At 32.0% G+C, this 252723-nt stretch overlaps 4 protein-coding genes and 2 long non-coding RNA genes across 11 annotated transcripts; 4 read left to right on the top strand and 2 right to left on the bottom strand.

Annotated features, from left to right (window-relative positions):
• Nucleotides 1-13184: 13184 nt before the first annotated feature.
• LOC127719920 (uncharacterized) lies at nucleotides 13185-24824 on the bottom strand. 2 transcript variants are annotated; one of them, XM_052226291.1, is made up of 3 exons: nucleotides 24632-24824; nucleotides 21412-21446; nucleotides 13185-14997 (listed from the first exon to the last, which is right to left on the bottom strand). In XM_052226291.1, the coding sequence occupies exons 1-3, from the start codon at nucleotides 24732-24734 to the stop codon at nucleotides 13588-13590; spliced, it is 1548 nt and encodes a 515-aa protein (XP_052082251.1). In that variant the 5' UTR covers nucleotides 24735-24824; the 3' UTR covers nucleotides 13185-13587. The 2 variants fall into 2 exon arrangements, with proteins under 2 accessions (XP_052082251.1, XP_052082252.1); XM_052226292.1 differs by lacking the exons at nucleotides 21412-21446; nucleotides 24632-24824 and adding an exon at nucleotides 19627-19732.
• Nucleotides 24825-28153: 3329 nt separating this feature from the next.
• On the bottom strand, nucleotides 28154-37853 carry LOC127719919 (uncharacterized). Of its 2 annotated transcripts, none has more exons than XM_052226290.1 (3): nucleotides 37737-37853; nucleotides 34087-34121; nucleotides 28154-30016 (listed from the first exon to the last, which is right to left on the bottom strand). In XM_052226290.1, the coding sequence occupies exons 2-3, from the start codon at nucleotides 34117-34119 to the stop codon at nucleotides 28601-28603; spliced, it is 1449 nt and encodes a 482-aa protein (XP_052082250.1). In that variant the 5' UTR covers nucleotides 34120-34121; nucleotides 37737-37853; the 3' UTR covers nucleotides 28154-28600. The 2 variants fall into 2 exon arrangements, with proteins under 2 accessions (XP_052082250.1, XP_052082249.1); XM_052226289.1 differs by lacking the exon at nucleotides 37737-37853 and adding an exon at nucleotides 35791-35932.
• LOC127719938 (uncharacterized) lies at nucleotides 34130-36650 on the top strand. The gene is made up of 2 exons (XR_007990564.1): nucleotides 34130-34636; nucleotides 35926-36650. It is a non-coding gene; the product is annotated as an uncharacterized LOC127719938 (long non-coding RNA).
• An 11488-nt stretch (nucleotides 37854-49341) lies between the features above and the next one.
• LOC127719921 (cytochrome P450 4B1-like) lies at nucleotides 49342-68669 on the top strand. Of its 2 annotated transcripts, none has more exons than XM_052226293.1 (12): nucleotides 49342-49406; nucleotides 54261-54450; nucleotides 55507-55654; nucleotides 56485-56666; nucleotides 57349-57473; nucleotides 61627-61689; nucleotides 62293-62416; nucleotides 63799-63937; nucleotides 65110-65239; nucleotides 66161-66439; nucleotides 66723-66788; nucleotides 68469-68669. In XM_052226293.1, the coding sequence occupies exons 2-12, from the start codon at nucleotides 54280-54282 to the stop codon at nucleotides 68578-68580; spliced, it is 1539 nt and encodes a 512-aa protein (XP_052082253.1). In that variant the 5' UTR covers nucleotides 49342-49406; nucleotides 54261-54279; the 3' UTR covers nucleotides 68581-68669. The 2 variants fall into 2 exon arrangements, with proteins under 2 accessions (XP_052082253.1, XP_052082255.1); XM_052226295.1 differs by lacking the exon at nucleotides 49342-49406 and adding an exon at nucleotides 51420-51488.
• Nucleotides 68670-81933: 13264 nt separating this feature from the next.
• On the top strand, nucleotides 81934-236726 carry LOC127719904 (uncharacterized). Of its 3 annotated transcripts, XM_052226257.1 has the most exons (60): nucleotides 81934-82003; nucleotides 89441-89586; nucleotides 94057-94279; nucleotides 95212-95430; nucleotides 97741-97954; nucleotides 99656-99840; nucleotides 100031-100156; nucleotides 101151-101281; nucleotides 101654-101846; nucleotides 102791-102888; nucleotides 106210-106391; nucleotides 110932-111110; nucleotides 115263-115481; nucleotides 117430-117618; nucleotides 118071-118172; nucleotides 118787-118985; nucleotides 121127-121275; nucleotides 121828-121864; nucleotides 122827-122930; nucleotides 124080-124324; nucleotides 127568-127871; nucleotides 132083-132176; nucleotides 133353-133526; nucleotides 136070-136149; nucleotides 136940-137060; nucleotides 140116-140304; nucleotides 142440-142573; nucleotides 147268-147330; nucleotides 151606-151623; nucleotides 161798-161920; nucleotides 164235-164951; nucleotides 165616-165748; nucleotides 169711-169752; nucleotides 181977-182159; nucleotides 182873-183038; nucleotides 189475-189649; nucleotides 190789-190935; nucleotides 191367-191456; nucleotides 191858-191964; nucleotides 193450-193534; nucleotides 194315-194461; nucleotides 196012-196176; nucleotides 196887-196985; nucleotides 197474-197568; nucleotides 197954-198101; nucleotides 215226-215343; nucleotides 216507-216708; nucleotides 220363-220429; nucleotides 221669-221830; nucleotides 222457-222549; nucleotides 222930-223103; nucleotides 224231-224302; nucleotides 224963-225073; nucleotides 225799-225960; nucleotides 227537-227752; nucleotides 228376-228468; nucleotides 229050-229235; nucleotides 229542-229648; nucleotides 230659-230807; nucleotides 233056-236726. In XM_052226257.1, the coding sequence occupies exons 2-60, from the start codon at nucleotides 89525-89527 to the stop codon at nucleotides 233223-233225; spliced, it is 8937 nt and encodes a 2978-aa protein (XP_052082217.1). In that variant the 5' UTR covers nucleotides 81934-82003; nucleotides 89441-89524; the 3' UTR covers nucleotides 233226-236726. The 3 variants fall into 3 exon arrangements, with proteins under 3 accessions (XP_052082217.1, XP_052082218.1, XP_052082219.1); XM_052226258.1 differs by lacking the exon at nucleotides 151606-151623; XM_052226259.1 differs by lacking the exon at nucleotides 169711-169752.
• On the top strand, nucleotides 172389-177429 carry LOC127719941 (uncharacterized). Its single transcript, XR_007990566.1, has 2 exons — nucleotides 172389-173178; nucleotides 176230-177429. It is a non-coding gene; the product is annotated as an uncharacterized LOC127719941 (long non-coding RNA).
• Nucleotides 236727-252723: the final 15997 nt, after the last annotated feature.

Genomic DNA, 252723 nt, shown 5'->3' with positions numbered 1-252723 from the left:
GTTCTTTCGAAACTTGGGCATGTTGGGAGATACCCATTATAATTCAACTAGATAAAACAAATATTTTTGTACTGGTATAGACTTGAGAATTACCCATCTGACCTGTTGAGCAGAGTCTTTAATGAGTATAAATCTAGCACAAGTCAGTCAAATAACTCATGGTACACGAACATATTTTTTTATAGTGAAAAAAAACTGGACATCAACCTATCTATCTGTAAAAAACTTAGTAATAATAAATTTAAATTTTATTTGAAGAAATGTCTCCAAAAGAATTTTCTTAAGACATGGATACATATAAGACATTATAGTTATTTGAAAGATACCAAAAATTCAGCAAATATTTCTTATTCGAATTAACTTTCAATTAGGAAAGTAAATTATAAATATGAAGAATTGTATCAGTAGTAGAACTTTAACTGAATTAAGGCAAGTAAACACAGTTTGAGAATTGAAACTGGGAGACATGGACGAAAACTAATGATACAATCTCAGGAAGAAACTGGGAGACATGAACAAAAACTAATTACAATCTCAGGAAGAAACTAGGAGAAATAAAAGAAAACTAAATACAATCTCAGGAAGAAACTGGGAGACATGAACGTTAACTAAATACTATTCAGACAGAAACTGGGAGACATAAACGAAACTAAATACAATTCAAGACGAAACTGGGAGACATGAACGAAAACTAAATACAATTCAGGAAGAAACTGGGAGACATGAACGGAAACTAAATACAATTCACGAAAAAACTGGGAGACATGAACGAAACTAAATACAATTCAGGACGAAACTTGGAGACATGAACGAAAACTAAATACAATTCAGGAAGAAATTGGGAGACTTGAACGGAAACTAAATACAATTCACGAAGAAACTAGGAGACATGAACGAAAACTTAATACAATCTCAGGAAGAAACTAGGAGACATGTACGAAAACTAAATATAATCTCAGAAAGAAACTGGGAGACATGAACAAAATCTTAATACAATCTCAGAATGAAACTAAAGAAACATGCCAATTTGGACAGCCAAATCAATAAATCCATCAACGTGTCCTTTATTTGACAGTGTTTACACCAAACCTTTACCATGTTCCTTAGAAAATGTTTTTAAACACATACCTTTGAATTATTTGCTTCATATCAACAAGACCTGTTATTCATAAACTTGAAATGACATGTAAAAAGCTTATTTCTCGACCTTGCTTTTATAGGGAAAAAAGGGAGAAAGTACGAAGGGCTATATTTGTACGAAGGGACGATATTTGTTGAAATAACGGAATTCATTGATGTAAAATTGAAAAGTAATTAAAAGCAATTGTAGTTAATGTATGAAGCTACATTTAAATACTTGAAAAAATCAAAGTTTCATATATCTGGTAATTTGAACCAAGCCAAAGTGTGATAAACAATATGTAGGACAAACATGACAGGTATTGTTTAGACGAACACAGGAACATCTATACTACTTCCAAAAACCTAAGAATTTGAAATGTATCAATTACCAACATTTATGACACAAAATCACAATATTAAATTTATAAATTTCAAACCGCTAGAAGCGATCAAGAAACAACAAGGCAAATCACATAAACAATTTGAAGATTACCGTAAAATTTGCTAACTGTCTTGGATCAATGACTGCAGCCAGGATCTCCCCTCGGTCTAAATGACAATATAATGGAACAAGGGGTCATATTTAAAACTTTCTCTTTTGATATCATGAATATTGTAGACAAAAGACAACGTAATTGTAGGTCTTATGACAAACGTATGAATCAAAATTAACGAATGAAACATCGTATAAACCATACACTTGACGATCTCGTATGTATATATTCATAAAAAAAATGGTAGGCATCAAAAAGTATATAAAATTAATCTAAAACTAATTAGGAAATTACATGATATTTTCAAGAAGTGTGACACAATTCTCATTTTTCCCCCTATTCAAAAATTTACGCAAATTACAGTTTTTTGTAGCCATAGACTGTTCCCGCGTATCGATAAACTTTGCATTTTCTGAATATTAAATATATTATAAAAGGTAATGATTTTATCAACTTATCTAGCATAATCAAAAACTCTATCATTCAAACCTTTATACCGCCCTATCTTGATCACAAATCAGGCTGATATCCAGTTGAAATTAAACAAAGGAAATGAAACTCTTGATTAGAGAAGCTAAAAATAGCCAAGTTAATATATTTCAATTGTTTACATCTTTTTATATGGCCTTAAAGTTTAATGTATGTGCATCATTTCACTGGTGTTAAACTGATCACCGTAACTGCAGTTACGGTGATCCCAACATGGCGGAGCCCAAAGCAGGTAAAATCGTCTTTTTGTAATTTCTCCGTGTACACGCATTGTTTTAAAGAATTACTCAGCCGCTAGGTTGACATGTACGGTACTGTTGTATGTGTGTGTTCTTAATATCATATGTGACCTTGTTACCGAAATAATAGCCATTGAAAATTTACGGAAGATCATCGTTACTCCAAGAATTTTGTTTGTTATGATAGTGGTAACTTGACTATTAGATAGTCGTAACTTGTAAATGATCATAGTAACTTGTCAGTGATGATCGTAACTTTCTCTATATGCTGATGGGCGACTATATATAAATCGTGTTTGAATGTTTGATAGTGTGGCTAGAACTAGTGAATAATTTACTAATTTACCTTTTGCTTTGTAGATATAGTCTTTATATTTTACAAGTCATAATTTAAGGTAAATGTTCATCATGAACAAGGAGAGGCAAACATTTTCCATGTTCACATATTATTAATGGAAACTATAATGTTTAAATTACGTTCGTTTTCAAGTAAAGATATGCTTTAGGTCACGGTATCTTATTTTCCTTTGAATCTCGTTCCCTTTTTAAACACTTTTTTCGTAATCTGAATGTTGTACTAGTTCCTTTGGTGTGGGTAGCTAAGGTGTGCGTCAATACTGCGTCTGTACTAGACATTAAAGGACACATATAAGTTTTCTTATCCCAGGAATAGATTACCTTAGCCGTATTTGGCACAACTTTTTGGAATTTTGGGTCCTCCATGCTCTTCAACTTTGTACTTGTTTGGCTTTATAACTATTTTGATCTGAGCGTCACTGATGAGTCTTATGTAGACGAAACGCGCGTCTGGCGTATTATATTATGATCCAGGTACCTTTGATAACTATAGAGCGCATATAACCTACGAAAAAATGAAGTTACTAAGAGTGCTAAATAAAGATATTGTGGCGGAATCTTTTTTTTTTTATATTCAAAATTATGTGTAGGGTGGCTTGTTTCTATCCAATTTATTTTCATAGTTTTTATTTGCTTAGGCATGGACCATTTAACTTTCTGGGAGGGGGGGGGGGGGGCTTTGTTGCTAAAATTATAACATACAAAAAAAAATTTAAGAAGCATTTTTAAGCAAACACTGATATACATTATAACTCAAATATATAAATCATGACTGATGAATGAATTGGGATAAAAATAAAAATCAGGTGAGCGATTCAGGCTCTTGAGCCTCTTGTTATTTCTTTACCTGTAATTCAGTGGACAAAAGTTAGTTCCCACTCCAAAAATATCCTATCATTTCAACTAAAATCAATATTTTTCAAAATATATTACCAAGTAACTACATGACTGATTTATATCAAATAAATACCATAATCAACATTTTGGTTTGAATAAAACCGCCGTTGTTTATTTCAAGGGCTTACGGGTTTATTATACCCCGATGTCTGAATAAGACACTGCAACTTGGTTTGAGTAAAACCGATATGCTTTATTTCTCAGGGTAATTCTTCGTTACTTTATTTTATCCTGTTTTATCTAAAGTCCCCCTCTAAATATAGAGTCTAATTCCACAGCGTGCTCTAGTAATAATTGAGTTAGAGAGTTTTTGTATTTCGGGGTTTTGAATTTAATATTTAATAAGATTACGATAAAGTTAAATAGTTTAGGGTGTATACGGTAGAATTCCGTTTGTTAAGAAGCCGTAAATATTCATATCACATGTTTGGTAAGAACTTTTACATTATTTTACAATGCAATATTTTGATAGACTTATTTGAGTGCTCTGTTTAATGTGTACTTTGTTGACTTTGGTACTTCATATTGTTATTGCAATTTACATGTGTTGTAAAAAAAATACTTATCTCGATCTCTTCAGCAATGGAGACTCAGGGCCCAGTGGTTCGAATCTTTATACGAGGTTAGCAGACGGTTCACAATTAAAAGTCGGAAATATCATGTAGATTTGTGTTTCGAAAATTATTTTTTTCCGAGCCATAAAATCGATTTCGCTTGATTTAATATAATTGTCCGATTGAAGATATTCAATTTACAGTTAACTTATAGAGATATTGAAGTCAAGGTCCGTGATCAGTATCAGAGTATACGTATTGTTCGAGTAGATTATATATTTTTACACACGATAAAAAGGAGCTCATCAGTACAATGTAGAAAATACGTGTAGCTTTAGATACTGAGTTAACATTACGGACTTAAACAAATAAAATACACAGATATTAAAAAAAAGAATATCTGATACATAGAAAATATACTAAGGTCGAACCGTCTCCTGTTACAATATAATGGAATTTCAAACTATAATTTAGTATAGTTTTAACATTAGGATGCATTATATTCCTAATATCGATGACATGTGGTTGTCCCGAATAGTATACCAATATTTGTATAAATGATTATGAAAAATTGCAAACTTACCTTATGTTGAAAAAATATTTCGATCACGAATGTTGTTTACGCGTTTGTTGTTATCTTTACACAACATTTTTAATTATATATTCCGTTAGCAAAGGTTTCTGACTAAATCAGTTACTATGATCATAGACATATTTTATACAGTTACGATTATCTTTCAAGTTATTGGTCCACAAGTTACGACTATCTTCTTTTGGAGTTACGATGATCTTCCGTAAATTTTCAATGGCTATTATTTCGGTAACAAGGTCACATATGATATTAAGAACACACACACACAACAATACCGTACATATCAACCTAGCGGCTGAGTAATTCTTTAAAACAATGCGCGTACACGGAGAAATTACAAAAAGACGATTTTACCTGTTTTGGGCTCCGCCATGTTGGGATCACCGTAACTGCAGTTACGGTGAACAGTTTAACACCCGTGATTAAGGACTTTTTGTATCGTATATACGTATTTATAATCAAATAGTATTATGGAGCTTCGAGATATTAAAAATAAATACAAAGGAGAAAGTCCGGTAAGGGTTAGTTTTGGCCTAACATTTGAAGTACATCTAATGAAAGATTTTTGACATTTTTTAAACGCTTAAGTGTCTATTTCAGTGGATTCAATTAATCTATGTAAAAGATTTTCATTGATTTGGTCATTAAAGACGCTCAAATTCAAGCTTTAATATGAAAAATCTATCAAATATGCCATAAAACGTCACTTTTCAGATGGGTTTTGTTTAAAATGTAAGTGGCTGCATTCGTGTTCAGTCTCAACCTTTATATATGTTATGTTTTATCATCAAATACAACATGTATTTAAATTTAAAGACTGAACACAAATGCGGCCACTTCCATTTTAGTAAAAAATCATCTTACAATTAGCGCAAATGCTAAAATTGTGAAGATTTCAGTAATTTTGCATGAATTTATGATGCAAGTACCTGATGCATGTGCATTGTATGGTCAAAACAGCCTATATTTATGGAACATAAGTATTCTACTTTCCAATAAATAGCTAAAAGTTTACATTTCAACAAATTTGTAAAAATGCTATATTTTTGGGCCAAAAAGGGGTCTTACCGGGCCTACTCCTTTTCACAAAAACAGTACATTATGGTAGGTACAAATACATTTGGATATAAGATCTTTAATATGTATGATCATATATTGCAACGACAAAAAAATCCACAGAAAGATAAAATATTTATCTTTTGAAAGCAATAATTTGAATCTCTTCCCCGGCAATAGTTTTTTTTGGGAGGAAAATAATAAAAAATGACAATAATCTTATCGAAAATTTGAAGTCGTTACACCTTTTAACGTTTAGGCGTGTTTGGGTTGACTGTTTTATATTTAAACATCATCTCGCTTTAGATCCCATTATCTGTATTAATTTAGGCTACATTTTAATATAGCAATATCAAAAATTTAGAGTACTAAAAAATTAAATATATGGGTAAAGTGAAATACCTTTTTAATAAGTCGTTATAACAGAATAGATGTGTTTGAATAAAACGATTCCGTTATCAATAAATTTAACCTAACTAAATATGATTGCTATACACATATGTACATTCATGGCACTACAATATATCGATACCCATATTTTGGCATTGCACGAGGTCGTGTTTTTCTCGGACTGTCAATGACGTCTCTACACTAAACTAATAGGAATTCGAATGTAAACTGATGAATTTTTCAGTCTTAGATACATTATTTTCTTATAGTTGTTATTGGCTTTGAAATAGTTTTTTCAGTAACCCGTAGTACTCTCAGATCTGTACTTTTGTCTCTTATGTTTTTTAGTTGTTTTTTGTACCTCGTTGATCTGATTAGTTAAGCCCTTTTCAACATATGTGTATAGTTTGTTCTTATGTTGTGTTGTTACACCACTCTTGCAGGGTAGGGGAAGGGTTGGCTCGCCTGCAAATATGTTTAACCCCTCCACTTCTGTATGTGCCTGTCCAAAATCATGAGGGACTGTTCAGTGGATGTCGTTTGTTGTTGTATATTTTATTGTTTTTGTTAATTGTTTTATACATAACGCAGGCCGTAATTTTCTTGTATGAATAGTATTACTTTTATCATTTTAGAGCCTTTCATAGCTTGCTGTGCGGTATGGGTTTTAATCATTGTTGAAAGCCGTGCATTGATCTATAGTTGATAACCATGTAAGTCCGATAGTCGCGTTGGCAATTATACCACATCTTTTTATTTCATAGTAACCGAAAATAAACTTTATTATCCAGTTTTATGCTTCCATGGAGTTGAACATCTGTTCAATCAAAAACTAACTAAAGATCCATGCTGATAACTGATACAATACTTGAATTTACAAACCCATTTCTAGAATATGCTTACAACGTCTGGCATAATTGAGGGATGGCGATATCTCGGGGACTGTTAAGTATTCAAATTCAGGCTGATCGAGTCGTCCTGTGTATGTTAATATAAATAATCTTATGGGAAACTATTAAAGGTATACGCGAATACAAAAGGATTACTTTGTGTAATAGTGTTTTATGAATTCATTTCTGGTCAATGACTAGATTACGTAATTATATATCGCATGCTTATAGAATACACTACAACAGACACCACTGTATCAGGTTCGGTTGATTGAGCGCTCACATTTTATATGTACCTGTCCTAACCCAGAAGCCTGTAATTCAGTGGTTTCCGTCGGTTGCTGTGTGTTGTTTTTGATCTTCGTTTATTGTTTTATCATAAAGTATGGCAACAATAGTTTACCGATGTTCAAATGACATAAATCGATAAGAACGGGACAAATAGAAGTAACCAACAGAAACTGATGGAACTCCAAATGTAGTCAGACAAGATAAGCGTTTCCTGCTATGTATACATCAAGCGTCAAGGAATTTACACTCAGTAAAAATGTCACAATCGGAAATCGGAAACACTCTGTTAAAGTCCAGAATAGAAAACTTGATTGGCTATAAAGACCCAAGACCGCGAAAACATGTCGCTATTGAGATAAGAAACCGACACATCGTTAAAGTTAACCTTTGTGATATGGACCGTAAAACGTAGGTAGTGTCGGTTTCAGTCGTTCATCCTCATACACCTGTTGACTCAGTTTTTGTGTAAGGAGCACACCCCAACCTGTTAATAAAGTCTGCAAGGTGTCCATAAATCAGTGACCTATTGTTGCTACAATTCACGACATTTGGACTCTGTTAGATAGTTGCCTCATTGGCAATCAAACCAAATCTCCTTATTTTATATCGGTCTCCAAGTTCTTGCACGGAAATAGTTCTTTAGAACTTGAACCAGTGAAGATTGATTTGTTATTAATTCACGATAGATATATTAAAAAAGAGTCTGGTCACTTCAGTTTTACATGGGGAGTACTGTCAGGCACAAAAAAACAACGCTCTTTTTGTTTATACATATTATATATTTTAATGAATTGATATGCACACTTACTCTTGTGAATCATGTGACAATAATAGTCTACTTAATTTTAAAATTTTGCTTACATACATTTTGATACAGTTATATCATGGCTTATGTCCTTTATGTATATTGACAGAAATGCAATGCAACATGTACACACTTACACACTTATACACATTGTTGATCTTTGTCAATATTATATATATGTTATACATTTACTATATGTTTTCCTCAGTATACACTTAAGATGAGGAAAATCCGCCGTTTTACTTCAGTAGTCTGAATAAAACATCTTAATCTATGTATTTCCTTAGTTAAAATCCTGTTTGGTTTTATTACAACCAATCGGTCTAGAGTGACTATAATAAGGATAGAATAATAAAACATTTGTTGATTCCTTTGCAATCATACCACATCATGTTATTTTTCATATATTTGAGGCTGTCCATAACTATGAGGAATCTTAAAATTCTATTAAACAAATTGTCGAACATGGGCAGTCTTTCACAAAATGGAGGGATATGATACCCCATAATCAAAATGAGTCCTTACATTTTTTTTACAATCAAAATAGTCCTTTAATACCCTTTTCTGCAGTTGAGGATAATTTAAAAATGTCATGATAAATACAAAATTTTCACAATGTCTTTGAGATCTATTATATTTTGTACTTGTTGCACTTTTCCCATTAACTGCTAATCAGAGCTTCCTGAGATTTGGTATCAATCTCAATGTGATTATGTTTTACCATGTGATTTATTTTCAAATAAGTTACTCATCAAAGTCCTGTTTAACGAAAATTTACTTCTATCTTACACAAAATCTAAATGATGACCATAAAGAAAATGCTTGTTTCATTTGTTTTCAGGAAATGCGTATCAGAGCTTCCTGAAATTTGATTTTTATCTTCATGTGATCATGCTTTACCGTGGGATATTTTTCAATTCATCTAAGTCCTGTTTATCGAATTTTTACTGTACTTTTCAATGTTTGTATTATATTTTGGATTAAGAAAGAATTCCTTCATGTCATGCTCTACGCTTATTTTAATATGGGTAGACATTATATTTGTCAATATTTTACACCGAGCGTTAGCAAGCTGAAAATATGGTCAAATATAATGCCTACTCATATTAAAATGAGCATAGAGCATGAAATGAAGGAATTATTTCAATTCAAATATGACAAATACTGTTTTTATAGAAGCGTACGAAAATACCTAAGAAATTTTCTACAACTGCGTACTTTATTTGGTCTTTTCACTTTTTTGATTCGGGCGTCACTGATGAGTCTTTTGTAGGCGTTTTATACATGTATATGAAAAAAAATAGCAACGATTCATCTAGCTATTGATAAAAGAGGGACGAAAGATACTAGAGGGACAGTCAAACTCATAGATCGAAAACAAACTGACAACGTCATGGCCAAAAATAAAAAGACAAACAGACAAATAATTTGTGCGTCCATCTGAATCAACATAAATAAAATAAGGAAATGCGACTTGACTGTCAAAGGGACAGCAATCTACGTTAGATATAATATCCAGTAGCGGACATTTAAATTAATATACAACAGAAAACACAAAAATATAGTGTAAGACAACGACAACTGGATGATAGTTAAACTCTTGGTGGTTTATTATCAATATTACAATAATTTTTCGAAATGGACGACACACTTATCTCCGAAAAATACAAATGAACCAAAATCATAAAAACCACACAAGATTAACAAAGGCTAGAGTTTTCTGACTTGGAACAGGCGGTGTAAAACATGTTAAACATGCTTGTGATATCTCCACCCTCCCTCTAAACCTCTAGCCAATGTGGAAAAAACAAACACACATCAAATCGCACAGTAAAAATCAGTTCAAAAGAAGTCCGAGTCCGATGTTAGAATAGGTAACAGAACAAAATAAGCGAAATGACAATAACATAGATTAACAAAGGACTACTTGCAGCTACTAACAAGCCAGCTCCAGACTTCAATTAAACTGACTGAAAGATTGTGTCTCCATTATATGAAAATCTACCACAATCCCTTCCGTTAGGGCTTAAGTATCATGACATAAGGAATTATTTTATATTATATAAATGATATATAATGATAGAGGCGTTACAAGGGTTTTCAGTAATTGAAGGATAATCAATGTGAAATACTTTTGTTATCTATCTCATTTAATTGGAATAAACGGTTATGAAAGTACCACATAATTATAAAATCAAATGTAGATTGATTTTTATGTTGTGCTGTTGCACTGTTGTCCAAGATTAAGGGAGTGTTCAGCTCGCTCTTATAAACATTTTTTAAGTCCCACCACACTATTTGTGTGCATGTCAAAAAAGTCAGAAGCCTTAATAATTTAATTTAATGGTTATAGTTGGTTACTGTCTGTCATATTTGTTTTTCGTTTATTGGTTTGTCATAAATCAGACAGTTTTTCATTATGTTTGAATTGTATCACATTTTGACACATATGGGCCTTTTATAGCTTACTAATGTAAGAAATATGGGTTTTACTCATTGTTGAAGGCTCGGTAAGGCAATCTATTTTTGCTTACAGCCACGTCATTTAAGACACTGGAGATAGTTCAACTTGTCTCATTTGCATTCATTTCACGTTTCCTTATTTTTGTAACATACACATTAATAATCAGACAGTGGCTGGGTTATGCCATCCATGGTATCTGAATCTACCATCAATAGCTACGTAATACCGTTCAAATTACTCGAATCAATGTGTATCAACAATCCTTTCTTCCCGTTAATTCTCAGGCACTGGAACAATTTGTACAAAGCTATACGAAATTTACGTTCTATTCAAACCTTTAAAAAGTCTTGTTAGCAGAAGTGTTGACAGAATCATAATATACATTTAAACTACTTTTCAAGTTAGAATGAGTTTTTTCAAGATCATAAATTTTGTTTGTTATGAGAGATTTTTATTATTTCAACTTATATGAATTGTATGAATTTCAATATTATATATACGTCACAAAAATACGTCACTGTTTGTGGTGTCCTGTTCTGTCGTTAATGGGAGATGTCCGTTGTTATTCTGTGGTTTACATGTTGTAATTAACTATTATATTATTTATTTAAGTATTTCTCTGTGCTGAGTGTTCTTGCGTTTGTTTGTACTGTATTCCTATCACGTAGTGTTGTCATTTTAGCGATATATTTTTTAACATTGTCATATAAGCGGGATGTTTTGCTAGCCATAAAACCAGGTTCAACCCACTATTTTTTCTTAAAATGTCCTGTACCAAATCATGAATATGGCAGTTGTTATCAAATATTCGGTTTCTATGTATGTTGGCGTTTGTCTTTGTTGCAGTTCAGTGTTTCTGTTGTTCCGTTGTTTTCCTCTTATAGTTGATGTGTTTCACTCGGTTTTAGTTTGTAAGCCGGATTTGTTTTCTCTTAATTTATTTATGACTTTTGAACAACAGTATACTACTGCTGCCTTTATTTATTATATATTCTGAAAAAAAAATACCAAAAACTCTTAATTTGCATAACATTTGACAATTGTTTATGTTTCCTACTTTCAATGTCGAAGAATCAATACACATGATTAAAATTGTAGTATTTGAATCAAAACAGTAATTCTGGTTCTAAATTTTTTCAGTTTTCGTATACAATCGTGTTTGTTGTGTTAAAATATAATGATATTTGACAAATTTTCTGGTTTTCTATTTTCGGTCATTTAATGATATTAAACGTTTTTTTTTTTTCTTTTTAAATTTAACAAATTTGGTTCTCCTTGTTGAAGTAGAAAGGAAAATAACAAAAATACCGAACTCCGAGGAAAATTCAAAATGGAAAGTCCCTTATCAAAGGGCAAAATCAAAAGCTCAAACAAATCAAACGAATAGAAAACTATTGTCATATTCCTGACTTGGAACAGGCATTTTCTAATGTAGAAAATGCTGGATTAAACCTGGTTTTAAAGCTAGCTAAACCTCTCACTTGTATGACAGTCGCATAAAATCCTATTATAATGACAGCTATGTGTAAACAAAACAAACGGACATTATATGTAAAAATGTCAAAAATAGGGATACAGCAGTCAACATTGTGTTATAATCTTAATCACTATACAAACAAACAATCATGTCAACAAAGGAAAATAAAAAGGCATATAGACAAAGAACATTAGCAAAAATGAACGACAAGAATACAATTTTGTTTACCATAGCACAATAACACAATGACGGGATGTATAGGTACCGAGCCACACCAAAGGGATATTACCAATAATAGAATAAACAGTAAAGATAATCAATTAACAAAGACATATAAAAGAACACTATATACCCTAATTAAGATGACAAACAACGTCAGTACCTTGAATCTATATTTCAAGACCATCATGTATTAATTATTAGAGAAGTTGATACGAAATATTTATAAACAAGGTCTTGGTATATTCCGATGAACTTTTAAAGAAAAAGGACTAGACGTTCTTTGACATAACCCTTGTTCATCAACAATTTGCTCAGACACTGGTGACGTTTTATAAAGTCTGAGTAGAGTATACATGTCGCGCCTTTCATTCAATCAAATAACATGTAGAACCAAAAAAATAAGTTCAGTGTTGACCATGTCCTCGTCCTACATCGATCGTTATTTATAGTTAAGAAGTAAATATTGCGTGCAAATTCTGGACAATAACTGTTATATGAATATACCATATTTTTTACTTTACTCTACTTTATACTATACCGAAACAGAATAGGTCAAATTTTTAAGCAAGTTCATGATCATGGCGTAACAGTTTGCAGGAATTCACGTAATTTGTTTAATTAGTATTTCGACATTCCAGGTAAGTTAAGTTGAAAGTATTTTAAAACATAATCATTTGTTGTATACCTTTTTGATTTGTGTCGTTGGATGTTGTCTCATCGTGGTATATCCCACTTCTCGTTATATTGGTATGACTTCTCGATATGTTCGTATGTAATTTAGCATTTGTAAAACTTACATTTACAGAAGAAAAAACACATTGGCATGAGTAAAACATTACACTTGCGGAAATCATAGACTACCTCTCGTTTTATATACTGAAACCAAGTATAAACATATTTTCTGATTGAGAGTACATCATGAACATTATTCCTGAAGCAATTGATTTGCGCATGAAAATATAAATTACCAATTTCACACTGTAGTATTTGTCTAATCGGTACTAATTATGATATTCTTATTAAAAGATCAAAACATAACTAATTTTGTTTAATTGCTATACAGCTATTCAAACCGATTGGAATATTATATTGCATTTAAAACTTGTTTCATGAGTACAATTAAAAAAGTGCATAAAATTAGTAACAAGATGTTGAAAAGAACTTTTATAATTTCTTGATCTTAATTTATTCATTTGTTAACAAGTTTGAATATAATTGATTCTCAGTACATAAATAAAAACGTTAAAGCTAACTGGAATTTATTAAAAGCTCCCTTAACGAATTTATAAATACAAATGTCGTCTGCTTAGAAGTGTAGCTATTGCAATAGCCTACCACGATTTTTAATGATTCGTTCAACGTGAGGAACCCTGTCCAAAACACTGGCATGGAATCTACAGTGACATTTGTGCATAGAGTGAAATCATCTAACTGAATTTCATGTTTGCACGTTTCCGGAATAATATCATCAAGACTGCCCATGTTTGAAATAGACAAGACAAATGGTGACTTCCCCATTCTCGGTTGATTGTTTATTTCTGATGGAACGTCTCGCAGTAACACTTTCATTGGTTCCCCGGTAGCTAGACTTTGGTCAAGTCGTGTCTGGCATTGTTGAGCTATGGACCAAAAGTTTCCCTTGGATTTTAGGTCTAAGAGATTCATCTCAACTAGAAATGGTAGGTGAATTGCCCCGACGCTTCCAAACGACTGTTTAATTCTGTCATCTATAATGTATCTTGTTAAGTCAACCATTATTTCTACGGGGACAACAAATCTGCTGGAACTCGATGGAAGTGCTGTTTGAATAAGCTGTGTAAACGAAATAGTCATGGCTGTAACTATTGCAGACGTTATTTTAACGTTATGGTGTTTACATTGTCGGAAAAATGATCTCGACTCCGTCTCCTTTAGTTGTAGGGTGCACATTTCTGTTGAAATATTTTTTTTCTGCAGTTCTGCGATTTCGTAATGAAATGCTGCATTGTATGTGTCTATTGCACATGTTGGCCATTTTGTGCTATGGTTTGGCTGAGATACTTTCTTTACAACATCCAATGGTATAACATGTTCGATCGATGGACATAGATTGCGCTTGTATATCGGAGCTGTTGACAGTACTCTCTGTGAGTTAAGAATGTTTCTGGTCAAGCTCTGAACGATTATATGAATTTGATTAAAATCTGATATTGCATGATGAAAAATGAAGAAGAAATGGAATGGATATTGCAATGAATTTTCACCATGCCTAGTTGGATGTTTTAACCATGTAAATTTCCAAAGAGGACCTCGACTAAAATCGAATTTATGTAGTCGTTCTTCAATCAGTATTGTTTCGTCAGTGTTTGTGTACTGTTCATGGATGGAAACGGGCATGTGTTTCCTTTCAACAAATTTGTAGGAATGGCGGCCAGTTTGGACAATTGTTAATCGCAAAGCTGCATATTCATCTACAAGTGTAAACAATGCTTCCTGAACGTGATGACGCGTTACAGGATGTTTTGTCGACATTTTAAAGTATACAGGAATGACATCAATTTCTCGGCAGGTATACTTGTGGTAGATTGTTTCTAATAATCCCAATGTCCTTGACATTTTGGGGTTTGTTTGTGAGTACGGACGTAGGTTCTTCTCTGACATAGTCTGACGTATCACTACCTGAAATCAAACAAAATCATTAAAACATATAACTATACATTTAAACTAAAACTATTTGTATCGGTTACAATACTTGATATCAATCATTAAACAATATTTTTTTTAATATACTAGTTATCGCTTTTAAAATTATCTTATGGAGAAAATTAGCTTTAAATATTTCCTTTAACGCTAATGGTATCAATTATTTATAATAATATTCATAAAATGTACATACACGTATACACGCATTACGGAAGCGTCCAGCTTCTAAGAACCTATTTAGAAAATTTAAACAGGGTGGATTGTAAACAGGGTGCTACATGTGGAGCAGGATCTGCGTACCCTTCCGGAGCACCTGAGATCACCCCCAGTTTTTGGTGGGGTTCGTGTTGCTTAGTCTTTAGTTTTCTATGTTGTGTTATCTGTACTATTATTTGTCTGTTTGTCTTTTTATTTCTGGCCATGGCGTTGTCAGTTTGTTTTCGATCTATGATTTTGACTGTCCCTCTGGTATCTTTTGTCCCTCTTTTGTACCTTCAGTGGTTCTTTTGATAACGTGTTATATTTTGGAATGGATATGGGGTTTACTCGCCACGGCATTCTATTACTGATCCAAAACACGATCCAAAACAAAAAATAAAATGCCCTCCAAGTAATACTTATTTAACATAGATAACCATCTAGACGGCATCTCCTCAGATATGGTTTGAGAGAAACTCGTTCAGCATTGTGCATGAGTGACGATTTATGTCTTACAAAAAGGGTATTTTGATTTGAATTCGAAGATCACCAATTGTGAAGAACATATAATCATCCCATTAAAACGCATCTTTATAGTTTTTCTTCAGAAAAAAAGGGCTAACAACATGGCAGAAATATTACTGAGATGTTCCCCCTAAATCAATGAGGTATTTTTTTGCAATAGAAATTTAAAGCACAAATTATAGGTTTTTATTGACTGAAACTTCACATAATTTTTTTTACCAGAAATCACCCTGCCAATTTAATATTTAGATATATATTCTTTCTTTTTTTCTTTTTTTCTTTTTTTTTGGGGGGGGGAAGGGGGAAGGAGGAGGCAGGGGAATTTCCAACTTCGTAATTTTGTTGCCGATTTGAAATCCAAGATGGTCGTCGCAACGGAATTCATACAACACTGAAGAAAAGAAAAATGTTTACATCGTTCTGGTAAGCGTTGGGTTACACAAAATTTCATTATTAGGTTCTACATTTGACACTTCGGAACAATTCAAACGGCAAATGCTTTATTGCTTTAAAAAATGTTACTGCACAAGTATCAGAGTATCATGACCTGGAATAGTTCGTATCTAAAAGAATGTCAAGTGAACTTATCGTATTAGAAAAATAACACAAACGAAGTATAAGTAATCAAGGTAACGTTGGTGCACCAGTAGTCTACATCTTTTCTTCGATCAGCTGTTCAAATTGATGACTAATATGCGGGGGAGAAATTAACCTTGAGACGTCATGTAATGGGAACTATGCCTAGATGTGCAGACAGTATTTAGAAATTTCAAAATTGTCATGGCAACAAGGGGAACGTTAACATTAACCCTATTGGAAAACACATTAAAACTGCATTTTCTAAACGAATATTGGATCAAACCCAATGAAACCTTGTGGATATGTAACATGGCATGAGTCAATGTGGCAGTTGTTGTTGGAGTTATCCAAATAGCCACCAGGAAACATGCAAAAAAATTTAAATGCTCCAAACGTTACGAAACTTTAAAGAAATGTTAACTGGTATGTGCAGATGTGGCTTTTGATTTTGGAATTTCCAAAATGGCCGCTGTTACCATGGAAACAGTAAAAATGTGAAAAATTGAGAAGTGCTTTCAACTTCATGAAAATTTACAGACAGATGTGTTGTGATGTATATATGTGCATTCACTGTTTAAAGATTCAAAGTGAATAGTGGCTATTGGCAGCAAGGGTGCCATCCGCTATAAGTCGCAACTGCAAATCTTCTATTGGGGTGACGGTTTGATGATGATGATGATGGATAGCTGCTAAACGTACAGCGACAAATCAATATGCATGTTCATGGTGAGAACATTTCAGTGTAATTATGAATATTAACCCTGCTTTGAACTAGACCGACACGCTGAGTCGGAATTTTAACGTGCTAGTTCTAAGGTAACAATCCACAGGAAGACATATCACCTTACCTAATTCATTGTTCTTCCTCCGAGTCGACCATTCTTTGCTCTTACTCCTTGATGTCACGTGCTAAGCGGAGAACCAGCAAATGCCAATCTTAAACTATTTGGTGTGACCTGACCGGGGTTCGAGCCAACGACTTCTAGCACTCGAGGCGAACACGCTACCAAGAGACCACCGAGGCAGTTGTGACTGTTTGTTATTCAACGTTTCTTTTTTATTTTTATTTTTCCAAACAATTTTGTCCGCTCTCGATCTCAGAATCGACCCAAATTGGTGGGACTATACAATAATGTTAACCACCATGTGCAGGTGTGCAATAGGGGGTTGGCATTTACAAAAATGCTGCCATGGCCATGACGAACTGAACCTTATCATTTTGCTACAAACATGTTAGATATAACTGATGAGAGCGAATGTCCTTGATTTGAATCCATGTGTTCAATGAAATTTCATATTAGCACATTATTTTTTATTGACATATCTTGAATGGAACATTTTTTGAGTTAGAAAAAGGATAAACCTATATTGTTTGGCTTTTTATCGATTAAAATTCAGATCTGTCATAATTCGCCTGTTCGTATTTATTCTCATATCTCATATCTCAATCTATTTTTTGATTAGATTGGCCGACAAAAAGATAAAACATCTCTCAAGTTACATCACCAAAACAAACTATTCGTCTGTAAATTTAAAATAGATAAAATATACCACCTACATATTCATTTAGTTAATTTGTCTTTTAAGAATCTAAAGAACTGTGGGTTATTGCATTGTTCGTAAACCAAAATTGAAAATATCGTCACTCCATAGGTCAGACTAACATAGTTAAAACGGTGATTTGTCTTTCATTGCATTGTCTAAAAGTATCCTCCAATTCGATCCTACTCTTTTCGATTGCATCAGCTATTCAACGCGTGCTTAGGTTTAATATTTTCTAATATTTTGGCTTTGATATATTAATTGTCTAAATCTACATATGGCAGTGGCAGAATAAGGGTGTGACTAAGAGGGCGTACCCCCTTTTGAATAAAAAAAAAATCATTTTTAAGGCATGGAATCATCGGTAGCAAGTGAATTCGTACCTTGACCATTTCATACCTCTGCCATTTCGTACCCAAAATTACCATTTTGTACCCAACATTTACCATTTCGTACCCACGGTAGAAACCATTTCGAATTCGTACCCTATGGGCCAAATGCATCTACCATTTCGTACCTCATGGACTAGATACATGTTTACTATTTCGTATTATATATTTGTAAAAGTCATCATTTTTTTAAGATATAAAACATTTTGAGATGATTTTTTTTTATTTTTAAATAACATAAATAAAATGCATCCAGCCGTAGAAATGTTATAAAGACCGATGATTGGTTTGATTAAGCAGCACTTGGAAACTTTAACAGTTTTAATTACACTTTGTTTGTTTGCAGAATTTATGCTTAATTAATTTTTAATTAATTTTTCAACTCTAAAAATATGAGGTTAATTAACCAACAAAGGTATAATTATCTGCAACTGTTTTTATAGTTATTTACAGTTGGTTTAGTCAGGAAATGCAGTGAAAAGGTACACAAACTGATATTCACCCAAGAAGGAAGCCATGAATAAAAATGTTTGCATAAGAATTTACACCTTTTGTGACCAATCAAAGAACTTGCTATGGTTTTTTTCAATTTGAGAAATTACAAGTTCATTTATTTTGTATCCTTATATCTAACCTTCTAAATTTTAAAAACGTTTGGTAAATATCTTTTTTTCATGTGTATTGCATATTTTCTAAAAGTATTATTTTTAAAAAAATCCATGCATATGATATATACATTTAGGTTCAACTAATATTTGAAATAAATATCTTAAATACAAAGTTTTACAGATTTCAAAAAATTTCGTTTATTGACTTTATTCCTATTTGTATAATATCTCATAGGTGCTTTCATTTTAAATTTTAGACATTTCTCGTGACCTCTACCGCCTCACAGTAAAAGGTCAATGAGACTGTTTTAACCAAGAAATAAAACACATATAAATCCTCCACGATGTACGAAATGGCAAACATACAAACCTTCCATGAGGTACGAAATGGTATACATATAAATCTTCCATGAGATACGAAATGCTATACATATAAATATTCCATAAGGTACGAAATGGCGCACATCAATGAGACAGTTTTTACCAAGAAATGAAACACTAATAAATCTTCCATGAGGTACAAAATGGTATACATACAAATCTTCCATGAGGTACGAAATGGTATACATATAAATATTCCATGAGGTACGAAATGGTAAACATGTAAATATTCTATGAGGTACGAAATGGTCAAGGTACGAAATGGTCAGGGCACGAAATGGTTTTTGCCAGGGTACGAAATGGGGGGTACGAAATGGTTAGGGTACGAAATGAATATAATTCAAATCATCCATATATCTATCGTGTTCGAGAATTATACCCACCTTTCAAAATACCCTGGATCCGCTCCTTTATGATACACTTAAAATTGGTACCGATAAGGTTATTGTTGTTTCATTGAACAAAATGTCTCCTTCCATACTGTGAATTAAGTAAGGTGACGATCTAAATACGTTAAGCAGCGCTGTGATTTTAACTCGTATTTAAGTCTTATACACTAAAGTTAAGAAACTCTGCTCTTATTCTGCCCATCTCAATCTTAACATGTTTAACTTCAGGCCAATATAAAAAAAAATACTGTTCTAATGTTTTAGATGATATCGGATATGTTCCTTATGTCGTAACTACAATATCATCCCTTTTCACGAATGTGACTTACCGAATTAGACTATTTACCGAATTTTAATAACATAAGCAACACGACGGGTGCCACATGTGGAGCAGGATCTGCTCACCCTTCCGGAGCACCTGAGATCACCCTCAGTTTTTGGTGGGGTTCGTGTTGCTTAGTCTTTGGTTTTCTATGTTGTGTCATCTGTACTATTATTTGTCTGTTTGTCTTTTTATTTTATTTTTTTTGGCCATGGCGTTGTCAGTTGTTTGTTTTCGATCTATGAGTTTGACTGTCCCTCTGGTATCTTTCGTCCCTCTTTTAGAGTTTCTCGGCCTGTTCTATATGTTATGGCTAAAAAAAACTAAAAAATACAAATCAATGCTTATTCAATATATTTTTTTTAAGTTTTAACACATAATGATTCCTTATACATACACGTTGTTATTTAAATTTTCGTGCACTATTTCATAAATGAACTTATGATGCAGTTTTGTCATAATTTACGAAGAAAGGTTAGAATTAAAGTTTAATTCTAACCTTTCTTCGTAAATTATGACAAAACTGCATCATAAGTTCATTTATGAAATAGTGCACGAAAATTTAAATAACAACGTGTATGTATAAGGAATCATTGTGTGTTAAAACTTAAAAAAAAAATATTGAATAAGCATTGATTTGTATTAAAACTCCCAAAAATAATAAATATGCATTATGTGTTGAAACCTAAAAAAAAATTAAATTAACCTTGTTGTATTTTACGAAATGAGTTTCAGGTCACAGTCAACCTGTTCATTTTTTTATCACTTTAACTTTTAGGATGTACTTAGGTGAAATTAAGAAAATCTAGAATTTGAAATTGATACTATAAGTCGGCAGAGCATTAGTTAAGGAACACAATAAGCTAAAACATTGATAGGTTATGGAGTTCCTTTTTGAGATAATTGATTTTTAAAAACGGCAGGAAAAGGCTGACTCGGACTTTTACGTTATATTTGAATTGGTATTATTTGGGTCTCAAATCGAAAGAATAGAAAACTAGAATCTGCTTAAAGTTTGGTAAATGACCTTTTATGAGCTAGTGAAGACTTATATGAAAATGAAAATGGGTGCTATGGGGCAAAATATTTTACCCTATACTGAAGGCAAAAAAACAAGGAGTCCGAACATCTGACACAAATTCCTAAACCTCACCTAAGTACATCCTTAAAAATCAATCACATAACTTACAAAGTCTAATATTGATTATAAGTTTTGTATTAGGCAGTTAAAATAGTAAAAAGTAAAAGAGGAAAATTCAAAAAGGAAAGTCCCTAATCAAATGGCAAAATCAAAAGCTCAAATACATCAAACGAATGGATAACAACTGTCATATTCCTGACTTGGTACAGGCATTTTCTTATGTAGAAAATGGTGGATTGAACCTGGTTTTATAGCTAGCTAAACCTCTCACTTGTATGACAGTCGCATCAAATTCCAAAAATGATACAAGACTAACCTGTTTGTTTACACCAGTCTTTTTGACCACCATGTCTGCAATAATCAAAGTAAGCGATTTAATATCTAAATTTGCAGTTGATGAATTACTCAAATATAAACATGTTTTTGTTGTTCTATTAAAAACATATATGATATATTACGATAGTGTTTACCGATAAAAGAGAGGCGAAAGTTAACAATAAACTTACAACGCCATGGCTAAACGAAAAAAGACAAACAGACAAACAACAGTACACTAATAACAAAATAGACAACTAAAGACTGAGCAATACGAACCTCACCAAAAAATTGGGGGTGATGTCAAGTGCTCCGGAAGGGTAAGCAGATCCTGCTCCACATGTGGCACCCGTCTTTTTGCTCATGTTGGTACAAACCCGGTGATAAGTCTTATTCGATAGGTCACATTCGGGGAAAAGGGGACGGGATTGTAGTTACGACAATTTGAATATATCCGTTGTCATCTATGAAACGGATATATTCCATAACGGTCAACCAAGTCGTAATGGCATCTGTAATTTTCCGAAGTGATGATTTCAACTTCATCACTTGGAACTCTTTGTTTAATAGCTTCATTGTTCATCATATCCGTCGTATGCAGGTGCTGCTGGAATGTTGCTGCATGCAGAAATGGAAAAAATCAGAATTGGGAAGCTGAAATCATCACTTTTGCCGTAAAGTTTTGTTTCAACCGACCCTCATTGTCAATTTCTAGATGTAAGTCAAGATATGAGGCAGACTTAACTGTATCTCTTGTATCCTTTATCTCAAGATCGATGGGATAGATGTCTTCAACATAGTCACCAAATTTTGAATTATTTAGTGAGAAAACATCATCCATATCGTAGAAAGTGAAGTTAAAGGATACTGCGAACCTTTTTTCTCTTCCTAAAAAGTTCCTGTATGAAGTCAGCCTCATATGAATAACGGAACAAGTCGGAAAGAAGAGGAGCACAATTGGTTCCAATGGAAAGGCGAATTGTTTGTTGAAAAACACGTCCTCCAAACGTAACAAATATGTTGTCAATCAAGAAATCAAGCATCTTGATAATGTCAGTTTCAGAGAATTTTTTTTGTTCGAATCAGAGTGATTTTTTTACAAAGTACGATTTATCCCTCCCTAGAACAAGATACATGTATCTCCGTTGGCCATTCTTTTTTATAAAACAAAGCAGGACCAACTTTTTCAATTTGCCTTTTAGTTTGGAATGGGGAATACTTGTGTTTAGTGTAGAAAAAGTCAAATGTGTTAATACTATTGCAAGATGAAAGAGTTTTAGATTGTATGAACTCTAAAAGATCTTTGGATTTTTTTAGTATCCACATCTGATTATTCACGCCTCAAGTCACCAGTTCAGCAGGATAAATCTCTTTAGTGTACATACTGAAGTCGTCATTATTTGGAGCCAAAATATCATCCAAATATCTAAGAGTGTTATTAAATTTTTGTATCAGATGTTGTTTCGATGGGTCTTTGTTGATTTGAGTCATAAATTGTAACTCATAACAATACAGAAACAGGTCCGCAATAAGTGGTGCACAGTTAGTCCCCATTGGAATTCTGATTACTTGACGATATACGGAATCTCCATACCGAACAAAAATGTTATCTAGTAAAAATTCAAGTACAGTTATCGTATCAATGCAGGTCCAATTGACATAGTTCTTTTGTTTGTTGTTACTAAAAAAATGACCTAAAAGTGTTTGAACATATATGTTCGCATTCTGACTTTTTAAATGCCCATTTAATTAGGTGTGTGAATTTTTTCTTAATGAGATTATGAGGCAAAGTAGTATATAGAGTAGGAAAATCAAAACTTTGAATAGATTTGAAATCACCAATATAAGCATGCAATTCATCAAGTATTTCCAACGAATTTTTGACACTCCAAAAGTAATTAATTTCACTATTTTCAAAGGCTTTATTTGAACAATGTATTACCAGGTTTTTGATTGTTCCAAGTGTACTAGTAAGTAGAATAGACAGTTTAGTAGTGTAACAATGGCTTGAAAACGAAATAAATCTATATTTGTAAGGGGTTTTGTGCAGCTTCGGAAGCCAGTACATAGTTGGAACTTTCATTGTATTTGGTTCTGCTTGTAAAGTATAGCTAAAAGTTTATGTTAGTTACAGATGTCATTTTCCAAAAATGGAATCAGTTTGAATGTAGGTGAATTCGTGATTTCCTATTGAAGAATCTCAATGTAAAATTTATGTTAAACAATAATGATATTATTAGCAGCCTTATCAGCCGGGCCAAAAACAAATTCCTTGGCGAGTTCTTTTAGCTTATGTTTGATACGATAATCCTCGACTGAATCCGTTAGTATTTGATGTTGTGTTTCCAATTCATGGATTTAGGCTCACGATATTTCGGCCCTTTAAATAAAACATTTCGCAGAGAAGTATTATTGACAATGTTTAGGTCACCAGTAATAACGTGGCCAGTCGGATTATATAGGAACTATGAATGGGGAACTAGCACAGGTGCAATCAGGGTGCTTTAGAGTCAAAGTCGTCATTATTGAGATCCTACAACACAAGTTTGTAATTGAAAATTTTAGTTGCTACACAAAGTTTTTCGTTACAAAGTGTTTCATGAAAAAAGTAAGGTATTGTCCAGGCAGTCCCTTAAAACACGGGTTAAAAACAATGTTGTTTCTCGAGCGTAAGGTATGAATGATTTTAAATAAAATATGGTAAAACATTAAAAAAAATATCAAGATGTCATATATTTAAAGATGAAGTCATCACTAAATTACTAAACTATTCCACAATTTTTCATGTGAAATTTTGTCGAAATATATTTTATCTTGCTATTCTAATTGAATATAACGTAGGAAATGGATTAACATCGTTTAGATAATTAAATGTAGATCTACTACGTCCAGACGAAGAACAAGAAAAGGCTTTACCACTGTACAATGAACACAAAAATGTATGTGTACGTTTTAGATAATGCATATTTTAAGGTGTTTCTTGCCGTATAACACACCGAGGGGTGACAGAATTGATCAAATGAAAGACCGACCGTAGAGAGGTCTCATTTGTTGACAATTCTGAAACCCCGAGGTGTGTTATACGACATAATATACCTATATGGAGTTATTTTCTTTCAAAACGATAGGTTTTTCTTTTGAAGAATCAATCCGGACAATGAAATTTGCTTCAAGGCATTTGGATTTTACAAGCAAGAAAACAATAACAAAAATATACGTACTGTTTCCATGTGTCTTGAACAAGTGGGTGTGTTTTCTTCGAAAATGAAATATTAAAGGGAAGAAAACACACCTCACAGTACTTTTAAGTGAATAAATATCCATAATAGCTGATAATTTAACAATACAGTTTACAGGAGTATCAGTTCCGGAGTTAATGGAGTGTTCTTACCGGTGTATATGGTAATATTATTTAACAACCTGTTTTACCCTGTTTATATAGTATGCATGACTAAATCACCTGAGCAGCACAAGCAACCTTATGTGCCTTTTCAATTCATAAAGATATTTTAAATGGACATTAAAATTTACTTGAAGATTTAATAAAGATAGCATGTTGACTTTTACCTTACATTATTCAAATTTACTCAAGTTGAAATAAAGATTTAAATCTTACATCATATACAAGATGAAGAATATGGTTTGCAGATTAACTTGAAATATATTCATGTATCTATCAAACTATTAATCTCAATAGTTTCTTCACCCCGCCGCATTTTTGCGCCTATCCCGGGTCAGAAACTTCTATCCTTTGTTGGTCTTGTATGATTTTTTTTATTTAGATTCATTTGTATGTTTCTTAATTAAGTGTGGTATTCATTTCGCTGTACTTGTATATATTATTGTTTATGGTCCTGTAGAAGCCCGCCTCAGGGCGCAAGATTTTCTCTCTGCGTTAAAGACCCATAGGTGGCTTTGGGCCGTTTTCTGCTCTTTGGTCGGGTTTTTGTCTCTTTGACATATTTCCTGTTTCCATTCTCTATTCTTGTGAAATCTTATCACGAATTGTTTAAATAAAAAAAATGATATTACTTTACCACGGAATTTCAAAATTCGAAATCAGAAAATTCTATATAAAATTTTGATAACAAACATACCAAACTCCGGGGAAAATTTCTAACGGAAAGTTCCTAATAAAATGGCAAAATTAAAAGCTCAAACACATCAAACGAATGGATAATAACTGTCATATTCCTGACTTGGTACAGACATTTTCTTATGTAGAAAATGATGGATTAAACTTTGTTTTATAGCTAGCTAAACCTCTCACTTGTATGACAGTCCCATAAAATTCCATTTTAAAAGGAAACTCTTCTGCTGATTTTCCTCTTTATTTTCTTTTTCAATTTCATAATGAAAATATTTATTGTAAAAAATAATTTGCGGAAAGAATGCATCGAAAATTTAAATTCGCTGAAACAGCAGTTTAAATTGACCACATACTTGTCGTTGATAACATGTCAAGGGATATCCTCATTTTATTTGAGTCTTATGTTGTAAAAAAGATACATTTTCAAAGTTTTATATCTTATCAGTTGAACTTGAAATAAAGGATACCACAGATTCAGTAATATCTACTCCATATATTGACTTAATCTAGAAATTGCTGATGCAGGTCGGCTGAGAACTACACTGGCATTTAGAAGAGACGATTTCAATTTTACTATTTTGAACTTTCCATTTCTGTGCATTCAGGTGGCTCCATCATATAGAAAAAAAGTAAAATAAAAAAAACGAACTCTGAGAAAATTTCTAAACGGAAAGTCCTTAAGCAAATGGCAAAATCAAAAGCTCAAACAGATCAAACAAATGGATTACAACTGTCATATTCCTGACTTGGTACAGGCATTTTTTATATAAAAAATGGTGGATTAAACCTGGTTTTATAGCTAGCTAAACCTCTCACTTGTATGACAGTCGCATAAAATTCCATTTTATTGACAACGATGTGTGAACAAAACAAACAGACATAATAGGTAAAAATGTCAAAAATAGGGGTACAACAGTCAACATTGTGTTATAATCTTAATCACTATAAAAACAAACAAATATGTTAACAAAGAAAAACAAAAAGGCATATAGACAAAGCACATTAGCAAAAACGAAAGAGAAGAATAAAAAAATTAACCATAGCACAATAACACAAAGACGGGATGTATAAGTACCAAGCCACGTCAAATAGATATTACCAAATATAGACTAAACAGTAAAAGTAATAATTTAAAAAGACAAATAAAAAAATACTATAACACGTTATTAAGATGATAAACAACGTCAGTACCTTGAATCTATTTTTCAAGACCATCATGTATTATTTATGAAGTTGATACGGAATATTTATCAACAAGGTCTTGGTATCTTCCGATGAACTTTTTTTAGAAAAAGGACTAGACGTTCTTTGACATACCCCTGGTTCATCAACTGTCTGCTCAGGCACTGGTGACGTTTTACAAAGTCTGAGTAGCAGCTGCAAGTGTTGACTGCTGTACCCCTATTTTGACATTTTACCTTTTATGTCTGTTTGTTTTATTCGCGCATCGTTGTCAATATAATGGATTGTGATGCGACTGCCATACAAGTGAGAGGTTTAGCGCTATAAAAGCAGGTTCAATCCACCATTTTCTACATAAGAAAATGCCTGTACCAAGTCAGGAATATTCCTTTTTTGTGAAAATGAAAATTTTGTTGAATAGATAGGGATTTTGAATTGGTGGTCTGACACGGATGCATGGACTCGATATTATATATCAACATTTTGTGTGTATTGTTGTTTAGACGTCATATAATTAACCATCGAGATGACCTCCGAAGACTGCCGACGGTCATATAAACCGACATAAAAATAAATATAAATAGATGGCGACCACGTGGAATTGGTCTGTTGGATTTCAATATTGTAGGTTAAAAAGGTATGTTTATCGTTTTACCTGTATAAGAATGAGTTTTTGTCGAGTCAGTCAACCAAATGATTCATCCCTGTTTCGCTTTTAATGTTGACATTCTTTTCCTTTTCATAGTTAAAGACATGCGAAACCCATCACAAGCCAAGGGGTTAAATTGAACTCGCAAGTGAATAATTCATCTGCAATATTTCTAAGATTATTGAGTAGAGTATACATGCTGCGCCTTTCATCCCATCAAGTAACATGTAGAACAAAAAAAAATAATGTTGACCATGTCCTCGTCCTACATTGATTGTTAATTGCCGTTTAGATGTAGATATTGCGTGCAAATTCGGGACAATAACTGTACATGTGATATGAATATACCATATTTTGTACTATACCCTATTTTGTACTATACCGAAACAGAGTAAGTCAATTATTTAAAGTGCAAGATCATGGCGTAACAGTTTGCAGGAATTCACGTTGTAACTGCAAGTAATTTGCTTTTTTGGTATTTCAACATTCCAGGAAAGTTATTTTGAAACTGCTACGGCGAATTACTGAAACACAGAGTACTTTAAAACAAAATCATTCATTATATATCTTTTTAGTTTTTGTGTCAGTGTCTGCTGTTTCAATGTAATTTATGACTTTACAGTTATAAACGAAAAACTCCTTGGTGTAAATGAAATATTTCATGTGGAAATCATCTATAGCTCTCGTTTAATATACTGAAACCAAGTATAACACATGTTTTCTAATTAAGCGTACATCATGAATGTTATTCCTGAAGCACTTGATTTGCGCATGAAAATACAAATTATCAATCTAACACTGTAGTATTTGTCTCATCGGTACTAACTTTAATTTTGTTTTTAATACTTTGAAACATAACTAATTTTGTATTGTTTTACAGCTATTCAAACTTATTGGCATTTTATATTGCATTTAAACCTTGTGCCATGTGTACATTTAAAAGAGTGCGGAAAAGTAACAAGATCTTGACTTAACAATTTCTTGATCTGCTCGCGGCCGGATTGCAAGGCGTCCGGTGGCAATGTGAACTGTATGAATGCTCCTCATGTTCACAAAGATGGGCATCACTGTTGAAGGCCGTGCGGTGACCTATATTTGTTAATTTCTGTGTCATTTGGTCTCATGTGAAGAGTTGTCTCTTTAGGAATCATACCACATCTTCTTATCTTTCTATATAATATTCTACTTCTTCTGATTTCCTAATAAGATAATTTATTCATTTGTTAAAAAATTTTGAACATAAATGATTCTCAGTATACAAAAACACCGTTAAAGCTTACTGCAATTTATTAAAAGCTGCCTTAATGAACTTGTGAATAAATCTGTCGTCTGCTTAGAAGTGTAACTATTACAATAGCCTGCCACCATTTTTAATGAGCCATTAAACGTAAGAAACCCTGTACAAAACACTGGCATGTCATCCACTGTGACATTTGTCCATGGAATGAAGTCCTCTAGCTGAATTTCATGTTTGCACGTTTCCGGAATAATATCATCAAGACTGCCCATGTTTGAAATAGACAACACAAATGGCGACTTTCCAATTTCCGGTTCATTGTGTATTTCTGATGGAACGTCTCGCAGTAACACTTTCATTGGTTCCCCGGTAGCTAGACTCTGGTCAAGTCGTGTCTGGCATTGTTGAGCTATGGACCAAAAGTTTCCCTTGGATTTTAGGTCTAAAAGATTCATCTCAACTAGAAATGGTAGGTGTATTGCCCCGACGCTTCCAAACGACTGTTTAATTCTGTCATCTACAATGTATCTTGTTAAGTCAACCATTATTTCTACGGGGACAACAAATCTGCTGGAACTTGGTGGGAGTGCTGTTTGAATAAGCTGTGTAAACGAAACAGTCATGGCTGCAACTATTGCAGACGTTATTTTAACGTTATGGTGTTTACATTGTCGAAAAAATGATCTCGAGTCCGTCTCGTTTAGTTGTACGGGGCATATTGCTGTTGAGAGATTTCTTTTCTGTAGTTCGGCGATTTCGGAATTAAATGCTGCATTGTATGTGTCTATTGCACATGTTGGCCATTTTGTACTATCGTTTGTCTGAGATACTTTCCTTACAAAATCTAATGGTATAACATGTTCAATCGATGGACATAGATGGCGCTTGTATATTGGAGCTGTAGGCAGTACTCTCTGTGAGTGAAGAATGTTTCTGGTCAAGCTCTGAACGATTGTATGAATTTGATGGAAATCTGATATTGCATGATGAAAAATGAAGAAGAAATGGAATGGATATTGCAATGCATTTTCACCATGCTTAGTTGGATTCTTCAACCATGTAAATTTCCAAAGAGGACCCCGACTAAAATCGAATTTATGTAATCGTTCTTGATTCAGTATTGTTTCGTTAGTGTTTGTGTATTTTTCATGGATGGAAACGGGCATGCGTTTCCTTTCAACAAATTTGTATGAATGACGGCCAGTTTGGACAATTGTTAACCGCAAAGCTGCAAATTCGTCCACAAGTGTAAACAATGCCTCCTTAACGTGATGACGCGTTACAGGATGTTTTGTCGACATTTTAAAGTATACTGGACAGACATCAATTTCTCGGCAGGTATACGTGTGGTACATTGTTTCTAATAATCCCAGTGTCCTTGACCTTTGAGAGTTTGTTTGTGTGTACGGAAGTAGGTTCTCCTCTGACATAGTCTGACATGCCACTACCTGAAATCAAACGAAACATTAATACATGTAACTACACTCTTAGACGTAAACGATGTTTATAGGTTACAGGACTTGATATCAATCATTGTAAATTTTTTTTGTAAAATATTTAAGTTATCGTGTTTAGAATTATTTATATTGAGGAAGTTGGCTTAAATTATTTCCTTAACGAGAACGGTATCAAATGATTTATTTCAAAATATGTATATACACAATACGAAAACGTTCAGCTTCTGAGAAACTACTCAGCCAAATTGAACAGGACGGAATGTTCTTTCAGTTTTTTGTTTGTTTTTTTTTTAACGTGTAATATTTCGAAAGGAAATTCAACATGACTGCCTGGACCAACTATGGATTCCGATTGACATGTGTTTTTTCTCGACATGGCATTTTATTACCGATCCAAAATCCAAAATGACCGCCACACTGTCTCTCCTTAGAAATTGTTTTAGAGATTAAAGTTAAATGGGCTTACAACATGGCATATATATTACTAAGTTGGTGAACATAATTTTAGAGTGGGTTTTTTTGGCATTAGAAATTTAGATCACAAGCGCAAATTATGGGTTTTGATGGACTGAAACTTCGAATATGTTCTTACAAAAAACCACTGAGCCAATTGAATAGCTAGATACACATTCTTTATTTTTATTTTTTTTTTGTTTCTTTTGGGGGGGAGGGGTGGGGAGGGGAGAGCTTTTCCAACTTCATACTTTTGTTGCCGATTTGAATTCCAAAATTGTCGGTCACAGCGAAATTCATACAACACAGAAGTTCACAAAATTGTATGGATATTTCTGGTAAACGTGGAGTACTGTACACAAAATTTCATTATCAAGAATTCTAAATTTGACACTTCAGAACACAGGAGGTAAACTTTAAGGGAACGACCATTTAACTGCAAAGAGGGGGGGGGGGGGTTATGGTTTTTTCTTAAAAATGTATTCTGATCCCCAATTTGATGAAAAAAATATTGAGGTCAAGCAGATGACAAAATAAAATATTATGAATCCAGATTTTCCCCATACCTTATAGTGTTAAATTTTGAATAAAATAATTTGATTGATAGCGTCGAAAAACTAAAAAAAAATGTTCGAGATTTGCGCAAAAAAAAAATCTGTCTCAGACAAAAAACCATAACCCCCCCCCCCTACTTGAAGTTAAATGGTTGCTTCCTAAATGTTTTCTTTTTAATGCTTTACAATTGGTTATACTGCATAAGTATCGAGTATATTATGACCTGAAAATTTTTCGTTTCTAAAAGAATGTCGAGTGAACTTATCGCAACAGATAAAGAATACAAACAAAGTGTGAAGAATTAATTAAGGTAACGAGGATGCACCAGTAATCTACATTTTTTCTTCGATCAGCTGCAGAAGTCGACGTTTCAAATCACCAAATACCAATTTTTCCTAATTATTTGTATTTATTTTCAGACTGTGTGATTAAATATATATGTAACATTGTCATGGTTGATTGTTGTTTACCTATCGTCCAGTGGCAAATAGTTCAAGCATATTCACGACGAGAAAGATGTCTTGAATATCTATAATAGTTAGGCTAAGCACTCGGTATAAAATAAGTAGTAAAGCTTGGCAAGCAACGCATAATATATCTGTTTTTTCTGCCTCGTATACAAAATATGTATATTATATTTTTCGAGATATTGGACATGTATTGTCTTTATAGATGATCAATTGATTCGTGACTAAAATTGAATTACTACCTTGTCAAACTTATTGTTCGCAAAAATTGAAGTAAATCCAAATTAAAACATATATTGGTGAAAAGCAGTAATTGAGAGCAATATCTTTGAAATACTCCCTATGCTGCCTTATATATAAACACACTAGCTTAGATGGTTTTGGCTTTAAAACAAGACAAGGCTTAAAAGAGACCAGGTTTAAACGACGAGGTCATAAACAGAATTATATTTCGAATATCCATTAAAAAATGCTTGGCGTTGCAACAATGGCGTCGGATAATTATCAATTTATCAATAATCGAATTCAGATTTCAAGACAATAGAATACAGAATGGAATCGGGGAATGTGTCAAAGAGACAGCAACCCTACAAAGAGCAAAAAAAAAACAAAGTCCACCAATGGGTCATCAACGCAGCGAGAAAATCCTGCACCCAGAGACGGTCTTCAGCTGGTCCCTAAACAATAATGTATCCTAGTTCAGCGAAATGGACGCCACACTTAACTCCGAAACATGCAAATGAACCAAAATTTAAAAAAAACACACAAGACTACAAAGGCTATAGATTCCTGACTCGGGACAGGCGCAAAAATGGGGCATGTTTTGTGTGTGATATCTCAACCCCCCACCCCCCCCCCCCCCTTTTTCCCCTTTTGAATAAACAAATACAGTTACATGGTAATACGAACAGTAAAAATCTAATTTGAATTAATTATAAAAGTATGATTATATAAAGTAATTGCTCAATCATTTTTTACTCCCGTAGTTGACATGGCGGTTACAACGTTACATTTGCTACAATAACGCATTTTATCATAATGAACGTCTGGTCGGAAAAGAGAAATTATATCCGATACACAGGCCGAGGAATCTTGGTTTTTCTTAACTTAAAGTTAAATTCGGATCTATCACAACTCGCGTGCTCGTATATATTCTCATATCAGGATAACGAAATAGGAGATCTATATTTTATTTAGATCGGTAGATTGGTAGACAAATAGACACATTCTATATGTTCATGTCCGAAGCCAGGAGCCTGTAATTGAGTGGGTGTCGTTTTCTGCTGTTTCTCATATTTATTTTTCGTTTATTTTGTTTTGCACAGTTTGATCTTATGTTGTATCGTTACTCCACTGTCCCAGGTTAGGGGGAGGGTTGGCGCCTTCAATCTAGTTTAACCCAGCCACATTCTGTATGTGCCTGTCCAAAGTCAGGAGCCTGTATTTCCGTGGTTGTCGTTTGTTGCTGTATATCATATTTGTTTTTCGTTATTTGTTTTGTACATAAATCAGGCCGTTAGTTTTCTTGTTTGAATTGTTTTACATTTGTCATTTCGGGGCCTTTTATAGCTGACTATGCAATATGGGTTTTGCTCATTGTTGAAGGCCGTACGGTGACCTATAGCTGTAAACTTCTTTGTCATTTGGTCTCTGGTGGAGAGTTGTCTCATTGGCAATCATACCACGTCTTCTTATTTTTAAATCAACTCTCAAGTTACATCACCAAAACAATGAATTCGTCTTTTAATTCAAAGTGAATGTTAAAATAGGTAAAATATACCACATATATATTCATTTAGTTAATTTGCCTTTTCAGAATCTAAAGAACTGTGGGTTATTGCATTGTTCGTACCCCAAAATTGAAAATAACGTCACTCCATAGGTCAGACTAACATTGTTAAAACGGTGATTTGTCTTTCATTGCATTGTCTAAAAATTATCTTCTAATTCGATCCTACTATTTTCGAATGCATCAGCTCTTCGACCGGTGGATAAGGTTTTGGATTTTCACATGTTTTGGCTTTGAGCATCACTGAAAAGACGTTAATTGTCGAAATGCACATATTGCAGTGGCTGATTCAGGGTGAGTGTGAGTAGAGGGCGAACCTTACTCCCCCCCCCCCTCCCCCCACACACACACACACTTTAAAATCGGGAAAGATTTACTTTTTTGGCATATTAACATCGTCCATATATCTCTCATTTTCGCGAAATACGCCCCCTTTCAAAAATCCTGAATTCGCCACTGTATTGTACATTTTAGTGTATTTATAAGGAAACATTTTGTGTTAACCCTATAAAAAAATGAATAAGCATTATTTTGTATTAAAACCCTTTAAAAATGAATAATTATTATTTTGTATCAAAACCCTTTAAAATAACGAATAAGCGTTATGTGTTAAAACCTCCAAAAAATTAATGAAATTGACCTTGTTGTATTTACGTAATCACGTTCAGATTCAACTTGTTCAATATTAATAAATTGAATCTTTTTAACTTTAAAAGGCAACCAAATAACTAACAGTCCCATATTGATAATAAGTTGTGTATTTTAAAAGTAGTTGTTTAAATAAATACAAGACTAACCTGTTTGTTTACAACAGTCTTTTGATCCTCCATGTCTGCAATACACAAAGTAAGCGATTAAATATCGGAATTTGCAGTTGATGAATTACTCAAAAGTAAAAATCTTTTTGTAGTTCTATCAATAACATGTGTTATTTATTACGATAGTGTCTACCGATATAGTGTATTACACAAAGTTTCTCGTCACAGTTTGCTCAAGAATAAGCAAGGTATTGTCCAGGTAGTCTTTTAAACCACTGGTTAAAAACAATGTTGTTTCACGAGCCTAAGGCTTGAATGGTTTTAAATAAAATATGATAAAACGTTAAAAAAAAATGTTAGGCGATCATCTTTAAAGATTAAGTCATCACTTAATTACTAAACTATTCCGCAATTTTAGCAATTTGACCTTAATTTTGGCGAACTCTTATGAAAATACATTTTATCTTGCTATTCTAATTGAATATCTCGTAGGAAATGGATTAACATCGTTTAGATAATTAAATGTAGATCTACTACGTTCAGACGGAAGAACCTGAAGGCTTTAACATGGTACAATGAACACAAAAATGTAAATTTACTTCAATAGATCAAGTAAGATTATAATTTAATGCTCTTAACTTTACAGATTTAAAAAATGAAAGAATACGTTCATCATATGTAAAGGACTGTTATTTAGTCTCACTAAGGAATTTAGATATTCTCTGTGAAAGTGTGGTACATTTCATTTCCTATATAATAAATATTTTTCCGTTCATGAAATGAACTCGGTTATTTTCGTATGCCTTTTATTAGATCAATTACACCTTTCATGCGTAGAAGGGTGATCTAAATTAATGATCAACAATTATCATATTTTATCAAAACTACTGCTCTTTGATTATCGGAAAAAAATTGAAATTTATTTGTGCGACCTACTGAAGAAAAGCGAGGTTCGCCGAACCATTCAACTGCTCTTAGCTATAACAAAAGAATTAAAGAACAAGTTAAATTCTAAAAGGGGGAAGTCCATAACACTTGACAAAATCAAACGCTCGACTATATCAACCAGTGGAACGATTGAAAAACAACTGGCATGTTCTTGACTTGGTATACAGGTATTTTCCTAAGAAAATGGTGTTTTTTTTAGCTAGCTAAACCTCCCACTTGTATGACAGTTATTGATTCCGCTATATTGACAAAATTGGGCGAGCAACCCAAAAAGACAATAGGATAACGTGACCAGAATCAGGATCCAGCTGTCAAAACTGTGGAAACATACTTCACAGACATACAACACAACTGACTTAAAATTTAAAAATATTTTTTTCAACGGTGTCAGTACAGTTTTAGACTGCAAGTAATTATTACCACTCAAATGCTTAGGTCTCAATTTGTCGTCGTTGTTACTGCTATTAAATCAACTTTGACACGGACCGCGATAAGGACACCAAAACACGATATTCGTATACGAATACTTGTATTTGTAAAGTTAACTGCAGAATAGAACAAATTGAATGTTTTAAAAAAAACGCTTGTTAGTTCGTATGATCTGTTTACGAAATATTTTCAGAACATTTATTTTCTGTTGCAAAACTTATAATTCGAATGAAAATAAATGTTGGGTTTAAAACAAAATGTTAAACGTTGTACTATATTACTGAATAGTTTAATCACATTTGAAAAAAAAAAACAATTAATAAGAACCTTAAAAGCAAGACAAAAAATTACAAAGAATATACGTACTGTTTTCACGTGTTCTGAACAAATGAATGTGTTTTCTACGAAAATGAAATATTAAAGGGAAGAAAACACCACGCACAGTTCCACTAAGTGAATACACATCCATAATAATTAATAATTTAACAATACTTTTTACAGGAGTATCAGTTCCGGAGTTAGTGAAGTGCTATTACCGGTGTATATCGTACATATCATTTCACAAAACAGTATACATGGCTAAAAAAAACTGTACAGAAGCAAGCTTATGTGCTTTTTTTAATTTGCAAAGATATTGAAATAGACATTTAAATTTACTTGAAGATATAATAAAGATACATGTTGAATTTTACCTAATGTTAGACAAGTTTGTTCAGTTGGAAATTTAGATTTAAATCTTACATCATATACAAGATGAAAAAGATTGTCTGCAGATTAACTTGAAATGTATTTAAAAATATATCTATAGAATTACATTAACCTGAATAGTTTCTAGTGAAATCTAACCACGAATTGAAAAAAATAACAAATGCTATTACTTTACTCTAGGACTGGCAAAACCAGAAAATACCGTATATAAAGTTGTGATGTGGCGGTTGATCTCCCTCTTACAATTTTATTTTCAATTTGATATATATAAATATATATTGTAATAATTTTTGTTGGCGGAAAGATTGCATCGAAAATTAAAATTCGCTGACACAGCAATTCATATTAAACCACATACATGTCGTTAATAACATGTCAAGGGATATCCTGATTTAATTTGGGTTTTATGTTGTAAAAAAGATGCATTTTTAACGTTTTATAAGTATACAAGCCAGTAGTTAATAAAATATTTTGAGTTTACTGTCTGAAAACTATTTTCAAATCGGTAATCATCATCTTGTCATGTTTTACTTGTTACTGTGGTACCACGGTCAGCTCTCAGTGTCAATCCTCTGGACTTATGGAACCATTGTTCAGAGGAAAAGAATTATTTAAATTGTTAATAGAATGTCCGGGGAAAATGCATACCACTGCAGATAAACAAACACAAAACGAACAGACGACATTAACTCATGAGCTCATTAGATATCACAATTACAGAGAAAACTTGAGGCCAACCTTGGTAACAAACAGCTATCATCTCGGATATTGGACATGACTATCACTGCCTTTTCATGCCAGCTGCAATAACAAAAGATGAAACGGAAAAACTATCTTTTCCGCTTTAAGGGCCTCGATGTTATCAATTAAGACAAAATTATTTATCATAAAGTTGCCGAATCTAAAATACCTCCTTGCCTCAAAGATCAGTATGCTCCAATCGCCTCTTATACTTATGTTACACCTATTGGGGTCAAACGTTTTTAAAACCACAAATACATGTTCCAGAATATCAATATTGAAAAAAGTCTTAATGACCTACTTGTACTTTTTCAAGCTTGCATGCATATGTAATCCAGCTGGCTACTTTATAACTGGTGACCTTAACTTTGCCAACAACACTTTTTAAGAAAATGTGTAAGTCAATTGGCCAAAATACCGTGATCCTAAATAGATAAACCTTAAAAAAAACACAGCTTTAAAATGCTAATGAATACAGATGATAATACCAGATAAAAGGAAGACGTAGATACTATTACCGAAAGGGGCAAGACTGTAAGGTCGTTGATATAAATCAGAATCGAAAACTTAATGGATATATGAGCACTCGTGCTACATCTATCTAAAACGCTCCATATGTTTGGAAGCACTTATCCGACCTTTATGACAAATATATTGTTGTCCCCGCAGACAAAGCCCATAACTAATCGTATTTGTTTCTTTAAATTACATTATATACCCAGTTTATTTTGATGATAATGGATCTAGACATTTTAAATTCAGTCAAAGGTCTATTTTGTGTTCCTTTTGCAATTTCAAACAAGGATGAAGAAATATTACGATCAAAATTAATCGTAAGTTATACTGAAATGTTCATCACTTACCAGATTTACAATGAAACTACTTACTCAAAGGACGGAATTAATGAGGATTGGACATTTAAATAGTCCAAAGACCTGTTAGAAAACATGCTATCAAACCCCTCTACACGTGCAACAGTATAAAACATTTTTACTACACTTAACACAAGTATTTGTCATTCTAAACTTAAAGATAGATTGAAAGAATTTGTCCAACTTTGTTTCATGAGGAAGAATGGTTAATGCCGATTAAATATCTTGTTTGAGGAAGAACAAATCAAAGTTTGTAAAGAACTTCTCTGATTCTTACAAAACAGCTCTCTGAAACTGAAATCATCAAGATCATCTGATTTTACTATTTATTGACAAAATAGTTGTTACGTTTGGAGGACGTGTTTTTTAACATAAAATAGCATCTTATCAATTGAACTTGAAATAAAGGATATCACTGATTCAGTAACACCCCCTTCATATCGTGATTTACATATAAAAAATTGACGATGAAAGTCAACTGAGAAATTATTTTGCAAACAAGAAATTGACGATGAAGGCCGACTGAGAAATTATTTTGACAACAAAAGAGAAGATTTCAGTTTTCCCGTTTTGAACTTTCCATTTCTGTGTAGCCACATTCAAGCAGCGCCTGCATAATGAGTATGTATCCCCCAGTTGATACGATATTTCGAGGCTTTTTTCCTATCATGATTTCTTTTATAGAGGGTTGCTGCTTTAATTTTCAGTGTAATATGTAATGCTTTTTGAATTTACAATGTCTATGTCGTTTCCATCGTTCCATCGTCAACAGTCTTGTCTTGGAAAACTGCGCTTTAGTTTCATACTTTCTCAGTCGATAAAATTTTTGGGTTAAAAAATGCACATTAACGACGGTTTATGAATTTAATAATGTAAAAGTACTAGTACTTAGTTAAGAGTCATTTACAAACCCGCTATTGCGTGATGCCAAATTAATGAATAAGTTGCATCCGCATATTTTGTCAGGAGTAGCACAACGGGTAGAGCAAGAACAATCCGAACTGCTTACCCTTTCGGAGCATCTTAGTTCATCCCTGGATTTTGATGGGATTCATGTTGCTTAATCTTCAGGTTTTTACTCTTGTTATTTAAAAATTGTTAGGCTTATTGAACTGAGCAGATTTAATCCACACTATATGCTTTGAAAGTATCTTATCCGTGTCTCAATAGTTGCACACGACCTACCAACTTGAGAATAAGTATTATGCATGGTAATTTGAACCTAATAAGAAAACACAGTAGCATCTATCTGTACAGATCAACCTCAGTGTCTAATGACAGTTACCTGTACAGATCAACCTCAGTGTTATAGTGGTATCTATCTGTACAAATCAAGCGCAATGGCCCAGTGGCATTTACCTGTATAGATCAACCTCAGTAGACTTGTGGCATTTACCTGTACATATCAATCTCAGTGGTCTAGTGGCATCTATCTGTGCAGATCAATCTCAGTGGTCTAGTGGCGTCTATCTGTACAGATCAACCTCAGTGTTCTATTTGAGTTTACCTGTACAGATAGAGCTTAGTGGTCTGGTGGCATCTATCTGCAGAATACATGTACGATAAATGTCTGCAAGGTACATGTACTTGTATCAATTAGGTTAGGCTGGAATACACCTTAGAAAATGCCTTCCATCGCAATAAGAACGAAAGTTCGGTAAAAATAAGTTAATCATCCTTCTTTTATGCGATTATAATTTCTGTAGTTCCTTGTTAAGTTTTCGGTAACCATCACCACACATATAGTTCAATATCTCGATATATAGAGTTCATATAATTCGGAAAGTTCAACATCTGGATATATATATATATATATATATGGATCATAATATTTTCCGTCACCATCATAGCATATTCTTCATCAACTTCCGGAAAGTGCACAATTCTTTGTACAAGTGTCGGTCCATTCTATTTGCACAGTTCATATTATTTCTCTAAATTAGTTACACGGTTCATCATCTACTAGTGAATCCGGTCATCAACGTTGTAAGGTTTACAATCTATTCCCATTACGAAGTAGTTGACGTATCTAGATCTGGGTACATTTTTCTCGAGAGACTATTAGCATCGGTCTTTGGTTTAGTTTCATCCTTGATCAATGGCGCAAAGGGAGACATCTCATGGAAGCAGTAGCATCCGTCCCAACCAGCTGAGTTGACACCATTTTGTACCTATCGTCCGTGGCATTTAAACCAGAACTCACACTCCTCTTTTTGGCTAACCAAGATCTATTTCTAATATAATAACAGTACAAAAATATGGCTACTTCAAAGAAGATCGCACCTAAACCCACTGATAAACCTACTCCAATTTGGAAAAACTAAAACGTTTTCAATTTCTTTTCTTTTTTTTTTAATTTGTCAATTAGAGTATCGATAGTTTGTTTAATCGCCTTTAGTTCACTGGGTTATTCAAGCCTAGCAAAATTTAGTAAAACAATTTCTATGTATGAATCAATACGTTCTCTTAAATATCAAATTATCTGGTTAGAACAAAAAAAATGTCCTATACAACTTCTACAATTTTGAAAATCCTACAAAATAAAAACTAGATATGTGTATTTATACAAGACTTAAGATATACAAACATATATATATTTACAATAAGAAAAAATAATTCAAACATTTTATCTAACCCTACACCTACACAATAAATATTAAAATTTTTACTAAAAGTTATGTGTCACTAATTTTCGTTACCCATAGTAGTATGTTTACTTCTTTATTGTTTTTTTTTTACCTAATCTTATTATAACACTATTAATAGACATATCTATTTTCATCAATCTTGGAAAAAAAACTTCAGTTCCAGAGATAAAATATTAACTACATCTTGCGCAATTTGTTCATAACTCTATATTTCAAGAAAGATAAGAAGTTAGCAATATCCTTTAACTCTACGTTCCGCTATATAGATGATGTTCTCTCACTAGATAATACAAAATTTGGTGACTATGTTGAACGAATCTATCCCATCGAACTAGAGATAAAGGATACTACAGATACAGTTAAGTCTGCCTCATATCTTGACTTACATCTAGAAATTGACAATGAGGGTCGGTTGAAAACAAAACTTTACGACAAAAGAGATGATTTCAGCTTCCCAATTGTGAACTTTCCATTTCTATGTAGCAACATTCCAGCAGCGCCTGCATACGGAGTATATATCTCCCAATTGATACGATATTCCCGGGCTTGTGTTTCCTATCATGATTTCCTTGATAGAGGGTTGCTGCTCACAAGGAAGCTATTAAACCAAGAGTTCCAAATGGTGAAGTTGAAATCATCCCTTCGTAAATTTTACGGACGCCATCACGAGTTGGTTGACCGTTATGGAATAACCGTTTCACAGATGATATCGGATATGTTCCTTATGTCGTAACTACAATACCCTTCCCTTTTCACGAATGTAACTTACCGAATTAGACTATTTACCGGATTTGTAATAACATAAGCAACACGACGGGTGCCACATGTGGAGCAGAATCTGCTTACCCTTCCGGAGCACCTGAGATCACCCCCAGTTTTTTGTGGGGTTCGTGTTGCTTAGTTTTTAGTTTTCTATGTTGTGTCATCTGTACTATTATTTGTCTGTTTGTCTTTTTATTTTTGGCCATGGCGTTGTCAGTTTGTTTTCGATCTATGAGTTTGACTGTCCCTCTGGTATCTTTCGTCCCTCTTTCACTATCGGCAACAACGTTTACGGTGAGAAAAAACAATCTTTCCCGTTTATCTTTTAAATCATTTCTATTAATAGTAAATCGTATTTCTCATCAGAAAAAAATATTTCCCCTTAAATCTTTTAAATTATTTCTATCAATGGTATATTGTCTTCCTTATCAAAATATTCCTTTTTTTTATTCGCCTTAAAATTTAAGCAACCTATTTCCTTTCTAGTTATACATTTCAATATGTATATGTTGAAATTTTATTTATTCTAGTTCGTTTAGAACTTATCTAACATCTAAAAAAAAAATTCAAAGTTTTTGTTATGCTCATTTATAAACAATACACATTGTTAAGAACTTATCTAACATATAAAAAAAGAATTCACAAGTTTTTGTTTTGCTCATTTATAAACAATACACATTGTTAAGACCGACTTTTCTTAACTCCGAAATTAATTATTTTTCTTCTTCTTATTTTAATTTCTGTTGATAATCCTCATAAGTGTTTATGACAAGTATTTCAATTTTACTTTAATGCTAGTGTTCCTTTTATATCAATTATCCACTTTACTTAGATTTTTTTTAATTATACTTGAAGTTCAAATATGTCTCTCATTTGTTACAAATATCAATCTAAATGTACCACAAAAATACTGTAAATCCTTTAGGGCAAAACATATCAATTTTAATCATTTATGTGCTATTTTCTGAAGACAATTCTCTCTTATTCTTTTAAAATTATGTGATAAAGGTGTAATTTAACACCATACAAAAACCTGCACCATTTTCATTATTTAACATCATTTATGTTAATCATCAGAAGAAGGGGTTGGATTTTAAAAATATAGACTATTAGTTTTCTCTAAACAAACCTGCTTAAACACTACCCAACTGCGTAAACCATAATCAACAATGGCTATAACATCGCAAACATGTAACCACAATGTACCCTTAACTTCAATTACAAAAGGTTCTATTCAACCTTCATATATACCGGTGCTTAACTAACTTTACATACGATTATGTTTTAGAATTATTGAATGTATCTTTAGAAAACAACTCAAATCAATTAGGTTAGGCTGGAATACACATTAGAAAATATTGTTCTAGTGGTATATATCTGTACAGGTCAACCTCAGTGTTCCAGTGGCATTTACCTGTACAGATAGAGCTGAGTGGTCTGGTGGTATTTATCTGAAAAGAACAAGCTTAATTATTGGTCTCTTGGCATCTAACTGTACAGATCAACCTCAGTAGTCTTGTGGCATTTACCTGTACAGATCAACTTCAGTGTCCGAGTGACATCAATCTGTAGAGATCAACCTCAGTGGTCCAGTGGCATCTATCTGTACAGATCAAGCTGAGTGGTCCCGTGGTATCAATCTGTACAGATCAACCTCAGAGGCACAGGGGTCATGTTTCTGTATAGGTCGAAGTCAGTGGTCTACTGGCATATATCTGTACAGGTCGACTTTAGTTGTCTACTGGCGTCTATCAGTAAAGATCAACCTCAGTGGTGTTTTGGCATATATCTGTACAGATCAACCTCAGTGGTCCAGTGGCATCTATATGTACAGGTCGACCTCAGTAGCCAAGTGGCTTTTACCTGTGCAGATCGACCTCAGTGATCTAGTTGTATCTTATCTGTACCGATCAACCTCAATGGTCTAGAAAGACCAACCTCAGTGGCTCAGTGGTATATATCTACATGTCAACCTCAGTGGCCCAGTGGTATATATCTACACGCCAACCTCAGTAATCTAGTGGTATCTATCTATACCGATTGACCTCAATGGTCTAGACAGATCAACCTCAGTGATCCAGTTATATATATCTACACGTCAACCTCAGTGATCCAATGATATATATCTACACGTCAACCTCAGTGATCCAGTGGTATATATCTACACGTCAACCTCAGTTGTCTAGACAGATCAACCTAAATGGTCTAGACAGATCAACCTCAGTGGCCCAGTGGTATATATCTACACGTCAACCTCTGTGATCTAGTGTTATCTATCTGTACCGATCAACATCAATGGTCTAGACAGATCAACCTCAGTGATCCAGTGGTATATATCTACACGTTAACCTTAGTGATCCAGTGGTATATATCTACACGTCAACCTCAGTGATCCAGTGGTATATATCTACACGTCAACCTCAGTGGTCTAGTGGTATCTATCTGTACCGATCAACCTTAATGGTCTAGACAAATCAACCTCCGTGGTCTAGTGGTATCTACATTGTATCTGTACCGATCAAACTAAGTGGTCAAGACAGATCAACCTCAGTGGTCTAGACAGATCAACCTCAGTGGTCTAGTGGTATCTATCTACACGTCAACCTCAGTGGTCTAGTGGCAACTATCTTTACAGATCAGCAATAGTGGAACAGGTGGCATCTTCCTGCACAAATCAACTTCAGTGGCCCAGTGATAGCTACCTGTCCAGATCATTGACCATAACATCTACAGTACAGATTCAGGAATAAAACAAATGTAAATATGCACTGCATTTTGCGATCTATATTACTTGTGTCAGTTAGTAATCGAAGGTCGGTTTCTGAGATGCACTTGAAATGCATTTGAGTGTCGCTAAATTGAGAAAACAAATTTAAATAGCGCGTAAATTCATGACAAATTTGAAGTCCTCTATGTACCTCTATTATACTCCGATCCTATGTGTCTTATTTATACACATGTTTTTCTTTTAAAAAAAATCTGTGTTAATGGCAAATCTTTGACATTCGTTTTCAATTTTTTCACAATGTGTCTGAACAAAACCTTTTTTTTTTAGTTTTGTTTTTAAACTGTATTCAATCTCTAGATGTGTTTTGTGTTGTATTGCTGTGTCATCCCGTATCTCCTTTCAATCAGGACGTTAAGCAAACAACGACCGATCAACCAATACGATCTTTTGTATAACTTGATCATGCTATATCCATGATATCCAGCATCGTCATTAATTTGGTATTCTTTCATACGTTATTACATTTCCGATGCACCGGTCCATCAGTATAAGAGTTTTTCTTTTCCTTATCTTTTTTGTCAACAAACACACTGTTTTTCATAGTACGGCTTTGAACACAAATTTTGTAATGATCAACCCTTACGAAAGGTATATAAAATTATGACTGATCACCAAGGGTACATTCGTTATTTACATCAGTGTATTAAACTGTTTCTTTGAGTCGAAGATGATGAAATAAGTAGTTTGGGGGAAAGAGGGGGGGTGTCTAATTTTTATTATTCGTGGGTTGCTACATGAAAAATATGCGACTTTGTAATAATGTCCGTATATAGTACTTATATAGATAGATAGATATTTTTTTTTTCCAATAGAGGACCCAGTATGGGCATAATCAGTACAGTGATTTTATTTTTATATTAAACAATTGCAATATAGACAATACACAAGAATTACAACTCAAACATGAAATATAAATATATATGTATAGCACAATATACGACATCAACAACTTACTAAGCATAGATTCTGTATTGTGTCTTTGTAATTGAGCATTCACAATCAGGATATGAACCTCGCTTTAAAAAGTAATAATTTAATTTTGGATGTAACGCGTCTGCTGATTGGCTGACGTTGTTTTGTTTATCAGCTCATAGACATAATTTAGTCATGTGACCGTGACTTCATCAACGTTTTTTCATTGTTTACTCCGGTTTAAAATGGAATTTAGAATTAAATTATAAGAAATAACTGTAATATTTTATCTGTCTATTCGAAATAACATAAAAAATGTGATGCACACTTTAAAATAACCCGCTACGCGGGTTATTCAGTGTGCATCACATTTTTGATGTTATTTCTTCATAGACAGAAAAAATATTACAGTTATTTCTTAAATAAAAAACATAAAATAAAAGATACACCTGATTCAGGTTAAGACATTTAGCATTGGTCTGAAAAATCATCATATTCACAAACTCCGTATAAAAACATTTCAAAATCACTGTGTTAAGAGGAACATCAGCAGGTTGAAACAGGCCAAGATCAACCCAGACATATTCGCGACTACGTTCGAACATGTTTACGACATTGAAGGATTAAGCGCAAAAAAAAATACAAGATCCGTGATAAGTTGGGAAAATTTGATACCTCGATAAAAAAGAATAAAATTAAATAAAGTGCTAGTCGTAATTCTAAAACTAACCTATTTAAAAATATTTTCACATGCAAATCTTTGAAAAACCTTTTTGTTAACTGGTTAGTTTTTTTTAAAATATGTTCAGTGAAGCAAAAAATTTTTAACAAAAAGAGAAAACCACGCATAAAATTAGCCTAATAACACCACAAGTTATTTTTATATATTTCTATGATCTTCTATACAGTGCGCTGTAAATATTCAGTTTAAATTTTGATGGATTTTCATCTTGAGTCTTTATATACGCTTAATGAACAAAAATATGCATGTATCACACCTAACCCGAATAATTCAGTCGTCTACGATGGCTACATAACCTCTCAAGTAGGAGAGGTCGATTAAGGGAATGGACTGAATTTGGGTCAAACTAAACAATTTTTAGCATGTTGATTGATTTGATGTCCCAGTAATTAGGTCTACAGTGTACCTGATGAAAGTTACTATAGAAACACGTGACATCACACTGAAACCAGTTATACTTTTACTTATAAGATGCACGGGGTTTCTAACGTCCTCTTTAATGAGGATCTGGATGGGGTTTACAGAATAGAAAATAATGACCAAAAAGTGCAGAATAAAGGGCAAAACATATAATATTCATTTGAAAAAAAAGAATGGAGAAGAATAGGTAATTGAAATTAAGAATAGAGAATAATGGGGTGTTAAAATATAAAGAATATATAGAGAATAATGGGCAAAATAAATCAAGAATATTGTCTTAAAAAAATAAAGAATAATTAAATGAGGGACCCCCATCCAGATCCTCTTTAATCAACATCAGCAATTCAAAAAAGAAGGATTTTCAACCCAATCCCAAATTGAATGCAAAGTTTTCCAGAGCTAATTTATGTTTGCTCAAAGTATAAAATAGACTTTAAGGTAGTCATACAAAATGTTCAAGCTAAAAACTTCAGGAGGAACTATTAAAGTTATATTTTAAGAGTGGGTTTGATGACAATGCACTTAGTTTTTAATAATATAACTTTGATATCTTAGCCAAATGCACTTCGTCTCAATTTTTTATACATAAACAGAACTATTAAAACAGTTTTATATCTCTTGCGTAATCAAGTGGAGTTGTTGACCGAAAGTAATTGTAAAATTATTTGAGTTGTTTAAGTATGAAGCAATATCTAGATAATGAAGGTCTGTTGATTACCTTTTGGTTGGTCGGTTTAATGTTTTCTTTTCTTTTCTTTACTCTCCTTTAGCACAGGATCCTGTCTAGACCAAGACGTATTAAAAAGGACAACTGCTTCAAATAATTACTTGAAGAAAATTAATGTCGATAGCCACGATGACTGAAGTTCCAGAACTTATACATACGCTTAGAATTGGGAAACTCCAACGTGGTCATTCAGCTACAGGATCACATGATAGTTACATTTATGATATAGTAAACAATCACCATGTAAGAATATATGCCATCTCAATTCAAAATATTGGTTGATTGATTGGGGTTTAACGCCACTTTCAGCACTATTGTGCTATTTCGTGGCGGTCAGTTTTTATTGGTGGAGGAAGCCGGAGTGCCCGGGGAGAACCACCGTCATTTCAAAAATAAGAACAAAATAGCTTTGGCTTTGGTGTACTGCATGATGTCAAACAAATTTAAAAGTAAGGCGGAAGAGGGGGTTGGAATCCCCCTTTTTTCTATTTTTTCGTTTCATGGTGTTCCGGGGATTGGAAATCCCCCTTTTCAAAATGGCTGGATCTGCGCCCATGAATTCAAACTCATTAGTCGAAGAAAAACTGACAAGGCAATAGCAAAAAAAAAAACGAAAAGCGACCAACATTCACAGTCTACAAAACACAACAATAGAAAACTTAAGCATAAGCAACAGCGATCTGAATGCAAATAAGGAGATATGGTATGAATGTCAATAGACAACAAGACAACAGAGACAAAAGGAATAGGATTTAAACAAATAAAGGTCACTGTATGAGGCCTACAACAAAGAGCAGAACCTTTACCGTATAGTCGGCTATAAAATTGACCCTGCATGATAAAGTGTAAAACCCTTGAAAAACTGGCAAGAAAATCAAACTGCTTTTAAAATGCTTAAACAATATAGAAAACAAAAATAAAACAATTATAATTTTATTAAATTTAATAATAAGGTAGACAGCAACAAAACACAACCACTGAATTAAAGACTCCCTACTTGGGACAGGCAAGTCAGTCTCACCGCAGAAGTGCATGAAAGTTCTTCAGTTGTGCTTTGGAAATAACTGGTTAACTCAGAGTTGGACCGTGACATAACTTGGAATTCGAACATAATTATATCAGCGAATAGTGTTTTTCCTGTTTGGTTATAGCTATTTAGACGTTGTGTAAATTTCTTCATAATCAACATTCGCACCTTTCATATTTCAACTTTAATTTATGTTTACAAATCAAATGATGACCATATACTTTCAATACTAAGGACATCCTTATTAGCCTTTCATTCAAGTTATGCTAATAATCAATTGTTCCTTAGGGCTTTGTTTTCGTTGACGTTGTGTGACTTTTTGAGTGTAGGTGAGATATCGATTAAAAGTGGTTATTAGTCAAACAAGGCGCCACAGGTGAGGCCACAAGTTTTGCCATTCCATTTTATCACGAAAATAGTATGTTTAATGGTGACAAATTAAAAAGCAAGGGGGAAATCCTTTCTCTGTTTTTTAAAAGAATATAGAGAGATGGAAATCAAACATTTTTGTGTGTTACTTTTTTGTTTTTATTACATTTTTTAAATCTGCTTGTTTGAATAAAGACTGAATTTGTTTCAAACAATTAGTCAATAATTTAACCTATTATAATAGTTGTATCGTTTTTCACTCTACTTTGGAATTGCATATTGTTTTCACGTTTCGTGTCTCAAGTGTAGAAAAATACTAAATATCATACGGTTAAGGAGGTATTTACGTAATTGTTGATCTTTCGATTTGTGTATGATATTTTGTATGCATTTAGAAATAATGACATGTGTAGCATTTTTACTTTTATAGATACAATCAATTACAAATTTGAAAAAAGATACACAAATTTATTATAGAATATAAAATAAGAAGATGAGTTATGATTGCCTATATATGAGACAACTATCCAACACGAAGCGGATTTAAGTAACTATAGATCACCGTACCCCGTCAACAATACTTTATAGTTGGCTATAAAAGACCTCGACACGACAAAATGGATATCAATTCAAACGAGAAAAAAACCAAGACCTGATTAATGACAAAACAATGAACGAAAAACAAATAATAGACACTTAATGCTACGATTTTTTCTCTCATGCACTTAAACTCCCATTCATCCAAGAGCTGTTAGTAACTGCGAGAAGCTCTTGGCCGGTACTTGGCGACTTTTGCTTTTATTGTAGCTTTTTTTGTGTGCTCAATACCAATCTTTTGAGTTAATCCATTTAAAATTGATATTAACAGTTTGATCTTATGTTGTGCTGTTACACCATTGTCCCTGGTTAGGGGAGGATCACAAACATATTTAACACCGCCATATTCTTTATTTGCCTGTCCCAGGTCAGGAGCCTGTAATTCAGTAGGTTGGTCCTCTCCGTAAAATATTCAGTATGCCTTCGTAATATATACAAATATTAAGCTTGTCAATAACAGTCGGGTACCAGTCTAGTAATTCAGAGCTTGTCAATAACGGTCGGGTACCAGTCTAGTAATTCAGAGGTTGTCGTTGGTTGCTGTCTATGATGTTTTATTTTCGTTAGACGCTTAATTCTACTTCCTGTTTTGTTATAAAACAGGAAGTAGAATTTCTTTTTTGAACTGTTTCATATTTTGTCATGTCGGGCCTTGTGACTGACTGTACGGTATGGTTTTTTTCTAATTGTTTGAAGTCGTGGTACAGTTGATAGTAGTTGTCTCATTTACAATCATAGATAACCACATTTCCTGCAAAATTGTAGTTTTCTCTTTTTTCATACATAACTTAAGATGATTTAGACACCAATTTGATATGTATGTCTGGAAGAATAAATACTTAGAAATAGTATATCAGTATTCAGATGCATTTCAACGAATACTAAATTCATACAAAATTTCTGAAAAAATCCAAAATATCGTTCAATTACGTAAAATTTGCCATACGATATGCCTCAATGGAATGTGAAGTACATTAGAACTTGTTTACTATCGAATGATTTATATTGCGCATTAGAAAAATAATTTACATCTTGAGACTACATTTTAAGTATCGGAAAAGACGTAAAAATTCAATAAAAAAAAAATGTGTCCTCCAAATTTTATTTTATATAAAAGTACAAAATGCATATCATCAAAATTTAGATACTTCAAATGTCATTATTCTAACAAAAGTGAAAGTATTTTATGTACGCATAACGGTAATGTATCGATATCAAGCAGGTGCGGATCCCAGATTTTGAAAAGGGGGCGGGGGGAGGGACTGGCAAGCAAACGGTTAGAGTGATACTTATAAAAACTCTATGCATTTATCATATATGAAACTCCATTACGGGGTCCCCCTAGATCGACCTGTGTATAAAGGACATCCTGTGCCATAAATTGTATATTTGAATAGGTAAAAAAAATACAAATGCTTTAAAACTTCTAGGTGGATAAAGACATCAAGTTTGATAGATTTTGCCAATTTTCAGAATTTGTTAAATTTGCTATTATGAAAGTTAATATTTTCAATCTAATTTACGAACTACTTTAAAAGGACACTCAAAACCGATGTTTGTTTTCGAAAGTCAACTTAAAGCTATTTATTACATTTCGAAAATATCGTGAAATTAAATCTTTAAATATTTGCCGTTTTGCATAGAGAGGCAAAATTACCGAGTATAAAAATAAGGAGATGTGGTAATATATGATATAAGACAACTATACTCCAGAGACCAAAGGACGAGGATGTAAACAGTAAAAGGTCACAGTAAGGCCTTGAACAATGAGTAAAGCCCGTACCGTATAGTACGTTATTATAAAAGGCACAAGTATAAGAAAATATGAACAATGTTAAAGAGAAAACCATTTGCCTGAACTATGCTGTCAACAATAAACAAAAACAAACATGGAACACAGCAAACCAACAACACATTACAGGTCTCTTACTTGGGATAGGTGCATAAAGAATGCGACGGGATTAAACATGTCATAAAAAACAAACTGTAAAAATTAGTTGGAAAGGTATGCCTATTTTTTTTTATAAGAAAGCAATGAGAAGATTTGGAGTGAATAAGCATGAAAAAAAACAGTATCAAGAAATCTGAAAATAAAATAAAACATTATATGAAAGAAACGTTGTGTTATTGCTGTTCTTCGTCTTGACTAGAAAGTCTTCATCAATGAATTAAGGACCTCAAACGTATTTTAGCGGGGTAGCAGAGTGGCTACAGTGATAACTAGACTGTCAAATCTGAGGTTATGAGTTCAAATCGTGAATAAGTCATTTGCACTCCAATATTAGTTGACAAAGATTAACAGTTGTTTCTGCTGACTATATGTCAGTAGTTATATCCGGATACTCCGGCTTCCCCAACCAATAAAAACTGACCGTTGTGAAATATTCAAGGTCACTCAATGTGGCATTAAACACCAAGAAATGAATACAAAAAAGACATAACGCTATATCAAGACTACGCCGGGAAGCCCGTGAGACGACTTGATAATACTGTACTCCCTGATATTGATCTTATTATTGGACAGTTAACAGTCAAGCACTTTGGCCATTACACACACGAAATTAGATAGCCCTTCTCAAAAATATATGTGGTTTTACACCTGATAGAAAATGGACTAGAGACGTGAAGATATACGATATATATACATGTGAATAGTGGCGTATATAATATTAATATAATGTTATGTGAACTTTAAACTTAGATAAATATATAAGGTTTGTATACATTATTTGACGGATACAGGTATAACAGGTGAGAATGTAAACGTGATAAAATGTATAAAATGCATGGATACAATATTTTAGAATATCCTCAACACTATTTGTTTTCTGTCTTATAACATGTTTAGTTTAAAAGGAGAGGCTTATATTTAAAAAATGTCAACATCATTGAATGTGCGTCTACTGACTTTTTTTTATAAATTGGGACAAATGACGTATACATGTATAATTGAGGGTATGTGTGGAGGTTTACAGAATAGAGAATAATAGGGCGGATAAGGAATAGAGAGAATGGACAAATAAATAGAGGATAATGGGTGTATGAATATAAAGTATAGAGAATGATGGGGTGATAAAATATAAAGAATAGAGAATAATGGGGTGTATGAATATAAAGAATAGAGAATAATGGGGTGTATGAATATAAAGAATAGAGAATAATGGGGTACATAAATATAAAGAATAGATAAGAAGGGGTGCATAAAAAAAAGAATAGCGAATAATCGACAAAAAAAGATTAAAGTAAAGAATAAAATGGCTTCAAATCTAAGGAATACAGAGGTGAAGACCCTCCCCCATCCTGATCGTCATAATAGTCGTCATACTGATTTCCGTTTTAAATAGGTCAATGACATTTGTAGGAAGTGCATATAAAAATATCGTTACTGATATAAACCACATTACATACTCATCAGGAAGAGTTTATCGGTCAGATTATAAAATGAATACATTTCCGTGACAACCTCTACACTTTAAACAGCAAATTTAGTATAGAGCATAACAGCTCCGCAAAGTAAATGTATGCAGGTGCAAAGAAAGGGAAGGAACCTGAAATAGAGGAATAAAATGACAATTCAGAAGAACAAAAAAAAAAATGAAAAAAATAAATCGCCCTTCTAACATCATTAAGCAGTGATGGTCACTCACGTTATATATATGTTGTGTACAAGTTGTAATGTTGTACAAATTATAATTTGAACAGGGTTTTTGTTCAAGTTATAAGTATTTTGACATACACCTTCTTTCACCAGGTGATACAAGTTTATCTTCAATAATTGCCCAGTTCGATGTGTTTTACCCACACATTTATATACTTCAACCTAACATTAAACACTGTCCTCTATGTCATAAAACTACAAATAAGGACACCTGATTGTTTTATATTATATTTTTATTTTTTGACTAATACCAAATTCTATGTCCACAAAATATATTTTAGTGTTTTTATATAAACTTTGTGTCAGTACTATGTGCAAGACTGTAGCATGTAGTTGTGGAAATAAAACAGTGATATGCTTAACTAAAGACACTGTGCTTATTTTATCTAATTATGTAAAGAGATTCACAAAATACTGATAACATGTACAAAAATACTGTACAAATTATGATTTGTACAACATTACAATTTGTACACAAAATATATATATATATATATATATTGATCTAATTGAGTCAAAAAGGATGACCATTGCAAATCACAAAGTTAAGTGGTTTTAGTTAGTTGTTGTAATATACAGTTTAGTTCCGTATTTGGTCTTAAAGTCAAGTATGGAAAGGAGATTTAGAATTGGAAAGCTTGGGTTCAATATAATTATAATCATAGAAAACATACAAAACCTTTTACATGAAAACTGATGAACTCCACACTGTAGTTTAGTGGTTGTCGTTGGTTCATGTCTGTCATATTTGTTTTTCATAAATTGTTTTTGTTATAGATTTGGCCGTTTGTTTTCTTGTTTGCATTAATTTTGCTTCACGTTTCATGTCTGGGCCTTTTATAGCCGACTATACGGTGTGGATTTTTCTCATTGTTGAAGGCCGTAAGTTTGCATATAATTGCTTGCAACCACTTCATTTGAACTCTGATGGATAGTTGTCTCATTGGCAATCATACCACACCTCTTTATTTTTATAGATATAAGAAGATGTGGTTTGAGTGCCAATGAGATAACTCTCCATCCAAGTCACAATTTGTAAAAGTAAACCATTATAGGTCAAAGTACGGCCTTCAACACGGAGCCTTGGCTCACACCGAAGAGCAAGCTATAAAGGGCCCAACAAATAACTAGTGTAAAACCATTCAAACAGGAAAACCAACTGTCTAATCTATATAAAATGGAACGGATTAACAGCTTGATACTAAAACGTATGGTTTTAATTTTCAGGTTGTACTTTTTTAAATTTTTCATAAACATATTACGGTCATATTTTGTTCATGTGATTAAATGTTTTCTATATATTTTCATTTCTTTTTTTATTCAATTTTTGTTTTTGTATTATTTCCTTTCTTATATTAATGCCATTTCTTACACATTCTTATCAGCATCTTTGTAGAATTATAGATGTCTTTTGGATTTGTTTTTGTCGTGTGGTTGCTGTCTCGAATTGATAGATGTGGTATGATTGCTAATGATTCTATTCAGCAGACACCAAATCAGCAGACACCAAATGACGTGGATCATAAGCAACTATACATTGTAGATCAAAAGGCCCCGACAAGACAAATGTAAAACAATTCAAACAAGAAACCAAACGGACAAATTTATGATTAACAAATAAATGAAAAATAAATATAACAGACAGCAAACGACGACAGCCACTGAATCACACACTTCTTACACGGAACAGGCACATACGGAATTTGGAGGGGTTAAACATGTTTGCGAGCGCCAAAATTTCACCTTACAAGAAAGAAACATCAGCTTCCTATTTAAAAGTACTTGCAGTTACAGAAAGCAACCTCAGAGCCATTAAACACTTACAAAATTCATGTTCTCCAGTAATTTTTTCACCTCTTTTTCAGGACGGAAGACTAGAGAGTCATGGCATTGGTTCCAGTCGAAATTTTTAGTTCTCCATTTCTAGCACTGTTTGGTGTTATTGTAGTTTCCTACCTGGTCATATCACTGATTCGGTTCAAAAAGAAACGTCAGTTTTATGATAATCTTCCAGGTCCAGAGGATTTTAGCTGGCTGCATGGTAATTTGCATACGGTAATTGCTTTGCTTACTTTTAATTGTTATATCTAAAATTATGGTTATTCCTGATTTTAAATGAAGATAACAGTTACCTAAAAAGTTAAACAAGACATAAATGAAGAGCCCCATCATGATGACCCTCTTCGATAGTCTAAAAGAACAAAACAATACTGTGATGAGACATGTAAGTGATAACTGAAAATTGAGGAAATAAACCCAATTGGGTTCTATATAATTATATATAATAACATTAACGGTACCATTTTTACTGCACCAGATGAGCATTTCGACAATTGATGTCTCTTCAGTGATGCTCGAGGCCTATCTATTTAAAAGTCCAATAATATAAACGATTAAAGTTAAATCCAACCCCGGACAAGGAATAAGAGCTATCATGCATGAGGGAGATGCTTTCCTTAGTTTTAAAGTTATTTCCAAATTTTAATACAGGAAATTTAAATCAAACAATATAAATAAAAAATATGTTCATGACCGTACTAAAGTACTGGGAACTGGGTTGGTGATACTCTCCGGGACTTATCAGCAGAGGTATCGACCTAGTGGTATTAATAACATCAAGTCCAATACTTAACATAAACGTTGACGAGCTAATGAAACCAAAAACGATTACAGGTAAATGCAACCCTGGACAAGGAACCAGAGTTACATGAGGGAGATGCATTCCTAACTTCAAATGATTTCAAAATTGTAAAACGCAAATTTATATAAAACAATATCCGTACATTTATGCCATTACCAAAGTACTGAGTTGGCGATACCATCGGGGACTTATAGTCCTCCAGCAGAGGTATCGACCCAGTGGTAGAAATAACATAAATGGTACGAAGTTTACATCACCATTTCATATATTTAGACAGAAAAATATATTAAAACATTAACGAACTATATTTTTCCATATATATTAACCAGAACATTCAACAGACAGACAGAAAATTCAATTTAAGAAATGTGCTCCCAAACAATGTCACTATTGTCGCCTACGGAACACACAAATCTTTTTTATTGGTGTTATTTTGCTGATGTTAATTAATGTCTCTCCTCTTTTTCTAGTACCCTAAAGGCTCCGAGGAACGTTTACGTCGCCATTATGAGAACATATGTAAATGGCCGAAGTTGCATAGAATATGGCATGGAGGGTTTTTGCCACATGTTCTGCTTTACCATCCAGATACAATTAAAGTTATTCTTAAAACGTCAGGTTTGTATTCCAAATAAACAGTAATATAATGCTAGGGATAAAACGTCAGGTTTGTATTCCAAATAAACAGTAATATAATGATAGGGATAAAACGTCAGGTTTGTATTCCAAATAAACAGTAATATAATGATAGGGATAAAACATCAGGTTTGTATTCCAAATAAACAGTAATAACTAATATAATGATAGGGATAAAACGTCAGGTTTGTATTCCAAATAAACCGTAATATAATGCTAGGGATAAAACGTCAGGTTTGTATTCCAAATAAACAGTAATATAATGCTAGGGATAAAACCTCAGGTTTGTATTCCAAATAAACAGTAATATAATGCTAGGGATAAAACCTCAGGTTTGTATTCCAAATAAACAGTAATATAATGCTAGGGATAAAACGTCAGGTTTGTATTCCATATAAACAGTAATATAATGATAGGGATTTACATTTTGCTGTACATTTAAGTTCTAGTGGTAGTTGAGAATGTTTCCACAAGTAAGCCATTTCTAATAAAAGGGCAAACAATTATTCTTTGATGGGATTAGGGTGATGGCTTGGGGAGATATTTCTTTGTTTGTTTGTCTTAGATTGGAGAAGAGGGTAATCGGCGATTTTTATTTTGGTTTTGGTTTAAATTTTGTTATCGTTTTTGTGTGTATATGGTGTTTTTTTTTCTATTTTATTTTATTTCAAGTTTGTTTGTTGTTATTTCTGTGCTTTTTTTTTCCGTTTCTTTTTTCTGAAAGGATTTATGTTAAAAACAACTTAAATCATAATGTGAATGTACAATATGATATATCTTATGTCCATATTTTGTGGGTTTTTTTTTCATAGAGCCCAAACCACGTGGCATTGGTGGAGTATACGAGTACGCTATTCCATGGTTAGGTGAAGGACTACTTATAAGTGATGGTGACAGATGGGCGAGATCTCGACGTTTACTTACTCCTGCATTTCATTTTGAAATTCTTAAACCTTATGTTAAAGTATACAACGATTGTGCTGACATTCTTGTGGTAAGTATTTAAAACAAACGCAAACAACGGCCAAAAATACACGAATAAGATAGAAAACTATATATCATACAGATTTCGGCAGTCGTACAGACAGTCCTTGGACCAAGTCTGCTTTTCAAGTTAACTTAACTTTGGTCCTATGACCGGTTGAAACAGTTCTAAAACCTGTCGCAAATTAACTGTAACCAGATAACCAGTCTAAATGACTGGTTATGAAGTTAACTTGCTTTATAGGTTAGGACTGCACCCATATATACTTATAGTATCTCAATCTAAAAAAAATACTATAAAAAGAGATTGGAATTTAACGTTGTAGATTGTATGTGTTCATTGATGTTGAAGTATCAAAACACTGTTACAACATAACTCATTCAAGTTTGCCGTCTATCTCCCTATTTTTACAATAAGATGCATCCACCCGGAATCATTTTATGCGTAGCAACACCAATTGTGGATATATTTTCATGAGGCAGTAAATAGATGTGTAGAAGCACAATATGATCTTCTTCATTTGTTTACTCTTTAAAAAATTCAACATTATCTCAACGAAAAAATACATATAACATCCTGTTCCATCCTTTTTCTTTTAACTTCTCTTTCAATTTCTTATCATTTTAAAAATATTCTTTTTATAAAAGAAAAAATATTTTCTTAATTAATTATACACTTTGCTTTGTTTCAGAATAAAATATCTAAATGTGCTGAATCTGGTGTGAGTTTTGAAGCTTTTGAAAATGTCAGTTTATGTACATTGGATATAATTCTGAGATGTGCTTTCTCTTACGAAAATGATTGCCAAACTAGAGGGTAAGACAGAGATAATATCAGTGATTGACACAATACTTTATATTCCAAGTGTATTGACTAAACTAGAGGGTAAGACAGAGATAATACATGTATCAGTGATTGACACAATACTTTATATTCCAAGTGTATTGACTAAACAAGAGGGTAAGACAGAGATAATATCAGTGATTGACACAATACTTAATATTCCAAGTGTATATACTAATAAAACAATAATGCTAAGTAGTGATTGACACAATGCTTTATATTCCAAGTGTATTGACTAAACTAGAGAGTAAGACAGAGATAACATCAGTGATTGACACAATACTTTATATTCCAAGTGTATTGACTAAACTAGAGGGTAAGACAGAGATAATATGAGTGATTGACACAATACTTTATATTCCAAGTGTATTGACTAAACAAGAGGGTAAGACAGAGATAATATCAGTGATGGACACAATACTTTATATTCCAAGTGTATTGACTAAACTAGAGGGTAAGACAGAGATAATATGAGTGATTGACACAATACTTTATATTCCAAGTGTATTGACTAAACAAGAGGGTAAGACAGCGATAATACGAGTGATTGACACAATACTTTATATTCCACGTGTATAGACTAAACAATAATGCTAATCAGTGATTGACACACTACTTTATATTCCAAGTGTATTGACTAAACTAGAGGGTAAGACAGAGATAACATCAGTGATTGACACAATACTTTATATTCCAAGTGTATTGACTAAACTAGAGGGTAAGACAGAGATAATATCAGTGATTGACACAATACTTTGTATTCCAAGTGTATTGACTTAACTAGACGGTAAGACAGAGATAACATCAGTGATTGACACAATACTTTATATTCCAAGTGTATTGACTAAACAATACGGCTAATCAGTGATTGACACAATACTTTATATTCCAAGTGTATCGACTAAACAATACGGCTTATCAGTGATTGACACAATACTCTATATTCCAAGTGTATTGACTAAACAATACGGCTATCATATTCTTTAAAAAAAGTACTGACATTGCCAAGAAGGGAAGCTTGAGGAGACAAATATCTTTTACTGTGGATTCATTTATAATATGTAGCAATTACATAGATATTTGATTTTGTGGTTATGCCAAAGCCTTACACAAGCATATAGAACATTTGTATATGTTAGCGGCAATAAGTGGAATTAGGCATTAAGCTAACGCCTAGGCATTAAGTTATTGCCTGAAATTTCCAGGCATTAAGCTTATTTCCTGAAATCTGATGATGATAATTCAACCTATTGCCAAACATCATTTCATGCAATAAATTAATTTTGGAATTTTTGTTTATCTTCCAAATACATGTTAATTCGGTGAAATATTCTTGATGAATGATATTAAAAGAATTATATTCAAAAATTAAATATAAAATGATTTAAAAGAGCTTCATCTTTAAGGCTTTTTTCGTATTCAAAACAGAACTTTATACTCGTATTTCTTTGTGGTATTGTCGACCCGGCTTCAGCTGGTCAAAATAGATAACTAAAGTTATGAAATTTTGCCAGTCACTTCATCTTTCAATCTGTTTTATTGAATATGTAAATTTTCTAAAATACTCATCTTATCTTTTCATTTCTTAATCTAAATTATTAGCATTTAAGAAACAAAAACATTCTCGAATCTTTGCGGAACATAAATTTGAAACAGGGAAAACAAAGAGCGTATAGTCCCAAGGCAAAAGTACAGTGATCATTTGGCAAAGATTAAACTTTTATAATCAGAAAATAAGGCAACTATAGACTATAACAATTTAAAATGGTATGACAATATTTTACCTTTGGAGATTTGAAAAACTGGTAACTAAAGTAAAAGAGAATGATGAGGGAAATTTAAAAGTTTATGTTTTTCTAGAGGAACTGTATGGTATTTTGGGAAAACATGTAAGCGATAAATTTGTCCTGGTAAAATATGTCCGGGCGGACACATATTACTAGTATAAAAAGTCCATGGTTACAGAATTTACTAGTATTTTTAGTCCGATGTTAGTAATTTATGTCCCCAGACTAATTTTCCTAGGAATTCAAGTCCATGTCATTAATATTCCTAGGTAAAAACGTCCATGTCCTTTATTTAAATAGGAAAAATATTAATGAATCAAATCATTTACTTATACAATGGAAATTTTAATGTTATGTTTTAATATTGTTTAAGAGTTGTGTATTTATATTTTTAATAAAATTTATGTCCCCAGACTAATTTTCCTAGGAAATCATGTCCATGTCATTAATATTCCTAGGTAAAAACGTTCATGTCTTTTATTTTAAAAGGTACATTGTAGATTTTAATGAAACAAATTATTAACATGTTAACAATGGAAATTCAATTTTTATGTTTTAATATTGTTAGAGAGTTGTGTATTAATATTTTAATAAAATTTATGTCCCCAGACTAATTTTCCTCGACAATCATGTCCATATCATTATTATTCCTAGGTAAAAATGTCCATGTCCTTTATTTTAAAAAATAAACTTACATGTTATGTTTTATTATTGTTTTAGAAGAAAGTTGTGAATTAATTTTTTAATAAAATTTATGTCCCCAGACTAATTTTCCTAGGAAATCATATCCATGTCATTAACATGCCTAGGTTATAACGTCCATGTCCTTTATTTTAATAGCTATACAGTACAATAATTTACTAGAAAAACAAATCTTAGGACAATTTTTCCTAGGAAAATAAGTGCCAGACATATTTTACTACCTATGGACTTATTTTCCTAGGAAAATTTGTCCTGGGACTTATATTCCTAGTAAAATTATGGTCATGGACTTGATTAACTAGGAAAAAAAGTCCGGCAGACAAATTTTACTACCGGACCAAATTTACTGTTACAAACACACCAAAAATATGTCAAAGCGACATTATTTTATTATTATAGACAATTAATAATGGCTTTGCAAACAATTTCCAGGATTCCATTGTACTTTTTCTTTCATTTTGTGAAAATTGCAACGTGATAAAATGTGCATAGAGAAGGGAGTTTATGTTTTCACAATATTTGGCGCGACACATAGACAGCAAAGGGACAAATGTCGTGGATTTACAACTAAGGTTATATCTGAATTAATGCTAATGTGGCCAGAACTAGACTGAGTTATTGTTCACGGGAAGCCAACGCATCTCCAATCACAAGGTAATAATGAGTGGTCAAACCGAAATATTAATGACATGCCTACTGCATGGATAAGGAACAACGAATGAGTAGTTGCAAATTGGAATCAAATACGTCCATATATAAAAGAATTCTGCCCTACATGCATAAAGGTATTGGACGATCACCAGGTACAAATGATAGAAAAAAATAAAACTGAGAAATAGTCTGTGCCATAACAATACCATAAACTCCGCACCAATTGGTAACAAATAAATTTCAGTACAATTTTCTATCAAATTGAATGAAAAAATAAGGAGATGTAGTATGATTGCCAATGCAACAATAAGTTTACATATATTTGAAGAGGTCAATATTTTACTTATGATTTTATTCCATGTAATTGACATTTAAAACTTCAGTTCTTATCATTTTATTATTTACAAAATGTATTTTAACTTTGAATAAATTTCTTTTTATTTACTCTTATTTTCATTTTAGGCATAAACATTAATGCCTGGACATAATTTTCAGGATTTAAGTTTAAATCCTAGGATGTAAGAGTAATGCCTAACATGATTCAGGCAATAGACTAACTGCCTAGGCGTTAGCTTATAGCCTAGGATTTAAGCTTAATGCCTAATTTCACTTATTGCCGCTAACATATATACTTCGTTGATCATTTATATTCGTGGTTATCTATACCTACGAAATCCACTTTAATTGGCACCCCACTAATGATAATGAATCCACAGTAATTATAAATGTAAACAATTAAATTTTACGTGTGTGATTATAAAAAAGTGAATATGATGATTTTTACGGTAAGATGAAAGAATTTGCCTTTCCAGTATTTTTTCTTGTGTAATTTCGTAAGAAAATGTGTTGGAGATGTGAGATACTGTCAGTGAAATGAATTCTACGAGTAAACTTATAGCTCTTTTAAAGATACGTGTGATCTTAAAAATGAAAGAGAAAACAAATTGTATTTTAATTATATCTTCATGTAATGTTTCTATTTCCAGGGAGTCACATCCGTATGTCAAGGCCGTGAATGAGTTGGCTCAGCTATGGTTAGAGAGGGCTAGGTAAAAGATACTTTTTAAGTACAACATCTTCATGAGTGTATGAATGCCCTTTACCGTCAGGCGTCATACGGTCATATTCGGCTACCGTTAACGTCAAATTGATCAAAATTTTACCGTGATTCGTCAACATATCCTTATCGTGATTCGTCAGAGGTCTCAAATAATTATCGTTACCGTTATTTTTGGAAAAAAATTGACGTGATTCGTCAAAATCTGTCGATTTTTTTATCGTCTTGAAGAAAGTCTTCATTTTATCGTCATGCACCAAAAATTACCATTAACGTCATTTGGCAAGATTTTTTACCGTTATTCGTCACGAAGGTACCCCATTACCATCCTCCTTCATGACAACCATGTGTACCTTAAAACGTAAAGTTTGGTGAAAAACATGTATTTATTTGATATACGATATGTTAAGTAGTAATGGGATAAATGGTAGATTAAATTTAGTCGAGGACCTAAAATGTAAATTAGGACTTTTATTCATCACATAAAGAGATTTATAGAAGATTGTATTCTTTTTTCTTGTGATGTTTATACTTAAAGTAACATAAATTATTTTTATATTTCGATAATGTATAACTTGAAGTTATGTTTTATCAGATCTCCATGGTTACATTTTGATTTCGTATATTATCTTACATCAAATGGTCAAACATTTAAGAAGCATTGTGACTATGTGCATAAAGTAACAGAAGATATTATAGACAGTCGTAAAAACGTTTTAGTGAGTATAAAATAAGTGTTAATTATTGAGATCAAGATGACACTATCAGTATGCATGTATGTACTGGTAGATTCCTCCTGTATCCGGAGCACCCATCGAGAGTTGCGAGGGAACAGTGGAATCCGTGAACACACCCTTTCGGGATTGATGGAGATTTGTCACTAACGCATTTACAACAATATTTACAAGGACAATCCCCACCCCAACACAAAGGGAGTGCTAGGACACCGGGAAGTCTGTTATTATGGTGGAGGAAGCCGAAGTACTCTGAGAGAACCACCGGGACACTCGGCGGGAACAGACAAACAGAAGAGATATCAATAGACTGATCTCCAGGTCAAAGTAGGGGGCAACTTTGACCAACCGAGGCCCCAAAGTACCCATTCTAGTTTAAACTCCGGTCTGGGTACCAGAGATGTGTGTGAGAAGGTGAAAATCACCCTTCTGATGTACTGATATTTTTAGCATCCCGAGTCAATATCGAACTAGGGACCTTCAGCACTGTAGCCATCGGTCTTAACCACTACACCACGAACTCGCACTGAAAGCAGTAACACACAATCAACAGGAATAGCATAAAATCCTGCAATGATTAGCAGACCTACATAAGATACACATAAAGCAGTATATGCTATATGAGACAACGAAAATTTCGATATATTCTTCGATAATTGCCACTTTTGTAGCAATATCGTGTATACTACATGTGTGTATGGACGCCACGCTTTACTCCGAAGTATACAAATGAACCAAATAAAACACACACACACACACACACAATAATAATAAAGGCTAGAGGTAAAAATAAATCAAATAAAAATATCGATCCCGAAGGTGCAATAATGCGGGGGGGGGGGGGGGGGTTAAACATGTTTGTGAGATCTCAACCCTCCCCTAATATCTTAAGCCGATGTGGAATAAACAAAAAACACAGCAACACGCACAGTAAAACTCCGTTCAATAGAAGTTTGAGTCCGATATTAGAATATGTAACAGAAAAAAACTAAACAACTAGCAGTTACTGACATGCCAGCTCCAGATCTAAATTAAACTGATTGAAAGATTATGTCTTCATCATATACAAATCAACTACAATCCATACCGTTAGGGGTTGAGGGACGGTTAATATAATACCATCATAAATTATTCAAAAAGAACATCCCGTTTCATGCCAACAACTCGTTTCAGAATACATCAAATACCATATGAGTTAATCAATATAAATACCAAAAAATGCCATGTCCAACTCACCGGGGTCTGTGAAAACAGAAATGAAAATAAGTTACATTGTCATGGCCGAGTTCTTCTTTTTTTATATTGTGATCTAGATTTTAAATTTTCTAACTTTACCTCAGAAGTTAGTTACTCATTTTTCTTTCTAGAAACAAGAACAAAATTTAAATCTTGACAGAAAAAGATATCTGGATTTCTTAGATATTTTGCTATCAGCCAAAGATGAAGAAGGCGTTGGACTGACACCCCTTGAGATCAGAAACGAGGCAGATACATTCTTATTTGAAGGTTTATATTCTGATTTAATTATAATATATACAAATAAGGAGAAGTGATATGATTTTGCAATAAAACAACTATCCACAAGAGACCAATTAACGTAAACAATAATAGGCTTCTATATGGCCTTCCACGATGAGCAGAATATACCAGACTTGTTTAAACGATTCTATTTTTTTTTAAATATATATTTCAGAAGGAAAGCAAAAATACCTTATACTAGTTATTTTGTATTTATAAAAATAAGTAAAAAAACAACATTCATTCGATTTTTTAAAGATTATCATGGCGTTCAGGTGTATTTCCGTATGTTGTTCCGATGCCCTCCCCCCCCTCCCCAACCCATACACACACAAGCATGGAACCCCCCTTTTTTTTTGACGATCAATGCATTTGAATGGGGACATATAGTTGGAAGCCCCCCTTTATCCTGGGTTAGGACCCTCCTCCCTTTTATAAATAACTGGATCCGCCCCTGTTAACATTATTGAAAAACTGCACAATTATGTTGTCATGCATTGTATCACTGTAATCATGTCAGCACCAAAGTACATGGTTGGGACGATGCAAGCTAACGAAGCAGCAGTACTCACCTAGTGATAGTATAAGACCAAGGATAGCAAATTTGACACTCATTTAGTCTTTAGCAGTTTTGTTAACTATGTGCTTCCTGTAGCAGAGAGCACATTATTTCCTTATTCATGTAGATTTTTTTTTTAATTGTATATTTTTTTACAACATTTGGTCTAAGATAGACAAAGAAGAGGTTTGTGCTCACGTAAAACTGGTTTAACCCACCCAATGTATAAAGCCTGTACCAATTCAGGCTTTCTGAACCATGTGTTTTCGCTGTTGTGTGTCTTTTGTTTCGTATGTCTATTTATTCAAAAGGATTCGGGTGTAGGTTGTTAAGATGGTCTGTTGTACTGTCCGAAATCTTTGGGTTTTCCTTTTATTCCTCTGATGACTATACGATGTATGACACGACAAAACATCTAACAACATAAATTAGGCATTGTTTTCGCTTTGCAAAAAAAAAAAGAATTAGTAATTAAGTATCAAAGTTATAAAGTATGTATGTTTCAGGACTAAACACAACTTCTAGTGGAATATATTTGGCGTTGTATTCTCTTGTTGAACACCAAGAGTATCAAACTTAGTGTATATGTTTCACGTTGTAGGACACGACACAACTTCTAGTGGGATATCTTGGGCGTTGTATTCCCTTGCTGAACACCAAGAGTATCAAAAGTTAGCACAGAACGAAATAGATAGTATAATGAAAGACAAAGATACAAATAGTTTTGAGTGGCAAGTAGTTTTATTCACATGTAAAAAAAACACCTGCACTTGAATTTTAATTCTTAGAATTTGCTTGCACCAATTTTCTAATTTTTGAAAAACGAAAGAGATAAAAGTATGCAGTTTCTCTAGGTCTTATTATTAAATACAATATTATTTTTAAGTAAAAATTAGTATTCTTTATTGCTGAATATACAAAAATGTTCTTTCTAAAAATAAGTACCTTATCATATTCTGCCATCCGCTTCTTCAATAACTGTTTCAAGATAAGATGAAAAAGAAAGGATTTTGATAGGGTTTACACTTTTTGTATTCCTAAAATCCATAAAGCTGCAAATTTATTTATTCTATATTATACATTGCTTTGCTGGATTTGTCGATTTGTGGCTTGGTCTCAGCAGCACAAATGATATATTTCGGTAAGTTCCTTCTTTTAGTCAACTTAGTTTCTTGATGAATAGTCAAGTTGTCGGAAAATATCCTCCTCTGAAAGATTATGATGATGATGGATGGCTGCTTAACGTCTAGTGGCAAATTAATATGCATATCCAGGACAAGAACATGCTAATGTAATATGAATATTAACCCTGCTTTGTACTAGACCGACACGCTGAGTCGGTTTTTTAATGTGCTAGTTCACAAGCTAACAGTCTGTAGGAAGACTGTTACGGAACACATTATTTTGACTCCGAGCCGACTAGTCTTTGCTCTGACTCCTTAATGCAACGTACTTAGCGGAGAAGTAGCAACTATCATTTTTTTTCCTGGTCGGGGTTCGAACCCACGACCTCCCACACTCGAGTCACCACGAGACCACCGAGGCGGTTGAAAGATTATGTAACACCGGTATTCATAGAGGTTCTATTTAGTGTATTTCAATGAAAGATCAATATACAAATACTTGAATTTCTCATTGTATTTTTGCTTTAGGGATGATTTATCCAAGATGGATTATTTAGGACGTTGCATAAAAGAAGCTTTAAGACTGCATTCTCCAGTTCCATTTATCATGAGAAAAATAACAAAAGACGTTGAGATAGATGGCACCACGTTTCCTGCTGGTTCCCGGTTCACTCTTCATCTTTACAACCTTCACCACAATCCACACGTATGGGAAGATCCTATGGAATTCAACCCAGACAGATTTCTACCTGAAAATCTAAAAAACAAACACTCTTTTGCCTTTACTCCATTTTCTGCTGGACCAAGGTATGTTATCCATTACTTACTTTTCTGGCTTTTAATGAAAGTTATTAATATTTATTGGTTTATATGTTTTAGGAATCATATATTGACTATATTCACAGTTTTGGTTATAAGCAGAAAATTATGTCGGTTAGAAGATACATTTTAAAACTTTTCTTTTTTCATATTTCACACTATGTATAATGAAGTTGTTTCAAATAAAGAAAAACATTGATAGATGAAAGAGTTTCATCCATGATAAAAATAATTGGCATTTTAATTTTTGCTGCTTTAAATTTATTTTTAGAAATTGTATAGGACAGCACTTTGCAGTTAATGAGGAAAAGGTGGTGATCGCTAACATTTTACGGAAGTAAGTGTTAAACATTCTTTATCAAAGAAACGTTAGAATACATGTACAAGTCGATGTACAGTAAATGGGCTATACCGCAGATACACCAAAAACGAAGTTGTTGCCCTCTTGAATATTTATAATATTAATCTTGCAGGTGAAATGGATATTGTGTGTATCAAGTTTTACAAATTATCATTTTTTAAGAAAAATATATTCTTTGGCAATTTTAGATTAGATAATTTAATGACAAATTTATGAGCGTTTTTCGCCAATTTTTAGTGCTTTCTATGTAAATGTTCACTTGTTTAGAAAGAATTCGTTCAAAGATATTGAAGAAAATAAAAGAGATAATTTAAATGCTTTAGTGAAATGATTTTCAGTTCAAATTTAACATTCCGCAGCTGTATGAAATTATCAATTTACTGTAACTTGACCTCGAGGTGTATCAGTATTTTAATATTTGCATAATACATTTGTAAAAGGCAGTTAGGTCGTAAAAGTATCTGTAAACAGTCCTATAACATATGATGACCTTGGGGTTGATATTCCCTGTCTTCTTCTCTTTTTTTTTTGCTATTTTTTGTTTTGTTTTTACTATCGATTAACCACCTTTAAGCTGGCATTCAAAAAAGAAGTAAAATGAAAATTATTAGCAATGACAACGTTAAAATGGAAAGTAAATATTAAGTCATAAACAAAAAACTTTCAATTTGTAAGAATGACACTTAAATATGTGTTTACTATTGTTGTGATTTGCGTCTGAAATCGAAGAATTCAGTCGTCACAAGTGTTAATTGTTACTGATAAGAGATACTTAATTAATCTAACTTTTGAATTTTTATCCGATTATTTAAAAAAAAACTTATAAAACAAAAAATGAAAGAAATGAAATCCTAATAGCAGTACTGAAGATAAAAAATATGCAGGTAATATTATTCAGAAAACTTGTGAAAAAGCTGTTCGGCTCGCAATAATGTGTCTGGGTAGAGTGATCTATTATCTTCCTTCGAACTGTTACCTTGTAAAGAAGCACTTTCATAATCAGGTCGGTCTAGTACAAAGCAGGGTTCATATTCATACCACATCGCTTTGTGATCTTCCTGATATGAATGTAGTATTTGCCACTGAACGTTAAATACCAATACCTCATCATTATCTACACCTCTGTCGTTTAACATGCCATAGCGAAACAATGGTAACTGTTGTAGTTTTAACTTCATAAAAAAACAGTCAAGGCCTAATTTGCAAGCACAAAGGAAAGTAAAAGAATTGTTAGATAGATAGATTTATTTGATCAAGTATCATCATAAAACATTACAAAAGTAGTATAAAAACAATAGCAGATATATATGTAAACATCATAAAATTTAAAAACAATTGCTGATACCTAATCGGGATTGCCCATGTAATCTATACGACTTATTTACAATGGGGTTCATTTATGTTACATTCTTAAAAACATTAAATATAGTTATAAGAAATCATGATTTTGGCTGGTTTTATACTAATTATGCTAAAGAATTGTTGAAGCTGATTAAACATTTTATTTTGAACAGGAACCATCCTTATAATATTGACTTGTGTTTTTTGCTGACATTTCAGACCACGGTAATTCAAAGAAATAAATATTTTTTCAATAAATTATTAACACATTTTCAAAATTTAGATAGCTAACAATGATACACTTGTATTTTACAGATTTCATCTGTCACTGGATCCCAATCATAAAGTCATGAAGAAAATTTCTGCAGTCATGAGATCTGAAAATGGAATTCGACTGTTAGCAACACCTAGAAATGTAGCTGAATAAAACTGAAATTAACTAGTATGATCTTATCATGCAATATTTGCTCTACAGGAAATGAGTTTTGTTTTGATAAAATACAGTGTCTGTTTGTTCGCCATGTAATTCTTTTAAAATATTCTTATTGTGGGGACAGAACTCGGTTAAGTTGTTTCTTGCATCAACTCATGGCTTATTTATCTTAATTGAATCATTATTGTTTGCTCAACATCCGGTAGCCAATATTTCATGCATATTCAGGACAAAAACAAGACAACATTAAATAAACTAAAGGCTCTCAAGAGCCTGTGTCGCTCACCTGTATCAACTGTGGTTTTGGAAATCATGTAAAATAAGGTTAAAATCATAATAAATAGTATTAGATTCCCTAATAAAGATTGAGGCCAAGTTTGGTTTAATTTGGCCCAGTAGTTAAATTAAAAGCAGGTCATCCCATTGTAGTCTTACAATAGTTACTGAAGACCACTTATCATTATTTAAATTAGTTTTCAAGTTGTGACCATTTGAAATAGTTTTTGTACAATTTTCCCATAGACTTCTATAGTACAGTAAACCCCTATGTTCTATTTTTAGCCATGGTGGCCATGTTGGTTGGATGGCAGGGTCATCGGATACATTTTTCAATCAAGATACCCTATTGAAAATTGTGGCTAAGTTTAATTCTATTTGGCCCAGTAGATTAAGTGTTTAAAATTTACTATAAAGGGCAATAACTCCTTAAGGGATCAATTGACAATTTTGGTCATATTGTCTTATTTGTAGATCGTAATTTGCTGAACATTATTGCTGTTTACAGCTTATCTCTATCTATAATAATATTTAAGATAATAACCAAAAACTGCAAAATTTCCTTAAATTTACCAATTCAGGAGCAGCAACCCAACAACAGATTGTCTGATTTGTCTGAAAATTTTAGAGCAGATAGATCTTAACCTGGTGAACATTTTTATCCTGTCAGATTTGCTCTAATTAGTTTCAGAGATGCCAAACACTGCATTTTACCCCTATGTTCTATTTTAGCCATGGCGGCCATGTTGGTTGCCAGGCGGGGTCATCCAACACATTTTTTAAACTAGATACCCTAGTAATGATTGTGGCTAAGTTTGGTTAAATTTGGCCCGGTAGTTTCAGATGAGAAGATTTTTGTAAAAGTTAGCGGACGACGGACGACGGACGACGGACGCCAAGTGATGAGCTAAAAAGGTACGTAGGATCTACAGAGAAGGTTGACCGGATGAAGCGGTGGAATAATTATAACAACTACCACTAGAAGATTAAGGTATGCCCAGTCTTTTGTTTTTATGTTATGTTTTGTTTACTGTTTTATGTCTTTTGTCGTTTTTCGTTTAGTCGTCCGTTAACTTTTACAAAAATCTTCCTGCTCCTCTGAAACTACTGGGCCAAATTTAACCAAACTTGGCAACAATCATCATTTGGGTATCTAGTTTTAAAAATGTGTCCGATGACCCTGCCTACTAATCAACATGGCCGACATGGCTAAAAACAGAACATAGGGGTTAAATGTAGATTTTGGCTTATATATCTGAAATCATAGCATTAAGAGCAATTCTGACATGGGTAAAATTGTTCGTCAGGTCAAGATCTATCTGCCCTGAAATTTTCGGACATATCAGACAACCCGTTGTTGGGTTGCTGCCCCTGAATTGGTAATTTTAAGAAAATTTTGCAGTTTTTGGTTTTTATTTAACGGTTTATTTCTTTCTTCCTCTGTGATATTTTTCCTGGGGATAATTTGTCACAGTATTTTTTTTCCAGACGTGGTATTTCACAGGTAGGTTTTATCCAGATGAGTGAAATTCTATCTGTCTTATGCGGATAGTATTTACCAGTATATGTCCTACTGTCTACTATGTAAGGTACTCGCAATCAATATATACATGGCCATAATTATAAATGTTTCACCAAGGTAGAACATATTTGCATAATTTATCAATCAAAGGGAGGTAAATATGAGCCATTTATATCTTACAGATATTATATTCCAGAATCTATTTCATAGTGAAATTTTTCCTTTATTCTTAATTTTTTTTTTTTAATTTATATAAAAAGATTACTTAAAACATGATTTATAAAAAAAACTATATTTCTACCTTTACTTTTTTATTTGTACTGAGATCTGAAAACAACTCACTTTTACCTGTATTTCATATATTAAATTGATCATGATATTATTTCACAATTAAGATCTGTGAAATTACTTCTGGTTTTGTTTCATATGTTTCATGATATTTGTCTTTTAAAAGAATGATATTTACTTTAATATTTCAGGATATTATTTTCAATTATAATCCTTGAAATTATTTCCCATTATAATACATTTATTTGATTTTTTATTTATTAATTTAGCTTATATTCAAATACACTATTATTAGTACATAGTATTTGCAAAGATTAAGTTTTTTTTATTAACTATTCAAAATTTAACTTCCCAGATAGAATTTCACGGCAATTGATAATATATCACAGTGAAATATTTTCCTCCGGATAAAAAAAACCAACAACTTTTGTAACAATTTTCCCCCAGATGATATTTCATCCGGATAGAATTTTGCTTTACACTTACATGTATCTTCGATATTATTATAGATAGATATAAACTGTAAACAGCAATAATGTACAGCAAAGTAAGATCTACAAATAAGTCAACATGACCAAAATGGTAAATTGACCCCTTAAGGAGTTGTTGACCTTTATAGTAAATTTTTAACATTTTTTTGTAATTTTTTGCAATCTTTTACAAAAATCTTCTCATCTGAAACTACTGAGACAAATTAAACCAAACTTGGCCACAATCATCATTAGGGTATTCAGTTCAACAAATGTATCCGATGACCCTGCCTACCAACCAACATGGCCGACATGGGGTAAAATGCAAGTTTTGTCTATTATTTTTTGAACCGTTATAAATAGAGAAAATCTGAAAGGAGGAAAAAGTTCAGAATAATGAGCTCTTCCAATTGTTCATATACGTCAAAACTGTTGGACCAATTCTTATAGGAGTTATTGCCCATAAATGACATATTTTACCATTTTTTTTTTCATTTCTGCCTATTATCATGAAAACTATGATATTCAGAGAGAAACATTTTTTCCGTTATGTCTTATATGATTTCAATTATAATAGATAAATGAACACAAAAACGATCAGCAAGGTAAGATCTATTAAAAAGTCAAATTTTGCCGATATAGTTAGTAGACTGTCACTCTTAATAGGAGTGATTGCCCTTAAATGAGGATTTCTTTTTACCCTCTTTTGTGTTTTGAGCAAAAACTAAAGAAGATAGAGAGAACCTAAACAGACTAAATGATCAGTAATACAAGATCAACAAAATAGAGATTTTTTTCATGAAGTCTATTCTCGTCTACAATGTTGGAGAGTGTCCTTTGTTTGATATGCACATAGACCAAGGTGAGCGACACAGGCTCTTTAGAGTTTTGATATCCCTTTGGTATCTACATAGACCAAGGTGAGCGACACAGGCTCTTTAGAGTTTCGATATCCCTATGGTATCTACATAGACCAAGGTGAGCGACACAGGCTCTTGAGAGTTTCGATATTCCTTTGGTATCTACATAGACCAAGGTGAGCGACACAGGCTCTTTAGAGTTTCGATACTCCTTTGGTATCTACATGGACCAAGGTGAGCGACACAGGCTCTTTAGAGTTTCGATATCCCTTTGGTATCTACATAGACCAAGGTGAGCGACACAGGATCTTTAGAGTTTCGATATCCCTTTGGTATCTACATAGACCAAGGTGAGCGACACAGGCTCTTTAGAGTTTCGATATCCCTTTGGTATCTACATAGACCAAGGTGAGCGACACAGGCTCTTTAGAGTTTTGATATCCCTTTGGTATCTACATAGACCAAGGTGAGCGACACAGGCTCTTTAGAGTTTCGATATCCCTTTGGTATCTACATAGACCAAGGTGAGCGACACAGGCTCTTTAGAGTTTCGATATCCCTTTGGTATCTACATAGACCAATGTGAGCGACACAGACTCTTTAGAGTTTCGATATCCCTTTGGTATCTACATAGACCAATGTGAGCGACACAGGCTCTTTAGAGTTCGATATCCCTTTGGTATCTTCCGCCACTGTTTTAGATCCGAGAGAATTTTATATTGGCCAGGCCACTTACGAACCCCTGAACGAGTTGTTGCAATGATTATTTAACGTGTAGAGAGCGTGGGACTCGCCCTACATGTGTTGATAAGGTGTTTATATGGAGTATAGATTAACGTGTGATTTTAAGGTCAGAAATCATTTCATATAAGTTGGTAAAAAATATTAGAAAAAACCTCATTCATACCGTATTCAATACATGTGATTATATTAACCAATTTTGCAGTTTTTGGTTCATTGTGGTGTCATATAAGGTATAACAGGACAGCTATATTAACTACAGTAATACAAGGTCAACGATTATATCTTCTTTAAAGGTAGATGTTTAATGAATGTTCAGTTCAGCTGTTTTTTGATTTTTGAATTCACGGTTTTCTCAATTAAATTGCTGTTATATATTATCAGTACTTTAGGTTTACTGTTATCTGTTTGAGCAAATTTTAAAATAGTCAACCTGTTTAGCTTACTTGTTTTCACTTTGCATCCCTCATATGTTCGTCTGTCATCCGTAAACTTTTCTTTAAAAATTTCTTCTGATAATGGATTGAAACCAAAGTACGTCTGCTATAGGATGTCTGTTTATTATTGTTGTTCAGGTTGACATCTGACAAGGGCAATCATGGTCAGTGCAACAAGTTCCATCTACCCTGAGAATGTGGGGAACATCTGCCCATCTGCTATCATGAAAAATATAGGAGCTAGGTATGAAGTGTTAACTGCAAAAATTATCAACACATGGTTTATTTTTCCTGAAAATTTCATAAAATCTGTTGTCCTGTTTTGGAGTTATTGCTTTCAGATATACATTTTTATACAACCGCAAAATTTTTACGTTCACATTGTCAACTTTGTCGTTGTCGTCGTCCGAAGACATTTGGTATCCAGACCATAACTTGAGTATACATGTATGGATCTCTTTGAAATTGTACTACAAGGTTTCATTCCTCAAAAGGAAGGTTGGGATTGATTATGGGGGTTATCATGGCTCAAACTGTTTAAGAATTAGGGACCAAAAAGGGGAAAAATATGTTTCTGGACAATAACTTGAGTATACAAGTCTATGGATTTCTATTAAATTGTACCACAAGGTTCCATACCACAAAATAAAGGTTGGGAATGATTTTGTGGGTTGTGGCCCTAACCATTTGGGAAAAAGGAAAAACAACAATACTTTTTTAATACTTGTATAAATTGCTTATTTCTTGAGCAGTTTCAATGGGGTTTAATTCAAAGTCTTGAATTCTTGGGGTTCTTAAATATATTAAATCTAACTGTGTATTTAGATTTTAGATTTTGGACCCCGTTTTTAAATTGGTCTACATTGAGATCCAAAGGGTCCTAGATTAAACTTAGTTTGATTTAACCAGAAATTGAATTGAAGGTTTTTTTATATGCTGAATCTAAACATGTATTTAGATTTTGGATTTTTGGTCCCATTAAATTTTAAATGAAAAAAGTTTAATTTTGGACCCGTTGGATCTCAAATTGGTTCATATTGAGGTCCAACGGGTCAAAAATTAAACTTTTTTCATTTAAGGGTGTTCGCTACTCTGTTTCAAAATAACAAGCTTTTTAAAAGACTGTTACAAATTGATAGTATATAAATAAAGGAACTTGAAAAGCAGAAAAAAATGAAGGGTCCGTGTGCTTGTTTTTGAGATATAAGCCATTGAAAATTTGGCGGGAAATGATTCTCTCTAGATTTTTTTTATACTTTTAACATTGTCCGCTTTTCTCTTTTAAAAACTATCAAAAAATAATAAGGATTTTATAAGATTTTCAATTATGGCTTTTAAAACTATATGAAATAAAATTATGAAAAGAAAAGTAGGGGTTAGTGGACAAAAGTAATTAATGTCAAAACATGGATTAAACTAGAGGATTCCGAAAATTTGGCAAAAATTAAAAAACAAGAGGAGCAAACATCCTTAAAATTTAATTCTTGTGGTTCCTTGATATGTTGAATTTAACCATCCGTATCTAGCTGCAATGCGTAGCATTTCATTTTCATTGTCTCTGTTTCTTTTACAGTAATCATCCGAAAATGTGACTAAGAACGGACTATACGCTCAAGGGAGTATACAAAGTTAGGTATCTAGAATTGAAATTTTCACTTAAACTTACTAACACAGAGCCCAAAATTTAAAAAAAAAACTGTTTGGGGTCATCAAATTTTAAATGAAATTTGGAAAAGGTCTCACTGGCCCCGGTGAACCCACCAAGCGTGGGGCAAATAATTTCGTTAAAAAAAAGTTATATTTCAAGGAAACCAACCTTTTTTTCAAAAAGATACTAGTTTTAGTAACAGTGACCTTGAACCGATAGGTACCTTCTCCTATCCTTTATCTTCCATCTCTATAACTATCATTCCATTCATGTTGGGCAAACTCAGATTAATTACATTCTGGATCTTATCTTTTTCAAAAACCGAAAAGTTTCCATTTTGTGATGGTGATGGCTTTGAACTTTGACTTATTGACTTCCAAGGAAAGGAAACTAAAACTACATTACGGAAATTGTTTGTTTCTAATAAATTGGGATAGAAGGGTAGACAGGGGGAGGACAAAAGGATGGGCTGGCAATGTGATGACTATATGCCCCATGCACTTATTGCATGGGGGAGCTTAAAAACAGACAGTGTTTGAACAACAGTAAATTGATATCCTCAAATTTGTACATAATCATGCATGATCAGCCTAAAATTATGACTAAAAGAGAAACTTAACAAACTAAATATGCAATTCCAATTCAGATAATGGAAAAAAAAAAAAGAAAATTTCTCAATATCTAAACGAAACTTATAGCATCTGTGAACCCTAAACACAGAGACCGACTTAACTTCGCCATACGTATCATGAATAGTATCCAACTACTACGTGTACTTACTCAAATTTCTTTTCAGTCAGTCAAGATTATCAGGTTTATCTTGTGTTATATTGTAGACAATTATAAAATATACATATTAATCAAAAGAATATTACCTTGTAGCCATTTTTTTCTATTTCCTCTCTTTACAATAAAAGAAGATGCGATATAAACAAATAGAACACTTTTCTGCTTATCCATTTACGACATACAATCTTTGATATGGAAATATTGTTGCATGTGTCACAAAAACTATACCGATTAAATGATTAATTAATAAGATGTCAAGGTCAGGTAAATCCTGTCGCCTCAAAATGACCAATTGTAAAGGTCAAATGAGGTGAACCCTGTAAAACATGCATGTATTTTTTCAACCAAATATAACCTATTATTCCTTAAATTAAAAAAAGTAGTAGACCTCACACCTTGATAATACAATTTGTTTATTTAGTCTTTAAATCAAGGTCAAGGACAACTGTTACAGAACTACTTCAGATCATTATGCATCTATGTACCGATTACTCATCCGTTCCGTATTCTGAAAACAAAAGACACAGTGATTGAACAATAGCTATATAATTATCCTAGATGTTATGAAATTTGTACATAATCATGCATGATCAGCCTGAAAATGATTAAAAGAGCAACATAACAGCTAAATATGCAATTCCAATTCAGATTATGGAAAGAAAAGAACATTTCTCGATATTCAAAGAAAAAACTTTGGAGTCATGCTGGTGTTATTCCGAAATAGACATGATACATATATTTAGCTGCTGCTAAAATTGATGAAAAGCTACAACTCTATCTAGTCACTGAGAAGTGCTACAATTTTTATATATAAGCAGCACATAAACAGTAACAAGAAAGGCTGTTAACATGTGAAATTTAAGACAGCAGTAACTTATCATTAGTGGTTGCACTGTCAAATGACCAAAAAAAAAAAAAAAAAAAAAAAACAAGCATGTTAACTGAAAATTTGCAAAGGTCAAGGTACATTTTGTGGTTTATTTGGACCTGAGAATTTGCCAAAAAAAAGAGACTGTCAGCGTGACAGCAAACCGGATTTTCCTGCAAAGGTCGAACCCTGAACAGTTGAGCAAGTATGACCACAACATTTAAGCTTGAAACAGCTCTGAACTTCGATTGTGATTGAATATTTGACACAGAATAGGTTTGTGACACAAAATTAATGTGGTCAAAGAACTGAACAAAATTTGAAATTGGACATTTACCTATTATGGTCCAATATCCAATATCTAAGTACATTGTTAGAATAAGTATATCAAAGAACCCCAAGAATTCAATTTTTGATGAAATACTTATTAATTACACCATTTCTGTTTAAAGGGAAATAACTCTACATAAACAAGAAACCAAATGACATAGAAATTACTTATTAATTACACCATTTCTGTTTAAAGGGAAATAACTCTACATAAACAAGAAACCAAATGACATAGAAATTACTTATTAATTATACCATTTCTGTTCAAAGGCAAATAACTCAATATAATTTAATAAGAATCACTTTGCTACTAAAAGGTCTACAAATCAACAACGAAAACAGCTAAAATCGTGAAAATTGAACTTGACATTCATTTCGCCCGCCCACCCGCCGTACATCCCCAAATCAAAAACCGATTTTTCCTTCGAAAATCCGGTTAATAAAACTGGCCACTAAGTTGGCGGATCGTCCTGAATTTGCATGAAATATTTGCTACTGTACGTAAAGCAAACAACAATCAATAAATGATTAATCTATAAGTTGTTAGCCAGTATTTTACTCATAACAGGTAATGGAAACATCTGGTTTCAGCCATTTTCATATATATGGACAAAAAATCCTTATCAAAATACTTCTTTTATTTCAAGCATATATTTTCAAGTTTTGAAATTTGAAAAAACAAAAAAGTATCATGGAAATGATATTACTAGAGTAAGATATATCTTGTATTGTGTTAGGAGTAAATACATTTCTATTGTATAGTCTCCAACTTGTATATGTTTTGGATTTTTCAGCAGTATTAGCACGTCTCAGAACAGACTAAAATTTCCAAACTGCTTCTCCATACAAGTCCGAAATCTGCCGTTATATTTCATTTTTAAGTGTTTTACTTTGTCTTCTGTGCACTTAACTTGAGCAACCATTATATGCTTTCTGCAAAGATAACAAAATCTTGTTATAACCATGTGAAAATTAATGGATAGAAAAAATTTAAAAAATTACATAGGTAAAATCGCTTGAACTTTAATAAATCTGGTCGGTAAACATAAAATTATAACCAAAATTATAATTAAATCATTAAAAAAGCTCAATTGAAATCATGATATTGAAATAAACGGAGAGGCTGCCTATTTCCTAATCGTTTGGATTAATTTTTCAAGTTGTGTCCAGTCATTGCAATTACACCTTCTTGATAGACATGAACGGTGGGTTTAATGTATGCATATAAATCTTATTTAAGCCAACCACATTGTGTTCCTATACAGTCAAGCAGGGATCTTGACCATGTAGTGTTAGTTGTCTTTGTTTGCTCATCTTTATTTTTAGGAGGAGCTGGACCATACCCCATCTGGCAGGTTGTCCCCAACATGCTCAACATAAACATGAAACTTAATACTAGTAAATAGGCTGCTATTTCGTTGTCTTGTTTGAATTGTTTCACATTCTTCATGACAGGGCCTTTTATAGCCTACTATACAGTGTGGGTTTTTTCTCATTGTTGGAGGCTGTACAGTGGCTGACACCCACTTCATTTGAAAGCTGGTGGACATTTGTCTCATTGGCAATCATACTACATCTCCTTGATTTTATAATAATTAGACAAAGACCACAATATCTGAATGTATATGAATAAATACAAGCAGGGCATAAATGACACAATTATCACAAACGTATCAATATTGAAAGATGTGAAAATTATGTAAAAAATAGGAATCGGAGTAGTTGAATTAATATACAATCCAGTATAAAAAACAAAGAAATTATGAGTCTCTCCAAGTATCTGCAAAATGGAAAACAGAAGTAATTACTGTAAATTCAGAAATTATATATATTATTGATAAGGTTAAATTTTGCTGATTATCATTGTCTTTTTACAGTTTTTATCTTTTACTATAGCCCTCTTCCAAAAATAAAACCTGAACACAATGAGCAAAAGGTTGCCAATTCAGGACAATGAGAGGAGTACACTGATTGTTTAGGCCACTTTATCTTATTTGCAGATCTTGTCTCTTTGATCATATTCGCTTTTCAGTAACTATAACTTATAGTGTTCAAGATTATAGCAAAAAACAAAGCAAAGAAGGGATAAAAAATGTCTTTCAAGGGCAATTACTCCTATAAGGAATCGACTTACGATTTTCGCCATAATGACTTACTTCTTAACTTAGTAACTGATCCTTTCTGTCATTTAGAGTTTCTCTCACCTTACTATAATTTTCAATAAAAATGCCAAAAATCATAAAAATCGTCATTCAGGGGCAATAACTCTTACATGGAAAAGTTAAAAATTCTAGCCTTTTTATTAATTTGTAGATCTTATTGTGTTGAATAATTTTGCTATTTTATGTTTCCGTTTCTGTCTGTAAACAAAACATGTTGGTCTTTTATCAAAGTCAAGTTTGCTCTAATTGCTTAACTTTAAGATAAACCCACAAGTATGTTTTAGCAAATCCAGCCATGTGTAAAGGATCAAAACCCCGCATACAAATTTCAAACTATTGATTCCCTAACTGTTAGGTCAAGTTTGGTATATAAAATTGTGTCTAGTAGTTTCAGAGACTGATTTTTCAGTTTTGAAAATTTTTGATAACTGACGGACAGACGATGGGAAGGATGCCAACGACGGAAAAATAACAAAACATTAAAAATGCACATTACTTAAAAGACTAAAATATGGGCCAAATGAAATACCATAAGTTTGTAATTTGTCATCATAATAGAGAAAGTGTGTTCGAATTACAATGTATTAGATAAAGGCCGAATTATATGCAAATCTATTATTTTTTTAAATAAATGCATCTACTCCTTGAGACTCAAAATCTGACACCCCAAGCGACACATAATCTTTTTAATGAAAAGTTAGTGTGAAAACCAATAAATTGTAACTAAGAAGCTGGCATTTGGTTAAATTCCATGATTGGAATTCATTTCTATATAAATTATACGGGAAAAAATTGTAAAAGTAGTTTTTTATCCTGAAACTTGCATATGAAGCCTCAACATCTGCAACACGGAAAACTAGGGAGATGTGTTGGAGAAAACAGAGCACTGAAAACGTCTACTCCTGGAAAGAATGGAAATAGATTATGGTTCGGTTCCTTCCGTGCAATACATTATTTGGTACTAACAATTCTCAAAAAAGAAATTTGATACTTGAAGTAACCTTGCTCGTTTTTCACCGCTTCAAAACCGCCATCCCTTGTTAAACATAGCCGACACCCCGCATGTGGCGTTCTACACGGTGCAAACGATTCGAACAGTGTACTGCAAAAAAAATCTATAATGAGGATACAAAGGAACAATAAAAAACAAGTCGAATTTGACTTTTAAAAATGAAAGCACCGTGGCAAAACAAAAAACGATGAAAGACAAACAATAGTCTACAAAATTGAATATTGATTAACAATAACCCCAACAAAAAAATGGGTGAACTCAGATGATACAGAACGGAAATTTGGCGGTTCCTGCTCCCTTAGGCACACCTATCCATATACTATGACTATAGAATATCCTTCAACAACATGGCCAAAGATTTTACAATTTATCCGCAAATTTGTATATCTGATTCAGAGTTCACAAAAAGTGAACTAAACTCGAAACTACCTCAGACCAAGTTGATCATATTGTTTGTACCTTTCTTATCATACGAATCCCGGCTTGAGTATTCTTCAAGTACCCATACATCCTTAAATTTCATTTTTTATTCTGGGTGAAGAAGGCTTATGACACTTCAAATCTATAAAGTGTAATATTCAATTCTTACGAGCATTATGAATTGAAAAAAAGTCTAACATCAGTTTATCGTTAAACAGGTCACACATTAAAAATATCATATTTCAATATTAATGTTATACTCCCAGATTGGCTCTTCATATACTATACTATGACTCTAGATTATCCTTCAACAACATGGCCAAAGATTTTACAATTTATCCGCAAATTTGTATATCTGATTCAGAGTTCACAAAAAGTGGTGGCGGCTGAGTCCGAAGGTTTTGACCACCATAATTTTGCAATTTCAATATTTTGCAGTAGAATGATTATAATGAGGACCAGCAGATTTTCTTCAAGGACCACAAAGGAAAAAAATATTTCGAGAACTCTGCTGATTGCCGACATGCACCGTTCGAATGGCCACTGGTTGAAAACCAACAACCTTCCGGAGCACCTACCTAATATTAAACCTATAGAACAAAATTTGATCAAATGATGGATATTTGATTGAAAAAATGCAACAACATACAGAAACAAGAATTTTTTTTTGAAAGTCAGTGTTGAAATTATTCACCCCTTATTCACCTTTTCAATGGAAAACTAAATTCTTTTTCTCTTCTCTTAAACAATATGATTTAGTTCCAATATAGATCTATTTGTTTCAAGACATTCAGAATAAAAAAAATATATACTGAATAGACACATCTCTCCCCTCTCCCCCTAAAAAAAGAAAAAGAAAAAATAAGAATGGTCGGTGGCTAAGACTCCTTAATGAAATTCCACTATACGATTATTCATTAACTTTCCATTAAGACTCTGTTGTCAGTGGAAGCACAAAACCAGAGACATATATACTATATATATATTGGCAGTATAAACAAGCATCTTCGAAATGCACCATGGGTAATCACACAAAATATCGCGCCGCATAACACATTATAAGTCTATGCAAAAGTCCACGAGATTTCCAGAGGCGGATTTAGGGGGGGCAGAGCAGTTCCCGTCCCCTCTTTTGTGGTAAAATTTGGTTGATTATATCGTGGTTTATATAGGGAATCACTGAAGAATGACTGGAGCGGGTCCCTTCTTAGGCAGTCAGTGGGCCCCCTAGCTTCTGAGACCTTCTGACAATTTCTGGATGTGCCACTGATTTCACTTGAATTTTTCTTACTATACAAATCCATGGTATAAAAAAACATAGCCGGAAAAGGTGGTGTAGAGTGGCCTTCGTGGAATCAAGGTTAGGCGTATTTTTTTTGCGATTTGATTTTTTGTGGGGTCAAAAGAAAGTCGTAATCTAAATGACGCTCAAAGGGGTAAAATTAGTAAGTTTCTTTTGATCTAAAAATCGCTTAAATTTTCGAATACACAGCTATACCGGAAATATTACCGTTTTTGTTCCGGAGCTTATTGTAGTTTATCTTACCAACAACCCAAACGAATAAAAACAACAATCGAATAATATGTTAAATAGGTAATCTTTAATTTACAAAAAATGCCAAAATTACTTGGTTTGTGTGATATTTAACATCTATACAAGCTTTTTAAACCACTGTCATCTATTGCACATGTAAACACGAAATGCATTTTCCTTCCTATTCACATTTGTACATGTGCAAACTTATGTAATTTCCGAGCTACAAATCAAATCAAATAATTTTATTGGTGTAAATTCCAATACAGGAATGATACCAGCTGACATTTACAAAATACAAATACAAAAATAGACAAAAATAAATAAATACAGAGACATATTTTCTCAATGTTACAATGATAAGAGACATGCACATATTTTAAAATTTTTATATCTACATTGACATATTTTCTCAATGTCACAATGATAAGAGACACATACATGTATTTTAAAATTTTTATATCTACATTGCGTGGAGGTGTTATTCATACTATATTATTAATGCAAGCTATTACAATAAGCTTTAATACTACAACAGTTCTTAACAACATTATATGTTTGCTTAAAATGAATGTTCAAATCATACATTGTACATATCGCTTATTTCAGCTACACATACAGTACAAATGTCAGTATCATTACTTTTCAAAATGAAACTAAATTTATCTTGTTCAGACATATTAACAAAAGATGGAACTAATATTATCACTTGAATTACAAAAGAGTATATTTCTATTAAATTCTAACTCTGTACATTTAATGAGGAAATGGAATTCATCTTCAATTCCATCCTTGCAAAGTGGACAAATTGTCTGTTGAACTGAGCAGCACGATCAGAGCTGAGACTATTATACTATGTGTTATACTAATCTCAGATCAGACATTATTAACTCAATAAGCCTATAGAACTTATCCTCCTAACGAAATACATGATATAGAATATTTGTTCCAACAGGAATAGATATTATGACATTGTTTATAACTAAGTTTCCAGTGAACTTCTACAAATATACGTTGACACTTTAAAATTGACATTTTTCAAATGAAATTTAAGTTTTTGTGTTAAAATTAAAAATGTGAACATGATGAAAGTGATGTCTAAAACTTTACAGAAAAAACCCAATGTAAAAATGCAAAAGAAAAAGAAAAAAAACAAACTATAGGGACAGATCAATTAATCAGCCAGCATAAAAAAAAATACTATATGTTTAACATTTCAAGATATAATTAACTTTTTTTGGGTTTTTTTTTTTTTTTTGCATTTGCATTTGCATTTGTGAACATTTATTGCATACAGTTATATCCACTACACTTATTTATGTTTGTAAAATGCATTGAAATTAACAGTTATTTTACATGGGTTATAAAGCTGAAACTTAATTTTTCCTTAATCTGGACTTAGCATTAGACGATAGAATTGGTTAAAATTCAATAAGAAAATTACATGTCATAAATATACTTCCAAAATTTCAAATAAAAGTAGGGGGTCCCAGCACAGGCACTTGTCTCTGATTTTTTTCGACCTATATACTTAAAAATAACACCTCTGAGACAAGTGCCTGTGTGTCACAGGCTTATTTTCTTTATTTAAAAAAACACAAATTGTCCTATCAGATTCAATATAGTTATCTGCCCTTGATTTTAAATGATTTTTTTTTTTTGTAAATACACTTAAGGACACTTAATTTTTTGATAGTTTAATCTTTAAAAATTCAACCTTTAAATGTTATTTTTTTTCTGTTATATACAGTCCGCCAAAAGTTTAGCACTACCTATTTTTATTGCATCAAATTGTTTTCATTTAAAAAAATCAGTTAATTCTCGAAAAAGAGAAAATATTGATGTAGCAATTTTGCTAACATTTACCATAAACAAACCGTAGACTTAAGTTTGTTCACGTATGCAGGTTCTATGCATTTGAAATTTGAATTCATAAAAATACTGAAAATTACACAAATCAGAAACGGATTTTAAGTTTCACTGTGATTTTATTTTTTTACAACAATTAATCACCCAATATCATTAAAAGTCTCTACAAATAATCTTTGGTATGTTCTGCAAATTCAATGTCAATATTTGAGTCAATAGGATGTGTAACACCCTCTCTTCCGGTACAGTTCCATATCACGGAGTCTCATACTCTGTACAAGCCTTCTGAACTTTAGTTGAGCAAATTTATTCCATTCAGCAACAATTGCGCTTCTTAAATCGCTAAGATTTTGCAACGGTGGATCTCTGCGATTGAGATTTCTGCCAATGGCATCCCAGACATGTTCGATAGGCTTCATGTCTGGAGACATGGAAGGCCAAAAGATAGTGTCAATGGCTTCTTGCTCTTTGTACTCTTTGTACTCGGTTACAATCCTTGTACTGTGTGGTCTAGCATTGTCGTACATGCACAAGGGTCTTGAAGTAAGTGGAGGATTATCAAAATGAGGGACTACAATGTTTCTAAGCACCAAATCCCTGTATGTCTGTCCGTTCATGTTACCCTGCAGAATATGCATACCCACCTTACAACAGCATGAGAAGAAACCCCATACTGTAACACCACCAGCAACGTATGCAGTCGTTGGGCAAATGTTGTTTTTGGTCATTAGCAGTTTTATTTCCACGGCAAACTCCTATTCTGCCGTCTATTGATCGTAAGAGAAACTGACTCTCATTTGACCAATGAACATTTTGCCAGCTTCTCATGTTCCAGCATCGATGGTCATTAGCCCTTTGAAACCTGATTATACGGTGCCTGGCTGTTAGGGCAGGTCTCTTGACAACATGACATGCTCTTAGGTAGCCTCTAGGAAGTCGACGGACCAATGTTCGAACACTAACATGACCACCTTGACACCAGTGATGTCTAAGTTGTGGGGCAGGAGTAAATGGGTTGGCTTTAGCCCAACCAATAAGGAGTCTGACAATGACGGTGTGTTTAACATTGAAATGGTTACCTATGCAACTAGTGCTCCTTCCGGCATTTGACATGTCAATTGCTTGTCAAGGTTCAGTCACATATAACTTACCCCTTGCCATATTTTACAGTGACTTGGTGAAGGTCAAATTTCACCTGTACGCGGGGCAGTAGGAAGATGATTTAAAGGCATCCAAACAGTGTATTCGAAAAAGTGCAGTTGACCTTTAATAAAAAATTGCTTGGCGTGTTGATCGGAATTTAATTTTTTGGTCGTAATGAATTTTCTTGGTGTATGTTATAGGCAATTCATAACACCAAACATAAATATTTTTTTCTCTATAGTTAAAATAATATTGCCAGTTATATTTAGGTGATGCTTAACTTTTGGCAGACTGTATATATTGCAAGGAGTGATTTATAATATAAAAATAGGGAGATGCTCATGAGGTATAATTGCCAATTAGACAACTATTTACAAGAGTCCAAATGATGTGCATGTAAGCCAAAAAGTATAACAAAATTACTGAACTCCAAGGTAAATTAAAAAATGGTCCATTGAAACTGACAAAATCATACCTGAGACTTTATCAAACAACGGAACGGAATGGAAAACAACTGTCATAAAAGTGGTTTAAACTTCCAAAATAAATTTCTATATTTAGCAATAAAAGTTAGTAAAAAAATGATTTCAGTCATGAAATATTACAATATTACTTATTTTTTGAAAACTTAGAAATCTCTGCAAATTCATACATATGAAAGCAGCTGGAAAATGTACGCTACATAAAAAGGATCTAACTGAACATCCCCATCAATAAAAGTTATGAAAAGGAAAAGAAAAGTTACCCCAGTTGTCATTGCTCTTACTCCTAAATACCAACAGCTTAGTGCAAGTTAGTGGAGCCAAGTGTGCATTTAATAAATACCATGTTTAAAGTCTTTGGTTTGATTTGGCTAGAGATCAAACTCACAATCTCCTACACATTAGGTTTTCTTTCGGCACCCAAGCATCTGACATCAATAAAAACTGGTCCCCACGATGTAACCAAGAGTGCTGAAATTAGGGTTGATCACCATCAATCAACCAATTCTCCACATGAGAGGAGCATGCTAACTCAATACCATTGAGGTAGTTACAGAGGCATAAAACCAATGCCAAATACTGTAAATTCAGAAATTATTGCGAGGTTTTTATTAATGCGAATAATGCGACTGAATGAGTATCGCAATAAGAATTCGCATTCTTATATCTGATACATACAACTGTTTGCACTTTTTCCTGAAATCGCAATAATTAAACTCGCGTTTCATATATGATAAATTCATAGACATTTTACAAGTTTCACTCAAAACATTGGCTTGTCAGGCCCCCCTTTCAAAATCCTGGATCTGCACCTTGAACATGCTTGCAAAATGCTTTATATCTACAAATTCGTATCTTAAGTCATAGATATTGCAACTTTTTATTAATTAAAAAAAAATATTTAAACTCTATTCACAACCAATGTAGCTAGGTGACATGAATGTGGGTTATACTACTTTAACTGGTGCTGTCATATGTAAAATTGCAGGCTTAAACAACTCATTGAGTCAGTTGTTAATGTCAGCTTTTGTGTCCCATGTAAACATGGTAAAGATGACAGAATTGCAGATAAAAGGTTTTCATTTTTGTGTAACACTGATGATATTGATACAATACAAAATACATTTAAACTTTGTCATCAGAGTTATTTCCCTTCCTTCACGATCAATTACACTTGTTAGGAAATAAAGGTGAAAGTTTTTATTGACACTTCTGTTCGTGAATCATGACAACATTTGCAGGCAGCTGCAATATTCATGATATTTTTTTACTAGATATGTAACCAATATTAATGGCTATTATAAACTCTGTTGAATTTACTGCTTTTTACATTGCTCTTAATTTGCAGTTAAATTTTTTTAAATGCTTCAAAGAGATATACGTGTTTTCGGGCAAATTAATGTTGATTATTCAGAATTTATTCCTTTCAATTTGGTAATCTCTGGCTTGCTCACTACTTTATATGAATAAAAGAAGATGCGATGTGTATTCATCTATAAATAGTTATTAAAGAATTAAACAGAGACTTAAGACCAAAGATGTGCTATAAAAACAAATTCTTTAAATCATTGAAAACCTTCAGATTTGACAATAGACTTTTTTGCCTAAGTCTACTTTTGTGAAATAAGTCTATATCTGAGGCCAGTACTTCATATACTCAATATCTTTACTTTACATAATAATACTAATTTATCTATTTTCATAATTATCAAGTCTTTTTGACATAATTGAAATTAAATCCTATAAGTATGATAAGTAAGAAATCCCTTTGTTCTACTACAAATGTAACTTACACTTCCCAAATCCTTAATTCTAGATGTCGTTTTACCCTCATGGAATTATATAATACATAAGTTTAAGCCTATCTAATATTGTAAAGATCTATATGTACAGGTCATACATCAGGTTGTCTGCATATTGATGATGTAAAATATCAGCTGTGAGTCACAGTATGAATATTTTTGTTGAGTAAGCGAAGCGAACAAGTTCAAAAAAGGCTTCATATTTTGTAAGGCAGCTGATATTTTACATCAGGTTGTCTGCATATTGATGATGTAAAATATCAGCTGTGAGTCACAGTATGAATATTTTTGTTGAGTAAGCGAAGCGAACAAGTTCAAAAAAGGCTTCATATTTTGTAAGGCAGCTGATATTTTACCATATAGATATGCAGACAACCAGATTATAGATTTATTGGTTTGTATTTGCGTACTTTGCATGAGAGAAACAAATGTTTTCTTGGTTTTACCAGCAAACCGGAAGATGAATTGATATGTTAGGGTCAAACTTATCAACGTCGGTTCATACATTATGACGTCGCTGATAAGTTCGGGTCAAATTTATTAAGGCCAGGTCAACGTATTTGACGTCATAAAGCCTTGATATGCAGTTTTATTAAGAGCTGAGCAGAGTGATATAGACAGTGGGACGACCGATAATAATAATTTATCAAGTAAATTATTTCTTAAGCTAGTGTTAAATATCTTTACAAAATACAGAAATATAAGAATTATATTAACATTCTGACATCTATAATATACTGGATATATACAATAGTTTAAAGAAAACAAACTGAAATTAGAAATATGGGCCATCTCTGTTTTAAACAATGTGTTGATGCTTTTTTATATGCCCGTTTACGGGACGTATTATGGTATACTGTTGTCCGTCTGTCCGTCGTCAACATGTCGGACATTAACTAAAAAATGCTTTAACCAATTTGCATAAAACTTTGGTGAATTGTTTATATCTATTGACGTGAGCTCCCTTTCATTTTTTTATAAAATTTAGATTTTACGTTTCCGAGTTATGGGGTTTTATTCATTAAAAAAATGGGGATTTTCCAGTTTTCGGACAATAAGTCAAGAATCCTTTCAGCAACTTGCAAGAAATTGTGTTGAATTGTTTATATCTATTGACATGAGCTATCTTTCAATTTTTATAAATTTCAGATTTTATGTTTCCGAGTTACAGGGTTTTATTCATAAAAAAAAGGGGGGATTTTCTAGTTTTCGGACAAAAACTCAAAAATGCTTTAAGCAATTCTTATGAAACTTTGGTGAATTGTTTGTATGTATTGATGTAAGCTCCCTTTAGAATTTTATAAATTTTACATTTTACATTTCTGAGTTATGTGGTTTTATTCATTAAAAAAAGGGGTGATTTTCCAGTTTTTCGGACAATAACTCAAAAACGCTGTCACCAATTCTCATGAAACTTTGGTGAAATATTTATATCTATTGATGTAAGCTCCCTTTTTATTTTCATAAATTTCTAATATGACATTGAGAATTAATTGAACTTTATTTGTTTATAGTCTGACAACAGATTTACTAAGTATTGCACAACAGCAAGAAATCTTTAATTGAATATAAATTCAATTCATATAACCAATTTCAAGTTCTTTGACTACATTTATTCAGAAACCTGTATGTGTCAAATATTTAATTACAATCCAAATTCTGACCTGAATCAAGCTTGAATATTGTGTCCATTTTTGCCCCAACTGTTCAGGGTTGGACCTCTGTGGGTGTATCTAGCTGCGCTCAGTTTAGCAGTTTTTATTTATATTTCTTTTACTTCCATCCCATATTAAGTTAAAGTTTTGGTTTAAGGTAATTTATCATGAAGTTGTGAACACATCATCTTGAAACATATTTATTTAAAATGTATGTCAAATTAATGTTTTATCTAAAATTTGCAGTTTAATGAACATATATAAATGTGATAGAGGAATGAGTTCCATCTGTATCTGTATTTTTACATTGAAGATACCAATTCTGGCTTTTATTCAACGGGAGATCTAGAGAAAGCATCTATTGACAGTGTTGGAGATCAATGTTTTGAAACTCTTGACTGACTTAGCGCATACATTGTCTTCTTTCAGCTAGTTCTAATGAATTACAGTCTTTATGAAGAATGAGTTCTTAAATTGACACATATTCTTGTTTTAGCTAGTTAACTGCTTTTAAAGTCTTGCATTGATTTTTTTGTATACTTTCAGGATGTGAAAGAAGATCTGTAAAGCATTGAAATGAACTGATTATACAGCAAATTATTTTGAAATAAAGAATAAGAAATAGAGAAAATGTCAAAGAAGTTTGCATCAAAGAAAAAAAGAGGGAAAGCTTTTGGTAAATTTGGAAATGTGTAAGTAGATTTCCATGCCATAAGTTTTGTGGCTGTGTCATTTGCTTTTACCCTACATCCATTTTATTGAATAATGTTTTTTAATATAACTTAGGATTTATATTTAGATATTATATTTCCATGGGTTTGTCCATTACCAAGGGAATTTTATTCTAAATATGTGTTGTATAAAATATATACTTGTAACACTCCCTTTTAACAGTTAATTATAATGTAACAAATAATAAAAGCTTCTTATAATTTATAGGGCCAGATGGCAGATTATATATACTCATTTTAGGTATTTCACAAAGAACAATTATAGACCTCAGCTTGGCTAATTAGTCAATATTCAATATACCAGTCCTTTTTTTGGAAATGACTGCCCTTTCCATATACATGTACTGTCACATGACTCTGGGTGCCTTGCATTAATTGTAATTTTTTTTTTTTTTCATCCCTACATATAATAGTCAGAAGATGTGGTAAGATTGCAAATGAGACAACTCTCCTAAAGAGACCAAATGACACAAAAATTAACAACTATAGATCACTACGTCCTTCAACAATGAGCTAAATCCATGCCGCATGTGGCATCAATAATAACATTAATGTTTCAATGTCAAATGTTCCATCGCGACTGCTTAAATACTACAAAGTGATGATAGCAATATACTAAATAAAGTATTATCTAATTGAATAAGTTGGTAAGAGCCTATTTCAGTAATTATTAAGTTTTACAAGTGCAAAGAGTTACCTACAATACATGATCCTGCCCTACATGTCTGATTGATTGATTATTGGTTGCTTAATGTCCAGTCGTGTCCCTATATGTCTGTTTTGGATTCATTTCCGATTTATTTAATTGTGTAAAAAATGTGTTGATAATTGAATATTTTCTTCTAGTTACATGTAAAATGTTTCCAGGAGTAACAATGTTTTTGTTTGCATGAGATTGGTAGAAAGCTAGTTACACTGGATAATTTGAAGGGGTCATGTTTAATGTTGTCTGTATAATAATCATTTCTTGTTCAATATAATGTTTTCATGAATAAAAGAAAAGTAATCTTACATTCATAATTTACATTTTTTATGCACAGATCCAACACTGATTCTATTGAAAATGGTCTGAGTTTTGAAAAAGCTTGGAATACTTTCAAAAATGTTCAACTCGAGCATATTGCAGCTAATTCAGCTGAAACAAGTATACCAGGAAAAGATGAACAGAATAAATTGTCAGTAACATTAAAAAAATCTCTAAAAGCTGTGGAGAAAAATTTTAGTTCTTGCTTGAAATAAGCTACTAATTACTTAATTGCATTTGGTTGTTGATACATTTTACTTTATTTTATACTTTAATCCATTATTTATTACACAAATGGAATTTATTTTCTCTAATTTTTGTGCTATTTTCACAATTCTTGAATGGTGTGAGAAAATATTTCTCCTCACTAGTGAAATATCTGTTCTTGGCAAATTATTTGTCGAAATTTAATTATAACGCCAAATTTTCTTGGTTTCTTCTGAATTTTCCGATTGTTACATCATGAAAAAAGGCGATCATGTCTGATGACGTCCCATATAAGGAAACAATTTTCTGCAAATCTTTGAAAAGGAAGGATAAAATCATTAGAGAAACAGATTTCACCACCATAACTCATGTATTTCTCCACTCTCAACAGTTAAATTTTAATTATTTAAAAACTCTGCAAGCCTCACGCTTTAAAGATTGAAATTTAACTGTCTCAGGTGGAGAAATATCGTAACACACTTGTTGGTGGAATCTATATTTCTTGTCTCATTTTTCTTTAGACAAATCAGTTTTGTTACAATTAGATTGGTTGTGAGGTTGCACTTAACTATTCTCCACTTTTAGCGACCTTGGATATATTATGGTGGACAGTTTGATTGGTAGAGGAAGCTATAGTGCCAATGGAGAAACACTAACCTTTGGCAAACAAACCTGTCAATTAAGATCAGAGTCAAATACACCTCTTTATGAGTATGGTTTGAACTTTCAACCTTAGAGTCAACAGGTGATCACCGTAAATGAACAACTCCTACGTTATTTGGTATCTGACAGAAATTTGTCTCATTGATATACTTAGGCCACTGAGGCTCGCCCTCATGACTGTCAATGTTAGTTAGTGCTCTATCAAAATAATTATTTTTCCTGCATTAGACATGGTAGAGAAAAAAAAAGTTATTTGTGTATACATTATAAAATTATATGATAAAACCTTTAGAAAAAAGTACTTGTGAAATATTCAATCTTGAACACTGTCCACTGAATAATATTTATAGAATAACTAATCGAAGAATTCAAATAGAGAAAAATATTCAACGAGTGACCGAACAACACATTAATTCACGAATGCGCGTAGTGCATGAGTTAATTATCAGTGTTGTTCGGTCACGAGTTGAATATTTTTCGATATTTGAATTCTTTGATTAGTTATTCTTTTTATTACATTGGCAAATGGCTTTTTAGTGAAATTAAAGTAGAAAATGTAAGGAACTATATCGTTTTCTACGCATTCACAATTTGTTTTGATCCGACGTTATCGACGTCTTGACAACGCCTATTGTTGTATGACGTCAGAGGAGTGAAATAACCACGTTTATTTCACATGTGAAATTATCGGTTTTTATTTCACTGGGAAATCAATGTAATTCATTGCAACCAATGTAATAATGATTTAAAATTGGTTTTAGTAGCTAAATACTTACTGGATGAACATGCCCATAGCTTCAAAGGTGGATGGTTTATATTTTTTGAAATTTTACGATACTGTTTAAAAATTCTGGTGGCAGTATGTGGCAGCATTGTCTTGACATCTATATAAATATATATATTAACTTTTCTTTAAATAAATATATATATATATAGATGTAGTAAACATAAAAGATTTATTTTTTAATCATTACAGAAATTAATTGTTGTGTTCAATTGACTTTTATTGATTGATTTAAAGTGTCTGAAACACTAATTGCCTCAAGTTTGTAGATGAAATGAAAATTGGAAAAAAACATCGGTTTTAACAAAACCTTACACTCAAATTATTAAGTTCAACATTGCCTAATATAGTTTAAATCTTAATTTTAGACAAAATTACAAAATTTATAAATTGGATATGTACTTTCCTGACGTGTAGTTTCTTCCATCAAATAAAACAATTCTTTTAATGTTAAACCAAAAAACTGCACAGACATATCACATCAATGAAATTATTCCCCTTAGACTCGAATAGACGAATCAGATATACTAATCGGTTTGTTATATCTCCCAAATGCAGCATTATGGATAATAAATTGACTATACAACATTTTTTTTTTTTTAATTTGAGAAAAAAAATTTCAAATTTTTCAGAAAAAGGGCTAATATTTAGTTAAAAGGCAACTTCTATTGATGAGCAATTTTCTGATCAACCTTTTGTTTGTGAGATTAATTCCATGGAAAATGGAGTTATTTCAGATGGATCAAAGTTACACTTTCTTCACTTTCTGGAAAACTATCAATCAAAATTTTGCTCTTTTGATCTAATAAAATTGAGAATGGAAATGGGGAATGTGTCAAAGAGACAACAAAACCAAAGAGTAAAAAAAACAGCCAAAGGCCATCAATGGGTCTTCAACACAACAAGAAAATACCACACCTGTAGGCGAACTTCAGATGGCCTCTAAACAAAAATGTGTACTAGTTCAGTGAAAATGGACGTCATACTAAACTCCAAAACATATAAATGACCTTAAATTAAAAAACATACAAGACTAACAAAAGCCAGAGGCTCCTGACTTGGGACAGGCGCAAATATAAACCAGTGCTCCTGATTGAATACTTTTTTATGAAATTCAAATTGATATTTTTAGCATTGCAAACTTGTTATTTCTGACATTACACTCCAAATGAGTAATTAAAATTCATTTGGACAAGTGTATGTAAAAACATATCATAGTGAGTGCCAAAGCAGTGGTCACTTAATAAATGATAATGTCCACTGCAATTGACTAAATTGTTATGAATGAAAACTGAACATACAGATTTTTCATTTGTGGAGCACATAGATAGATTAACTGTATCGATCTGATATGCTCAGAGCTAAAAGGTTGAAAAGCTAAAAAAATAGATAAAAGTAATTTAAGTTAATTAGTAATTACACATAACTAGTTAGGCAGAAGAAAAGGTTCTTTACCAGTTTACTGTAAATTCAGAAATTATTGTGAGGTTTTTATTAATGTGAATATTGCAACTAGGTGAGTATCTCAATAATAAGAACTTGCATTCTGATATCTTATACATATATCTGTATGTAGATTTCCCTGACATCACAACATTTAATCTCGCATTTTTGTCAAGTCTTAAAAAGTTGCAATAATAAATGCATGCAATTTCTGAATTTACAGTAATATGCATGTTGAAATGATGTCTTAATTAGTATAGAGATAAAGCTAAAACATGTTTGTAAGTACTTTTTTAATATGACATTTCAGTGACCTGTCCAACACTAATTCCGTTGAAAATGTTCTGAGTTTTGGGAAAGCTTTGAAATCTGTGAAGACCATTGAAAATGATTATACTGCAGCTAATACAAGTAGTCAAGGAAGTCTTGTAAAGAAGATATCATCTGTAACGTTAGAAAAGACACTTAAAACTTTGGAGAAATCAGTTTTCCCATGGAAGAGCTTATCTACTAACTACATAGCATTTGTTGAGGTAAAATACTGTTACCAGGAATATTTATTTGCTAATTATAAATATTTATAGATGAAGTTTTTTAAATGGCCTTAAAACAATGGTTATATACAGGGATTCATTTATTTACATGGATACAAATTTTCCTTGTGATGAAAATTATATTAATATATTTCATTACATGGTTTTGCCAAAGGCTGCATACAAGCCTATAAAAAATTTGTACTTCATTGAATGTTTAAAATCATTGTTTACCTATTACCCGAAATAAAAAAACCTAGCAAAATATGTTCTGATGTAAGTATGCAACATTATAGCCACTAGTCTGATGCCCCAGATTAGTAGAATTTTATTCGGGCTTGTAAGTATTGGCAAACATTTGTTTATAAATATAAGAAAATTTTCAGAATATTGGTCTTCAGACTAGTAGTAGGAAAATATTTTGGTGCAGACTGGATGTATGCACTTTTTGGTAAACTCAAATATAAACAACAGTCCTACCAAAAAAGATATTTGACATAAATCTTAGAACATGTACATGTATAATGCAAAAATAAGATGATGTGATATGATTGCCAATAAGATAACTTTCCACTGGAGACCTTATGAAGTAGAAGTAAGCAACTATAGTTCATGTTACAGCCTTCAATAATGAGCAAAACAAATACTGTATAACAGAGACATCTATTCTACACTATAAATGTCTCTGCCTATACCAAGTTATAAAAGGACATCCTAAGTTGGCAAAGCATCTTCATGAGTAAGGTAATGGTCATATATTTATGGAAAGATCTCGGGTTCTATAAGCAGCTTTTTGAAGTTTATTTCAAATACAAGAAATTTTATGGCTTTTAAAAAGAAAGATAAAAGATAGACTTTTGAAAATCAGAAATATTTGAGACAGATATCCCATAATGCCCTATGATTTCAAAATCTCATGATATACATTTCAGGATTTATATAATAAATTGAAAGATGTAAAGGAAAATGAACCAGTCCGTTTAAACTGGACTGGTTTAGAACACTTGACTGATGCTGTTTTTGGTTGCCTCCTTGAAAAGACTGAGTTACCAGGATATAAGTTTGTTATTGGAATAGTTCTGACTGGATGTAATCAGCTAACAGATGTTGGAATAAAATGGATGTCACAATGTTTTCCTAAACTAAAGGAGGTAAATTTGTATCAATTTGATTTTAATTAAATTTTGCAATATGAGGCTTTTTACAGACTTAATTCAACTTTTCATAAAATTTTACAAGGAGTATTTGCTACTTGATGATGTAAAGTTTACAACACTAATCATTAGATTTTATTGCAAAGTATTGAATCAATGAGATTTCAATTTTGACTTGTGACAGATGCTTACGAATCATAGTCATTTTGTACCATAACCATTTTGTACCACCCATTTTGTACCATAACCATTTTGTACCATATTGAAGATTATAATGTATACCATTTTGTACCATATCATCTTAAATATTGTTTGATAGATAAATGATATAGATTCAGATTCAATATTTTATTAGAGTCTCACCACATGTCACATGATAACATAAACATTAACATACATATATAAAACTGACAATAAAAAAACATATATATAAGCTTAAGAAATAGACATATACTAGTACCACGTACTCTAAAAAGAATTTTGAGAGACTATTAGAATTATTATGTACAGTATGCTTTACATAATTTTAAAATCTATACAAGTATATATAATATTTTATACATTTCATTATATAAATACAAACATTTCCTCACTAAACCATTTACATAAAACACTAGATATATATAAAAGATAAAACATTTATTAAAATGAACTGAGTCAGCATAAGAGAAATTGCCTATTAAAACAAAATTGTCATAAAATAGATTTCATAACTAATATTCCCATTTAAAACTGAATATTTTTCATGTACCAAGTATAACCAAGTTATGATTTGGTAAAGTTCAATTTTCATAATGTGTGAAATGATACAGCATTTTTTCCATGGCAATGGTACAAAATGGTTATGGTACAAAATGACTGGATACCATGCTAACAACCCACAGTTTACGTTTTTATACGCCTGTTTACGGGACATATTATGGTATACCTCTGTCCGTCCGTCTGTCGTCATCATGTCGGACATTAACTCAAAACCGCTTTAACCAATTTGCATAAAACTTGAATTGTTTATATTTATTGACGTGAGCTCCCTTTCGTTTTTTATAAATTTTAGATTTTACGTTTCCGAGTTATGGGGTTTTATTCATTAAAAAAAGGGGGATTTTCCAGTTTTCAGACAATAACTCAAGAATGCTTTCACCAACTTGCAAGAAATTGTGGTGAATTGTTTATATCTGTTGACATGAGCTCCCTTTTCATTTTTATATATTTTAGATTTTACGTTTCCGAGTTACAGGGTTTTATTCATAAAAAAAGGGGGATTTTCCAGTTTTCGGACAAAAAATCAAAAATGCTTTCAGCAGTTCTTTTGAAACTTTGGTGAATTGTTTATATCTATTGATGTAAGCTCCGTTTGGAATTTTATAAATTTTTCATTTATCATTTCTGAGTTATGGGGTTTTATTCATTAAAAAAGGGGGGATTTTCCAGTTTTCGGTCAATAACTCAAAAATGCTGTCAGCAATTCTCATGAAACTTTGGTGAATTGTTTATCTATTGATTTAAGCTCCCTTTACATTTTCATAAATTTCTAATATGACATTGAGAATTAATTGAACTTTATTTATTTACAGTCTGACAACAGATTTACTAAGTATTGCGCAACAGCACAGTGTATTGCACAACAGCAAGAAATCTTTAATTGAATATAAATTCAATTCATATATTCAATTTCAAGTTCTTTGACTACATTTATTCAGAAACCTATAATATGTCAAATATTTAATTACAATCCAAATTCAGACCTGTATCAAGCTTGAATATTGTGTCCATTTTTGCCCCAACTGTTCAGGGTTGGACCTCTGCGGGGGTATCCAGCTGCACTCAGCGAAGCAGTTTATTGACGTTTTGTTGCCATTGCATTGACATTACACTCTTCATTTCCTTTTATTCATACTAAAATGTTTCTATTCAATTGTTTAAGAGGTAAAAATAGCACATCCCTTTATTATACTGTTAATTTTTCATTTAATGATGTTGCGCAAATTGTCTGAACATAATGAGTTACCAAATTCCACCTTGTTTTCTATAATACCTCAGGGGCCTATGTGACTGAGTGGTCTAAATAGTCTGTCTTCTGTTTCACTGGCATATCAACACTGAAGTCGTGAGTTCAAACCCAAATTTAATTGACTAGGATTATCAGTTTTCCTGCAGAGGGTGAATGGCTCTCTCTGTACACTCCAAATTTCCTCCATCAATAAAAACTGACTGCCAACATATAGCCAATAGTGCTGAAAGTGGTGTTAAACACCAACAATCAATCATAATACCTTCTTTTTATCATTATAAATATTTTTTCCACAGGTTTCATTAGCAGGATGTATAAAAGTGACAGAGACGGGTGTATTCAATCTGTTAGAAAACTGTTGGGACCTGAAATCAGTAGATCTAACTGCCACAGGAGTAATGATTCTACCTTGTCAAATTGTTGGTAAAGAGGTTGATACAGCTGGATGTCCACTCGTCTCTCCTAGTGAAGGGTTCATACAACAGTATGGGGGTTTAGATAAAATGAAAGGTAGTCACCATGATGTGTTTATTTCTGGTTACTTTATGCTTCTGTTTTGTTGACTTTTACTTAATGAAAATCTCCTAGTATGTGTTCTACTGTTAATATACTGTAAATTAAGAAATTTTTGCAATGTTTTTATTATGGGGAAATTGCTACGGAATAGGCGTGACAAACTCACATTTTAAATTTTGACAGCACTATTTGTATGCAGCATTTACTGAAATGGCAATAATTAATCTTGCATTCTTATATGAAAATAAAAAGATATGGTATGATTGCCAATGAGACAACTTTCCACCAGAGACTTTAACTAATGGGGGTTTTTAACGACCTTGACTGCATGGCTATAAAGCCCTCGCATGGTCGGTAAAAGAGACACTGTACAGCCTTCAACAATAAGCAAAACCCATACCGCATAGTAAGCTATAAAAGCTATAAACCACTGAATTACAGGCTTCTGACTTGGGACATACAGAATGATGTGGTGTTAAACATGTTTGCTGGCGCCGAACCCTCCCCCTAACCTTGGACAATGGTTTAACAGTAAATCATAAGAACAAACTATAAAAATCAGTTGAAAAGGGCTTAACTCATCAGATCGATACATTCCTTGTCCTATCTTAAAAAAATGCAATAATTTCTGAATTTAAAGTAGTATGTATGTATGTCATCAGTTCACGGTCATCAGTTCACAGTCATACATGTTTTTCTTTTTTCCATTACACAATTTTTAGCAATACCAATACAGATATCATTTTTGTCAAAACTTTAATAATTTTTAAGGAGTTATTATATATTCAAGTATGATTCCACTTGTAGCAATTTAATGTTAAGTGGATTTTAAAGGGGCATTTATGTTCACCGATTTGACTTACATTCTAATATTTGATTTATAACATACTAAAATGCAATTTATACAAATTACAAAAATTCTTCTAGGTCTGATTTTATGTTATAGATTAAAATAATATGTAAATCGTCCTTTTAACTTTCATGTTTGATTTTTTTGTGGGACGAATCAGTCAACTAAATGGTTTTTCCTGGTGACTCCCTTGTTCCACTTATACAATATTGACATTGTTTCCTTTTTAATAACCGAACACACTTTGCACATGCATAACCCATCTCCAGCTAAGGTTTAATTTTGAGGTTGCATGAATACGGATTCACAGGTGGTTAAATTATTGACTTGGAAGCAAATAACAGATAAGGGATGTTTTCAGCTTGTTTTAACAAAATTGAACCAAAGTGACTGCTAATAGCAAAATATTATTAAGATATTCATATTTTATAAATGTTTGAAAAAAAATTACACTTTTTCTATAGGCATATATGCATACTTCTGTAAAACAACGAAATCAAACATCCACGAGAATACAATTTTGCTTAATCCCTGAAAATAAGTACCAGCAAAAATAAATGAATCCACAGTATCTCAAGTAGATACATGAGAAAAGAACTTCTTCGAGGATGCTTTGGGAAAATTTACAGAGTTCTCTCATACTGTCTCTTTCTCTTTTCTAAGTTTTATTGCTGTAGTAAAAATCCAGTATAAAATATGGAGTTTTTTTTATAAATATTTGTTTAATGTCATGGCAGCTTGAATTAGCTATATCTCATAGAAAGTCCTTTACAATCAATAAATATATGAAGTTTTAAGAAGTGGTTTTAAAATTTAGTCATACGTGTTACATATTTGTTTTGTAGAACCATCTTTCAAGAAACCAGACGATAAGAATGTAATAAAAGTTTGTGTGATTCGTCCTGAGAACTCTACAACTAGTATAATGCCAATGTTTTCCAGTGAGACAAGTAATTTATCTGTGTCATTTAAAGATGGATTTAAATTTGAAAAAACAGACATTACAGCTAATATCATTGAATTTGAAGAGGTAATTACTGATAAGAGATAGACATGAATACTTATTTTATAAGCCTCAAAATTATAGCTTGTTGTGAACTTTTAAATGGTATTTGCCAGACATGAATGTGTTTTGAAATAACTAATTTTTTACTATAAAGAGAACACATTTTTACTTCTATTATTTGTAATTTATAAAAATGCTTTTATTTAATCTACAGGGTATGATCGATAGATTTGTGTCTAAGAGATCAGTTGTCATGGTAACTTATGAACCTGATGAGAAAAAATCTGTGGATGACATTGTTTCTTGGTTGTTTTCTGTATATTGTCAAGTCTTGTCAAAGGTAAGTTTTGGGAAGGTTATTATTGCTATAGAATCAATTGCCTGTTTTACCCAACATATGTTTGGCCTTGCGGTCATAAAACTTTCGAGCACAATAATTATACTCAGACTTAGAAATAAACCAATAAAAAACTGGATTTGCCATTTCAAGCACAAATTTTGCATTCTGAGTAGTAGTAGTACTGAGTAAAGTTAATTGACTGAGGGCCCTGGTCTTCTCATGTATGTATTAACCTATGTGGTGATGAGTTTCAATGCAAGTGTACAGAAGCATAGGGTACTACATTCAGACCTTGGTGGCCAAGTGGGATAAGTACTGTAAATTATTGCGAGGTTTTTATTAATGCAAATAATGCGACTAGGATTAGTATCGCAATAATAAGAACTCGCATTCTGATATCTTATACATATATCAGTATGCAGATTTTCCTGACATCGCAATAATTAATCTTGCATTTTTGTCCATTCTTCAAAAATCGCAATAATAAATGCACACAATAATTTCTGAATTTACAGTAGTTCATCTACTGTGATCACTAACATGTCAACTCTTGAGGTAGTGAGTTTGAACCTGGCTTGTGGCAATGTTTAGTTTAAACAGTATTTTATTCAAATAAATTGAATTGGATTGAGCAACAGGCAAAGCCTATGTAAGCAATGTGTGTTTGACTCATGTCTCTTAATAGCTCAAGTATACTTTCTTGAGTTATTATGAAATGTTTACATACAGTTTTCTTCAATAATGCTATTTATTAAATCTAGTGCAAACTCTTTTGTAATAGGCAATATTATGAGCTCTTTGTACAACTCTGTCAGCTGGTTATTTGTTAAATTCACCTGTAGATGTAAGTAGATTTTATAATTAGTAGATGTAAGTAAATACTGGTACCTATTTTTACTTGAATTGTAAATTAATGCCTGACCAAGAAGCTTTGTTAACTTTTTTTTTATTTGATGAATTGATTTTGACTATTATTAGTAACTTATTTCTATAGGTTTCAAGGGCATGTGTGCTGTTTGTAGCATTAATGAAAGATGACAAGACGAAGGTCGATCAACATTTGGCTGCATTCCAAATTATGTTGAAAACAGCAAAAGATAAACTTATTCGACAGAAAAAGCAGTTGTAAGTTGAAATGCTAGTCAATATGATTTGAACAAGTGAAATAGTAGAAAAAGTTTAATGTTGAAAGCCTTTTAAAGATATATACTGTAAACTAACTTATATTAGTGAGAATGATTTATTTTCGGGACCTTTGCAAGTAGAAAAAAACAGGAATATAAATAACGACTCGAGCCAAAATAGTTATCCAAGAGGAAAAAATTATATTATAATGCTGAATATTGATAAAGTTGTACTTGGCAAGATTTCTGTTGACTGACCTCAAACCTTTGAAATGAGAAAGGTCATCATTCAAAATTTATGAGAAACCCTTCAATATTGCAATATGACATTGACCAATTAAAAATATGATTAAATAATTTAATATTTTTTAAGATTGGAACAAAAAACAACTGAGAAGTCACCTATTACAAAGATAGACCAGAGTAACTTCACATACACAAAGGAATTGATAGAAATGATGGAGACACAGGAACCCAATATTACATTTTTGACCTCTGTCAAAGGTCAAAATATTACAAAAGTCATAGGAAGTCAAAACAGGACAGCTAGCAGTGGTAAAACTCAGGTATGTAGAAGTAGATCTTAGATCTGATGTAGGATTTTTAACAGAAGACAAAAGAACTTAAAATGTTAAAGCCATCAAAAGGAGGCATATTCATCTTATAAATCTTATAAATTGATCAGTTTGTTATAAAGGTTCAATCTTCTATTTGATTATAATTTTATCTAACTGTGAGGATAGGACTACAATACCCATATAGTTAAGACACAGGAAAAAAATTCTTAATGACTTTAAAATCAGTAACTTGATCTTTACTAAGAAAAGTATATGTCATTCCCCCCACATATATCTTGTACGCTGTTTCCAAATTTCTAAAGCACTCCATTTACCTGTCTAAATCAAATCATTAACCTGTCTACATCAAATAATTTACCTGTGTAAATCAAATAATTTACTTGTCTTAATCAAATCATTTATCAGTCTTAATAAAACAACTTACCTGTCCAAATAAAATAATTTACCTGTCTAAATCAAATCATTTACCTGTGTAAATCAAATCAGACAAAATCAAATACTTCAAGATAAAAATGAAGTGAATTTATCAGCTGTATTTTTAGGCAACTTTTGTGTTACTGCATAAAGTACTTGGTGTATTAATGAGGGGCCTGATGGGGGGGGGGGTCTCTTCACGATTCACGAGTTGATTTTTTTGTCAATCACGATTCACAGAAAATAAATTTCCATGATCACGGATTACGAAAATATAAAAAAAAAAAATAAATCTGTAGAAAAACGGATCACGATAGTGAAAATGCGCCGATCACAAAGAACGAGAAATAACCCATCAGGCCCCTCATTAATTATTTAGTTACACATACTTGTCTTTGACCATTAGGCTATATATTTCTGAGCTTTGTTCTCATAAAATGTCAGCAACTGGCTTTTGACAACAGACTAGTCATAGTGTCAAATAAAACGACAATTAATTCAATCACTGTATATTGCAGAAGGAAATGGAAGAACTTTTAGCAAAGGTTATTCCAACTGTAGAGGCTGCTAGATCTGGTTTAGAGGATATATCTAAAGCAAGCATTTCAGAGATTAGGTATGATTCTATAGCCTTGATATACATACAAAACCATATTCAGTGTTGCCCTTATCCGTACCTTCGTCCGTCCGTACATCCCAAAATTAGTTTCCGCTCTCTAACTTTAGATTGCCTTAACTAAATGTTATGAAACTTATACACAATGCTTATTACCACAAAACACAGATCAAGTTCAAATTTGGGTGGCGTCACTTATACCGTTCTAAAGTTATATCTCTTTATAACTTACAACATCTTTGTGTAAATGAAATGTGGAACTGTTTTAAAACAACAATAACAAAAGCAGTGAAAGATCACATCCCACATAAATCAGCAAAAACAAAGGACGATCACCCATGGATCACAATGGAAACAAAACGGCTCATTAGAAAAAGAGATAGACTTTATAAAAAATCAAAAAAATCAGGGAATGCATCTCTTGCTAAAAAATACAAAGAGGTTAAACATCAGGTACAGAAATGTATACAAAAATCATACTGGGAATACATTGAAAGCATCATATTACCACCACAAGATGGAACAAATTTTGGCACTATGAAAAAATTTTGGACCTACATTAAACATAAAAAAAACTGATTATAGTGGTATTACTGAAATTAAACAAGATGGCAAACTCTTAACTGATCCACTACAAAAAACTTGGGCACTTAACGCACAATTCCAGTCTGTATTCACACCAGCATCAAATATCTCCCATAAAGAATTTGTCAAACAGTGTAACATGCCACAGAATACTCTTTTTCCACCCATAACAAAATTAATCATAAAAACAGAAGGTATACAAAAACTTTTACATAACTTAAATCCTAACAAAGCAGCAGGACCAGACGAAATTGAACCAAGATTTTTAAAAGAACTTTTACATGAAATTGCACCAATACTTACCATTATCTTTGAGAAGTCAGTTAAAACAGGTGTTGTTCCAGATGACTGGAAAACTGCCCATGTCTCTCCTGTATACAAAAAAGGCCAAAAATATAACCCTGAAAACTACCGCCCTATATCTCTCACATGTATTTGTTGCAAACTTTTAGAACACATAGTAGTTAAACACATTATGACACATGCAGATAATCACAACATTTTATATCCCCTACAGCATGGATTTCGCAGAGGTCGATCCTGCGAAACACAACTACTTGAATTTATAGATAATGTCTCACTTAACATGGAAAACGGTAAACAAACAGATATTTTGGTCATGGATTTTTCTAAAGCATTCGATAAAGTTTCACATTCTCTTCTAACTAATAAGCTTCACCATTACGGGATACAGGGGGAATTAAATTACTGGATACAAAATTTTCTAAGCAATCGTAAACAGGCAGTAGTTCTAGAGGGGGAAAAATCTGAGTATGTTGCAGTTGAGTCAGGGGTTCCACAGGGGTCAGTTCTTGGACCAAGTCTCTTCCTGTATTATATTAACGACATTCCAACTGGTCTAACATCTACAGTACGTTTATTTCCAGACGACACAATAGTTTATTTGGCAATAAAATCAAATTCCGATGCATCCACATTACAAAAAGATCTTGACAAACTGGCATTGTGGGAAACTATGTGGAAAATGGCATTCCACCCAGATAAGTGTAATGTAATTTCAGTCACCAGAAATAAAAAACCAATCACATTTAACTACACATTACACAATCACTCATTAGAACATGTAACAACAGCAAAATATCTGGGGGTTACCATCAGTTCCAACCTTAAATGGGATGTGCACATAAACAACATATGCAAGAAAGCTAATAGCACCCTAGGCTTTCTAAGGAGGAACCTGAACATAAGCTCAACATCAATTAAAGAGCAAGCATATAAGTCCCTAGTAAGACCATCACTAGAGTATGCTTGCTCTGTTTGGGATCCATACTTACAACAAGACATAGATAGCATTGAAAAAGTTCAAAGGAGGGCTGCGCGTCTTGTTACCAACAAATACAGAAACACCTCAAGCGTTTTTAACATGTTACAAAATCTTGAATGGCGCAGCCTCTCTGACAGAGGAAAAGACTCAAGATTGGTAATGCTCTATAAAATTGAACACGAAAAGGTTGCAATACCTAAAAATAATAAATTAATCCCACAAAAAAGACAAACAAGACATTCAAATTCGAACAGCTTCCAAATTCCATCCTGCAAAACACAGTACAGAAAAGAATCCTATTTTCCAAGAACTATTACCGAATTGAACAAACTACTGGATAACATTGTAAATTGCACTTCAGTAGACTCTTTCAAATCTTCAATTTCAAAGCATCAATATTAACTCAACTATTACATCATACTTAATTATACAAAGCATTTTTTCATTTTTTCGTATTTTTTAAAAATTGTATATATATCAATCTATGTCTTGTTGTAAGTTTCCTCCTGTGACATAATCTTCAATTTGTTGAAGGCGGTCACTATATGGTAGAATAGAAAAAAAATTAAAAAAAATAGAAAGGCAAGCAGGGGCATCATCTGTGTCCCATGGACTCATTCTCCATTTATTTATTAATTGAGATTGGTATGCTTGAAACGGATTTGAAAACAATCCATGTTAAAATATTATACAGTGAAATCTGTTCCAACTAAATCAAAAGACTGAAGATTTTGTTTGGCTATGACATGTTGACACATGTTGGATTACTTGAGAAAATATATGTGTGTGTCCTTTACAAGAGTTCATGCTTGATGTTTGTTAGGTTTAAACAGGTTTCACTTTTTCAGATGTGGTATTAATTTACAATACAAAAATAATATTTATGATTTTCACAAAATAATTTATTTGCAAGAGTAATTATTTTATTATGATTTTTGAACAAATGACAAATTTTACAAGATTGATTTTTATGATTTCAGGAAATGCTGCTTTAAAATAAAGCTATAAATGTATGAAAATCTAGGTTTTATTCTTGAGAAACCTATCTCTCACAATTTTTGCTAATGATAAAAACATTACAAAAAATATTATTTTTGAATTTAACAAAAGAATTAATTTGCAAGAGCAATTAGTTATTGTAAATTCAGGAAATTTCTGCATGCATTTAGTAGGTGAGGGTTAATCTTGCAAAAGAAGAGGTTTGGAAAACATTGCTTAAATCAGATTTGATGATTTAGATGTACAAAAGTGCAATGTTTAGTTCTTTTACTTAAATCAAAAATAAAAGAATTCTTTAAAATATTTTTTAAGGATTATTTTCAAAATGCAATTCATTCACAAAATATGTCTAGAACAACCCTATCAGTTATGTTGTTCAACTTAATTTCTTTCCAAAAAAATTGAGACTGCATTTAGAACTAATTATCATTTTCATTTTTTTTTAATTGCAGAGCATTTTATAATCCACCACAGCCTGTACTGGATGTATGTGCATGCATTTTGATTCTGAAGGGTGAAAAGGACACCTCGTGGAGTGCTGCTAAGACAATGATGGGCAATAGTTACTTCCTAAAATCACTTCTAGATTTTGATGTATCTACCATTAATCAACAGAAATACAATGCTGTTAATGGTAAGTTGAATGATGACACAGTCTGTTGATAATTTAAGTACGATTACAAATATGATTACGAATTCAATCCAATTAAAGAGCCTGTTTCCCAGGATATATATTATGTGTTTGCAAATTTTTGTTCTTTCCTCAGCGGGATTTGAAGATCTAACATTGTTGGGCTAAATTTGAGACTAATTATACATATACTATGGTGTAAGCCCTATATAACCATGTGTTATCCGATGGAGAATGATTGTCATAAAGTTGTCACATGTTTAGACATATATATATATATATATAAGTACGTCTGAACCAGTGACGACTCTACAACAGATTTTATCCATTGGATCACCAGCAGTGATGGTGATACAAGGCTGAAAATACATTCTGTATATATAATTCGTCTAAACAACAGCCCAACAATGTAAGATCTGTAAATTTGTGGAAGCAAATTTACGGATCTAACATTGTTGGGCTGTTGTTTAGACGAATTATATATATGTGTATATATATATATATAAGTGCCTATAAATAGCAGCACATGACATACAAATCTATGGGAGTGTGGATTAATCAGTACAGAGATTAATTCAATTACACAAATAAAATTATAGATTGCCTAACAATGTAATTTTAACACACTATTTAGTATGTAAATATAAGAATGTTTAAAATATTTACAAAATGATGAAAATAAACGCAATATTTCGCTAGACTAACTAGCTTTATCAAGCGTGCATCTATCCAGGTGAAATCGGATGTAGATGATAAGAAACTTTTGCAGCTCAATGTATATGTTGAACCTGAATTTAGCTGCCTTGAAAATAATACATAGTTTGGATGAAGTTCAAGATTTTTACAAAATTTGTAGTTGAAGTTAGCAACGTCCATTGGCCAATATTACAGGATGAAAAGGACGATGCTGTGTACTAAATTATTCTTTATCTTTCCTGTATCTTTTCTCATCTTTTTCGTTAAGACCATCAGGTTCTAAAGTGTGGAGTTGGTGGATCCAAAAATTTTCTCTTCTCCTTCTCGCCGTGGTGTCCCACTCGGTGTTGACTTCTATGATTTGGAAAGTAACATTATCAAAAGAATGTTTCGTTGAACGAAGATGTCTTGTGAGAGGACAGTTTTTGTTGGTGTTGTACCATGAACGATGGTTATTGAGCCGAATATTAAATTTGTCCATTGTTTCTCCCACATACTGAATGCCACAAGTGTCACATGTTAATATATAAATTGAGTTCTCCGTTTTACAGTTGGAATTTGAGTAGATGGTATAATTTTGTTTAGTAACGGAGCTGATGAAAGAACTGCTTGAATTGGCAGCTTTACAACACAAGCAGTTCCTTCGACCACATTGTTTGTAGCAACCAGGAGATGGAGTAGGCTGCTTTGCTAATACAGATGTCACTAATTTGTCACGGATGTTTTTAGGTCTTCTGAAGGCCATGACTGGTGGTGAGGAAAATACTTTTTTAAGATTTGAATCATTTTCTATAATTTTCCAATGCTTCTGAACAATGGAAGACACATTTTTAAAATCAGGATGGTAAGTGAGTACAAGGGGTGTTCTGTTAGCTGCTTTATTCTTATCTTTGTATTCTAGACATAAAACGGGCAATCCAGGTCGACCAATTGTTTCAGCAAATAGTCACCCAACTGAAAAGATATCAGAATTTGTAGACCATCATCTAAGACCTCATGTGAAAGAACTACCCTCTTACATTCAAGATACGACTGATTATCTAAAGAAAATGGAAAGCCTCAATCCTCTACCAAGCAATACTATACTTGCATCCATGGACGTGTAGAGGGTAGTTCTTTCACATGAGGTCTTAGATGATGGTCTACAAATTCTGATATCTTTTCAGTTGGGTGACTATTTGCTGAAACAATTGGTCGACCTGGATTGCCCGTTTTATGTCTAGAATACAAAGATAAGAATAAAGCAGCTAACAGAACACCCCTTGTACTCACTTACCATCCTGATTTTAAAAATGTGTCTTCCATTGTTCAGAAGCATTGGAAAATTATAGAAAATGATTCAAATCTTAAAAAAGTATTTTCCTCACCACCAGTCATGGCCTTCAGAAGACCTAAAAACATCCGTGACAAATTAGTGACATCTGTATTAGCAAAGCAGCCTACTCCATCTCCTGGTTGCTACAAACAATGTGGTCGAAGGAACTGCTTGTGTTGTAAAGCTGCCAATTCAAGCAGTTCTTTCATCAGCTCCGTTACTAAACAAAATTATACCATCTACTCAAATTCCAACTGTAAAACGGAGAACTCAATTTATATATTAACATGTGACACTTGTGGCATTCAGTATGTGGGAGAAACAATGGACAAATTTAATATTCGGCTCAATAACCATCGTTCATGGTACAACACCAACAAAAACTGTCCTCTCACAAGACATCTTCGTTCAACGAAACATTCTTTTGATAATGTTACTTTCCAAATCATAGAAGTCAACACCGAGTGGGACACCACGGCGAGAAGGAGAAGAGAAAATTTTTGGATCCACCAACTCCACACTTTAGAACCTGATGGTCTTAACGAAAAAGATGAGAAAAGATACAGGAAAGATAAAGAATAATTTAGTACACAGCATCGTCCTTTTCATCCTGTAATATTGGCCAATGGACGTTGCTAACTTCAACTACAAATTTTGTAAAAATCTTGAACTTCATCCAAACTATGTATTATTTTCAAGGCAGCTAAATTCAGGTTCAACATATACATTGAGCTGCAAAAGTTTCTTATCATCTACATCCGATTTCACCTGGATAGATGCACGCTTGATAAAGCTAGTTAGTCTAGCAAAATATTGCGTTTATTTTCATCATTTTGTAAATATTTTAAACATTCTTATATTTACATACTAAATAGTGTGTTAAAATTACATTGTTAGGCAATCTATATATATATATATATATATATATATATATATATATATATATATATATTAGACTTGTTTATATATATATATATCGTACACTGATACACTGATATATATATATATATCCGACACTGACGAAGGCTTTTTGTTAAGCCGAAATATTTGTCAACAGGATTTTATAACATCATCTTCGTATATTACCACCTTATATTAGTACCGTTGTGCAATTCTTTAGACTGATATATATATGTCTGCCTATGTGTAGTGACAACTGTAAATTATACCTTGTCCATCGGATTTCTCATGATTAAGAAATACCAGGCGTTAGAACATTTATGAAGTGCCTAGAAAATCAACCTAACAATGTTAGAGTAAATCTGATTCTTTACTTCCTCCCCAACCGGGCTGGAACCTGTACTTACAGTAAGTACAGATTCCAGCCCCGGTCGTGGAGGAAGTAAAGGATCATATCTACTCTAACATTGTTAAGTTGATTTTCTAGACACTTTATACATATATATATATATATGCATATAGTATTAATTAAACAATAATTACATTACATGTATGTTTCATTATAATACGTTATTTTGATTGGCTAACAGCAACCTCGCTTCATACTGAAATTAACCTTCATTTCAAAATGAAATGTAACATTCATGGTGACACAAGCTTCCACAATAAAGTGCACAGGTAAATAAAAGAAAAACTTGATAGAAAACGTGTTTTCATGATCCTAGCAAAAAAATGTAATTATAAGTATTGAATGCTTCTTTTAGTAATTTTATAGGGTTGTAAAAGCGTTGACCGTGCGCACATGTTTAAAATGAAGCGCTTCTGCGCTTCATACAAAATGTACTTCGGTCAACGCTTTTACACCCCAATAAATTTACAAAAAGAAGCATTCAATTCTTAAGTAATTTTAAGATATATTACATTGAAAATAAATGAACAAATACCTATCTTCCATACAGGGTTTATAAACAATAATCAGAATATTAACCCTTAATAATACATAGTACAGGAACTATCTATATTGGTTTTTCTCATTGTTGAAGGCCATACAGAGACCTATAATTGCTTATATCCATATTTTTATGTTGTGTCAAACTTTATTTCAGAATGCTCTACTATAAAATTGGCTTTCCTATATCTTTCTAAACTGTATGTTGCAAATATCAAAGTTAAGACACTATAACATTTCTATATTTACATGATATAATTTGAACTCATTTTCTTCTATAAAAATAAGAAGATGTGGTATGATTGCCAATGAGACAACTCACCACAAAAGACCAAATGACATAGAAGTTAACAACTTTAGGTCACTGTACGGCCTTCAACAATGAGCAAAACCCATACAGCATAGTCAGCTATAAAAGGCCCCAAAATGACAAATGTAAAAATAATCCAAACAAGAAAACTAACGGCACTCTTAACAGCCAGAGAAAAACATGACCTTGTTATGTGTGTTATTTATAAAGTTAAAACAGGATAGTGCATCATAAGCCTATTTGATTGGCTAAATCATTATGTAATACTAAATGTACGTTACATTGTATATTTTTAGGTTGACTCCAATAAACTATTTCTTTATTTATTCATTCATCTAGTATACAAATAATTAAATATGTTTGTTTTATTCAGCAATACTGACTGATAAATCTCGTAACTTGATTGTGGAAAACCTGAAGAAAATGTCATCTGTAGGGGCAGTTTTTCTGAAGTTTGTAGAGGCCATGATGGAGTACTGGGTAGTGATGAAAGAAATGAAAACTCCTAAGAAAGGTTACCATCAATTAGCCAGAGAAATCAAAAGAGATAAGGTGATTTTTTGTCTAGAAAGTTATCAGAATTTAGCCAGATATGTTTTTATGCCCCATTTACGATAGTAGTGGGGGCATTATGTTTTCTGGTCTGTGCGTCCGTTCGTTCGTCCGTCCGTCCGTCCGTCTGTCCTGCTTCAGGTTAAAGTTTTTGGTTAAGGTAGTTTTTTATGAAGTTGAAGTCCAATGAACTCAAAACTTAGTACACATGTTCCCTATGATATGATCTTTCTAATTTTAATGCCAAATTAGAGTTTTTACCCCAATTTCATGGTCCACTGAACATAGAAAATGATAGTGCGAGTGGGGCATCCCTGTACTATGGACACATTCTTGTTTTAAATTTTTTTTAGTATGAAACACATTTTTTGAGAAATTATTGATGATGTGTAAACTGGACCAATTATTTAAGTTAGGGTTCACTTAACAGTTGTCTGTATAATGTAATATTTTGTGGCATGTACATACGTGACCTTGAGTTGTGGTTTTGTTTCCAAAGATGGTAAAAAACTAGATATTACTTGTAGAAGCCTTCCAACATAAGTGTGCCTGGATAATAGTTTAATTCTTGCTGACCAATAAATTACCGTGATTTAGATCCTTGTTTACATGGAAATCTGAAAGAAAAATATAAAAAAAGGATATGGGGTATCAGTATGTGCACAGCAAAATAATAAAAAGCAAAGGAACAGTTTTTTATTTTTAAAAGTTCATTTTTCATTGCTATTTCATTCTTATTTCAAGATAAAGTCAAAGAATGTTTTGTGTTTTTATTTACTATTGAAAATAATTGAATTGGATATAAGAATCCTAAGTCATTATATCTGAAATGTTTGAATTATAAACACAGCAGTCCACCAAATGACCCACTTACAGTTACTGTGAAAGTACTTTTATTCGTGGGTCAACAAATTTTCGTGGTTTTCGTGGATGGCTTTATCCACAAATTTAAGTGTCCAACGAAATATAACAACTGTTGTCCAATTTAAGACATGGAAAGATCACCGTGTAGTTTTGACTACATGGATATGGGCATATAGTCTAGAGAATACATCGATTATCAGCAAACACACTAACAGGGTGTTACTCATTAGGGCCCCGCCTAGTGGTTGGTCACCCTATAGTGATCAGTCTGTCCGTCCGTAACAAATTGTGTCCGCTCTATATCTAGAGAACCGTTATAATTTCATACTTTATACTTGACATGTATATTAACCAACACCAGAGGGTGTGTCATAATGTTTGTACAACTTCCTAGGTCAAAGTTCAGGGTAAAAAACTTTGGTTTCAGTTGAAAACCCCATGTCCTATGGTAAAGATCGTGTCTGCTCTGTATCTTGAGAACCGTTAAAGTTTATACTTGACATGTATATTAACCAACACCAGAGGGTGTGTCATAATGTATGTACAACTTCCTAGGTCAAAGGTCAAGGTCAAAAACTTTGGTTTCAGTTGACAACCCCATGTCCTATGGTACAGATCATGTCTGCTCTATATCTTGAGAACCGTTATGATTTCAAAGTTTATACTTGACATGTATATTAACCAACACTAGAGGATGTGTCATAATCTATGTACAACTTCCTAGGCCAAATATAACACTTAAAATAAAAAACATAGAATAAAAGCACTCTCAGCACATAACGAGACTATGTAATAACTTAAAAAAGTGCTTCATATCAGCTTATCCATACAAATTTTTTACCACATGAAAACTGATGCTGATCATTGTTATTGTAATCCTTAACATTTGCTGAAGAATTCATCTTTATGTCTTTTTCCATCAATCCATACAAATGGCTTAGTTCTGTTCTCTTGTGAGTAATTATATGTGGAGATATTACTCCACCAGGACATGTTGTGTTATCACTCTGAAAGATAAAATAAACCAAGATAGGGAGATTGCAACACAGCAAATTTAAACCAATCAAATAATTCAATCTGATGTATTTTTGTTGAGCCTAGGACTACTGACGTATAGATTTCAACATGATAAAAATATTTACTGTACTTTAAAAATGGACTGTTTTATAGGTAAACACAAGAACTATTCAATCTAGTGAATACAGATACAGTACAAAGTTCCAACAATTTAAATGGCATAATTCTGGCTTGACAAGTAATGCGAAATAAGCTGTGTCTATTTCAAGAAGTTTTCTTTTTCTTTTATATTATATTTCTAAAATTAAGGGTAAAGTGCATCCGGTGTACTGTTTAATAGCACATGTAACCTGCTCTAAGAGATTCAACCACTAATATCTTTAATAGTCAAATAGTAACTTGTTATTTACAGCGGGGCCCACAGAGATGGCTCCCATCTCAATGATGTCTAGTTTTATTTGTAAAAAAACCTAAACTGTACGACTTTTAACCTTTGAATTCCCAGGAAAAATTAATTTTGATCGATGAAGGTCAGACTTCTGGTGATGTTATTTGATGATGAAGTGTTCATTTTATCTCCTCATAATTCTCATACAAAAAAAATTAATAATTTCATAATGTCCTTGCTGTTTTATTTCATTAAAATTAATTCTACAATTCCAAGTACATTAAATTTTGTAGCATTTTATTATGTAACTGTTTCCTTATACCGTTTATTACTATTATACTTCTTTAAGTGACATGTTTATGGCCCAATTAACACCTTTCATCATCGTTAGTCTGTTGATCATTTGATCACAGGTTAATTAATGTTAACACTTAATGCAAACACGTGTGCAAAAATTGAAATGTTTACTTCTCAATCGAGACAAATTGTAAGCATAGATGAATCAGCTTATTTCTGAAAGCAATTATTTTATTAAAAATTTAATGAATGTTGTCAATAATGAAAGACAGACAAGTAAGTGAAAATGAACACCTTCTTTTGCAATGTCCCACAAATCATTATAAAACAACATATGATTGTTTTCAAGAATCTTCGTTTCTGATGGCCTGAAATTCTTCACTCGTTTTTTCCTCAGAAAACTAAAATCAATGAATTTAAGAACCCATGAATATGTAACCTTTGCTCAAACAGGAAAATTGATACCCATGAATAAAACTACTTTCACAGAATGTGAAATATAACTCCGATGGTTTACCATCAATAAAATGCAAACCAAGGCTTCCAAAATGGTCATATATTCCGGACATTTGTATAATGTCCGGTAAAAGTCCGGCTGGGCAAAACATGAAACGGTCATCTACTTTTTAGTTTTCAGGGCTTTCTTAAGAGATGGTCATTTTAACATAATTCGCGATCTTTTTGACCCAACCTTTTGCCTTTAACAGCCACACATTTTCAGTCATAAAAGTGACATGATCATTAAGTACTATCAAAACAACCCCTACTTTAATACCTTCTCATTTTAATCAAGGCTAATTAGTTGTCGAACAGCTGAAATTCACCTGTTCAGGTGACAGGTAAACTATTTTGAACCGGACATTGATCGGTCTATTTAAAGTGCTAACTTTGTAAATCTTTGAGAAGAAAATACAGTTTTTATAAATGAATTGCTGGAAAGGAGAGGATAATTTAAGGATTTATTAAAGTGTTTATTTGCTTTGGTTCCAGTCGCAGTCAATTGCACTACAAACATGTTTCACATAATCAAAACTCATGAATCACAAAGATTTCTACTTGGTCTTGTGAAAAATTTATCTTTAGATACAATTTCTGTTGGAAAGAGCTACAATAGCTACAAACTAGTTTTCTATTTTCCCTACCAATACAACTGGATGTTTTCAGAGTTGTCTCCACTTATAACCAGTTTATCTATTCTAATTTTTAAAATTGTTCTGAACATTCCACAGATAGTAATTGAAATTTTATATATCACTCATGTTACTTGTTACTTTAAAATACAAAAAACATGATACTTTTTCACCAATTATGTAAATAAACAGGGATTTCTTTTCACTGATATTTTATTCTGGAAATAAGTTCAAATAATTCAAAACTGTTGAATGCACCCTTAAACTGACCCCTTGTGTAATTCAATATGACAACAATGCATAAGTATTCCAAAAATCTGAAATTTCAAGTCAACCAAGTTTGAGACAACGAGAGTTAACTGTACCTTGATATCTATGTTTGTTCATATCATTAATCAAACTCATCAAAATTCAACCTGTAGTTTGAATACCAAACATTTTTTTTTTTATTTATAGCTTAGCAACGGCTTATTGGAAGAAATACTTAGTGCTGCAGAAAGGACTTTTACACTGTATCCAGAATATGAAGAAATTTCCAGTCACATGTACCAGTATATATGCTCAGATACTTCTATGAATATGTTTAAAGGAGATGGTAACTCTCCAAGTGGTATTCTTTCACTAGAGGGAGCTGCACTCACTACAGCCAGAACTATGGAATGTTTACATTTGTTTGTAAGTGGATAAATCAGTAGTGTAAATTCAAAAATTGTTGTGATTTTTGAATAATGAACAAAAATTCTAAATTAATCATTGCGATATGAGGAAAATCTTCATACAGATACATGTATCCTATATCAGAATGCAAGTTCTTATTATTGTAATACTCACCCAATTACTTTATTCACATAAATAAAAAGCTTGCAATAATTTCTGAACTTACAGTATATATAAATAAAAACAGAATACATTAATGAGACACCCAACCATTGAAAAAAAAAAAACCAAACAAACACAAGACAAAATTAGTATTCAAAAGTGATGCCCACCAAACAGTATGCTGATTGAAAGAACCAAAGTATGAACAATGAAAACCTGTATTGTACTGAAAATGATGTTGATGTACAAGGATAACAATATGTAACATACCATATATGAAAGGTTCTAATATGTCAACTATGGGTTTTGCTCATTGTTGAAGGCTGTATGGTGACCTATACGACAATCATACCACATCATCCTATTTTTATATAGTTGACTTCCAAAGCAGTGTAAAGTTATTATCCAGATTCCAGTTTGGTGCGTAATTGTTATACTGTAAATTCATAAATTATTGCATGCATTTATTATTGCAATATTATGAAAATGGACAAAAATGCAAATTTAATTATTGTGAATTCTGGAAAATCTGCATACAGATAAATGAATCAGATATCAGAATGCAAGTTCATATTATTGTGATGCTCATCCAGTCTCATACTTCACAATAATAAAAATTTTGCATTAATTTCTGAATTTACAGTAGTTAATTAAATACTGTACTAATAAATGTGTATGGTTCTACTCAAAAACTCACTTGAGTTATCATCCAGGAACCCATTTGCTTTGAACAGTTTGGCAAAGGGAAAAGGGGTGACTATGTGCTACTATGGTAATGATACCTTTATTAATTAACTACAGTGTTAACATTGTTTTATATACCACAAGAGATAAACATTTTTTACCTTGAAGTGGAACTACATGTATCCAAATCTGAGTTCCCATTTATCATGTTTATAAGCTGCAATATCAAATGATCTGGTGCTGTTTCCAGGCATCTTCTACATTTTCTCATCTGATGAATTTTTCTACCCTTACCAGTCACTATAAAGTGTTACAGTTCATATTTAGATGCAACACATAAATAGTAATTGGAAAGGTACTGCCATTGCATGTTTAATGCAGAAAAAAATTATTTAAAAAAAAATGTAGGAGTTGAATATGATTGAAAATGATACAACTTTCCATAAGGCAACTGACCCAAGATTTGTCACCCTTCCACAATGCATATGCCTGGTTCGGGTTGAAAAATAAATGACAGTTTACAAAACATGAGAAGCGAAAGTAAACAGTAAAATTATCGGTTGTACCTGAGGTCGACAAGAAATTAACTTTGTGATAAACTACTCGTTGCCCAAACCTGAAATAATTCAATTGCCTGCTTACAAAATGCTTTTCAAATGAATGTGACTGTCTTCAGCCTGAAATGTATGCCACACTGAACGTTTCGGCATGTTTATGGTGAGTAAATGAAAACTGCGTCTTCTTAACGACTGTTTACTTTAAGTTTGTGTTTATCATGACTTTCGATCTAAAAACTAGAGACGTTCCGAAATCCTGTATTGGCCGGATCAGAACTCGGCCAATACAGAAAAAAATCAATATTGGCTGAGTTATTCTGTATTGGCCGAGTTGACACTTTTATATTGCATAGGCAGTTTTCATCATATTAAGTCCAATAACAGAGTAGTTAATTAATAAACTCATATATTTACATTGATCATAAAATGAAAACAAGAGGTCCATAGTGTAGACAAGTTATTTAGACTACCATAAATTTGCCATCAAGGAAAATTTGCTAACCAAAAAATCTGTTCTCTGTTATGTATAAGTAACTGTGCCATTCCTGATTTTTTTTTTCCAGGGGAAGTTACTCTATGTGTATCAAGATGACAGTCCAATAGTAATGGATGTCAAATGGATGTGTAAACTGTTGTCAACGGCAACCATGAACCAAGCCAACACAGGAATGTTTCCTCATGTTTCGGAGACAACTAATGTGGTACTGATAGATGATATGGAAAAGAAATCAACAGAACTCAAAATAGGGGAGGTAAGTCATTTTTAGTAGACCCTTTGTAACTCATTTCCAAAGAAAACATGCAATTTTAGCTAAAATATTGGTTCAAAATCACTTTTTAGAAACAGATAAATTATCCAGCATCTAAACATCCTTTTATTGTAAAAAGAACATTGGAAAAATCCATCATGGTTCTTTTTTGTCCTTACCGAATTTACTCCTTTGAGCTAGAAGTAGGGGCCATTTTAGGACCTTATTGAACCTACTCTTTAAAAAAGTTTAACCTGGAAACAAGGTTATGTCTTGTTAGATTTGATTGAACCTTTTTAGCATACTCTATGATTTTATAATGATAACCTGATAATGTGTGGATCTCCCCCATTATATTTGAATGGTTTTTAATGTGATCTGAATTGATTGATAACTGAAGTCTTTAGATGCCCATTGAGTCAATCCTTATATTTTGAAATTGTTTCTGTTTTCAGAAAAACTCTGTTGCCCTGTTAACCAAACTGGGACTAGGCATGGCACACAGGAATGCCTATGTACCTTACAGAAACTTAGAAAATGAACCGCCTGTATCCATGGTAATGTTATTAAAGAAATGTTAAAAGAACAAAACAAATATAAAAAAATTAAATAAAGGGGAAATGATCAAATTAAATGATAGAATATCTGCCATTCATTTTCAGCAATATTTGCATGATATGTTAAATAATATGATGATGGAGTTGTGTCCCTTTATAGTGTGATCTGTTTTATTTGAATTATCATAAAAAACAGGGACAGTGTTCTCTGCAGAACATTTCAATGATTATTCCTGAGAGTATCTGTGTCCCATAGAAGACTTTAGAATTTGTACACTTTCCCGAAAATTTCCTATGTCACAATGCTTATGTTATTAAGTCACAGTAAGAACCAATTGTTCTATGACATCGTTTACACTGATTGACCTCAGGTCAACTGGAATAACTCATTCATAACACATTCTGTTTTTATTCAAATTTTCTGTAAAACAGGATCCTCAACAGAACTTGTCCATGATAAATCCTTGGACTTATCATTTTAAGAATCAATGAGTCCAAGATGTTTTTGAAAATAAGTTTTAAAAGCATGTGTCATAAAAATTTGATCGAAAATAGTCATATAAATTTTACAAAATAATTGATAATTGTGTCATATTTCACTTTTGTATTTTTAGGACGAATATTTAGGCAAGGATTCAAAAGTTCAAGAGATTAGGTATCAGTTTAACCTGGTTCACAGTCTGTGTACAGATATTATGAACAAGATATTTTCGTGTACCTCCAATATCAGGAGACCGACCATTTTATGGAAGAATGGCATCATTATCTTAGAAAACCTCACTCAGATTGCTATTCAGCTGAAAAACTTGAAAGGTAGGTAGCTACTTCCTGATAACAGTAATTCCACACAGTTTTATCAATTCGCCTTTTAACCAGTTGTGTAGACTAATCTTTAGTGGTTTGTTTACTGTATTTACGGGAAAAAAGAAAAGAAAACAACAACATTTTTTTTTATTTCAGAATGACATAATCAATTAAGTGGCATTGAAGAATCAAAAAAAAAATTGTAGAGTTCCCATTGAATCCTTTGGGAAATTCAGTTACTTGGTTATAAGTATTTGAAGACCTATTGGTGGCCTTCGGCTGTTGTCTGCTCTATGGTCGGGTTGTTGTCTCTTTGACACATTCCCCATTTCCATTCTCAATTTTATACTTCTCAACCAAATCACAAATTTCAAAACTTTAGTCACCCCATTTGTAAGATTCATACATATTACTGTAAATCCTATCCTGCCCAATATTTAGTTATTGCTTTTAAATAATCTTTGGGATTTATATTGAATTCACCTCTTCTGTCTGTCTGTCTCTGTGTAAAACTATCCAAATATTCATATTTCCATAAATTTTGTAAGTGCTATTCCTTCTAAATAGTTAACTGTTTCTTTAGACTTCACCTAAATTTAGTACGATTCACTTATATAGTCAATATTCTTTATAGTTTAAAACCACTGATATAGAGGCCAGGCATGAAAACATACTAGAAAGTTGTTCATTTTCGTAAAAAGTAGGTTCTTCTGATTGGTGTAACTTTTAAAATCTTTAAAAAATTTAAGCTTACTTGGTGTGAAATAATAGCTGAAAATGTGTCGATAAGTTTCAATTCAGGTTGTATTGTTAATTTTACTCATGTATGCAAATTTCTGAGTGGTAGAAATTGTATGTGTAAATTGGAACCAATAGCTTGAAGGACCTGTTCCAACATCTTCTGGGAAGCAATTATCTCTTATTTTCAACTAAATATATGCAGAGTTTTAAAGTAGAAGATAAGCAAAGGATGCAGTTTTCATAGGATATAGCTGAGATCTTTATTGAACTTAAGGTGAAAACATAACAAATGCTTGAAATTGTAGAATTTAGCATTGAACGCAAGGGTCTAAAAATTTGTGGTTAAGGTATACTACCACCATTGATTTTCCCCTATTAGTCTTTGTTAAATTTGCACTCTTCACAAAATTTTGCAGAATTTTTCTTTGTTTCAAATAAAGAAATACTTGGCATCAGTAAAGTTTTATCCTGTCCAGTATTATAGACAAAATTTCACATAATGTTTCATTGCATATATAGAGAATATTATATGGCTTTTTCAATATCACATTTGTATCAACCCAAGACACCAATATAATCCCAAGAGCTCTGCTCGAGGGATTATATTGGTTGAGGGTTGATACGGTGTGTGATATTGAAAAAGCCATATCATATGCACTTTATTATATACATCAAGTTGATGTTTTTTCATGTAGGGTGATTAGGGGTTTGATAAAGCCTTTGCAACGGTGACTGATGTCGATGACTAGACGTCATACAAATTAAGGGTGTGATAAAGCCTTTGCAACAGTGACTGATGTCGATATCATCATGGATGGTTTACACAGCATGATTGTCATTAATTGTATTACACATACAATTTACATGTATTTACTACTAAGTATATAATAAAAGATAATAACCATTACTGGAAGTTAACCAATCAAATTTTTACCCTTTTTTATCCTGTGTACAAGCTTTAGTAATCATGTAACCTCAGGTTTCCAAAATATTCTATAGAAACACCAAATAAAAAAATAATGGTGCTTTAAAACACCCAAGATATATGTTTATGACTCAGAAATTTTTTACTGCAATGAAATGTAGGATTAATTTCCTTCAACTGTCAAATTCAAGGGATTATTTTTTTTCGACCCTTTTTCGTATGCAACCAAATGTGTACTATGATTTTGTGGTATTACACCTTAAAAGTCGTTTTGGTGAGATTTTTTGTTGGATTTTTCTGTTTGCTTGATTTTTTTTTCAGAAAAAGATCACATGAATTGCATATAATTTTTAAATATCATAGAGGCAGAATTATTTATGTAGTTTCAATGAAAAATTATCAATTAAGAAAATTCATAAATTAATGTTCTAACTCAAATTATATTGTATTTTGATGTATCTCATAGTGAAGACTTTTTTTACAGAAAGTCCCCATATAGAAGTTGTAGTGCAGACTTCCAATAGTCAGGCTGGTGATCTGAAAACCTTATTACCAAAAATCCTTCTACATCCTGCTAAAAAGATGAAATTAATTGTGGAGTATGTCCTAACGAATAGTGGAATTCCTTTCAAGGTAAAGCAGTCTTTTGGGTGATTTAAGTAAATTTAGGATTTTTTTTAAACAAATTGGCAGGAAAGGTATATTCATTTAAATTGTTCTTATCTGTGTCAATAACACGAAGAACATGTTTGAAGTGTATTAGGTAGATTGTATTTGTTCTGGCAGTACAAACAATTCTGTATCCAACTATATATAACACATCTCTGAAATTTCTGTAAAATCCTTGATCCTCCACTATTTGGAAATGTTGATCAAAACATCCAATATAAAAAGTATACAATTTTGGGACACTTATTGTTACTCACATTCTTCTGACATTATTTGCAAAGAAGTAGAAAGTGGCCTGTTGAAAAACATTAAAAATATTGGGCCATTATTAGCCTTTCATGAACCTACTCTTTTACTACTAAAGTTGAAATTGTGGTGTGTCTATGGTCATGTTATTAACTATTTGTAGTTTCTTTTACCCATGTTCAACTTTTATTTCTTGATATGCTGCATGCAGCATAACTCTTTTTTTTTTATTCAGTGTAACAATTTTAAATCTGCATTTTTCTCCTCTAGGTTGAAGTGAAAGAAAAGCTTAAAAACGTTCCAGAAGGTAGGAGATATGATATTACATACACAAAGTCATTATCTTTTGTTGAGAATATTGTTGACAGTTCTAATATGACAACCTATATAGTGTCAACCAGTATAATCACAGTATATTTAATTTTAGTGCAAACACATTCATATACAATATTGGCTGTTCCATATTACACCCACCTTATTTATACAACCAGATTAACTTAATTGGCTGCAGGAAAACCCAGATTTTGCTGTAAAATTTCATAAAACAAAAATTCCACAAAATGATGTTATTGTCTTTGGCAACTAAACAAGGTGATGTCATACGTATGCTTCTGGTGTCTGGTGTGAAAACTGGGCATTTTCAGACTTCTTGTACGCCTCAGAAAGTAATATAATTAGATAAAAAGAAAATTTTCAGGTGAAAAATGAAAGTTTTTTATATCATATTTTGGTGAATGAAAACAAATCTAAGGCTGCCATGAATTATTTCTTAATTATTGCCCATTGTTAGACAGATTGACAGTTATGTTTAAATCTACCTTAACACAAAGTTAAGATGGCTCATGCTGTTTCATATAATACAATATGCTGGGGGTTAAGGAATCATATAATAATTCAAAAGAGATGTCAAACATTTAGTAAAATATTTGCGTTGGCATTGGTGTCAACATTTAGGTTCAGTCCAGGGTTAAATTTGATTAAACATTTTTCAAATAACTGTGTCTAATCTTCATGGAATTGTATGAAATGTTGTCAGAAGCTTTTTTATGATTAAAAGACAGTATCCCAGAGTAAAATTTAGAAAATATTTCATTTGTGTGTATTTTACCAATCAATGGACCAAGTTTTTAGTAATCAACATGTACACTGACAGCAATAATCACAAGAGAGACACAGGGTTAATGGAACCCTATACAAATTTTTAATATTTATCAGTCACTTTTACATTTTCCTTAGTATACATTTTCAAATTTCTTTTATTTTGAATAGGTATCTGTGGATTCATTGATGGACATAGAATGTTTATCCATGACAGTGGTGCTGTGTTGTGCCAAAAGTGTGGAATGTCCAGCAGACAGAATGAGTTTATGATGGTTAGTAAAGCCTATCATGTTTTTATTGAAAGTTAAGGACTAATGCAAGAAACATATTGGCCTGGTCTGTAAATTTGTTCCATGCATAATAAGTATTTATGCATGTGCCATGGTGTTGTTAGTTTATTTTGGACTCATGAGTTTAAATGTCTCTTTGGTATTTTTTTCCTCTCTTTTTTAAAAATGAAACCAAATCTTATCAAAAAATGTATAATAATTAAAAGTCCATCGAGGGAACCAAAACTGTTCTGTTTACTTTTGGTAGAGACTCCTAAAGTGGATACCTTGGTATGCAGGGTTGCCAGTATAATATATTAATTTAGTATGATATGAAATATAATTTTTTACTTTTTATTTAAAGAACATAGAGACAAAAAATAATCAAAACTAATTATTGTTTGTTTTTCGCTTTATTTGATGTCTTGTCAGATTATATACTGACAAATATATATACTTAATATATGCTATCAAGTTTTTAGCTTGATTGTTCCTGATGAAGGTTAATCCAGAAAAGCACAGCAGATGCACAAAATTTATAAAGTGTAATTTTCATTACTATTATCTTTATATTTTGTTGCCTGGCAAAGAATCTGAAGTGACACATAGTGATCATATCTGTTGCCATGTGTCAATGTCTCACTTTCTTAACTCCTTGAAAACTGTAACCTGTTATTTAAATTTTTGATCTGAGTGACTTTTGTGGTTTCTTATACAAATTCACAGCCTTAACAATGTCTGCTTATATCAGTTTTTTAACCAGCAAATCAATGAAAATAGTTTATAGTCAGAATTCTACCAAACTTGCACAGATTCTATTACAGAAAATGAAATGCCTGTTATTTTAATTTTTTTAATCTAAGTTATTTTGGGATTTTAAATACCATAACATGGATTTTGTCATTTCTGCTTTTGGAGACAGCCAGCAACACACTTCTTCGCTGAAGTCTTGTTGGTTTTATCTGACCTGTGACAAAAAAGTCTATCTATTTGTAGGAATATCAGTGAGCCTCTAGTTGTGCATATAATGGCCATCAAAATTTGTTATATTTAAAAGTAACAAAATAAGGGGCAGGTATAATTGAATTATTTTTTGACAGGCAACGAGTTTTTTTTCCATGTACACAACTAAATTTTTCTATTATTCCACAGGAAATGAAGAAAAAGATGTTGATATCTGACTCAGTTCATCAAGTAGATACACCTACAGGTGGTGAAAAAGAAAAGATGATAGGAGAAAGTATTATCGATTCTGACATTGTATTTAAAGGTGTGGAATCTGGACAAAAATATCCTTTCATTGTTGTTCAGCCAAATCTACATCCTTTCCATCAACCGGACATCAGTTTTACTCCAGTGGACTTAAATAATGTAGAAGATGTTCTAATTGAACTCAGGTTTGTTGAAGTCTTTAAATTATGATCCTATTTTATGAGACCCATTTCAAGGGAGACTACTCCTCTTATGAGAGTGAATAGTCAAATTTAACTCTTCCCTCATAATATTGAAAGATTTCACAGTTCAAAAATAACAAATATGAAATTATCCTGTTTACATTATAAACTTGATAAATTTTATGTTATGTTATGTTATCCTTTTTGAGCATGTTTGTTTCAATAGAAAATAATACAACACATTTAGCTCATCAAAAGACAAACTTATTACACATGTTGTGATTTCACGGTTCACTGAACATGGAAATACAATAGTGGCAGCGGGCATCATGTCCTATAGATTCATATTCTTGTTTAAGTTTTATATTGTCAATTATAAACCATTATATGCGGGTCTGGACCAGGGCTTTCAAAAAATATTTGAGCCAGCCGGACCTTTTTTTTGTCTTATCCCGATTTTAATCCCTTAAGACTTAGTAACAGCAGGCAACCATAGTAATCAGTTGGGCATCATATGAATTATGATTGACACAAAAACGGTATTTGACTTGATTTTTAATATAAATTCGATGTTCTGGTGCTAACTGTTTAATTGACAGTGCGCCATTCGAAGTGTGCAACATCAGCGTATTAAAATCTGTATAAGAGACTTTATTTGTGCAAAATTATGCTGTCAATAACTTCACTTTCGTTTTTAAAAAGTACTTTTCCTATTAAGGGATGTTGACTTGACGATGGTAAAACACGGAGCAGAGATGGATACGTAAAATTTGTGTACGTTTACAAAGCACGATTGAGTTTAAGTAGCTCTTTTCGCTTTATTTCTACAGGAAAAGACTCGTAATGAACGTTAGATATAGGTATCAATGATATTTTTAGCATTTTTGAAAATTCGAATGCATAATTAAATCTCACACCTGCGCACATGCGCACAAGTGTACTAGTTCAAACAACGTGGTTCTGACAATTTTTCACTTAAAATCTTTATTACTACCTTTTTAAATTTCATCAAATCATACTTATATACGTTTTCTGGTAAACTGAATCTTGTTGATTAAATTAATTACATGCAAACCGCTGAAATTTAAGAAAAAAACTTTTAATACTAGACCGATCAATGTCCGGTACAAAATAGTTTACCTGTCGCCTGAACAGGTAAAATCAGCTGTCAGAGAACTAATTAACCTTGATTGTAATGAGAGGGTACTATAGTAGGGTTTGTGTTGATAGTAATTATAACTCATGTCACTTATATGACCGGAAATGTGTGGCTGTTTAAGGCAAAAGGTCGGGTCAAAAAGATCACATAAACTTCAATTTTTTTTCTGAACTATTTTAAAAAATTTCTGTTTCAGCCTTAAGCTTGGCACAACAAGTCATTTATATAATTTATCGGACTTGTCCAGAAAATATGACCGTTTTGGAACCCCTGGTCTGGAGTCTCTGGACAGCGGTTCTTCATTTATTTATTCTTTAACTTTTTATATAATTTTTATCTATTCTTTATATTTCAGCACCCCATTATTCTCCATTCTTTATATTTCAGCACCCCATTATTTTCCATTCTTTATATTTCAGCACCCCATTATTCTCCATTCTTTATATTTCAGCACCCCATTATTCTCCATTCTTTATATTTCAGCACCCCATTATTCTCCATTCTTTATATTTCAGCACCCCATTATTCCCCATTCTTTATATTTCAGCACCCCATTATTCTCTATTCTTTATACTTTAGCACCCTATTATTCTCCATTCTTTATATTTCAGCACCCCATTATTCTTTATACTTCAGCACCCCATTATTGCCCATTCTTTATATTTCAGCACCCCATTATTCCCCATTCTTTATATTTCAGCACCCCATTATTCCCTATTCTTTATATTTCAGCACCCCATTATTCTCTTTTCTTTATACTTAAGCACCCCATTATTCTCCATTCTTTATATTTCAGCACCCCATTATTCTTTATATTTCAGCACCCCATTATTCTCCATTCTTTATATTTCAGCACCCCATTATTCTCCGTTCTTTATATTTCAGCACCCCATTATTCTCCATTCTTTATATTTCAGCACCCCATTATTCTCCGTTTTTTATATTTCAGCACCCCATTATTCTTTATATTTCAGCACCCCATTATTCTCCATTCTTTATATTTCAGCACCCCATTATTCTCCATTCTTTATATTTCAGCACCCCATTATTCCCTATTCTTTATATTTCAGCACCCCATTATTCTCCATTCTTTATATTTCAGCACCCCATTATTCTCCATTCTTTATATTTCAGCACCCCATTATTCTCCATTCTTTATATTTCAGCACCCCATTATTCCCCATTCTTTATATTTCAGCACCCCATTATTCCCCATTCTTAATATTTCAGCATCCCATTATTCTCTATTCTTTATACTTTAGCACCCCATTATTCTCCATTCTTTATATTTCAGCACCCCATTATTCTTTATATTTCAGCACCCCATTATTCTCCATTCTTTATATTTCAGCACCCCATTATTCTCCGTTCTTTATATTTCAGCACCCCATTATTCTCCGTTCTTTATATTTCAGCACCCCATTATTCTCCGTTCTGTATATTTCAGCACCCCATTATTCTCCATTCTTTATATTTCAGCACCCCATTATTCTCCATTCTTTATATTTCAGCACCCCATTATTCTCCATTCTTTATATTTCAACACCCCATTATTCTCCATTCTTTATATTTCAGCACCCCATTATTCTCCATTCTTTATATTTCAGCACCCCATTATTCTCTATTCTTTATACTTTAGCACCCCATTAGTCTCCATTCTTTATATTTCAGCACCCCATTATTCTTTATATTTCAGCACCCCATTATTCTCCATTCTTTATATTTCAGCACCCCATTATTCTCCGTTCTTTATATTTCAGCACCCCATTATTCTCCGTTCTTTATATTTCAGCACCCCATTATTCTCTATTCTTTATATTTCAGCACCCCATTATTCTCCGTTCTTTATATTTCAGCACCCCATTATTCTCCATTCTGTATATTTCAGCACCCCATTATTCTCCATTCTGTATATTTCAGCACCCCATTATTCTCCATTCTGTATATTTCAGCACCCCATTATTCTCCATTCTTTATATTTTTGCCCTGTATTCTGAACTATTTGCTAATTAATCACTATTCTGAAAAACCTCATCAACACCCTCTTATATATATATATATATATATATGGATTTGGCTTGTTTCAGAACATCGGTTCAGAAAGGTACAGTACTGTCATACTCCTTCAAAACAGGCCAAGTTAAAAATCCAGAAGATTCAAAAGTGCAACAAGTTTACAAGAAAGACCCACTTGGAAAGACTGTTAACTTTGCAATGTCACCATGGCCAACCACAGAAAAAAGCAATATGTTTTGTAAACTGAAATTGACAATAAATGGTGAAGCTCAGATCGAATTGAAGCTGCCGACAAAGTTGTATATACCAGTATTAGTTTACCATGGTGTTAAGTCAGCTGGCATAAAGTCTGTTATCATGGTTCATGGACATACGGTGAGGTTTATTAGATCTACATAGTCCTTCAACTTTATTTAGAAGATGAATGTATACTCATGTTTGTATGTATGTACTGGTAGATTCCTCCGTTATTTGGAGCAACCCTGGAGACCTGTGAGGGTACAGTGGAAATCGTGTACACTCCTTATCGGGATTAATGGAGATGTGTCACTAACATATTTACAACAATATTTACAAGGACAATCCCCACCCCAATACAAAGAGATTGCTAGGACACCGGAAAGTCTGTTATTATTATGTTAAAACTTCAGGGCTTGTTAATTCTTGAAGAGATTTGCAGTAACAAAGAGTAAAATCTATTTGCAGACTAAATTGTGGTTTTCCAAAATGAAAATAAACCAAATGATGATAAAGATTAATATAATGTATAAATCTATTGTTAAATATCTGCAATCAAGAAATAATTTACAAACTGACTCAATCCAAAGTAGGATAATCTTCCTTGTGCGAAGCTATGATTCCTTAGTCTGGGTTAAGGATTTTTAATTTTTTTAAGGAATGCCAATTTTTCAGGGATTTATTGGTACATGTATAGGTAAACTTCGAATGAGTAAGTTCACATAGGCTTAAATTTTGTCCTAAGATTTTGATGTTTTTTTAATCAGGTCAAAATACTACAAATTTCAAATAGAAATTGTTGTGATATAACTTTTTATACAAAATAACTTCTTTTTGGCACATTATATATTTAAAATGATGAAGAAATGACCTCTCAAGTATGCATTATTTGTGTTGTAAGGTCAATTTTGGTCTAATTTCAATAATTCTTAACAGATTTTAACATAATTACTTTCGCATCCAACTCTGAACCAGAAAGTTTTTGTGTCTAGGGATTCAATATCATCATTGGCAACTTTTGGCAACCTAGGTTGCGGCCAAGGGTTTCCTCAAGCTTTTAGGTCTGAAAAATGCACTAAATCATCATTTTTTGACAATATTTCCAAAATGTGCTGACATTGAAGCCTAGAATGTACTCTTATGAAGAGATATGCTTAACTAGAACAGGATCGCTTATTTAACTGTTTAAGATACAGTCTAGAACCCGGGTCTAGAACAGCATCTATTTTATACGGTCTAGAACAGGGTATACATTTTCAGAGCGTGTCTAGAACAGGGTATATTTTTCAATGTTTTCTGGTTAGAACAGGGTATGATTTGGCAAGTTTTGTCGGCACAGTTATACCCGAAATATAGTCAGTAACCCCCCCGGGAGTTTACCTTAATCCAAGAAAATTGGTATTCAACTCTGGTTTTGCCCTATTGTTGGTATTTAATCTCAGTAATTTCAACCTATTATCTTATTTAAAGTTATGGATTATTGCAAAGACAATATATCTGTAGAATATTTGTAGGTCCCCTGTTAAAATGGTCACACTATAGCTAGTTTTAAATGGAATTTCTTTCAACAAATACTATAATTTGCAATAATGTAAAAGAAGATAAAAATGCAAATGATAAGAAGCAAAATTCAAATTCAAATAACAACAATCAAATGTTAATTCAAATGATAACAGGCAAAATGTAAATGTAAATAATAACAGGCAAAATGTAAATGTAAATTATAACAATGGAAATTTAATTCAAATGATAACCAATCAAAATGTAAATGCAAATAATTGCAGGCAAAAGGTAAATGTAAATGACAACAGGCAAAATGTAAATCAAATGATAACAATCTAAATGTAAATGTAAATGATAACAATCAAGATGTAATTTCAAATGATTATAGGCAAAATATGAATTCAAATAATAACAGGCAAAGTGTAAATTCAAATGATAACAGACAAAAACGTTAATTCAAATGCAAATAATAACAGGCAAAATGTAAATGTAAATGATAACAATCAAAATGTAAATGTAAATGATAACAATCAAAATGTAAATACAAATAATAACAATCAAAATGTAAATGTAAATAATAGCAGGCAACTTGTAAATGTAAATTATCACAGGCAAAATGTAAATGATAACAATCAAAATGTAAATGTAAATAATAACAGGCAACTTGTAAATGTAAATTATCATAGGCAAAATGTAAATGTAAATGATAACAATTAAAATGTAGATACAAATGATAACAATCATAATGTAAATGCAAATAATAACAAGCAAAATGTAAATGTAAGTGATAACAATCAAAATGTAAAAACAAATAATAGCAATCAAATGTAAATGATAACAATCAATATGTAAATGATAACAATCAAAATGTAAATGTAAATGATAACTGGCAACATGTAAATTCAAATGATAACAAGCAAAAGAGACCAAACCAATAAAGTAAAAGGTGGAATCTGAAAGTTGTTATTAGAAAGAATATAAAGACAATTTAAAAGCAAGAAAACAAGGTTACCATACCAACACATACAGATGTTAATAGACTGTAGCAGAGTTCGCGAAAACTTTTTTTGACTTGTCAGTCATGGGACTGACAAAGCAAGATTATATGTCAGTCCTTCAAAATTTTTGCTGGTCCTACAAAATCTGTCAATTTTATCCTGAAATAAAATTAATAATGTATTTATTCGTTCCTGTTCATATTGCTTCCTTTTTATGTTTGGCTTCATCGGAAGGTTCCACTGCCGATCGTTTACAGGGACGGCTCCATGAACAAATTTGATAGGCCACATGTAGCTGGCCTCCTTGGTTTGTTTATAATAAAATTTGGAAACTAGTACCGGATTTAGCCGCGGGTTCATCTGATGACCTATGTAAAAATGTGCCGACATAGGCACTGCAACCGCTGTTTTTGCATCGGTCATCAGGACCGCAGCTAGCAATCAAAATACCGATCCAAGCCTCATTTGGGGATCATGACCAACAGGACCGACGATTTTCGCAAACTCTGCGGCAGTCACAAAACTTATAGAACTGGCTACATGAGTTGCCAAAGTCAAAATATCATGAAAATCTTTTTAAATAACAAAACATAGTGGTAATTAAGTCTCCCAAACGAAGTTTGGAAGACTTATTGTTTTTGCTCAGTTATTATTATTATTATTCTTCTTCCTCTTCCTCTTCCGCCGCTTTTAAATTTGAACTTGTCCGCACCCGTTCTCCAAAACCACTTGTCAGATTAACTTAGGGTTTCACAATATGTTAGACTAACATGTCTAATGGTGCAATCAGGGTTTTGTTTGTGCAATGGGGTTTATAAAGGGGTACTTTGAGGGGCAAAAACAAAAGAGGGTTTTACTATAGAACCCTATGGGATTTTATTTTTTTAAATTTTCAAATGATTATAAATTGAAAACCGTTTGTGATAGACACAATCTTTTTAATCGAAAATGTTCTAAATGATAAAACCCATTAAATGAAATACAGGGTTAGTCCCCAGGGGTCACCCCCACCCCCTGCCATTTAAGAAAGTTCTAATACCTTGTAAGTGGTCAAGATCCCCACCCCTAAACCATATATATTCTGGTTTGTCATGCTAAGATGGTTTGAATGATATACAGGGTTAGTCCCCAGGGGTCATCCCGACCCCCTGCCATTTGAGAAAGTTCTAATATCTTGTAAATGGTCCGGATCCCCACCCCTAAACCATATATATTCTGGTTTGTCATGCTAAGATGGTTTGAATGATATACAGGGTTAGTCCCCAGGGGTCATCCCGACCCCATGCCATTTGAGAAAGTTCTAATATCTTGTAAATGGTCCGGATCCCCACCCCTAAACCATATATATTCTGGTTTGTCATGCTAAGATGGTTTGAATGATATACAGGGTTAGTCCCCAGGGGTCATCCCGACCCCATGCCATTTGAGAAAGTTCTAATATCTTGTAAATGGTCGAGATCCCCACCCCTAAACCATATATATTCTAGTTTGTCATGATAAAGCAAATCAAATGAAATACAGGGTTAGTCCCCAGGGGTCACCCCCACCCTATGCCATTTAAGAAAGTTCTAATATCTTGTAAGTGGTCAAGATCCCCACCCCTAAACCATATATATTCTGGTTTGTCATGCCAAGATGATTTGAATGATATACAGGGTTAGTCCCCAGGCATCACTAATGCATATAACTTTACTGGACCAAACCAATTTTCACTGGACTTTGCTCAATGTCAGGCGACCATGGGAATTACAAATTATGGGAGCTTCGTTTGGGAGACTTCGTAACAGCATCCTGTTACAATCATTTCTTGTTATTTTTGATATATGTTCTAATTGTACTCTTTTGTAGCAATCAACAGGCCAAAGTACAGAAGTAAAACCTGGGATGAGATTAGAAGCTTTGGATAGAAAGACACCAAACTTTTATTGTGTTGCTACTGTTCGTGAGTACAAGTGAAAAGACCTCTGACCTTTAGGATACAGGATAAAAAGACATCATATTTGTTTTTCTTTAAATGTTTTATACAAAATTTGGGCCTCTAGTTTTCTTGTTTGAACTGTTTTACATTTGTCATTTCTGGCCTTTTATAACTTTAACTACTGTGGATTCATTTATTTTCGTGGGTATCAATTTTCGTGGATCGAGGAAATCTTGCAGTTTCGTGGATATTTGATTTCGTTGTTTTGTCAATCTCTGCATACAAAGTCTATGGAAAATTTGTAATTCGTTGAACATTTGAATTTGTGGTTAACCTGTACCCACGAAACCCACGAAAATTGGTATCCAACGAATAATAATGAATCCACAGTATGTGGTATAGGTTTTGATCCTTGTTCAAGACCATACAGTAACCGATAGCTGTTAACTTCTATGTCATTTGGTCTCTGGTGGAGAGTTATCTCATTGGCAATCATTCCACATCTTCTTATTTCTTTCCCACATATTTATTGGTTTTGTTTGTTGATACAATGCACAACAAGTTTGTCTATATTCAGGGCATTTCTGAACAAAAAAAACAGGTTTTGTTGATGGAGGTAACCAAAATGTCCTGAGAGAACAAAAATCTTTGACAGAAAAATTGTAATACCAAACTGAATAACCCTATTGTTTCACAAATGAAACAATAAATACAGGCACATAGTTTTGTAGTTGCTTAAGAGGAATACATTTATGTTCATATTGATTTCTACTGTGTATGGTTAGGACAATTCAGAGCATACACTTGTGAATGGATTTGAAGATGCCATGTTTTATAATATATAAAACAATTACTGTTGTCAATTACCAAGGAGACTCATAATTGAATCTGCTACCAAACACATCAACTGAAATTGATGTCAAAATGCATGAGAAAATCAAATTGATGTGTGGTTTTAATCATTTTATACCACCAAGCTCAGTGTTGTATAAAAGAATCTACCAACTACAAAAAAGTAATATCCACTCCCAGAATACATTTAGTATAATATGACAGTTTATCAAATTATTGTTTTTGAATTTGCTGCAAATGAGACGAGACATAAATCTGTTTAATAAATTTATGCTCTTATTAAGCTAAATAAAACTAAATAAAACTGGTAAAAAATAAAATTGATATATCTGATTTTTGTATTTCTAGAAACCATTAACACAGACGGCTCATTCGTGATACACTTTGATGGTTGGACTAGCTCCTATGACTATGTATGCCCTCCGGACTCTACGGATATACATCCTATAGGTTGGATGGATGCTAATCATCACAAGCTTACTGGCCTGACTGGCAAGACTATTCATCTACAGGAACCTTATAGTAATTATTTAAATTTATTTAATAATTCAAAAGTTGAAGATACATTACATGTCTCATGTGGCCTTGTATAATCAATTAATATGAAGTTTGTATCATACCATTGTTATGAATAGATATTTTTGTTAAATGAGAAATACATAGATATTTTTGTTAAATGAGAAATACATAGATATTTTTGTTAAATGAGAAATGCATAGAGAGAAGTACATAGATATTTATGTTAAATGAGAAGTGTTAAATGAGAAATACATAGATATTTTTGTTAAATGAGAAATACATAGATATTTTTGTTAAATGAGAAATACATAGATATTTTTGTTAAATGAGAAGTACATAGATATTTTTGTTAAATGAGAAGTACATAGATATTTTTGTTAAATGAGAAATACATAGATATTTATGTTAAATGAGAAGTACATAGATATTTTTGTTAAATGAGAAATACATAGATATTTTTGTTAAATGAGAAATACATAGATATTTTTGTTAAATGAGAAGTACATAGATATTTTTGTTAAATGAGAAATACATAGATATTTATGTTAAATGAGAAATACATAGATATTTATGTTAAATGAGAAGTGCATAGATATTTTTGTTAAATGAGAAGTACATAGATATTTTTGTTAAATGAGAAGTACATAGATATTTTTGTTAAATGAGAAGTACATAGATATTTATGTTAAATGAGAAGTACATAGATATTTTTGTTAAATGAGATATTTTTGTTAAATGAGAAATACATAGATATTTATGTTAAATGAGAAGTACATAGATATTTATGTTAAATGAGAAGTACATTGATATTTATGATAAATGAGAAGTACATAGATATATTTGTTAAATGAGAAATACATAGATATTTTTGTTAAATGAGAAATACATAGATATTTTTGTTAAATGAGAAATACATAGATATTTTTGTTAAATGAGAAATACATAGATATTTTTGTTAAATGAGAAGTACATAGATATTTTTGTTAAATGAGAAATACATAGATATTTTTGTTAAATGAGAAGTGCATAGATATTTTTGTTAAATGAGAAATACATAGATATTTTTGTTAAATGAGAAGTACATAGATATTTTTGTTAAATGAGAAGTACATAGATATTTTTGTTAAATGAGAAGTACATAGATATTTATGTTAAATGAGAAGTACATAGATATTTTTGTTAAATGAGATATTTTTGTTAAATGAGAAATACATAGATATTTATGTTAAATGAGAAGTACATAGATATTTATGTTAAATGAGAAGTACATAGATATTTATGATAAATGAGAAGTACATAGATATTTTTGTTAAATGAGAAATACATAGATATTTATGTTTAATGAGAAATACATAGATATTTTTGTTAAATGAGAAATACATAGATATTTATGTTAAATGAGAAATACATAGATATTTATGTTAAATGAGAAATACATAGATATTTATGTTAAATGAGAAATACATAGATATTTGTGTTAAATGAGAAATACATAGATATTTATGTGAAATGAGAAATACATAACAGTTGTTTTTTAAATCATTGGTATCCTAGTCATGGTAGTTTCTCTCAAATGTTTTGGAAAATTAAAGAAAATATAAAAATAACAATGATGTGAATGTTTTTGTCGAGCCTGCGACTTTTGTCGCAGAAAGCTTGACATAGGGATAGTGATCCGGCGACGGTGGCTGCGGCGTTAGCTAACTTCTTAAAAGCTTTATATTTTAGAAGGTGGAAGATCTGGATGCTTCATACTTTGTATATGGATGCTTCATGTTAAGAAGTTTCCGTCAGTCACATGTCCAAAGTTCTTGACCTCATTTTCATGGTTCAGTGACTACTTGAAAAAAAAGTTAAGATTTTTTGTAATGTTAAATTCTCTCTTTTTATAAGTAATAGGATAACTATATTTGGTATGTGCGTACCTTGCGAGGTCTTCATGCCTGTCAGACAGTTTTCATTTGACCTCGACCTCATTTCATGGATCAGTGAACAAGGTTAAGTTTTCGTGGTCAAGTCCATATCTCAGATACTATAAGCAATAGGTCTAGTATATTCGGTGTATGGTAGGACTGTAAGGTGTACATGTCCAACTGGCAGGTGTCATCTGACCTTGACCTCATTTTCATGGTTCAGTGGTCAATGTTTAGTATACTTGGTTAATGTTAAGTTTATGTGACAGTTGAAATAAAGCTTTATATTTAGGACTATCAACATAATATCAATGATTAGTAAAGAAGGGGAGACATTTCAGCGTGTGCACTCTTGTTACTTAAAAAATAATTTTGGGGAAAATTTCCAGCCCTTGGAAGAGGTTGTTTTCCAATAAACATATAAGAAATCAATATTTACGGCACTTTGTGTATTCAAAAGTTGACAGTTTTTTGTAGCTATAGTTAGCTTTGACCAAACATGAAATATTTATGAATTAGATTAGATTAAAGAAAAGGGTTGTTTCTAATATTAACAATTTTGACTTTTAACTTTACAATATTTTATAGATTTTGTCCATTGAAAAATAAGACTTTTTTCACATTTATTTTTAGAGTATGGTAAACAATTTGATTGGCCAATATATTGTGAAGAAGTTGGCAGTTTACCCGTTCCTTATGATTTTTTCAGCGATGTAAGTATATACTTTTAAGTGAATATACATCACAAAATAAGCATTGATTTTTGCCCACTGAAAACTACTTCAAATTTTACAGAAAATAAGAGAAATACATAGAATAAAAAAAGTATAGATGAAAAATAACAAGATTTCCATTGCTGGATCCAACAATTTCATCATAATATATGTCTTTTTCACAAAAATGAAAAAAATATACATAGCCTTCAATTCATATTTCCTTTGTGGAATATTTGTGAACAGCAACACAACTATAGATTATTTCAGAGAAGATATCCTATAGTTATTTCATAGTCTCATCAAATATAAAGTTAAACTGTTGTATCTGTTGTGCTCACAATTTTCCAATTATAGGTGTAATACCACCAAAACATGGTACATCACACCCGGTTTCATATAAAAAAGCAATAATAAAAATATTTCGTTGAATTGACATTTTTATGAAATTAACCCTGGTGTTTCTACAAAAAAGGGGTGACAATTTGATTGGTTTACTTCTGGTAATGGTAATTTTCTTTTATACAATGAAATGTTATGTGAAATTTCGTCTCTAGTACTGGAGAGGATAAACCATTACTCATGCCAGGTATTTCTCTTTTTCAAAAAAAGATGAATTGTGCACAATTTTCTAAACACTTTTAACAGTTTTTATGATTGTTCAACTTTCAGGACACAAAATGACCATAAGCCCTGAATGCGATTTCTTATTATTGTGATACTTAATTAATCTCAATAGTAAAAACCGGGCAATGAATTCTGAATTTACATATGTTTTTGAAATCAACAGGAGCAGAAAGAGGACTGTACAGCTGATGAGACACTAAGAGTTTACGATCATCTGGGATTAGCAATGGTTGGTTCTAGCAAGGATACATCTAGTTGTTCTGTGGAAAATATACCTGGATATTGTAAGTGATAAATGGATTGTTTTAGATCTGCCAATTTTCCCAATTAATAGGGAATTTCATCTATAACAGATGTTAAGGATGTTTGCTTGTCTTTTTATACGCCCATTTATGGGATGTATTATGGTATACCGTTGTCCATCTGTCCGTCTGTCTGTCCGTCCGTCGTCAACATGTCAGACATTAACTCAAAAACGCTTTAACCAATTTGCATAAAACTTTGGTGAATTGTTTATATCTATTGACGTGAGCTCCCTTTCGTTTTTTATAAATTTTTAGATTTTACGTTTCCGAGTTATGGGGTTTTATTCATTAAAAAAAGGGGGATTTTCCAGTTTTCTGACAATAACTCAAGAATGCTTTCACCAACTTGCAAGAAATTGTGGTGAATTGTTTATATCTGTTGACAGGAGCTCCCTTTTGATTTTTATAAATTTTAGATTTTACGTTTCTGAGTTACAGGGTTTTATTAAAAAAAAGGGGGGGTTTTCCAGTTTTCGGACAAAAACTCCAAAATGCTTTCAGCAGTTCTTATGAAACTTTGGTGAATTGTTTATATCTATTGATGAAAGCTCCCTTTAGAATTTTATAAATTTTACATTTTACTTTTATGAGTTATGGGGTTTTATTCATTAAAAAAGGGGGGATTTTCCAGTTTCCGAATAAAACTCAAAAATGCTGTCAGCAATTCTCATGAAACATTGGTGAATTGTTTATATCTATTGATGTAAGCTCCCTTTTGATTTTCATAAATTTCTAATATGATATTGAGAATTAATTGAACTTTATTTTTTTATAGTCTGACAACAGATTTACTAAGTATTGCGCAACAGCACAGTGTATTGCACAACAGAAAGAGATCTTTAATTGAATATAAATTCAATTCATATAACCAATTTCAAGTTCTTTGACTACATTTATTCAGAAACCTGTAATATGTCAAATATTTAATTACAATCCAAATTCAGACCTGTATCAAGCTTGAATATTGTGTCCATTTTTGCCCCAACTGTTCAGGGTTGGACCTCTGCGGATATATCCAGCTGCGCTCAGCAAAGCAGTTTATTCAAACTTTTTGTCAGATATTCAGAATCCTCTGGTTTTGTCCATGTGGTGCCATTCAAAAAATTTGCATGCTAATCTTTATTTTTCTTTTCATAATTTTATATATATAGTTTAAAAAGTAATTTGTGAAAATCTTAAATATTAAATTATATAATTAAAACTAAGCATACATTTAAAGGAGTGAAAAAGACATTAAAGCATGTTTATTTTCATTCAAATCATTATATATATGTTGTGTACAAGATGTAAGTTTGTACAAACTATACTTTGTACAGGGTTTTTGTACAAGTTATAAGTTTTTTGGCACATACTATTTTGCACCAGGTGATAAAAGTTTATCTTCTAAAATTTATCAGTTCAATTTCTTAAATTCAAATTAATATACTTTAACCTAACATTTAGTGCTATTTTCCTTGTCCTAAAACTGGAAACAAGGACACCTGAATGGTTTAAATTCTATTTTTTATTTTTCTCCTTATACCAAAATTATATCTATAAAAAGTGTTTTTGTGTTCTTATAAAGTTTTTTGTATCAATGTTCAGTATATGACTGTATCATGTAGTCATGGAAATATGACAGAAATATGTGAAACAAAAGACTATGTACTTGTATCATCCATTTGTGATAAGCAGTTCATAAAACACTGATAACTTGTACAAAAATTCTGTACAAATCATAATTTGTACAACATTACAATTTGTACACAACATATACCGGGTATATCATTAAATACATGACATATATAAAGGATATGTTAGGTCCTCTTCAGCTTTATATTCCGCATTGAGATTTTGAAAAGTTGGCAGGTATGTTGTTTGTTGAACACCTGCTTCATTGAGTATTTAGTTACAACAACAGCAGAACACATCAATTCCTAACAAAAAGTTATGCACTATAAACCAATCTGGAGTTCCTTTTTTTTATGAATGAGTTACACCAGATGTCCCAAGGTCAATCAGGGTAAATGATGTCATTGAATAATATGCTTTTTTGTGACGTAATGATTTTAGTATTGTGACATTGAAAATGTATGGAGAAAGTGCACAAATGTTGAATTAAGTCTATGCAAATTAGCTTTATTAATCCTACTTGGTAACTTATGATTAAGGCATTTAGAAGAATATTTAACTTCATAATAATTATAGTACAGGATTTCCACAACCAAATTAGATTTGAAGATTTGTATTCTTATTGATAGATTTAGTAAGCAAAATAACTTTTAACAAGCCGTATGTCACTTGACTTTGCCAGACAGATTTAAAATTAATATGTGTCCACTTGAATATAATAGGAATAAACAGATTTTTTCCTTGACGTTATATATGAACTGGGCCAAGGCACTCACAAAGTGAATAAAAAATGATGGACACAAAATAAGTATCAATATAATGATTAATAAAATTGAGAATGGAAATTGGGAATGTGTCAAAGAGACAACAACCTACCAAAGAGAAGAAAACAGTGCACCCCGAGGTGGGATTCAGCTGGCCTCTTAACAAAAATGTGCACTAGTTCAGCAAAACTTGCATCACACTAAACTCTGAAACATATAAATGAACCAAAATTTAAAAAAAAACATACAAGACTAACAAAGGCTAGAGGCTCCTGACTTGAGACGGGTGCCACATGTGGAGCAGGATCTGCTTACCCTTCCGGAGCACCTGAGATCACCCCCAGTTTTTGGTGGGGTTCGTGTTGCTTAGTCTTTAGTTTTCTATGTTGTGTCATCTGTACTATTATTTGTCTGTTTATCTTTTTATTTTTGGCCATGGCGTTGTCAGTTTGTTTTCGATCTGTGAGTTTGACTGTCCCTCTCGTATCTTTCGTTCCTCTTTTTGAGACAGGCGCAAAAATGCGGCTGGGTTAAACATGTTTTGTGAGATCTCAACCCTCCCCTTATACCTCTAGCCAAGTTGGTATGTGCAGTATTACACATCTTGCATTGGTTATCTGTGTTGTGCAAGACTTATATTTATTGTATATTTATTTCAGTTATAGAAAATCAAATGATGCAGTTAAGAGACCAGTCAAGTGATGAACTGATTAGTTTCTATAGCAACCATCGCCAGTTTCTGTGTCTCTTACCAGAGAAATTTGAATTGAAAAATCTGCGATTTCCTTCATTGACCTCAGTAATGGATATAGAAAAACAAAATGTCCACTTTATATGCCCAGGACATAGTAAGTTACAGCATAATTCATTTGCAATGTGATTGATGCTTCTTCAATAAGATTAGAGCTTTAGTGACATACTTTTGTTATTGTAAGATATTCTACAAACATCAGTCTTAAATATTTAATAGTTGAATCCCTTTGTGGCAGTTGCCATTTGAATTTTGAGTCCTTTGAAATTTTTGAAAGATTTTGAAAAAAAGGGAAGTTATCTCTTAAAATCTGCAAATTCAAATGAAATTTTATTTGTTTGTTAAACCATGTAAATTTTAAATTTGTAATTTTTGCACATGGTAATCATTTTTTTTGTCAATGAATTCAAGCTAGCAGCTTATTATTTGCAGATCTAATAGACATTCCTAGAAGCAGAAAATATTTTATTCTCGATTTAATGGTATTTTTGTCGAGCCTTCGACTTTTGTCGAAAATGCGAGATATAGCGATCCTACATTCCGTCGGCGGCGTCCACAAATATTCACTCTGGTTAAAGTTTTTGAAATTTTAATAACTTTCTTAAACTATCCTGAATTTCTACCAAACTTGGACAGAAGCTTGTTTATGATCATAAGATTATATTCAAAAGTAAATTTTGTAAAAAAATAATTCCACTTTTTCCGTATTTTACTTATAAATGGACTTAGTTTTTCTGCCAGGAAACATTACATTCACTCTGTGGTTAAAGTTTTTGAAATTTTAATAACTTTCTTAAACTATCCTGGATTTCTACCAAACTTGGAAAGAAGCTTGTTTATGATCATAAGATAGTATCCAGAAGTAAATTTTGTAAAAAAAAAAATCCATTTTTTCCGTATTTTACTTATAAATGGACTTAGTTTTTCTGCCAGTTAACATTACATTCACTCTGTGGTTAAAGTTTTTGAAATTTTAACAACTTGCTTAAACTATCCTGGATTTGTACCACACTTGGACAGTAGCTTGTTTATGATCAAAAGCTAGTATCAAGAAGGAAATTTTGATAAAATTTTGTTCCATTTTTTCTGTATTTTACTTATAAATTGACTTAGTTTTTCTTCCAGTCAACATTACATACAGTCTGCAGTTTAAGTTTTTAAAACATTTATTAGATTCATAAATTATCCTGGATTTTTACCAAACTTGGACAGAAGCTACTTACAATCAAAAGATAGTATAGAGAGGAATATTTTTATCAATTTTTTTCCTCATTTTTGTTAAGCCTGCGATTAACAGCTAAAGTAGGCGAGACACTGGGTTCCGCAGAACCCTTACAAATTTTTTAAACAAATTATTTGGGATCAGTAGTTTGCAAAAGTGAAAAATAACTAAGGAATGAAATTCTTATTGTCAAGTGAACCTCTGGCCCATTTAAGGACCTCTAAATTTCCTTTGAACTTTTGGATTTACTTTGAAATTTTTAGTTTGCAAGTACAATGTATAAATAATTTAAGCGAGTGTAGCAATTTAACTATTAGATTTGACAATATTTATCATTTCTCATAAGACATTTTAGAATATGATCTATAATGCATTTAAATTGATGTAGGCTTGATAGGTTTTCTCCTATGCTAAGATGTAACTGTGTCTGAAGTTGTTTGTAGTCAGTGAGGTATTGGATCAATATATATCCATAGCTTATTTGTATGACCACCTTACATTTGCCTTATGAAGAAGATATTGCTGTGGTTTGAAAAACAACTGTATCTCGCTGTAAAAAATATCTCCAACAGAATAGAGGAAACAACAACCTCAATCTTGTAACTTTAACTTTGGTCAACAATCTACCGAAAAAGCATGCGATCCATTGGCATTGCTTCACAGGAACCCAAGAAATTTATGAATCAGCTGTTTCACATTTTACAAATATTGTATTTGGCATCACACCTTTCATTGTTATTGACAAATACCTGAGCATTGCAATTAATCAGCAATAAAGTAATTTGCTTCTGAAAGTAACTTCAACACTCTGAATAATTGTTATTTTTACTTTGTATGTAAATGGAGCTATTACACATAGTTGACCATGCTGGAATTTTCTTTAGTAAAGGCACTCTGAATAATTGTTATTTTTTCTTTGTATAGAAATGGAGCTATTACACATAGTTGACCATGCTGGAATTCTCTTTAGTAAAGGCACTCTGAATAATTGTTAATTTTTCTTTGTATAGAAATGGAGTTATTACACATGGTTGACCATGCTGGACTGCCACTACATCACTATTTGATATCATCATCTGAAGTTGATATAAACCACTTGTATGCTTATCTAGAGATGATCTATATGGGACTTCTATTACAACCTGTAAGTCAGTATTGTTATTTGTACTTCCAGTCAGAACAAGGTATAACCTAGACATTGACAAAGAGGGAACTAGCCCAAGACATTGGCAAAAAAGGGGGGTGAGTTGACATAGTTAAGTTCCTGGCAACAGAACCAATGGGAGTTGATTCATCTGAGAGAAACAAATCAGAATTTGTTTAATCCAGAGAGTGTCCCTTTTAGCTTGTTTAAAGAAACATAATTAGAAATCAGTTGACAGATTATAATTTTGTTTATTGTAGTTGGATATCAGTGTTAGAGATAGCTACAGGTATATTCCCCTTGTTGTTGCCACAATCCTAGGAAAATCAGTGTTAGAGCTGTCACAAATATTGTTCATTTGTCATTGGCACAAACCTTAAAATTGAGAATGGAAATGGGGAATGTGTCAAAGAGACAACAACCCGACCATAGAACAGACAACAGCAGAAGGTCACTAACAGGTCTTCAATGCAGCGAGAAATTCCCGCACCCGGAGGCGTCCTTCAGCTGGCCCCTAAACAAATATATATACTAGTTCAGTGATAATGAACGCCATACTAAACTCCAAATTGTACACAAGAAACTAAAATTAAAAATAATACAAGACTAACAAAGGCTGGAGGCTCCTGACTTGGGACAGGCGCAAAAATGCGGCGGGGTTAAACATGTTTATGAGATCTCAACCCTCCCCCTATACCTCTAGCCAATGTAGAAAAGTAAACGCATAACAATACGCACATTAAAATTCAGTTCAAGAGAAGTCCGAGTCTGATGTCAGAAGATGTAACCAAAGAAAATAAACAAAATGACAATAATACATAAATAACAACAGACTACTAGCAGTTAACTGACATGCCAGCTCCAGACTTCAATTAAACTGATTGAAAGATTATGTCTTCATCATATGAATATCAGGCACAATCCTTCCCGTTAGGGGTTTAGTATCATACCATCATAACATATATGAGAAGAACATAACCCGTGTCATGCCAACAACTGGTTTTTAAATAAATGTGTTTAGTGCCGATGCAAAGACCCTATAAGTGAATCAATATTAACGCCAAAATATGCAATCTTTAATGACCTGACAACAGTATCGTAACTATATCCCTTCTTTATAAGTCTATTTAAAGGTTTTGTTAGCTTCAGAGGTGAATACTGACATTTTTGTGCTTTATAAAGAATATTTCCATAAAAAATTGGATGTGAAATACCTGAACGTATAAGAAGTCTGCATGTTGAGCTATATTTACGAATGATGTCCTTATACCGATGATAAAATTTAGTAAATGTTTTGACTAGTTTGTGATATCGAAAACTCTGGTGTAATAATTTTTCAGTAATACATAAATTTCTCTCGTTAAAATCTAAAACATTGTTACATACACGAGCGAATCGTACAAGTTGAGATATATAAACACCGTAAGATGGTGACAAGGGAACGTCACCATCTAAAAATGGATAATTAACGATAGGAAATGAAAAATCATCTCTTTTATCATATATTTTAGTATTAAGCTTTCCATTAATGATATAGATATCAAGATCGAGGAAAGGGCAGTGGTCATTGTTAGTATTAGCTTTAATTGTTAGTATTAGCTTTATTTAAAGTAAGTTCAACAGGATAAATTTCTTTAGTATACATACTGAAGTCGTCATTATTGAGAGCCAAAATATCATCCAAATATCTAAAAGTATTATTAAATTTGTGTATCAGATGTTGTTTCGATGGGTCTTTGTTGATTTTTGTCATAAATTGTAACTCATAGCAATACAAAAAAAGGTCCGCAATAAGTGGTGCACAGTTAGTCCCCATTGGAATTCCGATAACCTGACGATATATGGAATCTCCAAAGCGAACAAAAATGTTATCTAGTAAAAATTCAAGGGCATATATAGTATCAAAGCATGTCCAATTGACATAGTTTTTTTGTTTATTGCTACTAAAAAATGACCTAAAAGAGTTTGAACATATATATTCACATTCTGACTTTTTAAATGCCCATTTAATTAGGTGTGTGAATTTTTTCTTAATGAGAATGTGAGGCAATGTGGTATATAGGGTAGAAAAATCAAAACTTTGAACAGATTCAAAATCGCCAATATATGCATGTAATTTATCAAGTACTTCCAACGAGTTCTTGACACTCCAAAAGTAATTAATTCCACAATTTTTCGAAGGCCTTATTTGAACAATTTATTATCAGGTTTTTGATTGTACCAAGTGTACTGGTAAGAAGAATAGACAATTTAGTAGTGGAACAATGGCTTGAAGACGAAATGAATCTATATTTGTAAGGTGTTTTGTGTAGCTTCGGAAGCCAATACATAGTTGGGACTTTCATTGTATTTGGTTCTGCTTGTAAAGCGGTAGCTAAAAGTTTATGTTTGTTACAGATGTCGTTTTCTGAAAATGGAGTCAGTTGGAATGTTGGTGAATTGGTGATTTCTTTTTTCAGAACCTCAATGTAAAATTTACGTCAAACAATAATAATATTATTAGCAGCTTTATCGGCCGGGACAAAAACAAATTCCTTGGCTAGTTCTTTTAGTTTATGTTTGATACGAGAAATAGGTTTATTGTGGTTATTGTTAAGAGTAAAATGTTCTTTAAAATGTTGAATACGTATATCAACTATGTTCATTACTGAATTAAAAAAAGAGTCCAAAGATTTTTTGTCAGCTTTTTCCCGTTTTATCCATTTCAAACAGTAAGTATGGAGTGAGTCGTGGATGATATTACGACACTCATTCCAATTAATAATTGACGGGGGACGATATTTAGGTCCTTTACTGAGGAATGATTTTAACTCTCGGTCTTGAACGATGATGTTAAGATCTCCTGTTATAACATGGGAAATGGGTCCATAAATGTATTCGGAATTACTGCAATTACATGAAGTAGGTGTAATTTCACTGATATTAACATCTTTACACAATTGGCTATAATTAAACACAAATTTCCGGGGAAGATTTCTTGTAAATATAACAAATAAGAGGGAGCTCAGTATTATCAAAATATCCCGGAATTTGTTCTTTAACTGAATGGTCGTTAAAAATACCGGCAATATTTACAAAATCAAAACCTTTATTGACATACTTAAATTTAATAAACTGTTTTTTATGATCTTCAGGGCGATCAATTTTGGGAAACAGTTTAGAATAACAATATGCCATTATAATTTGAACGATTTCATACTTAGGACTGCTATATGAAATTGTGTTGCAATCCTCTAAAATTTTATTTAACTTATTAACCGGTAATGAACAGAGCTTTGTTAACAGATAATGTCTGCCGTTGTTTTTTGAAATAGAAATTAGGTCCGAAATATTGGTATGATTGGTCCGAAATTTTCTTTGATTGCGATTTTTTCTACGACCATGAGAACAGTTTTTACGAACAGTTTTAGAAACTATATCCAAAATGTTAACAGAATCGGTTCTTGATATATTACCATATCTTAGAATATCTGTGTTACAGATGGCTGGTGATATGTTTCCATTATCTTTTTCACAATCCTGTTCTCTTGTCCTTGTTAATAATGACATCACAGAATGTGTCATTACACTAAATTCTATCTCTGCTGTGAACAAAGCTTTTTAGATGTTAAGGGTAATTATTATGTTTTGTTATATCATCATGAAATAATTGGGCAAGTAATCACTCCTTACATTTAATACCTTTTTTAAAATTTCTATTTTATCAAATACTAATCTTACAATGACAGGTGAAGTGTATTATTTCATATTATTTCACCTTTATTAATGAAAAGTTCAGTAACTGTGATATATTTTTTCAGCTGAAACATTTTTGCTTTATTGGTCACTCTTATTCAAGTTTGAGTGGGTAGCTGCGATGTATTTGGTGCATTGATTTGAAATTTAATATTGAAAAAAGATTGCCAACATAAAGACTTATTTTCATATTTAGAAAATAGAATTTTCTTGTTTATAACCCTGAATAAGTTGCAAACAGATATCCTTGTAAAGTACTGACAACTTCTGTTATTGATAAGTTTTCATTTAATATGACCACCATATATTTTATTGAAGACTGTATGTTGACCTCATGATGTTTTTCTGTATTTTGGGTTGTTTGGTTGCTGTCTCATTCACATGTTTTATTTAATTCTTCTTTTGATGAATACAGTAATCATGGACAGTGTAGGCTTCCCTTTGATTGCCAAAAAAATTAAAAGTTTCATGTTTTTACGATATATATAAACTTTTAGTATAAAATTGTCCGTCAGCAGTTTATATTCCATTATGTGGAATTATGCTCCCCTTTTCAAAAATCCTGGATCCACTCCTGATGGGATAACATGAAAAGAAAAGTATCAACAGAAATAATATAGAAATAAGGAGATGTGGTATGATTGACAATGAGTCATTTATAATCAACCAGAGTTCAAATAAGGGGATACTGTAAATTTAAAAATTATTGTGAGGTTTTTATTAATGCTAATATCATAATAAAAGAACTCACATTCTGATATCTGATACATATATCTGTATGACGATTTTCCTGAAATAGCAATAATTTATTTCACTTTTTTGTCTACTCTTAAAAAATGCAATAATAAATGCACTCAGTAATTTCTAAGTAGATGGTTTACAGTTTTTGCACCAGTTGTCTTCTTCATTATTAATGATCTAAATTAGGACTCCCTTGATATCATTGTTTCTTTTTTCAGAGTATCTTGCCATCAGAACTGATCAATATTTGTCCTGGTGTAGATATATCAACAGAAGACAAGGTATTTATACAGATTTTTTAAAGCAATTGCTTTCATGCTATGGCATATAGCCATCTTTGTGACCCAGATCAAGCCAAAGTATTTTGAGAAGACACCTGGTCTGTCATTTTAAAAATTCTATGTATGCTTTCCAATGAAATACATTAATTGAAACTGTTGAAAAATATTAAAATATCGAATCATGTCAGTTGTTGATTAAATATATAAAATTTGACTGAATAATGTCTTATACGGTTTTATGTTTTTTAATTCGTTTTTCTTTTTGAAAGTAGTTGCTCTTGTTCATTTATTGTCTCATCTTTACGGAGTCAAAAAGCGAGACATAGGTATGCTGTTTCCGGCGTTGGCAACGGCGTCAACAATGTATTAGTTTGTGATTAGGTCTAGTTCATGGTGAACCACTAGTGGTAGGTCAATGATATTTGGTATGCAGTTTTATTAGCATTGGCACATCTCATTACCATGGAGATTATTTGGCCCCGCCCCCTCAGTCAAGGTCAATTGACTTTGAAACTTTGCTTAGTTTACATGTATTAGTTTGTGATTAGGTCAGTTTATGGGGAACCACTAGTGGTAGGTCAATGATATTTGGTATGCAGTTGTATAAGCATTGGCATATCTCATTTCAATGAGATTATTTGGCCCTGCCCCCTCATTCATGGTCTATTGACTTTGAAACTTTTGCTTAGTTTTCATGTATTAGTTTGTGATTAGGTCAGTTTAAGGGGAACCGTTAGTGGTAGGTCAATGATAATTGGCATTCAGTTGTATAAGCATTAGCACATCTTATTTCCATAGAGAATATTTGGTCCCTACCCCTCAGTCATGGTCTATTGACTTTGAAACTTTTGCTTAGTTTACATGTATTAGTTTGTGATTAGTTCAGTTTAAGATGAACCACTAATGTTAAGTCAATGATATTCGATATACAAATGTATTGGCATTTGCCAGTTTCATTTCCATGGAGATTATATAACCCCAACCCCTAATTATGGTTCATTGACTTTGAAACTTTTACAAAGTTTACAAGTTAATGTTTGTGTTTAGGTTTGTTTAAAGGGAACGACTTATGAAGAGTCAATGGTATTTGGTTTGCAGTTGTATTAGCATTGGCACATCTCATTTCCATGGAGATTGTTTAGCCCTGTACCTTCAGTCATGGTTCATTGACTTTGAATATTTGCATAACTTACATGTTAAAGTATTGCTATTTTAATTTCAACATTTGCATTATCAAAATAACAAATAGGCGAGATATATCTCTGTTAACAGTTTATAAAATTATCGTAAAATCACTACGCACGTTATAGTAATGTAATCTTATCTTATCTATGAGTTTGACTGTCCCTCTGGTATCTTTCGTCCCTCTTTTATCTTGCATTATTTGTTTTAAATTAAAAGTAGCACAGTTTACGCATTCTGATTACACTTACCATGTTTTGAATACTTCCTTGAAATTACGGGCCCTGTTATTTATTAAGGGTTTCCTAAATTGCAGTTGACACTGATAGACTCTACTCTGTAAACAAATGATATGACAGTGCCAAATGTCATTATGACCCTCTTGGCATGAAAATAATTACCTGTAATTCTCTAGGATTTCGTATCTAATAAGAACTTTAGAAGTACAGTGAATCATAAGCCTATGAAGGCTGGCCGACATTACAAAATATGTTTCATATTTGTATTAACATGTTATATCAGGGTGCACTTTAATAAAACAATATATATATATCTAATAATAGACAATCATAACCTGATAACTGACCTTGAAATGTTATTTGCGCAAATAATTTTTGTGGAACGAAACCTGTGTTAGAACTTAGAAAGACATTACAATAAGTTCGTTTTCTTTTTTTGTCATAATTCCTTAAGATTTATCAACTTATAGATGTTTCATACTGATAGATGGGTCCATTTCATCTCAGATGGACCCGTCCAGACATGAAAGACGCCAAGTTAAGAATAAGAGATATTCACAAACAATTTGGATTTTGGGAATTTTCTTTTTCATAGATTGAAAAAAAAGTTCGTCCATTTGGATGTCAAAAACAGGAATGCATGACAAATGATGAAACCGATATCCTCGTCTTTCCAGTTTATGAGCCTACATAGTTTTTGACACGGATGGTAGTCTTATTTTCGTACGACGTGTTTGTTATTTTATTTCACATGTTTTCGTGCTTGAAGATCATTTATATTCACCATGTTTCCTGTAAGACAAAAAGCTATGTGGAGCTGTTTTTCCTTGTTCGTGAAATGACAATTTAATTTCATATGTCTGTCTGTGATACCAGGCCTTTTTTGAAATTATATGACAATGGCACATAAAGATATTGTATGTTTAAAACAGCTGAGCAATAATGTTTGGGACTAAGATTTAAGAAATGATGACAAAGTAGCATACCAAAAATATTGCCAGTAAGCTGAAATATATATTTATTTCTACATAATTATTTAAGACAGTTCCCATGTTAATCGACAGTTAATGCGCATTTCATGAAAATTTCAAAAGCCGCTCCCATCTTCAAAATCTTTCATGAATATGTATGTATGAATGAATGATTCTTTTTATAAAAAACCTATAGTTTGGTAGAACACTCGCGTCACGAAAGTTGAAATTATCAACTGAATGGTTAAATCTAAACCAATTATAATATAATGAAAATTGAAATTAAAGCATTAAAGATAATAAGACAGGTGCATGGATTGTCATGTAAATTATTGCCCAGTAATAAACACTCTACAAGGGGATAATCTATTATGATTTCTTCAGGAGTATTACGTTTCCGCACATATATTTGCCTCCACCTTAAGCTGGGTAAACGACAGTGTCATCCCCCTGGGAAATGTAAAAATTGTAAAAATGACTTTCTGCTTAATAAGTCTTTTATTGATATAAAGTTAAAACATCCTTACTTCTCACTAGACAAGACTCCTGTTTAATTCTTTTACAGGTGGATGAAAAGTAAAAGTCACAAAACATTAACTAGGCAGCAATTGCTTTAACAGCCTTTATGTCTTTGATTAAAAGTTATCATTAGTTACTTCTTGACAGATAAAAGAATATGCCTGTCTTTTGAAAACTCATTACAAATTTGCATACTTAAGTTTGGTATGATGTTTTTTCTTTCCACTTTTCAACCATAATGGGAAAAATCTTAATTCTCTGATTCTTACAAAGATAAGCATTGAAGATAATTTTAACTATTACATTGGTTGCAATGAATTACTGTGATTTCCCAGTGAAATAAAAACCTATAATTCTCATGTTAAATAAATCTGATGATTTCACTCCTCTGATGTCGTTGTCAAGACCTTGTCCATGACGTTGCATCAAGACAATTGAAAATGGGTAGAAAAAGATAAAGTTCACTTCATTTTCTACTTTATTTCCATTAAAAAGTCTGTGGTCAATAATTAGAATAACTAATCCAAGAATATAAATATCAAAAACAATCGTTACCGAACAATGCTGATAATTCACTTATGCGCTATGTGCATTCATGAATTAATGTGTTGTTCGGTCACTCGTTGAATATTTTTCTATATTTTGAATTCTTGGATTAGTTATTCTTTAAGTAATTTTATATGATTGGGTTAAGGATGTTCGCTACTCTTGTTTTTGACTTTTTGTCAGATATTCGGAATCCTCTAGTTTTATCCATGTTAGTGCCAATAAAAATTTTGCCCGCTAATCCCTATTTTCTTTTCATAATCTTATTACTTATAGTTTAAATAGTCATATTTGAAAATGCTATAAAATCCTTGTTATTTTTTCATAATTTTTTAAAGAAAGAGGGTGCCAATGTTAAATGTATGAAAATTCAAGAGAGAATTATTGCCCGCCAAATTTTCAATGGCTTATATCTCGAAAACAAGTTTACAGACCCTTAATTTTTTTCTGCTTTTTTAGTTCCTTTATTTATATACTATCAATTTATAACAGTTTTTTAAAAAAGCTTAATATTTTGAAACAGAGTAGCGAACATCCTTAAGGCACTTATATTGTTGAATATTGTTCTAGGTACAATTTGATGTTGCAGGAGTTTGTGAGTGCAATCCACCAGAGACAATATTCACCAATATTTATGCTATAACCCTAACATTGTATTGTAACATCTTATGAAATGATATATACACCATTTTTGAATGTTGTTAAAAAATAGTCCTGGACCAATATTTCACACAGTAAAACTCAAAATATTGCAAGGTAAATGTTCTACATGGAACATTATGTTGCTGTACATTAAAAATATATATTTTACACTTCAGACAAGTATTTCAACTAAAGTAAGTACATAGTGTTGGAGATTGCTGCTATGATGAAAAATAAATAATTAAAATGCATTCAGGTTTTGTTTGTATGGTATAAAAACATTAACCTATAAAGATCTTATAATCTTAATGGTTGTCTGCAGGTTCCATATAACTATTTAGTCAAACTATTAAAGTCTTAAGCATGAAAGAAGAAGAAATGAAGTATAAATTATTTGATCCTGCTGAAATTCTCAATCTATTTTTGAAACTTCTATTTTTCATTCCTGTATATATCTACCCGTACTTGGAAAAGCAGCAAATACCAGTTAAAAGTATGTGCTTGCATTTGTCCATCCTATTGCCTATCCTCCAGTAATTAAAGTAAGGTACCTGCTATGTGGATTAGAAATGTTCATTGTATGTCTTTCAAATACACTAAAACTTTTTCAAATAAGGCTAGAGCTCTCAAGTTTTTCAATCTGCATGTTTTCAAATAGATTTGGGATCCTTTACTTGTCTCAAATAAATCATTTTTGCTGGATTTTCGAATATATCTGGGACACATAAGTATTATTTCTGCATTTTGTTAGAGAAGATAGAAGCATGAATCTGAATTCTTCCTACATAAATACCTAAATATCTGTTGAGTCATTCCTATAAATACTGGCATTTGTTGCCTTTTAACACAAGTTTTTCCTTAAGATAAGACATGCATTCTTTAAAAAAACTTCATATCAACTGATTTTTGTAGTTTGTTCTTATGTTGTGCTGTTACACCTCAGTCCCAGGTAGGGGGAGATGTTTGGGCGCCCACAAACACTTTTAACCTTCCCACATTCTGTATTGGTTGTCATTTGTTGCTGTATATCATATTTGTATTTCGTTTATTGTTTTTTACATTAATCTGGCTGTTGGTTTTCTGGTTCGAATTGTTTTACTTCATCATGTTTGAACTTTTACAGCTTGCTATGCAGGCTAGGCACACAAAAGTATTGTTTAATAAGTTTGTTTACATGGTTCTAGTAATAAAAGAAAAATCAGCGGGGTTACAGGCTGTTATCTGCTCTTTGGCCGGGTTGTTGTCTCTATGACATATTCCCCATTTCCATTCTCAATTTTACATGTAGGTGATTTGTGTTTTAACAGTTACACTAGTCTGAACACTGTGGATATTATATAGCTTTGATGTGTATTGTTTTTGCACATAGCAATATGTTTAAGAAATTTCGATTAGCTCTTGTGATACATTCAAAATTTGGTTTCTAAGCTTTTTTAGAAAAAAAAGATTTTGAATGTTTTTGTTTTGTTTTTAGGTATTAAAATATTTGTCAGTGTGAATACAAATAACACTGTAAATTTTTCTTTAATCTTATAATAAAATATTACGAAATTTTCTATAATTTTATCATAAAGAATTATTAAACTGAATTTGTTTTATTTGACAGGTAAATATAGTTCTTGGTAAAGGGGCGTTAGCTACGAAATATATTTATAAAAAAAATCTGATTTTTTGTGTTCGATCATTAATGTGAAAGTGAAATAGTGAAATACTAATTCAATTTTAGAAGCCAGTTTGGTTCAATTTTGTCAAAAAAAGTTAACAAACATTGCTGATGAATTATTCAATTGCAAGTGAATAATTTGACCTCATTGACTCCGTATTCATGTGACCTTCAATTTAACCCCTTAGATAGAGATGGGTTTAGCATGAACTAGGTGTGTTCAGTTATCAAAAGGAAAAGAATGTCAACATCGAAAGTGAAACAAGGATAAACCATTTGATTAACTGATTCGATCCACAAAAACTGATTCTTATACTGGTAAAAACATTGATTAACATATATTTTTAGCTCACCGTTCCTAAGGAACGATGAGCTTTAGCCATCACATGGCGTCCGTCATTGTCCGTTGTCATCGTCGTCCGTCTGGTGTAAACTATTTCAAACATCTTCTTCTCTGAAACTATTGAACCAATTCCAACCAAACTTAAGCTGAATAATCCTTAGGGTATCTAGAATAAATTTTGTGTTTTATTTTCTGTTTCGTCAAAAAACATGGCCGCCATGGCTAAAAATAGAACATAGGAGTAAAATGCAGTTTTTATACGACCGCAAAAAAATTTTGTGGTCATATATTGGTGTGACGTTGGCGTCGTCATCGTCTGAAGACACATTGGTTTTCGCACTCTAACTTTAGTTTAAGTAAATGGATCTCTATGAAATGTTACCATAAGGTTCAATACCACAAAAGGAAGGTGGGGATTGATTTTGGGGGTTATGGTACCAACAGTTAAGGACATGACAATAACTTGTGTGTAAGTGTACGGATCTTTATGAAATTGTACTACAAGGTTCCATATCACAAAGGGAAAGCTGGAATTGAGTTTGGGGGTAATTGCCCAAAACTTTTAGGAATAAGGGGCCAAAAAGAGGCCAAAAATAAGCATTTTATTAGTTTCCAGACAATAACTTGTGTTCACGTGTATGGATCTCTCTGAAATTTTTCTGCAAGGTAACATACCACAAAGGGAAGGCTTGGATTGATTTTGGGGGTGATTCCCTGAAAATTTTAGGAATAAGGGGCCATAAAGGGGCTAAAAAACAAGCATTTTTCTAGTTTCAGGACAATAACTTGTGTGTAAGTGTATGGATCTTTATGAAATTGCACTGCAAGGTTCTATATCACAAAGGGAAAGCTGGGTTTGAGTTTTGGGGTAATTGCCCTAAACATTTAGGAATTTGGGGGCCAAAAAGGGGCCAAAAACAAAGCATTTTTCTAGTTTCCAGACAATAACTTGTGTTCAAGTGTATGGATCTCTCTGAAATTAACATGCAAGGTACCATACCACAAAGGGAAGGCTGCGATTGAGTTTGGGGGGTGATGAATCATAAGGGGTTCAAAAAATTTGAGGGGGGGGGGGGGATTTTTTTTTTCTTTAAATTTTCCATTTTAAATTGGTTACTTCTGATTTATATATAAAAGCAAATAATAATGATATGGTTTGAATAGGTAAATTAAAAAATTTTAAGTTCTTAGACCACATTCATTCTGTGTTAGAAACCTATGCTGTGTCAAATATTTAATTACAATCCAAATTCAGTGCTGTATCAAGCTTGAATGTTGTGTCCATACTTGCCCCAACTGTTCAGGGTTCGACCTCTGTGGTCGTATCAAGCTGCGCCCCAGTGGAGCATTTTATTGGCTTATATCTCAAAAACCAAAGCAGTTACAGCAAATCTGACATGGGGGTTAAAGTGTTCATAAGGTAAAGTTCTATCAGCCCTGAAATTTTCAGATGAATCTAATAACCCATTGTTGGGTTGCTGCCACTGAATTGGTAATTTTAAGGAAATTTTGCAGTTTTTGGTTATTATCTTGAATACTATTAATGATAAAGATAAACTGTAAACAGCAAATATGTTCAGCAAAGTAAGATCTACAAATAAGTTTTATATGACCAAAATTGTCAATTGACCCCTTAAAGAGTTATTGCCCTTTAAAGGGAAAGTCCGCAATTTTTTACTTATCATCTAAATATGTTCATCTTAACATAAAAAACACATTCACAAAGTTTTAAATTTATATTCTTTCTAATAACGGAGAAAATCAAGTATTTGTTACTTTTTTGGTTGACCTACGTCACTGGGTTGTGACGTTTTAACCCGATTTGTTGAATCATGGGAAAAAATAAAATATGTTAAAGTCTTAATTGCTTATCAGAATTTTACGTAATTAAAAGCGCACAGATGACCGTTGGTCGTAGTTAATAACCACAATATAAGAATGAAAGAAAATGAATATGTGTGTACCGTTTTGTATTGATTGAATAAAACTTCCTATATGAAGTTATCTAAATATAAATATTTTCGAATTAATTTCATAAATTATTGTTGAGATTTTTTCATAAAATATCTGTTGAACACTTTGACTGATATTGAACTGAAAATATTTTACGTTTTATTTTCCGTTATAACTTTGGTAACCATTTCAAGGCAAAATATTTGTGAACAGAGTGTGTATATTATTTTGTAAAGTCATTGTTTATTTATCGATTTGAGGAGAATTTGTTTGAACTTTACCTTGCAGCAATTTAGCATCAGGCGTACACAGGTGTGAATTCAAGCATACACAGGTGTGAATGTTGTCATTTTGAATGGATAAACAGAAACAGTATAGCGTGTTTAATACACCAAGCTGAAATACCCGATGACAATAGAGAAACAATAATTAAAATGTATAAATTAATTGAAAATAAACATTTAATTTTTTTAATTCCGGAAGTGTATTTTGAAATGGAACAATTTTCGATTACGCTCTATGCAATTAGCATAAAATTAAAATATGAAGTTAAAAGAAAATTAATTTAACATTTCCCAATTAATAATTGCACATCTGTTTAATTTACTTTACCGGAATTCTTTAACTTGTATTTAAATCTGGCGATGTTTAAATGCTAACAATCGAAAAACTATCGGAATTTAAAAGTTTTTATTGAAAAAATACAATAGTACAACATGCATGATTTTTTATCTTCTTTTTAAAATTTCATTCCTACATAATAAATTCAACTAACAATCTCTTAGAATAATTATTTGTGAAAAGAATGCCAATTATCATTTATTTCATTCATTATAAATCTAAGCTATTAAAATAATTGTTTATTCCGTCTGGAAATTTTTAGTTTCTTTTTTTTTCTTTCGATCTGTTTTTTGTATGAGGTGTTCTAATTGTCTTTAACGGTTTGAACATATGAAAATTAAATATAATCATTTTTATATTATATTATAATTTAGTGTAATACTCTACAGGGTAGCCGTCATTAATCCAAAATAGTAATTGTAGTAATTAATGGCATAGCTTAGTAATGTAGTGCTGACAATGACGATTTTAGAACAGTTCGTCTCCTTGAAACAAGCTGTACTAGTATACTTTTCCTGAGGTATAAGCGCCGTTGAAGATGAGCTCCAGATGTTCTTTCTAAAGGACAAAGCAGACTAATAGAGTATCGTTCGTTTGTTTGTTGGGTCAGGGGAGGCCAACCACTTGCCCAGAAAAACAGAATCACCATACAAGCATAGTTGTCAACACTATCGGAAAAGAGTTCCTATCGTCGGATGGGGTACACGAATGCTTCCAAGAATGAATAAGTGACATGCCTAAATCCGAACAGTCAGTAAACGAACTGAACAATGATCTACAGACATCGACCTCTTATTCTTGATATCATAAACTGCTTGCATGTACGTTTATGAGAGCGATTATTTATCTTGTACCTGACGAAAACTTAATGCCTGCATGGTTATGTATCTTGCTATACGTTTTTATTGGTTTGGTGTGTGTTCACTCAAAATCGTAATTCAAAGGTAATGTTTGTGAGATGTAATTTCTCTTCTCAATACCGAATTTCGTCTATATATTTCACAAGTGTATACCCCTGAGAAGCTCTGATTGTATGTAATTCCTTTTTTTTTGTGTGGACCATCGTTGTTAACAGCAATATTTGATGAAGCAGATGATGATAGTAGAAAGCAATATGAGTGTATTATTTATCTTGTGTCTGACGAAAACTGAATGCCTGCATGGTTATATCTTGCCATTTTGTATTGGTCTGGTGGGTGTTCACTCAAAATCGTAATTCAAAAATTGTGTTTGTGAGATGTAGATTCACTTCAATAACGAATTTCATCTATATATTTGTGACAAGTGTATACCACGGAGAAGCTCTAAAGGTATATTACATTTGGTTTGGGTGTGAACCGTCGATGTTTACAGCAATATTTAATGAATAAGATGATGTTAGTAGAAAGAAATATGAGCGTCATGTGGCAAATATTACATAAATGTCGGACTATGAGTTATCTATCTGTATGAAAAGATTTCCAATACAACCATATTGAGTAGGATTTTTACATGCTATACTCGAGTCGTACTAGTATACAGGCTTCTCGTGTCGCCGTTTGACTCAGACACACATCTTTTACTTTAAGATGTATGAAAGATTCTATATATATATTAAATGTAACAATAATGAAACGCCTACAGGCAATAACTAAACGGGTATGAAGTTTTATACAGATTTATTCTTATTTACATAATCATTAACAAACTAAATAAATTGAACAAAGAAACACAGTGACACTACGATATAACAAATGGGATACTTAATTATTTTTAACCATGCTATGCAGAAACTTAACACATCAAGTTAGCGCACGTGAATACCAATTTGGAACACGATGTGTGATTTTGTATAAAAATATCAAAGCGAGCAGTAACTGTCTAGCAAACATTTTTTTACTATGACTCTCTTTATCTCTTTTCCTTTACAATAACTATTACCCTTTTCGTCGATCATTCTCTATGTAGTATAATTTTCTCTAATCGGTTATTTTTTTTTCACTATACCACTCTATCTCCGTTCCTTTACAGTGACTGTTTCCCCTGTCGTTCTAATCCGTATAAAGATAGGGACATTAGACATAGAAGGAGCTCTCTTATCGTCAATAAATAAATATTTGATACTGACTATAATGCTGCATTACTTTATACTGCATGTTTGCCAATCGTCAAAAGCTTGCATTTGCGTGAAGATTTTTTTTTTCAAAAGAAGGGTCCAGAATTATGACAAAACAGTATATATATTTCACAAATTTTTTTAAAGATCATGTTTATAAAATTTTTAAACTTATTATCAGCAAAAATAGTGGGATAATATTATTATCAGAACATCATTCATTAACAGGTGGAATTATAATTTCAAACACGCACAAGATAAATAACGTTGAACACAAATATATGTGGTTCAATAAATGTTACCTGTGCACGTCGGGTACCTCAATTAAGAAGCCATGCATGAACCTGTATAATATATTGTGTAATAGGAATTTTTAGTCGACAGGATGTCACTGGAATAACCAAGGACGTGTATCTAATATACGTCCTTGGGATAACTTACTGAATGTGTCACTCTGACACGACATCTATCAATAATTCTGACATACCTATTATCAATTCGGGATATATATATATATATATATATATATATATAATAAGATAACGTAAATAAAATTTAAAAAGAAAAAAAAAAATATACATTTGTTTCCAAACATACCAGATAGGGTCACACATTTAACTGTAAAGTGTCTTTATAAGTGACTGTTCCGAATTGATCCCGTATCAATTTGATATAGTTAAAAGATTTGTTAAAAAACTTTTTTGAAAAAAAATTGAGATGTCCAATATTTCGATATTTACATTTCTATAACCTGGGAATATTATACTATATCAACATACTTTGTCTTAAATTAGCTAAAACCTCTTCCTAACATTGCTCCCCGTCAATATCCGTTAAATATCATAATTTAAAAAATGTTATTTATCGTATAACTTTATTAATTTAAAAAATTATCTTGACTAAATACGGAACTATTCTTTATATAAACCAATGCACTTTATATAAAAGAGGCATACTAATGAATCTTTTGTAAATCAGTGATTGTTACAAGAACACTGCATTTGTCTTTCTTTTAATTGAAACTTTTCTTCCTCATCAAATATATCTTTCATTGAATTAACGAGATCTTATCATGTAAGGATATAAGGATAAACTATAGCTATCAGAACTGCTAGGTTATTTTGTTATTAAAAAAAGTATAATTACCATCAAATCTCCCTCGAAACAAGATTGTTCAAAATGGTCTTCACACATCAACTTGTGCTTGCTATAGATCATAACTATTTTCTTTTTTGTGGGTTTGGGAAAACTATTTAGACTTTGTCATAACCTTGTCTCACAGAACAACCGTACGCTTGATAAGACATTTTCACAATGGGTGATCATCTACGGTAATCCCCGATTGATGATGGGAGTTTTTAACGCACGGTCGGTAAATCCCTGATTCATTTTGGTCTTTGTGGTTTATAGATATCACGTGACTTTTTAGATCGAACATGCCGACAAGATGGCGATATGTCGAGAACTGATAGTGAATTTCAAAAATCGATTTTGATCTCTTTTCATAGAGAATAAAAGTTTTTTATTTATGAGCATGTGGTTTTTTATGCTTAAAGAACAAAATATCAATTTTTCATTTTTTTGCGGAGTTTCCCTTTAAGAACAATTTTACATAATTTGTTTATCATGTTTTCTAACTTTAAAAAATCTTCTCCTCTGAAACCACTGAACCAATTCCAACCAAACTTAAGCTGAATGATCCTTAGGGTATCAAGAATAAAGATTGTGTTTTATTTTCTGTTTCGTCAAAAAACATGGCCGCCATGGCTAAAAATAGAACATAGGGGTAAAATGCAGTTTTTGGCTTATATCTCAAAAACCAAAGCAGTTAGAGCAAATCTGACATGGGGTTAAAGTTTTTATAAGGTAAAGTTCAATCAGCCCTGAAATTTTCAGATGAATCTAATAACCCATTGTTGGGTTGCTGCCACTAAATTGGTACTTTTAAGGAAATTTTGCAGTTTTTGGTTATTATCTTAAATAGTATTAATGATAAAGATAAACTGTAAACAGCAAATATGTTCAGCAAAGTAAGATCTCAGATAAGTTTCATGACCAAAATTGTCAATTGACCCCTTAAAGAGTTTTTGCCCTTTAAGAACAATTTTACACAATTTCTTTAGCATGTTTTCTAACTTTAAAAAATCTTCTCCTCTGAAACCACTGAACCAATTCCAACCAAACGTAAGCTGAATGATCCTTAGGGTATCTAGAATAAAATTTGTGTTTTATTTTCTGTTTCGTCAAAAAACATGGCCACCATGGCTAAAAATAGAACATAGGGGTAAAATACAGTTTTTGGCTTATATCTAAAAAACCAAAGGAGTTAGAACAAATATGACAGGGGTAAAAGTGTTCATATGGTAAAGTTCTATCAGCCCTGAAATTTTCAGATGAATCTAATAACCCATTGTTGGGTTGCTGCCACTAAATTGGAAATTTTTTAGGAAATTTTGCAGTTTTTGGTTATTATCTTGAATAGTATTAATGATAAAGATAAACTGTAAACAGCAAATATGTTCAGCAAATTAAGATCTACAAATAAGTTTTGTATGACCAAAATTGTCAATTGACCCCTTAAGGAGTATTGCCCTTTGAGGACAATTTTACACAATTTGTTTATCATGTTTTCTAACTTTAAAAAATCTTCTCCTCTAAAACTACTGAACCAATCCCAACCAAACTTAAGCTGAATGATCCGTAGGGTATCAAGAATAAAGATTGTGTTTTATTTTCTGTTTCGTCAAAAAACATGGCCGCCATGGCTAAAATTAGAACATAGGGGTAAAATGCAGCTTTTGGCTAATATATCTCAAACACTTAAGCAATTAGAGCAAATCTGATGAGAGTTTAAAATGTTCAATAGGCCAAGTTCTATCAGCCATGAAATTTTCAGACGAGTCTAACAGTCCATTGTTGGGTTGCTGCAACTAAATTGGTAATTTTAAGGAATTTTGCAGTTTTTGGTTATTATCTTGAATATTATTTATGATTAAGATAAACTGTGAACAGTAAAATGTTGAGCAAAGTAAGATCTACAAATAAGTTAATATGACCAAAATTGTCAAATGTGTCCTTAAGGAGTTATTGCCCTTTAAAGACAATTTTTCACAATTTGTTCATCTAGTTTGCTTACTTTAAAAAATCTTCTCCTTTGAAACTGCTGAATCAATTTCAGCCAAACTTGGGCTGAATGAGTTTCAGATAGAGTATCTAGCATAAATTTTGTATTTTATTTTCTTGTACGTCAAGAAACATAGCCACTATGGCTAATTTTCTTGTACGTCAAGAAACATAGCCACTATGGCTAATTTTCTTGTACATCAAGAAACATAGCCACTATGGCTAAAATGGAACATAGGGGTAAAATGTATTTCTTTGCTTTTGAAGAAAATATGACAGATACAAAGAACATCTCAATGGAATTTTTAAGCCACTCATTAATATATATTAAAAAGCAAAAATAATCATTGATGAAAGATTTAAGCAAAAAATTACAGGTGAGCGATTCAGGCTCTTGAGAGCCTCTTGTTTATCAAGAAGTAAATAGTTGATAATAAATGATTTTAATATGAATATGCATGTATATTTGTATTAAAACAAATTTAACAGAGTTGACCTTTATTCTGAACTTTATTTAAATCCTGACTTGAACCTTGACAGAATTTTACAGCTATGTTCTTTCTTTTTTAGTTGGACCTGTTAGAGATGGGTTTCAAGAGGATATTTTTCCATTACTTCCTGTGGATTAATACATACAATCACTACCTAGTGGTTGGTAGTAACAAGAGGTCCAGGAAAATAGATAGGTCTACAGTAAGTGCAGCTGTAATCAGATTAGGGCCTACAAACCAATAGAATGGCAACTTTCACTTTTCCTATACTTTTTGGATGTCCCACTGCTGATTTTATTACATCACAGTAAGAGTAGACTGGGCCTTGAGGTCATTTATACAGAATGACCTTGGGTCAACCTGCCTAACAAATTCATAAAAAAAATATTTTGGAATTGGTCTATATTATTAAGTCTTGATTGTTAAATATTGTTATCAGAAAAGGTATTGCCCACATACATGCACTCTAATAAGTACAAGATCCTGAAAATATCAAATACTGATGGACCTACTGAGCCAGTAATGGTTACAGGAAAAGGTATGATAAAGACTTTTTTGGGGCTGTTTAAATTGGAAATTTAAAGTATGATCTATCTATCAAATAAAATTCTCCAGATGTTATTCAGACTAACTCTGCTAGATATAAGTTGTTATATTGTTGAATTTTGCCTGACATCATTGCTTAATGAGTTCAAACTTTTTTATTTGATTGCTCAATTGCAATAAATGCCAAAAAAACTCATTTTGAGAGCTTGTCATATAATAAATTTGGCCAAACCCTTGCCAAAAATTTTTTTCCAGATTACATATGGTAACTTTCAAATATTAAAATACAGATATCTGATATGCCTTTATCTGAGGGACATCTAGACAATCTTATTTAAATATTATTAAATTCAAATGTAAAAAAATGGCATAATCATTTTTCTCTAATTCTTCGTCAATTTATCCCTTTCTGCACCCATTGTATAAAAAAAATTTAATCAACGTGTGGTTCGTTTGATCTCAGTTCTTCATTGGTTAAAATCCGATTATGACGTCGAATTTTCTTGCTTTCCTCTGAATTTCCTATTGTGACGGCATGAAAAAAGGCGACCATGCCTGATGACGTCACATAGAAAGAACACATCTTTTTGCAGATCATTCGAAAAGAAGGAATAAATTTGCCTGCGTATTGTTTGAAAATCATTAGAGAAACAGATTCCACCACCAAATCTCGTGTAATACGATATTTATCCACTCTCGACAGTTAAATTTTAAATATTAAAATGCTCGGCTATCCTCACGTTTTAAATTTGAAAATTTAACTGTCTCGAGTGGATAAATATCGTATCACACTCGACACAGTGGTAGAATCTATATCAATCTGGAGCTATGCCTTTTATTAGTGCACAAAATACCCCAGCTGTTGGTTTCTAGATCACAAATATTAAATTCTAATATCTTTCATAAAAATTCATACCAAGGATGGTTCCTGTGCAGTTATTTGATGCAGGAACTAATCAAAAACAAAATAGTTTATTGTCTAAACATAAGTCCAAACTCATTTTCTTCCAGTGAGGGCCTAATGTTCAGCTAACTTTTTCACAGAAATCTAAAATTTCCATTTTGATGAGATGATAACAAATTTAAAATAAAAGTGTTTTACGATCCATGATGACATTATAAATGTAGTTGTGACCTCATGGATTGATTGATTGATTATTGGTGTTTTAACACCACTTTTAAGCTCCACTTTTGGGCTTTTTCGTGGCAACCAGTTTTTATTGGTGGAGGAAGCCGGAGTGCCCAGAGAAAACCATGACCTTCGACAGGAAAACTGACAATCCTAGTCAATTAAGATTGGAGTCGAGTGCACCCGCACGAGCGGGGTTCGAACTCATAACCTCAGTATTGACTGGCTAGTGATTACAGTAGTAGACTACTTAGACCACTTGACCACCAAGGCCCCGATGACTTCATGGAAAAAACCCTTATATTCCTTTTTTGTTAATTTTCAATAAGTTTTTGGACCTGCAAATAAAGAACACATGCAAGTACTAACTTAATAATTCACCACAATGTTTGTCTATATTAATAGCATTTCTCATGTAAATGTTTATTATATGATATTTGTATGTGCTAATTATTTCCAACTCATAGATATAAATATGAATAGAAATATATACGCAATTGTTGTAATTTTGCTTAGAAAATCAAATTTATGGAATCTTTCTATGGCTAATTAAATCATTATAATATTTCAAATGCCTTATGTTTTAAACTTTGCTCATACATATCAATTATCTTTATGCAAAAATTATCTCTTTTGATGTTATATATATATATGTTTCACTTTTTTAGGCCAAAAAAGCACACCTTCTCCTTTGAGATTTCCTGTTTCTCAAACAAAAATATTTCATGTTAAATACTGTAATATGTACCAACAGTATTTTAAGTTTTATTAACATATTTAATTCAGAAAAATAATTCCTTCTTACATTTATTGAATACTTGCTGTTTCTTATTTTCTTTAGACTCTGCCAGCAAAGATACTCAAAGATGAGAAATCAGTGAAAAGTTTAAGTTCAAAGTTTCACATAACTGGTACCTCAAATGTTATTAAATGTGAAGGTCATAGCCAATCTAGCATTTCTCATGCAGATCTCAATGACTTTGATTCCTCAGCTTTCAAAAGTTATGCGAAGTTCATGCACAAATTTGAATTCCAAGATAACGGAATTGAAGCCTTGCCTGATAATTTCTTCAAGATGTTTAAAAATTTGAACGAGCTGAATCTATCACAGAACAAACTTACATCACTACCAGAAGGATTTTCTTGCCTCACCGGGTTGGAGAGCTTAGATGTTAGTAGCAACAACTTATCTAAACTTCCAAACGATTTATCTTCTGTCAAAGAAACGTTGGAAAATTTGAACATAAGTTTTAATCCATTGGGTGGTATTCCAGCAGAAGTCTACTCTTTGACCAACTTACAAGTTTTAGAGGCTAATAACCTTGGTAAAATCAATTTGAGAGGAATTGGAAAGTTAACGTCACTTGAGAAACTCTATGCTGCATCCAATATAGTGGAAGAAGTACCAGAAGAACTATGTTCCCTGCCTCTCACTCACCTTGACCTTTCTGGAATACCATGGTTTCCAGATTTCCTAGAGCAGAAAATACAGCCAAATAAGAGCACATTCATCACAGCCCTTAACAATGTAACAGTGTTTAAGATGATGACGGAAGAGGTTAGTTATTTATCTGTTTTGATCCTCATAAGTCCTGGTTCTGACAATTTTATAAGATTGATGATTATTGTTTACTAAACTGAGTTTTCAAATACTAAATAACCTCCCTTTTTCCAATCAGTGGAATTATTTCTTAATGAATAGCATGTAGAAGAATATACAATAAAGTCAGTTCAGAAATAGTACTTAGCTCTATAATATAGACATCACACAGCTTCACATTACTTAATAGTAATAGTTTCATTTGGCAATGACATTGCCTTTCCAATTCAACTTATGATTTTTATAACCACTTTTGTATTTGCTTACTTTTTGTCAGATTTACAAGTGTTTATATCCTTATTTATAAAGCAGATTCATTATTATTCCTTGGATACCAATTTTCATTGATTTCTTGGTTATAGGTGAGCTACTAATTTGAATGTTCAACGAAGTACAATTTTTCGTTAGGCTTGTAAGCAGACTTAAGGAAAAACAATGACATCAAGTATCCACAAAAATATAATTTTCCCACAATCCACAAAAATACCCATGAAAATAAATGAATATACAGTATACAAAAATAGTTGCAGTGTTAAAATAAAAGATGAGGAGCATTTAAGATCCTGAAGAAATTAATTTTGTATTTTGAGAATTAACATTATTGCTGTTGTGATAATTTAAGGAAAAGAAAGCTTTATTTGTGGAGGTGGACAAAGATGCCAATGGGATTCTTGATAAAGATGAGATTACATTGGTTAACAAGATCATCTTTGAGATGTACCCTAGGTTTGGAAAGAAAGGACAATACTATCCTGGTATGTAAAAAGATCTTCTTTGAGATCTTCACTATGTTTGGTCTGTCAAAAAATTCTCTAAAGTTATTACAAAGTTATTTAGAAAACAGAAAACATGCAGCGTAATGAAATTGGAAGTTCTTACAGTTAATGGGATGGTATGTATAAAGGTGTACCACAAGGGTCAATTCTTGGTCCAGTTCTTTTCAATGTCTTTATAAATGGCATATTTCATTTTGTTCAAAATGGCACCATTTATAATTATCTGATGATAATAAAATTGAGAATGGAAATGGGGAATGTGTCAAAGAGACAACAACCCGACCATAGAACAGACAACAGCAGAAGGTCACCAACAGGTCTTCAATGCAGCGAGAAATTCCCGCACCCGGAGGCGTCCTTCAGCTGGCCCCTAAACAAATATATATACTAGTTCAGTGATAATGAACGCCATACTAAACTCCAAATTGTACACAAGAAACTAAAATTAAAAATAATACAAGACTAACAAAGGCTAGAGGCTCCTGACTTGGGACAGGCGCAAAAATGTGGCGGGGTTAAACATGTTTATGAGATCTCAACCCTCCCCCTATACCTCTAGCCAATGTAGAAAAGTAAACGCATAACAATACGCACATTAAAATTCAGTTCAAGAGAAGTCCGAGTCTGATGTCAGAAGATGTAACCAAAGAAAATAAACAAAATGACAATAATACATAAATAACAACAGACTACTAGCAGTTAACTGACATGCCAGCTCCAGACTTCAATTAAACTGATTGAAAGATTATGTCTTCATCATATGAATATCAGGCACAATCCTTCCCGTTAGGGGTTTAGTATCATACCATCATAACATATATGAGAAGAACATAACCCGTGTCATGCCAACAACTGGTTTTTAAATAAATGTGTTTAGTGCCGATGCAAAGACCCTATAAGTGAATCAATATTAACGCCAAAATATGCAATCTTTAATGACCTGACAACAGTATCGTAACTATATCCCTTCTTAATAAGTCTATTTAAAGGTTTTGTTAGCTTCAGAGGTGAATACTGACATTTTTGTGCTTTACAAAGAATATTTCCATAAAAAATTGGATGTGAAATACCTGAACGTATAAGAAGTCTGCATGTTGAGCTATATTTACGAATGATGTCCTTATACCGATGATAAAATTTAGTAAATGTTTTGACTAGTTTGTGATATCGAAAACCCTGGTGTAATAATTTTTCAGTAATACATAAATTTCTCTCGTTAAAATCTAAAACATTGTTACATACACGAGCGAATCGTACAAGTTGAGATATATAAACACTGTAAGATGGTGACAAGGGAACGTCACCATCTAAAAATGGATAATTAACGATAGGAAATGAAAAATCATCTCTTTTATCATATATTTTAGTATTAAGCTTTCCATTAATGATATAGATATCAAGATCGAGGAAAGGGCAGTGGTCATTGTTAGTATTAGCTTTATTTAAAGTAAGTTCAACAGGATAAATTTCTTTAGTATACATACAGAAGTCGTCATTATTGAGAGCCAAAATATCATCCAAATATCTAAAAGTATTATTAAATTTGTGTATCAGATGTTGTTTCGATGGGTCTTTGCTGATTTTTGTCATAAATTGTAACTCATAGCAATACAAAAAAAGGTCCGCAATAAGTGGTGCACAGTTAGTCCCTATTGGAATTCCGATAACCTGACGATATACGGAATCTCCAAAGCGAACAAAAATGTTATCTAGTAAAAATTCAAGGGCATATATAGTATCAAAGCATGTCCAATTGACATAGTTTTTTTGTTTATTACTACTAAAAAATGACCTAAAAGAGTTTGAACATATATATTCACATTCTGACTTTTTAAATGCCCATTTAATTAGGTGTGTGAATTTTTTCTTAATGAGAATGTGATATGTGGTATATAGGGTAGAAAAATCAAAACTTTGAACAGATTCAAAATCACCAATATATGCATGTAATTTATCAAGTACTTCCAACGAGTTCTTGACACTCCAAAAGTAATTAATTCCACTATTTTCGAAGGCCTTATTTGAACAATTTATTATCAGGTTTTTGATTGTACCAAGTGTACTGGTAAGAAGAATAGACAATTTAGTAGTGGAACAATGGCTTGAAGACGAAATAAATCTATATTTGTAAGGTGTTTTGTGTAGCTTCGGAAGCCAATACATAGTTGGGACTTTCATTGTATTTGGTTCTGCTTGTAAAGCGGTAGCTAAAAGTTTATGTTTGTTACAGATGTCGTTTTCTGAAAATGGAGTGAGTTGGAATGTTGGTGAATTGGTGATTTCTTTTTTCAGAACCTCAATGTAAAATTTACGTCAAACAATATTAATATTATTAGCAGCTTTATCGGCCGGGACAAAAACAAATTCCTTGCCTAGTTCTTTTAGTTTATGTTTGATATGAGAAATAGGTTTATTGTGGTTATTGTTAAGAGTAAAATGTTCTTTAAAATGTTGAATACGTATATCAACTATGTTCATTACTGAATTAAAAAAAGAGTCCAAAGATTTTTTGTCAGCTTTTTCCCGTTTTATCCATTTCAAACAGTAAGTATGGAGTGAGTCGTGGATGAAATTACGACACTCATTCCAATTAATAATTGACGGGGGACGATATTTAGGTCCTTTACTGAGGAATGATTTTAACTCTCGGTCTTGAACGATGTTAAGATCTCCTGTTATAACATGGGAAATGGGTCCATAAATGTATTCGGAATTACTGCAATTACATGAAGTAGGTGTATTTTCACTGATATTAACATCTTTACACAATTGGCTATAATTAAACACAAATTTCCGGGTAGATTTCTTGTAAATATAACAAATAAGAGGGAGCTCAGTATTATCAAAATATCCCAGAAATTTGTTCTTTAACAGAATAGTCGTTAAAAATACCGGCAATATTTACAAAATCAAAACCTTTATTGACATACTTTATTTTAATAAACTGTTTTTTATGATCTTCAGGGCGATCAATTTTGGGAAACAGTTTAGAATAACAATATGCCATTATAATTTGAACGATTTCATACTTAGGACTGCTATATGAAATTGTGTTGCAATCCTCTAAAATTTTATTTAACTTATTAACCGGTAATGAACAGAGCTTTGTTAACAGATAATGTCTGCCATTGTTTTTTGAAATAGAAATTAGGTCCGAAATATTGGTATGATTGGTCCGAAATTTTCTTTGATTGCGATTTTTTCTACGACCATGAGAACGGTTTTTACGAACAGTTTTAGAAACTATATCCAAAATGTTAACAGAATTGGTTCTTGATATATTACCAATTCCCATGATATTATCATTAAGAACACTGTATCATATAGTGATTATGATATGGATAAAGTTTTTCAAAGTTTAGAAACTGATAGTTTAAATCTGATAAACTGGTTTTAAATAAATTTAGTGACGGCTTATCCTGACAAATTCCAGGCTAAAGCCATTGGAAAAAAAACAAATAAACATAATTGGACATTCAATTTAAATGGAATCAAAATTTCTTGTGCAGAAAATGTTAAACTTCTTGGAATAACTATAGATTCGGACTTAAATTTTAACAATCATATATCTGAAATATGTAAAAAGGCATCAAGACAATATCTATTCTAAAATGAATGGGTAAATATTTAAACAGGCTAGGTAGTTTAACAGCATACTACTCATTCATTCTTTCGTATTTTAACTATTGTCCAGTAATTTGGCACTACTGCAGCGAAAACAATTCTCTTAAAATAGAAAAAAATCAAGAAAGAGCTCTTAGATTCATCTATGAAGATTATGATAGTTCATACGAAAAACTGCTAGAAAAGTTAAAATTACCTTCTTTAAAAATTAGAAGAATAAAAACTATTGCAACAGAAACTTTTAAAATAATTCACAAAAAAAGTCCAAGCTATCCTCTTGATTTAATTGATATTAAAATTCAGAAGTATTATTTAAGATCACAGGAAACAGGAGTACTCCCGAGAGTCAGAACCACAAGGTATGGTTTAAGATTGTTTCGCTTTAATGCTGCACAAATCTGGAATGAGCTGCCTTAAGCCATTGTCGAATGGAAACATCTTTTGACCAATTTAAAAAATTAATACAAACATGGGATCCAAATAACAGCTCATGCCAGTGCAGTGCATGCATATAGTGTTTTTATGCATGTTCTTTTTTATTTGTTTTTATTTTTTGTTTGGCTGGCTGCTTATTTTGTAATTTAAAACATGTATTTATTTGTTTATTCAGGTTGCACTATAATAAATTCTTCTTCTTCTTCTTCTTCTTCTTCTTCTATATTTGATTTCTATTTTTTAGGAATCTGTTAACCAATCACAACATTTGGTGTACACATTTGTAAAAATTACCCAGAATGCTTTAGATTCTGTAATAGCAAATAACTCTTTGATATATTCATTCATTTGGCTAAAAGGGTCTTAAAAACTAAGGGTATTTCATATTTAAAACATTATGTTTACATAACAGTTTTCTCTTACTGTACCACTCTACTGCACTGTTTATAAGTCATTTAAAAACTTAGAATGTTGACTCCTAATAAAAATTGATGTGACAACAATAAGATTTTAGGCATAAATACTACCAATGCTTTCAATAACAACCAATTTACACAAAATAGACAATATGTCAAAACATATTGCAAAATATGTAAACACTATCATAAGTTTCAGGTTATGTTGTGAATATGTTCAACAGAGACTTATCAAAGTTTGTGATTTGGTAAATTGATAACAATTATTGTAGTTAATATTCAGTCCTATTATGTTTTTTCTTTTATCTTTTTTTGATTTGCTTATTTGTTGTTTATTTGTTTAGATTTCCCCCATTAAATGAATAGTATATATATTACTGTAAACATTATGATATTATCTTTAAGGGCATACGATACAGTAGAGATCCCTCGTTGATTTTTTCTTGAAATTTTGGCAGAAGGTCAATTTCGATGTGTACTTTTGAAATATGCAAAGAAAAATATACCTTCATGACTTACTTTTTGAGATAATTTGGTTCGAAATTTGCATATTTGAAGGAAAAACCCTGAAATTTTTAAAATCAGGACTTTTAAGGAAAGTACCAATACTTTTGAAAGAACAGTCATAATCTAACCGGGTTTTTTGTAAAATGTTCCCTTGATCCATGGCATCAGCATGCTGTAACAAGTTAACGGTTCAAATAAATAATTATATCCTAAATTCTTTTAATACAAGTGAAATAAAGAAGATGAAAATATTTTTGCGTCTACACAGAAGTGCAGAAAAAATTCTATCGTTGATTTTTTCGTAAAATTTTGGCGGATTGCTCTTGAAACAGAACTTGATTGATTGCAAAAGAAAAAACTGGGGGTCCATGTGCTTGTTTTTTCAATAAAAGCAATAAACCTTAATTTTTATTGGCAAACGGGACGTTTGCCAATAAGGCGCCAAACTACATTGGAATAAGTTTTATTCGCAACAACATCGTGAAAATTAATAAAGCTGGCTCCTCGTAAATAGCAGCATATTTGCCAAACCTTTATGACTTGTTAAGAAACTTGGATAGAAAAAGTATTCTAGAAAATTACTTTTAGAAAAGAAATGTTCGGAAACAAAACAGATATATATAATAAAAAAATTAATTTGCATCTCTGCATGTCCGACATTAGTCATACAATTCATGTAGACAACACAGCTCGAACATAGTTTTAATTATTCAAAAGGCCCCGTCATGACAAAATGTGCAACAATTATAAAGTAAGGGGGATGATATAAAAATAAGGACATTTGGTATGAATGCAAAAGAGACAACTATCAACCATAGTTCAAATGACGAAGATAAATGCTAATAAAGGTAACCCTACGGCCTTCAACACAAAAAAAAAAAAAAAAAGAAAAAGAAAAAAGCCACATCGTATAGTTAGCTTTAAAAAGCCCCTACATGAAAATGTGAAATAATTCAAACAAGAAAACTAACGACCTACTCTATAGGCATTACATGAACACAAAATCATACCCACATTAAATCGGGTCAGCTTAGTCCATTACAGTGTAGTATAACATTTCATACAGCAGTCGATATAAGAGCATGAAATTTAATGATTCTGTATCAATAGATAAGTTACCTAAGCTTGTCTTCAGGGTATTTTTTTTTATTACGGTACATATAATCATTGAATTACTTGTCTGTATAATATTATACCTTCAATCTAGGAGTGAGTGCAACCACATTGTTTGTCTGGTCCAACAAATATTTTGTTTCTTATCTGAGAAACTTCTTTACAAAAAGACTTTGTATTGTTCAGTAACTTAACATCAATGAGTTGCAACTCTGGTCTGTCAAATACCTAATTCCTGTGTGCCGATTTTTCTCTCTTAATATAATGTACATACAGGATATTCTTAGCACATCAACGGGTGCGTTTTTGTTTTTGGGCTATAATACGGGGCTTATAACTGTGTCATTTTAACTGACAGTTCTTCTTCATACACATATATATTCCACGGGTTAAATTCTAAAAATGTCGTTAAACTCTTCATTGTACCTTTTCAAAGTCAGGAACAGTAAGATGCCCTGTCATTATTTATTACGTTTTTTTGTGAGCCAAATGGTGAAGTTACTATATAAATTACTTATAGTTTTGGTTTTTAAAGGCAGTGCTTTAATGCCTTTCTAGTTGCCGGGTTAATCCTTCCTTCCGCGATATCCAACTTATCTACGTGGGGGGTCATTAGGCTCCAAGTAGATCCGGAAATGTTGAATTCTCTCCTCTTCTTATTGTGATATAAAATGTTTTTTGTTTCATTTCATTTACATTGGGAAATAGAGAAACGATCATTGTGTTTTGTTAGTTTTAAAAACTTTTGATATATTTGTATTTTGCATTATAAGCAGTCAACCGATTGACAAACTAGAATTATTTGAATTCCGTGTGGAAAGAGCTCGGGTTAATTTCGAGTGTTATCTGCAATCTATATGTTTATAAATCATTTCAGTCGTTGATATAATAATTAAGAGTCGACTGAACATTAATTATATTATACAATTTAAAGCGCATTTCTGTTTATGCACGTGAACCCGTCTAACGTTATTGTTATTTCGCAGTTATATAAAGTAGCAAATTATCGTTCCTGAATAGGTGGCGCCGTGGTAGCCGATCCTGTTCCTCAATTTCCGGTTTCTGCACTGTGCAACTATTTCAGTTACATTTTAAATTAACGATGCCAAGTACTTGTTGTTGTGTACCTGGATGTCATTTAAGAGGAGGACATGCATTTCCAAATGACTTAAAAAGAAGGAAAAGTTGGATCAACGCCATGGCCCAAACGCAGCTTAGACGAGAACACGATTTCATCGTGGAGTCCATCTCAATCAGCTGTTGTTTGCAAGGCACATTTTACTGAAAAAGACTACGTGCAGGAAACTATTCATGGTAAAACTCTATTTTCTTTTTGAAATATATAGTTATATATGTAATCGCCATGCGAATAAACCAAAGTCTGTTTACAACCGCAATTATCGTTTTAGAATAAAAGGGGGTGGTTAATTCAAGACGTCATCATTTTTTGGATTACGATTCAATGTGATCTGTTTGAGATTTTTTGGTGATTGCTACAGTTATAATGATTTCTTACAAGAGGTATATCATACTGAGAATTATTTTAGGATCTCCTGTAGTTGGTGATCGCAATACTGGTATACCAGTATTGTCCACAATACTGCCATTACTGGTATAAAAATTTTGTACCAGTATTGTAACTTTTTTAAAAAAAATCAGCAATACTGGTACATTACTGATATACCAGTATTGTAGTTGTATTGTTCACTATACTTTAAGGTGTATAATGAAAAATGAATTTTAAGTAAAATTAGATATATTGAAGATCAAAGGGAGATTAAATGAACTCAGAAAGATTATAGAGGATAATTGTGAAATCAATTAACAACCAGTTAAAAATAATTACTTATACTTGTACAAATAAACAAAAGATTATTGTAATTAACTCATCTTATTCAAACAATTGTTAATTATATAAAAAAATTGCTAATAATTCATATTTCTATATTTTATTTAATTTAATTTAGATAAAATAAAATAAAAGCTTTATTATCTGAGTTATTATTTAATAAATTCAAGCTAATTATTACACTTTAACACTGTAAATTCAACATTTACATGAATGCCATTGTATATTTTTTACAGATATTTTAATACATGTATACTAAGATTCTAAGCATTTGTTTGTCTTTATTTTCTTATCAATCTTTCACAATAAACATGATAAAAGATATCAATATCCATTAAACATAAAATATGCTTAATAGGGGAACCTGATTATAACCAAATTAACTAGTTTGTCTACATGAATGTTAAGGGTAGTTAAAGCAGTTGATTCAGAACCATGGGCAATACAATTTGTAGCAGATATATCTAATGGTACAAATACTCAAATACTAATACTAGACAAGCACTCCTACAGTAAGAGAGCCATACAGGTGCTATCTAAACAAGCTTGTAATCTAGTAAGCGTAAGAGAAAGTCCACAGACTGAATACATAAATATCAATATAGGAAGTGGGGGTTGCAGAAATGCCATCTGAAGAAAAAATAAACAATACCACTAAGTAACCAATGCTGATGATACAGAAGCTATAACAGCATTAATGTCAATATAAAATTCACTAAAATATACTATTGAGACTTGGAAAGAGAGAGCTGGAAGAAAACATAGAAGAAAGTAAAGAGTTTGTTAAAATGCTTAAGAAAAAAACATCAGAAGATTTAAAACTTTCTTTGATTACCATCACAGTGTACCATCAATGGCATCATCAATTAAACATACAATTCAATCATTCCATATAAAATTGTCATGTCATATGTTAATATCATTATGCATATATCATGTATATATGTGACACCTTTAATAGAAGATTAATTACCTATATGTATTGTTTATTTTACAATACTGGTACAATACTGGAATACAATACTGGTACAAAATTTTTATACCAGTATTGTGCACAATACTAGTATACCAGTATTGCGATCACCAACTACAGGAGATCCTTATTTTAGCAGTAATTATGCTAATGTAGTAATGACAGGAATGCATAAGCTATGCCTCATAGACTTTCTTGAAAAATATCAATGAAAATGTTAACAGGAAACAAAACAATGACATGCTCTCATCAATATTATAGTTATTTAGGTACAAACAATGTACGTTTGTTGCATAAGTCTGTCATTGTTTGTCCTTTGGATTTACATAACATACATTGAATCAGGAAAACATAGTTTTATCCAGATTGTAATGAATAAATCTAGTTAATATTTCGCCAGGTAATACAAAGGAATTATAGTTATCTCGTACCATTGTCAACTCGTACCAATGTCAACTCGTACCACTAAAAAAATACTCGTACCAATGCAAACTCGTACCACTGCTAACTCGTACCACGGTAAATTCATACCATTGTAAACTCGTACCAACTTATTTAAATGCATTCAAATGGTGTTTAATGATGAATATATACTTAAATTTCACTCAATACCTCTTAAGTCTGTAAAATGTATATAATTTGTAATTACAATGACCAATTTGTAGCTAATTTTCCTTTCCTTGTCTAATTGGATAGAGAAAACCGTGGCAGAATGGCTCTGTTGTCTCCCTTGAATAGACTCTTTTTTAAACTTTTACTGACAACTATTTGATTTAATTTTATAATCATTCCAAATCAGTAACATTGAATAGATTTGGGTATTTTTCTATTGTTTCTAAAAGGAATTTTATTTAATGAAAGAATTTATTTCTTGTGTTTTAAAGGTTTAAAATTGTTTATGACCAACAGTTAGAAAGTATGAAATTTATTTTTATACAATATTCAGCACATTTTAGCAGAATACCGACCGTGCAAGGGCTGTATAGCCAGTCAAGGTCGTTAAAAACTTCCATTTGTTGTTAGCAGAATATGACCATGCTAAAATGATTAAACAAGTTAATTAGTTAATAATCAACCAATAATCACACAATCAAAGGAATTAAGTAATTACATTCGTATTTTTGTCTAAGTTTTCATTAAAATCTGGTATAAAATTCGGATATTTTATTTTTTTGTATAAAGCTTAAACAAAAATAATCATAAAACGCTGATTCGTATTTTTGTCTAAGTTTTCATTATTAACAATCTAGTATAAAATTCAAGTAATTCAACTTTTTTTATTTAGTTTACCCAAAAAAAAATCATAAAACATTCGTATTTTTGAATATACTTTTAATGGTACGAGTTTGCAGTGGTACGAGTTCTGATTGGTACGACTTCCCAGTGGTACGAGTTTACGTTGGTACGAGTTAACTTTTTTGGTACGAGTTTACGTGGTACGAGTTTACAATGGTACGAGTTAACTTGCTTCCATACAAAGTATACATTGCTAATGGAAGTTCATTTAATTATCAAAAAACTAATGTTTTATAACCTTTTTCAGGTCGCAAACCCACCATACAGAGACTTTAAAGTCTACTGCCATTCCCAGCCTATTTTCCTGGACCAAGCAAGAGACTGAATCGTCCGCAAAAAGAAAAATCAGGGCAGTTTCCTGTGAAAACAAAAAAACTAAACTTGATGAATATTGTAGTAGAAATCTAGAGGAAAGTTTTGATTGTAAAGTTGGTTTTCCTGAAGAAGTCATTCATACTGCAGAAAGGATTTATGACTGTCCACCACCAACTGCTGAGCTAATGTTGAGCTTCAAAGATGGAATTACGCAAACACCATCAATGTCTATGTTTTCAGCAGAGAATTTTGAAATGAAGACACGTGACACAGCCATGCATTTTTATACCAGTTTAGAGTTGTATACTAAATTTTTATTTGTTTTGACCACACTTGGTCCAACAGCACATTGTTTGGGATACATATATTTTCAAATTGATAGGGTGTCAGTTGAAAATCAGTTTTTTTATGACTTTGATGAAATTGAGGCATTATACAACCAACTTTGAACTTTCTAGATTCTAGATTGAATCTAGTGTTAAGAATATTGTGTATACATGGATTGTTTTTATGCCTAAACAGTGGTGTGAGGCTAACACTTGGCCATCTAGTGGTTTAGTCAGGCATTTTTCGCCATCCAACTTCAAATTAAAGTTTCCTACGACTTGGATTATTATTGACAGCACAGAATATCCCGTGATAAAACTAAAGCTCCTAGAGCTCAGGCAACCTTTTCATCATATAAAAACAGAAACACTGAAAATACTTGTATGTTCGACGCCTGGTGGTTTAGTCAACTATGTCTCTAATGCATATGTTGGTTCTACCAGTGACTATGAAATAGTTGAAAGATGTAGAATACAAAATGTAGTTCAATTATGTGATCCAGCCATCCAGGTGACAGTGTGATGGCAGACAAAGGTTTAAATGTGCAAGATTTGTTTGCTAACTTTTTTCAAAAAAAGAAACAGAATTAATTCCAAAACTCTTATACAGGATAGAAAAGTCTCCAATTAACATGTACACATAGAGCGAATTATTGGACTTGGCAAAACATACAAAATTCTAACAAATCCTATGAATGGAACTGAAACAAAACTTTCATCTGAAATAACATTTAGTTGTTTTATGTTGTGTAATTTTAGAACTTGTATTGTGCCAAAGGATGCAGAAATAAAAGTGACGCAATGAATTTTGTTCTGATATATATATATTTATAATTACATGCACATGTAAATTGTAATGCATATAAAAATAAGGAGATGTGGTATGATATTCAGTGAGTTTATCGAACTAAAGTGCATAAGAAATGGGTTTAAGCAGTTACAGGTGTTACTGTCACCGTACAATCTCCAACAATGAGAAAAACTTGTACCGTGTAAAAAATTTCAGAGATCTTACCACTCAGTTTTGTTGTCTCACCTTGACTTTGGTGAATTGTTTATATCTGTTGATGTAAATATAAAAAAGAAGATGTGGTATGATTGCCAATGAGATAACTCTCCACAAGAGACCAAATGGCACAGAAATTAACAGTTATAGGTCACAGTATGGCCTTCAACAATGAGCAAAGCCCATACCGCACAGTCAGCTCTAAAAGGCCCCGAAATGACAATGTAAAACAATTCAAACAAGAAAACTAACGGCCTAATTTATGTACAAAAAATGCAACACATAAACAAACGACAACCACTGAATTACGAGCTCCTGACTTGGGACAGGCACATACATGTACATACAGAATGTGTCGAGGTTAAACATGTTAGCGGGATCCCAACCTTCCCCCTAACCTGGGACAGTGGTGTAACAGTACAATATAAGAACGAACTATAAAAATCAGTTGAAAGAGGCTTAACTCATCAGATGGATAAATACAAATACAAGTGGACGTGGTCGGGTAGTTGTACATCCAAACAACAAAAAGACACTAAGTACAGATCTGAGAGTACTCGCAGTTACTGACAGCTAGTTCAAAGCCACTAACAACTGATAAAAAAATCTTGCATCTAAGACTAAATTATCAATCCTTAAGCTCCCTTTAGAATTTTATAAATTTTAGATTTTACATTTCTGAGTTATGGGGTTTTATTGGGATTTTCCAGTTTTTGTCGAGCCTGCGACTTTTGTCGCAGAAAGCTCGACATAGGGATAGTGATGTGGCGGCGGCAGCATGAGCATTAGCTAACTTCTTAAAAGCTTTATATTTTAGAAGGTGGAAGACCTGGATGCTTCATAGTTTGTATATGGATGCCTCATGTTACGAAGTTTCCGTCAGCCACATGTCCAATGTCCTTGACCTCATTTTCATGGTTCAGTGACTACTTGAAAAAAAAGTTAACATTTTTTGTAATGTTAAATTCTCTCTTATTATAAGTAGTAGGATAACTATGTTTGGTATGTGCGTACCTTGCAAGGTCCTCATGCCCTTCAGACAGTGTTCACTTGACCTCAACCTCATTTCATGGATCAGTGAACAAGGTTAAGTTTTGGTGGTCAAGTCCATATCTCAGATACTATAAGCAATAGGTCAAGTATATTCGGTGTATGGAAGGACTGTAAGGTGTACATGTCCAACTGGCAGGTGTCATCTGACCTTGACCTCATTTTCATGGTTCAGTGGTTATAGTTAAGTTTTTGTGTTTTGGTCTTTTTTTCTAATACTGTATGCAATAGGTCAACTATATTTGGTGTATGGAAATATTTTATGATCTTTATGTCAGTCGCGCAGGTTTTATTTGACCTTGACCTCATTTTCACAGTTCATTGCTCTGTTAAGTTTTTATACGCCCGTTTACGGGACGTATTATGGTATACCGTTGTACATCTGTCAGTATATCGTCAACATGTCGGACATTAACTCAAAAATGCTTTTACCAATTTGCATAAAACTTTGGTGAATTGTTTATATCTATTGACGTGAGCTCCCTTTCATTTTTTATAAAATTTAGATTTTAAGTTTCCGAGTTATGGGGTTTTATTCATTAAGAAAAGGGGGATTTTCCAGTTTTCGGACAATAAGTCAAGAATGCTTTCACCAACTTGCAAGAAATTGTGGTGAATTGTTTATATCTATTGACATGAGCTCCCTTTTGATTTTTATAAATTTTAGATTTTACGTTTCCGAGTTACAGGGTTTTATTCATAAAAAAAGGGGGGATTTTCCAGTTTTCGGACAAAAACTCTAAAATACTTTCAGCAATTCTTATGAAACTTTGGTGAATTGTTTGTATGTATTGATGTAAGCTCCCTTTAGAATTTTATAAATTTTACATTTTACATATCTGAGTTATGGGGTTTTATTCATTAAAAAAAGGGGTGATTTTCCAGTTTTCAAACAATAACTCAAATATGCTGTCACCAATTCTCATGAAACTTTGGTGAATTGTTTATATCTGTTGTTGTAAGCTCCCTTTTTATTTTCATAAATTTCTAATATGACATTGAGAATTAATTGAACTTTATTTGTTTATAGTCTGACAACAGGTTTACTAAGTATTGCACAACAGCAAGAAATCTTTAATTGCATATTCAATTCATATAACCAATTTCAAGATCTTTGACTACATTTATTCAGAAACCTATAATATGTCAAATATTTAATTACAATCCAAATTCAGACCTGAATCAAGCTTGAATATAGTGTCCATTTTTGCCCCAACTGTTCAGGGTTGGACCTCTGCGGGCGTATCTAGTTTTGTTTTGGTCTGTTTTTCTTAAACTATAAGCAATAGGTCAACTATATTTGTTGTATGGAAGAATTGTTAGCTGTACATGCCTGCCTGGCATGGTTCATCTGACCTTGACCTCATTTTCATGGTTCATTGGTCGATGTTTAGTTTTCTTGGTTAATGTTAAGTTTATGTGACAGTTGTAATAAAGCTTTATATTAAGGACTATCAACATAATATCAGTGATTAGTAAAGAAGGCGAGACATTTCAGCGTGTGCACTGTTGTTGGACAACAACTCAAAAATGCTTTAAGCAGTTCGCATGAAATTTTGGTGAATTATTTATAGCTATTGATGTAATCTCCCTATAGATTTTCATAAATTTCAAATATGACATTGAGAAGAAATTGAACTTTATTTGTTTATAGTCTGGCAACAGATTTATTAAGTATTGCGCAACAGCACAGTTTATTGCACAACAGCAAGAAATCTTGAATTGAATATAAATTCATTTCATATAACCGATTTCAAGTTCTTTGACTAAATTTATTCAGAAACTATAATATGTCAAATATTTAATTACAATCCAAATTCAGACCTGTATCAAGCTTGAATATTGTGTCCATTTTTGCCCAAACTGTTCAGGGTTGGACCTCTGCGGGTGTATCCAGCTGCGCTCAGCGAATCAGTTTATTTCTTAATTAAGAACTCCTTTTTTCATTCATAAATTACTTTAAACTTGGAAATATAATTTTGCTTGGAGTTATAGTTTCTAAAAAAGTATTGTCATTGAAAGAGTTGACATGTTGCAATGTACATTTATTCTACATAGTTCTATGGTACCAAATCAAAAGTTTATATAAAAGAAAGAAGTCAAAGGTTTCCCATCACAGTTTAGTTACATACATTTTTTTTGTACCTGAGGTCGTTGAATATAGATCATTATATAAATAAGGAGATGTGTTATGATTGCCAATGAAACAACTATCATCCATACTTACCAGTAACAAACCACATTTGCAGAGTTGAATAAAATACAGTTGATAATATTTACTTATTACTAAAAAGAAAATGCCTAACTATTTTAAACAGTATTTGAATATCAATTATATGGTCATTTTTATAAACTTCCTGTTACAAAACTTTGAATTTTTCGAAAAACTAAGGATTTTCTTATCCAAGGAATAGATTACCTTAGCCGTATTTGGCACAATTTTTTGGAATTTTGGGTCCTCAATGCTCTTCAACTTTGTACTTGTTTGGCTTTATAACTATTTTGATCTGAGCGTCACTGATGAGTCTTATGTAGACGAAACGCGAGTCTGGCGTATTAAATTATAATCCTGGTACCTTTGATAACTAATTTGACTATAAACATAGATAAAAAAGGTACAAACTGGACATAATGCACAAGTTCATAAACAAGTGAGAACAAATGCCTTCATATAGTGCTCAGAATATGACATTCATAAAACTTTTTCAATATCATTAGAGAACTCTAAATCTTAAATACTGAAAGCCACCTCTGATAAGTACACTGTACTATGCAAGATAATGATATAACTGGACTAAAAATACACACAACCTGTAATTAACTGCCTTTACAGCGCTTTCGCGCTTTGATTTTTTGTGTAGTTGGGTTTCTCTCTCATCGAAGTCTTATGTTTTTCATCTCTCTTATTCATTTCCTATATGAAATAACAGACATACAAAGTTAAGAATGTGGATTTGATTTTTTCCCCATTCGAAGTTAATATTGTTGACTTCCTTATTAATAAATAAATATAACAATTCTTGTGATTTGGCCTATTTTCATTGCAGGTACTTTTTTCAAATTCGTGCAATCGGGATTATGACGTCAGTGGATTTTCCGCAAATGTGACTACATCTAAAGCGACGTCGCGAAATGTAATCGTTCTTATTAGAAACATCGCGAAATTACTACGTTCTGATTAACAACGTCGCGAAAACAACACGAAAAGTTTTGAAAACGTTATTATCTGCACCTGCTACTGTATCGTATGCCCTTAAAGTAATTATTAAAATTTCGTTGCTTAATGTTTCATTTTAGAAACTGCAGTACCCTCTGTGATATGGAAACTAAAAAATCTTCAAAGTTTGAGCTTACGGTACCATGCTTTTACTCTGGTTCCTGATCATGTGAAGGAGCTACTGCAATTAGAATCACTTGACATATCCCATAATCCAGATATAGAGAAGTTGTCTGGGGAACTAGGTGGACTTCCGCTACGAGGTAAGGAAAGAGTTCAGTCATATGATAGTTTGAAATCCTCAGTAGTTTTTGCAGAAAACTAAGTCCATATGAATTTTCTTTTCGACCATTGATAATTTCTAACTAAAAATAAACTCATCATAGATACTAGACTTACGCCAGATGCATTTTTCATTTTCTTAAGACTCATCAGTGACGCCTGAATCAAACAAGTTAAAAAGGCCAAATAAAGTATTAAATTGAGGAGCATTGATGACCCCAAATTCCAAAAGTTTTTGCAAGATCCATGCAAAACTTTTTTCAGTTAACAACTTGACAGACGTGTATTTTATAAAGTAATTTTATGATAAAACAATATTATATGTAAAAATATGCATTGCCAACCCTACTTTAAAAGTCACTCCTATTAAAGTGAAAAACATGTCTTGTCTGGCCATTCTCTTCTTATCCCACTTAAGTAACTTCATTGCATTGTAAAGCTCAATTAAAGGTCATCTCTCTTATAAGGGTAGTTTTCTCTCAGGTCTTGAGGGGGACCTTTATGGGCAGGTTTGACCGTAATCTTTTCAATGTAAGACGTACAAATTATTCTTTTATGAACACTTATGTAGATTTCTGATGTTATAAGTAGATGTAAAGTGAAATCAAAGTTTATTTTATAATGAGCAGCTCACATGTTACGAAGTATTCACTTTTGTGACAGGAAGGATAATTGCATTTATTATTTTTTGTAGAATTACATTTGAATGGATGTCCGTCACTGAGAACCCCACCAAAGGAGATTGTCAGTCGTGGATTCAGTGTTGTATATGGTTATCTGAGGAGGCTCCAACAAGGCTCAGTAGAGTGTAAAAGAACAAAATTAATGGTGGTAGGACTGGGAGGTGCTGGGAAAACTAGGTAAGATCATGCATTCTAAAGGAGTTGAAGAACCAAACAATAAATGCATATTAATGGTACCAGTACAGTAATACTTAGTATCAAATGATGTCACTTTTCATGAAACATGATAGTCAACTGCATGCATAGACATTTTGATGAGATATTCTATTCACCTTAATGTCATTTCCCAAATGAATCAAGAAAAACCTTAAGTTAAAGGGAAACTTCGCAAAAAAATAAAAAATTGATATTATGTCCATTCTGTATAAAAAAGCACAAATTCATAAATATTAAAGTTTTATTCTGCTAGATAAGAGATCACCATCGATTTTAAATTTAGAGTATCAATTCTCTGCGTGCGGTCATTTTGACATCTTCTCGGTTTAGAAACCACGATATAACTATAAACCACAAAGGATCAAAACCAGCAGTAACCTAACGTAGTCGCATTTATCCGACTAACTAACTTGCTACGGAAAATGATATTATTTTTTTAAATAACTATGGTCTGTCGTTTTTAAACTGGTTTTTCTTTACGAAGTTTTTGAAACAAGAAATTTATATGGGAATTAGTTAAAAAGTCAAAAGTTCAAAGTCATAAATAAGTGTTCTGTGTAAAATCGTTTTCGAAAATCTAATTTGTTCATAATTCTTTTATGTAATAAACTTAATTAAATAAATTCGGACTTCTCTTATCTGATCACCAGCATGGCTAAAGGAATTATTCCCTGAGGTATTGTGAAGTGACACGTCCAGGTACTCAAGCGATTTCCTGTCGGGCTTAAAAACTCTTATTACACAATTACATAAAGCATGTTCATGCATCGCTTCACTTCTGAGGGTATTGATCAGTGTACACCGCCGATAACTTGTAACTTTCCATTTTGAAACTATCAGGTGTATAATATACATCTCCGATAGTGATATACTAGTCATTACTAAACTCATACGCTTGTTTATAAATAACATTTCTGGTGTAAAGAATGATATTTATGAAAATCTTAATAATTCCAAAAAAAGATTTGATAAAATAAAAATCTATTTACATATTTTTTCCAAGAGTAAATTGGGGAAAATGTAAGTATATACTCGTTGTCAATAATGATGGACATTTTGAAACATGAAAGACTATTGATTTAACAAAAATGTACGCACTTGTCGATCATTGGTTTATACGCCTAGATAGAAAGTTACGGAACTATAGATAGTCGCAATTTAAAATTGTATATTGGATATAAGAAAGAACATCCAGAACCAATTTTATTTAAATACAGGTCGATATCTAACTTGCTTTGGTTCATCGAAGTTATGGACATGGTAAAATCACAGATTTATATTTCAATTAGATTGTTCTCGAACACACACAGTTGAAGAAATTCGTCATCACCTCAATTGTTGGGTATAATGTATATTAATGTGAACATGGTTCTAATAGAACCGTATGCCAATTTTCCTGTTCCGACATGCATGTAATATATATGCCACTGGACGTACGGTGCGTCTAAACACTGCTAAGGAGTCCTTAGTGCACTAAGGACTTATAATATGCCACTAAGGACTAGATGGGGTGCTGTAACATGTAATTTCTTTTCATATTATGGTAGATATTGATATTTAATGCATAAATTTAAAATTTTATAGAAAAATAATCACAAATAAATTAGTAATTATGCATTGTTTAGGCACGTGCCTGTTTTTCTTTGATATGCCGAAAATCAGTGAACCGATTGCCACGTGCCATATAATATAACAACTGAATAAACAATCATAATCTTTTTATTTTAAGTACTTAACAATTGTTTCGAAAAGATTAATGCTTAATATTTTATAATTAAATGTGTTGTTCTTATTTACAATGATTAAAAGGACAAATAATTTTGCTTTTGTTTTATTTCTTTTCCGACAAAGTTATTTGCAATAGGTGCACGACTCTGATGTGCACTAACTAATATTAAGTTAGAGTGTTTAAGATATTGTAAGAAATAATTTATGAAATAATGACTATGTGGTATGTGCTTTGCTCATTGTTTGAAGGCCGTTCGGTGACTTGTAATTAATAAATTTCTGTGGCATTTTGTCTCTTGTGAAGAGTTTTCTCATCGCCAATCATACCACATCTTCCGCCCAATCGGTTCATGCAGAGACATATAATACAAAAAAAATGTAAAAATTTCTTTTCATATAGAATTCGTTTTTGTCCTGAAAGATATTGCTCAAACCAAGGATTTTTATACAAATCCTTGCTCAAACGTGTTATTTATATAATAATAAATTTTGAAAATGAACCATAGCAAACGCAAAAGAAATAAACACTGTGCAAACAGTTCATGTTTTAAATACGTCTGTTTACATGATTATTATTTATTAAATAAGTTTTCAAGAAATATACAATTCCTTGATTCTGAAAAAAAAATTAATAAAATTTAAACAACTTATTCAGTGCGAAATTAAATCAAAATTGATCATTGAAATAATCTGAAACTGAAAAATAATTTATTTATTCGTATCTAACTTTTGGCAATTTTTTAGCGATAAAACTGTAAAATACTTGTTCCAAATTAAGATAACAGTGTAATCAGTTATGTAATTTGACACGTGTCTAACGGTTCATTGATTTTCGGCAATATCAAAGAAAAAACGGCACGTGTCTAAACAATGTTAAATTACTGATTTATTTGTGATTATTTTTCTACAAAATTTGAAATTTATGCATTAAATATCGATCTCTACCATAATATGAAAACAAATTACATGTAACAGCACCCCATCTAGTCCTTAGTGGCATATTATAAGTCCTTAGTGCACTAAGGACTCCTTTGCAGTGTTTAGACGCACCCCTGGACGTAATCTAATGATCCCCAAAAAGTTTATTTGAAGAAATAAAGAAACTTCAATCCGGATAGACTGATAGTAGTTGTATTAACGTCTGATCAGCTTGAGGGTTGATTAATTTATTACGTTAGCTTGTGGGGGAATAAACCATACCCAATATTGCACTTATGCATAAAATATCAAATAAGAGTAATATAAGAGAAAATATAAATACGAAAAGTCGCATATCTGGTAAAAAAAAAAGTCTCACCAACCAGGGACTTTCTATACTAACGTTAGTATAAACTGTCCCTGCACCAACTATAGGATTTCACGTACAATTGTCATTATAATCGAAATAACGGACAGTCTTTAAAATACATGCATGTACGCTTTGATAAAAAGGGGTGCCGCAGTTGCATATTATTCATCATAAATCTATTTCAAGTTTATACTTTCCTGTTATTCTTATCAGTTAACGCAGAGACATGTAACTATACATCTCTAGTTAACGACAATCAACTATATAAATATCTGAATCTGATGTGACTTACCGTTCATCTCTAGTGGTTCATCTCTTTCTTCTTTTTTTTTTTCTTTTTTTTTTTATTTGGGCAGGAACATAAACATTGTTAGATACAATGTTCCCAGGTTTGAGGGGGGTTGGAGGTCAAGTCTATCGAAAGTTACAAAATAAGAACGTTGTATTTATTTATTTACAAGAAGAATTCTGTTCTTGGACGTAGTTTTCTTCTTCTTTTTTTTTAGTTCAGTGATTTAAATTGAGAAAAAATCTAGTCAGAATTTAAATCGTTCCGGCAATCCCCCACCTAAGACTCCTCTAAAATCATGAATGGTAATGCTTCACAATCATCAGAATTTACTTTGCATTGGTACATTCTGTATCGGTAGTGATTAACCTTGACATTTCCGGGTATAACAGAGCTACTTGTATATTACCTGTATGTGGTTAGGTACATCGTCCCATGAGGTCTTACGTATACAGGTTCACATTTATAATGGTTTCTGATATAACAAGGTTTAATGACATTCACACTTCTGCATGTTCTGTATACCAGTTTCTTATCTTATTTTCAGACCGAATGAGGATGTGAAATTTTCCAGGAAAAATATTGAGTATCAAAGTATCAAATTAATTTCGGGATTTTTTTCTTTCTTGTTATTAAATCACAGAAATTTAAAGAATATACTGCTTATAGAAATAAGAAGATGTGGTATGAGTGCAAATGAGACAACTCTCCATCCAAGTCACAATTTATAAAAGTAAACCATTATAGGTCAAAGTACGGTCTTCAACACGGAGCCTTGGCTCACACTGAACAGCAAGCTATAAAGGGCCCCAACAAATTACTAGTGTAAAACCAGGGGTATTCTTGTCAGTTAAGACAGACATATAATTATATGTATATATATGTCTGCGGTATAGACATGGTTTATGAATGAATGATAAGTCTTGTAAAGGTACAAGATATAAAGCACATTGAAAATTGATTCCGCCGGTCTGTCTCCATTCAATAAAGGAAAGTTGACGTTAGATTGAATCTGTTAAATTTTTTTAAACATCGTTGGTCAAATAGCTAAACCATTTGTTGTGAGATGTAGAATATTTTAATAAGGACATTCCCGATTAGGTAAATGTAGATCGCTTTGGACGGACCAAACTATATTAATGTAACTGATATTCTTCTCTGCACATTTAAATATTCAAGGTTACCGATGATAATTCAAAATAGCACAGTTTTTGGTTTATACGCTCGTTTTCGTGGGCCATTTTTATTTATAAAATTATTTCATTGAAAGTTATTCAGAATTCCGATGTTACAACAAAGTACTCACCCATCTATTTAAAAACTGAGCTAACGCAAAATATAAAAAATATATATAACGGCGATTCCGGTATTTTGCCACCATATTCCTCCCCAAATAATTATTTTTTTCTGTCTCAAACCCACATTTCTCTTTTATCATTTTTTTTTATCTTTTTCAAACTGGAAAATAATTTTTGTTCGTAATTATTCGATCTCATTCCAATAAGACAAAGTTGACCTTAAATTTCCTGTCAACTTTTTAAACATCTTTCTTCAAATGGCTGAAGTATTTATACGTTGTGAGATTTAAAATATTTTGAAAAGGACATTAATTCCTGAGTATGTAAATAAAGATCGGCTTTGGACGGACCAGATTATATAAGTGCAATTGGTAATTATCTATTTCAAATATTCAAGGTTACCAATTCTTGTTTAAAATAGTACAATTTTTAGTTCATACACTTGTGTTTAGAATGTCATTATTATTTCATTGTTACAAAAATATTCAGCAGTCATAATTCATTTTAAACTGAGCTTACGGAAAACATAAAAATATACCACGGCTATCCAGTTATTGTGCCAACATATTACTCCCCCAAAATAATTATATTTCTTTTTTTATTTTCTGTTTCAAACTATCACTCCTGTTTATCATTCATACGAAATGATGTTCACACCTGGAACGGTGAACCGTGACGGCTAAATTCACTGTGTGAAGATCAAAAGATTAGAATTACAGAATGCAAACCTTTAAATACCTTGAATTTAACCACGCATTCAACAGGTAGTCACTAAGTGTCACAGTACAATACACATTGTATTAATTTTACACAGTACTAGCGAGAAATGTTTGCTAGACTGAAGTAAAAGGTGAGAATACTAACATGCATTTTTAATACACTATCAGTTATATATGTTTGTTGAAAATATCCGTCGGAAAAAAAATTCATAAACATATTCTATTGTATGATTTACTTTTATTACTATAATGACTATAATCATATCAGAAATCCTTAAAATATAAATCGTACATTTTATTTTTAAAAGTTGTACGGCTGATCACTTTACTTTCTTAATTATTAGTTGGTTAATAGCTACGCCAAAAGTCGTCGATGCGCTTCAAATCGCGTTATTAGATGATTAACGAACAAGACTTAAATGAGATTAATTTCACTCCCGGCATGCAAAAAGACTTAAACTACGTCACAGAAGTCAGGAAGTTCGAATAAATAAAATTAATAATTCCCAATTTTCTTCTTTATTAGCTTTCATATGCAGATAAAACTTGGTGAATATGTTTTTTATGGTATTATGAACATAATAAGATGATAAGTAAAAAATCGTGAATTTTCCCTTTAAACAAATATAAGATATTATAGAGATTGCATCTACAACCAGATCAATTTTTATACTGTCTGTGTTGTCTTCTGATGGTGTGTTAACTTCAAATGCTGGAGGTTAGTTTGTTACCTGCCGGAGTCAATACCAAAGACTTCAAAAATGGTATTTGCTGCATTTTTGCCAGGCACATGGCTTTTGAAGTAATAGCAAAGACTAGTGGGCTTTGAGTCAGAATATTGTGTCTTGGTAGGGTGACATGTCTTCCTGTGAACTGTTAACTTTTGAACCAGCAAGTTAAAATTTGAATGAGCATGTCTGTCTAGAACAAAGCAGGGTTCATATTCAACAGGGATATCAAATTAACCTGTTTTCGTTCTGAGTATGCATTTAATATGCCACTGGATGTTAGTTAAACAGCCATATATAAATCCATTTATGATTTTGAGTACTCATTATGATATTTTTATTTGTAGTTTAATACGAGCTCTAACCAACCCAGGCTATTCCTCATACCATGATTATGGAGAAAAGATTACTGATGGTATAGACATAACAAATTGGAATGTCCCAGTCCCTGGATCAAAATCCAACATCACTTATAGTGTCTGGGACTTTGCTGGACAGACTGTATATTATAACACACATCAGGTGAGGGACATAGTACAATTAAACATTTTAAAGGTGAGGTGGACTGTTAATGGAACAAAATACAACAGTTCCTATAGTGTCTGGGACTTTGCTGGACAGACTGTATATTATAACACACATCAGGTGAGGGACATAGTACAATTAAACATTTTAAAGGTGAGGTGGACTGTTAATGGAACAAAATACAACAGTTCCTATAGTGTCTGGGACTTTGCTGGACAGACTGTATATTATAATACACATCAGGTGAGGGACATAGTATAATTAAACATTTTAAGGTTGAGGTGGACTGTTTAAGGAACAAAATCCAACAGTACCTATAGTGTCTGGGACTTTGCTGGACAGACTGTATATTATAATACACATCAGGTGAGGGACATAGTACAATTAAACATTTTAAAGGTGAGGTGGACTGTTAAAGGAACAAAATCCAACAGTACCTATAGTGTCTGGGACTTTGCTGGACAGACTGTATATTATAATACACATCAGGTGAGGGACATAGTACAATTAAACATTTTAAAGGTGAGGTGTTCTGTGTGTGTTATTACCTTGTTATGTCACTGATGTTTTCAGATTTGTCTAAGCATACAAATGCTAAAATCAATTCTTTAATCAATTCTTTTATAAGAAAAAATAGTTTCTTTTTTTGAAAATATCTGTTTCCTGGCTCAGGTATGGGTCTTAGACATTTTATTCAGTAACCATCAAATTTCTCAAGGATTATTTCCAAATGTATTTCTAATACAGGACTTATTTATGATTTAAATTACACATATACAGTCTAACCTCTTTTAAAAGTGAAAACCTGTTTTGTCAGTTTGCCTTTTTTATTTTTGCTATAATAATACCTATGCATTTTTTTCAAGGTCACTTTTCTTAGAAAGTTAAGTTTTCTCTGCCTTAGTAGTATGAATGGAATCCTATGAAAGGTTAAAATTATAAAAGAAAAAAAAAGTTTTGGTTGAGAATTATATATATATAATTTTTTTTATATAAAACTAAGCAGGTGCACTCAAAAGCTTTACTTAAGACTTTTATTCAGTTTGTGAGTGCATCTGTCCAGTTTACTCATCAATAACATCGAGAAAAATGTGTTTTAACCCACATTGTAGAATGAAAGCTTTCTCTATTTTCAGTTCTTTCTATCCAATAGAGCCTGTTACCTTTTGCTATGGAATATACGTCTTGGATTTGAACATGCTGGACTAGATTTCTGGTTGAACTCTATAGCTTGCCATGCTCCTAAAGCTCCAATCCTTGTTGTGGGAACACATTGTGATAAGGTCAGTTCTAAATTAAAAGAAATTCAATGATACATCTTGTGCCAATTTTGTGTTCAGAATGGTTTAAAGTAGCCAATGATAAAGTAAGATCATAGAATTGTAAATTGGAGATGTCACATATTTTGTCAGATTTTGCAAACAGCTTCACTATTTTGGACGTAACCAACTTAAAATGGAGAAAAAATATCAATGAACTAATTTATTTTCTCAAATATGATTAATGAAAATTCTTAAATTAGATGAACATGTATATATATACTTAATCCATGAAATTGTGATATAAACATCAATTGTTAACTTAGATGACAAAATTTTAATGAACATCTCAATTCTCATGTTACGTTTGATATGTTACTGTTTGAAGAATTTGGAATAGATCTCAACTGAAAGACTGAATATTATTTTTTTCATTCATTACATTTATATTTTAGGTGGAGAAATCAAGGATTCCACAGAAAGAGTTAATGGCTACCTATCCACAGATTGCTGGGTTTTATTTTGTCAGTTCTTACTCAGGAGAGGTATTCAGATTAATTCTTATCATTCATATTTTACATTGAATTGATGTCAAGCAATGGCAAGCATAAAAGTGTGTACTTATTCAAATTTCAGTAGACTAAAAGTGAGGGTAATTAACCGAAAATATTTAAAATCTTCTTTTTATTACCTAGCATAAATAAGGATGATTATGTCCTGAGTGACAAACTATTAATTAATATCTTATTTAAGACCCTAGAATATACAAATATTGTGACTGTCCAAATAATAACATTTTTAGTAGATGATATCTTATTGGACCTAAAATCAATGTTATAAACAGGGTTTTAGTCATTTGAGTGTAAGATTTAAAGTCAATTGAGATTGAAATATGTTTTTGCAATTCCTTCATACAGAAAAATAACTTTATTCATATTTTTTTCAGGGTATTTCCAATTTACATAAATCTTTGGTGGATGTTACACTGCAACAGAAGTATATGGGAGAAAGTATTCCTGAAGCTTGGCTGTCTCTTGAAAAATTAGTCATGAAGTAGGTGTATGCGATTACAAAATAAATTCCACAGTATCTCTGTCAATGTATATTTGTTCTACCTAACAGAAGTTCCCCTGGAAACTTTGTTATAAACAATGTCGTAATATATGTTCCTGTTGGAACAAATGTTCTATACCCTTTATTCCGTAAGGAACACATACTGTTATATTTGTTCCAATGGAAATGATATTACAGAATATTTCTTCAACTTGGAACTTATATTATGCCGTGAGAAACTTCTATTTCGTGACATCTCAACTTAGTTAATTTCTTGACACAGAATAACATTAGGATAATTCAGGTTGATGTTTCCCTGGTTTTTTTTTTCCAGGAGATAATCAAGGCACACAGGACAGTTCTATCTTATGTCATATATCTTAATGTTTTTCATTATTTGGAGAATAGTGTGTTAATGACAGATCTTTGTTTTTGTTCAATTTATTCAAACTTTTTAAAACTCCGAGCTTTACTTTTTGTATAAACACCTGTCCTTTAAAGAAGACTGTATGTTGGTATATTGCCTCATCAAAGAATACCCCACTCTTCCTAAATGATAAATAGATCTCAAAGTATCCAAGAAGATGACAAAAAAATGCAACATCGATAGTTGCAATAGCTGTACTTATCCTTTACCACATTGAGTTCATAAGTTTGTTTATTTAGATTGGGATATCTGACAACTCACGAGGCACAAATAATAAAGTTTTTATTCCAGTTAGGGAAAAAAAGCAATCATGGTAAACAAAATAAGAATCTAAGATAATAATAACTGCTGCTAGATATTAAGTAGTTAACAATCAATCAATCCAAATACTACAGGACACACAATAGTTTACACAAATTCAGATAAATTTATTGAATTATTTCAGCAACTATCAATATGAAGAACAGCAATAAGATGAGTGCTCCTTTGATATTGTGGCTGCTTTATTTCATTGCATATATGAAAATAACCATCACTGGAAGTTAACCAATCAAATTTTCATCCCTTTTTTACCTGTGTACAAGCTTTAGTAACCATGTTACCTCAAGTTTCCAAAGTATTCTGTAGAAACACCAGATAAAAAAATAACGGTGCTTTGAAACACCCAAGACATATGTTTATGACTCAGAAATTTTTTACTGCAATGAAATGTAGGAATAATTTCCTACAACTGTCAAATTCAAGGGAATATTTTTTTTCAACCCTTTTTTGTATGCAACCGGATGTGACGAACTATGATTTGGTGGCATTACACCTTCAATAACTTTGGATCTCATGTTCATTTACATTATATGAAGTCCTTTCCAATCAATGATAATCTAAGGTAGTCTCATTTGGTCAGGTTGTTGTCTCTTTGACACATTCCCCATTTTTATTCTCAATTTTATTATGTTTGAGATATCACTTATTCATAAAGAATTGCAAGCATGGCAGTTCTCTTCAAAAAAATAAAGCCCATGAAAAATGAATTCTTGAATTAAATGATTATTTATTTCCAGACAAAGAGAAAAGAAGTTAGACCTAATTCCATTGAGTGATGTGAAGAATATGAGCAGTCAAGTTGGTATTCTGGATGAGGCAGAGGTATCATGTTATTACATTCCTTATTTTATTGTACAATATAAAGAGAAAAATACATTATCAAATCTTTTTTTGAAATACTGTATCAACCTGAGTTTTGTGGATTTATTTACTTTTGTGGATTGAGACAACATTGTATTTGATGGATGTTTTGTTGAAGTATGCATACAAGTCAAATTGACTTTGTTCTTCTTTGGATGCTTAAGTTTGTGGCATACCTTTACCCACGAAATCCACAAAAATTAATACTCCGTGAATAATGATTTATCCACAGTTATTGCCATTTAATCTGGAGAGTTTATATTGGTTCAGTTTGATGATGCATTTGATACATATTTTGCCATGCAATGTCTACTGCATGTTTAAAAGTCAAAAGGAGTTTCAAAATGTTAATAATTTAGCGCTGAATAGTAATATTTTTTAGTGGTCATTCTCTAACTGGTACACATTTATTCATGTAACTTTACACTTATACCAGTGGCATAGGAGAATTCTAGAATTTAGTTATGTCCCCTTTCATTTATTTTTTTTTCTTTTTGCCAAAAGAGTGGGGGAGGAGGACAAAAACATAATGCAAAATGGAGCCAACATAGCAAGATGAAAAAAATATTTTCAAGGACAAGAAATTGTAAGAACTATAAAGAAAAGCATGCTATAAAAGCATGTGTTTTCCTTTATTTATTTGATTTTAATAGCTTGTAAAACCTAAAATTTGGTGGATTTTAGATGAAATGACATATTTGTATTGAAAAGAATGTAGCTATTCATACCTTTTTATTTCAGCTGATACAAGCAGTTCAGTTCTTACATGACTTGGGATCTTTGCAGTTCTTTAACACAGAGTTCCTTAGGTCACTGGTAGTAATTGTTCCACAGTGGATTGTAGATGTGATGGCATGTGTTGTCACAGTACATGTTGGACCCATCCAGGTAATTTGACCTATTTAGTTATACCTATTTCTTGAAGTGGATGATCTATAGTGATTGAGGTGTCAGTTCTTCTTTGTGTATATTCTATTGCTCTTGACTTTGTTGACAGTTTTTTGTGAATCATTTACAGAATCTTACTAGCATGATTTACTTTTGCACCTCATATTTCATTTCTTAATCTGAATATATTTTGGGTTGAATGAGGTATGACAGTGGAAATTATTTGAATCCACTTTTCTTCCTTATCCCTTTTTTATTAGAATTTATTGATACTTTCTCATATTCTTTACAATTTCTTATCATTGTACATTGTCTTATTTAGTTTTTATGCCCCTGTCACGGCAGAGGGGACATTGAAATTTTACCCATGTCTATTGGCTCCGTCCATACATCCCAAAATTAGTTTCTGTTCTCTAACTTTAGTTTGCCTGAACAAAATGTAATGAAATTTATACACAATGCTTACTCCCACAAAACACAGATCAAGTTTGAATTTGGGTGAGGTCACTTTTGCTGTTTCAGAGTTAAGCCCTTTATATGTTAGCGGGGGCATCATCTGTGTCACATGGACTCATTCTCATTTATTTTTTATAAGAAATTCTTGAAGGAGTTCTTTCCCAAATCATAGACTTTGTAAGGCACAGACATCAATTTTTCTAGTTTTGAATGTGATGGCATGTGTTGATGCAGTTGAACAAATACAGGTTATTTGACACAGTTGATTGTAGATCATCATGGTGTTTGCATATATTGTAAATGTCCATGCATGTAATTTGACCTGTTTGATTGTAGATATGATGGCATGTGTTGTCACCATGTAATATGGCATTCCTGTCAGTGATTCATTAATAATCGTGAGTTATGGAGAAACATTGAATTTAAAAATACAAGTTTTTAGTTATTTACATAGGAACAACAGAAACAAGAAAGAAAAAAGAAACCTCAAAATCACATTAATTTTCTCCAACCATGAAAATTGATACCAACGAAAATAATTGAATTTACATTATTCAGAAAGTTAAGTTAGTCATTGGTGAATTTTGCAAGTTATAATCTTTCTTACAAGTACTGTCTTGTATGTATAAGTTGATATCATGAATTATCTTAAATGTTTTTTGGAAGTCATTGATTTTGTAGAATGTCTATGTATTTAGCTAAGTTGGAAACTAATTGATTGATTATATGTGAAATTATTATCTGGTATAGTTAATAAAAACATGTTAGAAATCAGAAAGTCAGATACCCTATGTGTAAAAGGGGAAAACTGTAATAATTTTGAATTGATATCCTGTAGTGCACACATACTGCAAATTCAGAAATTATTGCGATTTTTGAATAATGGAAAAAAATGTGAGATTAATTATTGCAATTTTGGGAAAAGACTGCATACAGATATATGGATCATTAATTAGAATGCAAGTTCTTATTTTTGCGATACTTACCCAGTTGCATATTATTCCCAATAATAAAACCTCCCAATAATTTCTGAATTTACAGTGTATAAATATATGTATGCCAGAAAAAAAAAATTGATTAAAATGTTCTTACAGGAAGGCAAACTGTTACATAAAGACATGAAAGTTGTTTGGCAGAGCTACCCAAAGGAACTGCATCCCTGGCTGCTTAGGTTAACAGAAGAATTTGATCTGACCTTCCCATTGTCTGATGAAGAGGCTAACCTGGTCCCTTGTCTCCTCCCTGATGCTGTTGTAGAGGTAAATGTCTATTTTTTTATTTAGATCTGTAAGATACCTACTTCCTGTTTGATAATACTTTGAATTTTCAATATGTTGAATAAATTTAAAAAATGTTGCCAGATATTTCTCATATACTACTAAACACAATGACTTGATATTTTGTCAGCAGCTCAACAATGATGAGTTGTAAAGTGTGTGCTCTTTTCAAATATGTCTGACACCTACTTCCTGTTTTCTGGTACCTTAAAATAAGATTAAGCTTGACAACATGTGCATTCTTGTTGAAATTGATACAAAATAAAAGTTGATATCATAATACTATTGATAGTTTTAATGACTTTCTATCATTTACTGACTAGATTTTAGTTACAAATTTTTATAAATTAACATCTTTTTTTGTGTTTATAGTCCGTCTGATGTGCTTCTTATATTCTTTTAGTGTAAGCAGTTAACACGGCTGTTTTTATAACTATTTATTTGCATGCTGCATACTTTGTTTTATATGTAATTGCATATGTTTTTATATTTGATGAAAATCTCATGAGGGCTTGCTTCAATAGTTTGTCACTATGCCTATTCAAAATAAAGTTTTACTTACTTACTTATATCATGGAAGTATTATAATACTTCCATGCTTATATCAAGTTTGATAAGTTTTTAATTAACAAAATGTTAGGTGGTATTAATTGATATAATTGTGCTCAGTATTTTTAATTTTTTTATTTCAGGTTCCTTGGCCTGCCATAGAAGAAGATTCAGATATAAGAGAGACAAAGGCCATATATAACTTCAAATATCTACCAGCTGGACTTTTTAATAGAGCACAGGTAAATAGATTTTCTGTAAAATGCAACCAAATAAAAAGCTTTGTAATCCATAAATGTAAACAAAGCAAACAAAAAAGGGGCCAACCATTCTGTTTCTATTATAAAGATCATGTACAAGAGCTAGCTATATGGTGTGAAATGTGAACATGTTAAGATTTATATTAAAAGTTCAATAAATGCATTAATTTTAAGTTTTTTGAAACAATTCATCTTAAGCTCACTTGGCTCATGTGAGCTTTTCTCATCGCATCAGTCGTCTGTTGTACATTATTCAGCATTGTATCAATTTAATACAAAGTAAGGGATACAATACAGTCTTCTTGGAGCCTCTAGTTTTATGTCCTTACCAAAATGTTCTTGAGTAAATTGTCTGAATTTAAATATGTTTGTCTTGTCTGTATCGAAAATCTCTTATTCAATTTCTGTTTGAATCCCTTATCACCCTCTACCTTACACAGAATTACACAAAACTTAAACACTCTTTTTAGGTAAGACTTCATCAGTTTGCAGAGAGTGGACAATTATGGAAGAAGGGGATGTTTCTGAAAAAGAACGATCATATAGCTGTTATCAGACAGAAAGGGTAATATTTCTGTTAATATGTTTAAATAAGGGAATTTTTAGAACAAGTGGAAGACCTAAGATGAAAACACAATACTTTTTTTATTCAATAGATCTATTTATTTCTTGTTGAAAGTAAAATATATTATTAGTATCATAGAGCCTTTTCCAAAATAGAAAATTCAGAACAAAATTATGATTTTTTCATAATTATAAAATTGTTTAGAGGATATGTAATATTTAGCTATAAATTTCGGCAAATGTTTGTGATTTATTTAATTAATTTTTGTTTGTCTTTTGGAAAGAAAGTTATACAAACAAAGTATTTCTAAAGTTCTAACATGCAGCACTTATAAAAGAGGCTTAGAATTAGAACCGGTATTATGAAATTTTTCTTTTAATTTCAGACAAACAATTCTAGAAGTTAAAGCCCAGGGTTATAGACCAGAGAACATTCTGTTTCTAGTGGATGAAGTCATTTCCACACTGATAGCAGAGTCTTATTCAGGAGTTTACTATGATCTGATGATTCCCTGTATAGAATGTCAAAATCTGGTACTCTATTTAATTGATATACATTACTTACTTATCTTCCATTAAAAATAGATTCATGATATTGACATTTAACCCAAGATGTGATATAATCATAAAATTGTTGAAATAGTCATAAATTTACAAAAGTCTGTTAGCCAATTCCGATAATTGACCCTGTAATTAGAGATCCCATTTTTAGTTGTCTCCCTTTGGAGGGACATAAATTTTAATTGACAATAGAGAGCTAGATTGAGCTAGCTAAATGTGTGTAACCTTTAAGTTTTTCAAATCTTTTAATTACATTTAATTTGTTGCTATTAAGCTAAATACTTTTGATACCAGAAGTTATTTTTCACTAAAAACTTGTCAAAACACCAATATATATCACTTTCAACATATCATGCTTTGCAAGGGCAAAAGCCAGTTTTTTCTGGTATAGAACCAGTCTACGATTGACAAAGGGAAGAAATTTGTTTAAAAAGTGTGTAATAACAGAATGAAATCGGTAATTGGAAAATGGACTATTAACATGTAGTTTTTTGTCAAATTGAATATTAAGAACACCCCTGCACAAAAAGATATTTTACTCACATAGACATCTTTGTATAAGATGTCAAATAGCAAAACATCTTTTGAAGCAAGTTTGAAGACAGCATCTCAAAATGAGGTTTAATTTGCAGTTCTTGCAGTATTTCCTTAAATGCAAGATGTTTAAGGACCTAAAGCAAAAATGTATGAAACAATAAAGAATATTGTGTTGCGGCCAGAAATCACCTTTAAATTGTAGCCAACAAAAGACACAAATCAATAATAAAATTTAACAAGATTTATTATACACAAGTTTACAAGAAGTATTACACAAATGGAAATGTCAACTTAACTGTCAAAATATATGTCCGATCTTTTGTCTTTTCTTTATCCGGAATTCTTCTCGGGAATTCAAACAGAATATTACGTCCAATAGGTCACAATCTAGTATGATGTTGTTCGAAAATATAAAAGTGTCAATCCAACTGCTGAGAATATTAATGTCTATCGATGTCTATGCCTGAAAGTTTAACTTTAGTGTCTGTATATATATAGTTGTCACGGAAATCTGTAGAACACTGTAGAAAGGAAATTCCTAGAAAACTGTAGAACGGAAATTTCTAGAACAATATAAGAAGTTTGAATAACGCATCTTTTATTATGATCATTCTGGAATCATTATGTAAGTCAAATAGAAAGTTCCAATCATTCCATCAGTATCTATGATTGTTCCAATGATTTCTAAACTGCACAGTTATAAGATTATTTTGTAAACAACTATCAGGCCACACAAAACAAATTAGGCCAACTAAATAAATATGATAGTTACAATATCATAACAATTGTATGACAGATTTATCGCTTTTGGACTTCTGAGTGATATTATTTGATAGATTTGTACTACTTTTAAGATGTTTAAATTCATCGGTCCAAAAATGGCCCCTTTTCCTATATATTCATGTGTGATAGTAGTTTCAGGAATTGGTTGATTCCTGTTTTTTTTTCTCTCTATGTAATTGTGATATATAGAATAACAATACATTGCCTCTAAATATAAATTTTATTATTTTATTTGTACAAGACTTAGAAACAGGTAGAAAAAAAGCTTTGACGAGCATTTCTATCCTGTTTTGAGCCAAGTACAAATAAAATTTATAAATTGAGACAATGTATGGTTATTCTTTTTATACTGCAACTCCTATAAGGACCTATAACTGTTCCAATTGAAATATTTAGGGTAAAAACCATCATTTTTTAATTTGGAGCGGACGACTTAAACATTTGTCGAAACTGTACTTTTAATAACGTCATAAATAAAACTCTACAGAAATGTATTGTCAACGTCATAAACAAGGTGATATACGGGCAGAGACTGTACTTCACAAATAATTATATGGTCAATACAATTTGACTGCACAAATAGCACAGCTGCTGCAGTATATATATATGTTGATAACATGTTAATTTTTTCCCAATAATAAATTTGATTTATACTGGTACATGTTTGATGGTTGCGTCCAATAGACAATTTGATTTTGAGTTAAAATAATTTAATATAAAAAAGATGCGGGATTAAGAAAAAACTTTTATTAGTTTGGATTTATTGAAAGTTGGTTGCGTACTGTATATATATACCAAACAACCAAACGGATGCCCCCACTTTGGCAAGTTTAGTTTTTTTACCGCCAGCCGTAAGAACACCTTTTATTTATATCCTTTGGACTATATTAGATTTGAAAGATTGGATTGGAAACATTTCACTTGTTAATTATATATATATTTTATTATATATTTTGTTTCATGCGTTTAGCAATGCAATAAACTTACTTTAAATGTACTATAACTTAATGTAGATTTCAAACTGTATACCATTTCTTACCGATAGAAAAAAAAATCTGCAACTTAAATCATTATGGAATACCCTGCTATATAAAACGAAGGGGGAAATATTTCCTTCCATCACATTTTGACATGAATACACTGTAACATGAGACCAAATACCGCGAAATAAGTCTCTCTCTTTCTCTCTCTCTCTCTCCTCCACCAAATATTTCCTTGAAACGGTAAATTATATATATAATGTTCTATAAATGAGGCTTTATATGAGATACACGTTTTATATCTAAATGTATTTAAAAAAAAAAAGACGAGACATCCATGGTATTTGTTCCCCTCAATGTCAGAGTCTGATATAAACCGAAAATTGCCAGGGATATATATAAATTCGTTGAAGACTTCTATGGTACCAGCGTCGCTTGTGATTCCTGCTGTCGGTATTAAAATTGTTATTTTGACTGTAAAAAGTGCTTAAGTCCATGTATGCGTAAAATACAGAATTAAAAAAAATAAATCTACCGTTTTTTATATTTCTTTGTTTTAGAGGTAAGCTTCTGGCCAAGTTATATCGGATATATATAAATTCGTTGAAGACTTCTATGGTACCAGCGTCGCTTGTGATTCCTGCTGTCGGTGTTAAAATTGTTATTTTGACAGTAAAAAGTGCTTAAGTCCATGTATGCGTAAAATACAGAATTAAAAAAAATAAATCTACCGTTTTTTATATTTCTTTGTTTTAGAGGTAAGCTTCTGACCAAGTTTCACAAGTTTTAACGCAAATCATTTACCTTAAATAACCAATCAATTGTATTCTAAAAGTTGTTGATTTGTTCTTTGTGCGAATACATGAAATATTTGTCACTGGACGTTATGCATGCAATCGATGATCAAATACAAATCTACAGTATTTATAAACATACTGCAATTGTATATATGAAAGAGACTAAATAATATGATTTTTTTACGCATATTTGAAGGATCGAAATAATCAGTTCTACAAATGGTTGTTATTGAAAGACTTAAAATTTTACAAATATCACATGCCTCTATGAAATTTCATATCGACGCACCAAACTATTTCCTTTAATCGTGCATAGCTCATTTTCCGATTCGCTTAAGGTTTTTAACGATCTTCTTACTTGTTCATTACATTCTAAAATTAAAATCCTACACAAATTGCCAAAACTTTTATTCTCAGGCTAGACAGCGTAAAAGATGAATACTGATTTGTTAGTGTACACACGTTGTTTTGAAGGCCGATATCCAATTTCGCTGAAAAAGAATTAATTTCCGCCGCAACTTAATTACGCCAATTCTTTTTTTTTTTTTTTGCATCACTTTATATAAAAAAAATGCAGCATTCATTTGCGCCAATAAAACAAGCATTTAATTGCGCAAATGTTATAGACTTATTTGCAAATTGTTGTTCTTAGTGCACTGAGGAGGTCCTTTGCGGTATTTATACGAACAAGTAGAAATACCGCAAAGGGCCTCCTTAGTGCAATAAGAACAAAATATTGCACTAAGGACCTGATGGAATGATAGAATTGACACAAAAAAACAGGGCATATAGAAGGAGACTTTCTAAAAGTACATAATTTCAAATTTTATAATCATATCTTTAGTAATTAAAAAAGTAATTTTATGTTTTATCGACACGCGTCACCACCCCCCGTTGATTGTCACCTGTGTAATCGATAGAAATTCATGTTCGTTCAACCTTGACCCGTTTTGAATCCAATCCGCTTGTATTTAACATGTTTATGATATTTCAATTTTCTCTGATTTTTTTCGTCTGTTTGTTACTGTCGTAATTCTTTTGTTTTTCTGTCTGTTATAATTTTTTTTAGTTCAATGTAATAATGTATGTTCTACTATTTTTTTTTTTTTTTTTTCCTTTTAATTTCTCTCGCTTGTTTGTAAACTTCACTTTTTTCATAGTTCTCTAGTATTTCTTTATCAAAAAAATATTTTAGAATGTATAAACTTGTTTACCAGCACATTAGATACACATGTTCAAAGTATAACAGCTTATTACATTTTTGTCGAGTCTGCGACTTTTGTCGCAAAAGCGGAACATAGTGATCGGCGTCGGCTAGCAAAATCCACATATTCACTCTGTGGTTAAAGTTTTTGAAATTTTAATTACTTTCTTAAACTATCCATGATTTCTACCAACAGAAGAATGTTTATGATCATAAGATAGTATCCAGAAGTAAATTTTGGAAGAAAAAAATCCTGATTATCTGTGTTTTACTTACATGTATAATGGACCTAGCTTTTCTCTCAGTTAACATTACATTCATTCTGTGGTTAAAGTTTTTGAAATTTACATAACTTTCTTAAAATATCCCAAATTTCTACCAAACTTGGATAAAAGCTTGTTTATGATCACAAGATAGTATCCAGAAGTAAATTTTGTAGAATAAATCGTATTTTATTTATAAATGGACTTAGTTTATCTGACAGCTAACATTAGTTTCACTCTGTGGTTAAAAGTTTTAATTTTTTTAAAAACTTTTCTTAAACTATCCTGGCCTGATTTGTACCAGTGGCACGTGCTGATTACAAAGTCATTTAACTTCAAAATAATAAAATCTATTGACACCAAACGTTATATCCATATTCTTTGTGATCTTAAAACACCGTTTTAGTGTCCTTAGTCCAAACACGTTGGTCTGAGTGCACTAAGAAGTCCTTTGCGGGATTTCTGCACACCGTTTTGATGGATTCCCTCCTCCTACATGTATTTATGGGCTAGTATTATATGTCTCTGATGCATGTATGTGATCTTATTCATAATTTAAAATGACTGTGCACGAGTCATCTGTAAACAGCCTTGCAAAGTATGATTTAACAGCGCGCATTATGTTTCCATCTAATTTCTCCTTTTTCTATAAAAGCCTGGCGGAATTTATAATCTTCACAACCACGACAGGTTTCGGGCTCTCTATCAGACCACATCTTTTAAAAAAAAATCAGACATCCTTTGAATTGGGTATTCTAATGTTACGTGTAAATAGATTATTCATTTAGAGGTAAATATGGCACAATTAAGTTCCATTTATTAGTGCAATTCATATTATAAGAAAAGAAGAGATGGGCGAGATTCAAACCTTTTCAATATGATGGTATTTGGTACAAATTACACTTAACCGTTCTGACAAACCAGTAAATTCTTCGCCCGGGGATATGCATTTGACATAAATCTTCCTTCAGTAACTTTACAATACACGGCCGTGTTATTTCCGTATATTGTACATGTAGATAGTACGTGTGATACATGTATACATTGTATACACCAGAAATACCCATTCAAGTGAATTTTATCTTTTAAAAGAACTCCATATCGGGTAACATTAAATATACATAAACATAAAATTACAATTAAAAAAAAAAATGATAATAATAAGTTCAAAAGGTGCTTTATTAAATGCACCTAGGTACAATTACTTATTTTTTTCTGATTGACTTATTCGTAAATCGAACCTAAATAGAATCATATGGTATATATAAATGATTTCTCCAACTCAAAACTATTTATAGCTGCCTCTTAAATTTTATTTTTCTCGTTGGGTTGCTTTTCCATTAATTGACGTTTACGCCATATTCTTTTTTTCGGTATTTGTAAAAAGCCGCGCATCGATCAATTTCACAAAAAATCTAAAACTCGTTAGTCATGAACATTGAATTTTAACTTGCTATAAAATTTTCGTATACGTACAAAGATAAAATAAATGAAACACTTTTAAGCTGTTTAAATCATGCAGTGAATTTGAAAATATGGTTTAAAAAAACGGCTGTTTCTGTTTAATACTTTTCTGTCCCTTTTCTTAATGGTGTCTTCCTCTTATTCCCACTTTTTAAAAATCACTATTCCTCCTATTCCCACATGCAAAGAAGATTATAGATGTTTTGATAACTAATTTGTTTTTATAACAATCAAGGTTAATAAAAAATGCACCTAAGCTTTACCTGTATTTTTGAAAGAAAACATATTTCTTACACTTTCAGTATATTATTTAAAAGAACAAGAATGTGTCCAAAGTAACACGGATGCCCCATCTGCACTATCATTTTCTATGTTCAGTGGACCGTGAAAATGGGAAAAAATCTCTAATTTGGCATTAAAATTAGAAAGATCATATCATAGGAAACATGTGTACTAAGTTTCAAGTTGATTGGACTTCAACTTCATCAAAAACTACCTCGACCAAAAACTTTAACCTGGACAAAAAACTTTAACCTGAAGCGGGACAGACGAACGGACGGACGGACGAACGGACGCACAGACCAGAAAACATAATGTCCATAAATGGGGCATAAAAATCATTTGTTAAATGTTTTTTCTTCATCAAAGGATAAAATTCACCTAAAATTTACCTGTATTTTTGAAAGAAAACATATTTCTTACACTTTCAGTATATTATTTAAAAGAAAAATCATTTGTAAGATGCTTTTTCTTCATCAAAGGATAAGTCAGATAAACAGAAGTAATATAAGATTGAAAAATCATTGAATTTGTAAACCTAAAAAAATGTCATCCAAACAAATAAATAGATGATAGATAATTTTAAAACAAACTTTTCCATCTTGCAAGATTTCCATATACAACAAACGCAAAACGAACCTAGTACCAGTTTGATAAAAACGTTGATGAAATCAACAATGTGGGTATTTGGGCACGTGCTACCAAAGGTTGCACATTTTTGCTAACAGACGACAACAACCTAATTGTCAGTGCTCAAAAGAATCGTACACATTATAAATCATTGGAATTGTTAAAGGTATATGAACATTGAGCGCATAATAGTTTTAGACGTTATAAAGCATGTACAAATTCAAATATTAGTTTGAATCGTGTAATATTAGTGACTGGTATAATGACAGGAACATTCTTAAAACTACAGTGTTAGCTAAAAATGAATATAAACTCCTTAACCGATTTTAAAATAAATGGTCGGATGATCTCCATCCAGTTTCTGCAAGACGTAGTGGTGGTATCAAATTAAGGACATATATAGAGCATTCAAATCCGAAATTAATAGTGAACTATTTAAAAACACTGTTATCTCCTGCTCAATATACATTTGCCAATGCATGAACGGACTTGCTTTATATGTGATAGTAAGATGGAAACTGAGGGACATATACTACTTGAATGTCCGCTTTATTGTGATTTGAGGAACGAACTTTATGAACACATGATCAGTGAATATGAGATATTGAACATATTTACGATATATACAGAAGGAGACATTTTTTATTTCGATAATTTTTAGCAGAGACATATAATACAAGTATGTATATTAGGTTTGAATTATTCGATGACCAGGTAAATCACGAACATGTTATAAATAATGAGTTTTAATTGACACCCTGTAAACAAGAAGTTGTCACACCACAGGTGTCCGCACTCTTTCCAAAAATACAAGTCACAAAATGTATAATTAATTAATATGGAAAAAAACTTAATTTATTTGTTAATTAATTGTTAATCATGATAGGCTTTGTTTTTTATTCTTGATATTTATAAATTATTAAATTTTATTTATTTTTATATTCCTCATTTATTGGGCTTTCATTGAGTTTTTTTCTGTAGGATTGTCGGTAAATGTTTGATTTCTAAGTGTTGTTTGACAGTTTTATCATATAGGCTTGCATTGAGTTGTTTTTTTAAATGATTGTCGGTAAATTTATGATTTCTTCATGTTCGAAGTGTGTATTGAGAATTAATATTTAAGAAAATTACAATTAATTTCTCATTTGAATAAAGCTTCATTCATGTGCACGCAATATGGAAAATTCCGATTTTATTTCGTGGGATGACAATCTTAATTTCGTGGGATGACAATCTTAATAGTTACGACTTAGATATACTCCTAGTTGAATAAATTTAAACTGATAACGAACTCTTTGTTGATAGTGAAAAGGACGAAAACATATTCGAGAGACCCACCAACAAAAACAATTGACAATACTGCATACATAGATGGATATGTGTGTCCTCGAAGCAACACAAAATCTATAAAAAAACACAGGTCATACATCAAAGCAACACGGAAGACACTATTTAAAAAGTATTTTATAACCTTGTTTCCACGAGACAATCATTTGTAGTGGTTTTTGTCTTTTAATCATTTGTAGCGGTTTTTGTCTTTTTATTCTGGGGTAAAGAGATGGCAATTTAAAAGTAAGATTGTTTATGTGTATACATATACAAATCCTTGGTGTAAATAAAATCTTTTATTATCAAATATATATATATCTTTTGCAGTCACCATTGAAATGTCCTCAATACGATTTTAATTTTAAAATGAATTAGGTTCATGTTTTGAACGAGAAGCGTAGTCTGAAACGACAACAGATGCATATGAAGCTCATTCATAATATTACGACCAGCAGAAGGTTTCCTTTACTAGGAAAATTTTACTCCTTTTGTAAATTTACTGCATTCGTTCATCTTTGGCACCCTAAAAAGAAGAAAAAAACAATGACTTCAGAATAGGAGAAAATAAACAACTTTGCTATCAACAGAATGAAAAATGAATAAAATGTCTAACAAAATGCAGGCTATAAATTTCATAGTGCACAAAAAAGAAGGACTGATTTAAGGAAATTTGTCCATTAACAATTACAATATTTAGCCAGTTTAATAAAAAAAATTCGGGTATCAATCAGAAAAAATCGCCACATTGTTGGATCAAATTTTACGAAAATAGTCTTATTTTCACGAAACAACATTTGGGAGTACTATTGGCCCATAAAATTATATATTTATTAGCATATCTTCAAGTTTTAAGAAAAAAAATTGGGAGATCAAATGGTTTCTACGGCAATAGGTGAAGTAAAATGGGCCGAGTTTTAACTTTGTTTGTATTTGATTAATCTCATCATTAGAACACATTTTATCAATAACAAATTATTAGAATTAGTTTTTTGTAACTTTTAAATATACTTGCATTCTTTAGCTGTGAAAGGTATCGGCATTATCCATTAGAAAAATCGTGAGGCGTAGAACCTTTTACTCAACAATACGGGTTATTACCCATAAATCCATCGGATTAATCGGCCTTCCGGTGGCCACGTCATTTCATTGGCTGTTATATAGACTCTACTAGAGTTGCGAATCTCTTGTATTATATGTCTCTGTTTTTAGACTGTAAAGTTTTCAATTCTTTTCTTCTCATAATTCTTTTAAGATTATGTTTTTATGATAATATATGTAAATATTATAAATGTGTTACAGTATATAAATGGTGACACGCCAATAAACTATATTTGTTTCTATTTTTTTTTCATATTTATCTAAATTAAAAACACAGAATTCATACACACACACATATTACCTATTACCTAGCCAAAATAACACTGGTCAATTTAAAGTTATAATTAAACAATGTTTATACAGTATAATCCTTTGTTTGCACAAGTTTTCCTCCTATTCCCACATGAAATTTTAACTTTTCTTATCAGATTTATTAAAAGTGGGAATAGGAGGAATGAACCAAAATTTTGAACTTTTTGTTTTTCGATGCGAAAATAAAATGGCCCTTAAAGCTAAATGTCATCGTCAGATGTATAATGGAAGGTGATAAACACATTAGAATGTACACCATCTGTTGGTTCTTTTTACCTGGACACAGATGTTATTACGTAATAAGTACGAATGTAAAATTATCGATTTGGTATATTCAGTCGAATATATACGGTATCTCTGAACTGGGGCTTTTAAGATATTTTGATCTGACAATGTATGCAAATTTATTTGTGCTTTATGTAAAAAAAATGCATTTAACCATTTTATTTTCAAAACATCTTTAAAATGTGTTGACTTTCAGCATATATATATTTTCAAACCGGAGACAAATCACTGATTTCCAAATATAGACCAATCTCATTATTATCAGCAGTGGGAAAAGTATTTGAAAAAAAGGTATCTAAAAATGTATTTAATCACTTAATTAGTTATATTTCAAATATACAAGAAAGCGTTTTTGTTTCAAGTTCATATTCGCCTTTTCAGAATACAAATGCAAGAGTTCCACAAGGCTTTGTATAAGGTTCCCTACTATTCCTTATTCATGTAAATGACATAGCTGGTAATTTGATAAGTCAAACTCGATTGTTTGCTGATGAAACATCACTTTCTAATTTAAGTATTATAGTCCTTACACAATAGAGAATGTCTTTAATAGCGATTTAGAACAAATTTCAGCATGGTCTAAAGATTGGCTTATTGATTTTAATCCTAACAAGACAATTACTATGCTATTCTTCTATAATTCTTCCCCAGATGATATTAAAATAGAACTTCAAAATCAAGTAGTAGAATTGTCTCCTGTCATAAGGACTTAGGGATTACTTTTGATTCCAATGGTTAATTCTATACACATATAGAACACGTTTTAAATTGTGCAAGCACAATATTAAATTTCTAAAAAGAATTGAAATGTGTATTGACTCGAAATTATCTGATTCGTATAAACTTAACACCTATAAGACCAATTATGGAATATGCACGTGAGTTATGGGATGGTTGTACTCAACAAGATTCCAACAATCTAGAACATGACGTTTAGTTGGAAGCAGGAAGATTAGTAACTGGGTTGCCCGTGTTTGCTAGTCCGAAAGTTATATATTTTCAGTGGTACAGGCCGACATTTGCTAGTGGACAGAAGAAAATGAAGAAAGCTCAATATGTTCTATTCTTCACACAAAAAGGGACTGCCTCTACGATTTAATGCCACTTTTATTTCAGTTATAAATAGATATAACCAGAAAATCCTTTTTTTTCAACTACTACTATCGAATGAAGTAGCCTAAACCCCGACATATGTACGTCCAGAAATATGATTTATATTTATCTAACTTGATACAGACACAATTGCACGCCAATCTTTAATATTAAAGACAGTTGATTGGATAAAAGTGATGGATTGCCACGCCTTTATTAAAACTGAGATCCTATGAACTGACTTCAGATAGCTCCCAGTATTCAGGCGAATTTGATTAAAAAAAATTAGTGATATTTCGTATTGTTTCAATATTAAAAGTGCTGAGAAACGTAGTTGAATTTTAGATTAAATTTGGGGAGTCGTGTACATCCCCATTTTTTAAAGTTATGCAACATGAAGAAATACAAAAAAAAATAGTTGGTTTTGAAATTTTTGAAGAGTTGCAAATATTTAACAAATTAAAATTATGATACAGAATGATTATTTTTATTTGTTTTTCTCAACAGTGTTTGCTGAAGCATCCCCCCCCCCCCCCCCCGAATCTGGCTAAAAGTTTGGTCATATATTCCAGAGTTAGTTTAATACGTGTAAATCCCGAATTCACACAAATAATAAAGCCACAACCCGACGTTCGAAAAAGTTTAGTTTAATTTTCAGAAATTGAAATCAAACACAACGTTTTATACAAATTCGTCTTCAGATACGTAAATAATATAGGTTATTAGCTGACCTGATTTGTGATAGAAAATATCCAATGAAATGCATAAAATACCTAATGCCATGGGTCACGAGTGGATTGTCTAATTTATAGGGATGCCCATGTGGCACATCAAAGATGAGATTGATTTATCCATTGCACTTTAGAATTGCAAAAAATCTTAAATCCACTTGAATAAACTGACCTGTTATCTTGTCGACTTTAAAGCCAACATACAGATGGCCGTTATATCCTGAGAAGAGACCTCGATGAATGATTTGAAAGTTAAACAAATTTTAGTTTTCACGGGAACGAATATTTTGTTAAACTGTTGTAGTGATCAGATCATCAATGACGCGTAATAGGATGGAAACATGATGTCCTGCATTTTTCTTTAAATGTAAACTCAATGTAAATGTAGTCCTGCTTTTTTATTTTACACTCTATTCGTTCTATTCTTTCCTGCCTTTCTTAGTTATTAATTTATCCTGACTTGTTTTACATAAGTCATCATGCCTTTTTCTTTTTGGCAAGATGCCCATCCTGCCCTTTTTCCCCTCTAAACTCCTGTCATGCCTTTTTTTTTCAAATTTCAAACTTCTTCGTGCATATGATTTTATATTCGATTAAGTAATTTCAAAAGGGATAAGAAATGTCTTAATTGATAAGTTCTACATTGCATTTAAAAAAACCATTGAAAGAATATTGTATAATTAGAAATCATTGTCCGCTGTTGGAAGTCCAGTTTCGCCATTTTTCGTGCTTGTCATGAGACGATAATTCAGGGGTTTCGATTGTTAAACTCATTAAATCAAATAACGAACATATTCCATCTCAACATGAGAAAGAGTGGCTCATTTACCTCTGTCAATGTTTATCGTTTATAAGATGTTGTACTTTCAATGCTATTTATAAACGCAAAGTAATATTTTAAATGTTTGGTATACAAATTTTAGATTATTCATCTTAAAAAATATTCAGAAAATAATGGAAAGAATCATGATATAAATTTAAAGAAAAGAAGAAAACACATCTTTTATCAAAATTGAAAATCCAACTGATTAAAAGTCGTATTGACCTCTAACATTCTATACACAGAACACAAGTACTAATAGTTTATCAAAATTTCCTAATATAGCCCGTTTTATAAACGTGCACTGGCCATAATTGTTTTATTTCAACCGTTTCTGAACTATTTTTGAAGATTACGAATCCGTGGCTTCATTGCACTTTAAACGCAAAATACATTTTTTTTTATTTATTAAGAAAAATAAAATACACTGTCACAGTTACTTGTGTGTAAAATAATTTCAATGGAAGCTTTCTGAAGGTATTTGATAGGACGTACGCCAATTCATGAAGGCGTGACAAATTGTCACGAATGTCCAATCAGGTTTTTCTGTTGTTCAAAATTTGACGTGCGGTGATGTTTGAACAGTGTTGAGTTTATTTTAAATTTGTCATTTCGGAGCCTTATATATCTTAGTATGCTGTATGGATTTTGCTCACTGTTGAAGGCCGTACAGTGACCTTTAATTTGTCATTTCTACGTTATTCAGTCTCTGGTTAAATGATATCATTAGACATTATCCCATCATAGATGATCAGGTGTGATATAAAAAAGAAAACCACATTATCGTATCTCTGATATATATCTATTAAATATAATACAGAAAACTTTAGTAAGATTGAGTACAACAAAAGTTTTGCCTTATTAAATCCTTGATGCTGTCTCCTTCAGACTGTCAAACACCGTCACCCTAATTGTTAACGTGGTATTATATGTGATAAATTGCTGTAGACAATAGTAAACTGAGTATAATAATTTATTCGCAGTACGCACTTCCTAATTTAGTTGTGGTGATAGAAATCTTAATATCATTGATACACTGTTTAGAAATATTGTGCAGTTCTTCAAAAGCAGATTTAAACCTTATTAATGTTAAACCCAATTCCGCATGCAGCTGTGGCCATCCTATTGAGGATAGTATTCACTATTTTTTAAAGTGCCCTTTTATCAACAAAGCAAGAGAAATATTGTTTTCAAAATCAGAAAGATCTACTATATCCATGTTGCTTCTATTGGCTGGTGACGTTGACCTTTCAGTTCATCAAAACAAAGAAATTTTTGAGTCTGTACAATCATATATCAGAAATACACAACGATTTAGAACATTCAATTAAAATTCGGAATTCCTACTTCCCAACTCTTCACTCAGGTACAGTTTTATATATTACTCTATATTATATTATACTTTTTGTTTTTGAGACAAGGCCATATTTTGTCAAAAGAGAAGCACAATTACCCCAAAGCGAATTGCGAAAAGTGGTTTCGTATTTCGTTATAGAAAAAAAAATACTAGTAGTTTATGTAAAGTCACGACTCTCGTACGGTGTCGCGATAATATCCTTTTAATAAATTGGTGCAATTGGATGCAAAAAATAATGACCATAAAATGTCAGGTTTGCGAGATCAGACAGTAACCTAACAACTAAACAATTGAAAATCTAGGGATCAATATTTAACATTCGTCAACATTGATCAATTTTCATAAATAAAACATGATTTAGTCGAATACTTTGCGAGTAAAGAAAAAGTGACTACCATAGATTTGTTATTAACCCCAAATGCTTGATGGATACAAATCAGTATTCAGGAGTTAACCTTTTTGCATTAAACCACATTACAACAGAAATTGGAAAATATGGCCTGGAAATATTTCTAGGACATTGTTGTTTTCCTGTTCTATGTAGCTTTCTTACTGGCCTACATGGTGATCGATTTTATAGATGTTGTCAGGCACCGACCATTGAAAACAATCGATCTGTTTAAAATAAGAAATGAAAATAACTGTTTTGTGTTATTTTTTTTTTTTTTTTTGGCAAATAAGAATAATGACCGTTTGATTTAATATTGTTTAAAATTATTTTGAAATAGATTTATGAAAATAATTTATTTACATGTGAAAAGGCTAGACTTTGTGGCGTAGGGATGTGATTGGGTGGTTTTGTTTACAATTTTCCCCATTATTTCTGCAGTGAAAATCTGCAATAATTATTGTTTTATCATGTTGTTTGATATACACATTATAACAAAACCGAGAATATGACGGATGAATTTATAGTTATCTGTTTAATGTCCGTGGCAACTGTTAGATGTATTATTAGAAGGACATTGAAAATGTTATAAATATGAACAAGGACATCCTTTGTTATGCAAACATGTGTATCACGGCACAAGCGATGAACTATAGAATGTGTGTACATGTATCATATGTATATTTAGGGTGGGGTTGCTCCGAATAAAGTAGGTATAATAGATAGTTGTAGGAGAATAAAGAAAAAATAAATAAAATTAGAGTATAACGGGAAAAATAAAGGAGAGAGGAAAATGGTATAAGAAAATTAAAGAATAGAGGGTCTAGTTTTTTGCCGGACAATTGTTGATGATTGTTTAAAGTCAAGTGCATTTATAGTCAAAATAATACATAATCGTATGTACATTGGTAGGGATTTTTTGTTTAGGGTTGATGAGGCACATAGCGAGTAATTGTTCTTATTTGAAATTTCTCGAATATTTGTTTCTTTCGACTGATTTGATCAATGAATAAAAACAATCTATAATCTAAAAAAAATGGTTTAGTTACGATATATAGATAAAACTGGGTAGCGTTCAATATCGGAGCGGCTACGTAGTGCTACGTAGATTTGTGACTATTGAACGTGTATTTAGAGGCTTTTAGCCTAGCTGCTACATAGATATTGATAGCAGCTACATAGCCGCTACGTAGCCGCTACGATATTGAACTCGACCCTGCTATTCAGTCGATTTTAAAATACATGCGATAAAAGAGAATATATAAAAATATTTAACAAACCTTTGGACAAAAGGTCAACCTTTAAGACCCCGAGTATACTTTTGTAAGAACATAAGATTAATTCCGAATTCCATCTAAAAAAAATTGTTCATTTAGGTTAATAAAAATGTTAATACCTTAGGCTATTTTCAAAAAATGTTGACTGAATACCCTGCAGACTGCAGTTTACTCACACATTCACCAAGTACGTATTTCTACGGCTAACAAAATTCATAATCGTATCTTTTAATTCGTTTAAATTTAATTCAGTGTTTATTTTTCAAACTTTTTATGTAAATAGGTTTGGATCAACATCGAGTCAGATCAAATTATAATTTATTAAATTATTAATTAAAAACTGAAACACGCATCCAATCTAAATTTTACGCCTATTATCACCTATATAAAAAGATTTAACAGAACGCCATTAATATTTATATTTAAAAAAACAAACAAACATATACGCTAAACGAAACTATGCACGCCAAGAAACGATGTACGCTATACGATACGATATACGCTTAACGAAACGATGTACGCTAAACGATACGGTATACGCTTAATGAAACGATGTACGCAAAAACATACGATGTACGCAAAAAACATACGATGTACGATAAAAGGGTGCTTATTTTATCGTTTATGGTATGGTTTATGGTACATGGTTTCGTTCGTACATCATTCGTTCAGCGTCCGTACAACGTTCGGTCAGCGTTTCGTTTGCATTCGTACACCGTTCGGGAAGCGTACGTACATCGTTCGGGCATCGTCCGTACATGATTCGGGCATCGTTCGTATTGTTAACTTTTACGTTACACGGACTGTATTGTGCAAAATAGTGTGACAATGTCTTTTTTGCAGAGTTTATATTTTGTGATTTCAAAATCAAAGCTGATGGCAAATTTTTATCCTTAATTTTGTTCATTGTTATATTCTTTGGTATACATGTATCTATAAAAACGAGGATAGCAGGGGTATGGATTTTTGAGATCTGTTTTTAAGTTTAAATATATTCCTTGATATGGTCTATCATTGTACATGCTATGACTCTTTTAGTTGCTGGTTGCTGGCAAAGTTGACCTCAAATGGAATTGACTAATAGTTTTAGGTCCTTTTTTGGTCATAGAGCTGTTCAACAGTTCTTATACATCCTTGGCTTTCTAATATTCAGCTTTGTGCATTCTAAAGTAGGTAAATCCAGAAAAGTGCTTCAGATTCACAAAATTTATAAAGTGTTACTGTAAATTCATAAATTATTGGGTCCATTTATTATTCCAATTTTGTCATTTTAGACTAAAATGTGATTTTAATTTTTGCGATATTGAGAAAAATCCTGTCTAATTCATATAAAATATTTCAAAATTTTTCGCAATAATAAATACATCGCAATAATTTCTGAATTTACAGTATTTTCATTTTTATCCATGATATACAGATATATGTTTTTTTGCATGACATTTTATTATTATTTCAATAATACACATTCCAGGGTATGGTTGATCCCAGTATGTTTCCATCGTCAAAAGTACACAGAGCAGTGGAACTGAATGCTCCATTCTTACAGTGTGATAAAATGTTCCATGTTCTCTCCATACCAGAACTCAAATGTAAGTACACAGAGCAGTGAAACTGAATGCTTCATTCTTACAGTGTGATAAATTGTTCCATGTTCTCTCCATACCAGAACTCAAATGTAAGTACACAGAGCGGTGGAACTGAATGCTTCATTCTTACATATGATGAAATGTTCAATGTTTTCTCCATGCCAGAACTCAAATGTAAGTTATATTTATAGGATATTATTAGGCAGAATTCATAGTACACTTCATATCAGCCAGCAGAGATGTCCATACAAGCATGGGGCTAAAGGGGTTGTGGGTTGATTTGAGATGTTATATGAAATAAACCATGATTTTATCATCTTCACTAGCAAAAGCAAGTGGTTATGATCCGACCAGCTCTCTTCACCCTTAGCAGATTAAGTCAGAATTTGGGTTACACGAGGTAATGATTTCCATTGGTCGTAGTTGTAAGTAGCTGCATCCAATCAAAAATGCCTCTGAGATGATCACATGTAAATATAGAAAAAATGTAAACAAACCGTTGCCATGTGCAGATTGTGGAACACGCTTTTGCTCCATATGTGGTTTCTGCTACATGAAATTTGTAAACACTTTACAAACTCATTTTTACACCTCAGAAAAAATAAGTACATGTGCTGCTATAGGTCAATTTTTATGTAGTAGGAGTTGGCATGACTTCTATCTGTCACTAGATGGCATTACACTGTATACACAAATTCTGACTTAATCTGCGAGAGGTGAAGAGGAGAGGGTAAGATCATAACCATTGGCTAGTGAAGATGTAATGTTATATGAAATATGCCATATCATTACCTATTGGGAAGATTATGGGTTGACCTCCAGGTATTTTTGTTGTTGGGTTGATGACTTAGTAACAATATACCCACATCTTTTTTGTATATGTTGGCGCTACCAGACTTCAAATCAGTGGAATAGTGTAAAGGATCCTTTTCTAAATAAATCTTTTTTACAGTTGTCTGCAAGAGACTGATTCATATATATGTTAATTGAAATTCATCATAGCTTTGGAATCAGCAACTAACAGATAAAGATGTAATAAAGTCTTTCTGTGAATTTTAATATATTGAACAGTTTTTGACAACAGATGAATAGTACAATGTAGTAAATTTGTCTTATTGTAAGACTAAAGAATTATTTGTAATAATTTAAACCAATGTTTCTTACAGCTCTAATGCCACCAAACAAGACAACAGAGTTTGATGAACATTTACGTCGCAGTGTGTTTGAACTCAAAGATTTAGGAGAAGATGTTAACATCAGTGTTATATTTTGTTATTCTAAACGAAACATTCCTGATCTTGCCCAGGAAAACAAACTAGTACATCCTGGTAACATAATGGAGGACCTTAGGAAAGATGGTTTCAATGTGTAAGTCAGTTCAGTAAAATTGTATAGGTTAACCCCCCTTTAAGTTGGGTGACTTAAATGTTTGGGCCCTAAATAGAATAAGATTTCCCCGAAAAAATTGCCAGAGTGAAGAATTGTAGAGCAAGTTGAAACATTCAGGTCATCTTCCTATAATAGGACAGTTCCTGCTTTGAGCTGTGAATTTGTTGTGCTTATGGTCTTCCTCTATTTTAGACATACATGTACATAGACCACTACTTGTCCTGTTAAAAATTTGATTACCGAGGACAGCCAACTTGTTGTTATTTATGTATTGTTGTCATTTTGTTTATTTTCTTTTGTTTCCTATTCTGACATCGGACTCTGACTTCTCTTAAACTGAGTTTTACTGTGCGTACTGTTGTACGTTTGTTTTTTCTACATTGACTAGAGGTATAGGGGGAGGGTTGAGATCTCAAAAAACATGTTTAACCCCACCGCATTTTTGCGCCTGTCCCAAGTCAGGAGCCTCTGGCCTTTGTTAGTCTTGTATCATTTTTAATTTTAGTTTCTTGTGTATAATTTGGAGTTTAGTATGACATCCATTATCACTGAACTAGTATACATATTTGTTTAGGGGCCAGCTGAAAGACGCCTCCGGGTGCGGGAGTTTCTCGCTGCATTGAAGACCCATTGGTGGCCTTCGGCTGTTGTCTGCTCTATGGTCGGGTTGTTGTCTCTTTGACACATTCCCCATTTCCATTCTCAATTTTATTCCATGTCGAAGTCCTGAAGAATTGATGCAATATGCTTTTCCCCCTCTTGTAAATATATATATAAAAACAAGTCTAAATTGAAAACAAAGTTCAAACCTATGATTGCGTTGGATAAAAACTGCAATTTTTATACGACCGCAAAAAAAATTTTGTGGTCGTATATTGGTATGACGTTGGCGTCGTCGTCATCGTCGTCGTCGTTGTCGTCCGGTGTCGTCGTCCGAAGACACATTGGTTTTCGCACTCTAACTTTAGTTTAAGTGAATGGATCTCTATGAAATTTTACCATAAGGTTCAATACCAAAAAAGGAAGGTGGGGATTGATTTTGGGGGTTATGGTACCAACAGTAAAGGAATTAGGGGTCAAAAATAAGCATTTTTGTAACTTCCAGACATAACTTGTGTGTTAGTGTATGGATCTCTCTGACATTGTACCACAAGGTTCCATATCACAAAGGGAATGCTGGGATTGATTTTGGGGGTAATTGCCTCCAAATTTTAGGAATTAGGGGCAAAAAAGGGGCAAAAAACAAGCATTTTTCTAGTTTCATGACAATAACTTGTGTGTAAGTGTATGGATCTCTCTGACATTGTACCACAAGGTTCCATATCACAAAGGGAATGCTGGGATTGATTTTGGGGGTAATTGCCTCCAAATTTTAGGAATTAGGGGCCATAAAGGGGAAAAAAACAAGCATTTTTCTAGTTTCATGACAATAACTTGTGTTCAAGTGTATGGATCTTTATGAAATTGTACTACAAGGTTCCATATCAGAAAGGGAAAGCTGGAATTGATTTTGGGGGTAATTGCCCACAACGTTTAGGAAAAAGGGGCCAAAAAGGGGCCAAAAATAAGCATTTTTCTAGTTTCCAGACAATTACTTGTGTTCAAGTGTATGGATCTTTCTGAAATTGTACTGCAAGGTACCATACTACAAAGGGTAGGCTGGGATTGATTTTGGGGGTAATTCCCTAAAAATTTGAGGAATTAGGGGCCATAAAGGGGCAAAAAAAACAAGCATTTTTCTAGTTTCAGGACAATAACTTGTGTGTAAGTGTATGGATCTCTCTGAAATTGTACTCGTACATATGAACCTCCCAACAGGTGTACAATAATCCCGTTTTCAGGGGTCTCCTCCCGACCTCCCGTTGAATCCCGTGTATGAAATATTTCATGAATGAAAAATTTCAGCCCAACATATCTGGTGTAACTGACATTACCTGAAGTTATATTTTACCTGTAAATCAATTAACATGCATAATTATATGGCTTCACTTGTCACCTTGGGTGTCAAACATACTGGTAATCAACGATTTTTACCTCAGGCTGATTGTGTAATAAAACTTTGTATTTAAAATGAATGTTGGGTTACTTCCCTTGATTTATCCAGTTTTAAGTTATTTTCCTTTAAATAATGTAAATTTTTAAAAGAATATAAATAACATATAAATTGAACAAATAATCATAAAAGGATGGTAATTAAATGATTTTAAATGTCTTAGGACAAATAAAAAAATAATAATTTGAAAATTATTTGAGGGGTCTATACTTCTTTTCAAGGCTTAAATTGAAATTTATATAATAACTATGACCCATGTTCATAGTTTGAATGTGTTACTTATCATGCATTAAAAATCTACTTGCATAATAAAGATAAAAAAAAAAAAAAATTTACTTGCATATAGATATAAAAAAAAGATCTACTTGCAGATAGATAAGCAAATGTTCTGATTGCAATGAATAATGGTAAAAAAGATATGACCTAAAATATTTAAAGAACATACTAAAAAGGAAGAATGTTAGATTGAACAAGTTGAAAGTTTAAAAAGATAGAGAAAATTTATAAGTACAAGGGTACTATAAACATAATACATTCGGATGGAAAGTTGAAGAAAACACACTTTAACAGACAATTTCTACAGCACACGGTTACATTTACGACAGAATTTATGTCGATTAAAAACCACCTGATCTGAGTCCTAATCTCCTGACCAAAATTTCCCAAACTCCTTATCTGAGTTTCACAGTCCATCACATGTATGTGTACTGCAAGGTACCATACCACAAAGGGAAGGCTGGGATTGAGTTTGGGGGTGATGAATCATAAGGGGGTTCAAAAAATTGGGGGGGGGGGGGGGGGTCTCCTTTTTTTTCTTTAAAATTTTCCATTTTAAATTGGTTATTTCTGATTTATATATAAAAGCAAATAATAATGATATGGTTTGAATAGATAAATTAAAAAAATTTAAGTTCTTAGACCACATTCATTCTGTGTCAGAAACCTATGCTGTGTCAAATATTTAATTACAATCCAAATTCAGTGCTGTATCAAGCTTGAATGTTGTGTCCATACTTGCCCCAACTGTTCAGGGTTCGACCTCTGCGGTCGTATCAAGCTGCGCCCCAGCGGAGCATTTTATTATATGTGTGCATGCAAAACAAATTTCTTGGTAGAGGGGTCTAAATACAGCACAAACAACATTTTCCAAAAGACCAAAAAAGTGAAAAAGTATATTTTAACAAAACGCATTTGACTAGCAGGTCGAACAACAGATGTTCTTAAACCCTGCTGACTGCCATTGGCGATTGCCAAATAAACGGATCACCAGATGTAACAAAATGGATCTTAACTTTTAATTAATAAATAGTTTGTATTCAGTGTATAGGACATTATGATATGAAAAGGCACAAAAGTTATGTAAAACAAATTCAGTATAACAAAATGATAATAAATTAATTATGCTATTTGAATATTTCTGAAGTTTACCAAAGTTTTGTAGTTAAATCATGGTTTTTCACAGTTATGGCATGGTTAGTTATGTTAGAGATAAACCTTTATCTTTTTTTGAAATTTTGCTTTTCCTACTGATTCTTCCATATTTATCAGTGTAAATTGTATTATGCTTTTGTATTTCATAGGACTATATGTGACAATCCAGAAACTGCTGATGTTGAATCTCTGACCATAGCATTTAAAAGTTCTCAGGTAAATATTGTTTTTAATAACATGAAAAAGTAATCCTTTGAAAACAATATGTATTATGTACCTAAATTGTAATCAACATTTAACACAAATAAAGTTATAAAATTAGCCTAAGTATGCTTTCGTGTATTCATACCTCCGATAATCTATATTGTATTTTGTTGGTTTAGTACCTAATATACACATGTCATTTAATTTTTTTTTTTTAATGATTAACTATTTCCAAAAGCAAAAAACATTGACAAATTTATTCAAATAGGTATCTGGATTATGAATTTATGCGATTTGCTCAGTTTTCTTTTTTGAAACAGGTAATTTTGATTGCTAATGGAGTTAAAAAATTACATACATAAAAGAAACAAAAAGAACAAAATAATCCTTTGTCCACTTCCCTTTTTATACGCCCATTTACGGGACGTATAATGGAATACCATTGTCCGTCCGCCCATCTGTCTGTCTGTCCGTCGTCAACATGCCGGACAATAACTCAAAAACGCTTCAACCAATTTGCATGAAACTTTGGTGAATTGCTTATATCTATTGACGTGAGCTCCCTTTTGATTTTCATAAATTCTAGATGTTACGTTTCCAAGTTAAGGGTTTTTTTTTCATTAAAAAAAGGGGGATTTTCCAGGTTTCGGACAATAACTCAAAAAACGCTTTCACCAATTTGCAAGAAACTTTGGTGAATTGTTTATATCTATTGATGTGAGTTCCCATTTGATTTTTATGGATTTTAGATTTCATGCTTTCGAGTTATAGGGTTTTATTCATTAAAAAAAGGGGATTTTCCAGTTTTCTAACAATAACTCAAAAATGCTTTGAGCAGTTTTCATGAAACTTTGATGAATTGTTTATATCTATTGACATAAGCTCTCTTTTGATTTTTATAAATTTTAGATTTTACGTTTCAGAGTTGTGGGATTTTATTCATAAAAAAGGGGTGATTTTCCAGTTTTCGGACAATAACTCAAAAATGCTTTGAGCAGTTTTCAAGAAACTTTGGTGACTGGTTTATATGTATTAAAATAACCTCCCTTTAGTTTTTTATAAATTTCTGATATGACATTGAGAAGTTATTGAACTTTATTCTTTAAAGAAGCGACGGGCGTATCATGCGCTCATGGCGCAGCTGTTCATTCTGTAAGGGTTTGTTTCATCAGATTGAATTGTAATGTTTTCTTCTTATTCTATATTTAATTTATTTGATTTAATTCTTTCACCTTATATTACTGTTTGTAGGTGATCCTGTTTGGAGTATCAGATGAGTTCTGTGCAGATGAAACGTGTAAAAAATTGTTGATCTTTGCAAAAGAGACGCTGAATAAACCCATACTTCTAGTAGTTTTGGGGAGCAGTTTAAAGTTTTTGGAAACCAGTATAGGGCTCAATATTGCTGATGAGGTAATAATATATTGAATTGATATCATCTTCTATTGTTAGTAGACAACACTTAAAAAGTTATAAATTGAGTGCATCTTATAGTGTTGATCAACAGTTTGAGTATTGGAGAAAATTTCGTTTTCAAGTTAGACTCGCTCAACACTTTGCAAATGTTGAAACAAATATCTCTTTAAGATAACATCAGATGCATACTACAGCCACAATAAACTTTAGCAAATTTGCATATTTTTGGGAATCTTTTTGTGTATGGTTATGTATTTAAAGATAAATCACTATGTTTCCAAAATGTATAGAAAGACAAAACTAGCTTTTGTGACAAGATAATAACTTACATAATACAGGTTGTTTACTGAAAAGTGAATTATGGACTGTTATTGTTCTGGTGCAAACATATATTCATGTTTATTAATTAAGGTAGATTAAAATACAAAAAAACTTTTAGAATAATAGATTTTTCTTAAATTTTCATAAGGCACATTAAGTTAAAGGTATAAACAGGGAAACTTTGATTTATAAGTCACTGCATACTTAATTTGCTCAGTGTTGCAGAGATCTTGTACAACTTTATTTATGTGAATGTTTTCATTACTTGTAAGAGTACTTACATTTAAATTTGTGTTTTGCAGGTGTTTGTCAAAATGACGGATGTGGGTAGGTACGAACCAAAGATTAAGGAACTTAAAGCAGCATTAAAGAAAAAGAAGGGCAAAGGTGGAGCGGTAAGATTTTTTAGAATCATTACAGCATCTCTGATTGTACTTCAGTTGCACATTAATTTACTGTAAACATTGAAAAGACAATAAAATTAAGGCGGTGGATATTATTGCTTATTTCCTAATCACACAAAATCAGTAAACACATCCCCTGCAGAAATAGTTTGTAAAAACTACCATTATTGATGTGAAGGGCCAACTTATTGTTTGATGTGCAAGTTCAGTATGCTCATAAAAAGATTTTGCATAGAAATTGGGATAGTATACATGTTTATGGTATCTGCTGTTTTAACTCTTTCCAAACTGGCTTAGTATATTTATCACTATGAATAGCATTTATTTATAAATATTATTTATTTTCATTTTTTAACATTTTTCCCTTACAGGATGATAATCCTCAGTGCTTTATTAGTTACTGTTGGGCTAACTCAAAAGATGCAATTGCCAAGGGCACTGCAAAGCTAGAAGGCGCTCTAGGATTTGGTGACCCAAGAGAACTAGCGACAAAATTACAAGCACAGAAAATACCTTGTTGGTTAGATATACAGAGAGTTGGTAATGTAAGTCGACAAAAAAAATATAGTTATAAAACAGGTTAAAAAACATGTGAAAGAAAGATTTTTAAAACATGTAATGACTACAGTATGTAAAAAAATTATCGATCGACCACCATTTTCAAAATGACTGCAAACGCCTAAGATAATTCATTAGGCTAGGATTTTAACTAGGGATGTCAACCAGTACTGAAGTATTCGAGTATCGCTCAGTAGTACCGAGTATCAAATACCAAAACAATACTAGACTAATCGGTTTCCTGTTAGAATATTGCTTTCTTCTTTATATAAAATTGTTCTTCTTGAGAACCTCTTTCGGAAAATTAAATAGGCATCACAGATTAATCATACTAGTAAATAAAATACATTTAGTTTCAAATGCTTGTACTACCGGTAAATTGTCATTTTAAATGCCTCCTAAAAGTTGTGGGCTATATTTAGGCTAACACTTTAAACTATACATGTCTTAGCCAGTCTGTCACATCAGTACCGTCAGAGCAAATATTTTAGTCTGCAAGACTGTAATTTACAAATTGCAAAGCGGTCCTTCCCCAATAATAGTTGAAAAGAAAACGTTTCCAAATAAAATAAATTTGTTGCATCCTCTGGTGACCCTCAGTGAATAGTGAAACATTTAATTCTTTACGCCTTTGTAAACATTAAATGTGTTTTCTTAACGATTACAAAATACTATTGTTTGATATGGTTATTCTTGTTATAATTTTTAGATAGGTGTTCATTAAATTGTACTGATTAGATAATTGTTTTTTTACATAATTAGTAGTTGTAGGTAATGAGCTATTAATTATGGTGTGTAATTCCTTGTCCCAGATATTTATGTAGATGGTTTTTTGTCCGTTGAACAACAAACCACAGATGTAAAATACTTTTTTTTGTGTTTCCTTGTTGTAGATATATTCCCAAGAGAGAACTCCAGTATCGCTCGATAAAACCAACGAGTACTTGATTAGTAATTGTTCACCGAGTTGACATCCCTAATTTTAACAAAATTTATAGTTACACATAGAAAATATTCTGAACTTATTCTTAATGTCAAAATTTACGAAAATTGATACCCCATGAAAATGTATTACTTTGTTGGCTTTAGCATTACTTGTTTGCTTATTATTTAGGCTGGATTGTTTGATGACATAGCCGATGGACTGAGAAAGGCAAAGGTTATGGTTGCATGTGTATCAGATGAGGTAAATACTTTAAAAAATGTAGTTAATTTTAAAATTAGTGAAATTTGAAATACATGTAGATGTTATAAATAATGTGATCTATAGAGTGTTACAAGTATATTGTGATCTGGGTTTTGCCTCACAGCTTAAGCTGAAATACCAGTTAAATAATATAGTGCAATGTTTTGTTTCTTAAGGGTTTCACTGTAAGGTTGATTCTCAATGTGATACATTTCTTTTTTAACTTCAAACTAAACCTCGAATATCTAACAATTACTAATGGCTATTATTTAAAAGAGAGACTATGATACCAACAGGATTTTCAAACTCGTAAGTGGAAAACAAAATGACAATGCTATGGTAAAAAATGAAAAGAAAAACAGTATGCAAAACACAACAAAGAAAAACTAAAGACTGAGTTACACGAACCCAAAAACCAGGGACGGATCTCAGGTGCACCATAACAGTAATCAGATCCTGCTCCATATGTGACACCTGTCGTGTTACTCATATAAAATTTGTTGAGAAGTTATATCAAGTGATTAGACATATCGCAATAACAGTTTGGTAATTGAGACATCAATATATTTTGTTTAAATCAACATATAGTACATATTATATAATATAGTAGTGAGAATATCTTTTCTTAGTTCTGATTGGTGTTTATTTTACATTTTACAGTATGCTAATTCCAAAAATTGTAAGATGGAGTTCAGATTTGCTGTTGCAAAGCTGAAGATACCTACTATATTGGCAGTTGTTGGTACAGGGTATAGCTGGGAAAGGTCAGAGGTAAGTTATAAAATTACTGTACCTAATCTGAAGATGCCTATTGATCAGAAAACAAGCTGTAGTCAGGTAAGATGAAAGAAGTTAAGCAGCTGTATTTAGGCTAGATATACCATCTGTAACTAGGCCTACAATTATGACACAAGATATAGCTATGCATAATTAGAGTTTGGTTACCATAGTTGCAATGATAAAACAAAATTACTTGGCAGTAATTTAAGTGCTGAAAAAGGTTTTATCTTGGAAAAAAAGAAAGAAAAGTATCTGAAACTTGTCTCTTGTGGCACCGCCTGTAGATGGTTATAACATTTTGTGATTTTAGTGATTTATCTCTTCTTGAAATAATTAAATATAGTGTAATTTGTACACTTTATATCTCCAGTTACACAAATTCTAGATATAATAACAAAATTTGATTTTGTACATTCTCACATGTTAACTATATCTATTAATTTATCTCTGTGTTAATCATACTAAGGCAGATTTACCACTGGACATTTAATCAATCAAATTATGAAGACACCAACATAAACAAAACCAATTATGATATACATGTATATAGATCAAATCAATTATAATATACATGTATATAGATCAAATCAATTATGATATACATGTGCATAACAAATATATAGAACTTTTTATCAAATTATCTTAAGACTTTTTTTTCTGCAGAGGATTGGGCATATATTTCTGTTGTGTTTTGCAACTGCTTGTTGTTGTTCCAGATTGGTATGTTAGCAGTGGGGTCTAAATGTCTCAAGATAAATTTACAAATGGCAAATGAAGCAGGATATTTACAACTTTTCCAAGAGATACAAAAATATGTCAGCATTGAAGAAGAAAAATCATCAGAATCTGATGTGGAAAGAAAGAAGCATGCTTTTGGGGTAAGTATTGTTATATTAGTTATCTAATATGTGAAAAATTCACATTTTGATTCTGTGCAGTATCATTGCTCTTGGACTACATTTATGTCCGGAAAAAAACATAAATGAATGAATTAATTGAAATGCTTGCTTAATTTATTTGCTCACCTGGTCATCTTCCACTATAAAGGGGGTCTCATTCGGGGGTTCTGATCCCGGATCCCGCTTACTGTTTTGTCAGATTCCCGTATCCCGCTTACACTATGTACGTAAACAATTCTCATTTTTTTTGTAGTTTTCAGTGTCCCGCTAGACTTCATTTCCCATTTTCACGGCACAGTAATTTGACTTTCACGTGTCACGCTTACAAAAAATCTGCAATCCTGGGTCACGCTTAGACCCCAATGATACCCCCTATAAAACCTTGGTACCAATTGTAGCCAAACTTGTCTAATGGCCAGAATTTTCATTGACACTGAAGTACAGAAATGTCATTTGTGGTTAAACTGTTATATTACAAGCATGTTGGAAATACTATATTGACCAAATGGCAATATTACACTTCATTTTAACAAGATTGACTATGTGCTAAAGTCTTATCCGAAAAGATGTTTTACTCATATTAATATCCTAGTATAAGACATCATATAAAAAAAGATCTTTTTAGGTAACTAAAGGTTTTGGCAAATATAATGTATATATAAATGACAATATATCAAATTAAAATATTATATTCTTTCCAATGCTAAGTTTTTCGGTGGAATGATTCAAAGCTACTGTAGAAACTGTATTTTCGTAGGGTTAAAATTTTTGTGGTTTTGTCTTTTAATTAGATTTCATGAGAATTAATTTTCGTGGATGTTAAAGTATTACAATCTTTGAAAGTGAAATGTTCATTGGGCCTTTTTTTTTTTCGTGGATAATATCTTTCCACAAAAATACAAAATTAAAACTACAACGAAAATTAATGGTTTTACAGTATGTGACGTAAAGGATATGTTCTGCTTATTATTCAAAACAAAATGAATGCAGTTTAAGGTGGTACCCAACACCTTGACTAATATTAATTTGGCTCGTTTAATTTTCATAAAATTTTGACAAAATGTTTACTTTGACCCTTTGACAAAAATATAAAAATTTCAAAAAATTTGAACCAACCACTTTATCAGAAAAATTTCGTTGGTTATATAGCAGTTTGACAAACACTAATTTTGATCATTGAGAAGCTTAATATTTCCTTAACAATACAACGTAATTAAAACGTTTAGCTGATTTTTACAGAGTTATCTCCCTGTAGTGTTAGGTACCACCTTAATACTTCTTTACAACATCATTTATTATAATGAATTCATTCAACGTCTTATTTACTACAATGTCATATGTTTATTTACTACAATGTCACATGTTTATTTACTACAATGTCATATGTTTATTTACTACAATGTCATATGTTTATTTACTACAATGTCACATGTTTATTTACTACAATGTCATATGTTTATTTACTACAATGTCATATGTTTATTTACTACAATGTCATATGTTTATTTACTACAATGTCATATGTTTATTTACTACAATGTCATATGTTTTATAGGAAATCTTAGAATCTGCAGAAAGACAATTCCTCCGTCATTTGATTAAATTCAGAGAAAAGAGTTTCACAGCGGATTATCCTCGACTTGTGGTCATAAATCTGGTAGATAAAGAGAAAAAACTAAAAGAAGAGGAAGAAAGAAAGAAAAAGGAAGATGAAGAAAGAAAGAAAGGAGAAGAAGAGAAAAAGAAACAAGAAAATGGAGAAAATTCAAAGGTACATACTTAATGGAAAAGCATTTTGTTAATATAGAATTACAAGAAACTGAAATTAATTTGATGCATGATATGCACAATGGGAAACATAAATCTTGCAATTGGATTTGAACTTTCAATAAAAACCACGATATTACACAGTAAAGCAACCACTTTTTACGACTTTTACAAGTAAAAAAAGAATGTGAATATAGATTGTGACCAACATGTCAAACTTTGATTATTTTATTGCAAAGAAAATAGGTTAGAAAAAGCTTAATGCCAAAATGAAATCCTGGAAAATAAATTGGTTTTATTGGCAAAATGTTTGGATACATACAAGTTTTAATATGAAATGTTGAAAAGGTTAAAACAATATTTTACTATTGAATATAACTGCATAGTGCAGAGTTGTCCTCTACTTATTTTAAAGTAAGTTACATGTCCCCTGCTCCATTATGCATAAGAAAATCTGAAAGTTAAAATATTTTAATTTCTACATTTTTAATATCCTTACATAAATATGGAATAAATTGACTGCTGGTAGTTTGTGCTTTTCTTCATTTTCAAATCAAAAGCTGGAAGTCAAACTTTTAAATGGTCTGTCATACAAAAAACTGACTGTCATATACAATCTATTTTTAGAACCAACAGGAAGAAGAAGATGTTGATGACAATTCTAAAGAAGCAAGCAGAGAGGCCAACTATTGCTTTTCACTAATATGTGAAAATGAAGAGGTAGGCTGCAAATTGCTTTTAATTTAAGTCATTTAAATGCCATTTGTAAATGCAAAGAAAATTTAAAAACAGTTCAACTTTTTAATAAAGTTTATAATGTTTACAAAGACAAGAAGCAAAAAAACACAAGAGAATTGTTCAAAGATTATTATTGTTTTTACATAAATATAACTGTATAATCATCATTTTAAAATTGATGTCTTTTAATTCTGTATACTACTATAGATCAGTAAGATTGGTTTTCCACTCAAAAGAATTCCAACAAAACTGGTGCTAGGGAATGTCTTGAACTTGTAGATTGTTGCTTATTTATGCCTTGTTGAAGGTCTCACTGTGACTTTAAAGATGAAGAACAGTAACAAAGAAATAGCTTTACCTTTGCTTTTATTTTTTCAAGTGTGTATTACGCCATGTGTTTACACACCAAATCCTTTTTTTTCTGATTATATCAATACATATACTAATGTTAACTCATAAATGCATGTAAATAATTAGGGCCTTCACCTTTCTCTGTTTATTTTAGTCACATGATTTGTTTTTCCAAATCCAGCAATCACTGATTTTATTTGATTTTGATTTAGGGTTGGCATGACGTTCCAGAGACTATTCCTTTCCCAGAATTCACAGATGGAGAAGAGGAAGAGACCTATCTGTCCATGGCTGCACCTTATGCTGCTAGGATCAACTCTATACTGAAATACTCAGGGCAACAGATGGCTGTCATAGCAACTCCAGCAGGGAAGCAGCTCCAAGAAAAGCTACTATCAGTAAGTAGATTGTAGTTTGTTATATGTTCTGTAAATGCAGAATTTTTTGGATTGTTTTTATTATAGCGAAAATTGTGACTGAATATGAAATAAAAAATGAACCAAAGACACAAATTGGCATTGTTGCAGCACTTTTTATTTTTACACTGCAAAACTTTTCTATTTGTGAAGTCAAATTGTATTATTTTGTACAAGCTAGTATTTGAGTCCTGACTGGACTGATATTCACCATACTATTAATTACACATTACTTTACACTGAACATTGATATGTACAATACTTACTTGATATGACCTCATTTTACAGCATGCCAGTGCAGTAACAAGTGAGGATGAAGTAGAGAAGGCCTATAACAACATAATAAAAGATGTCACAGGTCTAGATGTAGAACATACTTACGGGGGTCTTAAAAAGTAAGATTTTACTGTCATTTAAAAAGTTCATGAAATATTCATAAATAAATAGAAAAATTGATATGCTAGCCTTCCAATTGAGTGTTGTTTCTATTTTGTCAGAAAACTTCCCCAATTAAAGCAGTTTACTCTTTTGAAGTCCTTAATTATTAGTTGTATTTTTTTATGAGAGTTAATATTTGTTAGTTTTTTTTCGTGTCTTAAAAGCAGGATATTCAAACTCATAAGTAGAAAAAAAAAACTGTCAATTCCATGGCAAAAAATGAAAAAGGATCAAAAGGCAAATAGTTTACAAAACACAACATGTAAAACTAAAGACTGAGGAACACAAAACCCCACCATATAATAGGCGTGATATCAGGCGTTCCATGAGGGTAAGCATGTCGTACACCATATGTGGCACCATCATGTTGCTCATGTATGTACAAGCTGGGTGATTAATCTTATTATGTAGGTAGCATTCAAGGAGAAGAGGAAGTGATTACCATTGTAGCATATCCATAGTCATCTGTGAAAAAAATATTCCTTAATGGTCATCCAGCTTGTGATGGCGTCCCTAAAATTTTTGAACAGAAGATTTCAACTTTACAACTTGGAACTCTTGGTATAATAGCTTAAACCAAGCTGCAACCCTTTTATCAAGAAATCATGATGGGAAATGCAAGCTTTGGAATATTGTATCAACTAGGAGATATATACTTCATATGCAGGGCTGCTGGAATGTTGTTCATAGAAATGAAAAGTTCACAATTGGGAAGCTAAACTCATATCTTTTGTCACAAAGTTGTTCTCAACCGACCCTTATTATCAATTACTAGATGTAGGTCAAGATATGAGGCAGACTTGATTGTATTTGTTGTATCCTTTATTTCAAATTCGATCAGATTGATGCTTTTGACATAGTCAGCATACTTTGTTAAGATTCTTGTGTTATAACTATAACTATGTTATTGCATTTGATTCCCTTATTACTGTACTTATTGAACGTTTTTTTTATTATTTATCCATAGAACAAGTTTACTGAATGGTAAAACACTTTGGTTGTGTGGCAAACACAGAGAGAAAGTTGGCAGTATTACAGAACAGAGATACAAAACTCAGCTTAAACCAACTCAGCTGGAGGAAGAAAAACCACAAAGGGAGAAAACTATGGTTGAGGGTATGTATTAATATATGTTGTTAGAGAAACAGATTGGGAGAACGCTTATGGTAAAGATATTTATCAACTTCCTTAGCTTCCAAAGGAGAAACCTCAGGTTGAAGGTATGATTGCTGATTTATGCTGATAGAGAAACTGATAGGGAGAATACTAACAGTCAAGATACCCAGCTTAGCCAGAGGATTGATTGATTGATTGATAGGTGTTAAATGCCACTTTCAGCACTGTTGTGCTATTTCATGGCAGTCAGTATTTATTGGTGGCGGAAGCTGGAGTGCCAGGAGAAAAACCACCAACCTTTGATAGGAAAACTAATCTTAATAAACTACATTGTAAGATTGGAGTCCAGTGGACCTGCAGAATTACGAACTCACAAACATAGTGTTGACAGGTTGGTGATACAGTAGTTAGACTACTTAGACGTTTTGGCCAATAAGTTCCCTGTCCTTAGCCAGAGGAAGAAGCACTCAGAAAAGTGTGGTCATAGTGAGTAATGACTTGTTCACCTGGATGATGAAAATAATCAAATGGAGAAAAGTCAGTTGTAATATCAATGTAGAATAGAGAACGGAAACGGGGAATATGTCAAAGAGAAAACAACTCGACCAAAGAGAGAAAACAGCCCAAGGCCACCAATGGGTCTTCAATGCAGCTAGAATATTCCACACCCAGAGGCGGGCTTAATCTGTTTTCTTAACCCTTAGACTGCTGCATTCATTTCTATTGTACTTTTGTGTATTGCTGAATAAAATTTTAATCACTGATGAAATAAACATGTTTACTTATAATTGCAATATCTTTGTAAATATTGAATATTCATCACTAAAAAGTTATATAAAAAAGTATTGTTATATTCTGTATTTTTTATTTATTTTATTTTTGTGTGAGTTTCTGGTCATTTATTACCTGTACAGGTGCAAATAGAGGTAAACAAAGGTAAATTTATTTTGTTCATGTTTTATTAACGCGAATCCATCAATGTAAAAACTTTTCAAAGGTATCTGCCATGACTTCAGAATTGAACCAATATTGTTAAAAATCTCTTTTAAGAACTAGTTCCATTGGGATTATCAAAAGAAAAAAGTTTCTTCTCGGACCAACGTTTTTTTTTATGCAACTATTTTCCGGTATTTTCCTTCCGACTTTCGACTTTTACTTCCATGTACAAATATTTTAACAACAAGTTCATTGATATAACTTTCGTCAATAAATATTCTTGACAAACATAATGTTTGAATCTATCGATGTCAGTGATCAATATTGATTCACAGTTGAAAGGTGCAATGATAAACATCGCAAATCCTGTTTCATGTCATCCATTTTGAACATCGTCTGGGGAATCCCTGTGGTTCCCGCTTTAAAAGTCTTCTGTTCGCAGTTTTGCTAGAATATTTCTATTTCCATCTATTATATCTTCTGTTCTCGTCCAAATCATTTAAATTGGCTGCCGCTGTTACATAGTTATCATTGAAATACTTCTGAACGTGTTGGCCATCACTCCAAACAATTTCCGCCATTTTGTTACTTTTTTAACCAATCAGAATCCATACAAGTCTAAACTGCCGCAATCTCATGAATATTGACTCCGCCCATTCCATGGTAACTGTGTAAACAAATGAGATACGGAAACGACAATAGTCGCGCGTAGCAATAGCGGACTGCTTTATCGGAACGACAATAGTCGTTCGTAGCAGTCTAAGGGTTAACAATAATATAAACTATATAGCATGTCAGTTTCAAGTTTTAAGTTAATTTTATTACCATTTTTCGTTTAGAAAAAGGAGAAGTCAATTAAGTTTGCCCTAAAAATAAATGTATGATTAATTAAAACTCCCAAAAGGGTTGCCAGTAATCTTCTAGTCATGAGAGCAAAACATTTATGTTGTAGTAAAACAACACAGAACAACAAAAAGTACTCATTGCTTGTTACACATTGAACAAGACAAATTCCAAATTTTTCTTTGTGAATGAGTTACGCCTTATGACCTGATGTCAAATAGCAAAATGACATCATTGAACAATTTACTCTTACTGTGACTTATAAAAACATAAACTTTGTGACAATTAGAAATCTATGGGGAAATGCAAAAATGTGAAAGTCATCTGTAACCAGCTATTAAAGGATCCCGACATTAAAAAAAAAGACATTATGAGTACAAAAAAATCTACTGAATGATTTATGACAAAACAATAAATGAAAAATGGATATGACAAACAGAAACCAACCATATGTATATCTATTTTACAGCTGTTAACAACACACCAACACAGGCAGCCGCTGGACAGAATAAACAACCAGGAGCCTCTAGTAGTCAGAAAACACCGGAACAACTAAAGTCTCGTGTTTTCAATGCCAGAAACAGTAAGTCACCTGGAACCATAAAGAGACAGACTAGTCAGGCTTGTAATATGATGTAGGCAATTTTATGCATTGGTAATCTTTTTATTTTTTGGTGTATGTAGTAAAAATATTTCAGAATAGTTCTATGTAATTATTAGGTTAGTCATAAATTATTAAAAGATTTGTTATATTTCACAAGGGTAGATTAACACTACATTATTAACTCTCAGGTGAACCTAATATGTTAAATGTTTTACAATCAGCACATTTAGTATGGATTTAGATATTTTTGTGGATTGATTTTGATTGATTATATGTATGTTTAAATCTTGTATTTTTTGCCTTATTGTTATTTAGGATATATTTAGTTGTAAATACAAGTAAATTGTATGTGTAAAACAATCAATGTAATCGTGCTGTATCAGATATCTGTTATGATATATATTATAGTCACGGTTGCAAAGGCTATTTCAAACCCCTAATCTATATAACGTCATATCATGACGTGAAAAACATCTACTTGCAGTATATAATAAAGTGTAAATTTGTGGATTTTTCAATATCACACACTGTATCAACCTTCAACCAAAATAATCTCGAGAGCAGAGCTCTTGGCATTATATTGTTGTCTCAAGTTGATACAGATGTGATTTTGGAAAAGTCAAATGATTTTTATAGCTGTCATTCTCAAGGTGGTAGACAGGTAGTTATTTAAAACACCAGAATCACCCATGCTACCGATTTTAAGTTTTCAAATCAATCATGGGATCATAGCAATAGACAAATAAATTTCAAACATAATTTGCATTGTTCATTATTTTGTTATGTATGTTCCTGCGCACAGAATATATTTTGCTGTAATTGGCACTCAATAAATTATGCACTGCAATAGCAGATTAACAGGTACTATACTATATGTATTGCTTGAGTGATCCATACTGTCAGTTTTGTTGTTAGCGGAGGGAATGGTCTATGGGAATTTGAGGTCAAGAATTTAAATCAAAAGTACATGATAATTATCACTTTTTTCATATTTGAAATGAAACAAGGACATAGAATTAATTGTGTATGTTTTATACATTTTATGACATGTTGGCTGATTAGATGTATATTCATTGCAACAAGCAAAGAGTACTTTGTGTTGTTCTGTGTGGTTTTACTTCAGGTGTGACTCAAGTTTGAAATTTTGATACATGTTTTGGTTTCAATCACATATGCACATATTTTTACAATTTTGTATTTTTGAGATTTGTTTTTCCTTGAATTGTTTGTTTGATTGGCCACAGCGTTTTGTTGAATGTTGCCTTAATCCCAACTACCAGACAATCATTTTGAAGCTTCATGCATAAATGACTAATAAAGTAGGTTATGTTTACACATAATGTTTATACATAACTGAAGTTTTTTGTGATAAAGTTTGTTTTGTTTTGTTTTTGTATTTTTTTCTTTTCTACAAGAATTTAAAACTTTACTTTCCGTCGATTATATACAATTGTTGATAGTCATGTCTTTTAGTGGGATAGTTTTTATTCACCCTCAAAATTATGGCTAATTTGTTTGTTGTTATAATAAATTTATGGATACAAACAATCAGTTGTGGTTTACATTCAAAGCTGCGTATTTTCAACCTGCTTCTCATAACAACATATGAGATGGGTTATGTCTTTATTTTTTATTCACAAAGTAACACCTCACAGTGATTTGTTTTTTTCTTCATATTCTATATTTATGATGTATGTATGTATGTATGTATGTATGTATGTATGTATTTATTTATTTATGTTTTCTACACATATTTCTATACCTTATTAATATGATACATTCCTCTTGTTATTTATGCATATTTGATATCAGATAGTTGACATTTTTGTAGATTTCTGAATTGTTTAAATGTTTACACATAATGTTTATACATAACTGAAGTTTTTTGTGATAAAGGTTGTTTTGTTTTGTTTTTGTATTTTTTTCTTTTCTACAAGAATTTAAAACTTTATTTTCCGTCGATTATATACAATTGTTGATAGTCATCTCTTTTGGTGGGATAGTTTTTATTCACCCTCAAAATTATGGCTAATTTGTTTGTTTTTATAATGAATTTATGGATACAAACAATCTGGTATTATTTGATAAATTTACTTAAATATTTGAAATACATTGATTTATATACACAAATCAAAATTCTCTTCACTATGAGTAGTATAATCAGTAAAAGCTTGTTTGATAATGATGAAAACCCTTCTTTGCTTCTTTTATTTTCTATTTCCATTTTGTCTATTGGTCTAAAAATACAGATTTAAAATTTAAACTTCTTCAGAATAATAAAATAGAGAATGGAAATGGGGAATGTGTCAAAGAGACAACAACCCGACCAAAGAGTAAAAAACAGCTGAAGGCCACATTTTAAGTGAACTTCATTTATTGTTAGTATTGCTGATATCAGTATTTAGTTGAATTCCCTGGAAACATGGACATACAAAACTGTTGGTTCCAGTACTGTTAGGTACACATTCATTAATTATTTTCATTATTATGGTTTTTGCTGTGTGAAGTGTTTCCCTTAAAAAAATGAAAATCATGAAAATGTTTGGTTTGATTTGACAATTTCAATTTACTTTTTTCCAAAAGTGCTTACATTACTTAAAATAATGAGTATTTTATTTTTTAGATAGAAGCTGATTTTTGTTTACAATTAAAGAATTGCATAACATAAAAATTCATGAAATAGAAGGAGAAGGTTCATAAAGGCTCAATTTTTAATGTAAAATTAGGTTCAGCAGTAATTGGTGTCCTTTGGAAACATAAACATTTGATAGGAAAAAATATTTGTTTAATACAAATTTGACAATCGTTGACAAATTCCATCAGTATTAATGTCATTGTGGCATCATATGTGTCAACTTTGTTGATAAAATCTTTTTTTTTCGTAATTTCTGTCAAAGTAGGAGGTGCCCAAATGGCCTTTTTCGGCCTATAAAAAAATGAAGTATTACAAAACAATGTGATTTTAGCTTAAAAATAATCATTAAGTATATGTGCTAAGTTTTTGCAGTTTCATTATATTTGACTTGATAACCAAAATTAGAAAACAGCAGAAATATTCCTATTTACGGTTTTTATGAAAAATGATTGTTGACCTATCAACTATATATATGCTTTTTTCATAATCCATCTTTATTGTGTATGTATTTATTTATTTATTTATTATTTTTATATTGTACACATACATGTTTTTACTTTTTTTCAATCTAATACATTTCTCTTGTTATTTATACATGTTTGATAATCAATGGTTGACATTTTTGTAGATTTCTGAATTTCTTTAATGTTTACACAGAATGTTTTTAATACATAACTGATGTTTTTGTGATAAAGGATTTTTTCTTTAAAAATAATGAAAAGTTTACTTTCCGTCCATTGTTTACAATTGTTGATAGTAATGATTTTTGTTATGAGAGTTTTATTTACCCTCAAAATTAGATATGTTTCTGGTTAAAATGAATGTAATGGATACAAACAATCTGATATCATTTGATTAATTTACTTATATTAATTAATTTATATTAAATTTATATTTGCAATATATTCTTTTCTTTAACATGCCTTTATATTTTTCCATCTAGCTACTCAACTGGGAATGCTTTTTTAGAGTGGAGTGTGAATGCAATGAGGTCATTGACTAGGAAGTAGTGATAAACATTATTTATGGTCATTTCAGGGCCTTTTATAGCTGACTATGTGATATGGGTTTTGCTAAATGTTGATGACCGTACGGTGACCTATAGCTGTTAACTTCTATGTCATTTGGTCTCTGGTGGAAAGTTGTCTCATTGACAATTATACCACATCTTCTTATTTTTATATTTCTAACTCTAGGAAGTTTCATAGCTATATCTCATTTTAGGACAATATAAGATTGTGTTGATATCACTTCCTGGAAATGACGAAATCAGCAGATCTGTAGGTTTCATGATGTCTCTACAGTAGTTACCAAGAAAAAAATAAAATCAGTTTAATTTCGTTAAATAACAAAGTAACTGTTGGGTTTAATTCGTTTATAATTTGTATCGTCCTAGTTTTTACAGCGTGAAGTGTTTCTCCCTTGAAAATTGAAAACATAAAAATGTTTGGTTGGAATTTTTTTTAGCACATTACAATAATTAAAGAGTAAAAGTAAATTTTAAACAAGGCAGTTGATTTTTGTTTATTGTTTGGAAAGGAAAGACTTTGAATAACATAAAAATTCATTAGAAAAGGTTCATAAAGGCTCAACATTAACGGTAAAATTATGCTCAGTAGTCATTGTTCCTATATATACAAATCATCAACTCTATACATAGTTTTGTAGAATATTCAAAATTTAAAGTCCTTTATATATTCCTATATTTATCCTTTTACAGTTATCATGCTGATAAAAAATATGATTTTTTTTTCTGAATTTACAATTTATTATGTGGTTTGATTTGGCCTATATTTATTTAGTTTTATTGAAATGTACAATATTCAATTTGTCTTTATTCAGTTACATTAAAGTCACATTTTGTTGAACATGTTATGTTTAACTATTTATACCTTTTGCTTAGTTTATTCCCTAATTGTTGTTTCTGAACGTCCAATGGTCAATTTTTCCTTCATATTATGGACCATAACAAATTAACTAGTAATTCAATAGGTTAATTCTGCAAAGTGGGTTGAATAGGATGGACTTGAAACTTAATTGCCACTGAAAGGATATGTTGGATAGAACAGAAATTTTCACTTGCACAGTACACCTACATACCATTCAGAGAGTTGTGATAAAGGTTCTTTAACCTGCAGAGAGCATAGCATGTACCGGACATGAGGTATCAGATTTATCCCATTCCATTCTGACCAGACATATTTATATTGGCTATATATTTATACATCTTCCACATCATATCAGAAGCCCTCTTAGGATGGGTCTTACTCCTGAATTGGAGAAAGCCAGGTTGACCATAATTGCTATACCTCTGTCAACCTTAACGGTTGCTCTTCTTTGTGAGATGTTCATGGATTTAAACAGGACATTTTCATTTGCAAACTTCCAAATTTTAATAAAGCAGTAAACATACTTGTTGGTGTTGTGTCCTCATGGTTTAGCATTTTGTTAGATTTCCAAGTGCAAATTGTTTTATGACATTTTTTTTCACCTGTGCCAAATATCAAGGTAGGCAGGACATGAATATTACATTTCATGGGCTAGCAATCCAGGGTTGATAATTTACAAATTTTGCAAATTTCATTATCTTATCTCCACTTTTTCCTAAGATGATAAAATTTCCTGTTTTGGTAGTGTATGGTCAGACATTGCCAATCAGTCAATATTACCCGAATTTAACCTCATTTTCACACTCTGGTGGTTAGATTATGTTTTCAGTATGAAATCTTTTCCTCACACACAACACATGATAGGTCAACAATATGTGGTAGATGGAGTTAATTATATGAGTATCTGGAAGTCTGGCATCTTTACCTCATTTCCATTGGCAAGTATAAAGTTTGTCGATTTATTGAGTAACTTTTGTTTCAGTGGTTTCATATGACCTCAGATTGAGTTTTTTTTTACAAAATGTATACTGTTGCATCATTTATTTTATCGATTCGTGTTTCAATAATGATTTTGCCAAATAACCCTGCCATCTTTCTCTTTATGTCCGTTCACTGATTTATTCAAAGTTTGATGACTATATTGATCACATCTCAGATCCAATTGGAAGTTTTGGATACTAAAGCATAAATGATACAGTCAAGTTTGCTTCTCATCTTGACTTACATCCAGAATTGACATTGCGGGTAGGTTGAGAACTGGCGTTTTCAATTTTCCTATTAAATCATCTTGGCATTTCAGCAGAATTCCAGCGATGCCTCCATACAGAGAATGAATCTACCAGTTGATACGATATTCCAGGGCTTGCATCTCCTCTCGTGATTTCCTTGATAGTGTGCTGCTGCTTTCATGTTAGCTTATTGAACCAACGGTTTCAAACGATAAAGTAGAAAGTTTCACGGACGCCATCATGATTTTAGTGACCGTTATGTAATATCTGTGAGAAAGATGACCACATATGTGTTCCACTTGCCCTCTTTTCATTGAATGTGACATCCCCGAATGCGACATATAATCGAATTTTTATTTTCATAGAGTAACACAATGGGAGTCACTAGTTGAGCAGGAACCTCTTACTCTTTTTGAGCTCATGAGCCAATCGATTATTTGTTTTAAGGGATATTTTTTACTTGTGTTTGATGTTGCATTCTGTGCTATTTTATTTTTCCCTGTGTTTTTTGTGTCTCCCGGTACCATCAAGTCTATCCATTTCAAAATACGTTTTCATTCCAAACTCTGATATCTGCTCAAGTTTTGGGGTTACAGAATTAATGATGGTTTATGACTTTGTAATGTCTTAAGGTTAGAGAAAAGCAATTTACAAATCCGTTTTATATGATGCCACATCCCCGGATAGAGTTGTTTTTACAAGACATACCACGGTCGTCACTAGTAGAATAGAAACTGCAATTATCCCGAGTTGTAATGTTTTATGCACTAATGTTATCCTTTCGTCGTTTTGGGGGTAAATATTGCATGAAATGCTATCAGAACGATAATGACATTAGTAATCGCTTGATAGCTATATCTTCCGCGCCTTATTTCTACATTTGAGAGAACAACACAGTGCAGTTATGTGAATATTATTAAGATCATATTCATACACCTGTCAAGCAATATATTAGTAATAAATACGCAGCTATACAGGTTACAAAAGGACGTGTTTGTGTATGACCATACTTTTTAACTATTTTATTTAGAATTACTTTAGGTTTTCATAGTAATCAATCTATTACAAAAGTAGGTTCAATCTACACAACAATTATGAACAAAGAAAGATACACGCAATTCAAATATTGCCAACGTGTGTTTATTTAAAGTTTAATTTCAGGTTAACATTACAAAATTAAAGCAATATTTACTCTTCGGTGCTCACGGAGCAGTACCAATTTTTTTGCCAATCAGTTGTTTTTCTTTTGAACTACATATGGTTTTTATTGCCCATTTGTTACCTTAAACTAATTTTAAGGTCGCCAATATATGTGACACGTCATGACATGTCTTCCTTATAACGCCATTGTGAGAAAAACTTCGTTAACGATTAAAGGTGAAATTCACAAAATTTAATAGCAGCTACGATAAATATTGCAGTAACGTCATGTGAAAATAAAGATCTTGCATTAGCTGTCGTATGAATGTCGCATGGCGTTGGTAAAAAAAATAAGTGCAACCGATATTCCAAAACGAATCATCGCATATCCATGACTAATTGAAAAGCAGAGTACTACTGGCCAATATTTCAAGTGGTCTTCGTTTTATAGAAAATGTTTAATTTAATACCTCCAAACATATGATCAATGTTTGAACAAAAGATGATAAAATGGTTCCACCAATTAGGGTTTTTATCTATAGATATTGTAAGCAATTATCAATACCATGGATATTTAAAGCGTTGAGATATAAAGCCATACACAAACTCAACTACAAATGCAAAAACACTCAACTTAAAAACAACGCTATAACAATGAAACGATTTTTCTTAATTTCTTTTGACACAACGGAGACGTAAACAGAGCAACCATGCAAACCTAGTTATGCAACGGCTGCTACCAGACCCAGCTTACTTCATTTAGATACAAAATATCTGTAAGACTGTTTTTCTATATTTAACAGTTTATTTAATGCATCTTTTCTCTGGTTGACGACAGATTAAGCAAATAGCTAAAAAAATAATAATCCTTCCTCATACATAAAAACCATTAAAACGTTGCTATACTAACTTATAAATTTATACGCAACATATCATTGTGTCCAGTTTACGGTTAACAACGCTACTGATAAAAAAAAGTATGGCTTATAAAAGCAAATAACTGGAATTAGCGAAAACTGACTGCCAACATCATACTAGTAGTTCAAAACTGGAGAGTAATACATTTAATAGGTATATATGATATGATTTTCGAGACAACACGTTTTACTGAAAAGAATGGGTAATATTGATCATCTTTTAAAATTAACAATCATAAACGAAAGGAAAGACTGGCTCAGAAACTTGTTTTTAGACCTCACAATATGATTTAAATTGACAAGATATTCTCAATTCGGTTCGTCAGCCATAACATAGCATAATATCTGCAAGTCTGTAAAGGGAGCTTAAAAGATGTCTTTCTTTCATAAAATTTACATATGTTTAGACCATGTTTTGTATTGCTCGATGTTATGTATTCTGCTTAGTGTTTTGAGGACTGTTTGTCTGGTCATCTCTTTTCTACCGGCGATTGTGTTTCTTTTTTTTTCGATTTGTGGTTTTTGAAATATCCAATTGGTATCGATTTTCCCCCTTTTAATATCAATGATAGGTTAACAAAGCGAATATCAGATGTAATCTGAGAACACATCAAAACAGTCACAGACAGAAACTGCATTTACCTTAACTATTCAATTATTAGAGGAATGTTTTCGGAAAATAAAGTTCTATCATTCGTTGTGGCTTGAATAGGCCATGAAAATGAATATGCAATGCAGCCAACTGTCCGAAAATTAAAATATGAAGTTGAAGAGCATTAAAAACCAATTATCCCAAAAAGCTGTGCCAAATCTTAGGTCATCTTTGCCTTGAAATAGAAACGTTTTTTTTTTTGGTCGAATAACCAAATCATAACTATGACTAACTAATAAGTAGAATACAAATTTATAGTTGGCAGTATTCAATATCTGTATATAGTATTTTTATTTCATTGATGAATGTTGTATTTTAAATTTTTAACATATGACCAGTAATCGAAGCAAGTATGATATAACAATTTCACCGATTAAAAAGTAGATCATGGTAACTAATTTTTAAAGCCATATAGGTGTAAAATGTTTGAAGGCATATGGCATACATGCATATGAACTTAACTGTATCCGCAAAATCTATAACACTTAAGTACGACACAAAGACTCTTAGAAGTGATCTTTTTTCAGTTATCATATAGTGATAGAAATGCTTACAGATTGAAATAAACAATTAATTTCCCCATAGGCGACAATGATAGCCTTTTTCGAGATACAGACTTTAGAAAGTTGATTTTTTAAACGAAACCTTGCTAGAATTAAAGAAAAGTTATTAGGACAGTATTTTTTGGTCCAAAAAATATAGGTTCGCGTTGCTTTTCTTAGCGTAATTTGTACTTATCTCCCATGCCTATCAATTTTGCACTTAAAAATACGTGTCTCATCCTAGCGTTTAAAAGACATCTCAGTTCCGTTAGGGCTAAGGAAAATAATTTATTTGGCCTTTGGTATAATGCAGAATGCACGAAGTCTCTAATAACAAAAAATAACGGGCGCACATATCAACCAATCAGGATTAGCTATACTCTTAATTCTGAATACCATGTTATGCTCATAAAATGGCTGCGCCCATAAAATCTAATGGTGTATTGTAACCTATACGGTATTTAATACTTTCTAGAATCATGCAATTCATAGTTCGTTAGATGCACAAATATATATGCCACACAAAAATCATCTTCAAAACGTTCTGGCATTACTCTCTGAATTTTCACAATTTTTTATCAGAGGTGACCCCAGTAAAAAAATGTGAAAAAAAAATTTCTGATTTTTTGAGTAAATGCGGTACTGCTAAAAAGGGCCTGAAGATAATGTCCACTTTCTCCAATGATTCTTTATATGTCATCAAGTACTGATTATATTGATACCAAAACCGATCCAATATGTAACTACTACGGTGAATTTTGAACAACAGTTTTAAATGAAACCATTTTCGTATAAAAGTACATTTTTGAAACAGACTATAGCATTTCAAAATATGAAAAATGTGTAAATATTTGTGTTTAAACATCGAAAACTATTCGTTAACTACAAAATGTCATGCCTATTCTAATTTTTATAGTCTGCCATTCGAGTGAACATTTCAATGTTCAATGGGGGTCATGTCTGTACATTTTCACTGAATTTGGTAATTTCGATAACAGCATTTGGATCGAGATTGTCATGTTTAAAAATCGATTTGTATATCCAAACTCTAGACGTGTACGTGCTTTTTTCAAACAAATCAGCAGAAGTTCAGAAAACGACATATTCTCTCCACAGTAAGTCAAAAGTCGAACCCACCCTTGTTTCTAAGGTAAAACGCAATACAAATATGAAACAGACTATAGCATAAAAACTAGTTAATCAATAATTCATTTGTCACTAAAAAATACGGTTTCACATCAAATATCAAGTAAAATTACTGTTTTTGACACTTTTTGAGCACTATGATAAAGAAATGTCGACGCTGTATAGATTGAAATAAACAATTAATTTCCCCATAGGCGACAATGATAGCCTTTTTCGAGATACAGACTTTAGAAAGTTGATTTTTTAAACGAAACCTTGCTAGAATTAAAGAAAAGTTATTAGGACAGTATTTTTTGGTCCAAAAAATATAGGTTCGCGTTGCTTTTCTTAGCGTAATTTGTACTTATCTCCCATGCCTATCAATTTTGCACTTAAAAATACGTGTCTCATCCTAGCGTTTAAAAGACATCTCAGTTCCGTTAGGGCTAAGGAAAATAATTTATTTGGCCTTTGGTATAATGCAGAATGCACGAAGTCTCTAATAACAAAAAATAACGGGCGCACATATCAACCAATCAGGATTAGCTATACTCTTAATTCTGAATACCATGTTATGCTCATAAAATGGCTGCGCCCATAAAATCTAATGGTGTATTGTAACCTATACGGTATTTAATACTTTCTAGAATCATGCAATTCATAGTTCGTTAGATGCACAAATATATATGCCACACAAAAATCATCTTCAAAACGTTCTGGCATTACTCTCTGAATTTTCACAATTTTTTATCAGAGGTGACCCCAGTAAAAAAATGTGAAAAAAAAATTTCTGATTTTTTGAGTAAATGCGGTACTGCTAAAAAGGGCCTGAAGATAATGTCCACTTTCTCTAATGATTCTTTATATGTCATCAAGTACTGATTATATTGATATCAAAACCGATCCAATATGTAACTACTACGGTGAATTTTGAACAACAGTTTTAAATGAAACCATTTTCGTATAAAAGTACATTTTTGAAACAGACTATAGCATTTCAAAATATGAAAAATGTGTAAATATTTGTGTTTAAACATCGAAAACTATTCGTTAACTACAAAATGTCATGCCTATTCTAATTTTTATAGTCTGCCATTCGAGTGAACATTTCAATGTTCAATGGGGGTCATGTCTGTACATTTTCACTGAATTTGGTAATTTCGATAACAGCATTTGGATCGAGATTGTCATGTTTAAAAATCGATTTGTATATCCAAACTCTAGACGTGTACGTGCTTTTTTCAAACAAATCAGCAGAAGTTCAGAAAACGACATATTCTCTCCACAGTAAGTCAAAAGTCGAACCCACCCTTGTTTCTAAGGTAAAACGCAATACAAATATGAAACAGACTATAGCATAAAAACTAGTTAATCAATAATTCATTTGTCACTAAAAAATACGGTTTCACATCAAATATCAAGTAAAATTACTGTTTTTGACACTTTTTGAGCACTATGATAAAGAAATGTCGACGCTGTATAGATTGAAATAAACAATTAATTTCCCCATAGGCGACAATGATAGCCTTTTTCGAGATACAGACTTTAGAAAGTTGATTTTTTAAACGAAACCTTGCTAGAATTAAAGAAAAGTTATTAGGACAGTATTTTTTGGTCCAAAAAATATAGGTTCGCGTTGCTTTTCTTAGCGTAATTTGTACTTATCTCCCATGCCTATCAATTTTGCACTTAAAAATACGTGTCTCATCCTAGCGTTTAAAAGACATCTCAGTTCCGTTAGGGCTAAGGAAAATAATTTATTTGGCCTTTGGTATAATGCAGAATGCACGAAGTCTCTAATAACAAAAAATAACGGGCGCACATATCAACCAATCAGGATTAGCTATACTCTTAATTCTGAATACCATGTTATGCTCATAAAATGGCTGCGCCCATAAAATCTAATGGTGTATTGTAACCTATACGGTATTTAATACTTTCTAGAATCATGCAATTCATAGTTCGTTAGATGCACAAATATATATGCCACACAAAAATCATCTTCAAAACGTTCTGGCATTACTCTCTGAATTTTCACAATTTTTTATCAGAGGTGACCCCAGTAAAAAAATGTGAAAAAAAAATTTCTGATTTTTTGAGTAAATGCGGTACTGCTAAAAAGGGCCTGAAGATAATGTCCACTTTCTCCAATGATTCTTTATATGTCATCAAGTACTGATTATATTGATACCAAAACCGATCCAATATGTAACTACTACGGTGAATTTTGAACAACAGTTTTAAATGAAACCATTTTCGTATAAAAGTACATTTTTGAAACAGACTATAGCATTTCAAAATATGAAAAATGTGTAAATATTTGTGTTTAAACATCGAAAACTATTCGTTAACTACAAAATGTCATGCCTATTCTAATTTTTATAGTCTGCCATTCGAGTGAACATTTCAATGTTCAATGGGGGTCATGTCTGTACATTTTCACTGAATTTGGTAATTTCGATAACAGCATTTGGATCGAGATTGTCATGTTTAAAAATCGATTTGTATATCCAAACTCTAGACGTGTACGTGCTTTTTTCAAACAAATCAGCAGAAGTTCAGAAAACGACATATTCTCTCCACAGTAAGTCAAAAGTCGAACCCACCCTTGTTTCTAAGGTAAAACGCAATACAAATATGAAACAGACTATAGCATAAAAACTAGTTAATCAATAATTCATTTGTCACTAAAAAATACGGTTTCACATCAAATATCAAGTAAAATTACTGTTTTTGACACTTTTTGAGCACTATGATAAAGAAATGTCGACGCTGTATAGATTGAAATAAACAATTAATTTCCCCATAGGCGACAATGATAGCCTTTTTCGAGATACAGACTTTAGAAAGTTGATTTTTTAAACGAAACCTTGCTAGAATTAAAGAAAAGTTATTAGGACAGTATTTTTTGGTCCAAAAAATATAGGTTCGCGTTGCTTTTCTTAGCGTAATTTGTACTTATCTCCCATGCCTATCAATTTTGCACTTAAAAATACGTGTCTCATCCTAGCGTTTAAAAGACATCTCAGTTCCGTTAGGGCTAAGGAAAATAATTTATTTGGCCTTTGGTATAATGCAGAATGCACGAAGTCTCTAATAACAAAAAATAACGGGCGCACATATCAACCAATCAGGATTAGCTATACTCTTAATTCTGAATACCATGTTATGCTCATAAAATGGCTGCGCCCATAAAATCTAATGGTGTATTGTAACCTATACGGTATTTAATACTTTCTAGAATCATGCAATTCATAGTTCGTTAGATGCACAAATATATATGCCACACAAAAATCATCTTCAAAACGTTCTGGCATTACTCTCTGAATTTTCACAATTTTTTATCAGAGGTGACCCCAGTAAAAAAATGTGAAAAAAAAATTTCTGATTTTTTGAGTAAATGCGGTACTGCTAAAAAGGGCCTGAAGATAATGTCCACTTTCTCTAATGATTCTTTATATGTCATCAAGTACTGATTATATTGATATCAAAACCGATCCAATATGTAACTACTACGGTGAATTTTGAACAACAGTTTTAAATGAAACCATTTTCGTATAAAAGTACATTTTTGAAACAGACTATAGCATTTCAAAATATGAAAAATGTGTAAATATTTGTGTTTAAACATCGAAAACTATTCGTTAACTACAAAATGTCATGCCTATTCTAATTTTTATAGTCTGCCATTCGAGTGAACATTTCAATGTTCAATGGGGGTCATGTCTGTACATTTTCACTGAATTTGGTAATTTCGATAACAGCATTTGGATCGAGATTGTCATGTTTAAAAATCGATTTGTATATCCAAACTCTAGACGTGTACGTGCTTTTTTCAAACAAATCAGCAGAAGTTCAGAAAACGACATATTCTCTCCACAGTAAGTCAAAAGTCGAACCCACCCTTGTTTCTAAGGTAAAACGCAATACAAATATGAAACAGACTATAGCATAAAAACTAGTTAATCAATAATTCATTTGTCACTAAAAAATACGGTTTCACATCAAATATCAAGTAAAATTACTGTTTTTGACACTTTTTGAGCACTATGATAAAGAAATGTCGACGCTGTATAGATTGAAATAAACAATTAATTTCCCCATAGGCGACAATGATAGCCTTTTTCGAGATACAGACTTTAGAAAGTTGATTTTTTAAACGAAACCTTGCTAGAATTAAAGAAAAGTTATTAGGACAGTATTTTTTGGTCCAAAAAATATAGGTTCGCGTTGCTTTTCTTAGCGTAATTTGTACTTATCTCCCATGCCTATCAATTTTGCACTTAAAAATACGTGTCTCATCCTAGCGTTTAAAAGACATCTCAGTTCCGTTAGGGCTAAGGAAAATAATTTATTTGGCCTTTGGTATAATGCAGAATGCACGAAGTCTCTAATAACAAAAAATAACGGGCGCACATATCAACCAATCAGGATTAGCTATACTCTTAATTCTGAATACCATGTTATGCTCATAAAATGGCTGCGCCCATAAAATCTAATGGTGTATTGTAACCTATACGGTATTTAATACTTTCTAGAATCATGCAATTCATAGTTCGTTAGATGCACAAATATATATGCCACACAAAAATCATCTTCAAAACGTTCTGGCATTACTCTCTGAATTTTCACAATTTTTTATCAGAGGTGACCCCAGTAAAAAAATGTGAAAAAAAAATTTCTGATTTTTTGAGTAAATGCGGTACTGCTAAAAAGGGCCTGAAGATAATGTCCACTTTCTCCAATGATTCTTTATATGTCATCAAGTACTGATTATATTGATACCAAAACCGATCCAATATGTAACTACTACGGTGAATTTTGAACAACAGTTTTAAATGAAACCATTTTCGTATAAAAGTACATTTTTGAAACAGACTATAGCATTTCAAAATATGAAAAATGTGTAAATATTTGTGTTTAAACATCGAAAACTATTCGTTAACTACAAAATGTCATGCCTATTCTAATTTTTATAGTCTGCCATTCGAGTGAACATTTCAATGTTCAATGGGGGTCATGTCTGTACATTTTCACTGAATTTGGTAATTTCGATAACAGCATTTGGATCGAGATTGTCATGTTTAAAAATCGATTTGTATATCCAAACTCTAGACGTGTACGTGCTTTTTTCAAACAAATCAGCAGAAGTTCAGAAAACGACATATTCTCTCCACAGTAAGTCAAAAGTCGAACCCACCCTTGTTTCTAAGGTAAAACGCAATACAAATATGAAACAGACTATAGCATAAAAACTAGTTAATCAATAATTCATTTGTCACTAAAAAATACGGTTTCACATCAAATATCAAGTAAAATTACTGTTTTTGACACTTTTTGAGCACTATGATAAAGAAATGTCGACGCTGTATAGATTGAAATAAACAATTAATTTCCCCATAGGCGACAATGATAGCCTTTTTCGAGATACAGACTTTAGAAAGTTGATTTTTTAAACGAAACCTTGCTAGAATTAAAGAAAAGTTATTAGGACAGTATTTTTTGGTCCAAAAAATATAGGTTCGCGTTGCTTTTCTTAGCGTAATTTGTACTTATCTCCCATGCCTATCAATTTTGCACTTAAAAATACGTGTCTCATCCTAGCGTTTAAAAGACATCTCAGTTCCGTTAGGGCTAAGGAAAATAATTTATTTGGCCTTTGGTATAATGCAGAATGCACGAAGTCTCTAATAACAAAAAATAACGGGCGCACATATCAACCAATCAGGATTAGCTATACTCTTAATTCTGAATACCATGTTATGCTCATAAAATGGCTGCGCCCATAAAATCTAATGGTGTATTGTAACCTATACGGTATTTAATACTTTCTAGAATCATGCAATTCATAGTTCGTTAGATGCACAAATATATATGCCACACAAAAATCATCTTCAAAACGTTCTGGCATTACTCTCTGAATTTTCACAATTTTTTATCAGAGGTGACCCCAGTAAAAAAATGTGAAAAAAAAATTTCTGATTTTTTGAGTAAATGCGGTACTGCTAAAAAGGGCCTGAAGATAATGTCCACTTTCTCTAATGATTCTTTATATGTCATCAAGTACTGATTATATTGATATCAAAACCGATCCAATATGTAACTACTACGGTGAATTTTGAACAACAGTTTTAAATGAAACCATTTTCGTATAAAAGTACATTTTTGAAACAGACTATAGCATTTCAAAATATGAAAAATGTGTAAATATTTGTGTTTAAACATCGAAAACTATTCGTTAACTACAAAATGTCATGCCTATTCTAATTTTTATAGTCTGCCATTCGAGTGAACATTTCAATGTTCAATGGGGGTCATGTCTGTACATTTTCACTGAATTTGGTAATTTCGATAACAGCATTTGGATCGAGATTGTCATGTTTAAAAATCGATTTGTATATCCAAACTCTAGACGTGTACGTGCTTTTTTCAAACAAATCAGCAGAAGTTCAGAAAACGACATATTCTCTCCACAGTAAGTCAAAAGTCGAACCCACCCTTGTTTCTAAGGTAAAACGCAATACAAATATGAAACAGACTATAGCATAAAAACTAGTTAATCAATAATTCATTTGTCACTAAAAAATACGGTTTCACATCAAATATCAAGTAAAATTACTGTTTTTGACACTTTTTGAGCACTATGATAAAGAAATGTCGACGCTGTATAGATTGAAATAAACAATTAATTTCCCCATAGGCGACAATGATAGCCTTTTTCGAGATACAGACTTTAGAAAGTTGATTTTTTAAACGAAACCTTGCTAGAATTAAAGAAAAGTTATTAGGACAGTATTTTTTGGTCCAAAAAATATAGGTTCGCGTTGCTTTTCTTAGCGTAATTTGTACTTATCTCCCATGCCTATCAATTTTGCACTTAAAAATACGTGTCTCATCCTAGCGTTTAAAAGACATCTCAGTTCCGTTAGGGCTAAGGAAAATAATTTATTTGGCCTTTGGTATAATGCAGAATGCACGAAGTCTCTAATAACAAAAAATAACGGGCGCACATATCAACCAATCAGGATTAGCTATACTCTTAATTCTGAATACCATGTTATGCTCATAAAATGGCTGCGCCCATAAAATCTAATGGTGTATTGTAACCTATACGGTATTTAATACTTTCTAGAATCATGCAATTCATAGTTCGTTAGATGCACAAATATATATGCCACACAAAAATCATCTTCAAAACGTTCTGGCATTACTCTCTGAATTTTCACAATTTTTTATCAGAGGTGACCCCAGTAAAAAAATGTGAAAAAAAAATTTCTGATTTTTTGAGTAAATGCGGTACTGCTAAAAAGGGCCTGAAGATAATGTCCACTTTCTCTAATGATTCTTTATATGTCATCAAGTACTGATTATATTGATATCAAAACCGATCCAATATGTAACTACTACGGTGAATTTTGAACAACAGTTTTAAATGAAACCATTTTCGTATAAAAGTACATTTTTGAAACAGACTATAGCATTTCAAAATATGAAAAATGTGTAAATATTTGTGTTTAAACATCGAAAACTATTCGTTAACTACAAAATGTCATGCCTATTCTAATTTTTATAGTCTGCCATTCGAGTGAACATTTCAATGTTCAATGGGGGTCATGTCTGTACATTTTCACTGAATTTGGTAATTTCGATAACAGCATTTGGATCGAGATTGTCATGTTTAAAAATCGATTTGTATATCCAAACTCTAGACGTGTACGTGCTTTTTTCAAACAAATCAGCAGAAGTTCAGAAAACGACATATTCTCTCCACAGTAAGTCAAAAGTCGAACCCACCCTTGTTTCTAAGGTAAAACGCAATACAAATATGAAACAGACTATAGCATAAAAACTAGTTAATCAATAATTCATTTGTCACTAAAAAATACGGTTTCACATCAAATATCAAGTAAAATTACTGTTTTTGACACTTTTTGAGCACTATGATAAAGAAATGTCGACGCTGTATAGATTGAAATAAACAATTAATTTCCCCATAGGCGACAATGATAGCCTTTTTCGAGATACAGACTTTAGAAAGTTGATTTTTTAAACGAAACCTTGCTAGAATTAAAGAAAAGTTATTAGGACAGTATTTTTTGGTCCAAAAAATATAGGTTCGCGTTGCTTTTCTTAGCGTAATTTGTACTTATCTCCCATGCCTATCAATTTTGCACTTAAAAATACGTGTCTCATCCTAGCGTTTAAAAGACATCTCAGTTCCGTTAGGGCTAAGGAAAATAATTTATTTGGCCTTTGGTATAATGCAGAATGCACGAAGTCTCTAATAACAAAAAATAACGGGCGCACATATCAACCAATCAGGATTAGCTATACTCTTAATTCTGAATACCATGTTATGCTCATAAAATGGCTGCGCCCATAAAATCTAATGGTGTATTGTAACCTATACGGTATTTAATACTTTCTAGAATCATGCAATTCATAGTTCGTTAGATGCACAAATATATATGCCACACAAAAATCATCTTCAAAACGTTCTGGCATTACTCTCTGAATTTTCACAATTTTTTATCAGAGGTGACCCCAGTAAAAAAATGTGAAAAAAAAATTTCTGATTTTTTGAGTAAATGCGGTACTGCTAAAAAGGGCCTGAAGATAATGTCCACTTTCTCCAATGATTCTTTATATGTCATCAAGTACTGATTATATTGATACCAAAACCGATCCAATATGTAACTACTACGGTGAATTTTGAACAACAGTTTTAAATGAAACCATTTTCGTATAAAAGTACATTTTTGAAACAGACTATAGCATTTCAAAATATGAAAAATGTGTAAATATTTGTGTTTAAACATCGAAAACTATTCGTTAACTACAAAATGTCATGCCTATTCTAATTTTTATAGTCTGCCATTCGAGTGAACATTTCAATGTTCAATGGGGGTCATGTCTGTACATTTTCACTGAATTTGGTAATTTCGATAACAGCATTTGGATCGAGATTGTCATGTTTAAAAATCGATTTGTATATCCAAACTCTAGACGTGTACGTGCTTTTTTCAAACAAATCAGCAGAAGTTCAGAAAACGACATATTCTCTCCACAGTAAGTCAAAAGTCGAACCCACCCTTGTTTCTAAGGTAAAACGCAATACAAATATGAAACAGACTATAGCATAAAAACTAGTTAATCAATAATTCATTTGTCACTAAAAAATACGGTTTCACATCAAATATCAAGTAAAATTACTGTTTTTGACACTTTTTGAGCACTATGATAAAGAAATGTCGACGCTGTATAGATTGAAATAAACAATTAATTTCCCCATAGGCGACAATGATAGCCTTTTTCGAGATACAGACTTTAGAAAGTTGATTTTTTAAACGAAACCTTGCTAGAATTAAAGAAAAGTTATTAGGACAGTATTTTTTGGTCCAAAA

Source organism: Mytilus californianus, unplaced genomic scaffold (assembly GCF_021869535.1).
Source record: "Mytilus californianus isolate M0D057914Y unplaced genomic scaffold, xbMytCali1.0.p SCAF_11, whole genome shotgun sequence".
Classification (NCBI taxonomy): domain Eukaryota; kingdom Metazoa; phylum Mollusca; class Bivalvia; order Mytilida; family Mytilidae; genus Mytilus; species Mytilus californianus.
Note: the sequence above shows the minus strand (reverse complement) of the source record. Positions and strands in the feature narration are given on the sequence as shown.

What these genes read in the sequence shown, in the direction of transcription:
- LOC127719921 (XM_052226293.1), top strand. Translation starts at nt 54,280, where the DNA reads ATGGCATTGGTTCCAGTCGAAATTTTTAGTTCTCCATTTCTAGCACTG. An exon ending in TGCATGGTAATTTGCATACG is followed by an intron (nt 54,451 to 55,506) that starts GTAATTGCTTTG and finishes CTCTTTTTCTAG; the next exon opens with TACCCTAAAGGCTCCGAGGA. An exon ending in ATCGCTAACATTTTACGGAA is followed by an intron (nt 66,789 to 68,468) that starts GTAAGTGTTAAA and finishes TGTATTTTACAG; the next exon opens with ATTTCATCTGTCACTGGATC.
- LOC127719919 (XM_052226289.1), bottom strand. Translation starts at nt 35,893, where the DNA reads ATGGATGTGTATTCACTTAGTGGAACTGTGCGTGGTGTTTTCTTCCCT. An exon ending in GTTCAGAACACGTGAAAACA is followed by an intron (nt 34,122 to 35,790) that starts GTACGTATATTC and finishes TGTGTATTGCAG; the next exon opens with ACATGGAGGATCAAAAGACT. An exon ending in AGACTGTTGTAAACAAACAG is followed by an intron (nt 30,017 to 34,086) that starts GTTAGTCTTGTA and finishes GTTTGATTTCAG; the next exon opens with GTAGTGGCATGTCAGACTAT.
- LOC127719904 (XM_052226257.1), top strand. Translation starts at nt 89,525, where the DNA reads ATGTCAAAGAAGTTTGCATCAAAGAAAAAAAGAGGGAAAGCTTTTGGT. An exon ending in AGGTGGACTTCCGCTACGAG is followed by an intron (nt 182,160 to 182,872) that starts GTAAGGAAAGAG and finishes TATTTTTTGTAG; the next exon opens with AATTACATTTGAATGGATGT. An exon ending in TAGCATTTAAAAGTTCTCAG is followed by an intron (nt 220,430 to 221,668) that starts GTAAATATTGTT and finishes TACTGTTTGTAG; the next exon opens with GTGATCCTGTTTGGAGTATC.
- LOC127719920 (XM_052226291.1), bottom strand. Translation starts at nt 24,734, where the DNA reads ATGGATATTTATTCACTTAAAAGTACTGTGAGGTGTGTTTTCTTCCCT. An exon ending in GTTCAAGACACATGGAAACA is followed by an intron (nt 21,447 to 24,631) that starts GTACGTATATTT and finishes TGATTATTGCAG; the next exon opens with ACATGGTGGTCAAAAAGACT. An exon ending in AGACTGGTGTAAACAAACAG is followed by an intron (nt 14,998 to 21,411) that starts GTTAGTCTTGTA and finishes GTTTGATTTCAG; the next exon opens with GTAGTGATACGTCAGACTAT.